The sequence below is a fragment of the Mirounga angustirostris genome, unplaced genomic scaffold, assembly GCF_029215605.1.
Source record: "Mirounga angustirostris isolate CCGP_5_RB_7025 unplaced genomic scaffold, mMirAng1.0.hap1 SCAF_15, whole genome shotgun sequence".
NCBI lineage: Eukaryota > Metazoa > Chordata > Mammalia > Carnivora > Phocidae > Mirounga > Mirounga angustirostris.
The window spans coordinates 93,176,444-93,442,893 of NW_026991723.1; the positions used below are offsets into that span (position 1 = coordinate 93,176,444).

General features: G+C 62.2%; 24 protein-coding genes across 38 annotated transcripts in view; 12 read left to right on the top strand and 12 right to left on the bottom strand.

Annotated features, from left to right (window-relative positions):
- The window catches only part of SAPCD2 (suppressor APC domain containing 2), a 10,124-nt gene extending 3,256 nt beyond the window's left edge, over positions 1-6,868 (bottom strand). Inside the window, exons 1-6 of one of the 3 annotated variants that reach the window (XM_045883576.3) lie at positions 5,613-6,868; positions 3,370-3,482; positions 2,697-2,843; positions 2,297-2,404; positions 2,062-2,184; positions 1-1,983 (exon numbers count right to left, since the gene is read on the bottom strand). The exon at positions 1-1,983 is cut by the window's left edge and continues 3,255 nt beyond it. In XM_045883576.3, the coding sequence (XP_045739532.1) occupies positions 1,855-1,983; positions 2,062-2,184; positions 2,297-2,404; positions 2,697-2,843; positions 3,370-3,482; positions 5,613-6,201 (1,209 nt within the window). In that variant the 5' untranslated portion in view covers positions 6,202-6,868 and the 3' untranslated portion in view covers positions 1-1,854. The remainder of the gene's footprint in view (positions 1,984-2,061; positions 2,185-2,296; positions 2,405-2,696; positions 2,844-3,369; positions 3,483-5,612) is intronic. The other 2 variants (XM_054509516.2, XM_054509515.2) reach the window with 2 other exon arrangements.
- Positions 6,869-10,229: 3,361 nt separating this feature from the next.
- Positions 10,230-16,908, top strand: UAP1L1 (UDP-N-acetylglucosamine pyrophosphorylase 1 like 1). Its single transcript, XM_045883577.3, has 9 exons — positions 10,230-10,576; positions 11,231-11,435; positions 11,574-11,749; positions 12,066-12,238; positions 12,318-12,511; positions 13,023-13,163; positions 13,745-13,930; positions 14,519-14,585; positions 15,063-16,908. The coding sequence occupies exons 1-9, from the start codon at positions 10,288-10,290 to the stop codon at positions 15,144-15,146; spliced, it is 1,515 nt and encodes a 504-aa protein (XP_045739533.1). The 5' UTR covers positions 10,230-10,287; the 3' UTR covers positions 15,147-16,908.
- Positions 16,909-18,081: 1,173 nt separating this feature from the next.
- On the top strand, positions 18,082-30,385 carry MAN1B1 (mannosidase alpha class 1B member 1). Of its 3 annotated transcripts, XM_045883578.3 has the most exons (13): positions 18,082-18,215; positions 18,639-18,747; positions 19,414-19,529; positions 21,137-21,291; positions 21,580-21,689; positions 22,938-23,123; positions 23,757-23,905; positions 24,322-24,510; positions 26,046-26,236; positions 27,087-27,207; positions 27,800-27,997; positions 28,074-28,205; positions 28,975-30,385. In XM_045883578.3, the coding sequence occupies exons 1-13, from the start codon at positions 18,105-18,107 to the stop codon at positions 29,185-29,187; spliced, it is 1,980 nt and encodes a 659-aa protein (XP_045739534.1). In that variant the 5' UTR covers positions 18,082-18,104; the 3' UTR covers positions 29,188-30,385. The 3 variants fall into 3 exon arrangements, with proteins under 3 accessions (XP_045739534.1, XP_064435173.1, XP_064435174.1); XM_064579103.1 differs by lacking the exon at positions 28,074-28,205; XM_064579104.1 differs by lacking the exons at positions 26,046-26,236; positions 27,087-27,207.
- Positions 30,386-30,530: 145 nt separating this feature from the next.
- DPP7 (dipeptidyl peptidase 7) lies at positions 30,531-34,092 on the bottom strand. Its single transcript, XM_045883579.3, has 13 exons — positions 33,934-34,092; positions 33,746-33,859; positions 33,528-33,667; positions 33,287-33,450; positions 32,970-33,105; positions 32,817-32,898; positions 32,542-32,708; positions 32,276-32,336; positions 31,935-32,053; positions 31,695-31,851; positions 31,509-31,573; positions 30,925-30,995; positions 30,531-30,810 (listed from the first exon to the last, which is right to left on the bottom strand). Exons 1-13 carry the CDS (start codon positions 34,013-34,015, stop codon positions 30,675-30,677), a joined length of 1,494 nt encoding a protein of 497 aa, XP_045739535.1. The 5' UTR covers positions 34,016-34,092; the 3' UTR covers positions 30,531-30,674.
- A 9,103-nt stretch (positions 34,093-43,195) lies between these two features.
- Positions 43,196-54,785, bottom strand: LOC123849294 (endoplasmic reticulum mannosyl-oligosaccharide 1,2-alpha-mannosidase-like). Of its 3 annotated transcripts, XM_045881915.3 has the most exons (13): positions 54,652-54,785; positions 54,120-54,228; positions 53,338-53,453; positions 51,576-51,730; positions 51,178-51,287; positions 49,744-49,929; positions 48,962-49,110; positions 48,358-48,546; positions 46,633-46,823; positions 45,663-45,783; positions 44,873-45,070; positions 44,665-44,796; positions 43,196-43,894 (listed from the first exon to the last, which is right to left on the bottom strand). In XM_045881915.3, the coding sequence occupies exons 1-13, from the start codon at positions 54,760-54,762 to the stop codon at positions 43,682-43,684; spliced, it is 1,980 nt and encodes a 659-aa protein (XP_045737871.2). In that variant the 5' UTR covers positions 54,763-54,785; the 3' UTR covers positions 43,196-43,681. The 3 variants fall into 3 exon arrangements, with proteins under 3 accessions (XP_045737871.2, XP_064435171.1, XP_064435172.1); XM_064579101.1 differs by lacking the exon at positions 44,665-44,796; XM_064579102.1 differs by lacking the exons at positions 45,663-45,783; positions 46,633-46,823.
- Positions 54,786-70,416: 15,631 nt separating this feature from the next.
- Positions 70,417-94,018, top strand: GRIN1 (glutamate ionotropic receptor NMDA type subunit 1). Of its 3 annotated transcripts, XM_045882050.3 has the most exons (20): positions 70,420-70,864; positions 73,400-73,534; positions 76,276-76,452; positions 79,478-79,578; positions 82,808-82,929; positions 83,008-83,182; positions 84,632-84,776; positions 84,874-84,957; positions 86,730-86,871; positions 86,964-87,091; positions 87,274-87,438; positions 87,513-87,631; positions 87,748-87,860; positions 87,934-88,082; positions 88,183-88,340; positions 89,575-89,736; positions 89,910-90,019; positions 90,127-90,272; positions 91,491-91,601; positions 93,516-93,853. In XM_045882050.3, the coding sequence occupies exons 1-20, from the start codon at positions 70,607-70,609 to the stop codon at positions 93,630-93,632; spliced, it is 2,817 nt and encodes a 938-aa protein (XP_045738006.1). In that variant the 5' UTR covers positions 70,420-70,606; the 3' UTR covers positions 93,633-93,853. The 3 variants fall into 3 exon arrangements, with proteins under 3 accessions (XP_045738004.1, XP_045738006.1, XP_045738005.1); XM_045882048.3 differs by lacking the exon at positions 91,491-91,601 and having other exon boundaries at positions 70,417-70,864; XM_045882049.3 differs by lacking the exons at positions 91,491-91,601; positions 93,516-93,853 and adding an exon at positions 93,885-94,018.
- Positions 94,019-94,761: 743 nt separating this feature from the next.
- LRRC26 (leucine rich repeat containing 26) lies at positions 94,762-95,901 on the bottom strand. The gene is made up of 2 exons (XM_045881917.3): positions 95,229-95,901; positions 94,762-95,152 (listed from the first exon to the last, which is right to left on the bottom strand). Exons 1-2 carry the CDS (start codon positions 95,899-95,901, stop codon positions 94,770-94,772), a joined length of 1,056 nt encoding a protein of 351 aa, XP_045737873.1. The 3' UTR covers positions 94,762-94,769.
- Positions 95,902-96,906: 1,005 nt separating this feature from the next.
- TMEM210 (transmembrane protein 210) lies at positions 96,907-98,312 on the bottom strand. Its single transcript, XM_064579130.1, has 4 exons — positions 97,753-98,312; positions 97,473-97,608; positions 97,271-97,300; positions 96,907-97,105 (listed from the first exon to the last, which is right to left on the bottom strand). The coding sequence occupies exons 1-4, from the start codon at positions 97,838-97,840 to the stop codon at positions 96,907-96,909; spliced, it is 453 nt and encodes a 150-aa protein (XP_064435200.1). The 5' UTR covers positions 97,841-98,312.
- A 1,875-nt stretch (positions 98,313-100,187) lies between these two features.
- Positions 100,188-111,138, bottom strand: ANAPC2 (anaphase promoting complex subunit 2). Of its 2 annotated transcripts, XM_045883580.3 has the most exons (13): positions 110,999-111,138; positions 110,206-110,828; positions 109,144-109,276; positions 108,043-108,217; positions 107,536-107,655; positions 107,023-107,140; positions 105,799-105,980; positions 105,313-105,454; positions 104,926-105,001; positions 104,633-104,836; positions 100,998-101,127; positions 100,613-100,848; positions 100,188-100,514 (listed from the first exon to the last, which is right to left on the bottom strand). In XM_045883580.3, the coding sequence occupies exons 1-13, from the start codon at positions 111,101-111,103 to the stop codon at positions 100,302-100,304; spliced, it is 2,457 nt and encodes an 818-aa protein (XP_045739536.1). In that variant the 5' UTR covers positions 111,104-111,138; the 3' UTR covers positions 100,188-100,301. The 2 variants fall into 2 exon arrangements, with proteins under 2 accessions (XP_045739536.1, XP_045739537.1); XM_045883581.3 differs by lacking the exon at positions 100,613-100,848 and having other exon boundaries at positions 100,243-100,514.
- Positions 111,139-111,174: 36 nt separating this feature from the next.
- SSNA1 (SS nuclear autoantigen 1) lies at positions 111,175-112,733 on the top strand. Of its 3 annotated transcripts, none has more exons than XM_045883582.2 (3): positions 111,175-111,308; positions 111,739-111,938; positions 112,117-112,733. In XM_045883582.2, exons 1-3 carry the CDS (start codon positions 111,257-111,259, stop codon positions 112,396-112,398), a joined length of 534 nt encoding a protein of 177 aa, XP_045739538.2. In that variant the 5' UTR covers positions 111,175-111,256; the 3' UTR covers positions 112,399-112,733. The 3 variants fall into 3 exon arrangements, with proteins under 3 accessions (XP_045739538.2, XP_045739539.1, XP_045739540.1); XM_045883583.3 differs by having other exon boundaries at positions 112,187-112,733; XM_045883584.2 differs by having other exon boundaries at positions 112,089-112,225.
- A 1,301-nt stretch (positions 112,734-114,034) lies between these two features.
- On the bottom strand, positions 114,035-122,454 carry TPRN (taperin). Its single transcript, XM_045883587.3, is given in 5 exon segments — positions 114,035-114,544; positions 114,652-114,758; positions 114,839-115,076; positions 120,624-122,414; positions 122,416-122,454. Coding segments are annotated over 5 exon segments (2,223 nt in total). The 5' UTR covers positions 122,440-122,454; the 3' UTR covers positions 114,035-114,481.
- A 2,386-nt stretch (positions 122,455-124,840) lies between these two features.
- TMEM203 (transmembrane protein 203) lies at positions 124,841-126,134 on the bottom strand. Its single transcript, XM_045883588.3, has one exon. The coding sequence runs from the start codon at positions 126,132-126,134 to the stop codon at positions 125,724-125,726; it is 411 nt and encodes a 136-aa protein (XP_045739544.1). The 3' UTR covers positions 124,841-125,723.
- A 230-nt stretch (positions 126,135-126,364) lies between these two features.
- Positions 126,365-135,930, top strand: NDOR1 (NADPH dependent diflavin oxidoreductase 1). Of its 2 annotated transcripts, none has more exons than XM_045883592.3 (14): positions 126,365-126,638; positions 127,036-127,064; positions 131,523-131,620; positions 132,521-132,619; positions 132,706-132,807; positions 132,898-133,107; positions 133,523-133,644; positions 133,753-133,973; positions 134,058-134,165; positions 134,363-134,477; positions 134,613-134,759; positions 134,840-134,958; positions 135,034-135,128; positions 135,212-135,930. In XM_045883592.3, exons 1-14 carry the CDS (start codon positions 126,365-126,367, stop codon positions 135,354-135,356), a joined length of 1,884 nt encoding a protein of 627 aa, XP_045739548.2. In that variant the 3' UTR covers positions 135,357-135,930. The 2 variants fall into 2 exon arrangements, with proteins under 2 accessions (XP_045739548.2, XP_045739545.2); XM_045883589.3 differs by having other exon boundaries at positions 126,398-126,638; positions 126,987-127,064.
- Positions 135,931-136,266: 336 nt separating this feature from the next.
- Positions 136,267-138,226, top strand: LOC135362659 (uncharacterized; the record flags this gene model as incomplete). The annotated part of the gene is made up of 1 exon (XM_064579124.1): positions 136,267-138,226. A coding segment is annotated over one exon (1,236 nt), but the record flags the coding sequence as incomplete, so codon positions are not given.
- Positions 138,227-138,933: 707 nt separating this feature from the next.
- Positions 138,934-139,817, bottom strand: RNF208 (ring finger protein 208). Its single transcript, XM_045882051.2, has one exon. It carries the CDS (start codon positions 139,756-139,758, stop codon positions 138,961-138,963), a length of 798 nt encoding a protein of 265 aa, XP_045738007.1. The 5' UTR covers positions 139,759-139,817; the 3' UTR covers positions 138,934-138,960.
- Positions 139,818-143,279: 3,462 nt separating this feature from the next.
- CYSRT1 (cysteine rich tail 1) lies at positions 143,280-144,713 on the top strand. Its single transcript, XM_064579125.1, has 2 exons — positions 143,280-143,705; positions 143,984-144,713. The coding sequence occupies exons 1-2, from the start codon at positions 143,684-143,686 to the stop codon at positions 144,412-144,414; spliced, it is 453 nt and encodes a 150-aa protein (XP_064435195.1). The 5' UTR covers positions 143,280-143,683; the 3' UTR covers positions 144,415-144,713.
- A 2,089-nt stretch (positions 144,714-146,802) lies between these two features.
- Positions 146,803-147,311, top strand: RNF224 (ring finger protein 224). The gene is given in 4 exon segments (XM_045881920.1): positions 146,803-147,049; positions 147,052-147,100; positions 147,102-147,169; positions 147,172-147,311. Coding segments are annotated over 4 exon segments (504 nt in total).
- A 2,618-nt stretch (positions 147,312-149,929) lies between these two features.
- On the top strand, positions 149,930-155,515 carry SLC34A3 (solute carrier family 34 member 3). Its single transcript, XM_045882052.2, has 12 exons — positions 149,930-150,014; positions 150,301-150,390; positions 150,843-150,971; positions 151,047-151,190; positions 151,267-151,378; positions 151,458-151,653; positions 151,851-151,940; positions 152,036-152,123; positions 152,963-153,130; positions 153,205-153,321; positions 153,402-153,526; positions 154,851-155,515. The coding sequence occupies exons 1-12, from the start codon at positions 149,930-149,932 to the stop codon at positions 155,313-155,315; spliced, it is 1,809 nt and encodes a 602-aa protein (XP_045738008.1). The 3' UTR covers positions 155,316-155,515.
- A 3,678-nt stretch (positions 155,516-159,193) lies between these two features.
- TUBB4B (tubulin beta 4B class IVb) lies at positions 159,194-161,707 on the top strand. Of its 2 annotated transcripts, XM_045883593.3 has the most exons (4): positions 159,196-159,364; positions 159,658-159,766; positions 159,861-159,971; positions 160,510-161,707. In XM_045883593.3, the coding sequence occupies exons 1-4, from the start codon at positions 159,308-159,310 to the stop codon at positions 161,568-161,570; spliced, it is 1,338 nt and encodes a 445-aa protein (XP_045739549.1). In that variant the 5' UTR covers positions 159,196-159,307; the 3' UTR covers positions 161,571-161,707. The 2 variants fall into 2 exon arrangements, with proteins under 2 accessions (XP_064435187.1, XP_045739549.1); XM_064579117.1 differs by lacking the exon at positions 159,861-159,971 and having other exon boundaries at positions 159,194-159,364.
- Positions 161,700-164,957, bottom strand: CIMIP2A (ciliary microtubule inner protein 2A). The gene is made up of 7 exons (XM_045883594.2): positions 164,888-164,957; positions 163,516-163,730; positions 163,168-163,433; positions 162,953-163,079; positions 162,524-162,618; positions 162,000-162,117; positions 161,700-161,788 (listed from the first exon to the last, which is right to left on the bottom strand). Exons 1-7 carry the CDS (start codon positions 164,941-164,943, stop codon positions 161,700-161,702), a joined length of 966 nt encoding a protein of 321 aa, XP_045739550.1. The 5' UTR covers positions 164,944-164,957.
- Positions 164,958-165,505: 548 nt separating this feature from the next.
- STPG3 (sperm-tail PG-rich repeat containing 3) lies at positions 165,506-170,498 on the top strand. Its single transcript, XM_064579128.1, has 5 exons — positions 165,506-167,280; positions 167,385-167,519; positions 167,617-167,705; positions 167,871-168,171; positions 168,298-170,498. The coding sequence occupies exons 1-5, from the start codon at positions 166,923-166,925 to the stop codon at positions 168,429-168,431; spliced, it is 1,017 nt and encodes a 338-aa protein (XP_064435198.1). The 5' UTR covers positions 165,506-166,922; the 3' UTR covers positions 168,432-170,498.
- Positions 170,499-176,943: 6,445 nt separating this feature from the next.
- TOR4A (torsin family 4 member A) lies at positions 176,944-186,681 on the top strand. 2 transcript variants are annotated; one of them, XM_064579116.1, is made up of 4 exons: positions 176,944-176,989; positions 179,802-179,943; positions 180,339-180,447; positions 184,101-186,681. In XM_064579116.1, exons 3-4 carry the CDS (start codon positions 180,359-180,361, stop codon positions 185,425-185,427), a joined length of 1,416 nt encoding a protein of 471 aa, XP_064435186.1. In that variant the 5' UTR covers positions 176,944-176,989; positions 179,802-179,943; positions 180,339-180,358; the 3' UTR covers positions 185,428-186,681. The 2 variants fall into 2 exon arrangements, with proteins under 2 accessions (XP_064435186.1, XP_045739553.1); XM_045883597.3 differs by lacking the exons at positions 176,944-176,989; positions 179,802-179,943; positions 180,339-180,447 and adding an exon at positions 182,768-183,392.
- Positions 186,682-201,597: 14,916 nt separating this feature from the next.
- NRARP (NOTCH regulated ankyrin repeat protein) lies at positions 201,598-203,774 on the bottom strand. Its single transcript, XM_045883598.3, has one exon. The coding sequence runs from the start codon at positions 203,431-203,433 to the stop codon at positions 203,089-203,091; it is 345 nt and encodes a 114-aa protein (XP_045739554.1). The 5' UTR covers positions 203,434-203,774; the 3' UTR covers positions 201,598-203,088.
- A 5,311-nt stretch (positions 203,775-209,085) lies between these two features.
- EXD3 (exonuclease 3'-5' domain containing 3) overlaps positions 209,086-266,450 on the bottom strand; it is a gene marked incomplete at its 5' end in the record, with an annotated part of 57,386 nt that continues 21 nt past the window's right edge. Inside the window, 22 exon segments of the mRNA XM_064579163.1 lie at positions 209,086-209,395; positions 211,361-211,476; positions 225,975-226,564; positions 226,567-226,600; positions 236,900-237,012; positions 237,015-237,085; positions 237,140-237,245; positions 237,248-237,290; positions 237,714-237,865; positions 237,910-238,293; positions 238,543-238,669; positions 240,745-240,790; positions 240,989-241,027; positions 241,150-241,231; positions 245,109-245,206; positions 248,091-248,225; positions 249,466-249,530; positions 254,937-254,986; positions 254,989-255,552; positions 259,368-259,473; positions 260,858-260,922; positions 266,411-266,450. The exon segment at positions 266,411-266,450 is cut by the window's right edge and continues 21 nt beyond it. Coding sequence (XP_064435233.1) covers positions 209,086-209,395; positions 211,361-211,476; positions 225,975-226,564; positions 226,567-226,600; positions 236,900-237,012; positions 237,015-237,085; positions 237,140-237,245; positions 237,248-237,290; positions 237,714-237,865; positions 237,910-238,293; positions 238,543-238,669; positions 240,745-240,790; positions 240,989-241,027; positions 241,150-241,231; positions 245,109-245,206; positions 248,091-248,225; positions 249,466-249,530; positions 254,937-254,986; positions 254,989-255,552; positions 259,368-259,473; positions 260,858-260,922; positions 266,411-266,450 — 3,336 coding nt within the window.

Sequence of the window (266,450 nt, forward strand, 5' to 3'; positions counted from 1 at the left end):
TTACAGCCTGGGTAGAGCACCGAGGACGAGGGGGGTTCTATCCCTGAGTTGCCTTCCATGTAGCCAGCTCATCTTGCAGTGAGGTGGCGCTTCCTGAGGAAGGTCTCCTGGTGAAAGACAGCTGGGGCGGACACCGTGTTGTCTCATGTGAAGACAGCAGAGGGAATGCAGAACCTCCAGGCGGGGCAGACACCCCAGGGGACACGGCTGCCTCCTCACTGTAATGGCTTCCTCAGATTCCTTCGCTCTGTCGTGGAGGGCTGGGTAGGGGTGAGCAAGGTGAAGCGGGGAGGGGGTGTTCTAGCAGATGGAACACCATTTGCAAAGACCAGAGGTAGGAGGCTGGCCGTCCGGCTGCAGCCCAGCTCCTGGCAGGACCTGGGAAAGGCTGTAGAGGCTCAGCCCAGGGGCTGCCCTGAGCAATAGGGTCACAGGAGGATCAAGAGTGGGTTGGGGGGCGGGGTACAGTTTTCAGTTTTGGAAATGTCACGGGTTGCGTTTGGAGAACCTGTGAGCAGAGACTCCCAGTGAGAGGGTGGGCTCAGGGTCAGGTGTGGAGGACGTGGGACGGAAGTGGGGGAGAGCAGATCCAAGAACTCCTGGTGGGTAGGTCCCAAACTGTCAATTGGGAGGATTTCTCCAGGGTGGCACTGCTCTGCATGTCCCAGTGGGTGCTGGGGGCCCTGTCTTCTCTTCAAGACCCATTCCTCTCTTGGCTCCCCTCCCACAGAGCCTGCGTGGGTCTAGACCTGGGGGTTCTTGGGCTCTCCAGAAGAGCCCACCCCACCCTCCGAGGAGGGCAGCTTGCATGCTGCGCAGATTTGGGCCTGACCCAGGACAATCCCCCTCACCGTCTGCAAGCCCAGCGTGGGGAACTCAGAGCTGGGGCCGACAGGGGGCAGCCAGCCACCCTCACCCCGGACCCCTCCTCTGCCGCCGGCACCCTCCAGGGCTGTGGGAGTCTACGTGCCCAAACTCTCCTGGTTGATGGGGTCTCACGCCCCATGCCTGGGGCCCCCCCACCGCACAACCCAACAGTGATGTCATGTCCTCGGTGTGGGAGGCAAGTCCCTGTGGGGTGGAGGCTCCCCCTTCGGGGGAGGCCTGGTGCAGGGGTGGGGAGTTGTCCCTGACAAGGACCCTGCCTCGTCTCTTCCTGGACCCGGTGGCTTTCCTGCTCTGTGGCTGAACCGGCCCAAGTCTGACACCGAGCTGGGGGGGGGACAGGGAGGGTGTGGGGGGTTCCTATACCTGGGAACCTTGAATCATGTGGGGCAGGCCCCGGTGTGGGTGTGTGGGCTACAAGGAACCTTGGGGGGCACCCCTGGGGGGCCCATGCTGACATCTCTCGTGGGGACAGAGCCCTCCCCAGGGGAGACCTCGCAGTGGCCGCTGCCAGGCGGCTCTGGCTGTCGTGCACGAGCACCCTCTGCTGGCCGCAGCCGGAAGTGCAGCCTAGTGGGTCCAGTACCTTTCCCTGGAGACCCCAGGTCGGAGAGGACAGGCCAGCGTAAACCCCGCCTGCCCAGAGCTGCCTGAGATCTGGTAGACATGGGGGGCCCCCCACTGTCCACTGACGGCAGCAGCAGCAGCTTCACGCTATGTCAGCACAATGAAGGCTGGGACCCAGTCCGTGTCCGGGGCCACGGCACATTCTGGCCCACAGCCCACCCGCTGGCTCCACCTGGGGCTGACGGGGTCTGGGGGGCCTGGGGGAGCCCAGAATGCAAGAGAGGGAGAAACCTGTGTCCAGGCCAGTCAGGTGGTCTTCAGCCTAAGAGGGGCTCAAAGAGGTACCTGCCTGGGCTGACGGCCAGGCCAGGCCCTAAGGGCTGTGTCCATGCCCACGGCCAGCTAGATGAAGGTGGAGTCCAAGGGCCCGGCATCCTGCTGGCTGAGGGCGCGCGCCTCGAACAGCTGCTTGATGAGGGCAGATTTCTCCTGCTCCAGTCGTGTGATACGCTCACTCTTGCTGGTCACCTCCTGGGCAGGCGGGAAGTCGGTCAGGGCCCACCAGGCCTCCAGCCCCCACCCCCACCCCCACCCTTCCCTGCTCCTCACCTGCGTGAGGAGCCGGTTCTGCTCTTTCAGCATGAGGATGGTCTGCTGCTGCCAGCCTGGGGCTGAGGGCGAGGCGGGGGCCGGGGCCGGGCCCGGGGGCCCCGAGGACAACGAGGGCAGAGCCTACGGGAGGGCATGGTCAGGCAGGCCTGGCGTTCCCGGGCACAGGGTGAGGGGTGGCGCCACGCTGGGCACGGGCCCTCTGCGGGGGCTGGGCGGCCTGGGGGGCACTCACCCTGCCCGCGCAGGCTGCAGCCAGCAGCTCCCCCAGGCGCCGGGCCACCTCCTGTACCTTGGGTAGCAGCCGGCCCAGTGGGAGGGGGCTCCCCTCACTGCCAAAGTCCTGGGAGGAGAGCAGGAAAGGGGACGGTCAGCGAGCAGGACCAGCCAAAGATCAGCCACCGTGCCTTGAGGGGGGTCCTCACGGTGGCGCTTCTGTCCCCCCAGATGACTGCTTGGAGCAGACAGGGAGCCCTCGGTGTTGCCGGCGGGGGATTCTGCCCCAGGGTGTGTGTGGGGGGTCCCAGCACCCTGGGGGAGGGAATGTGCCCTGGAATAGGGCCGTCCTGTGCCACCCCGGGGGTGCTGCTGGGTCTGGGGACAGGGACAGCCCAGGCTCGGGCGGCGTCACTCACGGCGCTGGCCCTGCTCTGGCCCAGACGGCGCTGGCACTCCTGCACGCGCTGCAGCTGTTGCCCGTACCAGTCACGGCCCCGCGCCATCAACTCGAGACCCTGCAGCAGCACCTCCTTCTCCTGCTCCAGCTCCCGCATCTGCTTCAGCTGCCCCGTGGGGGGCACACGTGCGAGTGAGCACGCAGACCGTGCTCACTGCGCGGGTCTCTGTGTGTGCGTGCGGAGCCACGGCCCACAGACCACCCTGCGCCCCACAGCCCCCCAGAACACGGCCCTCCCTCGGCCCTCCACGCAGCCTGCCCCTGGGGCACACAGGCAACACTCCCCAGCTCAGCAGCGCCCCTTCGGGCAAGCGGTGTGCACGCAGCCGGTGAGCTGGGCCAACCTGGCGAAGGGGAGGTCATGAAGCCGTTCTGGGGAGGGGCCGTGCCCACTCCACATGCCCCGGCTCACCCAGGCTGCTTCTCTCTAAAGGACTTCATCTGGCCCTGAGCCATCCCTCAAGCGGGTTCAAGCCCGCCGGGGAGACATGTTGGTAATTAACTGACATTCCAGCCCCTGGGACCCAGCTTTGGCTGCTACCTCCCAGGCGGAGGGGTGGTCCAGGAGACCAAGCGTGGGGGCCAAGTGCAATCCCAGGCAAGCTGGAGAATCCCCCAGAGCCCTCACTCACCAGGTCACAGTCCACACCGCTGGTGATGGTGTGTCTGCGACGTTCCCCTCGGGCACGGGGGGCCCGATGGGCATCGCCCGGGCCAAGCTCCTGGGGCCTGCAGGCCAGTGCACCTGCAGAGAGAGGCAAGGCCCTGGCTCATTTCCAGGCCTGCCTAGTCAAGCTCAGTGCCCCCCACCCCAAGCCTGGCAATGCAAAGCTGGGTGTCCAGGCCGACATGCCTCTGGGGTCGTGGGCAGTTCGGAGCCTCTGCATGGATCCGCCCCATCTCAACCCATTCCGTGGGCGTGGGCAACCGCCTAGCCCTGCACACACTTTGTCCCCCACCAACTCGCCTTACCCCTATCTTGGGGACGGTTGTCTGGTCCTTGAGGCTGCATGTTTGTACACACATGCCCCAGCATGAGCGCCCTGAGGGCAAGGGCTTTACCCAGTTTGTCTGGGCATCCCCTGTGCACAGAGCCCCGGGCTTCCTTGCTTCTCTCTCCTTGTCTGCCGGGGCCTTTAAGGGCGGCAGGAGTTGGGGCAGGTGAAATGGGAGGGCACAGTTGGCCCAGACCTAACTTTTCCCAGGAAGGATAAAACAAAGTCGGGCCAACACATACGTGCAAACACCGCGCTCAGCGCATAACTTAGGAGTTTCTATGGCTCAGGCATCCACCTGTGGCGGAGTCGGCTTAGGGGTGAAAAGCCAGCAGGGCCAGCTGGCTTCCCTGGGGGATGGGGAGTGTATGCAGGGCAACCCAAGAGGGGAGGAGTGGGGTGCAGGTGTGGAGGAAATCGCCTTCCCCTGGCTCCCTAGCCCTATCCCCCACACCAGGCTCAGCCTCACAGGCTATGCCCCTGACACTGGCAAAGGGGAGCGGGGGGTGATGCAAGAAGGGGACATGTCCACAGGGTTGGCACCAGGTGGCAGGGCAGGCCTCTGGCCAGCCCTAGCAGACAGGCTCCAAGCAAGCCCAGTGATCGCGTCCCAACCTGCCCGTGCTACATGGCTGGCAGAGAAGATAGAGCAGAGGGAGGCCGGGGGGCAGGGAACAATCCCAGAACACCTGGGCTTGGTCTGGGGGCAGCTCCCAGATTCCCAGATGACAGCACACTGGGTGTTCAGTCGGATGACCAGCAGGCGCAGGGAGCCCGGTCCCCGTCTGGGCCTGAGCGAGCAGCCTGTGCCCGCTGGGCCAGGGCAGGCCTGGGTGCACTGAGCTCCATCAGGGCCAAAGAAGGGGGGCCTGGACCTCGGGGTGGGGGGCTCTGTGGGTATGGGGCCTTTCTCTTCCTGGGAAGCCAGGGGATCTTGGAGCTCCACATTTGGCACCCCGCACACATGCCATGCCTCTTGTCTGGGCCTGTTTGTAAAGGTGACAGTGAGAGGCTGGCCTGAGCCTAAAGCTGCCCCATGGGGAGCACTAGCCACCTGCCCAGCCCTGCGTCCATCCTCAGAGGGGTGCCCAGGGGTGCAGGCATGCAGGCTGAACGCCTTGAGGGGTTTGGACCCGGCCCCGATCCATAATGCAGCTGCTATTCCCAGAGCAGACACTAGAGGGGCCCACCGGGGTCGTTCAGCCATCTCCTGTCACTGCCAACTGGACTGGAAGCCAGGCAAGGACCCAGCTGACCACCCACGGGGTGCTGCGTCTGGGTCTCCCCCTGGTGTCAGCCCAGCAGGCCTTGAAGATTGGGCTGGAGACCCACCCACCCATCACTTGACTCTTCCTGGCAACCAGGCCAGGTCTTCCTGGGACACCTCCACCGGCCTCGGTGGTGGGGGCAGCGGGCCCAGCCCTCTTGGTGGAGCTGCCAAACTAAGCACCCCAAAAGGCAGAGAGGGCCCCTCTCAGTCGGGGTAGCCTCTCTCCTCTGCACTAGAGGGAAACTCCTCTGTCTAGGCTGTTATCAGAGATGCAACTGAGGGCCTTAGTGTCCCCAGGTGTGGGGCAGGAATCCCCAGTGCTCGGCTCAGGCCGGGTAGGGCGACTTCCTGGTGGGGTCTGGAGTCACCCACCCGCCCCTTGGCCCTGGTAGCCTCCCACGGTGGCGGGGGAGGGGTTGGCCTGCCTCCGGCCGCGGAGCACACCGGGGAAGGCGAGAGGGCCCCTTCCCTCCAGGCGCTGACGGCCCTTGGGGCCACTTAGAGCTGCCCGCCCCCGTCCCCCGCGGTAGGAGAGGCGCCTGGCCTGAGGCGCAGGTCGCGGGGGTCGGGGGAGGCGGGCAGCTCTAAGTGGAAGCCGCCCCGCACTCACCAGAGTCCGCGCTCGGGCTGCGCTCCAGCGCCGCGCCCTGGGGCCGCTCGGGCTCCGCGGAACCGGGCGCTGCCTCTGCTGGCCCGCACAGCTTCTCCAGGCTGCGGGCCGCGCCGCCGGGGACGGTCGGCGGAGGCCGCGAGCCCAGGGGTAGGGGCTTCCTCTCCAGGACGGTCCGCGGCTCGTCGGCCGGCGCGAACACCAGGCGCGGCGGCGGCGGCGGCTGCTGAACCCCGGGCCGCGCGGGGCAGCCTTCCCGGGCCGGGGCGCGGGCCTGGCCCCGCGGGCCGCCGTCGGCGCTCGGCAGCGAGGTGCGCAGGCCAGCCACGAAGCGCTCGAAGGTCAGGTAGCCGCTGGCCGGGGCCACCTGGCGCAGGCCCTCGAGCACGCCGCGGGGTAACTCGCGCGCGTCAGCGCCCTGCCAGCGGGACTCGATCTCGCGCAGGTGCACGCAGCCGCGCCGCCGGTCGTCCAGGATGTCGAAGAGGGTGCGCAGGCTCTGCAGGAAGGCGCGCGGCAGCCCCTCGGTGCCCGGCGCGGGCGCGGCGGGGGGCCCGCGGCCCGGCTCGGCCATCGCGGCTCCGGCCATGGGCGGCCGCCGCCGGGCTCAGTCCCCGGCTCGGTCCTCGGCTCCGTCCCCGCGCGGCCCGACGGCGGGGCCCGGCCGGCGCGCGCAACGCGCCGCGACAATAGCTGCGACTTTTTGAATGGACCCTCCTCGTGGCGTCAGCGCTCATTAGCATTCGCGGCGGCCATTGGCCGAAGCCGGCCCGTCTGCTCCCGGATTGGCTGAGAGGCCGCCAGCCCGGTTTGATTTTCCGCCGAGGGCCCCGCCCCGCGCGCTCCCGCCGCCGTGCCGGCTGCGGCCGGGGATGCGCAGCGGCCCGGGACCGGCGGGGAGGGGGGGCGGGGTCCCGCAACTCGGCCCCCCTCGGCCTCGCGGGTGGGGGAGAGAGGCCCGAGCGGACCCCGTTCTGCTCCCCCCGCCACCGGCAGCCCTCTCGCGGCGGTTCGGCCCTCTCCGAGGGGCGGGGCCTGGGGCCCTACGGAAAACCTGTCCCCGGTGGCCTCGTGGGGGTAAGGATGGGGGGCACACCTGCTCCAGGGATTTACCTTCTCCGCCTGGCTCCCTGGGGGCTCTTCGCCCCCTACTCGGGGTCCCCTGGCCCAGGCACCCCGACTCTGGGGCCCATTTACCGGGAAAGTCCCAAGAGGACCGTGGGCTCCAGCCAGCTGGGCGCTTCCCGTCACAGAGGCCTCTCTGTCCACAGTGCTGCTGGCTCCTCCCCTTGTCCCTGGGGACGGCCTGGCCTTTCCTGCCTACTGCAGGACAAAGCCACTTTTTCCTGTGTCCCCAGATCTCCATCTGGTGACCCGCTCTCCTCTGCTTCCAAAGTCCTCTGCCCCAGCCTCTTCCTCTGGCTGGACACTTCCTGCAGCTTCTCCCTGACTCTCACAGCCTCTGCAGGCCAGCCGGCAGCCCTGTGTCCCCAGCGGCCCCTGCTTCATTTCCAGCCAGGATCCCGTCCTTCTGTCTGGCCAGTCTGGGAGGGGGCTGGAGCTTAGCCTGCTGTCTCTTCAAGAAGAGAACTTCTTCCTGTTAGGGTAGTAAAATGAATTTCTTCCTGCCCAGGAATGTGAGGTCAGCTGGGACAGGTGCTATGTTCAGGAGAGTTCCCCCGGTCAGGGCTTCCTGACTCCATTCTAAATGAGGCTTCCCTTTATTAATTTCATAGCCCTCAAAGTTGGGGCTCCGTTGTGGTAAGGAATTTTGGAAAGACCTAGAAAGCTGTGAGCCTGGCGTTTCCCCATGGAGCCTGATCCATCCCTCCCTTCCCCTTTAGTGGCAGAACCAGCCAAAGTCCCAGCATTCAAGCTGTTTGTCCTGCAGTTCATCTCCCCCTCCTACTCCCCTTCCAGCACACCCTGCCTGGTCCCTCATCCTTAGGGTACCCAGCAGTCCCTCACCTTGGGCCCTTGCACATGGTAGCTCTCCCACCAGGAACACCTTTGCCTGTCTGCTCCAGGCTGATCCCTCTGCATCCTTTGAAACTCCACTCAGGTACCTGACCCACAGCTTGGAAGTTATAGTCCTGATCTTCAAAGCATGAGGCTGCCTTCTAGTGATGGTGCTTCTGTCCCCATGAGTCCCTCCCTGTGCTTTCTGGAAGCAGGACAGGGCCGCCCCGTGGCCTAGCATGAGTCTGGCCCACAGTGGAGGCTTAGTGGGTGGCCCACACATGGGAAGCCCCATCCTGTGGAAACGCCACCCTCGGGTGGGATGGGGAGGCCTGCAGACAGCTCCATGGGAGTTCGTGCCAGCGGCCAGCAACAGCTCAGGACAGCAGGACAGCATGGCCAGCAGCACCCAGGCCAGGCCCCTGTAAACCTGAGCCCACCGCACAGAGAGAACAAGGCCTTCTCAGAGCATCAGGAACTGTGGGGGAGGAGGCCCTCGGTCTGTGGGCTTCCTGGTGGGCTTCCCCGGCTAGGCACTGGTGGAAGGCATGGAGACACTGGAGTCGGTACCAGCTCCGGGTGTGGGACTAGGGCGTGGTCCCCTGTACTTCCCGTCCTGAATTCTGACCACTTCCTCCTTCTACCCCACTTTCCAGCCTGGCCCAACACTTTCCTAGCTCTGTATCTTTCAGTGTTGCTGTCACCCCCAGGGGCTTCCCAGAGCCCCAGACCAAGTGGGGCCCTGTGGTTTTGAGGTGCCGGCCCCAGTTGTAATTATGTTCTCACTGTGCCAGGTTGGAGCTCCCTGGAGGTGGATGGTGGGGCCCTCTGTCCCCAGCCTCACACAGTCCCTGCGTCTGCACAGGTTCTCTGGCCTCCATCCCGTAGTAACAGCCGGGGACGCATGCTGGCCTCTGGACCCTGGCTCCCCTGAACCCTTTGGATGAAGCCCTAGGGCACAAGAAAGATGATTCCTGGGTCACAAGCCCGCCTTTGCCGGGTTGTCCAGGAGCTTGTTGCTCACTTCTCCCTCGCTGACACCCCCACCTGTCTGCCCAGGTGGGCCAGCTCCCCTACTCTTGCTCTTCAGGTGCCTCTGGCTACCCAGCCTCAACTGTCCAAACCCTTCTGATCTCAGCCCCTCCCCCCATCTTGAAGCGAGATTTGGGGGTCTCTCTGAGATGAACTCTGAGTTCTTGGGACACCTGCCTTCAAGGGCACATGTGCGGGGGGTGAGAGTTTCCATGGACTCTGGCCTGGGGTGCGGAGCCCACTCTGCTTCTGGGCTCCCTCCCTCCCTCCCATGCTCACCCTCCGTCTCTAACATGTGCCCTTCAACTACCACAAACTAGTGAAGCAGGCCATTCATAGATTCATTCACTCATTCAGCAAGCACTCCCTGAATACTTGATGTGGCCCAGTCACTGAGCTAGGTGTGGGATCCAACACTCATTCATTCATTCAACAAACATGTACTGAGTACCTACCGTGTGCTGGGCAATGATCTAAGGTGATGGGGCAGAGCAGTGAACCAAACTACCTCCAGCTCTCCTGGAGTTTCCTTTCCTTGGGGAACCCGGGCAACAGAGAATGCAGAAAGGCAGGAAGGAACAGAGACGAATGTGAGGGTGCTCTCTGAGCCAACATGACCTGGGAGTAGTCCAGGCCGGAGGAACAGGAAGTGCAAAGGCCCTGTGGCAGGCCTAAGGCTACCCTTGGAAGATAACTTCTTTCAGGTCCACCAGGACTTAGAGTGGGCCCCCAGGGGGGTGGTGGGAAGCTCTGCTTCCTAACCCAGGAAGGGGGTATGTGGGAGTCTCTGTGCAGAACCTGCCTGCAAAGACACACAATTGCCCTAACAGGGGTTAGCTGGGGCAGGCCTGAGAGAGATGTTACTTTTCCTTTCAGGTCCCAAAGTGCCATTTGAATTTGTTTTACCCTTGAACATGTATTACTTTTAGACTTAATAAAACTAATTTCTAGGAGAAAGCTTTGTCCCAAAATGGCCAAAGCTACTCACTATTTTTCACTAAGGGAGTTTATAAACAGCAGGATATCTATATCTATCGATCTATATATTTTTTAATAAACATCAAGATATATGAAACTCGGATAGTTAATATAACATGGCAGGGCCAAGGGCTGCTCCTGAGCGGTTCTGGTTACATGGCAATGAGGAGGGGGGATGTGAAGGAGGGAGCCCCCAAGGATGCAGAGTGGCCTTCTTGGGAGTCCTTGCTGGCATCCAGACGCCGGGGCCTACTGTTGATCTGGCTCTATCCTCCCCAGCCCAGCCGCCAGGAGTCTTGGTCAGTGCCAATGGCCACGTGCAGGGACAGACCCTAGCCTCCCCCTCAGGTGTCCTGACCGTCAGCGCTGTGGGTCCAGAAAGGGGTGCATTAGAGCTGAAGTCAGCCCTCACGCGCCCGGGCCAGGGGCGTCGCAGATCCCGTGAGGGGGCTTCCCGACTCGGGGCGCCCCGGGCCCCATGCCTCAGGCGTCCCAGCGCCCTGACTCGGCCCCTCCGTGTCCTGCGGCCGGCGAGGCCCCGGAGCTGGCGGGCCGCGGCCGAGCGGAGAGGGGCGGGGCGCTCGGAGGCGGGGTCGAGGCGGGGCGCCCTGGTCCCGCCTCTCTGGGGCCGTCACCGCCCGCCGGGTCCCGTGACGCCCGTAGGAGCGCGCGGGTCACGAGTACTCGCGCGGCCGACAGCGGCGACATGGCTTCGGAGCGGGATGTGCGCGCCCGGCTGCAGCGCGCTGGCCAGGAACACCTGCTGCGCTTCTGCGCCGAGCTGGCGCCGGGGCCGCGCGCCGCCCTCCTGGCCGAGCTGGGGGCGCTGGAGCCGGAGGCGCTGCGCGAGCACTGTCAGCGCGCGGCTGCGGCCTGCGCGCACCCCCCGGGCCCGCCGCCCGGCCTGGCCGCGCGCCTGCGGCCCCTGCCCCCCGAGTGCGTGGGCAGCGCGAGCCGGTGCGACCCGGAGATGCGGCGGCTCTGGGAGGAGGAAGGTAGGCGGGGCGGGCCTGGCCGGCGGAGGGGGCCCGGCCCCAAGTGGGTGACAGGAGACGTTGTACTTGGAGGAGTTTAGCGTGCCTCCTTCCTTTGTGGAGTCCCCTTTCACTCGCAGCTCGCGACTGGGGTGTGGGGCTACAAACGCGCCACGGTGGTGGCCGCCCCCGGGAGGCTTGCCCTCGGGAGAGAGCGCTTTGTGCAGGTGCACCTGTCTAAACAGCAGCCCAGCCCGCGGGCGTACTGACCGCGGGGAACCCTTGCGCAATTGCACTCGCTCCCTTTCACATCAGCGCTGGCCCAGGTGCACTCTTGGCCTCGTGGCCTCGCAGGTGAGGCAGGTGCTCCTGGAGGGACGCCTGCCCAGGGCCCCCACTGCACTGCTCTGACCAGCCTGACCTGGTGTTCCTTCTGAAGGACCCAGGCTGGGAATGAACCCTGGAGGACGTCATCAGGACCCCTGATGGGTCCGGACAAGGTGGGGCGTGGGTGGGGCCCTGGGCCACAGCGGGTCAGAATGTTATTTGGAAGTTTCTGTTCTGTGGCTGTCAGAAGTCTTAGAGTCCTAGACCCAAGTGTGGCTTGCTCTCAGGTGAAGGGGGGGTTGTGTGGCAGGTCCCAGGTGTCCCCCTCATGGCACCCTGCACCTCCAGGTTTCCGCCAGATCGCCCTGAACAAGGTGGCCGTGCTGCTACTGGCTGGGGGGCAGGGCACTCGCCTGGGCGTGACCTACCCCAAAGGCATGTACCAGGTGGGGCTGCCCAGCCAGAAGACCCTGTATCAGCTGCAGGCGGAACGGATTCAGCGGGTGGAGCAGCTTGCTGGCCAGCGCCATGGGACCCGCTGCACCATCCCCTGGTGTGCCTCCTCTGCATTACCTTGTCCCCAGAATGACCCCCTGCCCCTGTAGCACCAACCCTGTCCCACACCCAGACCCGGACTCCAGGGCCAGCCCCTGTCGCACCCTGGCCTGCTCAGCCTTGCCTCCCCTTGAAGGTACATCATGACGAGTGAGTTCACGCTGGGGCCCACGGCCAAGTTCTTCAAGGAGCATGACTTCTTCCACCTGGACCCCAACAACGTGATCATGTTTGAGCAGCGCATGCTACCTGCTGTGACCTTTGATGGCAGGGCCATCCTGGAGCAGAAAGACAAGGTTGCCATGGCCCCAGGTATGTCCCACCCCTGAGCCAGGGAAGGACTGCCTGGCCTAGAACAAGGAGCTAATTAGAGGTCGGGAGGACTGTGGCAGAGGCCAGAATCGTGTGCCTGAAGGCTGTGTGGTCCCGGGTGAGTGGCCTCTCCTCTCTGGGCCGTGGTTCCCATCTGTCACATGAAACAACCATAGGGCTACTTGGATAGTGACGGAGAGCCGCCTCAAGTACAAGGTCCAGCCCCAGGGGCCTCCCCTGCCTCCAGCATGCCCGGGACTAGATGGCTGAAGCCCTGCGGCAGCCCTCCAAAGAGTGGTCCCCCCTCCCCCTGCAGATGGCAACGGGGGGCTGTACTGTGCACTGTCAGACCACCAGATTCTAGAGGACATGGGGCGTCGGGGAGTGGAGTTCGTGCACGTGTACTGTGTGGACAACATCCTCGTGCGGTTGGCTGACCCCGTCTTCATCGGCTTTTGCGTGCTTCGAGGCGCAGACTGTGGGGCCAAGGTGAGCCCGCCCTGCCGGCCTTGCCCCGTCCCCTCCGCCCCGTCCCAGCCAGCCTTCCCAGCCCAGGCCTTGGCTGCAGGTGGTGGAAAAGGCGTACCCCGAGGAGCCCGTGGGTGTGGTGTGCCAGGTGGACGGGGTCCCCCAGGTGGTGGAGTACAGCGAGATCAGCCCCGAGACTGCGCAGCTTCGTGGGCCCGATGGGAGCCTGCTCTACAGCCTGGGCAACATCTGCAACCACTTCTTCACCCGAGACTTCCTCCAGATGGTCAGCAGGTGTGCTCCGCAGGTGGCCGCAGGTGCTGGCAAGAGTGGCCTGCAGCCTGCACTGACCGGGGCCAGCTGGCCCACAGTGACCTGAGCCAAGTGGGGCTGTGGGTTGGGCTGCAGAAAGGCCCTGCATTTCAACAAGCCAGGGGCCCCAGAGCCCTGGCAGCTGCGGCCGTGAGGCTCTGGGGCCACGTCGGCCTGCTCTTCCCCCCATGCCGCGGCAGTTGCCTGCAGGCACCACCCCTTAGCCTGTGGCTTACCGGCTGCCATTTCATCTGGGCGGGGATGTGGCCACTGGGGTCTCTCTCTCTCTCTCTCTCTCTCTCTCCCTCCCTCTCTCTCTCTCGGGCTGGGCGGGGCGCGCAGGGGATGCCTGTGCCCTTCCGGAGACCGGGCTCAGCGCCAGCGCTCCTACCAGCTGTCTTGCCTGACTGGGTGTGCAGAGAGGTAGGGATGGTGCTCCCGGCGGCATCCCGTCTGAACGGTCTTTCCTTCTGTTGTCCTCCTGTGTCCCCAGCGAGTTTGAGCCCTTGCTGAAGCCGCATGTGGCTGTGAAGAAGGTCCCATACGTGGATGAGGAGGGAAATCCGGTAAAGCCGATAAAACCAAACGGGATAAAGATGGAGAAGTTTGTGTTTGATGTGTTCCAGTTTGCTAAGTTAGTGGCAGAAGTCATTTATTTTTTCCTTCTTCCCTCTCTCTCTTTTGGTGGTGGGTTCTGAGGCCTCGTTGGGCCGGGAAGTGGAGGCTTGCGGGGGACACAGTGGGAGCGCCCCTTTGCAGTGGGGAGTAGGGGCTGTAGGCAGGCTCAGGGAGAAGGCCAGAGGAAGTAGCCCCTGTGGTGTGAGCCTGGCAGCATCTGGGGTGGCTGCACTCTGTGGGGCTTTGTACTCTGGGAGACACCCCTGCCCCTCCTGAGCCCTCCGTCTGTCCCTCCTAAGCCCTCTGTCTGCTCCTGGCCTGGGGTTACGGGGCTGTTTCCAGGCCAGGTGGCTGGGGGACTCCCAGGAGATGTGGCCCTCACCCTGGGGTCCCAGGATCTGGGCGTTTGGCTGGTGGGAATGGAAAGACTTCAAGCAGCCCCAGGGACCTCAGGGGCAAAGATGCATGCAGTGCCTTTGGGGCCTCCTCCACGGAGGCGACCCCCACTTAGTCATTGGAACCCCAGAACAGCCTTCACCTGCCCAGGACCGGGGCCTCTGGGCCAGGACTCCGGGTCACTAGTTCTTTTCCGCACAGGAGCTTCGTGGCCTTTGAGGTGTCCCGGGAGGAGGAGTTCTCTCCGTTGAAGAATGCTGCCTCAGCTGCCAGGGACAACCCCGCCACGACTCGGTGCGCCCTGCTCACACAGCATTACCGCTGGGCCCTGCAGGCAGGGGCCCACTTCCTGGATGCCTGTGGGGCCCGGCTCCCTGAACCGCCCAGGTGAGTGTGGGCCTCAGCATGCCCTCCAAAGGACAAGGGAGTCCGGTTCCAGGCCCCGGCCCCAGGGCCTTGCAGGCTGTGCTGCCGTCTGAGCTGCGGCGGGGGCTCGAGCTCCATACCATGCTGCGTGCAGGTGGCCTGGCGCCCTGCCCGGCCATACAGCGACTGCCTGCAGCCTGGGGCCCAGCCCCTCGAGGTCAGCTCAGGGCCCAGGGCGAGCTGGGTGGCTGCCACCCTTGCTGACTCACTCATAAACTTTGAAGCCAAGACCTAGGCGTGACATTTGGAAGATAGCAAGGCAGGTCCCTCTTTAGGGCTGGCAAAGGAAAGGATGCGAGGTTTCTGTGTCCTTTGGCGTCCGCAGCCACCACCTAATCTGGCAGCCCAGGTGCTGTGTGGGGCCTGCGGGCTGAGGGGTGTTTTCCTGCCCAAATAAGAGCCTGTCACTTGGGCAGGGGCAGTGTGCTGAGGGCTCTGAGTGTGCAGAGGCGGGGGTATAGCTGAGTGAAGAACGTGGGGAGCAGGGTTGGGCAAGCACAGCGCAGGACATGCGCCCAGGACCATGTGCTGACACACGGGTTCCCACAGCCTGCCCGACAGCAGAGAGCCCCCCGCCATCTGTGAGATCTCGCCTTTGGTGTCCTACTCTGGAGAGGTGAGCACCCACTGGCCCACATGGGCTTTCTGGGGTAGGGCATGCAGGATCGGGGGCGGGGGCTGGGGAGAAGTGGGTGCTGGGGTAGAAAGTCAGAGATCTGACTCAGTTTACCTAGGGGGAAATAGTTTCGTAAGTTACAGAGGATCTTCCGGGACATGGAGTGGGTGACGAATCAAGAGGCCCTCATAGGTCTTGGAGGGGACAGGAGGATGTCAGGTGCGGTCAGAGTTTGGGGTTCTGGCCAGGAAGACTTTATGGGAGCCTTGCTGAGGGAGGAATGCTGGCCCCAACCCTCTAAGAAGATCTGGCCTGAGCTTACCCAAAGGTCTCATAAGGGCCTGGGTCTAGAAGTGGCATCCAACCCTTGCTGCTGGAAGCCTCTCTGGCCCTACCCCACCCTGGCTCGAGGTGAACTTGTACCCCCTTAAGGACTGAGAGGTGAATATGAGGCCATGATGACTTTCTTGTTTTCAGGGTCTGGAGGAATACCTGCGAGGCCGGGAGTTCCGGTCCCCACTCATCCTGGATGAGAACCAGGCCAGGGCTCTGCAGCCCTGACTCACTCCCAGAGCTGCCAACCCCAGGGGCCTGAGGGGCAGGACACGGGTACCTCCACCGGGGTGGGGCCCCTCCCATCACCGGTACCGTGGACACAAATGACCCCAGGCGGGCTGGGGACCAACAAGGGCTCTTTGTCTGCGCTCCAGGCTGTGGGGTGTGGGCGGGAGGCAGAGGTGTGGCGTCCTCGCTCAGAACAGAGGCCCCCCGGAGGACCGATGGCCCGTCCAGCCCTACACGCACACCCGCTTGCTGAGGAGCGCCAGCCGCTCCAGCTTTCCTGCAGAGGCACAGAAGAGGCAAGGAGAGGGAGGGGCCGGCGTCTCTCCCTCACAGGGCACCGCGTCTGAGGCGCCGCCCCCTCCCTCCCTCTAGCAGCTGAACCGTACCTGCGGCGAGGCTGGGTGAGGGTTCGCAGCCCAGCCCCCCAACTTCCCACCACCCCCAACCCACACGCAGCCTGCACACCTAAAGCTGGATCCTCTCAATTTCCCTCGGACGTCCCGGCCGCTCGGCCCCATCTGCGGTTGGTTCGGGCTGCTGAACTGTACGTGCTTCCGCCAAGAACCAGCGGGACCAACGCCGGTGGCCTCACATGGTGGTTCAAGCTGAAATATGACCAGCCAGGGAGCTCCAGCCCTCGACCAGCTTGCCAGCAGCTTCCGACAGGTCTCGGTGCTCACGTCCTCCCGCGCTCTCTGGAGCCACAGCCCCACCTATGGGTCCACAAGCCCTGCACTGCACCCCCGCACCCTGACAGAGGCTGGGGGAAACCCGCAGGCCCAGGCCCTGAGCCCCTGCCTGGCCTTGCTGCGCCGGGCCCCCGTGCCTTCTCTCCCCTCCGGAAAGCAACACAGGGGCGCCAACCTCCCCACTGACGTGGACAGCGGCATGAATCGCAGCCTGCTGCCAAGCCTGGCCACCTGCCCCCACCCCCTCCACGGCAGCCCACACCCCCGTGCAAGCTGTGCTCTCCCCAGGGGGAGCACGTTCCCTGGACAGCGGGTTCACATGCAGCTGATTCCCCCAGCAGCTTGCAGGGGGCGGTAGACCTGTCCATGCACCCTGACCTGGGCAAGAGGGCAGGGGCAGGGGCAGGGGCAGGGGCAGGGGCAGGGCAGGGCCCCGCCCAAAGCCCAGAGGAAGACTTCGCTCCCACCCAGGTCCTGCCCGCCCTTTGCAAACCTCAGAGTTGCACCGTGTGCCTCAGGACCCTTCTCCCAGCTGCTCCACAGGCAAGCAGAGGGCCCGGACAGAGGAGGGTCGGCCAAGGTGGAGGTCCGGGTCCGGGTCCGGGGTCCTGCCCACAGCTGAGCAACCCTGCAACCTCTTTTCTACACTAGGTGGAAAAGACTATGAAGCAGCTTGCTTTGAAGGGCACGGTTTATTTGAAAGTAATTACACCTTTCCATCGAGTTTCAAACATAGCACAGAGGGGCCCCCGGGGCCCTTCACCGTGTCCCAAGGGACTGGCAGCTTACAAGATCGCGGGGCGCCACCAAACCAGGAACGCCGGGAGGGCTCTGAAGTGCTTTCTCACAGGTGTGCGTTCCTGTGCCTCCTGGGCACTCGAGGCAGCACGGGCCCCTCCCCACAACGCCGTCTGTCCCTCAGGCTACCTTTAGAGCCTCTAACCCCAGACCACCGATCACGACACCCCTGGCTTTTGAAAGACTGCCCCAAACTCTTTGATTTCCCACAGAACGACAGCGGGGGTGGGGAAGAGGGCGGATTTCCAATAAACTCAAGATGCCGTGATTGACCCCTGGCCTGGCGAGTGCAGCTTCTGACCAGCACACGTCGTGGGAACGACAACCTGGTGTTCCCGGCTCTGTCCCTGCAAGGGAACAGGAGTCCACACCCCGAGCCGCTCCGGCTCTGGGCTGCCCGGGAATCCCCTCGCGCTCCCGCCCAGCTCTCCGCCGGGGTCTCCGAGCGGCCGGAGACAACCCGGTGGGTCAGACACCCGGGGGTGGGCCCAGAACCTGCCCCCCGAGCCAGCGCTCCAGGGGAGGGCTCCTGCACTCTCAGCTTGGGAGCCTGGTGACACCCTCCAGATCCCACCGTCCGCCTGCCAACGGGACGTGCAGGAAGGAGGCATCCGGGCCCGGCCGGCGCCGCCAGCGGAGTTGGGTGTGGGGAGACACCGGCGGAGGGGGTCTCTAGAAGGGACGGGGGCGGGAGAGCACGAGGCCCTCTCGGGGGCAGGCTCAGGCCAGCCCCGGTGCTGAGCAGGACGCACACGCAGAACTGCTGCCGCCGGGCCTGCGGGGCGGCGGGCTCACCCAAGGAGCCTGGCCCGCAGAGCGCCGCGCAGGGGCCGAGTTCGAGGTGCGGCGGCGGCAAGCCCCGGGCAGGGCCCGGAGCCGGGCAGACCCTCGGCGCCACGGGCCTGCGCCGCCCTTCCGCGCCTCCGCCGAAGGGAACCGCGCGCACCGCTCGCTGCAGCGGCCGTCCGCGCGCCCCGAGGGCCGTCGGGCCCCGAGGATGGAGCCGGAGGGCCGCCGCCCTGCCTGCCCCGACTCCGCCTGCTGCCCGGGCCGGGGACTCTGCCGGGCCGCGGAGTCGGGCCCCGGGGCGCCCAGCGGGCGCGGAGCGCCGGCCGGGCCCCGAGAGACCCCGCCGAGCCCGAGCCCGGGCCCAGGCTGCGCGCCGGCGGGACACTGTGCGCAGGCGCGGGCGGGCAAGCGCTGAGGGCGTGAGGTCACGGTGCGGCCGTGCGCCGGCGCGGTGGGACGTAAACAGGCGCGCAGGGCCCGCGAGGGCGGGCGCAGGCGCAGTGGGGGCTAGGAAGGCGCGGCGCAGGCGCATTGGCCGCGCACGCGATGGGCGGGGTGTTGGCGGCGCTGCGATGGCTGCCCGCGGGTGTCGGGCCGGCGACGCCCCCGGCCCCTCTCAGAGCCCGGCCTCCTGACGCCGCCAGTGGGCGGGGCCGCCCGGGCCGCCTCCGCCGCTGTCATGTATCCGACGCCGCCGCCGGCGCCGCAGCGGGACTTCATCTCGGTGACGCTGAGCCTCGGCCGGAGCTACGACGGCAGCAAAAGCTGGCGGCGGCGCTCGTGCTGGAGGGTGAGGGTCCAGCCCGGGGTCGCGGGGTCCCGGGGTCGCGGGGTCCGGGGCCCCGGGCCCAGGGGGCGATGGAGCCGGCCTGCGGCGGTCTTTGGGGCCCGAGCTCCGCGGGGTGGGGGCGGCGCGCGGCCGCCCGCGCTGAGAGCTGTCCCTCGGGGCGGCGAGGCAGGAGCCCAGCCCGTGCCCGCTCGGCAGCGTTCCCGGCGGTCTCGGGCTGCGGGGCGTCCGCGCCGCGCGTTGGGCAGGTGCGAGGTCCCGCCGGCGATCGCGGCTCGCCCGTCCCTGGCGAGAGGGCGCCTCCCCCGGTGCCGAAACCGGGCCCGGGGAGTTGCTGGCTGTCCTTTCTGAACTGGCAGCGGCTGGAGAGGTTCCCAGTTGTGTCGCTTTCGGTCAAAAACCTCATTCTCCACCCCACCCCCCCAGAAATGGAAGCAGCTGTCGCGATTACAGCGGAACGTGATCCTCTTCTTGCTCACGTTTCTGATGCTCTGTGGACTCGTGTCCTACATCGGCGTGGCTGACCAGTGGAGAGGTATCAGCTACACGTGTGCCTTAACGTGACCTGTGTGTGTCACTGAGGGCCGACCGGGCAGGAGGGTCTCGCAGTCCACCTGGAAGGTCAGCGGGTAGAGCGTTTCGATCCACGTGGCCAGAACACGGTTGTGAGTTTCCCCTCGTGGGGCTGCTTCCGTAGCGTCTGGCGGTGGCAAGTCCCGGCATCTCCATCCCCTCTGCCTCGCAGAGAAGCGGAGGTCCTGAGGTCGCAAGCTCGGTCCAGACACACCCCGTGAACTTCCTCACACGTGTTCCCGTGTGTGTGCAAAGGCCCGGGCAGAGTTCTGGCGAGCAAGTAGAGAATGCTGGTGAATTTCTCTGTTACGGTCCTGGCTGGCGTTCAGCAGGAAGGCTGAGGAGCCGCCGCAGGGGGCTCAAGCCAGGGGCCCGCTTGCAACCCTTCGTAGTCGCTGGAAGGGAAGAGGTTAAGGCCACGTATTTGCGGGGTGTGGGTTAGGGTTAAGGATCAGAACCGCCAAGGGCTTTGAAAAAGGTTTGATTCCCTCGGCCGCCCTTGGACCTTCTCTGGTCGCTGGTGTCCTTTCGTAAGGAATCACGCCTGCCTGGACGTGCTCTGTGACAGGCTTTGAGTCTCCTCCAGGCTGTGTGGCCTGCTGGGGATCCAACCCATTCTCTTGTTTAGCTGTGAACGGCCGGTCAGCAGAAGAGCGGAAGGTGAGACCTGCGGATCCGCCCGTGTTGCCAGCTCCTCAGAAAGCAGACGCTAATCCAGAAAACTTCCCAGGGGTTTTACCTCAGGTACTGTGGAGCACCTACACGTGGGGTCGTCGCCCGGGTCCGACACGCGGGCCTTTCAAAACAGTATGTGGTGTTTCAAGCAGACGGGGAAGAATCCTCTCTCTCCCCATCTGTGTGATGCTGGAGCCTCGCACGCTCCTTGTGCTGAGCCGGTAGGATGACACTTGGGGCGGGAAAGAGGAATACTCTTTCCTTCGTTCTTCTTGAACACCGGCCAGCGTGCCAGATCCTGGGTTAGCTGGTGAGCAAAACGGACCCGACCCCTGTCTCGAGGAGCTGCGGGCTGGCGGGAGCAGGCAGGTGGCCCGTGGCGGACATCCTGCGAGGAAAAGAGCGGTGGCTGCCGTGAGGGATAAGAGCCGGTCCCCAGGCTTCTCAGGGAAGCCTCTGTGAGGGTGGGACACTGAATTGCAGCCTGAGGCCGAGAAGCCGTTTGGTTCTGGGTAGAGTCAGGAGAGCCCGGCTCGAGTTGAATGAAAGTGCCCAAGGGAAGGGGGGCTGGGCTTGCTCAGGGAGTCGAAGCTTCAGCGGGTCTGGACGGGGCAGGGGGCCGGGATCGGTCCAGGCCGGGCCCTACGGGGCTGCCCTGGCGAGCAGCAGGAGGCCACTCTCCAGACTGTCCCATTCAGGGGCTGTGGGTGAAAAAGCGGGTCTTTTCCCTCGTAGAGCCAACAGGCATCTCTTCTCCTTCTTTTGGCCACTCCTTTGCACACAGACTCTCCCGTAAACGTAAGGAAAGCAGAGCCAGCCAGGCACGTTTCCCCATTGAAACGCTTCCAGAGGTGTTTCGGGAGGTCCGTGATCCGGTCTCTGGTGTCCAGCAGGGGCCTGGGCGCTAAGGGGTTAATATGCACGTCTCCCCTGGTCCAGGCCTCTGGACTGGGAGCCCCCTGTGGAGGCCACTTGCACTTTCTCTCTCGCTCGGACTCCAGCACGGTCCCCCCTCGGTGCTTTGTTTCGGCCAGACCCCGTTCTCCTGGCCACGGGGGTCCCAGCTCGCTGTCACTGGTGTCTTTACGACGAGAACATCTTCCCAGGTTCTGTGGCTACTGAGAAGCACAGGTTTTTTCCGATTCCCAAGGGGGCCTCCTTCCCGTCCTCTGGAGGAGGCGCCTCTCCCCGCCCTCCCTCTGCTGAGGACTGGCTGCTCCCGGGCCCCTACCCTCTGTCCCTGGACCCGGCGCCCGTCCCTCGCCACAGCGTTCAAGGATGAAGTGCAGGAACCCAGGGCCCAGGCCCGCAACAGTGTTCTCTCCGGCTCCATCCACGGGGACGTGTCCTGAACCTGTCTTGCTACCTTTAGGGTCTGTGACAGCCTGGAAGCATCCCGGACCAGGAGTTTAACCCGCCATCCAGGGCCACGCCAGCCCGTTGGAACAGTCTCCATCCCGGTCGGCCGGGGCCAGGAGATGGCGAGTCAGGATCTCCTGGCCAAATCTGCGTGTTGTGATGAAAAACGAAAGGAATTTCCTCTGGGGCCGTGTGCTGCTAGCCAGTTCACACAGTCCGCGGGGTTGGGTCTGATAGGGGGAGCGTCTCAGGGGAAAAGGAAGAGCAGCCCACAGGCAATTGAAGTGTTTTTGCGGGTGACTCTTATTTCTATCTAGAAGCCTAGAAGGCATTTCCGACGGCGACCACCCAACCTGCAGATTCGAGCCCCCGGTAAAGACTCCGAGGACCGGAGGCAGGACGACACCCAGCGGAGGGACGAGGCGGTGGGCGACGCTCGTCGGGAAGAAAACACACAGAGAACAGCGGTCAGGTACGAGGAGCGTCCGTGGAGGCTGGACGTGCAGAAACGTTGAGGCCCGCGTATCTGACGTTTCTGAAAACCAAAGAGGAGGAGAATGAGCACAACGTCTAAAGTACATCTTGCTTTCGGAGCAGGCAGGATCCAGAGCGGGACCCTGGTGGGAGCGGGCCCCGCCTTCTCCTGCTTGTCCTGCCTGGAGTGGAGGGCGGCAGGGAGGCCCGCCGGGTCGGGGGGACCTTGGGGCGTTTGCATCTCCGCCCTCAAGCTGGCTGATTGCTCTTCCTTCTCTCCCCGAAGCTGGAGGGGAGCGGTGATTGAGCCGCAGCCCGGCACCGAACTTCCTTCGAGAAAGGCAGAGGCCCCCCCCAAGCCTTCCTCACAGGCCCCCGGGATTCAGAACCAAGCAGGTAAGGCCCCACCTGCACCCTGTTGGGCCTCACCTGGACATTCTGACGGAGAGGGTGTGCGGACGCCCAGAGAGCCTTGGCGATGACACCGGGCTCCTTGGTGGCCCGTCGCTGCAGCCACGGGCCGCCCGTGTGGGCAGGATGCTCGTTTCTCCGGTTCCCCGCCTGGGTCTATGCCACGGGGCGTGGGGGCCGGGGCGCCTGGGGAATGTGGAGACACAGCCGACCCCTCTGCACCGGCACCCAGGCCGGACGGGGTCTCCCGGCAGGTCTGCGGGGTCTCCCGTGGTGGCAGCCGTACTGGAGGGCCTTCCGGGCATGGGTGCTTTGTAAGCCCCGTGCAGCCTGTCTGCTTCGGATCTCACGGTGCCCTCTGAGGTCACCCGCCGGTCGTATCCCCATTCCACAGATCGGAGAACTGAGGTTAGGCCTGTCACGGCCAAGGCCACGTGCCTGGTGGAGCGGGGCTCGCGCAAGCTCACCCGACTCGGGGCCCGGGCTGTGGCCCTCTGGTCCCAGCTGCTGTTGCCTCCGAAGGAAGGGGGACGAGGGAGCCCGGAGCCGCGACGCACGGCCCCGGGCACGTGGGGGAGACAGAGTGATCGTGCGGCTTGGAGGACACGGTCAGAGCCGCGGGTATCAACACGGATGGGCCTCAGACAACCCCGAGAGAACACGTGCGGTGCAGCCCCGGACGCGCACGGTTCTGTCCACGCGGTGACTCTGTAACTCGTGCCCCGTCCTCCCAGGTGTGGAGAGCAGAGACCTTCTGCCCCACATCAGTCACGAGGGCACCCCGGAAAGGCGACATGGGGCCTCGGGGACATCTGCTCCACGTTATTTCCTCTTTGAAAGCGCCCGGGGTGAGGAGGTGCGGCGGGGACACCTGGAAGATGAGGCGCTCCCGTCCGGGTCGGCAGCAGCCGGCACGCTCGACGCTCCCGAAGCCAGAGGGCACGGCGCAGCCATCGGGCCCTCTCGCATCGGACCCCCAGAGGGTCGTGCCCGCCGGGCCCCTGGTGGAGGCGGACGGGCCCGGGCCGGGCGGACCTTGCAGGCCCCGGAGGCCTCGCCACCTTGGCAGACGTGTCCAGCCGTGAGGCCCCGACCTTCGGCACCATCGACTGCTGCCCCACAGCCCTGGACAGGGCCCCCCCTCACCGTGCCCCATTCAGCTTGGGGCTGCAGAGGGGCCCCGTGTGAACCCTGACCGGGGCCGGTCCCGGTGACCTGCTGTCTTCCTTCCAGCTTCCCCGAACGAGCGTCAGAGGGCCGTGATCGATGCCTTCCGCCACGCGTGGGCCGGGTACCGCAAGTTCGCCTGGGGCCACGACGAGCTGAAACCCGTGTCCAGGTCCTTCAGCGAGTGGTTTGGCCTGGGCCTGACGCTGATTGACGCCCTGGACACCATGTGGATTTTAGGTCTGAGGAAAGGTATCTGCTCGTTCCCTAGCACGCGGCCAAGTTCTCCTCGGGTGACTCTCGGGCGAGCGGGCGAGCGAGCCGTGAGCGGGAGGGGGCAAACGCTGTCGCGCTCTCCCTCCGGACGTGCTGGGCGTGGGCAGGTGCTTTGCCGCTTGACGTCGGGCGCCCGGGGGACGCTCAGGACACCCGCTGCGGACGTGGGCCGCGGCGTCCAGGGGCGGTTCCAGCCGGATCCTCTGTTGCAGCCGGAAGGGGCTCTGTGGCGGGAGGTGGCACGGGATCCGGTAGGCTGTCAGCGCCCCGGGTCTCTCCCTCACGGCCTCCTTACGCCTCGCAGGTCGGGTGGCTTGGAGCTCGCGGGTCTTTGGTTGTTTCTGCATTGATAAGGTCCGTTTTCCCACCGAATCACTCACGCGGCCCTCTGTTCCGCCGTGTTGCGCCTGTGCTCTCGAGTGCACCCCGGCCCCCTCTTGTCTGTGCGCGTGAGGACGCGAGGGCTCCTTCCCTGGCCGCAGGACACGACGTGGGGAGCCTGCGGGAGAAAGAGCGACACGAGAATGCAGGGGGCCCCCCGAGCGAGAGGTCACGGGGGCGTGCTGGGACCACTGACCCGCTCCCCTCCCACGCTCTTCCGTGTCGCAGAGTTTGAAGAGGCCAGGAAGTGGGTGTCTAAGAAGCTGCGTTTCCAGAAAGACGTGGACGTCAACCTGTTTGAGAGCACGATCCGCATCCTGGGCGGGCTGCTGAGCGCCTACCACCTGTCTGGGGACGACCTCTTCCTGAAGAAGGCCGTGAGTGTCCCGGCGCCGGGGGGACTCACGCCTGCGGGGAGAGCAGCCCCGAGCGCGAGCGTGCGAGCGGTTGTCGCTGGGCTCCCGGGGCTCGGTGGGGGAGGGGAGGGGGGGAGGGGAGGGGAGGGGCCTGTCGGTTCCCGGTCCTCCGTGGTCCCGTCCCGTGGAGCCCGGTTTCCGCGCGTGCACGTGAGCGGGCGTCGCGCAGCCTGTGGGCACCGCGACTTGCAGGGCAACTCCCGGAAATCCTCGAGGCCAGCTCGGTTTGGCTGCCGTGGAGTGTCGAGGCCACGGGCAGCCAGCAAAGTCCGTGTCCGCGTGACCGGGCGGAGCCGGGGGACGGGCTGGCGTCGTGGAACGGAGGCGAGGCCGCCGTGCGGCAGGGAGCCTTGATTCCTCGCTGTGTTGTGTATCAGGAGGATTTTGGGAATCGGCTCATGCCTGCGTTCCAGACGCCCTCCAAGATCCCCTACTCCGACGTGAACATCGGCACCGGGGCCGCCCACCCGCCCCGCTGGACCTCGGACAGCACGGTGGCCGAGGTCACGAGCATTCAGCTGGAGTTCCGGGAGCTCTCGCGCCTCACGGGCAGTAAGAAGTTTCAGGTACGGAGGGGCCGGGCTGCTGGCCGGGAGTGCGGCCGGCTCGCCGCAGGAGGTGCGGGCTCGCGTGCGGGGCGGCCCTGGGCCGTTTCTCCTCGGCAGATCCCGCTCTCTCAGTGAGAACAGAGGCCGGGGCGTCGAGGCGGCGCCTGGGGGCCAAGTCCCCGCCCGGCCCTGCCCTGCTGCAGGCCCGCGTCCTCAGGGTGCCAGCCGCCAGCCTCCCACGTGCCGCAGGGTGGGGGGGCAGCGGCGGCCGCGCCGGGAGGGGGGGGGTGAGGCGCAAACGAGGGAGCCGCGCGCGGTTTTTCTCACTCGACCGCCCGTGGTTGGCCGTTCTCGTCGGTGCGTCCTCGGCCCCGTTCGGCGGTGCCGCGGTCCTCGAGGGGGAGCGTGTGGACTCGGCACCGCGTGGGGGCCGTTCCCCTCTCTTTGAGAAGCACAGAGTCGTGATTCAAGTGAAATCGTGGCTCCTCGCGTGGACCTGGCACCGCGTTCCCCAGCTGTGGTCGTTGGCGCGCTCTGTCGCCAGCACGACGGCGTCCCCTTCGGCAGCAGCCGCGCCCCTGACGCTCCCTCCCGGCGAGTGTGGGCCCGCGTGCTGGGGTCGTGCTCGGGCCGCCCGCGTCCGGTTCGTTCGCTGCAGGTGGGGTTTTCTTCCGTGTGGAAGGCGCCCACAGCATTCCTCTGTGCCGCGGCCCGTGTCCACGCGTCCGTTCCCGCGGCCGGCGCCGTGGGGGTCGTGAGAGGGTGCTCCCACCAGCAGGGTCTCGCCACGCTCGGGGCTCCGGTTCTTGGGCGGCCGGCGCGTGGTCGGTCGGTCAGCCTTCGGAGACGGCCGTCACGTCGGGCGCTTCAGGGTGCCTCGCCGTGGATTTGATTTCTGTACCGATGACACGCGGCGTTCCCGAGTCCTTGCCGGCCCCGCGCGTGTGTCCTGGGCAGTGACGTGCGTGCGGGCCCCTCCCCGCCTGTGGACGGCGTGGTGGTCTTCCCATCGCTGGCCCCTGGTCCAGCAGCTCAGCACGTGTGTCAGGCGGCCGCAGCCCGATGCTGGGGACAAGAGAGGGCTCGAGGCGGGTGTGGGCATGTGTGTCGGGTCGAGCCCAGGAAGGGGCTCCCCTCGCGGGGTCCTGAGCTCAGCGTGGGGATGAGCCGCGAGTCCGGGCGCGGAAGCAGCCCTGCCTGCCTTCCCTCCAGCAAGTGGGAGCAGCCGGCCGCACCTGGGCAGGAGGTCGTGGGGGCCAGGGCTGTGGTTTTCAGACACGGTCCCCCTGTCCGGAGGATGAGTCGGGCCCTGTCATCGGGGCCGTGTCATCTGCCCGCCCCTCGAGGCGGCCACGCGTGAGGGAGCCGGACTGGGTCGCCGCGGGGCCTGGGCCAGTCTCAGAAGCCTCTGTCGGGCAGCTGGGCTGGGGGACGCCGGCCCGCCCTCTCCTCCACGGGGCGCGGATCCGTCCCGTGGGGGCGAGCCAGCGCAGCCCCTCTCTGCAGCTTGCCCGCCCCCTCGCTCAGCCCCGCTCTCCCCTCGTGTGCCCCAGGAGGCTGCGGAGGAGGTGACGAGGCGCGTCCACTCGCTGTCGGGCAAGAAGGACGGGCTGGTGCCCATGTTCATCAACACGCACAGCGGCCTCTTCACGCACATGGGCGTGTTCACGTTGGGCGCCAGGGCCGACAGCTACTACGAGTACCTGCTGAAGCAGTGGATCCAGGGCGGAAAGAAGGAGACCCAGTGAGGCCGGTTTCTGCTGCGTTGGGGCGGGGTCCCCGCGGCTCCGCTGGCGCCCGGGTCTCGGTCAGGCAGCCGCAGCCGTGCCGGGCCCGCGCTCGGCCCCTCCGCGGGGGATGCGTTTCTTCCAAGCACAGCCCGTGGGCCGAGGGCCGGGGACCTGGCTGGTCGCTGAGCCCCATGGCCCTTCCGCGCCAGGCGGGGCCCGGGGTCTGCGCCTGGCCGAGGGGCCCCCAGCTCACCAGCTGAGCGGTCCCCCCCGGGGTTGCGGAGGCCACCGTGTGCACGCGCTCCCCAGCAGAAGGCGGCCGGGAACAGCTGGGCCTCCCGCGCTTACCGTCGGTCGCTTAGAATACGGGCTTTCCCGGGGGGGGGGGGGCGGGGGGGGGCGGCGCAATGCGTAGCCGCGTCCCACGGTGTGGAAGACAGAGCTCACCCTCGTGAGGGAACCGGAAATCCCCGAAGTCTCGAGCCTGGGGGTGACGGGCACCCAGAACCCCCGGGGGCAGCTCCGGGCCGACCCCTGCGGGCAGGGACAAGGGCGTCACATCTGGGGAGCCTGCGGGGACGTCGGGGTCCTGGGGCTCTGCGGAGGCTGGGCTTGGGTGTCCCTCGGGGCCGGTTGAGAGGAACGATCCTCGGGAGCAGAAGGCACAGCCCTATGCCCCACGCCGCTGGCGGCCGCGAGCCTCCTCCTCCGGGCTGGCCCGGCGCCACCCCAGACGGGGCCAGGCCTCTCGGCCACTAGCGTGTGCGTGGCAGCTCACAGCCGTGCGGCCGCTCCTGGGCGACGGGGGCGGGGGGCCCGTGCGCCCGCCTGGCCGGAGCTGACGGGCCCTGCCGCTCTGCCCAGGTTAGTGGAAGACTACCTCGAAGCCATCGAGGGAATCAAGAGGCACCTGCTGCGCAGGTCTGAGCCCAGGAAGCTCACCTTTGTGGGGGAGCTCGCCCACGGCCGCTTCAGTGCCAAGATGGTGAGCGTGTGCGCGAGCCAGGTGGGGTGTCGGGGGCGGGAGGCTTCGGCACCCTCCTGCGTGTCCTGAACCGCGACGGAGTCGTGAGTCCGGGCGTTGCAGGGAGCGATGCAGTTCCGGCCGTGGGGCGTGTGGCTGGGCTGCGTGGCCTGCGTGTCTCCACGACGGCAGCGGGAGCTGAGGGGGAGCTGGGTCTGCGATGGGCCCCTGGCCGCTCCCCCAGGGTCCCGGCTCCCCGCCTCCCAGGGACCCTCCCTCCCCCCTCTGCCCTGGTCTCCTGCCACCGGGACTGCGGTGCCCCATTGGTGTTCGTGGGGTCGGGCGGAGGGTCGGGGGAGGCCCGGGTCAGCATCCGCTCTCCCGGGAGGGGGAGGGGGTGTCCTGCCACCGCCTTCTCCCCTGCTCCCGTTGAGCCCCAAGTGCTGGGCCTGTAGTCGAGTCGCGTGCCCGAGTGGACCCTGAGGCGTCCCCGCTCGGGCTCGTCGGCTCCTGGGGACGTGGGAGGCCCGAGACAGCGCTGGACCCGGTGCTGCCGCCCCCCGCCCCGTGCGGCCACAGACTCAGCGGTGGTGAGGACACGCTCTGATTTCAGGACCACCTGGTATGCTTCCTGCCAGGGACGCTGGCTCTGGGCGCCCACCACGGCCTGCCCGCTGACCACATGGAGCTGGCCCGGGCGCTCATGGACACCTGCTACCAGATGAACCGCCAGATGGAGACGGGGCTGAGCCCCGAAATCGTGCACTTCAACCTGTACCCCCAGAGCGACCAGAAGGACGTGCAGGTCAAGGTGAGCCGGGGCCGGGCTCTGGTGTGGGGGGCGCGTGGGGGCCTCGCCTGAGCTCAGCCCGTGTTCCGCGTCCCAGCCGGCCGACAAGCACAACCTGCTGCGGCCCGAGACGGTGGAGAGCTTGTTCTACCTGCACCGCCTCACGGGGGACCCCAAGTACCAGGACTGGGGCTGGCAGATCCTGCAGAGCTTCAACACGTACACGCGGGTGAGCCGCCTGCCCGCCGCCCGGTCGGCGTCCCCGGCTCCTCACCGGCCACCTCGCCCTGGGCCGCGGGGGTGGGGGGTGGGTGCGCGGGCTCGCCGTGGCCTCGGGAGTTCGGGGCGCGTGGGGGCCGGGGTGTCCCTCGGTCGCGTCTCGAGGGACCAGGCTCTGTGGGGAGGGCCCCTGCCGGGGCCCCATGTGCACGGGCACATCGTTCCCGGATCCTCCGTGTGCCCGGGGCAGCCCTTCTCCACCCCGGGATGACCTCGGGGCCACCGCTCCCCCATGGCGCCATGACCTGGCCCTGCCCCACCGTGCTGGGGGCCCTGCCGCCCGTCCTGCCGCCGGGGCCCTGGCTCTGAGGAGGTCACGCCCTGTCCAGGGCCCACCACCCACCCTGGCAGAGCCAGAGCTTGACCTCTGCCCTGTGGTGTGGGAGGCGGTGGGGTCTGGACTCCTCAGGTGATCTCGGAGCCTTCGGGAGGCGGCCTCCGAGTTTCGGAGGCGGCGCTTTCCATCAGGTCAGCTGAGGGGGGCTGGCACCACTGAGGGGGTGTCGTGAACTGTGGCTGGCCTCCAGGGGGGCCGGTCCCCTGGTGCACCTTGGGGTCACCCCCCCCAGGCCCTGCCCTGGGCCGCGCGCGCCCCGGTGAGGCAGGGAGACTCGGGGAGGGGGCCGTCCGGCTGCCGGGCCCGCACCCCGAGGGCCGAGCCCGGGGTGGGGGGCCGGCCGTGCCTGCAGCCGTGACCCCGCGGTCTCGCCTTCGCACAGGTCCCCTCGGGCGGCTACTCCTCCATCAGCAACGTCCAGGATCCCCTCAATCCCCAGCCCAGGGATAAGATGGAGAGCTTCTTTCTGGGGGAGACGCTCAAGTACCTGTATCTGCTCTTCTCCGACGACCCAGACCTGCTCAGCCTGGACGCCTACGTGTTCAACACCGAGGCTCACCCCCTGCCCATCTGGGTCCCGCCTAGGGGGGCCTGACGCCCCTGTGGGCAGTGCCTCAGACGTGACCCATCCCTGCTGTGATTCAGGGTTTCCCGTCCACTGGAGGAGGCTTCTTCCTTCTTCCTGTGAATCTTGAATCATGTTTACATTCCGAATACCCGAACAGCTTCCCGTCAGCCGGTGCCCGCGCTTCGTGGTGGTCCCTCGTGCCTGGTCGTCTCCCGGGGCGGCGCTGGGTCCCCCACATCGTGTTCGGAGACAAGAGCTGAAGGGACAGCCCGACATGCGGCTCAGCCTGGGGTCAGAGCCTGACGACGTGCCCTGACCCGAGGGTCCGGGGGGGCGCCCGTGACCCCCTGCGCATCCGGGCACCTGGTGGGTCGGCTGTGGTGTTTACACGTTGGACTCAGGGATCCTCCCCTGGCCCTGCAGGGGCTGGGAGGGGCGGGTGGGCGAGTTCGTCCTGCTCCTGGACCACCCGCTAGAATGGACCATAAAGTAGATTTGCGCTGACGTCATGTGCGAGACCCTGTGTTTCCTGAGCTGCGGTCGGACTCCGGCCACTGTGGTAGCCGCACCTCGCGCTCTCCGCTTGGACGTCAGAACTCTCTCTGTGACAGGCAGCCTGGGGACCCGGGACCGGGTGGTGTGGACGTGGAGTCCACGCTTCCGCAAGAGAGGACACCCTGCACCTGCTCGTCCTTGGGGGGGGATGTGTCCTGGGCTCTGTGTCCCCAGGTGGAGGTGTGCCTGTCCCTCCCATGGGGGCCTGCCGCTTCCCTCCCTGAGCCCTGACTTGGGGCGCTTTTCCAGAAACGAATCCTGGCGTGTGGGGGGAGGAGCCTGCTCCCTAGGACCGGGTGGCCCCCAGGACAGGCGCAGGTCCTCCCTCTGACACTCCTGAGCAGCCCAGTACCCTTGTCATTTCTAGAAGATCCTCCCTCCCAGAGCTGCCGGGCCTCTCCTGCTGGTGGATGATGCCTCTGCGGAGGTGTAGCCCCTAGTGCCCTGCAGGACCTGGGTTCTGGCCATGTTCCCTGGTGTTCCAGCACCTCAGGTGCCCAGTGGCCGCCCTTGGGGCTGCCTTCCGCCCTTGACCCGATACCGTGTCTTTGTGCCTGGAACAGGGTGCAGGGCCTGTCTTCCAAGGGGGCTCCGTCCCCCCGCATTGCTGCCCGCAGCTCCTCCGTGCCCACGGGTGGGGTGCCCACCCTGGGGGTGGAGCTGCGGGCCCAGGTCCCCTCCACGCCCGGGGTCCGGCCCCCAGAGGCCCGGCTGGGGTGGCAGGTGGAGCGCCACACCCCTCAGTGGGGCTGCTCGAAGGACGCTTGGGCTGGCCACAGGGTACCCCCACCCATGCCCTGAGACCACACGCAGACTGAGGGCTCAGTTTTATTCTGTGCGAGGCTGGTTTGGGAGCCGTGCAGTGCGTCCACCATGTCTGCTCCCTCGGCCCGCGCCGCACTCTGCCCCAGAGCCCTCTGAGACGCTGCCCTCTCTGGTCCTGGGCCGGGGAGCGCTCCTCAGCCCCCGCGTCCCCCACGCTGGGCCATCTGCATCCGCCGTTGGCGTCTGGCTGCTTCCACCCACTCGCGGATGAGCCTGGCCTCGAACGCACGAGCCTCCCGGACAGACGCTGGGTCTTCTGGGTGAGACGCTCTAAGGGGAGGCACGGGGCCTCAGCTGGGCAGCAGGCCGAGCCCTGCCCCACCCCAGCGCACGTCCAGCCGCTGGCCCGGGCCACACGCAGCACCACTCCCGGCAGGTCCGCACCTGAGGTCTAGGTGATGGGCTCCCCCCCGGATGGTGATGGCGAGGACCGACGTGCTCAGGTTACTCCGGATCTGTCGAAGGACATCCCGTCAGCCGCCTGGTGTGCTCTGAGCCACGGCCAGCCCACCCCTGCCCACTCGTGCGGCCTGTGGCGGGACTGCTTGTCCAGCTCGGGGTGCAGCTGAGGCAGGAACGAGCAGCCTCGTTAGAAAGAGGCGGAGGTTAGGGTGCCCGACGTCAGTTCACACTCGGAAGTCAGGGAGGGGACATCTGGGGCCTCGGTCTGTTAAGCGTCCGACTCGATGTCGGCTCAGGTCCTGTGGGGTCGTGGGATTGCGCCCCGTGGCAGGCCCCGTGCTCAGCAGGGATTCTGCCTGAGATTCTCTCCCTCCCTCTGCCCGCCCCCCAAAGGAAGTCCAAGGGGGAGAACCATCAAAGGGAGGAGGAGATGAAGTTAGAAAGAAAACGAAGGGCACACACAAGCCAGGAGCGGAGGGTGGCTGACCGACAGGGAGGGTCCCGCATGGGCCCCCCAGCGGGCCAGAGCCAAGAGCACCCGCAGCAGCTCCCAGGCCGTGCCTCACCCCGCCCCCTGCCCAGGGGTCCAGGTCACCGTTGGAGAAGAGGATGTTGCTGGCAGCTTTGAGGTCTGAAAGGGACAGACACGGGGGTGGAGACGGGCCCGGCCGCCCGGATCTGAGCCGTGGCCAGATCAGGGGAGCCGAGTCCGCGGGGGGCGCAGGGAGGGAGGCTGCCCTCTCGAGCCGCACCGTCCCCGCCGAAGCTGGTGTGCAGCCAGTCGCTCCGGGGCCACACGCCCCACGTGTCCAGGCAATACTGCTGGCGGAGGGCCTCGGTGAAGGGCAACTCGGGGAAGAGGTCTGTCACGTTGTTGCTGGAAAACGTCAGGTTGATCTCGGTGCAGGCCTGTGGGACGCCACACACCAGGTCGGGCGGGGGCGCACCCAGCGCCTCTGTCCCGGGCAGTCCCGGGCGGCCGACAGCCCTACCTGGTAGTCCCAGGCCCTGGCGTTGGGGCCGGAGCCACAGCCCGTGGGGTCCGCGCAGGCCTGGTACTGCAGGTAGATGTCGTAGCAGGGCGCTGTGCCCGAGGAGTTATACACCAGCCCTGGCGGACAGGCCCGGGCGCTCCTTGGGTCTGTGCTGGTGGCTCTGACCCCCCGCGTCCCCCAACGGCCCCCCTCCCAGCAGGGCAGGTCGTGGCGGGGCAGAGCCCCCCCAGGCCGGGCCAGGGACGGCATGGGGACGTCGGTGCTCCTTGCCTGCACGTGGCCCGCGCCCCAAGCCGTGTCCACCCCCACGCTTTGCGCTGGGCTGAGGGGAGACGCACCAGCCAGTGTTCCCAGCCCCTTGATCCTCTGGCTCTCGCTCAGCAGCCGGTCACAGCCAACCTGGGGATGCCAACCAAAGACCCCCACTTGGCCTGCAGCCCCCTCGCAGTCCACCCTCCCTGGTCCCGGGCCCCGGAGTGGCTGCGAGGCTCTTGGGCTGACCAGCACTGGCCGGCCCACGGCAGCTGGGCCCTTCTCTGTCCACGGACACCGCCCTCCCCAGACCCCAGGCAGCGTCTCCTTATGCCGGGAGCAGCCGTCTTGCCTTGACTGGGTTGGCAGGAAGGTGCCCGAGGAAGTCGGTGGGGTACGGGTAGTCCATCATGGCCAGCACGGTGAAGGCATTGCGGGCGAACCCAAAGAGCTGGGTCAGGTCCTCCCAGCTGGACAGGCGCTGGCAGGTGCCGAACTCCCGGCTGACCGTGTCATGGGCTGCCAGGGGGAGGCGGGACAACGGCCTCTGGCGGCTGCTGGTGGGCGTGGGGCGGGGGCCAGAGGGAGGGGAGGGCTGGTCCGCAGCTCACGGTGGGGCCTTCTCACCTCCCTGTAAGAACAGGTCCTTCATCTGCCGGAACGCGTCCCGCACGCCCTGGGCACACTTGGGACTCTGGCCCTCGAAGTCCTGGAGAGAGAAGGGTTTGGCTGCCGCTGCTGCAGCCTGGCCCGGCCCGGGGCCCCGGAACCCTCGCTCACCGCCGAGACGTCGCGGAAGAACTGGTAGGAGTCGCCGAGGCCAGCCACAGACACGAGGGGCGCACTGGCCGCGAGCGCGCCGTCCACGAGATGGGGGTACTTGATCCTCATGTAGGCGCTGAGCATCCCCCCGTAGCTGGGCGGACACACAGCGTGGGGCTGGGGCCACAGCGTCCCCAGGACGCCCCTCCGCTCTCCCTCCCCGGAGCCCACGGTGCCCCCGGGAGGCCCTGCCACTTCCGCCCCACAGAAATCCCGGCCCTGGGCCCAAGCACGCGCGTGTGGCTCAGGGAGGAGCGAGCCGGGCGAGGGCCCACCTGCCACCAAAGGCGATGGCGGGGCTGTCCGGGGCCCCGAGGTCCCTCCGCAGCGCGCCGAGCAGCCTCGCGAAGTCGGCCAGGGCCTGTTCCACGGTCAGCAGCTCCGTGTGCCCGCGCTGCGTGGACCGCTCGCCGAACGGGAGTGACTTCCCATAGTAGCGCTGCAGGCGGGCGCCAGTGGGACTGAGCCCGGCCCCCCACGCCCGCCCTCCCCGCCCACGCCGCCCCGGGTACGCACGTGCTCCGCGAAGACGACCAGGGCCTCCTGCTGTGCCGCCAGCTCCAGGATGAACCCCGAGTTGTTGGCGAAGGACCACACGTTTCCCTCGTTGCCCGTGTAGAAGAATATGGGCCCCCTGCCCCTCTTCCAGAACTTCTCTGTCGGGCGGAGGCAGGAGGGGGTGGGTGAGGCGCGGGGCAGGACCCCGGGCCCCGGGCCCCCCAGGGCGACCTCACCTGACACCAGAAACCGCTGGGGGAAGGTCTTGTTGCCAAACCTCTCGAAGTTGAAATGGTCCAGAAGCTGCTCAAAGTAGCCCTCCCGAAAGTCGCTCCCCGGGACCCTGTGGGCTGCAGGGGTGCGGTGCTCAGCACGCGGGGCACACCGGACGGGGTGGGGGGGACGCCCGCGGGCCCGCACTCACCCGTGGCCCCCGGGCTGCGCGGCCCCAGCACCAGCAGCAGGGTCAGGGCCCAGGGCAGGGCCGGCCGGAGCTGGGCGCCCATCTCTGCTCGCGGCGGGGCGCGGTCACATGACCAGCAGGCGGCCCTCACGTGACAGCCCGAGCGGTTTGTGGGCCGACCTTCCGCGCCTCCGTCGGCTCCTGGGGCCTTCCGTCCCCGTCTCGAGGTTCCTGCCACCCACTGCGTCGCCACGGAGACCGTCGCCGTGGGGACGCTGGAAGCGGGAATGGACTCGAGGACCTGGTGCTGGGACAGGACGTGTGCCCAGCCACCCGTCCTCCAGGAGCCACTGCCCAGGGCCCGGGCGCCCGGCGCAGGGGGACCCACATGGCGGCAGGAGGGAGGCAGAGGGGTCCCCACTGGCTGTCCAGGCTGCTCCTCTTGGCGCCTCCCAGCCTCTGGCCCCCCCGGTGCCGTCCTGGGCTGACCCTGGAGGAGAAGAGCGGGAGCCTTGGGAAGATGGGGCGGCAGCGGGAAGGAGGGGTCTCAGGCAGAGGCCAGCAGGCCCGCGGAAAGGGCTCGTCCAAGTGACAGGGACCTCACGGCTGCAGCAGGGGGGCGGCCGGGCAGGCAGGGGTTTGGGCAGTGCAGGGATGTGGCTGTTCAGAGCCGCTGGGAGCTGGGAGCCTCTCGCCCACCCTCACCCCCGGCTGCTCCCTTTGATGAAGGATAGGCTGGCAGGATGAGGGGCTCCGGCCCTAAGCGGAAACGACCCTTAAAAGGATTTTACACCCACCCTGCAAGGAGCCCTCCAGCCTTCCCCACCTGAGAGATGACAGGAACCTGATTGCATGACAGGTCGTCCGCCAACAAGCCCATTAAAACTCCGGTGGCTTTGTCCTCCATCACTCAGTAAACCTTGCTTCCCGGCCCACCACCCTGTGTGGTCTCCTCCGTTCTCTGCAGCGGTGCGACCAAGAACCACGGAATATCGTGCAACACCTTCACTGGTCCCTCAGTCAGATGGGGGCCAGGAGGTGTCCGGACACTGCAGGGCCCCCTCTCCCCCAGCAGCCAGCCTGGGCCCAGGTCAGGGGTCAGAGCTGCAGAACCACCCTGCCCCGGGCTGCAGGGGAAGGGGGGTCAGCTGGCCCCACTCCCCACGGTGTACGGTCAGCTGGTCACCCCTGCCCCGGCTGCAGGGGGAAGGGGGGGTCAGTCGGCCCCTCTCCCCACGCCATCCCTGGCCAGCACGACCCCCAGCTGCAGGGGAAGGGGGTCAGCCAGCCACGCCCCCCACGCCATCCCTGGCCAGCATGACCCCCGGCTGCAGGGGAAGGGGGGTCAGCCGGCCCCACTCCCCACGGCCATCTCTGGCCAGCACGACCCCCGGCTGCAGGGGAAGGGGGGGTCAGCCGGCCCCACTCCCCACGGCCATCTCTGGCCAGCACGACCCCCGGCTGTAGGGGAAGGGGGGTCAGCCGGCCCCGCTCCCCACGCCATCCCTGGCCAGCATGACCCCCGGCTGCAGGGGAAGGGGGGTCAGCCGGCCCCGCTCCCCACACCATCCCCGGCCTGCACAACCTCCAGGCTCCGCCCAGGCCCCGCCTGCCTGGTGCTGGGACACGACTGGGCTGGGGTCCAGCACTTGGCTGCAGGCTGGGAACCCAGGGCCCCAGGACAGGCCCAGGCTGAGCAAGGAGGACCTACATTGTTGCAGGACGGTCACTGTGGCAACCAGCATGGTGACAATGACTGTCCATCGTGTCACACCACCCCATGGGTGTGGTCCCCCATGGTCACCAAGTGCCACACCCCAATCACTCCAGAGTCCCTGTCCCCACTCCCATGTCCCTGTGTCCCTGTCCCCCCGTCCCTGTCCCCATGTCCTGTCAATGCCCCTATCCCTGTGTCCCTGTGTCCCCATCCTTGTGGCCCTGTGTCCCCACCTCCCCATGTCCCTCTGTCCCCGTGTCCCTGTGTCCCCGTCCCTGTGTCTCTGTCCCTGTAACCCTATGTCCCCGTGTCCCTCGCCCTCTGTGCCCAACCTTGTGCCCTCGTCCCCCTGTCCCTCTGTGCCCACCCTTGTGCCCCCCTTCCCGTGTCTGTGTCCCCGTCCCGTGTCCTACTCCCTGTGTCCCCGTCCCATGTCCCCGTCCCTGTGTCCCTGTGTCCCCATGTCAGGTCCCTTTGTGCTTACCCTCTTGTTCCCGTCCCTGCGCCCCCCTGTCCCTCTGTCCCTATCCCTCTGTCTCTGTGTCCCCATCCTGTCTCTCTGTCCCCAAGCTCCCGTGTCCCCGTGTCCCCATGTCCCTGTTCCTGTGTCCTCGTGCCCGCACCCAGGGCTGTCTGTCCTGTGTTGAGTAGAGAGAAGCCCTGCAGGGTAGAGGCCAGGACAAGATGCAAGGACTCGCAGCTCCTTCCCCCTGGATGGCAGCTTCTCCTCAGGCTGGTCCTACCCGCATCCCCTCCTCTTAGCCCAGGCGCCTGACCCCAATACCCCAACTGCAGACCCACCGTGCTCTCCCCTCCAAACCCTCCAGGCAGCTCCTCCGTGCCTGGGCGGCACCGGGAAGGCCCAGACAGGTGCATTCTGATGCCCTCTGACTGTCCTGCCACAGCGTGTGGCCCTGAGCATGCGGGTACGTCTGCGGGTCCAGAAACCCCCCTCCCAACTTCCTAGGGGACCAACGACTTTGGGGGCCAAAGCTGGGTCTCGATCCCCCCTCCAAAGCCCACAGGCTTGGGGAGCCAGGCGCAGTCCCTCACTGCCACCTGCTCTGCCCCTTGTAGCCGTCCAAGCCGGGGCTAGGAGGCAGGAGCCCCACAGAGGCCCCCGTCCTCCGGGCTCTGGCCATGCCGCACCCCAAGTCAGGGGCACATTGGTGCGTGCGCTCAGTTACACACACTACATGATGTGCCCTTTGCCGTCCTAAAAGGTGCTTTTGTTTGTCCTCACGCGTTCGTTTTTTGTTGTTGAGTTTTAGAAATTTTTAAAGACGTACACATATCCTTTATCAGATATGTAGTTTACAAATACTTCCATTCTGTGGGTGGTTTTTTTTCCCACTGTTGATGGTGTCCTTTGATGCACAGAAGTTTGATTAAGTCCAATTTGTTTGATGCTCATGTTGCTGGAGTTTCATCTTAGAATCCTCTCCAGTGCGCTGGAGACGCCCCTGTGTTGTTTCTAGGAGTTTTATCGTTTTTAGCTCTTTGGGTCACTGATTAATTTAATTTTTTGCATGTGGTATGAAGTAGGGGTCCAACTTTATCCTTTGCATTTCGAAATCCAGTTTTCCCATCACCATTTGTTGAAGACATCGTTCTTTTCCCTGCTGAGTAGGCCTCCTACTCTTGCAAAAAATCAATTGGCCATATAGGTATGTGTTGATTCCTGGACTCTCCCTTCACGGACATGGGTCTGTGTGTCTGTCCTTCTGCCAGCACCACACTGGCCTGCATACTGCGCCTTGTAGTAAGTTTTTAAATTGGACAATGTGTGCCCTCTTTTTTTTTTTAAAGATTTTATTTATTTATTTGAGAGAGAGCACATGAGAGGGGGGAGGGTCAGAGGGAGAAGCAGACCCCCCGCTGAGCAGGGAGCCCGATGCGGGACTCGATCCCGGGACTCCAGGATCCTGACCTGAGCTGAAGGCAGTCGCTTAACCAACTGAGCCACCCAGGCGCCCCCAATGTGTGCCCTCTTAACTTTGTTCCTTTTCAAGAATATTTTGGCTATTTGGGGCTCCTTGCAATTCCATATTCATTTGAGGATTGACTTTTCCATTTCAGCAAAAAAGACTGCTGGAATTTTAATAGGGATTGCACTGAATCTGTAGATCACTTTGTCTAGTGTTGACATCTTAAAATTAAGCATCCCTATCCCTGAACAAAAGATATCCTTCCACTTATTTAGGTCTTAAATTCTTTTAGCAGTGTTTTGTGGTTTTCAGTGTACAGGTATATCACTTCCTTCGTTAAATTTATCCCTATTTATTCTGTTAGTTTTTTTTTTTTTTAAGGTAAAGTCTACAACCCGATGTGGGGCTCAAACTCATGACCCTGAGATCGAGAGTCGCATGCTCTGCTGACTAAACCAGCCAGGAGCCCCAGTTCCACATGTTATTTTAAATGGAAGTGCTTTCTGAACTTCCTTTTCGGACCGTTCATTGCAGGTGCGTAGGAATATTAATGTTTTGATTGCTGATCTAGTGCCTTGCAGCTTTCCTGAATTTATTAGCTCTAGTAGGGTTCTTGTGAACCCTTTGGGGTTTTCTATATACAGGATATCATGTACGAATAGAGATAGTGCTACTTCTTTCTTTCCAATTCAAATGCCTTTTATTTCTAGCAGCAGTGAAAGCAGGTATCCTTGTCCTATTCCTGGTCTTAGAGGAAAAGCTTTGTCTTTCCCTATTGAGTATGATATTGGCTGTGGGTTCTTCATAAATGTCCTTTATCATGTTAAAGAAGTTCCCTTCTACCCATAGTTTCCTGAGTGTTTCTACCATGAAAGGGTGTTGGCTTTTGTCAAATCAATTGCAGTGATCACGTATTTTTCCCATTTTGTTCTATTAATGTAGTGTACTACTTGTTCCTTTTTCCTCTAAGAACCTGCCTTCTTTCATTCAGCACCATGTCCCTGAGGTCCATGCAAGTTGTTGTTTGTATCAACAGCTCATTCCTTTGTATTCTGTTGTATAGATAATTGATTCCCTTATATTGAACCACCCTTGCATCCTGAGATAAATTCCATTTGATCCCGGTGTAAGATCTTTTAAATATATTGTTGGATTTGATGTGTATCTTACTAAGATTTTTGCATCATTATGCATAAGGAATATGGGTTTGTAGTCTTCTTTTATTGAAATGTATCTGGTTTTGATATCAAGGTAATATTGGCTGCACAGAATGGATTAGTGTTCCCTCCTCTCCATTTTCTGGAAAAGTTTGAGGATTGGTGTTAACTCTCTAAAATATTGTGTTTTGTTTTGTTTTTAAGATTTTATTTCTTTGACAGAGAGAGACACAGCGAGAGAGGGAACACAAGCAAGGGGAGTGGGAGAGGGAGAAGCAGGCTTCCCGCTGAGCAGGGAGCCCGATGCGGGGCTCGAGCCCAGGACCCTGGGATCATGACCCGAGCAAAAGGCAGATGCCCAATGACTGAGCCACCCAGGCGCCCCTAAAAAATTGTTTCTAAAAAATATATATATATATTTTTAAAGATTTTATTTATTTATTCATAAGAGACAGAGAGAGAGAGAGAGAGAGGCAGAGGGAGAAGCAGGCTCCCCGCTGAGCAGGGAGCCCGATGCAGGACTCAATCCGAGTCTGGGATCATGACCTGAGCTGAAGGCAGACACTTAAGCATCTGAGCCACCCAGGTGCCCATAAAAATATTTTTAAAGTAATCTCTACACCCAGTGTGGGGCTTAAAATCACAATTCCGAGATCAAGAGTTGCACACTCTGACTGAGGCAGCCGGGTGCCCCAACTCTTAAAATGTTTGGTAAAACTCACCAGTGAAGCCATATGGTCCCTGGCTTTTCTTTCTTTTTTTCTTAAACTATTGTTTCAATCTGTTTGTTCTAAGTCTTTTGAAATGTCCTATATCATCTCATGAGCTAATTTAGGTAATTCCTGTATTTCTGGTAATTTGTCCATTTAAAAAAGATTATCAAATTTGTTGTACAATTTTTTATAAGTTTTTTTTTTAAAGATTTTATTTATTTGAGAGAGAGAATGAGAGAGAGAGAGCACACGAGAGAGGGGAGGGTCAGAGGGAGAAGCAGACCCCCCGCCGAGCAGGGACCCCGATGCGGGACTGGATCCCGGGACTCCAGGATCATGACCTGAGCCGAAGGCAGTCGCCCAACCAACTGAGCCACCCAGGCGCCCTTTTTATAAGTTTCTTATAATCCTTTTCATTTCTGTAAGGCTTCTAGTAATGCCCCTGCTTACATTTCTGATTTTAGTTATTTGACTTCCTGCCTTTTGTTGTCACTTTAAAGATTTATCAATTTTGTTGATATTTTCAAAGAACCAACTTTCAGGGGTACCTCGGTGGCTCAGTCGGTGAAGTGTCTGCCTTCAGCTCAGGTCATGATCTCAGGGTCCTGGGATCGAGTCCCAGTTCGGGCTCTCTGCTCGGCGGGAAGCCTGCTTCTCCCTCTCCCACTCCCCCTGCTTGTGTTCCCTCTCTCGCTGTGTCTCTGTCAAATAAATAAAATCTTTAAAAAAAAAAGAACCAACTTTCAAAAGATTTTGTGGACTGTCTCTTGTTTTCCTATATCTTACCTCCATTCTGCTCTATTATTTCCTTCATTCTGCAAGCTCTGGGTTTAGTTTGCTCTTCTTTTCCTAGTTCCTCAAGGTGCACAGTTTGGTGTTAATCTGAGATCTTTCTTCCTTTATTATTATTATTATTATTATTATTATTATTATTATTATTATTAAGTAAACTCTACGCCCAATGTGGGGCTTGAACTCACAACCCTGAAATCAGGAGTCACATGTTCCATTGACTGAGCCAGTTGGGAACCCAGTTTTTTCTTTCTCTTTTAAATGTAGGCATTTAAAGTTATAAATTTATATTTGAGCACAGCCTTTTCTGCATCCCATAAATTCTGTATTTTGTGCTTTCACTTTCATGGATCTCAGAATTTTAAAAATTTCCCTTCTTTCTTCTCTGACCCATTGAGTGTGTTAACTTCCACATATTTTATGAATTTGCCTGTTTTCTCTTTGTTATTTGCCCTCTCATTTCTAGCTTCATTCTGCTGTGGCTCAAAAACATTTTTTCAACTTTTAAAAATATATGAATACTTATTTTGTGTCCTACCATGTGGTATATCCTGGAGAATGTTCCATGTGCACTTGAGGAGTGGACATTCTACTGTTGTTCAGGCTGCTTCTGTGTCTGTTGGGTTGAGCGAGTTTACGGTGCTGTTTGCGTCCTCGACTTCCTTAGCACATCTTCCGCTAGGTGTTCCATCCATTTTGGAAAGTGAGTAACTAAGAATGCACCCGCCTCTGCACACCTGCTCTTCTTCAATGCTTTCACTTTGCTTCACGCGCTGTGGGACTGCGGTTGGGTGCACACACAACTTTAACCACCTTTTATCAATATATGGTGTCTTTATCTTTTTATCCCCATGAAAAATCTTATTTGTTCAAATAGAAACTAAGCGGCATGTGTCCTTACCTCGTCAGTGGCTTCCGGACCGAAGTCTATTCTGAGCCACCGCGGCTCTCTTGGGTCATGATGGACACGGAGCATCTTTCGCCATCCTCTGCCTCCGATCTGCTTGCATCTCTGGAACCACATTGAGTCTCTCCTGGGCAGCACACGGTGGGATTTTATTTTAACCCATTCTGCCAATCTCTGGTTTTGGAGTTTCATCCATTTTCATTTAAGGCAATTACCACTGAGACTTATTTCTGTCACCTCACTCTTGTTTTCTGTTATGCTTTTTTTGTCCTTCATTTCCTCCGTGAACTTAATTTTTTTTAATGGAACCTTTTGGATTCCCTTCTCATTTCCCTTTACATGTATCTTTTAGATATCGTCACTGTGGCGTGGAGGTAAAATTTAACATCCTCAGTTCCTAACAATGTACTTCAGATGGACACCAACTTGACGCACTAACACACATACATGATCTTTTCAATAGCTCCAAGCTACCCTTTGACATCGTCGTCATCACAAATTATACTTTGTACACTGTGGGCCCCCACACGTAAATTTCTAATTATTTTTTATTCATATCTTTATAGTCCCGTAGGATAAAAATTGGAGTTGCAAACAAAAATACAACACTGGTTTTTCTACTTCGCACAGGCGTCTTTAACAGAGATCTTCCTTTCTCCTTGCAGCATGAGGTACCACCTAGCATCCTTTCATTTCCTTCTGAAAGGTTCCCGAGAGCACGTCATGCACACCAGGCTGATTGGCAATGAGCTCCTCAGCTTTTATCTGGGAAGATCTTAAACCCTCCCACATTTTTTTTTAATTTGACAGAGAGCTCACAAGCAGGGGGAGAGGGAGAGGGAGAAGCAAACTCCCCGCTGAGCAGGGAGCCTGATGCGGGGCTCGATTCCAGGACCCTGGGATCATAACCTGAGCCCAAGGCAGATGCTTAACCGACTGAGCCACCCAGGCACCCCCGCGCCCTTTTTGGGAGAAACTGGCTGTTGACCTTACTGAAGAGGTCTTGTGCATTACATATTGCTTCTCGTTATGATAAGATTCTTTCGACACTTTCTCTGGAGTGGGTCTCTGAACTGATTCTACAAGAAAGTCACTGAGCCTCTTGAATTTGTAGATTTAGAACTTGTTACATCAAATTTGGTAAATTTTCAGTACTTTCCCAAATATTCTCATGCCCCTTTCTCTTTTCTGAGACCCCTATCATAATGCACACGTGGGACCCACTTAGAGTAGGACCCCGGAGGTCCCCTGGGCTCCGTTCGCTGTTCTTCGTGCTTTTCCTGCTCTCCTCCCATTGCGTGGTGCCATGGTCCTACCTTGGGCCTTCACACAGCTCCTTCTGCATTGACATCTACTGACGAATTTCCCAACTGCACTTCAGTCTGAGGCTTTACTCCGTTGGATGGTTTCTCTTACGGATATTCTCAGTGTGCACACACGTTACCTGATTTCCTTTACTTCCACATGGGTGTTTTGAGTTCTTTCAGCACATTTAAGAATTTTCATAGTCTTTTTCTAATAATTCTCAAACCTGGGGATAGTTTCTAGCAACCAATTCTGTTCTGTTCAGTGAGCCATATTTTATTTCCTCATGATTTTGTTGTGGTTGTTGAAAACTCATGGTGATGGGTCTCCCTGCTTATTCCTGTTTCTAAGGAGAAAGAGAGGTGGGAGCTGCCTCACCCAGGCCTCTTCTCTGACTATACTGACCTTTCCCATTGTGTCGGAGTTCTGTATTTAATTAACTTTTGTATTTAAAAAGCTGCAGCAAGGGTTAATGAAACACAAACTTGAGTATAATCCTCATCACCTGCTACCACTGTTTGCTATCTGTTTCTGCAGTAGGCCGATGGGCACCTTCTATTCCCCAACCATGACTATGGTAACTTGCGTAACGCCAGGTAACGTCCACGCGAAGTTAACCTACGTACGGAGGACGGACGGCAGGTTATCAGGGATGGAAACCGGAAACTCCCTTGGAATGAAGTCTGAGGCGTCCCAAACAGACAATGGCTTTTTCTCACTCTACACAAAGATGATTCACAGAAAAATAAGCGATTACCAACATGGGGAAAAATCTACTTTATGCTGCGTGGAAAGTCCATTCTAGCGGGTGGTCCAGGAGCAGGACGAACTCGCCCACCCGCCCCTCCCAGCCCCTGCAGGGCCAGGGGAGGATCCCTGAGTCCAACGTGTAAACACCACAGCCGACCCACCAGGTGCCCGGATGCGCAGGGGGTCACGGGCGCCCCCCCGGACCCTCGGGTCAGGGCACGTCGTCAGGCTCTGACCCCAGGCTGAGCCGCATGTCGGGCTGTCCCTTCAGCTCTTGTCTCCGAACACGATGTGGGGGACCCAGCGCCGCCCCGGGAGACGACCAGGCACGAGGGACCACCACGAAGCGCGGGCACCGGCTGACGGGAAGCTGTTCGGGTATTCGGAATGTAAACATGATTCAAGATTCACAGGAAGAAGGAAGAAGCCTCCTCCAGTGGACGGGAAACCCTGAATCACAGCAGGGATGGGTCACGTCTGAGGCACTGCCCACAGGGGCGTCAGGCCCCCCTAGGCGGGACCCAGATGGGCAGGGGGTGAGCCTCGGTGTTGAACACGTAGGCGTCCAGGCTGAGCAGGTCTGGGTCGTCGGAGAAGAGCAGATACAGGTACTTGAGCGTCTCCCCCAGAAAGAAGCTCTCCATCTTATCCCTGGGCTGGGGATTGAGGGGATCCTGGACGTTGCTGATGGAGGAGTAGCCGCCCGAGGGGACCTGTGCGAAGGCGAGACCGCGGGGTCACGGCTGCAGGCACGGCCGGCCCCCCACCCCGGGCTCGGCCCTCGGGGTGCGGGCCCGGCAGCCGGACGGCCCCCTCCCCGAGTCTCCCTGCCTCACCGGGGCGCGCGCGGCCCAGGGCAGGGCCTGGGGGGGGTGACCCCAAGGTGCACCAGGGGACCGGCCCCCCTGGAGGCCAGCCACAGTTCACGACACCCCCTCAGTGGTGCCAGCCCCCCTCAGCTGACCTGATGGAAAGCGCCGCCTCCGAAACTCGGAGGCCGCCTCCCGAAGGCTCCGAGATCACCTGAGGAGTCCAGACCCCACCGCCTCCCACACCACAGGGCAGAGGTCAAGCTCTGGCTCTGCCAGGGTGGGTGGTGGGCCCTGGACAGGGCGTGACCTCCTCAGAGCCAGGGCCCCGGCGGCAGGACGGGCGGCAGGGCCCCCAGCACGGTGGGGGCAGGGCCAGGTCATGGCGCCGTCGGGGAGCGGTGGCCCCGAGGTCATCCCGGGGTGGAGAAGGGCTGCCCCGGGCACACGGAGGATCCGGGAACGATGTGCCCGTGCACATGGGGCCCCGGCAGGGGCCCTCCCCACAGAGCCTGGTCCCTCGAGACGCGACCGAGGGACACCCCGGCCCCCACGCGCCCCGAACTCCCGAGGCCACGGCGAGCCCGCGCACCCACCCCCCACCCCCGCGGCCCAGGGCGAGGTGGCCGGTGAGGAGCCGGGGACGCCGACCGGGCGGCGGGCAGGCGGCTCACCCGCGTGTACGTGTTGAAGCTCTGCAGGATCTGCCAGCCCCAGTCCTGGTACTTGGGGTCCCCCGTGAGGCGGTGCAGGTAGAACAAGCTCTCCACCGTCTCGGGCCGCAGCAGGTTGTGCTTGTCGGCCGGCTGGGACGCGGAACACGGGCTGAGCTCAGGCGAGGCCCCCACGCGCCCCCCACACCAGAGCCCGGCCCCGGCTCACCTTGACCTGCACGTCCTTCTGGTCGCTCTGGGGGTACAGGTTGAAGTGCACGATTTCGGGGCTCAGCCCCGTCTCCATCTGGCGGTTCATCTGGTAGCAGGTGTCCATGAGCGCCCGGGCCAGCTCCATGTGGTCAGCGGGCAGGCCGTGGTGGGCGCCCAGAGCCAGCGTCCCTGGCAGGAAGCATACCAGGTGGTCCTGAAATCAGAGCGTGTCCTCACCACCGCTGAGTCTGTGGCCGCACGGGGCGGGGGGCGGCAGCACCGGGTCCAGCGCTGTCTCGGGCCTCCCACGTCCCCAGGAGCCGACGAGCCCGAGCGGGGACGCCTCAGGGTCCACTCGGGCACGCGACTCGACTACAGGCCCAGCACTTGGGGCTCAACGGGAGCAGGGGAGAAGGCGGTGGCAGGACACCCCCTCCCCCTCCCGGGAGAGCGGATGCTGACCCGGGCCTCCCCCGACCCTCCGCCCGACCCCACGAACACCAATGGGGCACCGCAGTCCCGGTGGCAGGAGACCAGGGCAGAGGGGGGAGGGAGGGTCCCTGGGAGGCGGGGAGCCGGGACCCTGGGGGAGCGGCCAGGGGCCCATCGCAGACCCAGCTCCCCCTCAGCTCCCGCTGCCGTCGTGGAGACACGCAGGCCACGCAGCCCAGCCACACGCCCCACGGCCGGAACTGCATCGCTCCCTGCAACGCCCGGACTCACGACTCCGTCGCGGTTCAGGACACGCAGGAGGGTGCCGAAGCCTCCCGCCCCCGACACCCCACCTGGCTCGCGCACACGCTCACCATCTTGGCACTGAAGCGGCCGTGGGCGAGCTCCCCCACAAAGGTGAGCTTCCTGGGCTCAGACCTGCGCAGCAGGTGCCTCTTGATTCCCTCGATGGCTTCGAGGTAGTCTTCCACTAACCTGGGCAGAGCGGCAGGGCCCGTCAGCTCCGGCCAGGCGGGCGCACGGGCCCCCCGCCCCCGTCGCCCAGGAGCGGCCGCACGGCTGTGAGCTGCCACGCACACGCTAGTGGCCGAGAGGCCTGGCCCCGTCTGGGGTGGCGCCGGGCCAGCCCGGAGGAGGAGGCTCGCGGCCGCCAGCGGCGTGGGGCATAGGGCTGTGCCTTCTGCTCCCGAGGATCGTTCCTCTCAACCGGCCCCGAGGGACACCCAAGCCCAGCCTCCGCAGAGCCCCAGGACCCCGACGTCCCCGCAGGCTCCCCAGATGTGACGCCCTTGTCCCTGCCCGCAGGGGTCGGCCCGGAGCTGCCCCCGGGGGTTCTGGGTGCCCGTCACCCCCAGGCTCGAGACTTCGGGGATTTCCGGTTCCCTCACGAGGGTGAGCTCTGTCTTCCACACCGTGGGACGCGGCTACGCATTGCGCCGCCCCCCCCCCGCCCCCCCCCCCGGGAAAGCCCGTATTCTAAGCGACCGACGGTAAGCGCGGGAGGCCCAGCTGTTCCCGGCCGCCTTCTGCTGGGGAGCGCGTGCACACGGTGGCCTCCGCAACCCCGGGGGGGACCGCTCAGCTGGTGAGCTGGGGGCCCCTCGGCCAGGCGCAGACCCCGGGCCCCGCCTGGCGCGGAAGGGCCATGGGGCTCAGCGACCAGCCAGGTCCCCGGCCCTCGGCCCACGGGCTGTGCTTGGAAGAAACGCATCCCCCGCGGAGGGGCCGAGCGCGGGCCCGGCACGGCTGCGGCTGCCTGACCGAGACCCGGGCGCCAGCGGAGCCGCGGGGACCCCGCCCCAACGCAGCAGAAACCGGCCTCACTGGGTCTCCTTCTTTCCGCCCTGGATCCACTGCTTCAGCAGGTACTCGTAGTAGCTGTCGGCCCTGGCGCCCAACGTGAACACGCCCATGTGCGTGAAGAGGCCGCTGTGCGTGTTGATGAACATGGGCACCAGCCCGTCCTTCTTGCCCGACAGCGAGTGGACGCGCCTCGTCACCTCCTCCGCAGCCTCCTGGGGCACACGAGGGGAGAGCGGGGCTGAGCGAGGGGGCGGGCAAGCTGCAGAGAGGGGCTGCGCTGGCTCGCCCCCACGGGACGGATCCGCGCCCCGTGGAGGAGAGGGCGGGCCGGCGTCCCCCAGCCCAGCTGCCCGACAGAGGCTTCTGAGACTGGCCCAGGCCCCGCGGCGACCCAGTCCGGCTCCCTCACGCGTGGCCGCCTCGAGGGGCGGGCAGATGACACGGCCCCGATGACAGGGCCCGACTCATCCTCCGGACAGGGGGACCGTGTCTGAAAACCACAGCCCTGGCCCCCACGACCTCCTGCCCAGGTGCGGCCGGCTGCTCCCACTTGCTGGAGGGAAGGCAGGCAGGGCTGCTTCCGCGCCCGGACTCGCGGCTCATCCCCACGCTGAGCTCAGGACCCCGCGAGGGGAGCCCCTTCCTGGGCTCGACCCGACACACATGCCCACACCCGCCTCGAGCCCTCTCTTGTCCCCAGCATCGGGCTGCGGCCGCCTGACACACGTGCTGAGCTGCTGGACCAGGGGCCAGCGATGGGAAGACCACCACGCCGTCCACAGGCGGGGAGGGGCCCGCACGCACGTCACTGCCCAGGACACACGCGCGGGGCCGGCAAGGACTCGGGAACGCCGCGTGTCATCGGTACAGAAATCAAATCCACGGCGAGGCACCCTGAAGCGCCCGACGTGACGGCCGTCTCCGAAGGCTGACCGACCGACCACGCGCCGGCCGCCCAAGAACCGGAGCCCCGAGCGTGGCGAGACCCTGCTGGTGGGAGCACCCTCTCACGACCCCCACGGCGCCGGCCGCGGGAACGGACGCGTGGACACGGGCCGCGGCACAGAGGAATGCTGTGGGCGCCTTCCACACGGAAGAAAACCCCACCTGCAGCGAACGAACCGGACGCGGGCGGCCCGAGCACGACCCCAGCACGCGGGCCCACACTCGCCGGGAGGGAGCGTCAGGGGCGCGGCTGCTGCCGAAGGGGACGCCGTCGTGCTGGCGACAGAGCGCGCCAACGACCACAGCTGGGGAACGCGGTGCCAGGTCCACGCGAGGAGCCACGATTTCACTTGAATCACGACTCTGTGCTTCTCAAAGAGAGGGGAACGGCCCCCACGCGGTGCCGAGTCCACACGCTCCCCCTCGAGGACCGCGGCACCGCCGAACGGGGCCGAGGACGCACCGACGAGAACGGCCAACCACGGGCGGTCGAGTGAGAAAAACCGCGCGCGGCTCCCTCGTTTGCGCCTCACCCCCCCCTCCCGGCGCGGCCGCCGCTGCCCCCCCACCCTGCGGCACGTGGGAGGCTGGCGGCTGGCACCCTGAGGACGCGGGCCTGCAGCAGGGCAGGGCCGGGCGGGGACTTGGCCCCCAGGCGCCGCCTCGACGCCCCGGCCTCTGTTCTCACTGAGAGAGCGGGATCTGCCGAGGAGAAACGGCCCAGGGCCGCCCCGCACGCGAGCCCGCACCTCCTGCGGCGAGCCGGCCGCACTCCCGGCCAGCAGCCCGGCCCCTCCGTACCTGAAACTTCTTACTGCCCGTGAGGCGCGAGAGCTCCCGGAACTCCAGCTGAATGCTCGTGACCTCGGCCACCGTGCTGTCCGAGGTCCAGCGGGGCGGGTGGGCGGCCCCGGTGCCGATGTTCACGTCGGAGTAGGGGATCTTGGAGGGCGTCTGGAACGCAGGCATGAGCCGATTCCCAAAATCCTCCTGATACACAACACAGCGAGGAATCAAGGCTCCCTGCCGCACGGCGGCCTCGCCTCCGTTCCACGACGCCAGCCCGTCCCCCGGCTCCGCCCGGTCACGCGGACACGGACTTTGCTGGCTGCCCGTGGCCTCGACACTCCACGGCAGCCAAACCGAGCTGGCCTCGAGGATTTCCGGGAGTTGCCCTGCAAGTCGCGGTGCCCACAGGCTGCGCGACGCCCGCTCACGTGCACGCGCGGAAACCGGGCTCCACGGGACGGGACCACGGAGGACCGGGAACCGACAGGCCCCTCCCCTCCCCTCCCCCCTCCCCTCCCCCACCGAGCCCCGGGAGCCCAGCGACAACCGCTCGCACGCTCGCGCTCGGGGCTGCTCTCCCCGCAGGCGTGAGTCCCCCCGGCGCCGGGACACTCACGGCCTTCTTCAGGAAGAGGTCGTCCCCAGACAGGTGGTAGGCGCTCAGCAGCCCGCCCAGGATGCGGATCGTGCTCTCAAACAGGTTGACGTCCACGTCTTTCTGGAAACGCAGCTTCTTAGACACCCACTTCCTGGCCTCTTCAAACTCTGCGACACGGAAGAGCGTGGGAGGGGAGCGGGTCAGTGGTCCCAGCACGCCCCCGTGACCTCTCGCTCGGGGGGCCCCCTGCATTCTCGTGTCGCTCTTTCTCCCGCAGGCTCCCCACGTCGTGTCCTGCGGCCAGGGAAGGAGCCCTCGCGTCCTCACGCGCACAGACAAGAGGGGGCCGGGGTGCACTCGAGAGCACAGGCGCAACACGGCGGAACAGAGGGCCGCGTGAGTGATTCGGTGGGAAAACGGACCTTATCAATGCAGAAACAACCAAAGACCCGCGAGCTCCAAGCCACCCGACCTGCGAGGCGTAAGGAGGCCGTGAGGGAGAGACCCGGGGCGCTGACAGCCTACCGGATCCCGTGCCACCTCCCGCCACAGAGCCCCTTCCGGCTGCAACAGAGGATCCGGCTGGAACCGCCCCTGGACGCCGCGGCCCACGTCCGCAGCGGGTGTCCTGAGCGTCCCCCGGGCGCCCGACGTCAAGCGGCAAAGCACCTGCCCACGCCCAGCACGTCCGGAGGGAGAGCGCGACAGCGTTTGCCCCCTCCCGCTCACGGCTCGCTCGCCCGCTCGCCCGAGAGTCACCCGAGGAGAACTTGGCCGCGTGCTAGGGAACGAGCAGATACCTTTCCTCAGACCTAAAATCCACATGGTGTCCAGGGCGTCAATCAGCGTCAGGCCCAGGCCAAACCACTCGCTGAAGGACCTGGACACGGGTTTCAGCTCGTCGTGGCCCCAGGCGAACTTGCGGTACCCGGCCCACGCGTGGCGGAAGGCATCGATCACGGCCCTCTGACGCTCGTTCGGGGAAGCTGGAAGGAAGACAGCAGGTCACCGGGACCGGCCCCGGTCAGGGTTCACACGGGGCCCCTCTGCAGCCCCAAGCTGAATGGGGCACGGTGAGGGGGGGCCCTGTCCAGGGCTGTGGGGCAGCAGTCGATGGTGCCGAAGGTCGGGGCCTCACGGCTGGACACGTCTGCCAAGGTGGCGAGGCCTCCGGGGCCTGCAAGGTCCGCCCGGCCCGGGCCCGTCCGCCTCCACCAGGGGCCCGGCGGGCACGACCCTCTGGGGGTCCGATGCGAGAGGGCCCGATGGCTGCGCCGTGCCCTCTGGCTTCGGGAGCGTCGAGCGTGCCGGCTGCTGCCGACCCGGACGGGAGCGCCTCATCTTCCAGGTGTCCCCGCCGCACCTCCTCACCCCGGGCGCTTTCAAAGAGGAAATAACGTGGAGCAGATGTCCCCGAGGCCCCATGTCGCCTTTCCGGGGTGCCCTCGTGACTGATGTGGGGCAGAAGGTCTCTGCTCTCCACACCTGGGAGGACGGGGCACGAGTTACAGAGTCACCGCGTGGACAGAACCGTGCGCGTCCGGGGCTGCACCGCACGTGTTCTCTCGGGGTTGTCTGAGGCCCATCCGTGTTGATACCCGCGGCTCTGACCGTGTCCTCCAAGCCGCACGATCACTCTGTCTCCCCCACGTGCCCGGGGCCGTGCGTCGCGGCTCCGGGCTCCCTCGTCCCCCTTCCTTCGGAGGCAACAGCAGCTGGGACCAGAGGGCCACAGCCCGGGCCCCGAGTCGGGTGAGCTTGCGCGAGCCCCGCTCCACCAGGCACGTGGCCTTGGCCGTGACAGGCCTAACCTCAGTTCTCCGATCTGTGGAATGGGGATACGACCGGCGGGTGACCTCAGAGGGCACCGTGAGATCCGAAGCAGACAGGCTGCACGGGGCTTACAAAGCACCCATGCCCGGAAGGCCCTCCAGTACGGCTGCCACCACGGGAGACCCCGCAGACCTGCCGGGAGACCCCGTCCGGCCTGGGTGCCGGTGCAGAGGGGTCGGCTGTGTCTCCACATTCCCCAGGCGCCCCGGCCCCCACGCCCCGTGGCATAGACCCAGGCGGGGAACCGGAGAACCGAGCATCCTGCCCACACGGGCGGCCCGTGGCTGCAGCGACGGGCCACCAAGGAGCCCGGTGTCATCGCCAAGGCTCTCTGGGCGTCCGCACACCCTCTCCGTCAGAATGTCCAGGTGAGGCCCAACAGGGTGCAGGTGGGGCCTTACCTGCTTGGTTCTGAATCCCGGGGGCCTGTGAGGAAGGCTTGGGGGGGGCCTCTGCCTTTCTCGAAGGAAGTTCGGTGCCGGGCTGCGGCTCAATCACCGCTCCCCTCCAGCTTCGGGGAGAGAAGGAAGAGCAATCAGCCAGCTTGAGGGCGGAGATGCAAACGCCCCAAGGTCCCCCCGACCCGGCGGGCCTCCCTGCCGCCCTCCACTCCAGGCAGGACAAGCAGGAGAAGGCGGGGCCCGCTCCCACCAGGGTCCCGCTCTGGATCCTGCCTGCTCCGAAAGCAAGATGTACTTTAGACGTTGTGCTCATTCTCCTCCTCTTTGGTTTTCAGAAACGTCAGATACGCGGGCCTCAACGTTTCTGCACGTCCAGCCTCCACGGACGCTCCTCGTACCTGACCGCTGTTCTCTGTGTGTTTTCTTCCCGACGAGCGTCGCCCACCGCCTCGTCCCTCCGCTGGGTGTCGTCCTGCCTCCGGTCCTCGGAGTCTTTACCGGGGGCTCGAATCTGCAGGTTGGGTGGTCGCCGTCGGAAATGCCTTCTAGGCTTCTAGATAGAAATAAGAGTCACCCGCAAAAACACTTCAATTGCCTGTGGGCTGCTCTTCCTTTTCCCCTGAGACGCTCCCCCTATCAGACCCAACCCCGCGGACTGTGTGAACTGGCTAGCAGCACACGGCCCCAGAGGAAATTCCTTTCGTTTTTCATCACAACACGCAGATTTGGCCAGGAGATCCTGACTCGCCATCTCCTGGCCCCGGCCGACCGGGATGGAGACTGTTCCAACGGGCTGGCGTGGCCCTGGATGGCGGGTTAAACTCCTGGTCCGGGATGCTTCCAGGCTGTCACAGACCCTAAAGGTAGCAAGACAGGTTCAGGACACGTCCCCGTGGATGGAGCCGGAGAGAACACTGTTGCGGGCCTGGGCCCTGGGTTCCTGCACTTCATCCTTGAACGCTGTGGCGAGGGACGGGCGCCGGGTCCAGGGACAGAGGGTAGGGGCCCGGGAGCAGCCAGTCCTCAGCAGAGGGAGGGCGGGGAGAGGCGCCTCCTCCAGAGGACGGGAAGGAGGCCCCCTTGGGAATCGGAAAAAACCTGTGCTTCTCAGTAGCCACAGAACCTGGGAAGATGTTCTCGTCGTAAAGACACCAGTGACAGCGAGCTGGGACCCCCGTGGCCAGGAGAACGGGGTCTGGCCGAAACAAAGCACCGAGGGGGGACCGTGCTGGAGTCCGAGCGAGAGAGAAAGTGCAAGTGGCCTCCACAGGGGGCTCCCAGTCCAGAGGCCTGGACCAGGGGAGACGTGCATATTAACCCCTTAGCGCCCAGGCCCCTGCTGGACACCAGAGACCGGATCACGGACCTCCCGAAACACCTCTGGAAGCGTTTCAATGGGGAAACGTGCCTGGCTGGCTCTGCTTTCCTTACGTTTACGGGAGAGTCTGTGTGCAAAGGAGTGGCCAAAAGAAGGAGAAGAGACGCCTGTTGGCTCTACGAGGGAAAAGACCCGCTTTTTCACCCACAGCCCCTGAATGGGACAGTCTGGAGAGTGGCCTCCTGCTGCTCGCCAGGGCAGCCCCGTAGGGCCCGGCCTGGACCGATCCCGGCCCCCTGCCCCGTCCAGACCCGCTGAAGCTTCGACTCCCTGAGCAAGCCCAGCCCCCCTTCCCTTGGGCACTTTCATTCAACTCGAGCCGGGCTCTCCTGACTCTACCCAGAACCAAACGGCTTCTCGGCCTCAGGCTGCAATTCAGTGTCCCACCCTCACAGAGGCTTCCCTGAGAAGCCTGGGGACCGGCTCTTATCCCTCACGGCAGCCACCGCTCTTTTCCTCGCAGGATGTCCGCCACGGGCCACCTGCCTGCTCCCGCCAGCCCGCAGCTCCTCGAGACAGGGGTCGGGTCCGTTTTGCTCACCAGCTAACCCAGGATCTGGCACGCTGGCCGGTGTTCAAGAAGAACGAAGGAAAGAGTATTCCTCTTTCCCGCCCCAAGTGTCATCCTACCGGCTCAGCACAAGGAGCGTGCGAGGCTCCAGCATCACACAGATGGGGAGAGAGAGGATTCTTCCCCGTCTGCTTGAAACACCACATACTGTTTTGAAAGGCCCGCGTGTCGGACCCGGGCGACGACCCCACGTGTAGGTGCTCCACAGTACCTGAGGTAAAACCCCTGGGAAGTTTTCTGGATTAGCGTCTGCTTTCTGAGGAGCTGGCAACACGGGCGGATCCGCAGGTCTCACCTTCCGCTCTTCTGCTGACCGGCCGTTCACAGCTAAACAAGAGAATGGGTTGGATCCCCAGCAGGCCACACAGCCTGGAGGAGACTCAAAGCCTGTCACAGAGCACGTCCAGGCAGGCGTGATTCCTTACGAAAGGACACCAGCGACCAGAGAAGGTCCAAGGGCGGCCGAGGGAATCAAACCTTTTTCAAAGCCCTTGGCGGTTCTGATCCTTAACCCTAACCCACACCCCGCAAATACGTGGCCTTAACCTCTTCCCTTCCAGCGACTACGAAGGGTTGCAAGCGGGCCCCTGGCTTGAGCCCCCTGCGGCGGCTCCTCAGCCTTCCTGCTGAACGCCAGCCAGGACCGTAACAGAGAAATTCACCAGCATTCTCTACTTGCTCGCCAGAACTCTGCCCGGGCCTTTGCACACACACGGGAACACGTGTGAGGAAGTTCACGGGGTGTGTCTGGACCGAGCTTGCGACCTCAGGACCTCCGCTTCTCTGCGAGGCAGAGGGGATGGAGATGCCGGGACTTGCCACCGCCAGACGCTACGGAAGCAGCCCCACGAGGGGAAACTCACAACCGTGTTCTGGCCACGTGGATCGAAACGCTCTACCCGCTGACCTTCCAGGTGGACTGCGAGACCCTCCTGCCCGGTCGGCCCTCAGTGACACACACAGGTCACGTTAAGGCACACGTGTAGCTGATACCTCTCCACTGGTCAGCCACGCCGATGTAGGACACGAGTCCACAGAGCATCAGAAACGTGAGCAAGAAGAGGATCACGTTCCGCTGTAATCGCGACAGCTGCTTCCATTTCTGGGGGGGTGGGGTGGAGAATGAGGTTTTTGACCGAAAGCGACACAACTGGGAACCTCTCCAGCCGCTGCCAGTTCAGAAAGGACAGCCAGCAACTCCCCGGGCCCGGTTTCGGCACCGGGGGAGGCGCCCTCTCGCCAGGGACGGGCGAGCCGCGATCGCCGGCGGGACCTCGCACCTGCCCAACGCGCGGCGCGGACGCCCCGCAGCCCGAGACCGCCGGGAACGCTGCCGAGCGGGCACGGGCTGGGCTCCTGCCTCGCCGCCCCGAGGGACAGCTCTCAGCGCGGGCGGCCGCGCGCCGCCCCCACCCCGCGGAGCTCGGGCCCCAAAGACCGCCGCAGGCCGGCTCCATCGCCCCCTGGGCCCGGGGCCCCGGACCCCGCGACCCCGGGACCCCGCGACCCCGGGCTGGACCCTCACCCTCCAGCACGAGCGCCGCCGCCAGCTTTTGCTGCCGTCGTAGCTCCGGCCGAGGCTCAGCGTCACCGAGATGAAGTCCCGCTGCGGCGCCGGCGGCGGCGTCGGATACATGACAGCGGCGGAGGCGGCCCGGGCGGCCCCGCCCACTGGCGGCGTCAGGAGGCCGGGCTCTGAGAGGGGCCGGGGGCGTCGCCGGCCCGACACCCGCGGGCAGCCATCGCAGCGCCGCCAACACCCCGCCCATCGCGTGCGCGGCCAATGCGCCTGCGCCGCGCCTTCCTAGCCCCCACTGCGCCTGCGCCCGCCCTCGCGGGCCCTGCGCGCCTGTTTACGTCCCACCGCGCCGGCGCACGGCCGCACCGTGACCTCACGCCCTCAGCGCTTGCCCGCCCGCGCCTGCGCACAGTGTCCCGCCGGCGCGCAGCCTGGGCCCGGGCTCGGGCTCGGCGGGGTCTCTCGGGGCCCGGCCGGCGCTCCGCGCCCGCTGGGCGCCCCGGGGCCCGACTCCGCGGCCCGGCAGAGTCCCCGGCCCGGGCAGCAGGCGGAGTCGGGGCAGGCAGGGCGGCGGCCCTCCGGCTCCATCCTCGGGGCCCGACGGCCCTCGGGGCGCGCGGACGGCCGCTGCAGCGAGCGGTGCGCGCGGTTCCCTTCGGCGGAGGCGCGGAAGGGCGGCGCAGGCCCGTGGCGCCGAGGGTCTGCCCGGCTCCGGGCCCTGCCCGGGGCTTGCCGCCGCCGCACCTCGAACTCGGCCCCTGCGCGGCGCTCTGCGGGCCAGGCTCCTTGGGTGAGCCCGCCGCCCCGCAGGCCCGGCGGCAGCAGTTCTGCGTGTGCGTCCTGCTCAGCACCGGGGCTGGCCTGAGCCTGCCCCCGAGAGGGCCTCGTGCTCTCCCGCCCCCGTCCCTTCTAGAGACCCCCTCCGCCGGTGTCTCCCCACACCCAACTCCGCTGGCGGCGCCGGCCGGGCCCGGATGCCTCCTTCCTGCACGTCCCGTTGGCAGGCGGACGGTGGGATCTGGAGGGTGTCACCAGGCTCCCAAGCTGAGAGTGCAGGAGCCCTCCCCTGGAGCGCTGGCTCGGGGGGCAGGTTCTGGGCCCACCCCCGGGTGTCTGACCCACCGGGTTGTCTCCGGCCGCTCGGAGACCCCGGCGGAGAGCTGGGCGGGAGCGCGAGGGGATTCCCGGGCAGCCCAGAGCCGGAGCGGCTCGGGGTGTGGACTCCTGTTCCCTTGCAGGGACAGAGCCGGGAACACCAGGTTGTCGTTCCCACGACGTGTGCTGGTCAGAAGCTGCACTCGCCAGGCCAGGGGTCAATCACGGCATCTTGAGTTTATTGGAAATCCGCCCTCTTCCCCACCCCCGCTGTCGTTCTGTGGGAAATCAAAGAGTTTGGGGCAGTCTTTCAAAAGCCAGGGGTGTCGTGATCGGTGGTCTGGGGTTAGAGGCTCTAAAGGTAGCCTGAGGGACAGACGGCGTTGTGGGGAGGGGCCCGTGCTGCCTCGAGTGCCCAGGAGGCACAGGAACGCACACCTGTGAGAAAGCACTTCAGAGCCCTCCCGGCGTTCCTGGTTTGGTGGCGCCCCGCGATCTTGTAAGCTGCCAGTCCCTTGGGACACGGTGAAGGGCCCCGGGGGCCCCTCTGTGCTATGTTTGAAACTCGATGGAAAGGTGTAATTACTTTCAAATAAACCGTGCCCTTCAAAGCAAGCTGCTTCATAGTCTTTTCCACCTAGTGTAGAAAAGAGGTTGCAGGGTTGCTCAGCTGTGGGCAGGACCCCGGACCCGGACCCGGACCTCCACCTTGGCCGACCCTCCTCTGTCCGGGCCCTCTGCTTGCCTGTGGAGCAGCTGGGAGAAGGGTCCTGAGGCACACGGTGCAACTCTGAGGTTTGCAAAGGGCGGGCAGGACCTGGGTGGGAGCGAAGTCTTCCTCTGGGCTTTGGGCGGGGCCCTGCCCTGCCCCTGCCCCTGCCCCTGCCCCTGCCCTCTTGCCCAGGTCAGGGTGCATGGACAGGTCTACCGCCCCCTGCAAGCTGCTGGGGGAATCAGCTGCATGTGAACCCGCTGTCCAGGGAACGTGCTCCCCCTGGGGAGAGCACAGCTTGCACGGGGGTGTGGGCTGCCGTGGAGGGGGTGGGGGCAGGTGGCCAGGCTTGGCAGCAGGCTGCGATTCATGCCGCTGTCCACGTCAGTGGGGAGGTTGGCGCCCCTGTGTTGCTTTCCGGAGGGGAGAGAAGGCACGGGGGCCCGGCGCAGCAAGGCCAGGCAGGGGCTCAGGGCCTGGGCCTGCGGGTTTCCCCCAGCCTCTGTCAGGGTGCGGGGGTGCAGTGCAGGGCTTGTGGACCCATAGGTGGGGCTGTGGCTCCAGAGAGCGCGGGAGGACGTGAGCACCGAGACCTGTCGGAAGCTGCTGGCAAGCTGGTCGAGGGCTGGAGCTCCCTGGCTGGTCATATTTCAGCTTGAACCACCATGTGAGGCCACCGGCGTTGGTCCCGCTGGTTCTTGGCGGAAGCACGTACAGTTCAGCAGCCCGAACCAACCGCAGATGGGGCCGAGCGGCCGGGACGTCCGAGGGAAATTGAGAGGATCCAGCTTTAGGTGTGCAGGCTGCGTGTGGGTTGGGGGTGGTGGGAAGTTGGGGGGCTGGGCTGCGAACCCTCCCCCAGCCTCGCCGCAGGTACGGTTCAGCTGCTAGAGGGAGGGAGGGGGCGGCGCCTCAGACGCGGTGCCCTGTGAGGGAGAGACGCCGGCCCCTCCCTCTCCTTGCCTCTTCTGTGCCTCTGCAGGAAAGCTGGAGCGGCTGGCGCTCCTCAGCAAGCGGGTGTGCGTGTAGGGGTGGACGTGCCATCGGTCCTCCGGGGGGCCTCTGTTCTGAGCGAGGACGCCACACCTCTGCCTCCCGCCCACACCCCACAGCCTGGAGCGCAGACAAAGAGCCCTTGTTGGTCCCCAGCCCGCCTGGGGTCATTTGTGTCCACGGTACCGGTGATGGGAGGGGCCCCACCCCGGTGGAGGTACCCGTGTCCCTGCCCCTCAGGCCCCTGGGGTTGGCAGCTCTGGGAGTGAGTCAGGGCTGCAGAGCCCTGGCCTGGTTCTCATCCAGGATGAATGGGGACTGGGAGTTGCAGCCAGGCCTGTACCATTCCCGTGGTGTGACACGATGGACAGTCATCACCATGCTGGTTGCCACAGTGACCGTCCTGCAACAATGTGAGGTCCTCCTTGCTCAGCCTGGGCCTGTCCTGGGGCCTGGGTTCCCAGCCTGCAGCCAAGTGCTGGACCCCAGCCCAGTCGTGTCCCAGCCCAGTCGTGTCCCAGCACCAGGCAGGCGGGGCCTGGGCGGAGCCTGGAGGTTGTGCAGGCCGGGGATGGTGTGGGGAGCGGGGCCGGCTGACCCCCCTTCCCCTGCAGATGGGGGTTGTGCAGGCCAGTGATGGCATGGGGGGCGGGCCTGGCTGACCCCCCTTCCCCTGCAGCCGGGGGTCGTGCTGGCCAGGGATGGCGTGGGGAGCGGGGCCAACTGACCCCTTCCCCCTGCAGCCCTGGGCAGGGTGGTTCTGCAGCTCTGACCCCTGACCTGGGCCCAGGCTGGCTGCTGGGGGAGAGGGGGCCCTGCAGTGTCCGGGCACCTCCTGACCCCCCTCTGACTGAGGGACCAGTGAAGGGAGCACCCTGAGGCGGGTGGGGAGAGTTCCAGCTCCCAGTTGGGGCCTCCAGTTCCCTTTCTTCCCTCTTTCCACAGTTTCAGATTGGAACCTGTCATCCTTCCAGAAGGTCTAGGAATTTGGAAATTCCCTGACCATTCTTGTTCTGAGTCCTGGAGAGCCACGTCCTTCTTTGCCAGGGGTTGCTCTCGCTGGTGTGTCTTGTGCCAAGCCCTGGTGCTGTTTCTCAAGGACACCAGTGCCCTTCCTCAGTTACAGCCTACTTGATTCCCCTGGGGCCACACACTCCATGTGGCATCTTTTTGCACTCCTGTCGCTTCCCACACTGTACAGTCAGCCGGTCACGGGGACCCCACCTGAGCTGGTGGCCCTCACGTCCGGGCTTCCCACCCATCCCACCTCCCAGCTGCCCTGAGCCTCCTTCCTCTCACTGATTCCTGCCAGGACAACAGTAGCCTCTACCCCACATCTCCCAGCGAGCTCCAGCCCAGTCCTGAGGGTCCTTATGAAGGTTCGAATCCGGCATCTCAGGAGAGAGCTCCCAAGGGCAGAATCTTCCCTGTCTGGTGATCTTGTGGCCCCTCGTCAGACGCCCCAAGCATCCACTCCCACAGCCTGGCCCCTGTTCCCCTCACAGCTGTTGGCAGGATCCTGAGGCTCCTCAGTCGGGGTCTCTTTCCTCCAGGTACAAACCTGACAGGCTGGCTGTGCTGGACTCAGGCACAAAGGCCTCATGGGGGAGAGAGGGGAAGGTGCTTGAGATATGATCTCGGAGGAAGCGAAATGTCTGTGTCGTCTTCCTCGGAGTGGGTGGGGGCCGTGTCTGCAGGCTCAGAAGGTTTAGAAGAGTCTGGGTGTCAAGCTTTTGGGGCATCCCCACCCTACGTGTGCAACCCCAGGCTCCCCATCCCGTCCCCTGACCCTGGCTCAACAGGCCTGCCTTGGCTCAGGCTAACAGTCCTTGAGGTCTGGCTGTCCCAAGTACTAAGGCTTGGGCTCTTTCCACCACCCTTGCAGGGGATGAGGACGTCTGTGTGAGTGACTGGGGGTCCCGCCTGGCATTCCATGGCCTGCTCCTGGCCCCCAGGTGTTCATTATCTTCCTGTCAAACATGAGGAGTGGGCTTAGCACCAGCCATCAGTTGATCCATCCCTGTGCAAGCTTTGACTGTTGCACAGTCCTTCGGCCCAGGGGCTGTCCGCTCCAGTGCCCACCAATGCAAGGGTCCTCATGCTAGCGGGGTGGGCCTGACCCAGACCCCAAGGCCCATCTTACTGCCCACTTTCTCAGACCCCTCCAGGGGGCTGCCGTCCCAGCTGGGGTCCTCCCGAGCCGATTGTGAGGTGGAGTTTGGGATACAGGACAGGCTCGGGCTTCAACACTGGGTAGAACGGGGAGGGGGCAGTCCGCTCGCAGTGGCAGCCTGCCAAGCCTTGGTCGGGCTTTTGTACCTTCACTGGACTCCCTGAGTGTCTGGGAGGGTGGGACTGTGTGTGACCTGGCTGTCTGCAGGTGAGGCTGACCCCAAAGGAGCTGTTGGCTGGGGCTGTGTGCCGACCACACGCCCCACAGCAGGACAGCAAGACCTTCCTGGCAGCTTATCTCCATGTCCACCAGTCCCCTTCGCCCCAGCATTTTGGGACTGCGCAGCCTCAGGCAGCGGCCTCCTGCTGCCCCAGAGCTCCGGCAGCCCTTCCAGTCAGGGGAGAGACCGCTGGGCCAACAGCGGACAAGCTGCCCAGCAGCCCCCTGGGAAAGCCTGGCCCACTCTTCCTGACCCGGGAGGGTTCACCCAAGGCTGACTCGGGGGAGAAGGAAGCCAGCAGCTGGAAGAGAGAGGCCCACGTAAGCAAGGAGAGCAGTGCCTCTGCAGACAGAATCCAGGATCCGTGGGATTAAATGCCCTGAGAGACTCAAGGTGGTATTGGATCTACTAAGTAAGAACAGACTGCTATAAAAGAAGACGAACAAGAGAGCCTCTTGGATATTAAAAATATGGTTGCTGACATCTCAGTAATTAATCTGGAAGGACAAAGTAGCAGAAATCTGCTAGAATACAGAGCAAAAAACAAAAGGGGGCGTGGTGACAGAAAGGTACCATGAAAGAAAAGATTGAGAGCTCCATCCCAGTGCAGGCAGACCACCTACAGATTTCTTAAAATGCAGATTCTGGAAGGGGGGCACCTGGGTGGCTCAGTCGTTAAGCATCTACCTTTAGCTCAGGTCATGATCCCAGGGTCCTGGGATCGAGCCCCGCATCGGGCTCCCTGCTCCGCGGGAAGCCTGCTTCTCCCTCTCCCACTCCCCCTGCTTGTGTTCCCTCTCTCGCTGTGTCTCTGTCAAATAAATAAAATCTTTTTAAAAATGCAGATTCTGACTCCGGGGTTCTGGGGTGAAGCCTGGGGTTCTGAAGTTCCTACTTCTCCCGGGGGGTGCGCTGATGGTCGAAAAGGCTGTACTTGGAAACCTTGGGGGTCAATTATGCAAGAAGAAAAAGAGGGAAGTAGAAGGGAGAAAATCACTGGAGCCTAACAGAAGAAATTTGGCAGCTGAAAACCTGGTTTCAGGCCACGGAGGATGGATGAGCAAAACCCACTGCTAGACACATCCTTGTAGGGTTTCCAAGTTCCAAGGATGAGTGAAAGTCTCGGAGTAATTCAGAGAGGAGAAGCAGATCAGCCACACCCATCATTACCCTGAGACCAGAAAGCAAAGGCACGCCTTCAAAATTCTGACGGGCGGTGGTGCGACTCTGGCTCGAGTAACATTGCTTTGTCTTAAAGCCGATTTCATCTGATAGGAGTGTAAACACTCCAGTTCACTCATGGTTGTTGTTCTCATGGTAGATCATTTTCCAGTATAACAAAACAAATACGCACCTAAGAACAGAGCCCCAAAACACATGAAGCAAAAATTTACAGAAATAGGAGCACCTGGGTGGCTCAGTCGATTAGGCATCTGACTCTCTGTTTTGGTTCAGGTCGTGATCTCAGGGTCGTGAGGTCAAGTCCCAGGTCGGGCCCCACGCTCAGCGTGGAGTCTGCTTGAGATTGTCCTCCCTCTGCCCCCTCTCCCCACCCCCCACTCATGCTCTCATGCTCTCTCTTCCTCAAATAAATAAAATCTGTTTTTATTTTTTTAAGATTTTATTTAGGGGCGCCTGGGTGGCTCAGTCGTTAAGCGTCTGTCTTCAGCTCAGGTCATGATCCCAGGGTCCTGGGATCAAGTCCCGCATCGGGCTCCCTATTCAGTGGGAAGCCTGCTTCTCCCTCTCCCACTCCCCCTGCTTGTGTTCCTGCTCTCGCTATCTCTCTCTCTGTCAAATAAATAAATAAAATCTTAAAAAAAAATTTTATTTAGATAGAATGAGAGAGAGCACAAACAGGGCAGAAGAGCAGAGGGAGAGGGAGAAGCAGGCTTCCCGCCGAGCAGGAAGCCCGATGGCGGGGCTCGATCCCAGGACCCCGGGATCATGACCCGAGCTAAAGGCAGACGCCTAACAACTGAGCCACCCAGGCGCCCCTAAAATCTGTTTTTAAAACTTACAGAAATGACGAGAGAAATAGATAATTCAAAAATAATATTTAATATCCCACTCCATAATGGCTACAAGTAGGCAGAATATCAGAAAGGGTTAGGAAGCCTTGAACGATGCTAGGAGCCGATCTGACCTAACCAGCATCTATCCAACGCTCTACCCAACTGCGGCAGGGGATACGTTCTTGTCCCCTGTATATGGAACGTTCTCCAGCATAAAACACATGCTAGCCCATGAAACAAGCCTACATAGATTTAAAATATCTGAAGTCATGCAATATATTTTAATCATAATGGAATAAAACTAGAGATAAAAAGAGGAAAGGGGGTCTTGGGTGGCTCAGTCGGTTGGGCGTTCAGCTCCTGGTTTTGGCTGGGGTAGTGATCTCATGGGTCATGGGATCAAGCCCCGTGTTGGGCTCTGTGCTAGGCAGGGAGTCTGTTTAAGAGCCTCGCCCTCTGCCCCTCCCCCCACACGCACTCTCTCCCTCTCTCTCTCTCTAATAAATGAATAAATCTTTTTTTTAAAGTAGCAAATTAAAAAGAAGAAAGATTTTGGAAATCCATAAATATTTGGGAAATTAAAGCAATACACTTTTAGGCGAACCAGGGATTGACAAAGAAATCACAGGGAAATTAGAAAATACTTTTTTTTTTAAGATTTTATTTATTTGTCAGAGAGAGAGAGAGAGAGCACACGCACGAGCCAGGGGGAGTGGCAGGCAGAGGGAGAAGCAGACTCCCCGCTGAGCGGGGAGCCCGATGTGGGGCTCGATCCCAGGACCTGGGATCATGAACTGAGCCGAAGGCAGACACTCAATGACTGAGCCACCCAGGTGCCCCAGAAAACACTTTCAACTGAGTGAAAACAAACCAACAAAAATGTCAAAATGTATAGGACGCAGCTAAAGCAGAGCTTAGAGGGAAACATAGAACTATAAAAGTTCTATCAGAGGAGATGAGAGATCTCAAAATTTAAAACCCAAGTGTTTACCTTAAGAAGCTGGGGTGGGGGGGAGGAGCAAACTAAATCCAAAGCAAGGAGACAAAAAGAATAAAGGTTAAAGAAGTCAGTGAAACAAATCAGAAAAATGACAGAGAAAATCAGTGAAACAGAAAGTTGTTTCTTTGGGAAGGTCAACAAAATTGACGAACATTTAGCTAGACTGATCAAGAAAAAATAAAATCAGGAATACATGAGGGGAGAGGGACCTGGCTGGTTCAATCAGTGGAGCTTGTGACTCTTGATCTCAGGGTTGTGAGTTCAAGCCCCACGTTGAGTGTGATTACTTAAAAATAAAATCTGAGCAAGGAGCCCACTGAGCAAGGAGCCTGACACGGGACTCGATCCCAGGTCCCTGGGATCATGACCTGAGCCGAAGGCAGATGCCCAACCGACTGAGCCACCCAGGCGTCCCAAAAATGATACCTTAAAAAAAAAAATGGAGGGGCACCTGCGTAGCTCAGTCGGTTGGGCGGCTGCCTTCGGCTCGGGTCGTGATCCCGGGGTCCTGGGATCGAGCCCCGCGTCGGGCTCCTTGCTCCGTGGAGAGTCTGCTTCTCCCTCTCCCTCTGCCTGCCTCTCTGCCTGCTTGTGCTCTCTCTCTATCTCCCTGTCAAATAAATAAATAAAATCTTTAAAAAAATGGAAAAAAGGAATAGAAGAGGGGACATCACTACTGACCTTAGAGAAATCAAAAGGATCATAAGGGAATATTATGAACAACTTCATGTCAATAAATCAAACAGTTTAGATGAAATGGACAAATTCTTAAAAAGATACAAATTCCCAAAACTGATGCAAGAAGAAACAGAAAATATGAATATGCCTGTAAGGAAACTGGAAAAAACCTTCCTCCATTCTCCATGCCCCCACCCCCCAGAAAGCCCAGGCTTTTACTGGTGAATTCTACCCAACATTTAAAGAAGAATTAACACCAATTCTTCATGAACTTGTCTAGAAAATAAAAAGGAGGAAACACTCCCCAATTCATTCTACGAGGCCAGCATTAACCGGATACCAAAACCAGACAGAGCCATCACAAGAAACTACAGACCAATGTCCCTACTAATATAAATGCTAAAATTCTCTACAAAACATTAGCAAGCAATTCAGCAACATATAAAAAGGATTGTATATCATGACCAAGTAGGATTTATTCCAGGAATACAAGGTTGGTTTAACATCCAAAAATTAACGTTATACACCATATTAATACAATAAAGCACAAAAACTACCCAATCATCTCAATAGATGCAGAAAAAGCATTTGACAAAACCCAACACCCATTCATAATAAGTATTCTCAACAAATTAGGGAGAGAAGAGCACTTCCTCCACCTGCCAAGTCCTACAGCTAACATTGCACTTAATGGTGAAAGACCAAATGCTTCCCCTGGAAAACTGGGAACAAGGCAAGGAGCTTCTATTTAGTTTACTTGGGGGGCAAGAAAAGAAATGAAAAGCATCCAGACTGGAAAGGAAGAGGAAAACGGTCTGCTAATAGACAACATGACCCTGTAGAAAATGCTAAGGACAACAACAAAACCTGCTCACTGAATGAACGTTTGGAAAGATCCATACTCAAAAGTCAATTTTATTTCTACATATTAGCAATGAAGTAGGCCAGAAATAAAATTAAGAAAACAATTCCATTCATAATTGCATCAAAGACAATAAAATATTTGGGAGTCAGTTTAACAAAATAACTGCAAGACCTGTGCATTAAAATCTACAAAGCTTTCGCCAAAGTAAAGACGGTCTGAATAAATGGACCCAAAGACTCAGTATTGTGAAGCTAGCAGTTTTCCAAAAATTAATCTCTAAATTCAGTGCGATCTCTATCAGACCTTAGCAGAAACTGACACGTTGATCTTAAAATCTATTTGTGAATACAAAGGACCCAGAACAACCAAAACAAACTTTGAAAAGAATGAAGTTAGAAGCCTCACAATAGTTGACTTCAAAACTTGGTGCAAAGCTGTGTAATCAAGACAATGTTGTCCTGGCATGAACACATAGATCAACGCACCAGAATTGAGGTTCTAGAAATAAACTTTTCACTCAGGCTGTTGATTTTTTCTTTTCTTTTCTTTTCTTTTCTTTTTATAACATTTGTTTAGTTATTTGAGACAGAGAGACCGCGTGCGCAAGAGGGGGGCGAGGACAGAGGGAGAGGGAGAGAGAGTCTCGAGCAGACTCCTGCTGAGTGTGGAGTCCACTGCGGGGCTCCACCTCAGGACCCTGAGATCAGACCCAAGCTGAAACCAAGAACCAGATGCTCAATCAACTGAGCCACCCAGGTGGTCCAGGCCAAATGATGTTCTAAAGGTAGATAGGCACTTCAATGGGAAAGTAGCATTTTTTTCAATAAATGGTGCTGGGCCAATCGGAGATTCACATAGAGATTAATAAATTTAGATTTTGCCTCGTACCATACAAAAAAAATTTAACTCAAAATGTATCATAGACCTAAATGTAAGAGCTAAACCTTTGATAATTGGACTTCATCAAAACTTTTTTTTAAGACCTTATTTATTCATTTGAGACAGAGAGCATGAGCAGGGAGAGGGGCAGAGGGAGAAGCAGACTCCCTGCTGAGCAGGGACCCTGATGTGGGACTCGATCCCAGGACCCCAGGATCATGACCTTAGTCAAAGACAGACGCTCAATGGAACTGAGCCACCCAGGCACCCCTGGACTTCATCAAAACTTTTAAAACTCCTGCACTTTGGAGACAATGCTAAGAAAATGAAAAGACAAGAGGCTTGGAGAAAATATTTACAAGACATGTATCTACTACAAGACTTTTATCCAGAATGTATGAAGAGGCCCTACAGCTCAATACTAAGATAATTAACCCAATTCAAATGGGCAAGAGACCTGAATAGATACTTTTCCAAAGAAAAAATGCGTAAGGCCAGCAAGCATGTGAAAAGACTCACCATCATGAGTCACCAGTGAGATCTAATCAGAACCACAGTGAGAAACATTTACATTTATTAGAACACTCGCCCCACATAAAAAACAATCTAGAACACACAATTTCCACTAGTCTGTATAGAACATTCACCAAGAAAAACCATATTATGGACCAGAAAACAAGTCTCAGTGTGTGTTCTCTGACCAGACTGAAATTACAGCAAAAATCGATGGCAGAAATATACTGGAAAATATCCAAATATTTGAAAGTTAGATAACAGACTCCCACATAACCAATAAATCAAAGAAGAAATCATGAGGGAAATTAGAATGGAAAAATATGTCTAATTGAATGAAAATAAAAACACAGCCTATCAAAATTTGCAGGATCTATAGCAGTGCTTAGTGGAAACTTTATAAAAATATTAAAATCTTGATTCTTACTTCAGAAGACCTATGGACCTGCCCCCTTCCATTCTCAATCAGCAGTACCACACATGGACAAAAACCTGAGAGTGACTCGTGGCCCCTCCACCTCCTCATTCCATGTCCATCACCTGGCGGCTCTCGCCCGGCACATGGGTGATCCCGTAACGTACTGGTTGGTCACTTGGTTCCCCATGTAGCAGCCAGGTGATCCTTTCTGAAAAGGAAATTGAATTGTGTTGCTCTCCTGATCTAATCTCTCCAATGGCTTCTCATCTCACTTAAAACAAGGCTGAAGCCTTTCTCATGGCCTCCTTGATTCCCCAGGATCTGGCCAATCACCTCTCTGGCTTCCCCTTATCGGTCCTCCCCTCACTCACTCTGGTCCATGCCACATTTCCACCCCAGGGCCTTTGCATTTGCCATTCCCTGTCCCGGGAACACTCTTTCCTCAGATATTTGCCTGGCGTGCTTTCTCATTTCATTCAGATGTCTTCTCAAACATCTTTTAGGGGAGGAATACCCTAAAATAGCAACCTGTATTGCCTAGTTAGTCATCCGTTGCTGCATAACGAATTACCCCCAAACTCAGCATTTACAACTACAATAAACATTCATTGTCCCTCACAGTTTCTGTGGTCAGGAATTCTCGAGCAGCTTGACAGGGTGGTTCAGGCTCAAGGTCTCCCGTGATGTGACAATCAAGATGTTATCCAGGACTGCGGTCATCTGAAGGCTCGGCTGAGGCTGGAGGGCCTCTGGAGTCTCGGAGTCAGTGCTGGCTGCGGGCAGAGGCTCCTGACATGGGGTTACTCTCCACACTGGCATCTCCCAGGACTGGTGAATGTCCTCAGAGCATGGCAGTCGGCTGGCTTGCCCCAAAGCAGATGGCCTGAGACAGACAGTGCCAGGTGGAAGCTGTCCTTTCCAAACCTCACCTTGGACATCACACACCATCACTTCTACCACATTCCATTCAGTAGAAAATTCACCAAGTCCAGTCCATATTCAAGGGGAGAGGCATTGGGCCCCCCTTGAAGGGATGCATATCAAAGAGATCACAGAATGTGAAAACCAGCACATGGCACCATCACGCTCTACCTCCTACTCTGATTTCTCTTCCTTCGGAGTATGTAACGCTGCACTACGTGGCCTAAGGTACTTGTCTAAGTCTCCCACTGCTGCACCCCTAGCACTTGGAGCGGTGTCCAGAACATAGCAGGTGCTCAGCAAATGTCTGTTGAGTGAACTGAAGCTCAGTCTTGTCCACAGTGGGGTCCACAGTCATCCCTAGGGGACTTTGTGATGTTGGGAAGATGGCCTTAGGGGAAAGTGGGACTTGACAAATCCGAGAGGGTGGGAGCAGGGACAGGAGGGATCTTGTGGTGCTGGAGGCAGGCAGTAGAACCAGGTGGATCAAGGTGTGCAAGGGGAAATCTGCAAGAGAGCAAGCTAGCATCATTGTTGTCTGAAGCATGGCTCTGTGAGAGTCCTCAGGCCTCCCCAGATCAGGGGACGGAGAGCCTGACTCCATTCAGAGTCCATGTCTGACAGCCAGCCCCATTTCCCCGGTCCTAATTTGGAGGCAGGCCTTCACAGCAGGAGAACACCAGATGCAAGTGCATCCTCTGCACCCTAAGCTGGCCATGGGCAAGGCATCTGCAAAGCTTCTGCCCTCTCCTCCCTTGCTGTCAGCTTCCTCCTCTCCAACTGGTTTCTTCTTGGCAGAATGTGTCCACTGTGGCTCTTGAATCCCCAGTTCTCAGCGGTTCACCTCCAGACAGGATTAGAAATGGGTTCTTGGCCCAGTTTCTGATCCAGCCAAAATCCCAGGGAAGAACCCTGAGTGGTCTGCTTGGGTTTTGTGACCACCCCTCGGCCAGTCTGCCAGTCGACTGAGGCTTAGGAGGGCTGTGCCTGTGACTGACTGCCCCTTCTGGAGCATGGTTGAGGGGGGAGAAGCTCCCTCCCCAGGAGTACCTCCCTCTCCACCCAGGCCTGTGGCACCACCCCAGGCCCCTGAGTCCTCCCTACAGAATTTGGCTGCAGAGGATTCAGAGGGGTCCAAGTCCAGGCAGGTTCATCTGTCTTATCAGGGCAAAGCAAGACCCAGGCCCTCTGTGGCTGCACCCCTCCCCCCTTGATGGGAGAAGCCCACAAAGTAAAATGGAGGGCAGAGCCCAGGAGGGGACTCAGTCACGGGAGGGTGCTGAGGTCTGGTGGGCGGTCACAGCTTCCGCCCCAGCCCTGAACGTTTGGAACCTGTGCCCGACACTCAAGACAAAAGCATGAGCACTGGCAGTCTAGGGGAGGCGGTGGTATGCTGCAAACTCACAGTCCACAGGGGAAAAATAAGCGCTGATTTGCAGGGTTTGATGATTTCCCTGGTGTAACTGCTTCCACCATAGCCAGTTTCAAGCTCCCAGCTGCATGAAAACCTGCTCGCGGATTTCTGAATATTTAGAAACTGCCTCTCCAGGGCTAGCAGGAGCTGCTCCAGCACCCAACTGGCAGATGGGGGTAGATGGGAGGGGCCCGGCTGTCTGGCTGCAACCCCCTGCTGAATTCTTTCCTCCCTGAAGTGTTCTGGAGCTGTCTGGGCCACACCAGAGCTGGCAGCCTGCCCTCATGCACCCACACGGCCTCCAAGCGCTGACCTGCCACAGACCACAGGCCACAGACCCTGTGGAGGTGGGGCTGGCTCTGGGCTCCCAAACACCCCCCAATATATCCTTCTGTGAGCCCACGGGGGAGTAAACGTGTTGAGGGCTGATGTTCCTTCCACTGTGGACCTCAATCCTGGAGCAGAGAGGGGGTGGGCCTGCAGGAGGCTACTGGTAGGTTAGCCCCCCAGCAATGATTCCCTCGCATTGAGAGAGAAGGGGTCGAGAAAGGGAGCATGCCAAGAGCCAAGGCCCTGCCTCTCAGAACCAGGGATATCCCTTGGTGTCTGTGTTTGGCTCTGGGGGGTGGGGTGGGGGGTCAGCCTAGTGGTGAGAACTGCAGGGAGACAGGGAGTGGGATCCGGAGGGGAAGGGAGTGGCTTCTCCCCTCTCTGCTGCTCAGAACACCACTTAGGTGTGGGGACGGCCCTGCTTCATCCCTACTGGGGGCTTTTGCAGTTGGGTTTGCAGAATCCTCAGTTGCTATTGGAAACAATGATGTCACTGCAGGGGGCGGAGCTTCAGCCATCCTTTGAGTTAGGGAAGTGAAGCACTCTCCAGGGGTGTGGGGACAAAGAATTAGGATCCTGAGGGTGAGAGGGACAAGAGAGGCTCTGGAAAGGGGCAGGAGGGGTGGGGGCTGGGAGTGAACTAGGAGAGGAAGAGTAGGGGAAGAGCAGAAGCAGGGGATATTGGCTGTCTACCCTGGCGCACACCTCACCGGAGCCAGGGCTTTCTGATGTCTAACCCTGGTCCCATCCGCTACAAACACAACTCCCTCTGGCTTTGGCTTCTGCATAACTGATTTGGGTCCAGACCCCAGACTCCGCTGGAAGACCCAGCTCAACATGGGGGCAGCCGCTGTCACCCTTTCTATTCTTCTCAACCCTCTGGGGGGAGTCCAAGTCACATGGCCAGGCAGATGGGGTCTCTCTCCCATTTTTGAGCTTTTTGGAGAGGGGAGTCCCACTCCCTCCCCCAGGGGCATGGCTTAGGGCCTCTCCACACCCCTGGGTCTCCAGCCAGCAGAGTCAGGCCCCTAAATATCGTTGACTATGGGTGAGGACTCGTGCGCGCGCGCGCGTGCACACACACACACACACACACACGCCAGGACACATTTGGTCATGTTAAAAGACACGCAAGGCTGCCGCAGGAACACGAACCCCTCTAACCTCTCTGAACTCATCTCCCTGCAGGTCACTGTCACACCCGCGCGTACACGCACACGCGCGCACAGCCTCCCCCCTACCCCTCGTGTGCTCTGATAAATGCTCGCACCAACGCAGGCGCACACTCTGGCGCGGGAGGCGCCGCTCCGTGTTGGGAAGCGGGGGCGGCGGGAGGGGCAGGAGACGCTGGCCCCACTCGCGGCTCCGCAGCTTCCGCGGGCGCCGCAGCGTCGGGACCAGGACCAGCGAAGCCCGCGAAGGAGCCGCGGCGGCGACGAGCTCTCGGCGGCGCCGGGCGCCTGGAGCAGCACCCGGACCCGCTTCAGCACCGCGGACAGCGCCAGCCGCGCCCGCGGCCGTGGGACCCCCGCGTGCCCGGCACAGCGCCCGCCGACCGAGGGCTCGGGTGCCCTCCTCCCTCCCGCAGACGTCCGGGGACTACGGCTCCGGGGGAAGACGTGGCGCCCCCAGCCCGCGGGATCGGGCGCGCCCAGGACGGCCGGGACACCCCGCTGGGGATGCGCCGAAGGCCCCGTATTCGCGCTGCCCAGAGCTAGGGCTCTGCCCGGAGCCCATGAGCACCATGCGCCTACTGACACTCGCCCTGCTTTTCTCCTGCTCCTTTGCCCGCGCCGCGTGCGACCCCAAGATCGTCAACATCGGAGCTGTGCTGAGCACGCGGAAGCACGAGCAGATGTTCCGTGAGGCGGTGAACCAGGCCAACAAGCGGCATGGCTCCTGGAAGATCCAACTCAATGCCACCTCCGTCACCCACAAACCCAACGCCATCCAGATGGCCCTGTCGGTGTGCGAGGACCTCATCTCCAGCCAGGTGCCCACCACCCCCCACCAGGGCTCCCGCAGCGCAGCTCTTACCCCTCCCCCCACCGCCTCCCCACCATCCTCCCTCTTCTACCCTTCATCCCTCCTACTGTCCCAGTTTCATCCCACTCTTTCCTAGCCTCTTAAGAGAGGACCCTGAAGCGAGCTGGCTCATGTTGGAAAGGGCTGGTCTCACTAGCAGCCAAACACCAGTTCCCCATCTTGCCGCATCTTGCTCCCCCCCCCCCACTGGTCACCTGCCACCCTGGTCAGTCCTCACAAGGTTCCAGGGCTCCAGGTCCTGACCCATGTGTGCAGACGCGTGGCAAGCATTTCATGGTTTGTTTCATCACTGTGTCGGTGAGGGGTGGGTATCCTGGGCTTATGGGCAGAAGTGCTCTCCCAGCCCCAAGCACGCACTGTGCGCAGGTCTTTAAACAGGATGGGGCCTGGGGCCATCTTTGTCTCTGCTTCTAGACCTCCTTCCCTTCCTCCCTCCCCTCCCCCCATCCATGGGTTTGTCTGAGATGGGAAATGACCCAGGTGTTGAAGCAGAGTGTTCTGGAGGGTGGGAGCAGGGACTGTGCATGTGGGAGGTGTCCGGCACAGCGTGGGATCCGCTGACTACCAGCGCTGCGGGGGAGGACATGACTCCTAGGATTTTGCCTGTCAGAGCTGTCCGCCCCTGTGCCGTGCTGCCTGCTGAATTCCAATGAATCCACGGGATCACTGCAATGCAGCCCTTTATGTAAGAGTCGGGACCGACACTGGGCCAAATGATGCTCATCCTTGCTCACCTGCCAGACACAGCACATCTCTGGACATCGGTGGACGGGCACACTCACGCATGCATGCATTCACATCTGTGTTTATGCACAGAGATGCCTAGACTTACATTAGCACACACTCATGCACATCAGCATTACACAATCGATTGCACATGCTCACTCACACACATCTGCCCAACACACATGCACAGCCATGGACACACACGCTCATGGGCCACACGGTGCTTGGCACACCCAGGCGCACATGCAAACAGGGGCTCAATCATGCACACACATGCACATACATATAAGGACATGTTGGGGCATACATTTATACACACGCATATTCCAGCACACACTTGTGAACACCTGTATGATCAGACACTCACGCAGACACAGACTGGGCACTTTTGGGTGCAGACTGGAGGTGAGGACCCGGGAAGGGATAGCCAGTCCAAACAGCTCCAAATGCAGAGGCTGGGGCTGAGCTTTGCTCAGAAATCTCCCCCTCCCCACCTCACAAGCCACCTCCATGCTCCCAGCCCCGAGCACAAGAGATAAGACTGGGTGAAGTCTTCGTGGCCAGCAGCTTAGGTCACGTGTCCCATCTGGGATGAGGGAGAGACGTGAAGAAGAGGAATTAGAGAGTCCGGGTAAGGCCCTTTCTGGGGTCCCCTCCTCCCCCTCACAGTTATGCCGTCTGTGAGCATTGTTCCCTCAGAGAACAGCCAGTGCCAGGAGCAACGGTGACGGTGACGGCAGCAGCTGCCCCTCGCGGGGTGCACCCTATGGGCGAGGGCTGCGCTAGCTTGGCATCCGTCGCCTCACGTATGGGGCTGGAGCTTGCCACCCCCCACCACATGAGCAGGAAGAGGTGGGCCCTGTGGCTCACAGACTGGAAGGCGGAGTTGGGACAGACACAGGTCCTTCTAACGGGAGGGTGGCAGGGAGTTGCCAAGCCGTCTGCTCCCTGCCACCACCCTTCCCCTGCCTTGGAGGACTGAACCACCGGCTTCAGACCTGCCTGCAGGGGCCGTAGTCCAGGCAGGAAGGCTAGGCTGCCCGCCCCTCCCCAGCACTCTCCTTTCTCGAGGATGTGGTCAGTGCTCAAAGTCAGGACTGGGTCTGGTTCAAACTAGGCTGAGCTCAGCGGGCCCCTGGAAGACACCTGCAGGACTGAGGGCACCCGTGACTCCTTGCCTGGCTTCTCCCAACAAAGCTCCATCTGCAGTATTAGATGCAGACCTTTGGGAGCAGCTTGCAGTTTCTGGAGCACTGGCCTCCACGGCCAGGAGGGACAGTGGGTGTGCTCGTCAGCATGATACGGAACCAGCCACTCTCGCCAGCCCATGCTGGGGGTGATGTGTACCTCCTGAGACAACCCGAGAACAGTCTCTGCCTTCCCTTTCAGGGTCTCAATACACATCCCAGGACAGTCCCTCCAGTGTGAGGGGTCAAGGGAGGCCCCAGGCAGGGGAAGTGCGGGGAGGGGTCTGTCATCTCCCTGTGTGTCCTGTCTGCCCCCGGAGTCTTGCTCTGCCTCTGACTCACTCACCCCTTCAGTTGTTGTAGACTCTGAGGATGGTTCTAGGGTCTTGTCCCCTTGCCTGGGGGTGTGTACCCCTTGGGCTGCATGTGCGCACAAACGGTGCCCCTGGATACCCCCACCCCTGGCCTGCTGAGTTCAGCCTCCACTGCTTCTGGGCAGCCAGCTCCAGTGCAGTGCCCATCCCACCCTCACCCCCCACTTGAGCTGACCCTGTCCCCTGTGTCCACAGGTCTACGCCATCCTAGTTAGCCACCCACCTACCCCCAACGACCACTTCACTCCCACCCCCGTCTCCTACACAGCCGGCTTCTACCGCATCCCCGTCCTGGGGCTGACCACCCGTATGTCCATCTACTCAGACAAGGTAAGCCTGACCACTCAGTGGGGACCCAGCTGGCTCTGTTCCTGTGTTCACACCCAGTGGCTGAGTCCGGCAGCCCAGGGCCACTGGCAGCTACCCTGGGGAGAGGGAGGAGGGCAGAGGCACAGAGGCGCTCAGACCACGGGCTCTGGGCTCGAGGAGCAGCAGGGTGAGACATGAGCTCATGCATTCATGCATGTTCACACACTCATACCCATACACAGAGCCTTAGACACACACAGACTCACTGACATGCACGCACATACACACCGATACACATTATCCTAGCATGCAAACTCAGACTCACACAGATTCATGGATACAAATAAACCCATACCTTCACACCAAGTTCATGTGCACACAGAAACATAATCCCATGAACAAACACTCAGGTACTCTTACACACATTCACACATATGCACACTCACATGCACACCCACACCATAATACATGCTCTTACAATACCCTCACACCAAGTTCACGTGCACACACAAACACATTCCCATGAACACTCAGGTGCTCTTACACACACTCTCACACATGCACACTCACACCATATACACTCTTACACTCACACTCACATACACCAACGTGTTCACCCTCCCACACACTCATGCTCCATCACACACACACTCACAGGCACACTCATGCACTTATACTCATGCCCCCCCACACACATACACTCACTCTGTCAAGCAACAGGCACCAACAACAAGCCCTCGGAAGCAGCAGAGGTTCCCATGGCCGGGAGAAGGGACAGACAAGTGGATTTTGGAGAGCTGGAGGGAGCACTGTCAGGGTAGGAAAAGCCTGGAAGGGGTGCACCAGACAGCCATGAGGTTGTGGGTCCCCAGCCTTTCCCGCTGCAGGGCACAAGTGAAAAAGATGTCCGCATGTGTGCAGGGTAATGGAGGAGGCAGTTCATGGCAGGAAAGGCTATACTGGGGTCTGCAGGCCCTGGGGCTGCAAGCACCAACACTCAGCAGCATATAGGACTCTTGTGGCCCCCGGGTGGGGAATGGGGGTCTGGCTGGAGCCATGCAATCCTGGAACAGCAGCTGGAGGAGCCAAGAGGTCACCGAGCTGGTATCCCATAGAGGTGGGGAACTCGTTCTAGGCCACACAGCTCTCCCACAGCATCTGCTGTGGGAGATCCTGGGACGACTCATCAGCTGGGGAAGCCAAGAACCACCAGGAGGCTGGGAGGGCCCCACAGCCTGCTCCACATCTTCCTCCAGACCTTGGGCTACATGCATACAGATCAGGAGGGGCCAGAGGAGGGGCTGTGTGCTGGGGGCTTCCCAGTCTCTCATCCCCTCCAAGTCCATCTTGCTGGGAGTCCACAGTTCTAGATAAAGCTGGAGCGCCCGCCCCAGCCTGTTCTCGGCTCATTTCACTCGCTTTGCCATTAGTCGAAATCTCCTTCGTGTCAGTCCCTGCGGGGCGAGGGCAGGACCACCTGGAGCTCCGCAAACACCCCACCCCGCCCAGCGCAGCACCCTCCGCCTCCCGCGGCTGCAAGGCCTAAGGCATGGAGGTCATCCCAGCCAGGGCCAGGGGGGTCTGGGGAGGTCAGGGATGGGTCTGTCCAGAGGCCAGGGGAAAGTGAGGTCAGTGCCAAAGTTTGTCCAGGAGGCCCCCAAGGGAAGAGGCCGGTTGGAGGCTGGAGCGACAGCTCCTCCCTGAGGCTCTGGAAGCCCCAGCACGTAACTGAGGTACCCAGACTGTTCAGATGCACTTAGCCCTCAGCTGCAGAGAAGTGGGGGACCCTTTCCTGTGCCCTCCAACCTCCTTAGCTGTCTGGCACCAGTCCCCTCGTATGCAAAAGGAAGGAACTGTGCTCCACCCAGGAAAGCAGCTGGGAGGAGGCACCCTCTCCCAGGGCAGAACCCCAGCCCAGATTCAGATTGTGGCCCAACTCCCTGGTCCAGCGTGAGGACCAAACCTCACAACTCCGCCCTGGCCCCACTCAGGGTCCCAATCCACGGCCAGTCTGTGCCCAACAAACAGACCGGGAAGGCCTGGGTCAGAGCCAGTCCGAGACCCCAGCTACAACCCCCTTGCAGCCATGCTGACAAGGGGATGAGGGCCAGAGGCAAAGGGGCATTCTTGCGCTCAGGTTCCAAGGCACTGCCCCCCAGGCCACAAAGAGGGAGCAGGTGGAGAAATGATGTGGACATCTCAGAGGACCACAAGATCAGCGTGGGACTAGCGTTCCCTGGGTAGACATGGAGGGGTGAGACTGCAGAGGGCAGAGCCTGCTGCGAGCTCCTGCCCTGTCCTGCCCCATCCTGGCAGTTGCATGTACACACAGAGAAGGAAGGCAGGGTCAGCAAGCAGCAGCCTCTGGACTTGAAGACAAGAAGTATTTGGCCCCAAGTAAAGACTTCTGGCAAACACTACAGTTGTGTGAATTTGGGAGGGAGCCCTGCGAAGCCCCAGTGCGGATCGTTGAGAGGCTCTGCCGGGAAGGCCGCCAGGGAGCCGGGGAGCTCATGTCAGGGACAGTTCCAGAGACCTGGGCAGACACCGAGCGCTGTTTCTCAGATTGGATGGCGTGGGGGACAGCAGGGGCACTGGGGTCTCTGCTCTGGCAGGTGGCCCCCAGCGGTGTGAGGGTAGAGCTAGGAGGAAGCAGGGTCCCGGGCTGTGGGGTCTGCTGGCGTCTGCAGCCGTAGGAGGGCAGCGTGCGGGAAGCGCCCCCATTCCCCCGCCGGCCCCTCAGCCTCCCTGTGTTCCCGCAGAGCATACACCTGAGCTTCCTTCGCACGGTGCCGCCCTACTCCCACCAGTCCAGCGTGTGGTTCGAGATGATGCGCGTCTACAGCTGGAACCACATCATCCTCCTGGTCAGCGACGACCACGAGGGCAGGGCCGCGCAGAAGCGCCTGGAGACGCTGCTGGAGGAGCGCGAGTCCAAGGTGAGGCCCGGGCGGCGGGCGGGAGGAGCCGAGGAGGAGCCGAGGAGCCGAGGAGCCGGAGGAGCCGGCGCGCTGCCTGCGCTGTGTCTGTGGCCCGTGTGTGAACACCCTTTCTTTCCATCGTGCATGGTCAGCACCACTACGTCTGGCGAGCGCCCGCCCCAGCCTGTTCTCGGCTCATTTCACTCGCTTTGCCATTAGTCGAAATCTCCTTCGTGTCAGTCCCTGCGGGGCGAGGGCAGGACCACCTGGAGCTCCGCAAACACCCCACCCCGCCCAGCGCAGCACCCTCCGCCTCCCGCGGCTGCAAGGCCCGCCCCCGCCCCCGCCCCTTGCAGTTGCGCCCGCGTCCCCGCAGCCCCCCAGCCCCAGCGGGCCGAGGCCCCAGCCAGACCGGGCGCGGCCCCGCCCCTCCTCCCCCACCCCCCCCCCGACCCCCAGCGGCCCCGGAGCCCCAGCGACCGCGCGTCGTGCCCCTCCCCCAAAGGACCCGGTACCCTCCCTCCCTGCATTCCACGACCTCACCGCCCCTGCCGCCCTCCCCCTCTCAGCCGCCCATTGTCCTCCCCGAAGCTCATCCACAGACACCTGCCACCCCTTCTGCCCTGCCTGGGCTCTGCCCCCTTGGGGCCTCCCGCTCCCCCCACCGAGCCCCGAGGCTGTCCCCTCCTCACCTCACTCCCACCATGGGGCTGGGCTCTGGGTTCCTCCAAGAGACCAGTTACCCTCCTGGCTCTAGATACACTGACCAGCAGCCCCAGCCTGGCCCCCACTCTGTGGGGCCGCAGAGAGGGCAGAGTGGCCATTTCTGGGGGTCCATGTGACCCCCACCCCCTTCCTTGCCCGCCCCCACTGCCAGCTTGAGGAAGTCCAGGGTCCCGCCTTCACCCAGCCCAGAGCCCTGAGCGCTCAAGCCCTGTGCCATGGCCCCTCAGTTAGGATGGAGGCCGAGCCCGCAGCGGGGTGGGGGGAGGCCTAGGCTGGGGCGGGCCCGGGGAGGCCAGACCAAGGGGGTGGCGGGAAGCATGTTCTGTCTGTGAAGTCAGAGCTGGCTTCAACCAACTTAGTGCCAACCCCAGGCCCCTCACAGGCCCCTGCAGGGAGTAGAGGGCACTGGCTGGGGTGGGTGAAGCCAGAGGGCAGACTCAGAGGTTCCTGGCGGGGGGGGGGGGGGGGGGGGGGGGCCCTGCTGTGGGAGATTGGCTGAGTCTGAGAGGGAGGGCTGACCACCAGCGCCGTGGGCCCCCCTCCTCCCAAGACAGCATCCCCCAGAGCCTGGCAGGCTGGTCACCTCCTGGCAGGCCCACCGGTGGCTGCACACACTCACTTACACGCTTACCGGCCGTGTCCTTGCACACCCACCCACGTGCGTCCCTGCTCACAGGGGCATGTGGTCATTCCCAAGACAATCCGCTCACACTTCACATCTCCCACCACAGCCTGAGACCGTGCCTGGACCCGCACACAGGCCTGTAGCCCCCAGACACACTCACCCCACCAACTCACACACGCACCCGCTCACGTGCCCGCACGCCTGCCCACACACACACGGGTGCGCAGATGGCACTGACCCTCACTTCCCCACCAAAATCTTGTGTAGGCTGACACTTTCACACAGATGCACGCAGAGGCACACCACCCCTGTGCGCACGCACGCACACACACAGTCCTATCACACTCGCTCTCCAGTGCACACGTGGGCCGACGGCTCTGCACACACCCATCAGTGAGAACAGGCACCTGGGCCTCTAAGGGAGATAGAGGGGAGGATGCCAGGAGGGGAGGGACAGAGGGGACAGGGCCTGAGGGAGGGGCTGCTCACCCCCATTCAGGACTGCCTGGGGTGGGGTGGGCACTGCTGGGACCACACAGCAGGTGCATGGCAGGGGTGGGGGAGGCAGGTGGGACCCCAAAGGGACACAGACAGGGCCGCCCTTTCTCCCAAGTGTGACCTTTTCCAAGAGCACAGCTCCGTGGCCGGGAGCCCCGGTGGCCCCCGTGCCCCCTCGCCCCCAGCACTGCCCCGGCCCCCAGCCCGCTCGGGCCGCGGTGTTTGCGAGCTCCAGGTACGTGCCCGTCTGCAGACGTGCCGAGGAGGTGGTGTGGTTGCTTCAGCGCCGTCATTTTCAACCGTTTATAATCTTCTTCTGTGTCTGCATATTTTCTCTGTGCACATTATTCATCAGAGTAAAAAAAGGAACTATGAAAACCTCGACCAACTGTCCTATGACAACAAGCGCGGACCCAAGGTATATATGCATGGACGTGCACGCCACCCACCGACTAGGGAGCCCTGGCCTCCGGCGCCTCGGCCACTAGGGCCGCTGTTGGCCTGGCTGTGCTGCGCCGCAGGCCTGAGCCTGGAGGAGAGTGAGGTCGTGAGGCAGGCAGCGGCAGGCAGGAGAGGGCAGGAGCGGGCCTCGCGGGTGTCCGCGGCCCGCCCAACGCGGCCTCAGCCTTGGCCTGCACCGAGAAGCAGGCACGGCCGGCCGCAGGAGGAGCTGCTCTCTGGGAAGTGCATGCGAATCTCTGGGACCCCCAGGGTTTCCTCGCGGAACCCAGGAGGGAGCCCACCCGCCCACCTGCCCGCCTGCCCCTGTCAGTCCAGCCGCTCCTGCAGGGGCCTGCAGGGTCAGGCCTGAGAGGATCTCCCGTGGTTTTGGAAAAGTCGGCCCTATCTCTGCACCCGGTTGCATTCCAAAACTCTTTTCTGTTTCCTGTCCGCTGCACGCATCCTTCTGAGTCTCGGCCCACTTCAGCTTGCATGCTCAGTGCAAAAGTGAGGACAGGAGAGAGATGGAGCGAGCGCAGGAGAGCGAGCAGGCTGAAGAAAGGACAGCAGGCGAGGCCAGGCCAGGCCAGGCAGGAGCCAGGCAAGCAGGTGCACAGTGCAGGTGGCAGGTGCAGGCCGCGGAGGCCCTAGCTAAGCTGCCTCTGGGCTCCTAGCAGCTGCAGCCCGACTCTCGCCCCTGAGGCGCTATGGCCCTGCCCCAGCCATCTGCTAACACTCCCGCTCACACCGCAGGCTGAGAAGGTGCTGCAGTTCGACCCGGGGACCAAGAATGTGACGGCCCTGCTGATGGAGGCGCGGGAGCTGGAGGCCCGGGTCATCATCCTCTCTGCCAGGTGAGGCTGGGCTGGGCCCCTCCCCCTACTTCGCCTGGGGCCTGCCCCTGGGCCAGGGGCACTGCGGGGCTGATGCTGAGTTTCAGCTTCCAAAATGCCCTGTCGAGGAGAGCCCCCCCACCCCCGCCACGTATACCTGGAGACCTGGCCGATGCAACACCCTCTACCTGTCCATCCTTCCTCCTTCTAGTCACCTGTGGCTGCTTGCTCTGAGATGGGAGATGGAGAAGTCCCTGCCCTCAGGAAGGCAAACATGGCCCAAGGGCAGAGATGTGACCCAGGACTCTGGGAGCCGGGCTCAGGGGAAAAGCCCAGGGAAGGGACATGTGGGTGTGCAGGTGAGCCCAGGGGAGAGGGCCACAGCAAGGAGAGACGGTTCCTGGGACGGCAGGATTGGAGCAGATGGGGTGGGCAGCAGGAGAAGGGAACCAGTTAGGGACCTGTGGAAACCAAGCTATGGCCAGCCAGCGCCCGACCCCCACCTTGACCTTGGAAATGAGACCCAGCAAAAGTTTCCCTGTCTGTAAATGCCTAAGTTCCCCTGGGAAGGGAAAGTCCAGGCCCCTGGACTAGGAAAAGGAAGAGCCCCGCTCCATGGAATAGCCAGGAGGGCCTACATGGACACACCCCGGTCTGCCCGTTCCTAGAAGCGCCACTGGGCTCCAACAGAGTGGAGAAGGACAACAGGGTCACCCTGCCCAGAGGAGCGTTCCCCAGATGCTGCTGTCCGGCAGACCACAAAGAGGAAGCAATACTCTGAGTTGCGGGGCAGGTGTCCGTTTGGACATTCAGTCAACAAATCCCTGACACAGACCCCGGTGCCCCACCTCCCTGTGCTGGGGAGGGTGGGGCCAACCAAGGCTCCTTGGACTGGAAGGCGGGGAGCCCCTCGCTTACCAGAGCCAGGAGCTCATCCCCTTCTGCCCCTGTTTTACAGCGGCTAACCTGGGCTCACGCCAACCACTGACCCTGGGCACTGTGGGGAGGGCTCCAGGAGGAAGGTTTAAGAACAGGCCCAGGCAAGGCCAGGGGCTGCCCCGTCCCTCCCAGGGCAAGCCCTGCCCAGAACAAGCCCTACGGGAAAAGCCCCACCAGATCCTTCCGTGTGATTTTTCAATTTGTTTATACTCCCCCTCATTCATCATGGGGCTTGAGAGAGGTTCAGTGGGTGTGGTGGGATCAAAGGATGGGCGGTTGGGTGGACCAGTAGACAGACAGACGGGCAAATGGACAGTTAGCTAACAACCAGAAGGCCCCTTCAACCAGGACAGAGCAACTCTAGGAACACGCACACCACACGCCACACGCACGCACTTCCCCCACGTGAACATACGCTGCCAACAAAGGCAGAGCACTGCTATTACCCATACAACCACCAACACCGCCCTCGGACCCACGCAAGGCTCCTGCCCGGACTGGGAAGAGCGGAAGGTACCCCTCCCCTCACACCTGGGCGCCTGGGAACACAGACACCCGCGTTGCACGATGGGGCCCCCTCCGCCCCACGCGCCCCAGTTCCCAGGAGCCAGGGAGGCAAGGGGTCGGCACACACAGGTCTTCCTGACCCCGGTACTTACACCTGACACACTGGTTCCTCCTGCCTGAGGGCCCTTGAGAGCATGTTGTGGACAGGCCTCATGAAGCCAGTCTTAATTTCTGAGCAACTTTCTATGGAGCGTAGAGAGGTTGTGTCTCCAACTTCCTTCTTACCTTCCGAGACTGTCCTTTCTGGGACCAATTACTTCCCTAAAACAGTCTGATGGGTTGATCAGGATTTTGCCTCCACCTTTCTACCGGTCATAACCATTCACACAGACACAAGCGTGGGGGTGCACGCGGTCCACTCAGCCAGACGTCCCGGAACTGAGTCGTGTCACGCAGACGGGCTTCTCTGCCAGCTTCACTGGGCAGCCTGTGCCCCTACTGGGCAGTCCTGGCTGGAGGCTCTGCTTTGGTCCCGGGTGAGGTGCTGCCCGGGGCACCTCTCTGTGCATGGCTTACATCGGGCAGGAGCATGTCGTGTAGAACAAACACTGAAGGTCTGCGTGTCCTCTCTGGCTAACCCTTGAGAAAACTGGGGGCAGGCCCCTTAGGGAGTCTAGAGCCACCTTAGTTTCCAGAGTCAGTCATTGTGAAAATAACCCAACACTCAGACAGTCCGTCCATCCCCTCTGGACCCCGCATTAGCCAAATGCCAGCTGTGGTCTCGGGCCATCTGCGGCCAGGTCCCGGCTGGTAGAGAAGGGAAGGTCAGAGCAGGGGGAGGACCCCCAGGGGCCCCCACAGCCCCACCAGGCCCAGATCCTTGTCCTGACAAGGGGAGCCCTTGGGGACCAGGTGCACAGGGGCTCACCTGTCGGACACCCCGAGAGCTCAGGATCACATGTGCCTCCAAGGCAAGGCCCTGCACTGCGTCCTGCCACCGCCCCAGCCCTGGGCGGCAGGACATGCACAGCTGCTGGGCAGCGGCTCTCGGCACGCATCTCTCTCGAGCAGCTTTCGCTGCAATGCGGAGGGCAGTTCCCAGGCACTGGGTCCCACCACCATCTGACCAACCCGGAGCATCCCCCGCCCTCAACTTGCATGCGTGGATGTGGAGAACCAGAACGTGTAGGGCTTGTCCAGGAGGTCGAAGGGGCATGGGCTCTGGGGCGACTGTCCACGCACAGACCCAACTCTGCCAATTACCATTACTTGTGTGCTTTGGGTGCCTTGGTTTCCCCTCCTGCCACAGGGATAGTACTGATGTCCGCTGCATAGGGATACCGTGATAATTAAATACAAGAGTCCGTGTAAAGCGCTCAGAGCAGTGCCTGGCACCTGGTGAGCAAGCGAGCAATCAACAATGATCCCTTACCATCTGGGGCACCCTGACCCTGCTCACCAAGGCAGAGGGCCAGCAAGAGAAGCTGAAAGCTCTGGGGGTCTGGGCCCCATTACCCCATCCCTACCCTCCACCACCATCCCCCTCACCTCTGTTGCGGGGCGGGGGCGGGGGGGGGGTGGTCTCCTGGCCCAGGTGTGGGCTGGCGATGCAGGCTGGTACCTCTGCACCATCACTGGACCCAGGAAGGGCTGGGCCTGTCACGTCGGCAGTGTCCCCAGGGCTCTTTCCAGGCGAGGGCAGGGCTGGGGGGGAGGCGGGGACAGACCCAGACTCCAGAGGAGAACCCGTAGGTCCGGTGGGGAGGGGCTGGAGTCCTGGCTCGTCATGCCCTCTGCCCCACAGCGAGGACGACGCTGCCACCGTGTACCGCGCAGCCGCGATGCTGAACATGACCGGCTCCGGGTACGTGTGGCTGGTGGGGGAGCGCGAGATCTCAGGGAACGCTCTGCGCTACGCCCCGGACGGTGAGTGCTGGGCCTCTCCGGGTCCCGGTGGGCAGGGGTTCCCCACGGGCTCTAAGCGCTGGACCACACTCGCCCCAGGCATCATCGGACTGCAGCTCATCAATGGCAAGAACGAGTCAGCGCACATCAGCGACGCCGTGGGAGTGGTGGCCCAGGCAGTGCACGAACTACTGGAGAAGGAGAACATCACCGACCCGCCCCGGGGCTGCGTGGGCAATACCAACATCTGGAAGACAGGGCCGCTCTTCAAGAGGTGGGCGGGCTCTCTTCTAGGGGTGGAGACTATCTTCCAGAGGTGGGCGGGGCTAGCTTCTAGGGGCGGGCGGGGCTCTCTTCTAGAGGTGGGCGGGGCTCCCTCCTAGGAGTGGGCGGGGACTATCTTCCAGAGGTGGGCGGGCTCTCTTGTAAGGGTGGGCGGGCTCTTTTCTAGGGGTGGGCGGAGCGTATCTTCCAGAAGTGGGCGGGGTTCTTTTCTAGAGGTGGGTAGGGACTATCTTCCAGAAGTGGGCGGGGCTTTCTTCTAGATGTGGGCGGGGACTATCTTCCAGAAGTGGGTGGGTTCTCTTCTCCAAGTGGACAGGGGCTCTCTTCTAGAGGTGGGCAGGGCCTATCTTCCAGAAGTGTGAGAGGTTCTCTTCTAGAGGTGGGCAGGGCCTCTCAGGAGATGGGAGTAGTTCTCTTCAGCAGGTGCAGGTACAGTCATCTCCCCGACTTCCCTCCTCTTCCCCCATCTCTCTCCCACCACCACCACCTGCATTTCCACTGTGCTAATCATCCACCTCATTTCCAACACTGACATTAACGCTTCAAATGTCAGTGACGTCATGGCTGCCTCCACTGCTCCTGACCCCACCTTTTAACACTGCAGCCAACCCTGAGACCCACCCCACCTACACAGGGTGGCTGACAACCCTTGGGAGGAGGCTCCTGCTGCATTTGGGGACAGGGGGCTTCCAGGGACCCAACAGATCAGACAAAGGAGACCCCAAGGACGGAAACCAAGCCTGTAGAGAGCCAGGATTGGCCAGATGCCCAAGCGGATGGCCACAAGGGGGCAGGACATACGCCACAGCACCCTGGACACTATACCACTCAGCCCATCACCAGATCCACCCACCCCACTAAATAGCAAACACTGAGTAGCATGTGCAGAACAGTTATGGTGCCCACAACAGGAGTATACACGCAACTGCAGATCTATGCAGCATGTGGGCACAGGCTCAGAGAGGCGTGTGGCACACACACACGTGCCACAGGTACGTGCATAGGGGTGCATCCACACAAAGATCACGTGTGCTCACATATATGGCCCGTGTGCACACATACACATGAGTGCACACACACAAGACAGGACCTCAACCCTACCTCCCCCACTTGCTGGTGAACAGGCCACTGCATCCTACCTGGACTTAGTCCTCCTCCTTTGTGAAGCAAGGATGGCTGCTGGGAGGGAATGTCCCAATCCACAGAAAGCCCTCGAATGGGGTCTGGTGCTCAGGAGTTACTGGGCTCCCGTAGCTGTGTTATCCGTCTGGCGCTGGCAGACTGGCAGACCGGCACACCGTCCACCAGATGCCCAGCACGAGGGTCTGACATCTGCTGATCTTTCCTTCTTGGGATTGAGGCAGAAGAAGGGGCTTGGGCTCAAAAGGCCAGGGAAAGGGAGCGTCTCTGATAAGTCTGCCCACATTGCCTTCTCCAGAGTGCTGATGTCTTCCAAGTATGCAGACGGGGTGACAGGCCGCGTGGAGTTCAATGAGGATGGGGATCGGAAGTTTGCTAACTACAGCATCATGAACCTGCAAAACCGCAAGCTGGTGCAAGTGGGCATCTACAACGGCACCCATGTAGGTGGGGGTCATGAGGGGGTGGGGGCTGGGGCCTTAGGGTCCTGGGGCCAAGACCCCTGCGTGGCCACCCTCCATCTCATACTCCCACCCCCAGGTCATCCCCAATGACAGGAAGATTATCTGGCCAGGTGGAGAGACAGAGAAACCCCGAGGGTACCAGATGTCCACCAGGCTGAAGGTAGGGATCCTGCCCCCCTGTGCCAGCGTCCACACCCCTGACGCTCCATCCAGCTCCTCGGGCCCGGGGTGGGGGGACAGTGAGGCCATTGAAAGTGACTGAAGGAAGTGGGGAATGACCGGCACCTGGCTGCTGTAGGCCACACTTGGCACCACAGAGGAAGCAGGGAGAGCAGGTGGAGGGATGAGCAGAAGCTGCTGGCCCCCCATCCCATGGGCTCTCTCCAGTGCCTCTCCTGATGCAACTCCACTAAAGTCTAGAGAAGCCGTGTGGGACAGGACTCTCCTGGGGATGAGCTGATAGGGGACAGAGGAACCACTAGGTAGTTATTCTGTGGACCTCAGCTGAGCACTCTCCACCCTGAGTTCTGGTTCTTGAGATGCCACTTCCACACTCATCAGTCCTCTGGGGAGTCCTAACCACCCCCACCCCCACCCCCAGTCTTCACAGCCTCCTGCCATGACTGAGTCACACTGTCCTTTTGGCCCTGTCCCCCACCACCGGGGCATTCCCCATAGCAGGCTGTTCCCTCCTTGGCTCTCTCCCTGGGCCTCTGGGGGCTCCTCCTCGGCTGGCCTTTCCCCTCGAAATTTCCCTTCCTTGCTCCTTTGGGCTCATCCCTCCTTCACAGTCATCATCATTCACAACAGGTAGCGTGGGCTTTTCCAAAGCAGTTCGATATCTTGTATTTAAAAGTCTGAAAGTAGGAGCCCAAACACTGATGGCCAGATGGTCCCATTCAGGCTGCCAGATTGCAGATGGCTTTGTACAAGGTCTTTTGGTCTCACCGATTTTTTAAAGGCACAAACATATATTGCTTGTATAACAGAAAAACATTATTTTTTAAAAGAAAACATGATGAAAGTTTACAAAGCAATAAGCTCCTTCAGGTGCTCCCAATCCCCCAGGGGGGAAAAGTCAAAATGCTGCCCTTGCAGCTGAGACTCTGGCCAGCCCACCCCTGCAGACCCACCCTCCCCAGTGTGCCAGACGGTCCCTCTCAAACTGATCCCTGCCTACTCTGCATGCCCAATTCCAACATCACCTCCTCTGGGGCCCCTCGTCAGTATGTTGCATTTGGTTCAGCCCCCCATGTCCCATATGTGTCCTCCTTACCCCCAGCCTCTGGGCCCATGAAAGACAGGGAGAAGAGAGAACCCCAGCATGAGCCTCAAGGGGGCCTTGGGTTGAGAGGCAAGCTACCAGAGAGAGGACAGTGACCACAGAGGAAAGAGGAAGGGAGCAAAGCTAGGTGGTCAAATGCCCACTGCTGAGGAGGCTGAGGGCCAGGAGAGGCCAGGTGATCAGATAAGGGTGATCCCTGTGGGTCCCAGGTCCTGTACAGACTCGGGGTGGATGCCAGTCATACCCCTGTCCTCATGGTAGGCAGTGGGGGGCAGGATGCATGCTCTGGGCTGGGACAGGGAGTTTTTCATCCCTGAGAAATCAGAGAAGGTGCGGGGCAGACTGGACATTCCAGCAGGCTCTGACGGAGGGAGTAATGCATAAGCCAATACCCCAAAGACAAGTGGCCAAGAGGAGGGGACAGTGTTTCAGGAAGCCATGAGCCTTCTGAACGCTGAGTAGTCTGGGGACCCTCTAGGGGACAACAGGTGGATGTTGCTGACGGTGGCCAGGGAAGATGTGGAGCTGAGCAGAGGGGCAGCGGCTGGAGGTGGGGGGACGTCAGGGATTTGGAGGGCGTCCAGGGGAGTCTGGGGGCTTAGGGTGGGTGGTCCAGGCCGAGTCTTCTCCCTCCCCCTCCCCCGCAGATTGTGACGATCCACCAGGAGCCTTTCGTGTACGTCAAGCCCACGCTGAGCGATGGCACATGCAAGGAGGAGTTCACCGTCAATGGGGACCCAGTCAAGAAAGTGATCTGCACTGGACCCAACGACACGTCGCCAGGCAGCCGTGAGCGCGGGGCTGGGGTGCGGCGCGGGGCGGCGCGGGGGGGGGGGGGGGGGGGCGGGGGCTCGCGGTGACGGCCCCCGCTGCGTCCCTAGCTCGCCACACAGTGCCTCAGTGCTGCTACGGCTTCTGCATCGATCTGCTCATCAAGCTGGCGCGCACCATGAACTTCACCTACGAGGTGCACCTGGTGGCTGATGGCAAGTTCGGCACTCAAGAGCGGGTACGCGTGAATTGCTGGGTGCCAGGAGGGACGGACCGGGCCGGGGTGGGCGGGGCGGGCGGGGCCTACGGACTGGGTTGGGGTCTGGAGTGGGTGGACCCAAGAGCTGAGCTCGGGCAGGAGCCTGTCGCTGGAGTGGCGCTGACAGCGTCTGCGCGCCCACCGGCTGTATGGCCCCACAGGTGAACAACAGCAATAAGAAGGAGTGGAATGGGATGATGGGCGAGCTGCTCAGCGGGCAGGCGGACATGATCGTGGCGCCGCTGACCATCAACAACGAGCGTGCACAGTACATCGAGTTCTCCAAGCCCTTCAAGTACCAGGGCCTGACCATTCTGGTCAAGAAGGTGGGCAGGGCCCAGCGCGGCTGGGGTGGGGTCCTGCGTGAGCTCGGGTGGCGCTGACAACCGTCCACCTGCAGGAGATCCCCCGGAGCACGCTGGACTCGTTCATGCAGCCCTTCCAGAGCACGCTGTGGCTGCTGGTGGGGTTGTCGGTGCACGTGGTGGCCGTGATGCTGTACCTGCTGGACCGCTTCAGGTGAGCGCGGCCCGGGGGCCGGACACCTCCCTCTGCGGCGGGGGGCGGAGCCGGGCGAGGGGGCGGGGCAGGGCTGCCCCTCCCGCCCTCTCCCGCCCGCCCTCTGCGCCCCGCAGCCCCTTCGGCCGGTTCAAGGTGAACAGTGAAGATGAGGAGGAAGACGCGCTGACCCTGTCTTCGGCCATGTGGTTCTCCTGGGGCGTCCTGCTCAACTCGGGTATCGGGGAAGGTGAGGCCGCGCCCGGCCGCATCCCGCTCCGCCCCTTCCCGTCTGCCGGGAGCTGACCGTCCTCTGCCCGCAGGCGCCCCCCGAAGCTTCTCAGCGCGCATCCTGGGCATGGTGTGGGCCGGCTTCGCCATGATCATCGTGGCCTCCTACACCGCCAACCTGGCGGCCTTCCTGGTGCTGGACCGGCCGGAGGAGCGCATCACGGGCATCAACGACCCACGGGTGAGGCCTGGCCGGCGGGGGCGGGGAGCGTGAGGTCAGCGGAACTCTGCCTGGGGTGGGCCCCGGGAGCAGCCGCGAGCCCTGTCCTCTGGCCCTGCAGCTGAGGAATCCCTCCGACAAGTTCATCTACGCGACGGTGAAGCAGAGCTCGGTGGACATCTACTTCCGGCGGCAGGTGGAGCTGAGCACCATGTACCGACACATGGAGAAGCACAACTACGAGAGCGCCGCCGAGGCCATCCAGGCCGTGCGGGACAAGTGAGGGGGGGGCGGGCGGGACAAGTCACGTGGGGGGGACTGGCAGGACCAGTGGGGGGGGACGGGTGGGCCGGACAAGTGAGGGGGGGCGGGCGGGACAAGTCACGTGGGGGGGACTGGCAGGACAAGTGGGGGGGGACGGGTGGGCCGGACAAGTGAGGGGGGGCGGGCGGGACAAGTCACGTGGGGGGGACTGGCAGGACAAGTGGGGCGGACGGGTGGGCGGGACAAGTGGGGGGGCGGGTGGGACAAGTCGGGTGGGGGGCACTGGCAGGACAAGTGAGGGAGGGGCGGGCGGGACAAGTCACGTGGGGGGGACTGGTAGGACAAGTGGGGCGGACGGGTGGGCGGGACAAGTCGGGGGGGGCGGGCAGGACAAGTCGGGTGGGGGGCACTGGCAGGACAAGTGAGGGGGGGCGGGCGGGACCAGTGAGGGGGACGGACAGGACAGTATGGGGGGACGGACAGGACAAGTGAGGGGGAGGAGCGGGCGGGACAAGTCGGGTGGGGGGGGACTGGCAGGACAAGTAGGGGGACGGGTGGGCGGGACAAGTGAGGGGGGGCGGGCGGGACGGTGAGGGGGACGGACAGGACAAGTGAGGGGGGGGACGGACAGGACAAGTGAGGGGGAGGAATGGGCGGGACAAGTCGGGTGGGGGGGACTGGCAGGACAAGTGGGGGGACGGGTGGGCGGGACAAGTGGGGGGGGCGAGTGAGGGGGGGGCGGGCGGGACTGGTGAGGGGGACGGACAGGACAGTATGGGGGGACGGACAGGACAAGTGAGGGGGAGGAGCGGGCGGGACAAGTCGGGTGGGGGGCACTGGCAGGACAAGTGAGGGGGACGGGTGGGCGGGACAAGTGAGGGGGGGCGGGCGGGACCGGTGAGGGGGACGGACAGGACAGTAGGGGGGGACGGACAGGACAAGTGAGGGGGAGGAGTGGGCGGGACAAGTCGCGTGGGGGGGGACTGGCAGGACAAGTGAGGGGGAGGAGTGGGCAGGACAAGTCGCGTGGGGGGGCACTGGCAGGACAAGGGGGGGGGACGGGTGGGCGGGACAAGTGAGGGGGGATAGGCAGGGAGGGGCATCCACCCCTACAGGAAAAGTGAGAGTGTCCAGGCTGGATGGGAACCATGGGATGGAGACAGAGGTAAGGTTTCCAGGTGGGCAGGAGGTGCAGACTGCGGGCAGCCTGGTTGTGCAGGGCGCCTGTGACCCCTGCCCCTGCCCACAGCAAGCTTCACGCCTTCATCTGGGACTCGGCGGTGCTGGAGTTCGAGGCCTCGCAGAAATGTGACCTAGTGACCACTGGCGAGCTGTTCTTCCGCTCGGGCTTTGGCATCGGCATGCGCAAGGACAGCCCCTGGAAGCAGAACGTCTCCCTGTCCATCCTCAAGTGAGTCTGCCTCACCTGCTGCCTACTGCCCTCCATCCCTCTCCAAGAGGCTCCCACCAGAGGCCGACCCCTCCCCAGAGCCAGACCCCTCCCCTAGGCACACAGACCCCGCCTCCCCCAACGGCCCAGGCCCCACCCCGGGGCCCCGCCCACTCCAGGACGCTCCCTCCCAGGTCCCATGAGAACGGCTTCATGGAAGATCTGGACAAGACGTGGGTGCGGTACCAGGAGTGTGACTCTCGCAGCAATGCCCCTGCTACCCTCACCTTTGAGAACATGGCAGGTAGGTCTCCCCGTTTCCCTCAACGCCCCTGCTGACACCGGTGGGGTTCTCCAGGGGGCCTGCAGACTGGCCAGCCGACAGCTGAGGTGTTGGGTCCTGGCCCACAGGGGTCTTCATGCTGGTGGCTGGGGGCATCGTGGCCGGGATCTTCCTGATCTTCATTGAGATCGCCTACAAGCGACACAAGGACGCTCGCCGGAAGCAGATGCAGCTAGCGTTTGCAGCCGTGAACGTGTGGAGAAAGAACCTGCAGGTAGGACAGGCCAGCCTCCGAGGCCTGGTGCCCACGGCCCGGCCTGGCCCCGGCCCTCCTCCATTCCCGCAGGCCGAAGCACCGGCTCAGGCTCCCAGGAGCCCATGTGGGCAGGACTGGAGCTAGGAGCCCCAACCAGGGGCAGCGTTGCTGGGGGGCCACCTGCAGGTGGCTGCCCCCTGCAAAGCCCAGCTCCAAGCCTCCGCCTGGCCCCTCTGTCTCCAGAGTCGCCCGCCGGCGCCCATTCCATAGGAAGGCAAACTGAGGCAGGGTAAGACAGGGACCCACCTGGGTGTAGCACGTGAGTCCAAGACAAATTCTGCCCTCGCCGCCCCATGCCTCTCCTCGGCACCCGCCAGGGACCCCCTTCCCTGCTGCCCTGCTCTGTCCTCTGCTCCATAACTCCACCTTGAATCGGGCCAGCTGGCCCTGCTTGGCACCCCAGGCCGTGTCTGTGGGAACTCGCTGCCAGCAGGAAACAGGCTGCCCACCTGGCATAGGGCAGGCAGTGGGGCCTGTGCAGGCCCGTGGGCTCATGCCCCATGGCCCAGTTCTGGCTTCCTTCATCTCTTCTCTTTCTCTGGGTGCCTCCCCAGAGCCTGGGTCCGGGGATGAAGTTGGTGTCCAGAGAGGGAGGGCCATGGGGGGACGGGTTGCTGGAGCCCCCACACCTCTCATCTGCCTATTCTTGTTCTTGGGACCTGGTCACTGCTCTCACTGGCTGGCACAGGGCCATCCTGGCCACCAGACCCCAGGCCAGGGTCTGGAAGCCACCTCCATCTATCTCTCCAATTCATCTTGCCGCCTGCCTTTGGCCCCTCAGCCCCTTCCTGAATCTTGGCGTCCCCCTCAGGGGACAGAATGGCTGGCAGGGCCCGAGGGCAACTCCTCCAGGGCTTGGGGGACCCTCCTCCTTGGGACACCTGTAATCCAGGGTCACCCAGGAGCCAGGGAGCCAGGCTGACCTCCCAGGAAGAGGGCCGGACGGGACCCCCCAAGCCCCACCCCAGCACAAGCAAGGTCAGGCCCAAGACGGGTACAGGAGCAGGGGCTGCCTGCATACGTCCAGCTGCTGGTCCGTCTGTCCAGCACAGCGAGGCAGGCAGGAGCGAGGGCCTGAGTGGCCGGCCAGGCTGGGCAGCAGCCCCCGAGGAGCAGGCGAGGGCAGGTGTGGCCGCCGCCCTTAGCTGTCTAATCACTTATACATATTCATTTTAGGATAGAAAGAGTGGTAGAGCAGAGCCCGACCCTAAAAAGAAAGCCACATTTAGGGCTATCACCTCCACCTTGGCTTCCAGCTTCAAGAGACGTAGGTCCTCCAAAGACACGGTAAGGGGAAGAACGCCCAGTCCCACGTCTCCGACTCTGATCTCGCCCCGCCCCCGTGTCTGTGTCCCGTGCCTCAGGCGTGCCCTCCCCCTCTCCCTCACCATCCCATCCACCCCCACCTCTGACCGCTGTGGCCCTTCTGCCCTCATCTCTATTTGCCCAGCACATGAGGTCTTCACTCTCTCTCTAGACCTTTCTCGGTCCTTTCTCCCATGGCCCTCACTGGGTCCTCTTTCCCCATGTGTCTCTGCGTTGGTCTGCCCCCCATATGCCATGACGCCATGCGCCATCTTGAAGCTGTGTCATGTCGTTGGTCAGCCAGTCAGCCTCTGAGCCCAGGGCCCCTGGGAGACCAGAGACGGTCTGTCCTGGACTCCTCACCTGTGGAGGCCACGCCACCTCTGTCACATCCGTTCCTCCAGCCTCTCCCAGAGGAACCCACTGCCCTCGCTCCCCCTCGCGACATCCGTGGGGGTGGCTGTGGTGTCCCATCCGCCCATCTGTCTGGCCGCCAGCCCCGCCACCCAGACACCTGTGTCACGCGTCTCACCAGAGCCATGCCTGTTGCATCCCCTCCATGTGGTCTCTGTGTGGGCCGGGGCTGGGGGCCGGGCCTGGCTCCATCTGGGTGGACGGCCGGGGCCTGGAACTGGGACAGGCCCCCAGCCACAGGGGACTGCCACAGGGGACTGGGTGGCCCCAGAGGGGTGGAGCCCACCCCAGGCAGAGCCGGAGTCACTGAGGCTGCCAGACAGAGGCGCAGGAAGGAGAGGCCTTGAGGGAGGAGGGCAGCGCCTCAGCTCCCGACCCTCCAGCGCTTCCCCACAGGGCATCAGAGCAGGGCCTCCTACCCTGGGCAGCTTGTCACCACACCACATGCATGCACACTTGGGATAAAAGCCCTTCAAATGGACCAGGCTTGCTAGGGGCACCCCGGTCCAAGGTGGGGAGGGGGCAGCCCAGAGTTAGCACTGTCCTTGGCCTCCCTGCCGTCCAGGGGCCAGCTTGGCTTCCATCCTGCAGGGGCTTATGCTCCAAGGTGGAAACAGGAATTTGCACACCGCCCCCCCCCCCCCCCACACACACACAGAGCCCACTGGAAAGGAGGCAGATCTCCAGGACATGGACAGAGCTTGGCACAGAATGATCCGAGGCCAGGGTGAAGCCATCAGGGTGCCCCCAGAGGGGCCCATGTGGCCTGGCTGCTCTGCTTCCCAGGAGGGGCTTGGCACTGGGAGGGTAGGTGAAGAGTGAGGGACTGGGAGCTGGGAGCACAGGCCCGAGAAAGTGGGCTGAGCCAGGGGCCCTGCCAAGGGGTTCAGGAACAGATCCAAGACCAGAGAGGAGAGTGGTGGGGAAGGCCTGGGGAGAGGTTATCCTTGTAGACGACACTTTTAGGGAGGAGCACAAAAGTTACACAGGTGATAGGCTGCTTTGTGAGGGTGTCCTTGATCCCCCCCCCCAATAATACCCCTACCCAAAGAAAAGCTGCACGCTCCTTAGCTGGTCCAGGTGCAACTCAGAGACCTTCGAGGTGCCTTTCTGGGGACACAATCCCAATAGACTCTTTACCCGAGCCTCTGTAGGCACCAGGGACCATCTCCCAGGGCAGCCCTGACACCATGTGGCATCTGGGGCTGGCCCTGCCCTGTAGGGGTGACTGGGGTGCTGCCAGCTGGAGGGTCTGGGCGGGGGAGGGCAGCCTAGTTCCCATCCTGTTTCGGGCTGGGCGCCTGCTTGGAGGGAGGCCTGGGTGGGGGGCTCTGTTGGGAGGGGTGGGGTCGATCCGGCTGCTAAGATCCTCTGCCCCTGTCCTGTGGCCGGTCTGGGCCAGGGCAGCACTGGGCGCCCAGGGCTGGGGTCCCTGGCAGCCAGCGGGGCCAGCGGGTATTGATTGTTGGTTCTTATTTATAGAGCACCGGGGGTGGACGCGGCGCTTTGCAAAACCAAAAAGACACAGTGCTGCCGCGACGCGCTATTGAGAGGGAGGAGGGCCAGCTGCAGATGTGTGCCCGTCATAGGGAGAGCTGAGACGCCCTGCCCGCCCTCCTCTGCCCCCCTCCCCCGCAGACAGACAGACAGATGGACGGGACAGCGGCCCGGCCCACGCAGAGTCCCGGAGCACGACGGGGTCAGGGGGAGGAGCACCCCCCCAGCCTCCCCCAGGCCGCGCCCGCCCGCCCGCCGGTCGGCCGGCTGGCCGGTCCACCCGTCCCGGCCCTGCGCGTGCCCCCGAGCATGGGGGCTAACGGGCTGCCTTGTCTGTGTATTTCTATTTTGCAGCAGTACCATCCCACTGATATCACGGGCACGCTCAACCTCTCAGATCCCTCGGTCAGCACCGTGGTGTGAGGCCCCCGGAGGCGCCCACCTGCCCAGTTAGCCCGGCCAAGGACACTGATGGGTCCTGCTGCTCGGGAAGGCCTGAGGGAAGCCCACCCGCCCAAGACTGCCCACCCTGGGCCTCCCATCTGTCTGTCCGCCCTGCTGCCGGGCGGGCAGCCCCTGCTGGACCGAGGCTCGGACCAGAGCGGCTGAGGACAGGCCAGAGCTGAGCTGGCTGGGCAGGGCCGCAGGGCACTCCGGCAGAGGCAGGGCCCTGGGGTCTCTAAGCAGTGGGGGAGAGGGGCTAACCTGGCCCCGGAGGGGCTTGGAGCAGAGACTGAAGCCCCAGCCTTCCCCGGCCACTACCAGAGCCACAGTGGGGATGCGAGGCCCAACTAGCTGGGCCACCCCCTCCTCCAGCGCCTGCTCTTGGCTTGGCAGCCTCGGCTCCACCCCTCTCCTTTTCTTACCCTCGTCCCTTCTCGGCTTGACCCCCATCCATCCAGCTGGCCCTGCCCGTCCCCAACGGCAGACTCTGACCCTCAGTGGGCAGCTGCCTCCCAGGAGCGCGCTGGGGTTCTCCGCTGCCTCTGACCCTTTCCTCCGGTCTCCGCGAGGGCTGAGCCAGCCGTTTGCCTCCTCCAGCCTGCAGCCCAAGATAGGCTTTCCCCCACGCGCTGGCTCCGGACTGTCCTCAGCCCTGCCCGCCAACTTGTACAGGCCCAGCCCTTCCAGTGTCGAGCGCGTGCCTTCCCCGTGCGGCCCGTGCGCAGCCGCGCGCTGCCCCTCCGCCCGGGGGCCCAGCGCGCACTGCCCCTGACCCGGTTTGTGCAGTGGTGATGTCTAAAGGAATGTCACGAAAATTTCTGTCTGTGTTGCTTGTTGACGCGTGCAGGGACTGTGAAGAAGGGCAGGGGACGGGGGAAGATTCGAGAACAGCCAAGGCCCGCTCAGGCCTGAGCAGCGGCGGCGGGGCTCCCAGGGCCAGAGTCCCGCGGTCTCCCCAGGCGGCTGAGGGCGGTGCGTGCGGCAGGCGGTGAGCACGGAGCCCAGCGCCAGGCAGGCGGCCAGGCTGGCGAGGAACGAGATGGGCCCGAGCACGTAGACCACGGCCAGGTCCCGCGGAGCGAGTGGCTGCGGACAGTGGCTGAAGGCGGCGTCCGGGAAGGCGGTCAAGGGGCTGAGCGTCTGGCGCCCTGGCAACACGCAGAGCAGCGTCTCGGTCTCTGCGGGACACAGGTGCAGAGTCAGGCGACGGTGGCCGTGGGTCCCGGCCCGTCCACCCTCGCCTGGAGGGCTCACCTGGCGCCCGCCTCGGGTGCCTGCGCAGCCAGGAGCAGAGCGGACGCAGCGCGCAGCCGCAGGTCCAGGGGTTGCCGCGCAGGTGCAGCGCGTGGAGAGCGGGCAGGCGGGCCAGGAGGCCCGGCGCGAGCGCGGACAGCTCGTTGTCCTGCAGGCTGAGCGCGTGCAGCAGCGGGAGCGCGCCCAGCGCCGCGGGTTCCAGGCGCGCCAGCCGATTGCCTGCCCGCGAGAGGGAGCGGAGCGCGCGCAGGGGCGAGAAGGTGCGGGGCGCCAGCGCCTCCAGCTGGTTGCCGCTGAGGTCGAGCCGCTGCAGCGCGCCCAAGCTCCGGAAGGCCCGCGCGTGCACCCAGCGCAGCCCGTTCTCGCGCAGGTCCAGGCGCAGCAGCGTGCCAGCGCCCACGAAGGCCCCGGGCGGCAGCGCGCGCACACGGTTGTGGTCCAGCAGCAGCGCGCGCACGCGCCGGCTCAGGTCCGCGGGCACGGCGGGCAGAGCGCGCCCCGAGCAGTTGACCAGGCCGCCCGGCGCGCACTCGCACGCCTCGGGGCAGTCCGGGGTGGCTGGGGTTCCCGAGAAGGTGGCCGCGGTGGACGACTGGGCCCAGAGTGGCCACAGCGACAGCAGCAGGAGCAACATCGGCGGCGGCCGCCGCGAGAGAAAGGAGGGGCTCCTCATGGAGCAGCGCTAGGAGCCCGCTGCTCGTGCGTCCACGCAGCCAGTGCGTCTCTGCCGCGTCTGCCCAAATACTAAGTCTCCGGCCCGAGTGCCGGCAGTTCCTGTTCCATGGCCAGTCCCGCACCTAGGGCGGGGGCTGGGCAGCCAGCCAGCGTCCTGCACTGCCAACCACCTGTCCCGGAGCTGGGCTGCTCTTGGCTCTGGGCCAGCTGCGACGCTGACAAGACGCCTCGCCCCTCCTCCCGAGGTGCCTACCACCCTGCGCCCCGCGGAGGCCTGAGCGCTGGACAACACCCACACCCACCAAACTCATCGATGCCACGCACGGAATGGGACTCCGTGAGCCCTGCTGCTCTCCCCGGTCTCTGCCCATCTCCTGCCCAGCAAAGTGACCCCAGCACACACACAGTGCCCCCCCGTATAGGGATGGTCCCATCCCCATAGTGGATAATTGGTGGGGTCAGGAGCACATGATGGGGGCCTGAGCCCAGGGGGTAGACTGGAGGGTGGAGGGGGTACGAGGCAGGGGGACAGTCATGTCTGCCCCACCTGGCCCTGTAAGGACTGTCCTAGAACCTCAAGGAGACAGTGTGGGTAGGGCACAGACACCAGCCCAAGTTCTCCTGTCAAACACTGCTCCCTCTGGAGTCATCAGAGTCGCACATCCTGTCCTGGGGTTTCCTGGGGTGGGGGTGGGGGGCAGAGGCCCCCGGCGCCCCGCCAACTTCATGGGACACAGCAGCAGGAAGATGAGGGGAGGGACCAGGCTGAGGCCTCGGCAAGAGGAGGTGGAAGTACCAGGGCTGTGGCTCCCTGCCCTGGAGGGTGGACAGTGGGTACCTCCTCCCCCCACCCAAGATCAAGGAGGTGACCTGGGTGCACACAAACCCCTCCCCAGCCCGTGGCACAGCTGCACCGCGGCTCGAGGACGAGCCTGCAGGGAGGACAGGGCAGAAGCACTGAATACTGTTTAATTCCCCTCCCCCAGGCTGCCTGCAGCCCTACTCAGGTTGGGGGGCTGAGAGGGAGCTCCCCCTCCACAGTCATGTTTGGGGCCATAGGGTCCATGGGAATGGCCAGGAGGCCTTGTTCGTCCAGGGGTGGCAGCATGGAGACCTCCAGGTCGGGGTCCATGACATGGGACTCCACTTGCACGGAGTGCAGGTCCATGCGATCTTCCTGGACTCCGTAGTGCCCCACCAACCTGCACGACAGGGGCCGGGTCAGGCTGGCTGGCCACCAGCACAGGCCTCGAGAGGGCGGGCCCGGGCCTCCGGCCAGTGCTCGTGACCCATCTGTGACCCCCCGCACCTCCCAGGGGCAGGAGGCAGGGGCGCGGCTCACCTGTGGGCTTCCCGAGGTTACTCACCTGCTGCTCATGTGTCTGGGGCATGGCTCACTGGAGGGACAAGGGGAGGTGTGAGTCCCAGAGCAACGGAGCCCAGACGCGCCCCCACCGCCCGCCTCTCCACAGCCCAGCCTGGGAAACAGCATCCCGGCTCCCGGTAACCCCCCGTCGCCCAGCACGGCCCTGCGGCCCCCAGCCGCCCCCCAGCCCCGGGCTCATGCACCTCTTGGCTCTCATGACACCGACTGCCACGATGACCAGGCCGCAGAGGCAACTGGCGCCTATGCCCGCCAGCACCACGAGCAGGGCAATGAGGGCCTCGCGGCTGAGGCCGAGGCTGCACTCGCAGTACGTCCCAGCTGCAGAGACAGGGCCCGTGCGGCCGAGGGGCCCTCGTCACCGGCCAGCGGAGGACCCCCAGGGCCGCCCCTCTCCCTGGCGGCCACCAGAAGGGTACGGGAGGGGCCCTCGCAGGGGCGGGGTTCGGGGGCAGGAGGAGGCACCTGCAGCAGGGATGAGCAAAAGGGACAAACATAGGAGGCCAAGGGGGCTGCCGACCAGGCAGGAGTCAGGCTGGGGACAGGGGGCCATGTCCAGCCCCCAGCCCCACCACACACCTCCGCACGGAACCCATCGGAAGGCGCTGACCTCACAGTGGGGCCCTGAAGCAGAGCGGGTGGGGGCAGGGCTTTGGCTGGAGCTTCACTTGAGCTCGGTGCCCGAGTGGAGGAGCCCTGGGCAGGCAGCCCCGGAGTGGGGTAGGTAGGGTGGAGAGGGGCCTGGGAGCCACTTCTGAGTGCCCTGCCGGACCCAAGGCCAAGGCAAGGATGGGGCTGCCCCAGCCTGGTGGGGCGGTGCTTTGTGGGGAAGGGGGTGGAGCCCATGCCTAGGCCCCTGGGAAGGTGGAGACAGTGGCCCGGAAACCCCGGGGGCCCCAGAGTGCGCAGCACAGGCCTGGGTTCCTCTCTCAGGATCCCCAGGGCTGGGACAAGCAGGGGCCGAGGGGGGGCAAGGCATGGACCTGTGCTCACTGCCCTCCCTCACGCGGGCCGTCCTGGGGAGGGTCCCGCCCACACCCACACCCACACCCACACCCACGCCCCAGCAATGCTCAGGTCCGAAGGAACCTCCAGGGGTTCTTCAACCCCCCAGGAGAGGTGGGCACTGCCCACAGGTCTCCCCAGCACATCCTCCGGGTGGGCCTGGCTCAGAAGCGGCTGCAGGTTGCATCTGAGGCTCCAGCTTAGGTGTCCTTCAAGTGGGAGCCCAGCTGACCCTCTGAGGGCTGCTTCCTGGGGCATCTTCCTGCCACCCGACAAGCGCCGCCTGAGGCACTCACCTGCAGGATGGCATCTTTAGAGTTAACCTCAGCCTCCTCCCTGGTCTCCTGCACTGCCTCTCCACCCTGAGGCCTCCTCCCTCCTCCCCTAAGGACCCAGCCAAGCAAACCACCCAGGCAGCAGGAGGAAGTGCCCCACTGCACAGCTGACCCCGCAGGGCGCCAGGGGCAAGCGTGCAGAGGGGTCCCAGCTGACCCCTGCTCGCTGGGGACCTCCCTGACTCCAGACAGGGGTGGCCCCTCCTAGGGGAGCCCTCAGGGACCAGCCAGCGGTTTCTGGCCTGATGAGTAATGCTGTGACCCAAGACACAGCTTTTTTACCATATTCATCCACAAACCAAGTCGGAAGGGACGAGAAGCAGGAGTGCCGTGCCCAGAACCGGACGCAGCCCCCTGCCAGGCCGGTCTAGCAGGTTTGCACCCTGGTTAGGACGACAAAAGTACACTCAGCCCAGTGCCAGACGGCCTTCCGCCTGGAGGGAATGTGGGCTGTCAGAGCCTCCTCCTGGGCCCCCACCAGAACCCGGAGGAAAGCGGGAGGCCCCTCTTCTAGTGACCACGGCTCAGCAGCCTCAGTGGTGGGCAGAGTCCAGGAGAGGGAGGGGTCAGCTGCTACGGCTACACACCTGTTCCCACCACGTTGTCCCCCAAGCCCGTGGCGAACAGAACACTCTGGGGTAGGAAAGGGAAGTCCCAGAACAGGGCTGGCCGCAGGGCCCCGAGCAACAGGCCCAAGTGGAGAAGTGGGGGTAGGCACTGGAAGACAGCTGGGGGCGGGGGGACCCAAGAGTGTGTAGGGGCAATAGGCATGGCTCCAGGCCTGGGAAGGCACCCCGGGCAGGTGGGAGCAGAAGTGGAGGCTCTTTCCAAAGGGCCTCTGTTGCCTGGGAGGACAGCGCCACCACCTAGAGGGAGCTCCCAGCACTGGCCTGGGTGGAGCCTACACCCTTCCCTGCCTCCTGGGGCCTCAGGGCTGGGGCAGTGCCAGGCCCCCAAAACCCCTTGCACAGCCCTGTGTGGGCTCTGGACACTGCTGGCCCCCCAGCCGCACTGGGAAGACTGGTTTCACAGGGTTCTTCAACCGTACTCTGAGCACTGAGGCCCCGGCGTGCTCCGACCACGTGCCTGAGGGCACAGAAACCAGCTTCACTGTGAGCCACAAATAGCCAGCCCCTCCTGCTGCGGACGTGGGGAGTTCTTGGTCCATCAGGGGACGCTCAGCTGCCTGCCCATCTCACACATCCCAGTGGCGCCCACGTGTCCCAGCAACAGCCCTGGAGCCTCAGGCCAGGAAGAGGGCGGGTGACCCAACGGCTCCTTCCAAAGGCCAGAGTGAGGCTTGGGGCTGGAGGCCTCCGGTGTGCTCCTGCCTGAGCTTCAGGCTCAGAGGTGGGCCTTCCCCAGCTGGTGTGGCCTAGGGACACCCATGTGCCAGGGCTCTGGGTCTGGAGCTCAAACACAGGTATGCAGGCCAGGACTGGGCCCGGCCACTCATGTCTCCCCTCATCTGCTCCCAGGGAGCCAGGTCCTGCTGAGTGGGGGTGGAGAGGTCGGGCTGGAGGGACAACCTGGCCCACAAGCTCATGATGGGCCACAAAGCCACCAGGACAGGGAAAGGACAGAGAACCATTCGCTTTACTCTGCACTCGGGGGGCTGGGCAGGGGCTGGGGGCGGGTGGGGTGGATGGTGCGGGAAGGGCCCCGTGGGGCGCCTCAGCTGCAGCTCTTGGGCAGGCGGTAGACGCCGGCCGAGTAGACGAGCTGCTGGTCACGCACCTTCTTCTGCAGGAAGCCCTGCAGCTCCTGCAGGTCAATCTCGGCCAGCGCGGGGCCGGTCACCACAAACATGCGCAGCATACTGTAGATGCGCTCCAGTGACAGGCTCTCCAGGTTGGTCAGCATGGCCTGGATGTACGTCCAGAAAAGCTGGGGAGACAGAGAGCAGGCCGGCAGTCGGGCCACCACCCGCCGGGCTGCCACCTCGCCAGAGGCCAAGCCAGGCCGCCGCCCCCCAGCAGTCGCACCAGCAGCTCCTCCTCCTTCTGGTCCGCCTGCGAGGCCATGCCCGAGTCGCTCTCCTCGTCGCTGTCGATGAGCACCATGCTGTCCCGGTCCTGGGGCCGCTCCTCCTCCACCACAGAGAAGGTGCCGGCGGGCTCCTCACGCAGCACGCCCTGCTGCAGCCACACGGACATGCGCCGCCGCAGGAGAGCCACGGGCATCTTCACCACCTTGCTCAGCTCCTCCAGGGTCCAGCTGGCTGTGTGGAGCGGCCGCGAGCTCTGGGCACATGGGGCGAGGCCACGCCCCCTGCCCATCCCCCCCGGCTTCCTGGAGGTCAGCAGGACCAGGGCGGCTGGCCCAGGGGGGCATGGCTGGGGCCGGCCGGCAAGGGGCCAGTGGGCTCACCTTGGTCCTGGAAGTACAGCAGGACCACCGCCTGCACGGGAGTCACCGCCACAGACAGGGTGCGGTCAGCCAGCTCCACGTCCATGGTCACCAGACCCAGGGTGTGCTTCCAGCTGAGGGTCCGCATGGCCTGGGGAGGGCCGGAGTCAGCACGGAGTCAGCACCGGCGGCCCCGCGGCCCTGCACCAGGGAGCGAAGGGCTCCCTGACCTGCCCCCGCCGGGCCGTCAGCAGCAGGACAGGACAGGGCTCTGGCTCCCACCCGCTCAGCCAGCCCGGTCAGTGGGCACTGACAGACCCCCGCGGCCTCTGAGAAACACGTCCGCGTCCTAACCCCCAGGATCCCAGAGTGTGACCTGAGCTGGAGACGGGGTCATGGCAGGTGGGGCCAGTTAAGGTGAGGTCATGTGGAGTGCTGGGGGCCCTGACGGAACACGGTCAGCGTCCTCGGGGGGGGGGGTGAGGACAGAGGCAGAGACTGCAGGGACGCAGCCACAGCCAAGAGACACCAAGCAAGGCCTGCAAACCCGCTCCCCGATGCCGGGGGGCAGGAAGGACCAGCCCACACCCTGCTGACACCCTGGCCTCCACACTGCCTGCAGAACAGAAGAAAAGCTTGTTCTGAGGACCCGTTGTGGCACTTTGTTCCGGCAGCCACAAGAAAGGCACACATGTTGGTCCCGGGAAGTGGGTGCCGCTGTAGCGAATACCCAGGAACGTGGGAGTCCACGGAATCGGAGGGGGGGCGGAGGCTGGGAGCACGAGCCGCACGCTCGTGATGGCTGCACTGCCCCGAAGGGAAAGTTGTCGGGAACGTGGCCAGGAAAGCCACGCTGGGGAGGTGTCAAACGAGAACGTGCGACCCCGCCAGGCGGTGGCAGAGCCCCTGTGAGCAGCCGGACTGAGGGAAGTGTGGGAGGGCGGCACGTGGCAGCACGCGAGCCTGGACCGCGCAGGGGTGCTCCGTGCGTGCTCAGCACAGAGCCCCAAGGGCACCAGAGACCTACACTGACGTGGGAGCCCACCGGCAGCCCCAGAAGAGCCAGGATGGAGACGGGCTGTCCAGGAAGGGGGTGCGTAGGAATGGACAAGGCTCCAGAGAGTTTTACAACAGCCTGCGCTGAGAGGGAGGGGGAGCCACGGGAGAGCCTGGCTCTGCACGCAGGGGTGTGGTGTGGAGGCCTGGCCGGCAAGCTGGGAACACAACCATGAGGTCACACAGGTTCTTCCACTGGCTTTCGAACTTGCCTGGGGGCTGCGACCCCTTCCTTCCTTCAGAAGTCTTCCTCTTGGAATGCGGAGTCTGCCCTACACCTTCCCACAAACACCCTGTGGAAGCAGCAACTACCTGTCCGTTCTCCCAGGTTCATAGCCGGAGAGGAACCCTGGCCAGAATGAGCTGCACCAATTCAGCTGCTACTTAGATGCTGAACTTTGGGGTTGCTGTGAACTTGGAGTCATTGCTGGAAGGGTTAAGACTTCTGGGGATGTTGCTTGAATGTGTTTTGCATGTGGGAAGGACATGAATTTCAGGGGGGCTGGAGGGTGGACTGTTGCAGGTGGAATTGTGTCCCTCAAAAAGATGCTAAAGTCCTACCCCCAGTAACTCAGGACGTAAGCTTATCTGGAAATCAGGTCATCACTCATTCAGTTTGTTCCAGTGAGCTCACTCTGGAACAGAGTGGGCCTTGACCCAATACAGCTGGTGTCCTCTAACAAGAAAGTGGAGAGAGAGAGACACGGGGAGAATGCCACGTGACAAAAGAGGCAGAAGGTGACTGATGTGGCCACAAGTTACACGATGCCTGGAGCCACCAGAAGCTGGAAGAGGCAGGAAGAGTCGTCCCCCGGAGGCTCTGGAGAGGGTGCAGGCCTACGACCGATCACTCGATTTTGGACTTTTAGCTGCCATGGACAGGCCCTCTGGCTCCGAGGCCGTGACCCTACAGCCACCACTCCAACCAGCAGATGTGAGGCCCAGCAGCAGAAAGCACAGGCTACTCTCTGGGCTGCACAGCCACCCACACGTGTCCAGCATGATCCTCGGGCCCAGAGTGCACTTGGCGGCAGGCAGAGACACTATGGCCACAGGCCTGAGCTCCAGCACAGCCCTGGGGCCTGCCCCCGCCACTCTAGGATCCAGCTGGAGTTAAGACAAAGCAGCTGAACCTTGGTCATCACGGCAGGTGCATCAGGCCTGAGCCTTCCCGGGACCCACGGCGAGACCCCTGTGGGAGGTCGTGGGGGGTCTCCTGGCGGTGGCGGCATGCCAACAAGGCAGCCAGAAGGGGCAGGGGGAAGGCAGTGAGCACACAGATGTCCTCAACCAGGGAGAGGTGGGGGTGCCCCGCGGACAGGCTCCAGAGCAAGCACCTCACCAGTCAGGAGCAGAAACCACGGGGTGGTGAAATGGCCCAGCGGGAGCCAGTGAGAGCCACACAGACCCTCGCAGCCTTGTGCGGTGCTGCCCCTGAATACGGCCTGCCCCTGTTCTGCCTCCCCACTCCAGAACCCCTTGCCTTGCTCCTGCCCTGCCTGTCTCTGGAAGGGAGCCCTCCTCCCTCCAGAACTAGCTTCCTTGGCCTAGAACAGCAAACCTGGAGAACCCACTGTCCCTCCCACTACCTGGCTCTGCTGCCCACCCCCCCCACCAACTCCTCCATACCCCAGCCAACTGGTCTCCCTCCCAGGGCTCCGTCCTGAGGGCTCCTCAAGCCCTGGCTGCTGGCCCGTCTCTGGAGCTGCTCCAGATGGTCCCAGGGCTCAGGCTCTGCTCCCTAGGCACCTACCAGACTCGTCCTCTGCTTGGGAACCCAGCAGCCCCTCAAGCCCCTCAAGCCCCACAACTCACTTATTAGACCGAATGCCCCAGAACCTGCTTCACCAGTCCCCAGAAACCTAGGACAGGTACCCTAGCTCCCCGCTCTCTCCAGACACGTCTCCACTGAGCCATCCCTGCAAGGAAGGGTTCTTCGTGCCGTTAATCCCCGCCCACACCAGGCTCCACCTGCCCACACCTGCCACCTGCACTCCCAGAGGGAGTGGGCTCTGCACTCAGCACATCGGGCTCTGGTGGGCTCTGGACTACCCCACACGTCCTGCAGCGCTCCCCTCTCTCTCCTCCTGCCCGAGTCCTAGGCCGTCAGGGCCCCAACAGCAAACAGCATAGTCCTGGTCCTCTAGTGCCCTGGGGCCTGGGAAAGCAGTTTCTAGGGAAGCAAGCTGGGCAGTGGCAGGGACAGGGCAGGGTCCTGGAAGTCAAGTGCCTCATGGGCGACGAGATTTCCTGGAGGCAGACACCCACCGAGCAGACACAGCTCCCTGACTTTCCCTGGGACAAGCCCGGCGCCCCAGCCCCTGGTTCTGAGATACCAGAGGAGAGACAGTGGAAGAGGAAGCCCAGAAGGGTGGGGGGGCATGAGCCACCCAGCCCCTCTCCTAGTATAGTGTGGGGAAGCACCCCCGTGCACACGGGCATGGGTTCCTAACGGAGCAGAACATGGGCCACGCCCTCCCACCCCGAGGCAGAGGAGTCCGGAGAGGACTGTGGGGATGGGCCACAGCCGCTTGTCGCACAGCATGGGCGGAAGGGTCGCCTGCCCCCTGGTTCCTGACACAGGGAGGTGTGGACGGTACCTTCAGCTTCTCGTACTTCTTGCAGTAGACCTCGAGGGCCTCCCTGATGTCCTCGGGGACCTCCAGCTTCTCGTCCTTGAAGGGCGGCCAGAACTCACTGGACAGGATGACGGCATAGACCCCAAAAGGTGGCTGCTCCTCTGCGGGCCGCTTCTCGTCCTCCTCACGGATGTTGGCATTGATGCGGCGGGAATCCGCCATGTCCTGGGGGGAAGAGCTAGGTGTCGCAAAAACCCCTGGACTGCGCTGGAGGTGAGGCTGGGCCAGGTGGGCGGGGAGCCCTGGGTACCCACCTTCAGCATGACCTCACAGAAGTGCATCGGAGCCTCGCCAAAGCGCAGCTTCAGCAGCTCCACGTTGCGGATCTCCCTGGAAAGAGGCATCTCTGAGGGGGTGTGGCATGCCCCCACCCAGAGAGGCTGCACGGGCACCCGCCCCCACCGATGCAAGGACACCCCCAGGCCAGGAGGAGAATTGGGAAGTGCAGCTCCGGCCATCCAGGCCCTGGGCCTGCTCCATCACAGCGGAGGCCTGGGAGTGCCTGGGCACCCGGCTCCCCAAGCTCCTGGGCCGCCTCCGCCCAGGCCTCCCCGGGACCACGGCTGAGCACAGGCCAGTGCTTGCTTGGCATCAGCGATGCAGCTTCCTTCAGCAGCCCAGCAGCCACTCGCAAGCCTCACCGCTCAGGACTGAAGCTGAACTGGTGCAGGAGGCGGTCAGCCAGCAATGAGCGGTACTCGTTGATGAAGAGATCCTTGCTGCCATAGATGCTGACCAGCAGGCTGATGATGTCCGAGGAGCGCCGCTTGGAGCTGGACTTCCCTGCACAGCACAGGGGCAGGGTGCCACTGAGGAGCACCATCTGCATCCAGCCAGGGCCCACCCTGCCACGCCGTGAGGCCCAGGCTCAGATCCCAGGGTAGGGGCGGGTTGGGTGGTGCCCGGGCTGCCTGCGAACCTGCTCTTCTAGCAACCGGGATGGGGTCTCAGGCCACCGTGGGCCCACTCAAGCAGCAGAAGTGCTTGGGGAACAGGCTGGGTTGGGCGGGGACAGCAGACCCCCTCGAGCCTCGGGGCACGTGTGGAGACAAACTCTAGGCCAGAGCACCGACCTTACTGGGGCCTCCCCCACAATGCGGAGCCTGGCAGGGCTGGCGGGCACTGACCTGGATCAGCATCCACGGGGTCAGGGACCCAGTCCTCGGGCTCGCCAGAGTCATCCTCACTGTCCTGACCCGTCTCCAGACTCGCCGGATCGGTCTTGGACAGCTCAACAGCCAAGTCCCCTGTCCCGTCTGAGTCCCCCGTCAGCCCAGCCACAATCTGCCGCACCGTGTCCTCCCGCGTCCTGCCAAATGTGGGTACTGCTGGCCCTCATAGCACCTCTCCCTGCTCGCCTCACTAGCCCGCATACCCCACCTCACCCATGGCAGTCAGTGCCTTTTGGCCACATGCTTAAAGTAAGTCTACCAGACTCTTCTCAAAAGACAATGTGAGGGGCGCCTGGGTGGCTCAGTTGTTAAGCATCTGCCTTCGGCTCAGGTCCTGATCACAGGGTCCTGGGATCGAGCCCCGCGTCGGGCTCCCTGCTTGGCGGGAAGCCTGCTTCTCCCTCTCCCACTCCCCCTGCTTGTGTTCCCTCTCTCGCTGTGTCTCTGTCAAATAAATAAATAAAATCTTAAAAAAAAAAAATAATGATACTAAAACTAAAATAAAAACCCACCATTTTCTGGGAACACCAAGAAATGAAATAATAAGACAAAACCAAGGCGCCTGGGGGGCTCAGTCAGTGGAGGATTTGCCTTCGGCTCAGGTCATGATCCCAGGGTCCTGGGACCGAGTCCTGCGTTGGGCTTCCTGCTCAGCAGGGGGTCTGCTTCTCCCTCTCCCCATCTCCCCTGCTGGTGCACACACTCTCCCTCTCTCTCAAAATAAAATAAAATCTTAAAACAAAAAACAAGACAGAACCGAGACCAGGCGCTTCCCACCGAGAGGCAGCAGATGTGAGTCAGGACAGCTCCAGCCCCAGCCCTGAGCCTCCACCATTCCGAGGGGTTTCTGGGCAGTTGTGCCATGGGCGGGGCACCCGGTCAAACATGTTCTCTGAGAGCCCAGCTGGCAGTCCCTGGGCCTCGTTGCAGGAGACGCTGAGCCCAGGGTCTGGGGGCCTCTCTGGGCTGGGAGGAGGGGAAGGCATAGAGGGCAGGGGTGCACGGTGGGGCCAGTGTCCACGCACTAGGCAACAGGTCACCAGCAAGAGGAAGGAGCCTTGGCCTTGGGGCCAGGCCACATGGCCCAAGAGGACCCAGGGGAGCTTGGCTGTGTGCATGGAGCCAGGAGACTAGGCCCCAAGTCGGATCCACTCCCCGGGGCCTGCCCGCGGCGCTCACCTCAGGTAGCGGCGAATGGGCTCACAGGCCACCTCCAGGATGACCATGGATGGGTCTAGTACACGCAGGGCCTTGATGGCGGATATGTAGAGGGTGATGATGTCGCACGTGTTCACACCTACGGCCAGGAGGGAGGATGGTAGTCCCCACAGCACCCAGGAGTGGTGGTTCCACAAGCGAGCAGCTGCACCCTGGCCAGGCGGGCTTCCGGTCGCCACTGTGACCGCACTCCCCAGGAAACCAGTGTGACATGCAGGACGCGGGCCCCTTCTCCCCCAACTCTCGGGTGCCTTCCCCAGAATTTTCCAAGATCCCAGCCCCCGCTCACCGGGTGGTCTGTTCTGAAAGGATCATCCATCACCTCTGCCTCTAGGCCACACCCCTCATTTCCCGTGACTCCCTTCAAGGGAGGATGAAGTGGAGTGCCCTGGCCCTCCTGAGGACTGCACAAACCCACGCCCTACACAGGCCCCGGGGCAGGGAGGCCGGACTCTCAGGCAGCAGCTTTGGCACCTGGATGGAGGAGGCGCGTCTCCAGGGCAGCCTTGAGGGACAGGAGCAGCTGCTGCCTCTGGTCAGTCCTCTCCAGACAGTACTTGAGGTCCTCGATGGCTGGCCGCGAGTCCGGGAAGTCTGCAGAAGAGCACCAGCCCTTGCACACACACGCCAGCACACACACACTGTGCGTGCAACAAAGGACTCCAGTCGGCAGGGCCCAGAGGCTGAGCAGCCGCACCTCCACTCAGTAACCCCGAGAAACACCTGCTAGGTGCTTCAGATCATCCTTGCGCCCTCCTGTGCCCGCACCCCCCATGGTGCAGAAGGACAGAGCAGGGACGTGAGGCTGAGAGGATGAGTGTGGACGCCCGGAAGCCCTGTCCACTGCCCTGACCCAGACACTGAGCTGGGGGCAGCCCACGCTGGCGGGCCCCCGCTCTGCCCAAGCGCCCCTCACTGCCTGCCAGATCTGAAGGGCAAAGGCCCAGGAAGGTGGGCTACTCCAGAGGGCAGGGGGCCAACCTCGGATGATGCTGAAGAGCTCCTCGATGCGCAGGCTGGCGTAGATCCGGTAGAAGAACCTCTGCACGTGGCAGTGCCAGCGACGCAGCGTGGTGCCAGCCTCAGGGGATGCGGGCCTGGCTGGACCGTCCTGCAGGAATACCTTGCCCAGCCAGCCCACCACCCTCTCGATCCACTGTTGGAAGAGCACAGGTGAGGTGCTGAGCCCCAGCCTGACGTGGAACAGAGGCCAGGAGCAGCCACACAGCCCTGGGCAGTCCCCAAGGCCGCCTACTCTGGAGTAGGAGCACATCGAAATCCGCAGGATAATGGGCCCAAAGGGGGCACCCCAGGCCTGCCATCAGTGTGCCCAGACTTCTCTCTGGCAACAGTGGCCCTGATGCAGGGCACGGAGAGAATGCTCACCTCTGCCTCGGTGGACAGACACACCCTGTGGGCCACGTACCTGACCAGCCACAGCAGACAGAGGTAAGGACCCTTCCGAGCACACGTGCGTGTACAGGCAATGTGGCCACATAGACCCCAGGATGCATACGTTCTCCCACAAACTATACAGCCACTGATGAGAACATCTGGATGCCCTGCTAAGCGGGGACAACACAGGTACCCCAGCCAGGCCTCTGGGCTCACACCCACTCAAGACCACTGCTGTAGGGACACTTGCTTGGACTCTCCATCACAGCTAATCTGCATTCTCAGGAGACGGTGGAAGAGAATAGGCAAAAAATAGGAGCAGGCTGGACAGTCCCCTGCGGCTGGACCCAGCACCTTCACAGCTCTGGTGAGTCCAGAACAGAGCCCCAGACCATGCCCCCAACAGGGTGGGTGCCCCGAGAGCCCTCACTGGGACACCCTAGACCTAGGCACTGCCTCCAGCCAAGTGATTCTGCTCAGACCTCACCGACACGTCGCAGGCTCTTTCTCACTGTCACCAAGGAAGGCTGGGAAGGGCCAGCCTTCACCCAGCCAGCTCTGACCACCAGCCAGGTCCTAGTTCACCCAAGTCTCCATAGTTTCGCTGCTTCTAAAACCAGGGGGTCAGGTTTGCCAGAAACCTCTTCTACAACCCCCGAGGGACAGGGCCTGAGGGGCTGTCCTTACCTTGTGGAACTCACGCAAGAAGGAGCGCTCATACTCGCCCCGGCAGCGGTCCTCCATCCTCTCCCTGGTCACCTGGTGCAGGGTGGTGGTCACAGCCTCGGCACTGACCCGCTCCAACAGACTGAGCCTGTGTCTGGAAGAGAGCCCTGCCCATGGAGCATGCAGACCACGCTCCTTTCCCCCACACCCAGTGCCCTCAGTAACAAAGGCTTCAAGAAAAAGTTGATGGGAGGACAGAGCCCTGCCCTCCCCAGCTGGCCTCTCTGCCCGGGTTAGACACTGGCCTTCCTCATGTGAGCACTGGGTTTGGCTCTCAGGGCCAAAGCCTCATCTCCTAAACACGGCTCTGAAACAACAGCTAAATACACCACGTGAGTACAGAAGTCCCCACTTAGGCGTTTTGGTGCAGACCCTGGTCCACAACGGCAAAGGGGCTCAAGAAAAGAGGAGAAAGAACATTTCTGTGCATCTTTCATCTGGGATGAACCCAGCAGAAGCCATACAGGGCCTCCCTCCCCCTGCCAGCAACAAGACCACTCCCTTCCTAACCACTGCTGGCGCTTCACTCAATGTGACAAAATCATTATAAGCAACCACAAAGGACAAAAGGCCCATAGGTCAGAACCTGGCTTTAACAGCAACAAAATCCTTTCCTCTTTAAAGGGCTGGAAAGGCAATCTGCTTGCACAGCACGTTGGCCTAATCCCCAGCTTGCGCTGTAAAGAGTAAAAAAAGTAAGTCCACTTTTGCAACTACAGGGGAGAAGAGATGCCATCCCTTTCCTGGAGAGCCTACACAAGGCAGAGCCGAAATCTACCTGGCCCAGGCAATTTGGAATCACGTAGGATCTTAGTGCAGGTAAAGTGGGAAGCCTGGGGCTAACGTGCGTGGCAGAGACACACCTGTGTCCAGCGCAGGACGTGTAAGTTCAGCGCACAGAGATCCTAGGGACCCCACCTTTGTCATGCCCCGCCCCCAGCCAGCTCACCAGCCCGCTCAAGAGGCCCGCTGGACCCGGGACGGTAACGGAGTCAAGAAGAGGCGCAAGGCGCGCGTACTCACAGGGCCTGGCTGAGCTGGTGGAACCGCTCCAGGGCCTGGCGGCACCAGCAGTGCTGCTTGTCGCTGCCGCATCCCGCACACAGCGGGCTCTGCAGAAGCCGGAAGTACCGCCGCCGGGCATACCTGCTGTCCAACTCTCCCTCCAGCTCCGGGTCTGTGCCCCCTTCCCCCTTCCGCTTACTCTGCATGTACACCCGCAGAAAGCGACCGTAGAGGCGCTGAATCATGTCCTGAAAGGTTCTGGGGGTGGAAAAGAACAGGACGCCCCGCAACGTGGTGTGGACTTTCTCCCGCAGCCCCTGAGCGCCTGCGCCCATCAGCAAGCCCAGGCGAGTCCACTTCTCCAGCAGCTCCAGGCTGTGCAGGTAGGGATCCAGCCGGCTCTCCAACAGGCCGAAAGCGTCAAGGAGCAGCAGCAGGCACTGGGGCTCGTCTGCGTGGTTCTCTCGCTGGGCGATGGCATTCCAGAACTCGAGGGAGATGTTGGCCTGCAGGTCGTTCTGCAGCACCTCCACAAACCACTCCTCCAGGACCGCATGCAGGCCGTGGCCCCTCAAAACCTCCACCGCCGCCCGGAGCTCCTCCTCCTTTGGCGGCACCGCACCGCTGGTCCGGGAGGACGCCTGGAGTGAGGGGGGAACGCAGACTGGAGGTGGAGGGCGGGGACAGGCGGGGACAAGCGCGGAAGGGACGCAGCGGAGGGGAAGCTGCAACCGACGCTAGGCTGCCCGGGGAGCCGAACGAACCCCAGGGCGGACGTCCCGGGGGCCCCGCCGCCCTCTCCCGGCCTCACCAGTCCCAGAGCGGCCGGCGGCACCAGCCCGGTGCTCACGGTATTCCAGGCCACCAACAGCTCCTGCGCAGGCCCGGGGTCGCCGTCGCGCCCCGCCGCCGCCATCCGTGCGGCCCCCTAGCTTCCCAGACCCCGCGGGCGCGGCGCGCCGCGATGACGCACACGAGAGGCGCGCGGCGGTGACGTCTTGGGCAGCGCGCAGGCGCGGGCGGCGATGCGGCAGCGGCGGTTGGGGCGGTCGCGGCCCCGGCGGCGACCATGACCCAGCAGGGCGCGGCGCTGCAGAACTACAACAACGAGCTGGTTAAGTGTGAGCGACCGCGCGGCGCGGTCCACCGGGCGGGCTGGGAGGGCGCGGGGCTCGCCGGCTTGCAGGCCCAGGCGGTAGCGGGCCCGCCGCGCGTGGCCGAGCGGGCTGCATGGTCCGTGCGTGGGGGTCTCGGCCCGGACGGCACCGGAGGCCGTGCCGCACACCGGGCGCTGGGTGTCTGCGGAGCGAGCGCAAGAACGGGCCGCTGGAGCGCGCACTGCCTCCCCGGCGCGCGCCCGAGGTCTGGTGCTGGGCTTTCCTTGACCCTAGAGCCCCTGGGAGGTGGGACACCAGCCTGGCTCGGGTGGACGGTGGCCCGGCCAGCACGCTTCTCGTAGCAGGCGGTGGGCTCCAGAGTGGGAGGGGTGCTGCGCTCCTTCCTGCCCTGCCTGGGTCCACAGCGCCTGCCCTGCACTCGGCCCTCCCCCAGGCATCGAGGAGTTGTGCCAGAAGCGAGAGGAGCTGTGTCGGCAGATCCAGCAGGAGGAGGATGAGAAGCAGCGGCTGCAGAATGAGGTGAGGCAGCTGACGGAGAAACTGGCTCGAGTCAACGAGAACCTGGCGCGCAAGATTGCCTCTCGCAACGAGTTTGACCGGACCATCGCGGAGACGGAGGCCGCCTACCTAAAGGTGGGGCTCGCGGCACCTGGCGGGGTGGGCGGGGGCTGCATGCCGCTGGCCGGAGCTAACCTAGCCTGGCTTCCCAGGGTGCGAGGAGGGGCCTCTGGGCTAGACTCAGGGGAAGGGGGCCCTGCTGACCCTGTCCGACCCTCCCCTCAGGGGCTTCCTCTCCGTGCTTCTGCCCCAGGGGCTGGCGCTGGCCTGGTGGGAGCTTCCTGATGGTGGAACGGTGGTGACCATCACACGTCTGTTTGCAGATCCTGGAGAGCTCGCAGACTCTGCTCAGTGTCCTGAAGAGGGAGGCTGGGAACTTGACCAAGGCCACAGCCTCAGAGCAGAAGAGTGGCGGCGGGGGCAAGGACAGCTGACCGGCCATAGGCCGGAGGGGCCTGCCCCCCCCCCCCCCGAACCTGTCAATGGTTGGGCCTCTGACAATCTGTCTTCTACGTGTCTTTGCTCTTCACGGTAGCAGCTGCCTCCTTTCACTGTCTTGGGTACCAAGAGGCCGTTGCCAAGCTCCACCCGCCCCAGGTGATGAGGACAGCCCTGGGCACAGCCCACCAGGTAGGGGTCCTGGCCCTGCAGGATTTGGTTTGGCCAGGCTCTGGGCCACTCCTGCTCAGGGCCTGAGGACCCCACATCCCCCTGTGCTGCCAGTAAACCCTGCTCCCTAGTCTCAGCACCATGGCAGTGCGCTCACCATGGTGCCCAGGCCAGGGGAGTGGGCGAGGGGCTGGGGACCTCCACCTTGGAGCTTGGCTTGGTAGCCTATGACTGTCAATAAAGATTGTCTTTGTAAAGATACGCTACTGCCTGTGGTCTGTGTTTTGAGTGTAGGACTGCCGGACACCCCCAGAATCGATATGAGCCCCTGCCCAGCTGTGGTACGGCTCCTCCTTGGGAGAGGAAAGCCTGGAGCGGCTTTTCCCATAACAAGGCCCGTTGGCTTTGAAGACAGAGTTGAGGATACCCTTGAGCATTTCCTGTGACCTTGTCACCCACTCTTTCTCCCCACCAGGGCTGCTGGCCCCTCTTCCCCAACTCCACTTAGGCTACCCTTTGGGAGGTGGTCTGTCTATTGGTCCTGGTCTGTGTCATGCCCTATGACCAGCACAAGCTCTGGCCCAGAGAGACGCGCTCTCGGCACAGGGCCTCCAGACAGGGCTGCCACCCCCCAGCTCCAGGATTCTGAACTTAGCCCAGTGGCTCCGCTGCTTCCCACTGTCTCTGGTCACACCAAGCACGCACGCTTCCAGCCTTCCACGCTGCCTGGGGCCCAGTCCTCCATCCCGAGTCCTCTCTGCGACCATCTGCTGGCCTGTCAGCCCCTATGGGGTCCCTACGACTACTGCTTGGAGGGGTTAGGCAGGTTTGGGAAGCATGTATTGCTTGAGAGGGTCTGGAAAAACCCGGGCCCACCCCGCCCAGGAAAACACTAAAAACACCCTCCTCCTTCCCAAGCTTGGCCAGGCACCATTCCTCATGGGCTTGACTTTTCAGGGGGGATACACTTGTGTTCAGTGCCTGGACCATAAACAGCCCCAGCTCCCCAGCTCCAGGCTGCTGCTGAGCAGGCGGCTCTGCATCTCCCATCACGGCTCGGGATCTGCTGGGTCTGCCTGCCAGCCGCTAGCACCGACCCCAGGGAAGTGGTCTGCCTGCCACAACCTTGCTGCAGGTTCCTGTGGGTCAGGTAGCTTTCTGAGCCACACAGGAGGCTCTGCCCAGCCCCTGCCCGCTCCTCATCCCCTCCCAAGCACTCCCATCCTGCCAGAGTGCCAGACCCCAGAGCAAGCCTGAAGTGCCCCTCCCACCACAGCTCCCACTACGTCAGCCCTGGTTGGGAGGGGGCGGCCCCAAAGGCCAGAAGTGCTCGCAGGAAGGTCCCTCTCCCAGACAAGGGGGTGGTAGGGAGTGAACGCCTGGACCACATGTGGTTGCAATGTGTGGGGGTGCCACACACGGCCACCCCCATACCTGGGCAGACGTCCTAGCCAGGCTCCTACGTACCCTCCTCCCCACTGCCAGGGCCTCGGGGGAGCCCCCCAGGCCCAGCCCTGCTCCCTGCTTCTCCGGCCAAGGACCACACGGTAAGGCAGAAGTGGCCTTGTCCAGTGCTATTTATTGAATCCATCATCAAACACAAGACTTGCCATTTCATCACAAAGAGGGTGGGCGGGTTGAGGTCTGCTGTTGGGGGGTGCGGGCTGGGAATGGCTTAAAGCCCCACAGAGGACAGGCAGCCAAGCTGGCCCTTCACACACATCGGACAGCTGCCGGGCATGGTGTCCAGCAGGACCCTGTCCGTCCTCCACAGGCAGTGCCCCCAGATCAGGGCTGGAGAGCAAGACTCAGCCCCAGGGGAGGCAGGAGCCCCCAGGGCCCTAGGCTCAGGCTGAGCACCAGCACAGCTGTGAGGCCCCAGGAAGGGAGGGTGGGATATGGCAGGGCAGAGCCTGGCAGGGCAGAAGGGGGGTGCAGAATGAGGGCAGGGCTCCTGGGCACTGCCCGGCTCCCAGGGCTCAGCCTTGGCCATCCTGGCAGGGCCGCGGTCAGAAATAGAGAGCTGGCTCGCTGCGGAAGTCTGAGAAGTCATTCTGACTGGCAGGGGTGAGCTGAGAGAGAGGGACACGGAGGGAGTGGATGGGGCTCATCCAGGCATTAGAGACCCACCCCATCCACCCTGTCCCGTGTCTGCCCTCCTAGTCCCACCCCTGCTCACCATGACCTCCTTTGGTGCGGGCTCTCCCTCACTTGGAGCCTGCTCCAGCGTCTGCCCCTGCCATTTACCGAAGGTCATGGAGTGCTTTGGAGTGTAGCTGGACAGGCCTGCGGGCCGAGAGGCACACGTGTGGATGTGTGGCCCGGGCGACCCACTGGGCCACCCGTTCTAACAGGCGGGCACTCACCTGAGCTGCCGTCCGGCAGGCGAGGGCTCTCAGGCCCCACACTGTTCACAAAAGTGGCTCGGGGCAGGAAGAGCGCAAAGGGCTTCTCCACCACCCCATCTGAGCTGGACTCCTCCTCCTCCTCCTCGTCCTCCTCCACCCCTTCCTGGGCCTCAGCCTCCTCCTCCTGCACCAGGGAGCTCTCAGGAGGGTACTCAAACGTGGTCTGCAGGCGCTTGTCATTAAAGGAGATCTTCATCTACGGGCAGGAGGCACATCAGTGGGGCCCTGCTGCCTGGCCACCAGCGGGACTTGAGCCCGACCGAGCTGGGCCCAGTGACCCCGAAGAATATGGTAGAGGTTGTCAGGCCCAGGCGGGTAGCAGAGCATGCCATCAGCCCTTCAGGAGCTGAAAGGTGAAGGAGCTGCCCCTCATCAGAGACAACTCCTTTACCTGTTCCCTGTAGGCCCGGGCCAGAAGGACCCCAGGAAGACTGGGTCTGGATGCCCATGGCAACCCAGGGCCAGTGTGTCTAAACACCTGCATCCCAGGCCCCATCCATCGCTTCCCACCCCGGGCCCAGGGTCAAGTCACCTCAAGTAGCCTACCCCTCCCAGGACCAGATCGAAGCCAGCAGGAGCTCAAAGCCTCAGGGTCTCCAGAAGCTTCTATGGCAGCTCTAGGGCAGGAGCAGGGTCCAGGTGGACCGTACTTCGGGGGGCCCACATTCTGGGAGGCCCTACCTTCTCAGCTACCAGCAGTTCTGCTGTCGGCTGGGGCCTCTCTCCAGGACTGAGTTCACATCTTGGCTCGCTAGCCACCTGAATGAGGCTGCCTGCACAGCTCAGCACGGACACTGCTGCTGGGCAAGGACAGGGCACACCCAAGCCCCAGGGTCCCCACAAAGTGACAAAGCAGGGTGGCTGGCACACCCAAGCCCCAGGAAGGCGGCACCAAGGCCATCACCCTGTTTTACAGACTGAGTCAGCGTTAGAGCAAAGCTGCTCCCAGTGGGGGTTGTGGGGACCCTTTCCTCCCACCTGGACTACCCATGTGGCCCGAGTCCACCCTGTCCACTTCGCAGGCTACAGAATTTCATGCCTGAGCAAATCCTCTCCTCTCCCAACAGCCTCAGAGTCCAGGCCAGGCTGCTGGCTCTGAGAGGAAGTTGGGTCAGGAAAGAGCAGGACTGCAGGCAGACCCTCGCCCTCCTTGACCCAGGACTCCCCTCCCCAGCCACAGGCCCCCCACGCTTGCTCAGCAGGGCTCAGCCAGGCCCGGCAGGTTGGTAATGAATCCGAGAGCCACCAGCCTGCAGCAGATGGGGGCAGCCCTACGGGAGCTCGAAACATTAAACTCCCGAGCACAGGACACCAGCAGCCGGCTCAAGTTCCTCCTTCTCCCTTGGAAGGAGCCGGAGTCAGGAACTGGGCCCCCAGGCAAAGCACCATGGGGCCCGGGGACAGCAGGACGGCCTGGGCAGCAGAGGGACCCCCCAGCACTGGTCTCAGGGGGCAATGCCAGGCTGAGCCAGTGCCCAGAAACAAGGGCACCTGTTCCTGGCACCCCACCACGCTCCTCCCACAACCACCCGTGAACACACAGCCCCCACAGCGGTGGGCATCCCCATCTCAGCATGGTGCACACACAGACATCCGCTGGGCAAATCTCAGGCCCAGGCCCCGTCTTCTTTGTCCCAGCTGGCTGCACATACGAGTGGTCATGGATAAGAGCAGGCAGGTGCAGACCACCTGAGTCAGGCAAAACTAAGCAAAATACCTGCTCCTGTCACTTGAAGGTGCACTGTCCCTCTCTACCTGCGCTGCCCTGCCCCCACACAGGCCCGCCCCAGCCCTCCAGCTGCCCCCACCCACCCAGGCCTAGCAGGACAGAAGCCCAAGCAGGACGGGACTGCCAACCCAGGGGCTTCCAGTCACCCCTGGGTCCACAGCATTGTCCTCAACGACCCTGGGCCCTCCAGGCCCATCCCCCACCACTGAAGACAAAGGAAGGGCTGGCTGCCAGGGCCCGGCTGGATTAGTGTGCCCTCATTAGTCCACATGACCAGCTCCTAGTGGGGAGACCGAGGGGGCTGGGCACACATGGGGCACTGAGCCTGGCACGGCCTGGCCAGGCAGGGGCGGGCGGTGCTCCCAGGCCACTGTCTGCGCCCAGCTGGGGCCCCGGGCTTGGGTCACATCCCACCTCCCCTTCAGTCTCCACACTCTATAGCCCGGTGGGGCTCACAGGCCTCCTTGTGGGTGCAGGTCTCTGGGTCACAGGACAGCCTGTGACGAATGCTGCTGGGAAGGGGCCAGCCTCTAGCCCCGAGCAGACAAGCTGGGAGTGGCCAGGGGCTGGCACTCATGCACACCTGGCTGGGGGGAGGGGGGGACTTTGCCCGCTGCGCCAAGCGTAGCCGGCAGGTGGTTCCTGGATTGGCCCACCTCCCACAGGCCCTTTGCCCCCCTCACCCCGCCCTACCTGTGCACACCCAGCTTGGGTTACTGAAGGGCGTCCACCCTGGACTCTGGTCTGGGAGCTGGGTTCAACCAGCCCGTGCTGATGGTGAGCACCGCCCTGCCCTCGCTCCCCAGCACACAGCCGCCTCCTCCCATCCTCCACTCAGTCTGCACTCTGGGGCACAACAGGACCACCCCACACAGCCTTTGCCAAAGCTCCCACACCTGCTTCCTGATGCCCCCAGTCAAGTGCAGCACCAGCCCAGGGCAGACCCTCTGCCAGTGGGGAAGCTGGTGGAGCAGGGTCCAGCCTGCTCTCGTGGCACCGGGCTTTAGAAAGCCCACATGGGGGCGGGGGGGCACCTGCAGAAGACCTGGGGGAGTGGGAAGGGCGAGAAGGGGGGGCAGGACACAGGGGAGGTGGGAGGGTGCAGAAGAGCAGGTGGGGGGCGCCTGGGTGGCTCAGTTGGTTAAGCGACTGCCTTCGGCTCAGGTCATGATCCCGGAGTCCCGGGATCGAGTCCCGCGAGCGGGGAGCCTGCTTCTCCCTCTGACCCTCCCCCCCTCTCATGTGCTCTCTCTCTCTCAAATAAATAAAATCTTTAAAAAAAAAAAAAAAAAGAAAAGCAGGTGGGGAAGCAGGTTCCCAGGGCAGCTGGCTGCACCACAGCTCTAAGCACCCGAGTGAGGCTGAGGGCCACGACCCGGCCAGCAAAACTGGGGTGTTGGGGTGGCACTTACACCACAGGTGAGGGCAGATGGCCTAGGGTGTCGCAGACTGAGCTCTGGGGACGCTGACACACTCAGGCTGCGCAGAGAACCAGCAGGTAAGGAGGTGAGGAGGGCAGGGGGGAGGGGAAGGAGTCATCAGACATGCAGGAGCCTGGCCGGGGGCACCTCACAAAGGGGAGAGGCCCACAGCACCAACCCAACAACCCTGTGGGAGGCGGGTGAGGAAAGCAGCTGGAGAGTCCCACCAACCACCACCTGGGGGTTGGGGCAGAGGTGAGAGGGGGCATGGCCACCATGCCCCACAGCAGCTAGCCCCTGCCTGGCCGTCAGGGGAGGGACAGATAGGACATCTGCAATTCTACCCAGAGACAACCAAGTCGGGACAGGTCCCCCCAGGCAGGCCTCCCAGGTTACACTGTCCAGCTGGGCACCCCCACCACCCTGGACAGGGCTATAGCCCTCCGAGGTCCAGCAAGGGCACAGCACACAGACCTGCCGGCTCCGGGGCAGGCTGCCCAGGAGAGCCATACCTCACCTGCCACCTGGGAAAGGCCCCAGCCCCTCCCACCACTACCCCAGTCGGCCAGCCATGCAGGGGTCAAGGTGAGCAGTGGGCCCCAAGGTCCCCAGTCGGGAGGGGGGCGAGCCGGACAATGATCCAAGCCACAGGCTGGCTGGAGTGGTCCAGCAGCCCAGGGTCCGGAGGAATAGCGGGAGCAATGCCCAGGGGCTACAGTCAGGAGGAACTCCAGGGAATGCAGACTGCTCTGAAGGCTGGGCGGCCCCACACCTCTGCCCCACGCAACAGGAGTTCTGGCTCTTCCTGGGCAGGGCAGCTGGTGCAGGGGGTGGGGCAGTGCTCACAAGCCAGAAGTCACCTCCGATAGATTGTGCTGCTCTGGCAAGGGCTAGCTTGGCCGCTTGGCCCTGCCAGGCAATCCATCTGGACCCCCAACGCCCTCAGGCTGGCACAGAGATCAGGGCCAGGTTGGTCTGAATTGCTCTCCACTCTGGGCCAGGGCCTGCTTCCTCCCATCACCTCCTCCTGCCCTTCTCACCCCAACCCTGCCACAAATGACCCCCACAGCGCTTTCCCCAGCTGGGGGAGGAAGGAGTAGGGGCTCTAGAAACAGAAACTAGCACTCAATTCCTGCCCCACGACCTCCAGCCACCCTTAGGTTCCTCAACCACAAAGTGGGGGGCTATCACCTCCACTTCTTGGGGCCAGCAAGGAAAGGTACTGCCTCCCAGTTCAGGGTCAACAGTCAGGGAGCAGGAGTGGGGACGTAGGGCTGAGGACCACGGCAAAGGGCAGGAGCGAGGGTGGGAGAGTTGTGGCCCATAGCACTAAAGAGAGGGTGAGTCAAGGTCAGGCAGGCAAGATGGGCCCACCGGAAGTACCAAAGGCAGGTGGGTGTGGACGCCTGTCCCAGCAGATGGAGCGGGCGGGAGCACCAATGCCCTCACCCAAGGAGGAGGGGAGGATACATGCAGGAAGAGCAGTGCAAGGCCAACCCATGGCAAAGAGAGGGAGGAGGTGGCTCACGTGATTAGACAACCAGCCCACACCAGCGACGGGGGGCTTTGGTGACACAAAGCACATCACCACCCCCATCGCTCCAAGGAACTTGAGGGTGGTGGCAAAGGTAGCTTCAATGGAGCCAACGGAGAAGCCTGCCAGGCGCCATCTCCGTTCCAGGGCAAGGCACAACTGCCCCGCGTCTGCTGATGGGGGTCAGGTGGGGCTGGCTTTGGAATTTGCCCCTGGGCCGGACCCAGATGCTAGAATGACCAGGAAGAATCTGAGGAACGTTTCCTTGAGCCCAGAGGGTTCCAGGCCACTGGGCAGATGGGGATTAAGGCTCCAGCAGGGCTCCTGGTCTTGCAGCTGGGTCTCTGCCTGAGGCCCATCCTCCCCAGTGAGGGGGAGAGTCTACACTGCTTCCAGCATCACACCCCAGGCCTGGCACACGCTAGACGTTCAAGAAACACTTGCATGAAGCCAGGTCCTGCTGAGCTCCAGGCCAACATGCCTTCTGGGGGAGTTGACAGCCTCCCACTGAGTGGTTCCCAGTGCTGCACCCCTAGGCTGACAGTGGGGTAGGGATCTGACCACACCCAAATCACAGGCCTCCGGTGCCTTCCCACTTCTGTCCTGGCACCTGCGACCCACATAGGCCAGGACTCCAGAAGGCCAAGAAGCCAGGGCCAGCGTGGAACCAAGAGGCCCAGAACTACTTGTTCCAGCTGGACCCACGATGAGACAGGTGTGCCCCACCAATTCCAGATGCAGCCGCAGGAACAGAACGGCAGCCATGGTGCTGGCTGGACTGACCTCCCCACAGCCTTACAAAGTACACCTTACGCTGTCCCCTCTGGGCCATTAGGGCTCTACTGGAGCCCAAACCAGGGATCCTCCCTCCCCAGCTCAGCCCCTCCTGGAGCTTGCATGGCCACCCAGTCCAGGGTCTCCTCTGGTCCACAAAGAAGCCATCCTCCAGCCAAGCCCAGTGTCCTAGGAAGCGGGCACATGCTAGACCCACAGCTCTGTGACCCGTGACCTCTCTCTCCCTCCCAGCCAGTGGCTCTCCCCCCTGCTCCCCCCACTGACCTTCTTTCTCGAGGAGCCAGCCTTGGTGAGGCAGGACTTCTCTAGAGTCAGGTAGCCACCAATCACCTCAATCTCATGCACGGTGGGATAGCGCTTCTTCAGTGTGGTCCCCAGGGCGGCAGGGGGATCTGACAAGCTGCCTGCCTCCTCCTCAGCCTCCTGTGGCCCGGGCTCCCCATTGCTCTGCAGGGGCCCTGGTTTTCTCTTGGGCACCACAGTGAAGGTGTTGCCACCTCGGGGCTGGCGCCCTGACGGGTGCCCAGGCCCAGTGGGGTGCGGGTGGTACCAAGGAGGCCCACCAGCCCCCAAGCAGTGCAATTTGGCTTCTTGGGGGACCTCATCCTCTGAGTCCACCTCATCAATGAAGGTAACAGGCAACCCTGGCCTCCCAGGCTCCCTGCCGTTCTTGGCCAAGCTGGGAACCCCGAGGCCCTGGGCAGGCTTAGCTTCGGCAGCAGCTGACGGACACAGGGATGGTGAGGACAGCCTCTGCTGTTGAACAGCCTTGTCCACGAGGGCAGTAGCTGGCCTGGGGGAGGCCCCCTCCTCGACCCCCAAGGGGCTCCTCGCTCTGGCAGGCACGCTATCCCTTCCAGGCACCAGCTGGGCTTCGAGCTCCAGGCTTTGGGAGGCCCAGCCAACCTCGCTCTCTGGCAGCCCCCTGGCCTGCCTCCCTTCAGGAGGAGGGGCCCCAGAGTCTTTGCGCTTGGGGATGAACACGAAGGAGTTTCGGGAGTTCACACGGAGGCTGGCCAGGGCCCGGGCCTGGAGGTCCCCAGCAGGGATCCCATCCATGTCTGGCTTGGAGGCCGGCCGTATCTCAAAGGAGGCATTGGCGCTGGTGGCCGCGGAGACCCACTGGCGCTGGCTGGGAGTGGCACTGGCGGGGCTGGGTGTGGGCAAGGCCAGGCACGCGGCTGGAGTGGCACTGGGGGTCCCGGGGCTGGGGGGCGGGTGGACGGGGGCCTCCCCCGACTCCACCTTTGGCTTCCACTCGCCCGGCCCGGGCGCAGAGCCCGCGAGGCCGTTGGCAGCGCCGGCTCGGGACGCGGGGGCTGCAGGCTCGTTGCGGAGCGGGCGAGGGCCCGCGCTGCGGTGCAGGCCCCGAGGGTGGACGGTGAAGGAGTTGCTGCCGGTCTTCTGCAGGAAGTCGCTGCGCCGCGCCCCGGGGCCTGTAGCGCGGCGCTCAGGCTCCAAGCAGGCGGCGCCCTCACCCACGCGCCGGGCGGCGGGGCCGGGAGCAGGCGGTGGCTGCGGCGGCGGGGTACGTCCGCGTTCCGGGCTCCCGCGGCGGGTCGGCGCGGCCGGGGCGTCGAACTTCTGGAGCAGGCGGCTGACGCGCCCGGGCGGCGGCGGCGGCGCCTCGTACACGAGCACCTCAGCGGCGCGGATGCGGGCGGCCGGGCCGGGGCCCGGGCCGGGGCCGGCGGGCGGGAAGCCCGGTGCCGACTCGATGATGAGGATGTTGTCGGCGTGGATGGTGCGCACACCGGGCACGCGGCGGTACAGCTCCAGCAGGTGTTGCACCGGCCGCGCCCCCGCCGGCCCCTCGCCCCCGCCGCGCCGCGTCCCGCGCCGCCGCTCCGATTCGAGCCGCATGAACGGGTTCTCGCGCAGCGGGCCCAGGCTCTCGGCCAGCACGAGCCGCTCGGCCGCCGGCTCCGAGGTCTCCGCCGCGCCCGCCTCGGCCCCGGGCTCGGGAGCCGCGCCCCCGCCCAAGGCGGCCAGCTTGGCCCGCTTCCGCTCCAAGATCTCCCGTTTCCAGGCGGGCAGCGCGGCGCGGGGGCCCCGGGCCCGGCCGCCCCAGGCCGGCCATGCTGCGGAGCGGGCGCCGGAGCCAGCGCTCGCGCGGGGAACTGCGGCCTCCGCCCGCCGCCGGCCTTCGCGCCGCGGCCACGCCCCCCGGCCGCCGTCTCCTGGGGAGGGGCCGGCTCGGACCCGCCCCGCTCCCCGCGGCCCCACCTATGGCAGAGGAGAATGGCCAGCCGCGCTGATTGGAGACTGCGCTCCCTGACCTCTCTTTCCCGGGGGGCCTAGTTGGAGAGCGCCAGGCTCCGAGCCGGTTGCCATTGGGACTGCCCTCCTGGACACGCCTCCGACCCCTCGCCGCTCATTGGCGGCCCCACTTCCGCCTCTGCGCCATTGGCCTGCGAGGACCGGAGGGCGGAGCCCGGCGGGGCCGGGTCCAGGCCGGCGGTGCCCCCCGTGACCCTGGGCCCAGCTAGGTGGGTGACGTTGGCTGGGCTCGGTCGTTCCTCACCGTGCCAGCACCCAGTCCACCTGTTCCTCACGCTCAGAACGCAGTGGAAGAAGGGCCTGCCCAGGACTGGAAAGCTGTCCCCGCTGGTTCAGGGACTGCCCACCTGGGGTCCTAGGTCCTCTGCAGGACTTGGGAGAGGCTAATGCTGGAGCCCCACGCAGTGCTGAGGAACTGCTTCTCAGGAACCCCTAGCTTTTGCCAGCCCCCAGAACTCACTCTGTTGTTCACACAAGTAGCAGAAGCCCTACCCCACACTTTGCCATCCAGGGCCCACTGAGCAGGAACAGGAGTGCAGAAGCTGGAGAGAGAAAGCTCTCCAATGCAGACAGCCACGAAAGCCAGGCTGTACATTCCACCCTGTTGCCTCCCCACGCTCCTCTTTCATCTTCTGAACTTCCCCCATCCCAAGGCTAGTAGGGGTGCCAGTGACCTTAAGGGCCCAGCTTTCTTGCCCTTGCCGTGAAGAAGCTCACTCCCAGCACCCACCACACTTTTGAGGCCCAGTGAAGCCAAGGGGAGACGAGATTAGGGGGCACTGACACAGAGGGATGCTACCTGTCTTCCCCTCAGCTCTCCTGCACTCAGCACTTGCTCAGTAATGGCACCACTGCATTCTACGGCCCTCACCTTTCAGCGACAGGGCTCCAAGGACACCTGGGGCTCCACATAGACTGCGGGCAGGTTTCAACCCGGGTGCCCTTCTCAGCTTCCGGGCCCCATGGTGGTCTGCACGACAACTACTTTAACATTGACTTACTCCTTTCCACTCTACTAAGCCAAGAAAATAAACTGGATTTCAGCCTTCCAGAAGTCAAGTGTCTCCTTTTCAGGACTCTGATCAAATCACTTTTCCAAAGGAAACTAAGCCGTCTTATGCTCATCACTTCTATAGCAACAGGATGGCTCAATTCTGAACTACAAAATAAAACAGGATACAACAAAACATGCAACCTAAAAATAACATTAAAAGAAAACCCACTCCCAGGGCACCTGGCTGGCTCAGTCAGAGAAGCATGCGACTCTTGATCTCGGGGTCCTGAGTTCGAGCCCCACATTGGCTGTAGAAATTACGTAAATGAAATTTAAATAATAAAAATATAAAACAAAACAAAGAAAACCCACTGGCAATGTTCATCTTCTGATTTTGACACAAATTATGCCAATCCTAGGTAGAAAACATTGTTGTAGCTGTGGGACAAACCAGACCAGTCTCCAACGCAAGCATCTCAATGGCTCAGGCCATGCAGCATCCATTCTAGGCAGAGGGTCACAAAGCTGCTTCACTAAAATAAAGGTCTGCAAATCTGTTCTGTAAAGGGCCAGACAGTAAATATTTTATTTTTAGGCAGTTCTCACCAGGGACAGCTTTGTCTCCCAGACTTTTTAATGTATGGAGACACTTCTGCTTGTCACAAGTGAGGGGTGCTCCTGGCGTCTAGTGAGTAGAGGCCAGGGATGCTGCTAAACATTCTACAATGCTCAGAACAGCACCACTCCCCACCCCAATCAAAGAATGATTTGACCCAAAAGGCCAAGAGTGCCAACTGCAAGCCACATTCACTTGCTGTCACATGCTCTTTGTTTTTATAACCCTTTGAAAATGCAAAAAATCACTCTCAGCTAATGGGCAGTACAAAAACAGGCCTCAGGCCATAGTTTGTTGACCCCTGCTCCACCGCAAGGCCTATAAAGACCACACACTGGCAGGAAGACAAGGCTCTGATGTCACACAAACTATTCAGCAGTGCCTCAACACAGGCCTACCCTATGTTGTCTTCACCCTGGCTCCCCGGGCAGGAAGACAGGCTTCTCCGAGGGAATGCCCCCACCCACCAATGAAGCTCTAGTACATTCCAGTCTCCCACAGTTTGTAACCAGCTACATGACACAGGGGGCAGCATCTCAGCATTCATCTGATTTCACCCTCAAGAGCTCAGGCAACCACTGCACATCTCAGCAAAACATTCTTATTTTATTTTTATCTCAGCAAACGTTCTCATTTGGCACCTGACTGGCATTAAACTAAAGACCCCAGCCCAACAAACGTGGGCCAAGACCATTTGCAGGTCTCAGTGCCTGTGAGCATCAAAGCTGTTCCTCTCTCTGGTCCCTTAGGGAGACCTAAATCTGTCTCAGGTGTGCTAACAGTGCTGGCCACAAGGTGGTGGAAAAGTTGCAATCGACTGGGATAGGAAGCTAAGCAGTGCTTTATAAGCGAAGTTCTCTCAGGTGGCAGATCTCCAAATATAGGGTCCCAATCATGCTTATTCAACATACTTCTGTCTGCCTGGGCTGGAATGAAGAAAGGGCCATCCTCCCCAGGGGCTCAGGGGAGGAGACACAAGCTCGTTTACACCACTTAGAGCTCAAGCATCTAAGTCTTGTCTGGATGGATGGGGCAGTGGGCTCTTAGGTCAGCGCCGCTGGGCAGAGGAAATCCCCGAGTCCGGCTTTGCAGCCTTTGCACAAGGAGTACTCTTCCAAGATCCATGAAAATACTCAGAGCCCATCGGGGCATTTTACATATATGCAGTTTCCAACTGTCAGAGGAACTCTGCACTGTCTGGCCTGGGTCCTTCTCAGCATCTCAATTCAGGATTAGCTATTCAAAGCATGAAATAACAAGAAATACATTTTCAGGATCAAGGCTGCTCTCTTTTGCCCTGCTGAGGGAACACTTTTAGACATGATCGGTATAGAGAAAATCGGGCACTCGCCAGGGCAGGAGCTGACTTTGCTTTCAGACCCAGACTTCTCCTTTGGCGCGGTGGAAGTGGGACCTCAGCTTGGGGTCCAGCATCCTAGCTATCCAGAGTTCTCTCTCCGGCCTTTCTGCGAGGCTAGTTGACCCGACAGGCGCGGATCATGAGCAGCTGCAGGAGAATGAAGACTGGAGACGTGATCAAGCCGAACCAGAGCTCCCGAGTCTGTTCCACCAGCTTCTGGCACAGTAACATCTCGAAGACAAACTTGAGGCTAAGAACCGTGAGGACCCAGAAGAGGCGGAGCACGGCCAACCGCTTCTCTCCGTCCTGGAAGAGGCGCACGGACACGATGGTGGTGAAGTAGGTGCTGAGCCCATCGGCGGCGAAAAAGGGCACAAACACGTTCCACCAGGAGAGGCCGGGGGCTAGGCCGTCCACGCGCAGTGCCAGCAGCACGGAGAACACCATCAGGGCCAGCAGGTGCACGAAGATCTCGAAGGTGGCGAAGCCCAGCCACTGCACTAACTCCCGGAGGGAGAAGAGCATCGCGCCGCTTGAGCGCGGGCCGGGGCCCGGCCGAGCGTCCCGCCGGCGGAGCTGCTCCTCCTCTCCCCGCGGGTCTCGCCGGCGCCTGCCGCCGTCGCCGCTGCTGCGAGCGGGAGACAGCGAGCGGCTGCGCCTGTCCCGGCCCTCGGCCCTGGCGTGCCGCCAACACCCCGGCCCTGGCCCGGGACCCAGCGCTGGCCGCGAGCGGACGCCCGCCTCTCTCGGACGCCATGCCCCGCGGGCGCGGCCTGAGGGCGTCACTTCCGGCCATCGCCGGAAGCCGGAAGTCCTCGCCGGTCAGGGCCGCCCAGGCTTGCGGGAGCGGTGGCCGGCGCGGTGCGTGGGTGCGGGCGTCTCCCGGTCGTCCCGATGCCGAGCCCGGGCCTTCTGGTGCTCTTCGGCAGCCAGACGGGCACGGCTCAGGATGTGTCGGAGCGGCTGGGCCGCGAGGCTCGGCGCCGGCGGCTCGACTGCCGGGTGCAGGCCCTGGACTCTTACTCAGTGGTGAGGGCGCCCTGGGGCCTCGGCGGGGCGACCGAGCCGGCCGGGGGCGCCGCCTCCCTCCGAGCCCTGGACCGCGGGGCGCCGCCTTTTGTCTGACGGCGGGCCCTTCATTCACGGCGGGTTCAGGGGGCGGGAGAACCTGGGACAGTGGCTTGGCCCGGCGCGTGGAGGGAGGGAGCAGGCGAGGTGGGAGGGTGGAACCTGCAGGGGAAAAGGGCCGGCCGGCCGCTCGCGGGCGCTCGCCGAGACCTTTTGTCCGACCGCCATGAGCGAGGGAGGGCGCCGGGCTGCGGAGAGGATGCCTCGTCGTTACAGCCCGAGGTCTTACACGTGTGTCTTTTTGTTGAGGTGAATCTGATTAATGAGCCCCTGGTGATATTTGTTTGTGCAACTACAGGCCAAGGAGATCCCCCTGACAACATGAAGGTAAGGCCGACCTGAAGGCTTTCTTTGCTCGGGAGCTCAGATCACTGCCCTGGACCCTCGCTCTCTTTTCTTTGCCTGGAGAGCCCCAGAAGCACAATAAACACTTGCCCTCCTCTACCTGCTGCTGCACGTCAGCTATGGATTGGGAAGGGTATCTTCGGATGGAGCTGGGGCTCTGGCTCTGGCTGTCCTCCCTAATAAACTCTTCACAGGCCACCGAATAGCCTTGTTCTCCATTTTAACCTGTAATATTTTCTCCAGGGCTGTGTATGAATCAGGTCTGGGTCTACGTGTGTATTTCAAAACTGGTGGACCTTCCCAGAACATTCTTCAGTTCTTTGAACATCTTTTGAGTACACATTCTATTCCAGGCATGATCTAGTGCTGGGAATCCAGCCATGAACCTATTTCTGTCCTCATGGAGCTCACCTCATAGCACAAGCAACAACTTTCACAGGCAGTTACAATACTAGGAGATACATGTTGCCAGGGAAAGTACCAGATGTCATGGAGGCACTCATAAAAGCTGTCTAGCCCAGCCTAGGGGCTCAGGGAGAGCTTTCGAGAAGAAAGGCGTGTAGGCTAAGTCCTGAGGATAAGTGGAGGCTGGCCAGGCAAGAGGGAGAAGCCTGTGCAGAGGAGAAAGACCACCTCTGGGAAGAGTAGAAAGCAGTTCAGCAGGACAGAGCCAAGGAGAGCATCAGGGTGGGAGGGGAGAAGAGAGGCAGGAAGCTGGACCTGATCCCAAGGAGCCCAGCAGCCACAGTAAGGTGGATGGACTTGAAGTGAAGGGCTGTGGAATCCACTGGGTGACACAGTCACATTTGTACTCTAGCAAAACTGCCACTTGTCAATAGGGGAGGACAGGCTATAGGAGAGCAAGAACAGCTCCAGAGTATGCACAGTGCAGGCAAGACTGGAGACCTGGACCAGGAGGGTGGAGGCAGTAGAGAAAAATAGACACACTCCGGAGATGTCAGGGTAGAATCGAGAGGACATGGAATCAAACAGGGATTCGGGCTCGGGGACCAGAATAGCTGGTAGTTCCAGGCACAGAGATAGAGACCAGGGAGGTCACGTGCTAGGAGTCATCCAGGTCGAGATGCAAGGTTGGTATGGAGCTCCAACCGAGCTACTTCCTAGCAAGTATCCTGGATGAAGCATGAGAAAGGAAGCTCTCCCTCTCTCCTGGGACAGGTTGCCCTGAAAACCAAGGGCATGAGAGGTGGAGGAAAGCCTGTGAGGGGCAGGAAAGTGGCCCCAGCAGCAAAAAGAGGGAGTGTACCAAATCCAAGGTCAAGGGCACAGAGGTGACTTCTGAGAGGAAGGTTTCCAGCACTCAAAGCTGCACAGAAGTAAAGTAAGATAAGGCCTGAGCAGCATTGGTAGGGTTTATCAGCAAAGGGACTGCTGGTGACTTTGGGGAGAGCAGTTTCAGTGACTCACAGGGAGAGAAGTGAGTCACGGGGTCAACAACTAAGTGAGTAGAGAGAATCTTAAGAATGTCTCTACATTAAACAAAAGGGGCGCCTGGGTGGCTCAGTCGGTTAAGTGTCTGACTCTTGATCTCAGCTCAGGTTATGATATCAGGGTTGTGAGTTTAAACTCCGCACCCAACATGGAGCCTACAGGAAACAAAAGATTCTGGCTGTGATTGGGGCTAAGGGGTTGGAAAGAAAGTATTAATAAGATGAGAGAGATGGGGCACCCGGGTGGCTCAGTCAGTTAAGCATCTGCCTTCGGCTCAGGTCATGATCTGAGTCCTGGGGTTGAGTCCTGCATTGGGCTCCCTGCTCAGCAGGGAGTCTGCTTCTCCTTCATGCCTCTCCCCCGCAGCTTGTACTCTCTTGCTTGCTTGCTCACTCTCAAATAAATAAATAAAATCTTAAAAAAAAAAAAAAGGTGAGAGAGACCTGTTAAATGCTGGGAGTGGGGAGACTGGGGGAGAAAGAGGCTTAAGATTGAAGAACAGGGTCACAGCGGGAATGATATAGGAGACCTGGGGCTGAGACCCCAGCACAATCAGGAGGGGTCTCCTCAGACAGGAAGAGGGACAGAAGAGAAGGCAAATCTGGCGATCAAAAGCAGGAGGTGAAGGGTGGATACCCAAGACACAGGGCAAGGGAGGGGAGGGGAGACAAAGACTTCTAGGAGGTCAGCTGGGGTACAGACTGGATATCAGACACCAACAGCACAAAGGAGGTGATGGTCATCCCTGGATGAGGGTGGACAAGGAAGATGGCAGGCATAGACCCCACCATGGAGGTGGACAGGAGAGAGCCCTTCCCAACCACAGCAGGGCCTGGAGGCTCCTTGGAGAGGCTGCAGAATGAGGTCCCAGGGACACGGAGGAGGGGGCATGGGTGCTGCTGAAGACCCGGCTTAGTGACCAGCTGTGTACTAAATGCTGGCTGCCTTGCCTTGGTCCTCAGAACCCTGAGGTCAGGCACGGGCTCCCAGGGAGCGGACAGGGGGAGCCCTCTGTCGGGAAAGTGAGTAACCACAGCAGAAGACCCAGCAGGATCCTGGCCATGAAACCCACACTGGGTGACAGGCCCGAACTCACGGTTTTCTGTCAGCTTAAGTCCAAGGGGACTGTGAAGAACCACCACACCCTCAGGGAAGGACGCCACTGAAAGAGACCAAGACAAGCGCAGACGTAACCTGGAGGAGCAGAGACAGGACAGACCCTCCAGAACCCGGCACCCATGGGACAAGAGCACAGAAACAGGACAAACCCGGAAACAGAGGAAATGCTCTTGAAAACAATGTCAGGAAAACTTGAAAAGATCAAAGAGTGGAGTTGAGACATTCTACTGGAATGTGTAACAAAAAATGAGCTAGGACACAAATCCAAACCCTAAGGTCATTCGAGTAACCTCAGAAGGTGAACCACAGAGTGGGAAGAAACTGACTAAAGAGAGTCACACAATGTCCCAGAATGGAGAGAGCCCGCCCGCGCCTGGGAAGGGCCTACCTGGATGGAAAGGCTCCCACCAGGCACGTCATGGTGGTTGCAGTTCTTGGGGACAGACAGCAGGGCACGGGAGGACACTGGCTTCTCGGCCCCCGAGACCTTGCTGGACCAGCTTGGAGCAGGGCCTCGGGCTCTTCGGAAAGAGGATTTCCCGTGGAAGTGTGCCCACTAACCTGCCGGTCCCTGTGAAGGGAGGGCCTGGGCATGCTCAGATGCAGAGCTGTGAGAAGTGTATGTTCGCTGGGCTGCTTCTCAGCAAGCACCTGAAGGACGTTCTCTGCAGGCTTCCGGAAACCGGTCTCTAAGGAGGAGCGCGCAGGAGAGGTCCCCGGAGGCAGAGCGGGTGTAGTCCCCAGCAGCACAGTCCTTGGGGAGGCCAGGGGTGGCTCAGGGCCAGTGGGCAGAGCTGTGCCTGGACAGGGCCAGGGTCCCTCCACCCCAGTGGGCCTCTGTCTCTAGAGCTAAGAAGCAGAAGGGAGGTGGAGTGCAGCTCAAGTCCTGGACCGCACACAAGTAGGTGTCACCAGGGCTCAGGCCCCCGCGGGCTGAAGGTGATCTGTGTTGGGAAAGTGCCTCTGGAGGCTGGGACAGAGTGGCCCAGGACCGTGAGTGCCCCCCGGTGGGAAGGAGAGGCACCGGGCTGTGACCTTGGGGGTCTGGGATGGCCAGACAATGGGGATGAGAGTGCCCCGGGGAAGGCACAGCTCTGGGTCCTCAGCCTGCACAGCGAGTTAGGTGGGAAGCCGAGGGGGCAGCACTGAGTACCAAGCACGCTGATGGGAACTCGGGGTCCGGAGGGGCCTCCAAGGGAGAGAAACTTCACCTTCCACCGAGGGGGGGCGAGGACCACTGGGGGGGCACGGGGTGCCTGTGGCCGCCTGGGGTTCAGAGCTGGGGGTGGAGGGGCCTTCAGGACACAGGACTCTTGGTGCGGAGGCGTAGCTGTGCCCAGGGGAGACCCGAGCAGAAGCAGGGGCTTCCCCCACCTTGGGGAGAGCTGGGGAGGGGCAGGCAGCAGCTGTGGCCTCCCCGCTTTGGACCCCAGCAGCCTTCTCTCCGAGCCCTCTGCCCAGGATGGGGTGAAGCTCCACCTTCTGGTGGTGGCTCTGGGGCAGCTTGCTTGCTTTTTTTTTTTTTAAGATTTACTTACTTGAGAGAGGGAGGGGAGAGAATCTTGAGCAGCGTGGTGCCTGGCATGCGGCTCAATCCCACGACCCTGAGATCAAGACCTGAGCTGAAACCAAGAATCGGAGGTTCAGCCTACTGAGCCACCCAGGCGCCCCCCGGGCAACTTTGTTTTTTATGATTTTGTGCCTTTTCCCAATTTTTTTTTGCCATCCTGATAGAATAAAAACCGGTCTTGTTTTAATAACAAAGGTCTAGAGGAGCAGGGTGGGTCCAGCATGCACCTCCTCCCTACCCTACCCTGGGACCTTGGTCGTCTAGAGCAGGGCCTCTAACTTGGCTTCTTCTGGCTGTAGAACTTCTGGAGGTTCATATTCCGGAAGAATCTGCCACCGACCTCCCTCTGTCAGATGGACTTTGCTGTCCTGGGCCTCGGCGACTCCTCATACGCCAAGTGAGTAGGGGCAGGAGGGCTGCTGGCCCACAGGGACTGTCCTCGGGGTTGAGCACAAAGCGTCCTGTAGAGGGACGGGTGACTGGGCCGCCAGGGCTCCTGCTGGACCTTGGGCCGGGACCAGGCTGCACATCCTGCTTCCGCAGGGGCCACTGGGGAGCAGCTAGGTTTCGAAGGGTGTGCAGGGTACAGACCGGAGGCTGGCAGGGCAGCAAAGTGGGGATGTCTTCTAGGGCAGGGGGTGATGTCTGGACCTGGCCAGCATCCTAGGTGGACATGAGACCCAGGGCAGCAAAGTCCTACTGACTCTTCGCACTCTTAGGAAAGCGCGTAGTCAGGAGATATTTGGGCGTACAAAGAGCACGGAGAGCAGTGCAGTGGGGACAAGCGAGGGGCACAGAAGGCCCCCAGCCCCTGGGAGCCACCCCCAAGGCCACTATTTCCCTGGGTATGGTGGAGTGACCACCTCTTAGATCTTCAGGACACATCTGTGTCCTAAGCTAAGGGTACTGTTGCTTTTCCTTCCTAAAGCAGCACCAAGGGCTTTGCATTTAAGGGTATGCCAGTCGTCAGGTCACTGAATCGTGGAAACCCCCCACCTGTGTGGCGCGGGGGCTGAGGGAGGGTGGGTGCCACCGCCTCCAAAGCCAGGTGCGGCCGGAGGAGGGCTGGGATGGCAGCGGTGTGACACTCCTCTGCGGGGGAGCTTTGTTCTGTGCCTCCCGTAGACACTTGTGCGTGGCGGTGCAAACACAGGCACGAGGGGGATGGGGGGTGGGGAGCCCCTCCTGCTGACAGCGTTCCCTGCGAGGCGCTGTGGGCTCGTTTGGGGCTGCTTCCCCTTCGCCGCCCTGCAGCCCCGGGGCTGGGGCCTGCCCGAGCCTCGCTCTCTCTCCAAAGGTTCAATTTTGTGGCCAAGAAGCTACACCGTCGGCTGCTGCAGCTTGGGGGCCGCGCCCTCCTGCCCGTGTGCCTGGGCGATGACCAGCATGAGCTGGGGTGAGTGGAGTGGGGGGGGCGCTGCCCTGCAGGCCCAGCCAGGAGCAGGGGCCCCTCAGACTAGCCCTCACACGCTCTCTCCCCAGGCCTGATGCTGCCGTCGACCCCTGGCTGCATGATCTATGGGGGAAGGTGCTGGGGCTGTACCCCGTGCCCCTTGACCTTGGCACGATCCCCGCCGGAGTCCCGTGAGTGTGGGCCGACAGGTACAGTGGAGCGGCCAGAGGCCCTGCCAGCAGACTGACCGGCAACCTGACTGGCATGTGCCCTCTCCACAGTTTGCCCTCCAAGTTCACACTGCACTTCCTCCCGGCGGCCCCCAGGGTGTGCTCTGAGGGGCAGCGTGTGGCCGGCACAGACCCTCAAGGTCCCCCGTCCGAGCGGCAGCCCTTCCTGGCACCCATGGTCACCAACCAGAGAGTCACTGGCCCCTCGCACTTCCAGGACGTTCGGCTGATGGAGTTCGACATCACGGGCTCCGGGCTCAGGTGAGGGGCCCGAGACACCAGGTGGGCAGTCGAGGGCCGTGGCTGTGGGGCCGTGGCTGTGGGGCCGTGGCTGGGGGTCTGTGGTTGGGGGGTTCCGTGGCTGGGGGAGCCGAGGCTGGGGTCCGTGGCTGGGGGGGGCCGAGGCTGGGGGTCCATGGCTGGGGGGTCCGTGACTGGGGGTGCTGAGGCTGGGGGGCCGTGGCTGGCGGTGCAGAAGGTCTGCTCCCAAAGCCGGAGAGCAGGCACTCAGCAGGGTGGAGGGGTGCGGGCCAGGCGGCAGGGAGACACTTCCATCCGAGGACCCCTCACCCCAGCCCTCCCTGGACTCTTGCTTCTGTGCCCCCGGCATCCTCCCCTGTACCCCCGGTGCCCTGCCCACACCCGTCTCACTCTTCCCGGCGGCTTTCCCACACAGCTTTGCAGCTGGTGACGTGGTGCTGATCCAGCCCGAGAACGCGGCCAGCCACACCCAGCGGTTCTGCCAGGTGCTGGGCCTGGACCCGGACCAGAACTTCACCCTGCTGCCCCGGGAGCCAGGTGAGCACCAGGGGCCAGGGGAGGCCCGGCCGTGGCCACCCGTCCTGCCCACCCTGTGGGGTCTGCTGGCATGCTCAGCCCTCCCCCGGGTCCTGCCCCCCACTGCAGGTGTGCCCTGCCCTGCGCGGCTGCCCCAGCCCTGCTCCGTGAGGCACCTTGTGTCCCACTACCTGGACATCGCCAGCGTGCCCCGCCGTTCCTTTTTCGAGCTCCTGGCCTGTCTCTCTCCCCATGAGCTGGAGCGGGAGAAGCTGCTGCACTTCAGTTCCCCCCAAGGTCAGGAGGAGCTGTACTCCTACTGCAACCGGCCTCGCAGGACCATCCTGGAGGTGTGAGCAGGTGTGGGCAGGCGGGCAGGCCCGGGGCTCTGAGCCACAGCCAGGCGGGGCCGTGCTGAGGCTGTCTCTGCCCAGGTACTGTGCGACTTCCCGCACACGGCTGGAGCCATCCCCGCAGACTACCTGTTGGACCTCATCCCCCCGATCCGTCCGCGGGCCTTCTCCATCGCCTCCTCTCTGCTGGTGAGGGCCTGTGGGGCAGAGCCCAGGGCGGGGACGCTGGGCCATGCTGCATACAGGCATATAGGTTGGGAGGTCGCCCCGACCCTCCACATCTACCCCACGTCTGAGACCAGCCCTGGGTGAAGTGGGTGCAGCCTGAAGCCGGGGTGGCAGTCAGGGACAGCAGTGGATCAGGGCACCCACCATGCATCCCCCAGGTTCACCCCTCGAGGCTGCAGATTCTCGTGGCTGTGGTGCAGTACCAGACCCGCCTCAAGGAGCCCCGCCGGGGCCTCTGCTCCTCCTGGCTGGCATCGCTGGATCCTGGGCAAGGTGGCCCCTGCTTTCCGGAGGGTGGGCGTAGAGGACTGGGCCCGGGGCCTCTGTTCTCCCCTGGGCACCACGGCCAGCCCTGGGCTAGGGCCCTGGTCCTCGAAGCCTCTTCATGCCTCCTCTCTCCTGCCATAGGACCTGTCCAGGTGCCGCTGTGGGTGCGGCCTGGGGGCCTGACCTTCCCACAGACACCAGGCACACCTGTAATCATGGTGGGCCCTGGCACTGGCGTGGCCCCTTTCCGAGCAGCTGTCCAGGAGCGCGTGGCCCAGGGTCAGAGCGGTGAGCACACAGGATCTCGGGCAGGGCGGCAGCTGGGGCTGGACTGGGCCAAGCCTAGAGGCCACCTTGTGTTCCCCCAGGAAACGTTTTGTTCTTTGGCTGCCGCTTGCGCGACCAGGACTTCTACTGGGAGGCTGAGTGGATGGAGCTGGAGGGGAGGGGCTGCCTGACACTCTTCACGGCCTTCTCCCGGGAACAGGTGGGTGTGCTGGGAGGGAAGGGGAAGGGGCCAGGATGCAGACTCACCTCCCCAGCCCCTGCCACCTCCCTGTAGGAGCGGAAGGTGTATGTGCAGCATCGGCTACGAGAGCTCGGGCCGCTGGTATGGGAGCTGCTGGACCGCCAGGGTGCCTACTTCTACCTGGCAGGGTGAGTCTGGGCCGCTGGGTGGGGGTGGGAGCTGGCCCTCGGGGGTCCCAGCCACACTGAGCTCTCCTGGCCTGTCTCTCCAGCAACGCCAAGTGCATGCCAGCAGACGTGTCGGAAGCCCTGACATCGATCTTCCAGGAGCAGGGTGGGCTCTCGGGCCCTGATGCAGCTACCTACCTTGCAAGGCTCCAGCGGACGCTGCGTTTCCAGAGTGAGACGTGGGCCTAAGGAGCCGTCCTGCCGGCCTCGGCCACTCTAGCCACTGCCCTCTGGGGGGCCACCATCACCTCCTCCACTGTCCCCTGCATAGCCTCACTCCAGTCCACCTGGGGTCCCATACTCAGCCCTGACGCCACTGCCCACTCACCACCCCACCCTGCCCCCATCCAGGGTTCCTGCTGGCCTTTCCCCACTGGCCCCAACTTGGGTCCTGGTCAGGGTTGTCCCTGGGCTGCATCACCCTGCGTAGGGACGGTGCCTCAGGAAGGAGCAGGCAACCTGATGGACATCAGGGGCTCCCAGACAGCATAGGAACCTGGGGTGCAGGGAGCCCCAGTGAGCCTTCTGAGCTGGTGCAGGGTCCCTGGGAGTGCCAGATGCCACCCCCCCATTTGCCCTAGGGGCAGCAGGCTCCCAGTCACTCTCTGCCACAAAGCACCCGGTGCTGTCTCAGGGCCTCACGGGGCTCGGGCTCAGGCTGGAAGTCAGTGAGGACCAGAGCAGTGGGAGGAGGCCCACCAGCCAGTCAGACTTTCCCCACCCCACTCCTGGAAAGCCTCAGGAATAAATTGTGGGCTCTGGGTGGCTGCTTCTGATCTGCTCTTCCTTGTGACTGTCTTGGTGCCTCGGGGGGCTGGGTGGCCCACAGTGGGTCTGGATGGGGACAGCTCGTGGTGCCTCGGGGGGCTGGGTGGCCCACAGTGGGTCTGGATGGGGACAGCCGTCCATGGTGGGCACTGCACCATTGCTCAGCCATCTTTGCTGCAATACTTAGGGGTCTGATTCTACTGTGATGTGTGCCGGCTGTTTGCCCACTTTGTACAAGGTCTGCCCTGGCTCTGTCGAGCAGGGGGCAGCCTTAAGCGGGCCCTGGAAAGAAGGGCGCGAACTGACCATTCTTTTCCAGCCCGCGGAGTAGCAGTCCCCGGCAGGGGTGGGAAGGCGGGGGGCGGGGCAGCCATTGTCCCCGCCCCTGGGAGGGGCTTTCAGGGTTCCGAGGGGAATTCCTGTAGGAGGAGTCAGGCTGGCTGGCCTACCCACAAAGCTGCTACCTGGAGTCCGTCCCTCCGTCCGTCGGTTGCGAGCACAGCGGAGGGCTGTGGCCACATCTGGGCCCGGGCAGATCCGGTGGAGACGGCACCCGTGGGCCCAAGACCCGCCCGGAGCCGGCAGAAGCACTGGGGCCCAAGCGACCGTGACTTTCCAGGGTGGGGCAAGAAGCTGGGCTCTGGGACCAGGCTGCGGCTGCTTCGAGGTCAGTGCCAGACCCTGCCCGAGCCCAGAGGGCCACACTGACCTTCACAGCCACGACCACCCGGTCGCCACCCTGGGGACCCCGCCCACCCATCCGGACTCCTGCCCCAGGGCCCCCACTCATGGCCCCTGTGACCGCAGCTCTGGACGCACCGGTCTGCCTTCAGCCTCTCTGGGCCCGGAGTGCCTAGCCCCCCCGCTCCAAGTGCTGGCAGAGGAAGACTTGGACAGTAAGGTTCTTAGGAACGGCCAGGGTGCTGGGGCTCTAGACAGTGAGCCCCTGCTGGGGGCCACGGCCACAGCCTGCCCCTGGGCTGAGCAAGCAAGGGAGGATGGGGCTGGGGAGCAGGCAGGGGAGTGGGGGGAGGAGGAGTGCCCCATCTGCACAGAGCCCTACGGGCCTAGTGAGCACCGCCTGGTCCTGCTGAACTGTGGCCACGGCCTGTGCATGGGCTGCCTGCACCAGCTGCTGGGCACAGCCCCCAGCGCCGGCCTGGGCCAGGTGTGCTGCCCACTGTGCCGTCAGAAGACACCCATGCTTGAGTGGGAGATCTGCCGGCTGCAGGAGGAACTGCTGCAGGCAGATGGGCCGCAGGGCCCACGGCCCCCGACCCCCCCTGCTCCTCCCCGCCGGGGCCCTGGGCCCTGGGCCTCCCTAGAGCACCGCTACCAGCTACGCTTCCTGGCGGGGCCCGTGGGCAGCCAGGGCTGCCTGCCCTTCCTACCCTGCCCGCCCTGCCTGGGTGCCCGGCTCTGGGCCTTGCGGGAGCGAGGGCCCTGCACCCGCCGCCTAGCACTGCTGGGCCTGCTGGCCCTTGAGCTCCTGGGCCTGTTGCTCATCTTCGCACCACTCATGCTGCTGGGGCTGCTCTTCGTGCTGCTGGATCGCTCTGGTCACTGAGCAGGGCCTATCACACCTGCCACTGGCACCACCAGGGCCTCGGATAGTCCTGGCCACCGACGGACCGGGAGCCCCCGGCTGGCCCTGAGGCCTGACGACCAAACTGAAAAGCCCGAGATGGAGCCCGGCACTAGCCTTCAATCCAGACCCGGGTCTGGGGCCAGGCCTACCCAGGAGCCAGAGACTTCAAACCACCCTGCCGCCCGACGCTAACTGCTGGTGCCCGTGGGCAGTGCTGGAGGAGGCCTGTGGCCTGTCCTCACCCCCCTCTCCCTGACCCACCCAGCCTGTCTGCAAGAGGGACACAGCAGCTGCAAAAGTGAACCCAGAAGGCTGGTACTGAGCTGACTCCTTGGGGAGGGTGGGGCCCTGGGCAGGGGCTGCAGGGTCCCCACCATGTCATGTTCCACAGGAGGGCCAGTGTGTCTTCCCTGAAGGTCAGGGCAGCGGAGGGGAGGGGCCCTTGCTGTGCCAGCTCAGGCCACAGACAGCTTCCTCACTCACTGGGTCAGGACCCAAGGGGGTGGCCCGAGTGGCCAGGTGTCCAGCACATGTCCCCGAACGACTAGGCCTTGGGGCTGGACAGCACGGACCCGAGGCCCCTGAGTGCCCTGTAACCGCTCGTCATTGAGCCTGGGACCTTTATCTAAAGGACAGACACAATCAGCATGACCTCACGGGTTTGTGGGTGACGTGCTGAACAAGAAATGGCTCTCAATACACAGCAACTGCTACCGAGACCTCGCCACCATGTTCTCGTCGTCTCTACCGCCTCCTCAGCGCCCTGCGGCTCTCCCCAACCCTCCGCTCCCCCCTCCACCACAAAGCTTCCTTCCCAAGCCCAGGTAGTGGGGTACAAGATCGAAGGCCCCTGGTCCTCCTACCCCACCATGGTCTCAGGCAGCCTTTGTCTCGACCCTGGCTCAGACTGGCTCAGAGGCCATTCCCATACAACCTCAGAGGGTCTGGTGGGTACCAGGAGCCTGAGAGACTGAGGTGTCCCCCATGCAGCTGCCCCCACCTCCAGTGGCCAGTGCAGAGGACACGTCCGCCCTCTGCCCACACACAGGAGGCTGGCTGGCTCTGCACAGACGTGTGGGGCATTCGCATGCACACACACACACACAGCCAGGCCCAGCCCTCCTGAGTGCCGTGCCTGGCCCAGCCTGGCCCCAGCAAGCAGAGCAGGCTGACCCCAAGCGGCACCGGGCCTACCTCTGGTTGGACCCTGTCTGGGCCGCAGCCCTGGGCACAGGCCACGAGAGCAGGCTTCAGTCCAGGGCACAAGGTGCAAACTTTGGCAAAGAGTTTTAATGGCGGAGTTGGCTGCAGCGATAATGCCACATGGGTAGGGGCCAGAAGCTGTGGTGGGCGAGGGGTCAACGGGAGACAGGGCAGGGCCGGATCCCCGAAGAAGCGGCGAGCAAGGACTGGCGGGCAGTGGCGAGCGGGCGGGTGCTACATGATGGAGCAGGCGGAGAGCGGGTTCCGCACGTGGCAGGTGCACGCAGCCCCACAGTACTGTCGGAAGGTCTGGTAGCAGCTGCCCTCGGGCTCACCCCCCCACTGGCCACCGGACGGGGCGGTCAGCGCCTCAGGTGGCAGGCGGCTCAGAATGGACGTGTTGACGGCGAGTGCAGCCAGGCCGTAGTCCGTGAAGAGCACAGTCTCGCGGCGGCAGGTGGGACAGGAGATGAACTTGTACTTAGGGCAGGACTCATAGAGAATCTGCAGGCACTGCTCACACACCGAGTGCAGGCAGGACAGCACTCGGGGCCGCCGCTGAGTGACGTTGTACGTGTGCCCGCAGGTGGGGCACTCCAGGGGCTCACCCGAAGCTGGTGCCGCCGTGGCGGGGGGCCCCGAGGTGGCAGGGCCAGGCCGCACCACGTACTGATTCACGATGACCTCGTCTGCTGGCGCCACTCGGGGGAAGCCCAACTCCACACTGCCCTTTCGGGGCCGTCGTGGCAAGGGAGGGGTGCGGGGTGCCCCATCCAAGGCAGGCATGTCCCCCCCACATGCCTGGTTGACGATGATCTCTGTGTCTGAGGGCCAGGCGCGTTTGGGTGCCAGAGCAGGGGTGGGCCGTGGTGCAGGTGGGAAGCAAGGGGCAGCCGCCGGCAGCTCAGGGAACTTCTCAGGGTGAACAATCTTCATGGCCTCCATCTTGAGGATGACATGGGGGCCCTTCAGGCAGGACATGAGGAGGCCTGGCCAGCCACTGCCCACCTCGGGCCCAGGGTCAACCGGCATCCGGCTGTCTCCAGTTAGACTGGGTGTTCGGGTGGGTGGGGGCGTTGGGTGAGGCCGGGGAGGAGGGGAGGGAGCAGCATCCTGGTCCCGCCAGGCCTGGTGGGGACCCCGGCCGCCCCGAGGACTCCTGGGGGCGGCCGGCGAGAGCTGGGGGGGCAGGGCCCCCCCCAGTGGCTTCTCTGGTCCAGTCCTAGGAGGAGGAGGAGGAAGGGGTGGGGGAGGAGGAGGGAGGCGGGGGCAGGGGGGTATGGAAGGCTGCCCTGGGCTGCAGGTCTGGCCCAGGGGCTCACCCAGGGTCTCTGGCTGCTGAGGCTGGCGAGGGGGCGTGGGGGGAGCTCCCCCTGCAGCGGAGGTCAGCAGTCCCTGAGCAGGGACATCCGGGCAGGCAGGGGCTAGGTGGGCCCCATGGCTCCAGGACAGGGCGCCCAGGGAAGGCAGCTAGCCTGAGCCCTGGCTGCGGGAGGCCCCAGGCCGCGGGCTCGGCGGCGGCGGGAGCAGAAGAGAGGCCTGGACCAGGCCCGAGCTGCAGGTGAGAGACAGCGTGAGGGCAGCGCCCGGGCCCACCCTCACCCTGCACAAAAGACAGGGCGCCCGACCTCTGACCCTAACCCTCGCTGGACTCGGGACCCAGCCCCCGCCCCAGCGCCCGCCCCCACGGCCCAAGCCCTGCCCGGGTGGGAAGGGGCGGCGAGTCGCGACCCGCGTCCGTCCCGCCCCGCCCGAGCTCACCTGCCCCAGCCTGGCGTTCCCCGGCCGCGCGCCGCCGCCGCAGAGGTTGTCTCAAAGGCAGGCCCGGATGCGACGCGCGCGCCCAGGCCCGGCGGCTCCCGCGGCTCCGGCGGCGACCTCGGGCGATGGCGCGGCACGGCGGCTCCCAGGGGCGCGGGGCGCGGGGCGCGGGGCTCCGGGCAGCGCGGCGCGGCGGCAGGTGCGTGCGGAGCGTGGCGCGCTCTGCGGCGGAGGCGCGGGGACCGCAGTGCGCGCGGCGCCCGCCCGCGCCCGCAGCGCCACCCCCCGTCTGGGGACCCGCGCGGGGTCCGCGGGGCGGGGCCAGTCTTTCAGCCGCCCCTCCATCGCCGCGGGCCTGGCGCCCGCTCCCGGGGTTGCCCGCCCCAGCGAGCCGCGTGTGGACCAGGACCCCCGCGCTGCCCCTTTCCAGTACCCTCCCACCCCGAGTCCTGCCTGGCCGACCCTGGGTCCTAGTCAAGGATCCCCACCTCCAATTCTAGAAGCGAAATCCTGTTCTTCGAAGCCTGGGGCCTCACAATACCAGAGGGAGGAAGGCAAGAGGAGTGGAGAGGTGGTCTCGGGAAAGCTGGCTACCAGGACCCCACCGGGAGACCGCCAGGTGTCCCCCCAGAGAGTCAGGGTCTCTGCCTGTCCTTCCACTCTGTCCCCAGTGCGCATGCCTCCCGCTCACAAGTGCACCCAGGTTGTGCTCAAGGCGGACGGGCTCAACGAGGACGAGGTGACCATGAGGGTGAGCAAGATACTCGAGGAGTGGATGGAGAGGGGGGACAGTAGCTGGGAGAAGGCTCCAAGGGCAGGAATGCTGGACAGATGGGTGGGGTGAGGGGTGTGCAGGTCAGACAGACACCTGGACAGGCCAGCGGGGCAGCCCACTGAGGACACGCACCCAGGGTGGGGTGGCCCTTCAAGGCATCTCACCAGGTCAGCACGTGCCCTGCTGTCACATATTTGTGTGCTAACCTGACCCCACCCAGCATAGAGGCCCCATTCCTTTCTGCTTCCTCCTCAAGCCAGGCTTCCTTGATTCCCTGGGATATACCCTCTGCCTGTGGGGAGCCCTCAGCTGAGAGAAAAGGCAGAGAACATGTTGACAACCACTGGGCAGGGGACCACAGCTGCGGGGTGGGGGGCCTCCGCAGTGCCACCCCCTGACCTCCTCCCACTACTACATGGCATGCTAGCATTCCTGTGACCAGCACCGGGCCCTGTGTCTGACCCCGGACAGTCTCAGCCTCTCTGGCCACCGCCCCTCTCCTCTGTACGGGCCTGACTACACCTGGCTATAGGCCTTCCCCCGGGGGTCCTTCAGGGCAGCAGAGCCCAGAGAGGTCCCTATTCCTGGTGAGGAAGCCCACGCGGGCAAAACAGACTGGAGGAGCGAACCTGGGCCACAGGGGTACTTTGCAGCTCTGGGTGACCTCAGGATCAGTTTCCAAAGCCATTTAGCGAGAGCGGGTGTGGGATGTGTGCAGGTGAGCAGGTGCCCGGCAGGATGGGCAGCGAGGCCCTAATGGGCCCCGGCGTGAAGGTGGGGCAACTGAGAGAGCCCCGGCCAGGGGGGGCTAGGAACCCAGCCTCGGCCTCCAGTTCTGCTCAACTTCCCAGCGACTCGCTGGGCGCGCACCCAAGGAGGCATCGGCCACCAGGCCCCACCCCTGGACATGAGGCCCCGCCCCTGGACATGAGGTCCCGCCCCGTGCAGGCCCACCTCCCCGAGCCCGCCCAAGTCCACGCCCCCGGAGCCGGAGCCCTGCGGGTCAGAGCGGAGCCGCCCAGGCTGAGTTCTGGACCGTCCAAGGCCAGCGGACCCCGAACCGGGTCTTTAGAGAAACCTTTGAGCGCGGAGGCTTCTGGGGAATAAAGTTCTCGCCGGCCGCCCCAGGCCTGTTGCGCGCATGCGCCAACCTCCGCCTCGCAGCAAGGGGCGGAGCCTGTAGGGGCAGTGGGCGGGGCTTTTGGAGCCTGCGCAATGAGCATCTGTCATACACCTGCGAGGTCCCGGGCCCCGGGAGGACTTCCCTCCTCACCCGGTGCCACATTGGTAGAACTCGTGCCCGGACCGGTCTGACTGGCCTCATGCAGGCCACCTTGGTCACCCCGGCCTCTGAGCCACGTCTGATTTGGTCCCGCCCTTCCTTGGGGGTTCACTTGGGCACCAAGGACTGGGGGTGCGTGTCCCGGCCCCACCCTACTGCCCAGATGCTTCTGGGGGAAGATCACCAGTGCCAGGCCCAGACCCGAGTGCTCACATCCATTGTCACCACAAAACACGGCGACCCTATGTGGCAGGTGCCACCTGCCCCCTCACAGATGAAGGTGGGAGGAGGTGTAAGTTCCAATGGTGGAGACACTGGTGAGGTGGGGAGCTTGCGGTCTGCGAGCCCACCAGGGAGAGGGAAACTGCAGTTTCAGAAATGAGCCAGAAGGGACACCTGGGTGGCTCAGTCGGTGAAGCGTCTGCCTTCGGCTCAGGTCCTGGTCTCAGTGTCCTGGGATCGAGCCCCGTGTCGGGCTCCCCGCTCAGCCGGGAATCTGCTTCTCCCTCTCCCACTCCCCCTGCTCGTCCTCTCTCTCTCTCTCAAATAAATAAATAAATAAAATACTAAAAAGAAATGAGCCAGAAGTGTCATTTGTCAATGAAGCTCCTGTGCATCGCCCATTTTAAGAATAGTTATAGCAAAGGTGTGTAAATCAAACCTTCTTTATTGGTTAAAAAATGCAAACCTCCAAGCAGCCTGTGCTCTCAAGCACCTTAGTCTCTGTGTGCCAGGTAGAGGCTTTGCTTGAAGTGAGGACCTCTGTCCTCTGCCTCAAGCAGGGGCTTCGAGGTGCGTGAGTGATGGCCTGGGATCTGAGGCTGACAGCAGGCTTGCCTCCTGCCCTCCTTCCTGGCAAGCTGCAGGTCTTTGGAGGGCCGAGGACGTGCCCCAGATGCGTGGAGGCTGAGTCACCCGGGCTGTCAGTGCCCCTTCGAGCCCCGGCAGGGGCCACCACCCACCAGAGCAGGAAGGGTGGGTGACTTCTGTGCTGGACGAGCTGGCCTCCTGGGATCCTGGGAACCCCATCTTTGAGCTCCACCCCACGGCCCCACCCCTCCCCAGGAGGGAAAAGGCAGCTAGCTGCCAGTTACTTACCTCAGAGGCACTGGGACCTGGCCCACAGGACGAGAAGGTCAATGGCTGCCATCACGACTTCAGGTGGGTGCTGGGCTGAGGGGCTTCCCTGCACCGGGGCTCAACCGTGGGCACAGCCCAGCTGCCTCCCCAGCCTCCCGGCCCATTTGCAGCTCCATCGCAGGGCATCGCTGTACGGGGAGGGCGGCTGGGACACACTGGCCCTCACGCCCAGCTCGCCCCTGCACGGGCGTGCTGACACACAGGCCGGCTGCCCCGCGGCGGGTGGGGGGCAGCTTTCTTGGGCTGTAGCTTCCCTCCTCCCCCGAGCCAATACTGTCTCCTCTGTCTGCCCCTGCCAGGCCAGGCCACGGACCCGCAGGAGGCGGTCGTCAAGAACCCCTATGCCCGAGTCAGCATCCCCCGGGCTCACCTGCGGCCCGACCTGGAGCAGCAGCTGGAGGTGGCGCCCTCTTCCCGGGGCTCGCAGCCTCTGCCTGCGGGGCCCTGCCCCTCGGAGCCCCCCCGGGTCCTGCAGCCCACCGAGGAGGCCCCAGAGGGCAAAGGCGCCAAGGGGACCAAGGGGGCCGCCCAGACCCAGGGCCGGCAGGCCTGGCTGCAGCCTGGCCACGCCCCCGGGAGTGGGCAGGGCCCGGCAGCGCCGACCCACGCCGGCCGGCCGCCCGTCGGGCGCGGGGACGACATCGCCCACCACTGCTGCTGCTGCCCTTGCTGTTCCTGCTGCCACTGCCCTCGCTTCTGCCGCTGCCACAGCTGCTGCTCCATCTCCTAGCCCAGCCCCCGCCAGGCCACGCGCTGCGGCCACAGGGCCCACCGCGGCCCGGGCACCACAGCGCTGCCCTCCTCCTCGGGGCAGCCACCGGCCCGTTGGCACCCTGCTCGGGAGCACCTACCTGCCGAGAAGGCCGACCGCCCGGCTCCAGCCCCTGGCAAGCGGCCGGCCCCGGCTGGGATGGCCCGGGGGACAGCCGCCACCACCTCCCCCGAGGCCCACGGCCCAGGCAATAAAGTGGAGCGAGCTCTGCTCCGGCTGCTGTCCTTCACTGCTGCGCCCTGGAAGGGGCTCCCGGGCTGCACAATACCGCGGGCCTCGGCCTCTGTGGGACACTCAGGGGTGGGGAAGCCACCCCATGTTGCTGGTCTCGGGTCTGTCCGAGGCTGGACCGGAGGGGTGGGAGAGTGTCCCCTGCCCTGGCCCACCAGCCAGGCCTGGGTTCCAGCTGCCTTGCATTCCCTAGGGCTGAGGCCAAGGCTGGCAGACAGGTCAGGCAGTGGGTCAGTCGGTAGGAGGATGTTATGCATGGAGCCGGGGTGGGGTGGGGGGAGCCCGAGAGAGGCCTCCAGGAGGAGGATCACCCTGGCAGGACCGCAGCAGGTGGGACTGACTCTGGCAAATTTCTGGGAGTAGGAACCCAGGCAGCCAGCACCAGGCCCTGCCCATGCGTGAGTCACTGCCCTACCTCAGCCGGGGTGTTTTTCTGGTTCCTCATGAAACGTCCGATTCCTCAACATCTGCTGTGTGGCACCCAAGCCATGCTGCTCATCTGCCGTCCTGCCTCCAGGGCCTGGCCCTCCTGCATGAGGGGAGCAGGAAAGGAGCTGGCCGGTGCGGCCCCTCAGAACACAGATCTCCCACCTGTCTGGGCAGCGTAACATGCCTGCTCGGGGGCACGTGTGGGGAGCTAAGCTGCTGGACGCTGGCATCGCCTCACCGCTGGGGGGCTGCTGGGCTGCCAGGGCAAGGACCGAGGGGTAAGGCCTGCGCTGGGCACTCTGACGGTTCCAGGGCCAGGCAGAGACAGCCGGAGGAGGAGGCGGAGCTGGCCTCTCAGGATGGACAGGTCCTGGTGCCAGCCCTCCTCTGACCCAGGGTGACCGTCCACAAGGCAAGACCTACCTCTGGGTGTGGGTAGCTATGTCATTGGTCTGACTGTGCAGGCCCTCAGGTGGGCCAGGTTTCCGGCCCCTGCCCCATGGCCTGCCTCCACCAGAGGATGACCCCACCCAGGCCAGCCGCAGAAACCCGATGGACCAGTCAGGGAGGCTGCGGACTGCGGGGTGGTGGGACTGAGGAGGAGCCCCTCTGGTTCTTGGCTTCCTCCCAGCTGGGCAGTGAGGGTCCTGATCCCACCCTGACCATTCTTGACACACCCCGTTCTGCTGTGCCCGCAGTCACGGCCGCCGTGCCGGCCCAGGGGCCATAACCAGGCAGGTGCTGGGGGGGGTGCCCCTAATGTGGACGACCAGGGCTAGCCACAGTGTGTGGGTGGGGGGAGGTGGCCCTCGTGCGGGCGACCAGGGCTAGCCACGGTGTGTGAGTGGGGATCTCCATACCTGCGCTTGAGCACCTCCTTGGCACCTTGCGGAGCTGGCCGCTGCCGGTAATGAGGGCACGACAGACCCAGACGAGGCAGGAGGAAGGTGCTGGGACAAATCAACATGGACACATACACTGCGACTGAGCTTCGGAAGAGCGGGACCCCCAGGGCTCTGAGCCGGTGAGCATCCTGGCGGGTTACCTGGAAGGGGTGATGCCTGAGCTGAGAGTTGAAGAAGCATCCCCCAGGTCAAGGCCAGAAGGATTTCCTAGCGGGAAGTTGGGGGAGCAGGAGAGTAGAGGTGGTGTGGAGGTGGGTCTGGCTGGCCCAGGCGGGGAGAGGGGCCATGGTGAGCTGTGAAGCCAGGCCTGGGTGGGGGACTAGTGGAGCTGGGTCCCGGCATGGGGGTGGGGGGTGGGGGGCTTATCTCCTGACGGGTGGGTGGTGCTGGTGGATCCAGTTGCAAGCGCTCTGTGGCTGAAAGGGGAGCCCACGCCTGCCTCCGGCCACCACCTGCCTGCCTGCTGACTCGTCTGTGCTCGGCCAGTAATGCGAGCCCCAGGGAGGGAGCCGCAGGGCACCCTGGGCCCCCCCAACCCCCGGACCTCCTCTGGCTGGGCATAGCTGCCCAGCAGAGCCGATGCAGGTAAGAGAGGCCTGGGGCTTAGGCAGATGGGGAGTGGGGGGCCTGGAGCTGAGCAGGAGGGTCATGGAGAGGGACCAAACAGTGGGTTGGGCTGCTGCCCAGCTGGCCACTGCCCACCCTCCCCGGCACCACCCACCTTCTGCAGAGGCCCAGGCTCCTGTCCTCTGGGGCAGACTCCTGGGGTCAGGGCCCAACCATGCAAGACAGTCTCAGAGGCAGGCAGGGTGGGCGGCAGCTACCCGTACGCCTCCCCCAGGATGCTGCAGCCAGAGAGTGCCTGGGTCTCCGAGGAGGGGACACCACTGGGTCCCGGCAGGGCGACTGCATCATCTGCTACTGAGCCTACGGCCTCACGGGGCACCGGCCACGCCGCCTCTACCGCGGCCACACCTTCTACCGGGCGTGCGTGCGGCGGCTGGACACGCCGGCCCACGGGCAGCGCTGGGTCCCTGCCCACGGTGCCGCCAGAGCACACCCACACCCCGCGGAGGGGTGCATGCTGGACCTCGACCTGGCCACCCTCCTGGCCGTGAAGGCCGAGGGGGAGCTGTCCCGTGTGGAGCCCCCTGTGCCCCCCGAGGCAGCACTGCCGTCGCTCAGCAGCCGGCCGGGCTCTGTCCCACCTCGGGCACCCAGCCCCAACTCCCCCAGTCCAGGTGCTGCAGGGGCCTCTGCTGGGACGCCCCCGGCAGCCCCGAGGTCTGAGTGCTGCTTGCTGCCTCTCGCGGCAGGGGAGAGGCTGCCCACAGCGTGTCCCTACCTAGGAACCTCCAACTGCAGCACAGCCAGCCCAGAACAGCCCGGGGGCGGAGCACCCTGCGGGCTGCCCTACACGGACTCCCCCAGACCACAGCCTAAGTTTGGGGGCTGTGCCCCTGGTGCTCTGAGACTCTGCGAGAAGCGGGTGACCTCCTGCTCATCTTGGCCGGGATTCCTGGGCCTCAAGCTAGCCTGACTGTGTGCAGGGGGAGGGTGCAACTGTCAGAGTCACCTGCAAGCCCCGCCCAGGCCCGGACTCAGCTCAGACGCCTCCACGGGTCTCTGGCTGCAGGCCAGAGGGTCGGGGCCTGGCCAAGTCTGTACCTGCTCATGCTGGAACCCATCTCCCCTTCCCCATGAAAAGTCCCAGAGGTGGGAGCCAGAGCAGAGACAGAGCCACCCCCTTCATCCTTGGCTTGCAAAGCATCCCTGTGAAGTTCATTCATTCAGCAAAGCCCACTGAGCCTCAGCTATGCGTTGGGCACCGTCCCGGGAGGGTCTCCTGCAGGCACAAAGTCCCTGCTATGACAGGTGTCCAAGGAGAGGGCCTGGGCGGGGCCAGCTCTAGGCCCAGAGAGGGTGGGGGCCTGCCTGAGGCAGCACAGCTCAGCGGAGCCGCTCCCCCACGAGGCCTTTTCCAGGTCCTCAGCTTCCTCCTGCCTCACAGTGGCCAGCGCACAGACCCTTCCGAGGGGCCAGTGCAGGTGCTGGAGGCTACGGACACAGACCCTCCCCCAGGTCAGGCTGCGACATCCCCGTCCCCATCCAGAAAGGAACCGTCACACGGTCTCTCAGGAGCCTCTGGGAGGGACCCCTGGGCCTGCCCTGGGCAGTGGGTGCCGGACAGGGAGGGACAAGAAAATTTGCTGAGAGGACACTCAGAAACCTCCTCCTTCTCTGGGGCAAAGTCCCCCAGGAACACAGCGATTGGTGGGCAGCAACTAGACCAGGGTGCTGTGGCCAGCAGGCCCCCTGGGGAGACCAGGCCCAAGGGGGAGGGGGAGGAGCATTTCCCAGCAGGGGTGGCAGGAAGGGGGCTGACCCCGAGAGGCACCCACGAGCCACGGGGTCAGTCAGGATCATTCTCCTGTGGAAGTGAACAGGATGGACTGCGTCTGCGGGTCCAGGCGGGGTGGGCAGTGGGCTGGGCAGCAGGGTGGCCTGGTGATGGGCCCTGCCCCCCCAACTTGCAGGTGGAGGTGCAAGACCCTCCACCATTACTGCCCACCGCTGGGGTTGAGCCCGCTGGGAGCTCTGCTGGGCCCAGCCCTGCCCTGAACCCAGATCTGAACTGGATGACTTCAGGGACTGGGGCCCTCCCCACCCACCTAGTGCAAAGGGCTTCCCTCCCGCCGATGGGGTAGGGACGACCATAGTAAGGTCTGCAGAGCTTGGGGAGACTCTCCAAGGGGCCTCCAGGCCGACCAGCCAGAGCACCAGCATCCTGCCTTGCCCTGGGCAGGCAGCGTGCAGTGTCTGGTCACGTCCAATAGGCGTCTACTCATGGAAGTCCTGCAGGAAGGAGCCCGTCCACAGCCCTGCAACAGCCCCGGCCTGGCTCAGGGCCCAACCAGGGAGAAGCCCCACTCTAAGAGGGCTGAGCTGGGGGCCTGGAGCTCCTGCCCCAGGGGGATAGTGGGACGCGGACAAGGCGGGCACCTGGGGTTATGACAGGTACCCCTCGGGGGCCTCAACTCCTGGGTAAACATTAATGGGGCTCAGTACACAGCAGGTCATGTGTGCACCCAGCAGATCTTTGACCGGCAGTTGCTCCTGCCCTGTGTCTCCTCCCCGCAGGTGCCCCCTCACTACCCTCACAGGTAGGAGCTTCTAGAACCAGGTGGGGGCCCCGGGACGCCAGGACAAGGGCTGGGTGACCGCCTGGCCCAGGGCTTAGGCCCCACCCTGAGCCTCCCCGAGCTGAGGATGAAAGACAGGAGGGAGGGGTGACAGAAAGCTGCCCAGGACCTGGACCCTAGGGACTGGGAGGGAGCTGGGGGAGAAGACTAGACAGGGGATCCAGACCCAGAGGGTTGCAGAGAGGAGCCTTGAGGTGGGGTGGGGAGACCCAAGCCCCTTGCCCTGCCCCCATCCCTGGGGGTGCGGCCCTTATCAAGCGGAGACGTCACCGTTTGGTATCAAATGCCAAAGTCTAAGCTGGGACCTGCAGTGTCCCTGATGACACCTGATAAGAAGGTCACTGGATTCCCTGCTCCTAGGCACTTCCGGCACCCAGCACCCTGTGCCCTGGGCCACCCACCAAGTCTTCTTCCAGCCAGGACCAGCGAGGGAGCCAGGGACCCAGGGCCCCCTCGACTCTGCCCCTGAAACTGGACTGGGCTCGCCTGACAACTGCCTGAGGTCACTGTGGCCACCCCCCCCGCCCCCCAATAGATGGAGGAAGCGGGAAATCTCCAAGGCCAGCAGGGGTGGGGAGGGAAGGCAGATCCCCGGTTGGAGGACCCCAGCAGGACCTGGTGGGGCAGCGGGAGGACACGTGTCTGAACTGCCTTTGCCCCCAGCAGATCCAGGCTTGGACCTGGGTCTGTCCCTGCCAGAAATCCATGCCGAATTCCCTCACGGGTGGCCAGGTCCCCCCCCTTACTCTGGACACAGTTGGCCTGGTGGACCGGAGTCTGGGAAATGCAGGTACCAGGAGCCCCAGGGCATCAGGCCTCAGCCCGCCTCTCTGCTTCCCCATCCAGCCCCTGATCCAACGCTCTGTGTAAGTGGGGAGGGGGCTCCCGCCCATCTCCTGGAGAGCCCATGGGGGCTCGTGACAATTCCGGTCAGGGCCAGACAAGCTGGAGGCCCCCTTTCCTCTCTGCTTCCTGTTCCTGCCTCTTGCCCCAAACCCCTACACCAGAGTCCCCTCCATGCCCTCTTGCCCCCACCTGGGAGTATCCTTGGCCCTACTTCACCTTGGCTCTTGCAGGGACCTCCGGTTCCGCCCCAGTCTTGGAAGAGGGGGAAATGGACCCTTGGGCCCTCCCTCAGCTGAAGGACACTGGCCAGTCCTGGACAGGTAGGTCTGGAGGTGCTGGGCAACTGGCCAAATGGGGCTCTGACTCCCCAGGGTCTGAGCGTGGAGAGGTCCTTGCGGAGAGAGAGCAGGAAAGACGTTGGCCTCAACAGGCCACATAGAAACCTACTGCGCAGACCGCCACCCCAGGGATGCTTGTCCCTCAGCTCAGCTGCCTGTCGTGTCTGGATATGAGAGTCCCACCTCTGCCCAGCCTGCCCCTCCTACTCCCTCCCAATGACCATTAGGTTTCTGGGAGGTCCCAGGGGCAGTCGGCTTGGCCATTCTGCAAAGGAACAGAGGAGGGACCCAGACCCTGCCCTGTGCGGGGACAGAGAAGGGGGGCCCAGGCCCTGCCCTGCAGGGAGACAGAGGAAGGGGATTTGGAGGGGTGCCGGGCAGGGCAGGGCTGGGTGGGGGGGCTGGCTGAGGACCGCCGTGCCCTGTGTTCTCAGAGCTCAGCATGGCCAGCAGGGTGCTTCGGGTGCTCACTGGCTTCCTCAAGGCCTGTGGGCTCCTGGGCAACCTCTATCTTTTCATCTGCTCCCTGGACATCCTCAGCTCTGCCTTCCAGCTGCTGAGCAGTGAGTGCTGGGGGTCTGGGGGTGGGGCGGGCAGCCACTCCTGCTCAGCCTCAGTGCACCTCTCTCTGGACACAGGCAAAGTGACTGGAGACATCTTTAAGGACAACGTGGTGCTGTCCAACCCTGTGGCCGGACTGGTCATCGGCGTGCTGGTCACAGTCCTTGTACAGAGCTCCAGCACGTCCTCCTCCATCGTGGTCAGCATGGTGGCCTCCAAATGTGAGTGCCCCCTTCCCCAACCCCGGGCTGGTAGTGGGTGGGCAGAGTGCGGGAGGCTGATGCAGCACCCCCACAGTGCTGACCGTCCAGGCGTGTGTGCCCATCATCATGGGCGTCAACGTGGGCACGTCCATCACCAGCACCCTGGTCTCGATGGCACAGTCCGGGGACCGGGATGAGTTTCGGAGGTGAGTGCGGGGTGGGGGGGGCCGGGGGCTGCAAGCAAGGCCACAGCTGAGCCACCCACCATTGTGCTCCACGCGGCAGGGCCTTTGGCAGCTCGGCGGTCCATGGGATCTTCAACTGGCTTACGGTGCTGATCCTGCTGCCCTTGGAGAGCGCCACAGCCCTGCTGGAGAGGCTCAGCGCCCTGGCTCTGGGCTCCGGCAACCTGCAGCCCGGGGGGCAAGCACCTGACATCCTCAAGGTGCTTACAAAGCCTCTCACACACCTGGTCGTGCAGGTGAGGAAAGGTGCTGCCCTCGGGGGGCCCTTTGTGCCTGCGAGTGCTGGGAGTCGGGAGTGGGGGCGGTGCCCCAGCCCTATCCTGGGCCCTGCACGGCAGCGGGTGGGAGGGCACAGCGGGCTGGGCTGTGGGCATCTGGGTCCCAGGTGAGCCCTGAGGGTCCAGTACGCGGTCCCAACCCCTCTGGCCCCCAGCTGGACACTGATAGGATTGCAAGCAGTGCTACCGGCAATGCGACGAACAGCAGCCTCATTAAGCGATGGTGCGGCACCAGGGAGGTGACGGTGAGGTGCCTCTGACCCCCGATCTCCGACCTGCCGGTTACTCAGTCCCGCCGGCTCTGGGCCCATCCTGACCCTGCCCTGCCTCGCCTCCCCAGACTCCGGGGAACAGCAGTGACTGTGGAGTGGCCACTTCCGGCCCCTGCCCTGAGAACAACAGCTCTGTCCTGGTGGATCATCTGCCCTGTGAGGCCCCCAGCCCCCCAGCCCTGTCCCCCCATGCCCGGGCCCCAGCCCCCCAGCCCCCCAGCCCTGTCCCTGTTCCCCCCCATGCCCGGATCCCAGTACCCCAGCCCTGTCCCTGTCCCCCCATGCCTGGCCCCCCGACACCCGGCCCCCAGTCCCCCAGCCCTGTCCCTGTTCCCCCCCACGCCCAGCCCCCAGCCCCCTAGCCCTGTTCCCCCCACGCCAGGCCCTCAGCCCCCCAGCCCTGTCCCTGTCCCCCCCACGCCCATCCCCCCAGCCCCCCAGCCCCGTCCCTGTCCCCCCCACACCCGGCCCCCAGCCCCCCAGCCCCATTCCTGTTCCCCCCTACAGCCGGCCCCCAGCCCCCCAGCCCCGTCCCTGTTCCCCCCCACGCCCGGCCCCCAGCCCCCCAGCCCTGTTCCCCCCATGCCAGGCCCTCAGCCCCCCAGCCCTGTCCCTGTCCCCCCCACGCCCATCCCCCCAGCCACCCAGCCCTGTCCCTGTTCCCCCCCACGCCCAGCCCCCAGCCCCCCAGCCCTGTCCCCCCGCCAGGCCCTCAGCCCCCAGCCCTGTCCCTGTTCCCCCACGCCCAGCCCTCCAGCCCCCCAGCCCTGTCCCTGTCCCCCCCCATGCCCGGCCCCCAGCCCCCCAGCCCCGTCCCTGTTCCCCCCCACGCCCAGCCCCCCAGCCCTGTCCCCCGCACGCCAGGCCCTCAGCCCCCCAGCCCTGTCCCTGTTCCCCCCCACGCGCCACCCCCAGCCCCAGCCCCCCAGCCCTGTCCCTGTCCCCCACTGGCCCCTAGAGCTGGCCTGGGCTCACCGGCCCCGCGCTGCCCCCAGGCCACCACCTGTTCGTGGGGACTGTGCTCACGGACCTGGCCGTGGGCTTCATCCTGCTGGCCGCCTCTCTGCTCCTGCTCTGCACCTGCCTCGTGCTCATCGTCAAGCTGCTCAACTCTGTGCTGCGCGGCCGTGTGGCCCAGGCTGTGCGGAAGGTCATCAACGCTGGTGCGGCCAGACGGGACAGGGGGACATGGGGGGGGAGGCCGGGCAGAGGGTGACCCAGTCCCCCCACCCTGCAGACTTCCCCTTCCCGTTCAGCTGGCTCAGCGGCTACCTGGCCATCCTCGTGGGCGCCGGCCTGACCTTCGTGCTGCAGAGCAGCAGTGTCTTCACCGCGGCCATTGTGCCGCTCATGGGTGAGCGTGGGGGACAGGCACAGGGCCCCGGCCCCGGGGGCGAGGGCTCAGGCCCCGGTGCTCACGCCCGGCTCCCCCAGGGGTCGGGGTGATCAGCTTGGAGCGGGCATACCCTCTCTTCCTGGGCTCCAACATTGGCACCACCACCACGGCCCTGCTGGCCGCCCTGGCCAGCCCCGCGGACATGCTGCTCAGTGCCCTCCAGGTACCACCCTCCCTCGCCTCTCCCCGGCCCCCAGCCCCCCCACTCCCACCCCAGGCCTGGGGCTTCCCCCTGGGCTCAGTTCCCTCCTGTCCGGCCCTGCGGCCAGCTTGGCCATGGCCCACACGCTCCTGGGACCCACCTCTGGCTGCCTGATCAGACCTGAAGCCCCACCTCCTCGAACCTAGGGATCCCACGGACATCTCTGGGACCCCCAGCCCCACTCTTCCTCCCCGGGGACCAGGTCATTTCAAGGATCCTCTGGTCTTGGGCTGCTGCCTGCTCTTCCTGGCCAAACTCCCTCGAGGAATCCTTGTCCTCCTCCCCCAACCCTGTGCTGCTGTGTTCCTTCAAGGCATCCTGGCCCCGGGGGGCCTCAAGCCCTCGAGTCCACCACCTCTGGGATGCACTGCCCCCCCCCCCATCTAAACCCAACAGGCCCCTACCTGGACAACCTGCCATCTTCCTGCCAAAGCCCCACCTCACCTGCGCTGGGTGCTCCAAGCTGCCCTCGCCCACGGCCACAGTTCTGCCTCCAGGACGCCTCCCTCCGGTCCCCTAGCTCTGTGCCCCACACCCAGTCCCGTTTAGTCCTGCTACTTCCATCTCTAAGTCACCCTTTCTGTGGCCCACTGCCCTGGCTTGAGTTTCCCTCCTCCACTGCCTCTGCCTAGGTGCCCAGACAGATGCAGCTCCTGAAAGCCCAGATCTTGCGGGGCTTCTGCCCACAAGCCCTCCCTACCACCCTCCTGCATTTTTGGTTCTGCTCTGTCCACTCAGACCCTCTCAGCGCAGGGCCCTGGTCCACCTCCTCCAGGAAGCCCTCTGGATTGCACCTTCCACACCGACTCCTCAAGACGAGCAGCCCCTGGAGGGGCCTGCACGTGTGGCCCTGTACCTCCTCCCCACAGGAGCCAGGCCAGAGCCCAGGGCTGGGTGGCCAAGCCCACTCGGTGGGGTCACTAGGCATGAGGTGTGGGCAAGCTGAGCCGGCCCAGGGGAGGAGCAGATCCATGTGGTCATTGGTGATGTAGTTACCACACTGGGCGCCCAGCGTTAAGTGTGTGTGCGTGTGGGGGGGGGCAGTACTAGAAGAGCACACCCATACCCGGCTAGAATCTGCCCTTCTAGGTGGCCCGTCGTGGCCGACAAGTGGACCTCAAACAGCCTTCAGACTTAGTACCCTTTCTGCCAGGGCGGGGGGAGGGGGTGGGGGGTGAGGAGGAGGAAGAAGAGCAGGTGTTCTGGGTGGTCCTGGGTAGTCTTGGGGGACCCGTGTGCCATTGGGCCCAGGCTCCTAACCCCTGCCTGCCCTCTGGACCTCTAGGTGGCCCTCATCCATTTCTTCTTCAACCTGGCCGGCATCCTGCTGTGGTACGTGGTGCCCATCCTGCGGCTGCCCATCCCGTTGGCCAAGCGCTTCGGGGACCTGACGGCCAACTACCGCTGGGTGGCCATTGCCTACTTGCTGCTCAGCTTCCTGCTGTTGCCCCTGGCAGCCTTTGGGCTCTCCCTGGCAGGGAGCACGGTGCTGGCTGCAGTCGGGGGACCCCTGGTGGGGCTGGTGCTCCTCCTCATCCTGATCAATGTCCTGCAGCGACACCGGCCAGCCTGGTTGCCCCACCGTCTGCGGTCCTGGGCCTGGCTCCCACTCTGGCTCCGTTCTCTGGAGCCCTGGGACCGCCTGGTCAGCCGCTGCTGCCCCTGCAGGGTGTGCGGCCCCCCTCAGGCTGCTGCCAAGGAGGATCACTGCTATGAGAACCCTGAGGTCCTGGCCTCCCAGCAGTTGTGAAGGGGGGCACCCCCATTTCACTGACTCCTGGGTGCCCTGGGGGATCCCAGAAGCAGAGACTTCTGAGGCACCTGGCTTGCCTTCTTTGCAAATAAACAAGGCTGAGACCCAGGTGTGAGTGGTCTTCAGTCCCCTGCCTAAGGAGGGCCCCTGACCGGGCTCCGAGGCCAGCTGGAAGTGGACAAGCACCAGCTGTCCCCCAGTTGACACCCGGGACCCACTGCAAGCCTGAGTGGGTGTGGGCACACAGCTAACCCCAGAGTCCCAGGCTGTAACTCTGTTTCTCTCCTGAGCCTCTGGGGACAGGAGGTGCCAAGTGGCGGCCAGTCTGGAGTGTGGAGATATCCGTCAAAAAGTATCTGTGGCTGGACGTGGCCGGGACTCTTCCCCCTGGGTGAAGGAGGGAGGGGCTGCTGGCTCCCATGCCCCACCACCCGCAGACGGCGCACCCTAGGAGTCAGGTGGTTGGTGCTGGCAGCCCCTCTGGGGGCCAGCCTCATGGGTCCCCCAAGTGCCCAGGGAGCGAGGAGGGGATGAGTGAGGACCAGGAGGCCCCAGGCTCCCCCCTCCCATGCTGCTCTCTCTCTCTCTCTCTCTCTCTCTCTCTCGGATGGGCAGGGCGCAGGGCGGTGTCCATGTGAGACACAGGCATAGGGCTGCCATGGGCCCAGCAGAGCAGGCAGTCAGCGCCCCCCCGCCCCCCGTAAACCCACCAGGAAGTAAGTCCTCCCGGCAACCCCTAGAGTCACCCGCACCCGGAGCCCAAGTCTCCACGCTGTGTCAAACCCCTCGGCCGAGAGGCGGGCGAAGGTCAGGTGAGCCTGAGCACCGTCCCTTCCACCTGAGGGTGCGTCCCCCCACGGGGACTTCTGCCCACCCCCTGCCCAGGGCCCGTAAGGCTTGTCTGCCTGCCAGCTGGTAAGGAAACTCCAGGAAGCAGTCTGGGCCTCCCACCTTCCAGCCCAGGGCTTCCCACAACACACTTCCCCGGAAATACCATGAGGAGAAAACAAAGCTTCTTCAGTAGGATTAAGTCTGTGGCCCAGAACTCACGCACTGAGGGGCACACACCCACAGACCAGAGGTGGAGGTGACTCTGAGCAGGGGTTTGGCTTGCCCCAGGTCTTAGTATGCTGCTGTGGTCAGTCACCTCTTCCTTGTCCAGAGAATGCTGCCCTGATGGAGGGGCACCTCCTCCCCAGCCCTCCAGGTGTGCCCACCTAGGCCCAGTGTGGGGAGAGGAGGCCTGGGGAACCTTGGGGCCAATGCTTGTCCATGGTCCTGTCTTCATTCCCCTCAGAACTCCCAGCCCTCAGTCCCCTCAGTGCCCTAATACCTCAGCACCCCATGTCCCCCTGCTCCTCTCAGTCCCCTCACTCTCCATGTCCCCTGTCCCCCCCCCAACAAGCTTCCAAGCCTGGGGTTCGCTGCCCACCAAGGGAGATAGCTACCTGTTTGGGGCTCAGGAGAGCAAGACCCCGGGGCAGGCTCATACATTCCAGCTTGGCCCCCCCAACCCAACTTCTATGCCCTCAGGACGCTCCTGGGGGTGGACATCAGCCTCATGGTCCCTGAGGTGGAGCTGGGCCTGGCCAGTTCCCTGGGGACATGGGTGGGGAGCTCTCCCTCCCTACGCTGGAGACACAGAGAGGGGAAGAAAGTACTCCATGCACACTTTCCGGGGCGGGTGAGGCCGCCCACAAAGGCTGACTGCGGGTCCTTTGAGGCCGTGAACGGCTGTCTGCCCGCTGCCCCTGCCTGGCGGTAACGCACCCTCCCGCTGGGACCATGGCCACGAGTAAACAGAGCCTTCATTTGTGGATGCCGCCAACAGCTGCAGGCCGGGGCGGGAGGGCCAGGTGCCCAGCACTCCCACGGCCCCTGCCCAGGCTTCCCTGCACTTCCGGCCCTTTCTGCCCTGCATCCCTCCTGGCCACAGACCTCCACTGGGGCTGGCCCACCTCTCCACACTGTGGCAGGAACACCTTAGCCCAGGGTGGGGGTCTGCAGGGCCTCCCCCAACCAGCCCTGTGCAGCAGCAGGCACCGTGTTCCTGGGGCTCACACCCGAGGGCCGCAGGGAGACTTCTGCGGTCTTGTTCTCAGTGTCCATCTCCCTGAGGCCACGGGAGGGTCAAGATGGACAACCTCGTGTCTCGGAGCTCCAGGGCTCACACCTGGGCAGAATGTGGGCATCTCAGGCCACACGGCTTGGGGCAGGGGGGTGAGCAGAGAAGGCTTTGACAAACACGTCACTGACTCACTAGGGAAAACATCCGAGCTTCTCCCTTTCTCACCTGATCGGTTTGTGGGTTTATGACTGCCGCAGAGCCTGGGCCTTGCCGGCAGCTGCTTGGGCAGCTGAGCTACTTTGCAGGGCACAGTGAGGAAACCAGGATGCCTGCGCCCAAGCCGAGCGGGGAAGGCCTGCGGGCCATAGCAGCTGGGCCCACCTCCCTGCGCAGGTATGTATGTTGGGGGAGGGCGCGGGCTCTCGAAGGCCCGGCTGCACGGACGGAGCTCGGACGTGCTGACTCACCGTCCGGGCCAGGACTGCAGCCCGGGAGCGGCGCAGCCGCAGACCGCTCTCCAGGGGAGGAAATTGCTAATGCCAGCACGCTGCTCGTCCCAACAATCTCATCGACAGATTCCGCGGGGACGCTGCATCCCATCATACGTTTTAAGACCGCGTGTGTGCCCTAATGCCGCAGCGCGGAGCACTGTGCGGGGTCAGCCGAAGAGCTGCCTTGTTTACAGGGAGGAATAGGCAGCCAGGCATGGCCCCGGCACCCACGGGGTAAGACGCTCACTGAGGAAACCAGAATCTAGGGAGGCTCCACGGTCACAGCAAGGGACACGTTCAAGGCAGACCCAGGGGCGTGATTCAGTCGTGTTGGAAGATTATAAAAACATGCCGCAAGGGCAATTTTTAAAAGCGATTGACTGAAGGTGCGACCACACGTCATTGAACAGTTTTCCCGCATAGACTCCCCCCTCCGAACGTCAGCGAAAAGTAAAAGCATCTGTCAGCGCAGGTATGGCCGGGGCGGCAGGGTCAGGGGGCCCGGACGGAGGTCGGGGCCCGCCCGCGTCTCCACGCAGCTCTGTGCGCTCCTGGGGCCGAGGCACCAGGCGACCGGCGCGGAGCCAGCGCCGTCTCCACAACAAGTGCGCGGCCGCCGGGCAGCCCCCGCCCTCCCCGGGGGCAGCGGCCCCACGTGCTCCCTCACCTGACCGCCACCGGGGCGGGCGTGCGGAGCCCCCGCCCCCCTCCTCCGCGCCGAGACCCCCCCACCCCTCGTTTCGCCGCCCTGGGTCCCGGCAGCCGCCCCGGGGAAGGCGCTCGGCGGGCCGGACGCTCGGCGGGCCGGGCCCGCGCGCTCGCCCCCCCGGGGCTGCAGTCTCCAGCTCGCGTGCGCGCCCGGCCCGCAAGGGTGCAGCCCCGCGCCGCCGCCCCACCTGCATTTCTCCGGGCGCCGACCCCGGGCTGCGCCCCCCCCGCCCCCGGCCCGGCCCGGCCCGCCGGCCCTCCCCGGGACGCCCGCCCGCCCGCGCGCGTCCCCGCGGCACTGCGGCGGTTACCAGGACGCCGGCCCCGGGCGCTGTGCTCCCCGGAGCCGGCCAATGAGGGGGCAAATCAATCATTTGAAACATCCAATGGACAGGGCACTGCGGCGCGAGGGCGGGGGCTTTGATAGGGAGAGCGGAGGCCGCGGCGGACCAATAAAGAGCGAACGGCCTTGGGGAGGCGGGCGCTGGCGGCCGGACTGACGGGAAACGCAGCCAATCAAGCCAGGACGCTTGCCAGCCTCGTTCTGGCAGCCCAATAGGAGGCTGGCGGGGGCGGGCGCGGCGGGTATATAAGCGTTGGCGGAGCGTCGGTTGTAGCACTCTGCGCGCCCGTTCCTCCGCTCTTGCGTCCGTGCTTCCGCCAGCGCCGCTAGCGCCTCCGCCGCTGCCGCCGCCGCCGCTGCCGCCGCTGCCGCCGCCGCCATGAGGGAGATCGTGCACCTGCAGGCCGGCCAGTGCGGCAACCAGATCGGCGCCAAGGTGAGCAGGGGGGCGCCTGGGGCCCGGCGCGGGTGTCCCGGGCGGACGGGCGGGCGGCAGGAAAGATGGCGGCAGCGGGCGGGTGGGAGGGCGGCCACCCGCATTGCGGCCCGGCACGGGGTCCGGGCCGGGGCGGCGCGGACGTCCGGGGACGGACCTGACCTGGCGGCGGCGGCGGCGGCGGAGGCGGCGGCGTGGGGGGAGGGGAGGGCCGCGCCCATCCGGGGCGGGGCCGGCTCCGGGCCCCGCCGGCGTGACTCAGCCCGAGCCCGGCCCGCCCGCGTCCCTCGCAGTTCTGGGAGGTGATCAGCGACGAGCATGGCATCGACCCTACCGGCACTTACCATGGCGACAGCGACCTGCAGCTGGAGCGGATCAACGTGTACTACAACGAGGCCACCGGTGAGACGCCACGCCCCTTCCCCAACTCCTTCCTGCCGTCCCGCGGCCCTCTCCTCGCTGACGTCCTCCTCCCCCTCCCCCCAACCCGCTCCAGGTGGCAAGTACGTGCCCCGCGCTGTGCTCGTGGACCTGGAGCCGGGCACCATGGACTCCGTGCGCTCGGGGCCCTTCGGGCAAATCTTCAGGCCAGACAACTTCGTCTTCGGTGAGCCGCGGCATGGGGGCTGGGCGGCGGCCTGATAGCCGGGCGGCTCAAAGGTCAGGGGGCGCCCAAGGTCACTGCCGGCAGCACCGCAGAGCTGAGGTCCTGACCCGCTCTGCCCTCTGGGCAGAAGCTCGCGCCCCGGGACACCTCCTCCCCATGGAGTCTCTCAATCTCCTAAAGCGGCTTTGGGAGGAGGGCCCAGCTGTCCACCTGCAGGGAAGGAGCCGGCAGATGTAATCTTTCTGCTACAAACATGGAGTAGGAGGCGGCGGGAGCTGTGTTTGCAGCTCATCTGTCCTTGAGAATTGGCAGGGGCTGCCTGTGGGAGGGCATGGCTTATTGTGAAGCCATCTTGGCTTGACCCCTAACTTAATTTTTAAACGGGTGGGTTATCGCTTTATCAGTTGGGGAGTCTGTTTGCTGTACCTGTAGGCTGAGCTCTGTGTGTCCCCTTCCACCGCATTATTTGGGCTTTTTGGCATGGGTGACCAGTGGTGACCACGTGCCCAGCAAAGAGTGACTGGCTGCCCTCTTCCAGGTCAGAGCGGTGCTGGGAACAACTGGGCCAAGGGGCACTACACAGAAGGCGCGGAGTTGGTCGACTCGGTGTTGGATGTTGTGAGGAAGGAAGCTGAAAGCTGCGACTGCCTGCAGGGCTTCCAGCTGACCCACTCCCTGGGTGGGGGGACTGGGTCCGGGATGGGTACCCTCCTCATCAGCAAGATCCGGGAGGAGTACCCAGACAGGATCATGAACACATTCAGTGTGGTGCCCTCGCCCAAGGTGTCGGACACGGTGGTGGAGCCCTATAACGCCACCCTCTCGGTCCACCAGCTTGTAGAAAACACAGATGAAACCTATTGCATTGATAACGAGGCCCTCTATGACATCTGCTTCAGAACCCTAAAACTGACCACACCTACCTATGGGGACCTCAACCACCTGGTGTCAGCCACCATGAGTGGGGTCACCACCTGCCTGCGCTTCCCTGGCCAGCTCAATGCTGACCTGCGCAAGCTGGCTGTCAACATGGTCCCCTTCCCCCGCCTGCACTTCTTCATGCCCGGCTTCGCCCCACTGACCAGCCGAGGCAGCCAACAGTACCGGGCCCTGACGGTGCCTGAGCTCACCCAGCAGATGTTCGATGCCAAGAACATGATGGCCGCCTGCGACCCGCGCCACGGCCGCTACCTGACTGTGGCCGCCGTGTTCAGGGGCCGCATGTCCATGAAGGAGGTGGACGAGCAGATGCTGAACGTGCAGAACAAGAACAGCAGCTACTTCGTGGAGTGGATCCCCAACAACGTGAAGACGGCCGTGTGCGACATCCCACCCCGAGGGCTCAAGATGTCGGCCACCTTCATTGGCAACAGCACGGCCATCCAGGAGCTGTTCAAGCGCATCTCGGAGCAGTTCACCGCCATGTTCCGGCGCAAGGCCTTCCTCCACTGGTACACGGGCGAGGGCATGGACGAGATGGAGTTCACCGAGGCCGAGAGCAACATGAACGACCTGGTGTCCGAGTACCAGCAGTACCAGGACGCCACGGCCGAGGAGGAGGGCGAGTTCGAGGAGGAGGCCGAGGAGGAGGTGGCCTAGGGCTGTTACCGGTAAAGCGCGTGGGAGCGTGTGAACTCTTTATTCACTCACAACCTGTTCTCCGTGTGCACTTGCTCTCCTTCCTGTCTTGACGTCACGTGCTGTACAGACGCCACCATTAAAGCATTTTCATAGTGTCTGGTGTCGCCTTTCCAGTTCCTTCCGATAGGCCTCGCGGCTGCTGTTGCCAAACGTCAGCGCGTAGTTGTCCTGCGCGGCTACAAGGGGCTGTGCTCAGCTGAGCCCCTGGCATTGCCCCACGCCCAGCTAAGGGTCAGCACGGGCTCTGGGCTGCCCTGGGCGCCTGCCTCCTGCCCGGCCTGGCCGCAGTGAACCTCTGGAGGGCCAGTCACCCAACGCCTCCCTATGGTGGCCTGGTCACTGCGCCCTTGTCTAGGAGGTAGGTGAGGGGACCCACTGGGTACGTACATGGTATGAACCCCATGTAGAAAGGTATCAGGCCCTGGCTGTTGTAGATGGTGTTGCTAGGCCAGTGTGTTCTGGGCAGCCTCTCACCCAGGGCACAGATGGGGTTTCTGAAGAGGAACTGTGGAAACAGGCAGGTATTGACGTGTGCTACCCTCCCCAGCTCAGCCAGTAAGCAGTAGGTCAGGGTGGGGGCTGGGGTCAGAGAGAGAAGCAGGACTAGGGCACAAAGGGTAAGAGCCCTGTTGTGTCGCCTGGCACAGCGTTTCCCCTAGAACCGCTGTGAAAAGTGGGGCCTGACTCCTTCCAGGGGTCTCCTCTGTCTTACCCGCCCCCCACAGCACTCCGGAGCAGGGAGCCTAGACCCGGTCAGGAGAACAGATGGGTTCCTTCCCGGGCTTCTCAGAAGGGCTACCCTTCACGGCCCCCTCCAGGGAAGCCAGCTGAGCCTTGGCTGTGCTAGTGGATGCCACCGTGCAGGCCGTGCTGGGCATTTGGGAGCGGGCCCAGGGGTGGCGTCCTCATACCTGGTTCTTGTCAAACTCATTCATAGCCTGTGCGACACCATCGCGGTAATTCACCCCCATCACCCAGGCAAACCGAGGGACAAAGCCAGCATAGCCTACGGGAGGAAGCGGTCAGGGTCTTGCCCCAGGTCCCGTCCACCTCTCCCTGGGCATACCCACCTGCTCCCAGATGTGGCAGGGCAGTCTGTTCGGGCTCTTTCCCTTCCCTAAACATTTGTCAATTGCCTGTTGGGGCCAGGGGGCTGTGGGTGGGCAGGAGCTCTGGGAGAAGACGGGTTCTAGGAAACAGTTCTCAGGGCCGGGGCAGGGCTGGGGATAGACCCACGGGCAGTCCTCACTTGCTGTCACTCTCATCCTGTCTGGGCCCCTGGGAGCCTTGGAGTGCGTGTGGGGAGTGAGTGTTCTCATACCCACGCCCTGGGCACCCACCTGAGATGGCTTTGCGTTGGATCAGGTTGGGGTGGTCGAGCTGGGGCAGCCTGTGGAACCTGCCCACATCTAGTGTCTCCCGCTGGTGAGCTGGGGGTGGGTATTCATCCCTCCTGCAATGGTACAGCTGGGGTGGGAGAGGAGCAAGTCACTGCCTCAAACCCCACTTGGGTCTGGCTGGGGTGAGGCTTGGTCCCAGCACCTCTCCCAGTTACCTGGTCCCGCCCAGGGGCCTCGTGGACAGGGCTGGTGCTCTTCCAGCCCTCCTCCCCGTATGCCAGCCGCAGGCCTGGGTGTCCAAAGTCTCTGGAGTCCCCCTTCCTGCCTGGCGGGCACGGGGGGTAGGGAGGGTAGGGCATGAAGCCCACAGGCAGCAGGACCTGCCTGGATACATTCCCTACCCCCGGCAGCCCCTTCTGGGCGTCCACCTCCTGGGGTGGGAACTGGCCCAGGATCTCAAAGTTCTTGTAGGGCTTCAGACCTGTGCGGACAGGGTGGGTATGAGTGACAACAGGCGGGAGGGTGAGCCTGGGGCAGGCAAGGCTGGGGGGCGGGCGGCTCACCCGTGTAGTGGGGGATGTAGGGCTCAGTGAGGTCACGGCAGGGGATCAAAGGTGGCTTGGACTTGCGGAAGTCCTCGACGAACTTGGGCTTGGATATGGGGGACAGCACGGAGCAGGGGCTCTTCTGCACGCTGGGGTCTGTGAGCAGCTGGGCTGTGCTGCGCCCATAGGTGTTCCCCACCTGGTAGCGCAGCTGTGGGTAGAATCCGGCATAACTGCAGAGGGAAGAGGAGGAGGCAGGGCCCCTGTGCGCAGGGAGTGGAGCCAGGCCACAGGCAAAGGTACCTGCCCTCACCTGCAGAAAGCCAATCCCAGGAGCACCTGCCTTCTGAGGCTCTTGAGGCTTGAATGGGCGGCTCAGGCCAAGCACTGAGAACAGGCCTGGCCCACAGGTGATATGCACGGTCCTCCTCACCATCAGACCGCCATCTACCCTCTGCCCAGCCATCCTCAGACATGGAGCTTCAGGATGAGGGAACGGGGAACTCTGCCCCCTTGGAGCATTCACAGGGATGGTGACGGGGTCCGGGCCTGGACCCAGGCACAGCCCAATCTGCACAAGGTGGTCCCGCTGGGGAGGCGTTGCAGGGATTTGGCCTGGACTTTGGCCACCCACGAGGCCAGGACTTGAGAGGCAGGCAAGAGTGCTGCTGGTAGGAGGTGGTTGAGCTGAGTGTCGTTTAGAGAGACAAGGGGAGGTACTGTAGGCCTCCCTGCAGGCCCCAAATGGGGGTAGTGCTGGGGCCGGAATGATCACCCAAGCAGTGAGATTTTTTTTTTTGAAAAAACTGCCAAAGTGAATGCAGAATTGCTAGTCTGAGAGAGAAGCAGGACTAGGGCACGAAGGGTAAGAGCCCTGTTCTGTGTCGCCTGGCCCAGCGTTTCCCCTAGAACCTCTGTGAAAAGTTGGGCCTGACTCCTTCCAGCCTGCCTTCCTTCCCAGGGATCCGTATACACGTAGGCACGCACATACACTCCTTAGAGGGCTCGCTTTTAGTTTTTACGTCAGGGGTACCTAGTGAGGCAGCCTGGCGTCCCTGCCAATCAGCCTACTCTGGAGGCTTATGTCTTTAAGACACGCAGCCCTCTATGGGGCATCCAGGGTTTACTTAGCCAGCCTCGGCCAGCTCTTGGGCTGTCTGTCCCTGGTGTCCTGCTCTTCACAGGCATGTTGACCTTCTGGTGGGGCTCTCAGCACAGGCCAAGCAGGGAGTGCTCCTGCCCTAGGCCTCTCCGGGGCCCTCAGGCCTCACCCCCACTCACCGGAGACCAGCTCTGGTGCTCTCTTCACAGGTGGCCTTGAGCCCTTAGGCCCAGCCCCACTCCCCCATCCTCCGCCCAGCCCAGCCTCCTCCAGGGCTCCAGCACTTACCCAGGGATATAGTGAGGTTCTGGCGTGAAGAGGTTGTGTTTCTGAGTAGCTGTCATCTGGCCTCAACAGCGCCTTTGGCGGCCCCAGCCCCTTCCAGCGACTGCCTCCCTTCCCTCAGAGGAGTCCCTGTTGCCTGGAAACCATTGTGAAGGGGCCTGCCATCGTTGGGCCCTTCCTGGCCCAGGACCCCTCCTTAACCCTGTGAGTGCTCCCATGTTACAGGTGGAACTCCAGGCCCAGACAGGCAACAGGCTAGGAATGTCAGCCTGAGGGCCTCAGAGCTCCAGGAATCGGGATGGCCATGTTGGCCCTGCCAGACTTGCTGCCCCCAGTGGCCAACTGAAATGCCCTGGAAGCTTCTCGGGCATTGTGGGAGGCCTCCTCGGGGAGGTGTCCGAGCTTCGGGGCTGTTGGGACTCTGTCCTGGAGAGTCTTTCCCCTGGAACTGGGCGCTAGTTGCCATTTTAAATAATCCCTGATTTTTTTTGTATAGGAATGACTTCCTAACTATAAAAGCAAAGGAAAGTATCAAAGGAAAAGATGAGCAGATTCTAGTACATGTCAAACACACACACACACACACACACACACAAATACTAAAAGGCAAACTACAAGCTGGGGGGAAAAAGATTGCAACAAGTGTTATGAAGAGATATACTATCTCTATACTGTGTAAAAACTTCACAAAAACAAGAAAAAATAGCACTTATGGCAGGAAAATGTAATGTGAACATCTCAAGAAGAGAACCCACAGTCAGGGGACGCACGGACACAAGGTTGAACCTCATGGAGGTGGTCGATGCTGGCCCAGCAAGGCCACAGGCGCGGTCTGGAAAGCAGTTGGGGGACACCGGACATTACCTACTTGGACGGGCCGCTTCTGCTCACAGGAACCCGTCTGAAGAAAACGACGGACATCTAGCTGAGGACATCCGTGGGATGTCAGCCATCATAGTAGTATTTGATACAGGGAGAAATTGGGACTATCTCAAATGTCCAGTGACGGGGGCTTGGTTACGAAAGCTGCACCTGCAGAACACCATGCAACAAGGGAGGGGCCCAGAGCACAGGCCAAGAGCCCCTCACCCTAATGAAACAGGTGTTTCCTGAAGCAGGTTTCTATCTGTCCCTCCTTCCATCCATCCAGAGCGCCTCCCGAGGCCAGGCAGGGTCAGTGCTGGATGGGAGAGATCTGCAGAGAAAGAGACTTGGTCGGGGTGGGGTAGGCCTGGAGGATGAGCTGTTCTTGCCTGGGCCCTGCTTGCATGGATTAGGTCAAGACCAGGGCTAGGGCTGGCAGGCTGGTTGGTTGCAAAGGGCACAGCAAGGGCCCTGGTGCCCAAGCGGGCTGTCCCTCATTTGGGCTCATTATTCCTTCACACTTCAGCCCGGGCAGCCCCATTCGTCTGTGACACCTTATAGCCTCTGTGCAGCTAAGCAGAAGATGGGCCCCCATACGTCAGCCCTGCCTGGGCCACCAGGCAGCTCCAGTCTCCAGACTGCCTCTGTGGTCAGCATGGTCCACCCAGACCCACTTTCCATTGCTTTGCTTTTCTGAGGGCTGGGTTTCCAGCAGGAGCTCCTCCTCCAGGGAGTTTCCCCGGATCCCTCCACCCTCCCCCTTCATTCTGGATGGCCCGGTACAGCTGGGCAACCCATAGCAGCTGCTCTTCTCATCCCTGTGCAGAGGCCCCAGTCCTCCCAGAAGCCCTGCTAAGGTGGACCCTGGCCGTCCAAGAGACCCCACATCCTAGGAGAGGAGAGGGGTTGGGATAAGGAAGGGGAGAAGAGAGGAAAGGAAGCCAAGCCAGAAGTGGCTGGGGCAGGCTAGGGGTCCTCCTGGCCCAGGCTGACGCCAGAGTGACCCACCTGGCCGGCCAGGGGAGGGGTCTCTGAAGGGCCCCTCCTCAGAGGGCTGGACAATGCTCCTTCCCCAGGGAGTCCCTGGCAACTGAGGCAGGGGGTGTCCATGGCTGGCTAATGAGGTCACAGAGCTCCAAGGTGTCCCTGGGGAAGGGAGCCAGATACTTTGACAATGAATTTTGACCAGAAAACTGTGAAATTCCTGGCGAATTTTTACATCAATGGAGGCCAGCACTGGACCCATGGCTCCCCGAGGCAGGGGCCACGTGTGCCAGCCCAGTACCTTCTCAGGGAGCTGGGTGCGCTGGGGGAACAGCCCAGATGGGGTGGCCACTGGGCTGGGTGGACAACGCTCCCCCCTCTCCCTCGTAGGCCCCAGGCTAGTGTGTTCTTGTGGAGCCCCCAGCCAGAGACCGCCCGGGAGGAGACGCGGCCCCCAGGAGTGCAGGAGTTCCAGGCTGGCCTCAGGATGCAAACGGGCTCCCTCCAGGAGCGCCCCCCTATCTGCACCCAGAACCTGAGGGAGCTGTGTGAGTAAGGGTCCTGGCTGCGCCCACCTCGGTCTGGTTTGGAGAGGCGGGCAGGGGTGGGAGGCGTCTGCTGAGTCCCCAAACCAGAGCTTGCTTCCGGCCAGGGCTGGAACGACGCCCACCCATCGTGACCGACCTGCAGGTCCCCGGCCCCGCCAAGTACCCGGTGCCGGATGCTTCAGTGCGCGAGTCCTCCCCACATCCCCACTTCAGCATCGGCCGCAGGTTCCCCACTCGCGGTGCGTGCCCCCTCCCTGCGCCCCGCCCCCTGCCCTGGGAGTGGGGCTCCGGCCACCAGCCTTCCTTCCCTCCCCAACCACGCTGCTGCTACTGCAGACGGCGGTGGCCGCAGGGCGTGGCAGACCTTGTGGTTCCAAAGCGAAAGCCCCTTCACGCGGAAGGCCGACTTTAACCAAGAGCAAAAGGTGGAGGGCCCGCCTAGGTAGTCCTGCGGAGGCGGGCTGGAGGAGGGGGCCGGGGAGGGGCGGGGCCCGATGGGGGCGGGGCCTGTCGGGGCCGGGCTGGAGGCGGGGCCCGGGGGCGGAGCCTGCGAGGGCGGGAGGGGCCTGCAGCAGCCTCTTTCCCTGTAGTGGCCGTCGCCCGCGAACTATCAGCCACTCAGCCGGCCTGCCTTCCGGGCCTCCAGCTTTGGGGGCCGCCGCCCCGCCTCCAAGACGCTTGAGGCCCCCGCCCGCCCGGGGCTGCCGCGGGCCGGGGGTACGGGTTACCGTACCCAGCCCCAGCTTCAGGCCCCTCCGCAGGCCCCGGGGGGCGAGAAGCTGCCCAGCCCCAACACCTACGACATCTTGCCTGGGTGCCGCCTGCAGAGCCCCCGCCCGCCCGCCTTCTCCATGAGCCGCTCCGCTGCGTTCGCCTCCTGGGTCAGCTCCTGTAAGGAGAGCTCTGAGAGAGGAGGCCAGGCCGCGCGCAGGGGTGGGGCCTCGGCCTGGGGGGAGCTGGGCGCTGTGCGGCAGCTGGCGCTGTAGCCTAGATGGGGCTCCCACCTTCTCCCTGCAGCCCGCAGTCCCGGCCCAGCTGCCTACTACGTGGAGGACTGCTATAACTCACGCTTCCCCTCGGCGCCTGGAGTGGTGATCCAGGGTGTCCGGAGACCCAAGCGCCATGACACGGGACCCTTCTGCACCCTGTAGTGCCTCTTCCGCACAGCCGGCCACCCGGTTATCCACGGAACCCTGGTCTCCCTGGGGGCCTTCCCAGGCCTCCCTGTGGAACTAAGGGCCTCCAACTCGGCCTTTTGACTCTCTGCGTGCCTCTGATCCACACTCCTGGCCGGCCAACCCCTCTGTGAGCGGTGGACATCAAGGAGGGCCCAGCCTGAAGCCCACCCGCCCCCCACCCTTGCCAAACAGAGATGCTGTCGGTTCTCCCCAACTCTGTTGTGTGCCCGACTGGTGAGCTGTCCCTCAGATGTGGCCTGCTGCCCACCTGTCATGTTTGGCTTTCCTTGGCCAGGGGTCTCCCTCTGCTTCCCCTTTGGTGCCCTCTTCTCTAGGGTGGGTGGGGTAGCAGCCTGGGACCTCTGGCTGGGGACATGATGGGAGGGGGCCCTGTGGGCAATACAGGACACCCCCACCTAGTTGTGCTACCCAGGGGAGTGGTTAAGCTGCCAGTCTACCCGAGGGTCAGCTGCCCTCTTGAGGTGAGGTCAGCCTGCCCAGCCACCAGGGAGGGCCCAGAGGACCAGCTGGTCAGGGCCTGGCCCCACTTCTTTGGCTCCTGCCCAAAGACCCTGTGAACTTGCCCAGCACCATGCAGGCCATGCCACAGCCAACAGACTTCCTGGGCCTTCACTTGTTAGGGTGCCCACAGCAGCAGCCTGCCTTTCTACCCAGGGGTTGTCCCCAAGACTGCCTCCCTTCCAAGGGCCTCACCTGCAGCTGGTGGTGGCTCCTGTCACCGTGCCAGTTCTTGCAGAGGCCCTTCTTGTGCCACCCGTGTCCTGAGCCAGAGCTTGACCCCTCCAAAAAGGCACCGCAACAGCTGCTATGGTGTGGACAGCAGTCCATTCTGCAGGGAGGCCAAAGCCCAGGGAGTCTGAGTGCAGTGCACCTGTGACCTTCTCTAGGGCTCAACCATCGGAGGTTGAGCCCCAACACCCCTGAGAATCAGAGCAGTGGCATGGCAGATGGCCGTCCTTAGGCCCTGGGCTCACTAGCTCAGCCAGCAGGCAACAGAGACAGAGCTGTGGAAGGTCTGGCCTCGGGAGCTTGGCTCAGGGGGAAGGGGGTGGAAAGCAACCCCTAGGGCTCAAAGTCAGGAGTGGGACCAGCAGGAAGGATGGAGCAATGCCCTCCAGCTGGGCTGAAGAGGGAGGGCTTCCTGGAGGAGGCAGTGGCGGAAGTGACTTTTAAAGATGATCAAGAGTTTGCTGGGCAGTAGGAAGGGAATTTCTAGCAGGATAAACCTCAGAAACCACGGCACACAAAAAGGGAGAGGGTGTGATATTTGGTGTGTCCAAACTCGGGAGGATACAGGGCTGTTTGGATGGAAGGAGGTGAGCTGGTGAGGTGAGAGGCTGCAGAGGGCTGAATGCTGGGTTCAGGGGCTTGCACACTTAGCAGTGAGGAGCCCATGGAGGGTGCGCACCAGGCAGTGTCCACCAACTCTGTATGAGCTTCTTGTACTGCAAGGGACAAGGGACACCATGAAACCTGAGCCTTGCGTTCGCAGTGTGTCAGGATGGACAAGTCAGCCTGAGGGCCTACCACCTTGGGTTCCCTTGGGGGTTAGATGCTCACGGTGATGAGAGCGAGGATACCTGTCCTTGGTCACGATTCCACTTTGCCCCCCCCGGTCTCTGCTAGGCATTTCCGGAAGCACACTTAGAGTCTAGTCTTTGCAACAAACACGCTGTGAGCTTCATCCCCCTCTCTGTTTGACAAGGAGGGAGCCAGGTTCCGGGGAGAGAGAGGGTCGTGCACCTGGTGAGGCCCAGGGGCAGGGAGCAGCTAGGGCGGACTGCTTCTTTTCTTGAAGCGAAAATACTCTCAGCGTCAGAGGTCAGCCACGGGATTTTTCATGGTTGTAAAAATAAAGTATGCGTGGCCAAATACCGGTTCTGAAATCCATAAGCAGGCCGACGCCCGCCGGCAGCACCCCCCCCGGCCCCCCCGCCCCCAGGTGCCCCGCAGCACCCCGCCGTGCCCGCAGACGGGCAGCGCACGCCACGGGGCCGAGCAGGAGCCGCGGCCGCGGAGGAGCCGCGCCCCGGAGCCTCGGGGGCGGGGCGCGGCTCAGGCGGGCGGGGTGCTCGTCCACAGCCCGCGCTCGCGTCCGCTCAGCCGGGCGCCGGGCGCCGCGCCGCTCCCAGGAACCTCTGCGCGGCGGCGGCGGCGTTCCCGGGGGACCGCTCGGCGGGCGGACCCGGCCTTGCAGGACGGAAGTGGGCGGCTGCGGTCCAGGCGGGGCCGCGGCGCGGGCGGGACCTGGCCGAGCTGGAGGGCGCCGGGGAGCGGGGCTCGGGCGGCCTCCGAGGCCCGAGCGAGCGGACCTCGGGGGCGCCTGCGGCGGCCGCCGCGGCGCCGGGGGAGCGCGGCGGGGATGGGGCGCCGAGCCGGGCGGGGGCCGCGGCCTCGGCCATGTTCGCGGGGCTGCAGGACCTGGGCGTGGCCAACGGCGAGGACCTGAAGGAGACGCTGACCAACTGCACGGAGCCGCTCAAGGCCATCGAGCAGTTCCAGGTGGGCCGGGTGGGGAGCGGGCGCGTGTGTTCCCGGCGGAGGAACCGGGGGCCCGAGCCGGCGGGCGCGTGTGTTCCCGGCGGAGCAACCGGGGGCCCGAGCCGGCGCCCCGCCGACGGACTCCGGCTGCGCTGTGGCCCGGCAGCACCCTTGCACCCGCCTCGCCGTGCACCGGGCCCCGGGGTGCTGGCCAGGCGTGGCTGTGACTGAGGTGTCCGTGGTCGCGCCCGCCCCGGGAAGCAAAGCCGACGCCCGCGCACACGGGGGGCCCTCTGTTTCCTCAGACCGAGAACGGCGTGCTGCTGCCCTCCCTGCAGTCCGCCTTGCCCTTCTTGGACCTGCACGGGACGCCGCGGCTGGAGTTCCACCAGTCGGTGTTCGACGAGCTCCGGGACAAGCTGCTGGAGCGCGTGTCGGCCATCGCCTCGGAGGGGAAGGCGGAGGAGAGGTAGGCGGGCCGCCGAGAGGCGCAGCCCTCCCGCCACACACCCGCCGTGGGCACCCGTGCCCTGGTGTGTCAGCTGTTTGGGGTCAGTAGGCAGCTGCTTCCCGCTGGGGCCTGTGGTGCTGCTTCAGAGAGCGAGTCTTTGCAGGTACAAGAAACTGGAAGACCTCCTGGAAAAGAGCTTTTCTCTGGTGAAGATGCCGTCCCTGCAGCCCGTGGTGATGTGCGTCATGAAACACTTGCCCAAGGTAGAAACCACAGGCCAGCGAGCTCAGGGCTCTCTCTGCCCAGCGCCCACACTTGGGGAGGTGGGGCTTGCCCTGCTCAGGGTGGCAGCTTCGCGCTGGGGAGGCTTCCTGAGCCGTCTGTCTGCCCAGACGAGGGGCACAAGCCGGGCAGAGACTGAGGCTTGGCGTGTGGATTGGGTGGTGGGACCCATGGCGGCTTGGCAAGAGCTGTTTGTATTCAGCTCGGCTGCCTGGTGTCAGGCACAGGTGGGCTCGAGGTGGTCTCTGCTGGGGCGCTGAGGCCTCCTGAGCTGTCTTGAGGGCTGGCCTGTGTGGGCGTGCAGGTTCCGGAGAAGAAGCTGAAGCTGGTGATGGCCGACAAGGAGCTCTACCGGGCCTGCGCGGTGGAGGTGAAGCGGCAGATCTGGCAGGACAACCAGGCACTGTTCGGGGACGAAGTTTCCCCGCTGCTGAAGCAGTACATCCTGGAGAAGGAGAGTGCGCTTTTCAGCACGGAGCTCTCCGTGCTCCACAACTTCTTCAGTCCTTCCCCGAAGACAAGGCGCCAGGGCGAGGTGAGGCAGGGGTACCCTGACCACCCCCTTTCCCACCCCCATGCAGGTTTCAGTTGCTCTGCTCCTGGAACGGTGGGCTTGCACGTGTGGCTGGCCAGGGGGCTTTGTGATGCCGTGCCTAGTGTGGGTCTCTGCTGTTATGTACTTGGCGCTTGGGGACTTGGCAAGCCTTCCCAGTGAAGCTCATCATTTCTTCTTTTGGCTCAGGGAAATTATTTTTTGTTTTTTTTTTTCTTTTAAAGATTTTATTTATTTATTTGAGAAAGAGAGAATGAGAGAGAGCATGAGAGGGAGGAAGGCCAGAAGGAGAAGCAGACTCCCTGCTGAGCAGGGAGCCCGATGCGGGACTCGATCCCGGGACTCCAGGATCATGACCTGAGCCGAAGGCAGTCGCTTAACCAACTGAGCCACCCAGGCGCCCAGGGAAATTGTTTTTAAGATATTATTTTTAAGTACTGTCTACACTCAACGTGGGAGTCAAACTCACAACCCCAAAATCAAGAGTCATATGCTCAACTGACTGAGCCAGCCAGGCACCCCTCTTTTGTTTCTTTTTTTTTTTTTTAAGATTTTTTTTTTTTTTTTAATTAGAGCACAGAGATAGAGAGCATGAGCAATGGGGAGGGGCAGAGGGAGAGGGAGAAGCAGGCTCCCCACTGAGCAGGGGGGCCTGACATGGGGCTCGATCCCAGGACCCCGAGATCCTGACCTGAGCTGAAGGCAGACGCTTCACCCACTGAGCCACCCAGGTGCCCTGCCTGTCTTCTGTTCTATATCTGATTCGTTCGTTGCTTTGGCAAACGTTTCTTGAGTCCTGACTTTCTGCCATAGGCGCCTGCACTCTTCACTGATCCCAGAGCTCAGGGTGTTTGCCTGGGGCACTCACAGTTTTAGGGAGGCAGACGCTACAGAGTAAATGTCACACGTTGGTCACTAGAGCTCGAGGGGTGGCCAAGGGCTGCAGAGACATGAGGCCGCAGAGTAAGGCAAGGCAGGGCTGGGAAGGGAGCACAGGCTCTGAAGGGGAGCAGGCTGACTGCCTGGGATGAGAAGGCTTACATGGCTAGAGCCGAGAGCAAGCGGGTGAATAGATTGGGGGGTGAGCTCAGGAGGGCTTGAGGCCCCCATGGAGACTTTGGCATTTCCCAGTGAGTTGGGGGTCACTGAAGCGTCCTGACCTGCTCCAGCATGACAGCTGAACAGTGGAGGGAGGTGATGGAGGCAAGCCACCAGATCAGTTGAGTGCCGCTGGGTGTTCTGTGGGTCCTTCGCTTTCTCGCCGAGGGGTATGTGCTGGTGTGAAGTGGGATCTGAACCAATGCTTTCTCCCACAGTCTGGCCAGTGGTTGCGGTACTACTTCCTGCCTGTGGTCTCTTGCCTCTTCTTCACATTTTCCTCCAAGCCAGTGTCCCCCTGGGTGGCCTGGGTCCTTCGGGCCTTCACCCACTGCAAGGGGAGAGGGTATCGCCCATGGTATGTAGGGTGTGGCTCAGCCACTGGGGCCACGGCTCTGGGTCCAACTGGCCTGAGCCTGAGCCTCACCACCTCTTGTTTGCTGGAAGGCCAGGCCTGGGCTGTGGTCAGGGCAGGCATGTGGCCGTTCTTGTCCACAGCGGCGGTGCCCGCTGGGTGGTGCTCCAGGTCTGCTCTGTGCGTCGGGGTCCCTGACTCCTGCTGGAGAGGCCTTGCCTGGGGCCCCCAAGGTTGCCTGTCCTGCGCTCACTGCTTCGGCCATCCCTGCTTTCTCTGCACTCACTGTGCCCAGCCTGGGGGCTGTTGGGGTGCTGTGTCGTCTGTTACCCGAGGTCGTGCTGTGTGTCCTTCACAGTGTTAGAGCCACAGGCCCAGCTCCTGTCCGCGGCCAGCGAGCAGTGAGCTGCGTTCCCTCCTGTTGGCTGTGGTGGTGCAGCAGGGGCCTTCTGCGTGGGGTGTGGGTTGCAGAGGCGTGTGGTCCCTGCCGAGGAATAGGGACAGGTGCCGGACGTGGGGCGGGGCTGCCACATGGCCTCAAGCTTTGGGGCAGGGCGGGGAGCCAGCGTCCCAGGCCTGAGTCCCCCTGTGCCAGCCGACTGGGCGGGCAGGTGGCAGACCTCCCACGCGGCTCGGGGGAGTCTGGGGTCACAGGTCGATGGCCTTTCAGGGAAGCCTTGGGATCTGATGTGGACTTCACCTCCTTAAACAGCAGAAGTGCCACCTCCGGACACAGAGCTGGCGTCTTGTGAGAGCGGAGACTCTCGGGTGTCAGGATAGGGCGGTGCCGCCCCAGGCTGTTGGTGACACTGTGGCGCGGGTCTCCCCACCAGGTGGTGCAGAAGCTGACACAGATGGTGGGGAAGAACGTGAAGCTGTACGACATGGTGCTGCAGTTCCTGCGGACCCTCTTCCTGCGGACCCGCAACGTGCACTACTGCACCCTGCGGGCCGAGCTGCTCATGTCCCTGCACGAGCTAGACGTCGGCGACATCTGCTCTGTGGACCCCTGCCACAAGGTGGTGGCCTTGCCGGCCCCTCCCCCCTCCCCCATCTCCTCCCTGTCCACGCCCACCCCCCCAGTGTGCCAGCCCCTGCCCCACCACTGCCAGCCAGGCTTTGGCAGGGGGCCACCCGCCCTGCACCCCCTTTGTTTGCCTGCTCCGGGTCTTCCTCTGCTACAGCTGGGACTGGCCCCGTGGCCGCTCCTGGACGCTTGCTTCTTTTGGGTTTTCCCAGGCCACTGGCCCTCCCCTGCTCCAAAGCCCCTGGAGGCCCCTTGTGTGCTGTGCTGGGGTGCAGCTTTCTGTGCAGCCTGAGACACTGTCACCTCCCGGGGGGCTGTGTGGTGTCAGGATGTGAGACTGTAGCACCCACCCCCACAAAGGGGTCCGACAGGGAGGCCCCTTGAGAACAGAGCACAAACACCGCCTCCTCCATGCACCGCCTGGCCCGCTGGGGATGTGGGACCTCAGGCCTGTCTGCCTTTGCACCATATCGGGCCTGGACCATGTGAGGCAGTGAGTCCTGCTGCCTACGTGAAGCTTGGGCAGCGGCCGCTCCTGAGCAGTGAGCACGAGTGCTGTCTGGAGGCTGTGGTCTCTGATCGCGTCCTGACCGCGCTTCCTCCCCGCAGTTTACCTGGTGCCTGGACGCCTGCATTCGTGAGCGGTTTGTGGACAGCAAGAGGGCCCGGGAGCTGCAGGGGTTTCTGGATGGAGTGAAGAAGGGGCAGGAGCAAGTCCTGGGGTAAGGTGCAGCCTTGTGCAGGTGCTCCCCGGCCCCCAAAGTCCTGTCCACAGGTGTTCGGATGAGCAGGCTGTTTCTGCAGTTTGTTCCAGTGTGTTTTAGAAGTGCCTGGTGCTCGTGCGCACGGCTGAGAGGCCCGGCTTCTGCGGCTGAGGCTCTCAAGAGTTTCGGGGGAGCCTGGGCCTGGGCTGGGGCTCTGGTGTCTGCAGTCGTTGGGGCCTGCCTGCAACAGAGGGGTGGGTGGTTAGCCCCATCCCGGGGGCCCTCTGTGCTGGTGGGATCTGGCTCCCAGCACCACCTTCTCTCTCTGACGGTCTCTGTGGGATCCTGGGTGTGCTTACAGAATCAGGGTCAGGTTTTCAGAACCAAAATGGGAGCTTAATTTTTTAAAAAAACTTTTTTGACTGTTCAGCATTTTGAGTAAGTTAAAGATAAGTTATGAACGGTGAAGTTGTTTTGGGAAGAAATCCAGAGCCGATGGGCAGGCTTGCTTCTCCCCAGGACAGTGGCCATGCCACGTTAGCGCAGTGTGCTTGTCCTCACAGGGATCTGTCCATGATCCTGTGTGACCCCTTTGCCATCAACACGCTGTCACTGAGCACCGTCCGACACCTGCAGGAGCTGGTCGGCCAGGAGACGCTGCCCAGGGTGAGTGCGCTGGGCTGGCTGCATGCTGCCTCCTGGGAGATGCATGGGTGTGGACTGTTGGCGGCCAGGTCTGCTGGCCCAGTGAGAGCACGTACTCCTCCTGATGGGTGGTGGGCGTGTGGAGGCTGTGAGCGAAGCTGATGGCTCTGGCTGCGCCACGAGTGATTTCACTGGGGGAGGGAGGCCCAGGTGAGCATGTGCTGAGGCCTTCGCTTTCCCACAGGACAGCCCTGATCTCCTCCTGCTGCTGCGGCTGCTCGCCCTGGGCCAGGGGGCGTGGGACATGATTGACAGCCAGGTCTTCAAGGAGCCCAGGATGGTAACAGGACGGGTGGGATTGTTTCCGCGGCTTTCTCGAGAGGCTCTGTGGGCCCGAGGAAGATCAGCAAGGTGGGGTCTTGGGAGGTGGGAAGGAGGGCCAGGCCTTAGGTTGATATCCAGAGAAGATCAGTGTGAGGTGGGTGGGCGAAGGGTGGGGTACAGTGCAGGACAAAGGCGGGGCTGTGCTGGACCAGTTCTGGGTTTTCTCCCGGCCTAGGAGGTGGAGCTCATCACCAGGTTCCTGCCCATGCTCATGTCCTTCGTGGTGGACGACCATACCTTCAACGTGGATCAGAAGCTCCCAGCTGAGGAGAAAGCCCCAGTCACGTACCCAAACACGCTTCCAGAGAGTTTCACCAAGTACGGGCTCAAGGGGCGTGGGTGGGGGCTCCTCGCCCCCTGTGGCCCCCCTCGGAAGGCTGTGTGGAGCGTGCGGCTCAGGGGCGACCGTCCTTGCTGGTGCAGGTTCCTGCAGGAGCAGCGCATGGCCTGCGAGGTGGGGCTCTACTACGTGCTGCATATCACCAAGCAGAGGAACAAAAACGCGCTCCTCCGCCTGCTGCCCGGGCTCGGTGAGTGTGCAGGCCCGTGCCCTGCCCGCATCCGCAGGGCTAGCTGGGTTCACTTCTCGTCTTGGTCTTCTGGAAGTCGTTCTGGTACAAGAGCGAGTGGGGCCCGGCCTGGTAGACCCAGACACCCTTTGCCGTGGTCACCGTTTGTGGAAGGACCCTTTCCACTGTGGTGCAAGGGCTGTCTTACTTTTACCCTACCTGGCGAGGGAGTGGAGCTCCTCAGTCCTGCGACTGTGCAGAGAGCCCGCCCTCGACAGTCTCCGGCTACACTGGGTGGGGGCCACCTGGGGTGGGGGCCAGGTTGCTTCCTGGTAGGAAGAAGAGGGTGGGGCCTGTGTGGACCCCTTCAGGAGTAAGCTGCAGGCAGAGCCGGGGAGAAGGGTTAGTGTTCGGGAGCGCCTGGCCTTCCCTCTGCCGGCCCCGGGCTCGTCTGGGGTGTTGAGGCTGCTTCATAGAGACGTCGCATGTCCTTTGCTAAGCATGTTTCTGGGTCATTGACAGGTCTGAGGATGATGCATGTGTTACGTTTCCTGTGTTCTGTTTGCGAAGGAAGCTGTTTGTGGGTCTTAATTTATATCCAGCTTCCATCTAAGTGAACAACATGAACTTACTTTCTTACTGCTCCAGAGGCCAAAAGGATGAAGTGAGTGTCCTGGGACTACAGTCCAGGTGTGGGCAGGGCTGGCTCCTTCTGGAGGCTCCAGGGAGAATCTGTCTCCTTGTCTCCAGCTCCTAGGATCCGCCCACACCCTGGCTCCTGGCTGCATCTTGTAGTTCACCGTCCCAGGTGCTCTCACCCCATGTCTCTCTGACTCCGGCCCCCGGCCTCCCACCTCCCTCTTACAGGTATTGGGTGTTGGGCCCATCCTGGGGCTTCTTACCGTGTGAGGTAGCGCGCTCACCAGCTCCTAGATCAGAACGTGGACACATCTCGGGGCCATCCTCCTGGCCACAGAGGCTGGAGCAATTCAGTATGTTTCTGGAAACTTCCAAGAGTGTAGTTGCAAATAATTTGCATTTGTCTCATCATTTCTATTCATTTCAGTACTTTTGTTTGTTTCTCTTGTCTAACAGTGTCGGCTAGACACAGGGGTGTTCTGCCTGCATCAGGAGCACCCGCGTCTCCCAGCCACGTGCTACTGGCCCGTGGGCGGGGATGCAGGCCTTTCCTTGTGTTTAGGAGGAGTATAGTTGTTCCTTCTTTTTTTAAAAAAAAAATTTTTTTTTTAAATTTATTCACTTGAGACACAGAGATATAGAGAGAGAGCATGAGCAGGGAGAGGCAGTGGGAGAGGGAGAAGCAGGCTTCCCGCGGAGCAGGGAGCCCGATGCGGGACTCGATCCCAGGACCCCGGGATCATGACCTGAGCCGAAGGCAGACGCTTAATGACTGAGCCACCCAGGAGCCCCAAGTATAGTTGTTCCTTTATGTCATTAGTGGGTGCTAGTAAGAATGGATGCCAATTAAAAATATTCCTTTGTGGTTGCTTTTTTTTTTTTAAAGACTTTATTTACTTGTCAGAGAGAGCACAAGCAGGGGAAGCGGCAGGCAGAGGGAGAAGCAGGCTGCCCGTCGAGCAGGGAGCCCAATGTGGGACTCAGTCCCAGGACCCCAGGACCACAATCCGAGCCGAAGGCAGACACTCAACCGACTGAGCCACCCAAGCGTCCCTATATTTTAGCTTTTTATTGTGAGGATTTCTGATGAAATCACAAGTAAAGAGCCCAGCATAGTGAAGCCTGGTGCCTATCAGCTGCCTACATGGGGGCCTGCGGTGACGGTCTGGACATAATTGCAACCGAGAGGGACCTAGCAGGTGTCTCTACAGAAACCACGATGCAGCCATGGCCACACATGGGGCCAGGTGCTGCTGGTGGCCATGATGCCCCAATTGCCAGGTGACATTCTTCTACGAGTAGTTTGCTCAAATCAGGATTCAAACAAGTGTCTCACTTCCGACTCTCGTGTTTCCTTGTTGCCTCTCGGGTTTCGCATGGTCTGTAGGGTCTGTGGGGTTTGTTGGGACTTTGTGGGCAGTGTCCCCTGTTGCAGTGACTGTGGGCCTGCCTGCGTGTCCTGTCCGCTCAGATGCATGGCAGGAGCGCGCCCCGGCTGCATCTGATGCGCCCGGGTCAGCTTGCGCTCTGGGTGCCGCTGGTGTTGGCCGGGTCCACTGTCACAGAGTGCCCTGGGGCGTTTCTCGAGCAGCTGGTATAGCGCTTCTGTCCGCGTGCATGTCCCCCTGTGGCCTGCTGCCCTCCAGCTGGGGCTCTGACCCCGTTGGCTGTGCACGTAGGCGTTCCTGTCTCTGCTTATCAGTGAGGTTCCTTGGTAGTCACCTTTGCTATTTCTTTGAGGTTTTGGAGTCCCTGGCTTCAAAGCATGAAGTCATTTTCTTCTGTTGTGTTCCTTCCAGAGCCGTGCGGATAGCAGTCTGGTCGAACTCACGGGCTGGTGCCGTGGCACTTGCCTGGGTTTTTCTTTGCTTTCTGGTCTGTTCAGTTTTTCTCTCTCCTGGAGTCCACTTAATCCAGAGTCCCTTGGCCATGGGTCACAGCCAGTGATGACGGGCTCTCATGCCCTGCCCAGCCCAGTCCTCGAACTGTAGCCTTGCTTCACTGCCTAGGTCTTGGCCCCTGGCCGCCTCCCTGCCCTGTCCACCTCGCCTGTGCAGGCCCCTGATTCTGGCTTGCAGGAAGACCGGGCCCCCTGTCCTCAGGCGACCTTGCTGCTTTGCGGCCTCCCCACCATCCACCGGTCCAGGGACGGGGATGGCAGGGTGAGCAGCGCTGACCCCTGCTGTGTTTGCAGTGGAGACCTTTGGCGACCTGGCATTTGGTGACATCTTCCTGCACCTGCTCATGGGGAACCTGGCGCTGCTGGCTGACGAGTTCGCCCTGGAGGACTTCTGCAGGAGCCTCTTTGACGGCTTTCTCCTCACAGCCTCGCCCAGGTGCCTGCCTCCCACTGTGTCTGCACTGCCGGGGCTGTGGGCCTGGGGGCAGGGGGTGTGGCACAGCTGGGTGGGGGGTCGGGGGTGGGGGCGTGTGGCCCAGCTGGGCAGCGGGGCGGGGCGTGTGGCCCAGCTTGGGGGTGGGGTGGGGGCGGGGGGTGTGGCCCAGCTGGGCGGGGGCGGGGCGTGTGGCCCAGCTTGGGGGTGGGGGGTGTGGCCCAGCTGGGGGGGGCGGGGGCGGGGCGTGTGGCCCAGCTGGGCAGCGGGGCGGGGCGTGTGACAGCTTGGAGGGGCGGGGCGTGTGGCCCAGCTGGGGGGGGGGCGGGGGCAGGGCGTGTGGCCCAGCTGGGCCAGGCGGCTCTGGGTCACTGCAGTGCTGCCGTGGCCTCTTCCAGGAAGGAGAGTGTGCAGCGACATGTGTTGCGGCTCCTCATCCACCTGCACCACCGGGTGGCCCCGTCCAAGCTGGAAGCCCTGCGCAAGGCGCTGGAGCCCACCGGCCAGGTGGGTGCCCCGGTGCTCGGCCTGTGCTGGCCTGACCCTCTCCTTGTGTGCATGTGCCCTGCGTGGACGTGTCCCGAGTGACCATGGGGTCTGCTTCGAGTGGCCCTGGGGCCCACCCCAAAGCCACACACTTTCCCCCACAGAGTGGAGAGGCAGTGAAGGAACTTTACTCTCAGCTCGGAGAGAAACTGGAGCAGCTGGAGCACCGAAAGCCCAGCCCGGCCCAGGCCACAGAGACTCCGGCCCTGGAGCTGCCCCTCCCCACTGTGTCCGCTCCGGCTGGGCTCTGAGGCTTCACCGGGGCTGCTCAGGACTGGGCAGGGCCCCTGGTGGGTCTGGAACCTTGGCTGGCCAGGAGGAGCTCCCCTGGACTTGGAGTGTCAGGGACCCCACCTCTCCTGAAGGCAGACTGGCTGCTCATGGGGCTGGGCTGGATGGAGCTGAGCACCACCCCCCCCGGATGTCCTGCACGTGGGGCACCCTTCCGCTGTGCCTCAGCCCCACCCTGACCTGGATCCTGGGACCTGTGTTCTTGCTCCTCGTAGGCCCCTGTCTGCTTCTTTGGAGGACAGCTCTGGCTCTGATGTGCCCAGCTGCCCCCTTGAACTCACTCCCAGGCTGTGGAAAGCTTCTGGCTCATTCCTGCCTCCTGTTGTGGGTTTCCACTTCTGTAGGAGAGGCAGACTGGCAGCAGTTGGGATTAAGAAAAAGCCACCTTGTTCCGTGGGGAGAGGGCAGGGGGACCCAGGCCTGAGGGAAGCGGTGGGCCCAGCACGGTTGGCACCAGTTGGCAGAATTATGTGGCTTGCTGGGTCCGATCATCTGCAGGTTGAACCTGGCTTCTTCTGAGGAGCTCCTGAGTGTTTCACAGTGGATGGTCTGGCCAACCCAGGCCCCACAGGCAGCGAATTGTTTCTCCCCTGGCCAGCAGCACCCCGTGTAGCAGGCGTGGCTGAGGAGTGGCTGCCTCAGTTTACCCTTGGAGCGGTGTGCTCAGCTGCACCGTCTTGGTCAAGTGCGAGCTGTTGCACAGTGAGACTTTCGCTTATGTAAATAAAAGGTGTTGGGTAAATCCAGTGGATGAGCTATTCCTGGGCATGCCTGAGGGTTGGATGTCGTGCAGGTGGGCAGGTACCTTTTTTTTTTTTTTAAGATTTTATTTATTTATTTGACCGAAAGACACAGCGAGAGAGGGAACACGAGCAGGGGGAGTGGGAGAGGGAGAAGCAGGCTTCCCGCCGAGCAGGGAGCCCGAAGCGGGGCTCGATCCCAGGACCCTGGGATCATGACCTGCCACCCAGGCGCCCCAGGCAGGTACCTTCTTAAGGGCATTTCTGCCTTTGTGGGCCATGGTCTGGATGCTTGGCCCTGTTCCTGGGAGGAGGGACATTCTTAGGGAGGAGACCTCTGTGGGTGCAGGTGCTGGGGGGTGGTCCCCCTCCAATTTCCCTAAGAAGCAGCCAGGCAGGACCTCACCCCCCCCGCCCCCCCCGCCTCGGGCTGGGTCGTAGGACACCCGGGAAGCCTGAGAGTACTGCCTGCCCATGTGGTGGGTAAGGTGCCCAAGGCCCCAAGTACCTGCCCCTGTGCAGAGGGGGGCAGCGGGTCCTGGGGAGCCAGGGCCCACAGCTGGAGAGGAGGATGCCGAGGAGCAGTGCAGTGCTTTCTCAGTGCGGTGACCCTGCCTGAGGGCACTGAACTAGTGGACAAACAGGAACTCCCCAGCCCATGACCAATATTTCCCAGATGCAGGTCGTGCCTGCCGGTCACAGTGAGGTTCAGGAAAGCTACAGAGGCACTGGGCAGGGGGGGCCTGTGTGGGCAAAGGGAGGCTGGAGAGGGACAGGGAGGCTAAGAGGATGAGGTTGAGGGACCCCAGGCAGGACAGCCAAGGGACTCTGGACTGCCGGTGCCAGAGGGACACAGGGCCAGACTAGCTTTGGGCACACTGGGTTGATGAACTCTTAGGGAGGACTGCAGACAAGCCTGGGCCAAGACGTGGTGCTTCCATTGGTCAGAATGGGAAGAGGAGAGGGTCATTCAGTAAGGCCCATCTGTGCAGAGATGGGAATAGGGCTGGCGGCAGGGACACAGGAACCCCCACCTGCCACATCTTGGCCTAAGTTCTTTCTAAATTTGCTCCCTGACCAGGATGCTGAGCTGTGCATGGGGGTCTTCCCCCAGCTCTAGAATTTCTGTCCCAGTGTGCTAAACTGTCCTTGGGGTGGGTGGGTGGGAGATGGGGGAAGAGGGAAGGGGAGATGGAGGGAATGGAGCCTCAGACTGTGGAAGAGGAAGAGGGGGAGGTGAAGGAAAGGAGCTCTACTCTAGGAGCCCCCAGGTTGGGGCCAGGGGAGGGGAAGAAGGGAGGGATTGGGGAGACCCCGCTAGGCACATGGTCCCCTCTGCTCTTGCCCTACTCCCCTCCCTGTGGGGGGTCAGGTGCAGCAGATGTCCCTGGGGAGGTAGGGGTTCTGTGGAGGACGGACTGAGATGCAAGGGGCTGTGGGATCCCAGGGGAGGGGATGCCCCCCCAGCCTTACCGGGTGGCAAGGATGAGCCAAGAGGGTTGTAGGGCCGAGGAGGATAGGTGACCGGAGGGCCGGAGGATCTGGGCCAGCCAGACAGACCTCCCCCTCTGGCGCCTCCGTCCAGCCTAAGTCCCGCCCACTTGCCACACCCCTGACTCACTTCCTTTGCCTAGAAGCGGAAACCTCCCCAGAGCTTCCTCCCCTCCTAACGAACGCACCCCAGGGACCCGCAGGTGTTGCTTTCCTCGAGGCCTGAGCTGGCCCAGCGAGGGCCCTGACCCCACTGGGACCCTCCCCAGGAAGCTGGTGTTTTCTGTGTCCTGAGTTGCAGGCCCAGCATCTGGCCTGGGCAGGGGACTGCCCTTCCTTGGTGGGCTGGGGGGCCAGCAGGAGCTTAGCCTGACACAGCTGCAGGTATGGGGCGGGTTGGGGACCAGGGGCATCTGTCCTGCCTTTCTTCAGCTCTGTCTCCTCGGTGGCTCTTTTCCTCCTCCTCTGGCCCTTGTCTTTTTGTCCATCTTTCCACCCCACCGCTCTGGTCTCTGGGGGCTCCCTGCTGGCCACTCCATCAGTGTGTTCACTGGAGGGATGTGGGGGGTTCCCAGTTTGGGGGTGGGGGCGAGGCCAGATTCCCCCCCAAGTGTTCTTAAGTGTGTGGGGGAGGTCTCTGGAATCTAGGGGTGCTTGGGCCTCTGCTTCTCTTGGTTCCCACTTGGGATTCAGAGGGCCCCTGGCGCCTGGCAGTCGGAGCTGTGGGCGGGGGAGGGGGCGGGCAGCAGGGTCGGGCCTTGACCCTTCTTCACCCTTAATCGGCGCCTAGTTGGCAGCGACTTCTCCTCCAGGAAGCCGGGTGGCTTCCCGATAAGCTGCGCCCGCCCCCCTCCGCCACTTCCTCAAGGCCCGCAGCTGTTTATGGGAGGACCCGAGAGATTTGCATTGGGGCCCCGCGGGGAGCCGCTTCCTGGTCAGCGGGGCGAGACTCAGGCTCGGCGAGGCCGGCACCAGGACCCCCCGGCCCCCGCCGCGCTCCCTGGGGACCTCTCAGAGGGGCGAGAGCATTCGGGGGAAGGGTCCCAGTTGGCCGGGCGAAGCCTGGAGACCCTCCCCATCTTCCTGTTGCAGGGAGGGCGACCTGCATGCCGAGCGCTGCCTCTGCGCCATGGACGGCGGCCAGCCCAGTCTGGAGCCCGCCGCCGCGGGGCCCGGCACCCCCGGCCCGAGCGTGATCGCGCCCCTGCGCGCCGTGCTCCGCCTGCGGCGCCGCGTGTGCCTCCTGCGCACGCGGCGCCTCCTGCCGCCGGGCACGGGGCCGGCCTCCGGCGCTGGAACGCCCAGACCCGGCTGCAGCTCCAGGGCGCCGCACGCTGACCTGGGCCGGCCGCAGTTCTTCACCTTCGACGGCCCGGCGGAGCTGCAGCCCAGGACGCCGCGCAAGAGGCGCCGGCGCAGCCGTGTGGTGCTCTACCCCGAGACCTCGCGCAAGTGCCGGCCGCACGCCGAGCGCCGGAGCCGCGCGCAGCGCTGCCTGTTGCTGCTTGTGGCCATTGTGGGCTTCCAGGTGCTCAACGCCATCGAGAACCTGGACGATAACGCGCAGCGCTACGACCTCGACGGGCTGGAGAAGGCGCTGCAGCGCGCCGTGTTCGGCCAGCCGGCTGCTGTGGGGCGCATCGTGGCGCTGCTGCGGGACTACCTGGCCACGCACGTGCACAGCCGCGCGCTGCTTCTGGCGCTGCACGGGCCCAGCGGCGTGGGCAAGAGCCACGTGGGCCGCCTGCTGGCGCGCCACTTCCGCGCTGCGCTCGAGGGCGGCGCGCCCGTGGTGCAGTACCACGCACGCCACCACTGCCCCGAGCCACGCGCTGCGCAGGCCTGCCGGGAGGAGCTGGCGGCGCTCGTGGCCGACGTGGTGGCGCGGGCCGAGGCGGAGGAGAAGACCCCGCTGGTGGTGCTGGACGAGGCGGAGCTCCTGCCGCCGGCGCTGCTGGACGAGCTGCATAGCCTCCTGCAGCCGCAGCGTGCCCACCGCTTCCACAACGCCATTTATGTGCTCCTCAGCAGTGCGGGCGGCTCGGAGATTACGCGCTTCGTGCTGCAGAACGCATCCCGCGCGCTGCCCCAGCCGCGCTCCGACGGCGCCCGCGATGCCCACGGTGACCGGGCCGGGGCGGCCGCGGCGCAGGCCGAGGAGGAGCTGCGCGCCCGCCTGCGGGCGCTCCTGGTCCGCGAGCACCCGCTGTGGCAGGCGGCGGCCATCGTGCCCTTCCTGCTGCTGGACAAGCAGGACGTGGTCAGCTGCTTCCGGGACGAGATGGCCGGGGAGGGCTTCTTCCCAGAGCCAGCCCGCGCCGAGCTCCTGGCGGCGCAGCTCAGCTACTACCGCGTCGCTGGCCGTGAGTTCGCCGTCACTGGCTGCAAGCAGGTGGTGGCCAGGGTGAATCTCTTGTAGCACAGGAGCAGCTGGACGTGATGGACGCTAGTGGGCACCGCAGGACTTCTGGGGTTGTTGGTGGCGGTAGGAGGGAGGGGACCCTGGGGATTTGCCTGAGGCCTCTAATAAATCCGTCTCTAGCCCCATTGCCCTCCCCCACTCGTGGTTCACCCTGGGGCCGAGGGAGGCTGGTGGGGGTGGGTCAGTTCTGTGCCCCCCACTTCCAATAACAATTGCCCCGTTCCAGCCCCCGATCTGCCACCTCCCAATCCTTAGATCAGCCCACATTCCTGAGCACCTGCTGTGTGCACCTCATTGCAGGCATCCCAGGAGGCAGGCGGTCCAGCCTCCACGGTGCAGAGGAGGGATGGCCTCAGAGAAAGTGCGTGGCTCCCAGGGTCACATAGTTGGTCCCCTGCACTGGATATGACCTCAGCTCTGTGGGGCGCCTGCAGCAGCCATCAGTCGCACTCACATACACTCCTGTCCAGTCCAGCCCTTGCTCACCTGCCCACCCCCTGGGCCCCGAAGTCCTGGATGCTCCTCCGGCCAGGAGAATCCCATGGACTCCCTGGATTTCTCCTGGACTCCTGCCCCCAGTAGCTCCCTGGAAGGCAGGATGGGTGGGAGTCTCCACACAACGAGTTGATCCAGTGGAATACCCTGAACGCTCTGGAAGGTGGGGAGCGCTCTCTCAGGGTGACAGGGGCGCTGACTTCTCGGACTCCCCTGCCCTGGTCACCAACTTGCTTCAGGACACCGAACGGGGGTAGGCCTCAAGGTAGAGATCCCTTAGACTCAACTGCAGAGGTTCTCAGGTTTTCGGTCCCCCAAGACTTTTCGGGCGCTGTGGGCGCCTTTTGCACGTGGCTCCCGGAGGGCAGTGGTTGCGTCCAAGCGGACCCCACTTCTCGCAGCCCCGCTTCCCGCGAGCCCTGGGGTGGCCTCAGAGCTGCCGCTCGGTGGCCGCGCGTGGTCGCGGGGACACGTGCACAGACGCCGACGACGCTGACCGCAGCTATTGCCAACGGGGACTCGGGGAGCAGAGGTGAAGCTCTAGTTGAGCCGGCGCGGGGCTGTGCGCGCCCCCCCGCCGCGGCAGAGCTCAGCACGCCCCCGGAGCCCCGCAGACCCGGCAGACTGAGGCTCCCGCGTGGGGGGAGCACCCCGCGCCATCCCTTCTCGTCCTGGCGGTCGGCGGTGGCGGCCCTGGGCCGAGGTCTGCCGGAAGGAGAGGGAAGCCGAGGGAAGCCGCACGGGGCGGGGCGGGGCGGTGGGGGGGGGGAAGCACGGGGACCCGGGGCCCAGGTGGGAAGGGCGGAAGAACTCCCCGGGGCCGGGGGGTGGGCGCAGGGGGAGGGGACCCTTAGAAGCCTTGCTCCCCCAGGGGGGTTGGGAGGCATGGCCAGCTCTGTCCACCGACCGCACTTGCTGGGCAGCTGGGGACAGGAGCCCCAGTCTCTGAGGCCGAGTAGGTGCCAGAGGGGGCCGTGTCCAGTTCGGAGGCCCCGGCACGGCCCCTGCATCCGGGTGTGGGCGACAGCCGCTGCGTACTGACGACTTACATTTCTCTTGGGACTTTGTCGTGTGCCTTTTCATGTGTTTTTATATCTTGCTTTATTTTTATTTTTTGGTAGTGGTCCCCCTCAGGGTCCCATCTGTCTCCCTAATAGGTTGGCAGTTATACCCCGAACCCAGGACTTACACCCTTACTTGGGCAGCAACCCGACTTGTGGTCAGCTGAGGGCCAGTCCACCCTCTCCCCGCTCAGGGCCGTCTCACCGCGAACTTAAACTCCGTCCTTTTATCCGACTCCGCATTATCAGACATTATAGTTAATTCTTATTGATTTTTAAATTTTATTTTATTGATGTATTTATAAACTAGTTCCCTCTTTTCCCGAGGCTCTGTAATTCCCATTCTGCTAGAAACTGGGTTCCGAGGTTCTCTCTGTGCAGGTGGGACAGTTTCCCGGCTGAGGGTCAGTTTGTTTTCCCTGGGTCAAGACATCCTTCTTGAAGAGTTACTTGGCTCTTCTGGGGCTTTTTTCATTAGAACTTGGTTTTGTCAAAATCTTTTCTTCTTCTTCTTTGTCTTTTTTTTTTTTTTTTTTTTTTAAGCAGGCTCCATACCCAACGTGGAGCCCAATGCAGGGCTTGAACTCATGACCCTGAGATCAAGACCTGAACCAAGATCAAGAGCTTAACTGTCTGAGCCACCCAGGCACCCCTGGTTTTGTCAAAGTCTTTGGAAAATCTTTTAGGATCTGAATTGGAACTGCACTGATCCACAGGACAGTGTGGGGAGTGTGACTCCGTCACCCTGTGATGCGATTGACGAGACCTGATTCACAAGTTTGAATACACCTGTATAATGTTCTGCTGACAGGTCTTGCTCACTTTTGTGAGATTTATTCCTAAAAACCAAATAATGTTTGGTTGGTATTGTAAAGGGTTAATGTTGTCTAATATAACATACATCTAGAAAAGTGGATAAAGCAAAATATATATTCAAACTTTTATCACAAAGCAAGCACCCATCCAGGTCAGGAAACGGCGTGGCCAGGCTCCTAGGAACTCTCCACGCCCCTCCTCCTCCCGGCTCCTCCTCCCCACCCCAGGCGATGACCAGCCAACTTTCCACCGAATTACAGCCTTGTGGCCTTCATACTTCAACCACCTAACTTCACAACTCTAACCAGTCTGGCTTAGTTTGTTTTTCATGTTGTAGCTTTCCTGTTTGTTTAATTCAAAACAAAACAAAACAAAACAACAGAACACCTTGATTGAAGTATCATTTATATACCACAAAATCGACTTAAAAGAGTGGATGATTTAATGATTTTTAGTAAATTTGCAGACTTCTGCAAATATTGCCACAATTCAGGCTTAGGATCTTTCCATGACCCCAGAAAGATCCATCCTGCTTATTTTCAGTGAATACCTGTTTTCCCCCCTCCCTCAGACCACCGCTCATTCTGTCTCCCGAGGTTTGCCTTTTCTAAAAGGCTTTTCGAATACGTGGACTCTTTTTAGCTTTATGTGTCTGACTTCCTTCCCTTAGCATACGGCTTTTGGGGTTCGCCCAAGCCATAGGGCATGGCTTCTAGGAGTTTCTAGGAGCCTGGCCATGCCCTGTTTGCTGACGTGGATGGGTGCTTTCCTTTCTGCTGCTGACGAGTGTTCCATTCCGTGCACCAGACTCATTCCGTGGCAGATGCATCCTGTGCACATTTGGGTTGTTCGAATTTGTTGGCTGTTATGAATAAATTGTGCAAGGAACACTTGCCCCAAACTGTGTGGACATACGTTTTCCTTTACCTGGAATAAATACCGAAGAGTAGAATTGCTGAGTCACACGAAGAACATTTTGTGTGATTTTTTAAAGAAACTGCCAAACTGCTGCAATGTGGCTGTACCATTTTACACTCCATCGGCAGGCAGTGTGTGGGGATGAGGCTTCGCCGCATGCTCGCCAGCACTTGTTACTCTGACAGTCTCTTATGTGACATCCGTCCCAGGGGTGGTTTCGGTTTGCGTCTTCCCAGTAACTAATGGTCTTGAGCATGCTCCACGTGCTGCGTAGACAGTCACTTTATTTGGGTGGTCTCGCTGATTGTCGACTTGCGAGAGGTCTTTATATATCCCGGCCGTAGGTGTTGGATCGGATGCATGTGGAAAATGTTTTCTTCCAGTCTATAGGTTTTTCTTAATTTTCATAATTAAAAAATGCGTTTTGGGCGCCTGGGTGGCTCAGTCGTTAAGCGTCTGCCTTTGGCCAGGTCATGATCTCAGGGTCCTGGGATCGAGCACTCATCGGGCTCCCTGCTCTGCGGGGAAGCCTGCTTCTCCCCTCCTTCTCCCCCTGCTTGTGTTCCCTCTCTCGCTATGTCTCTCTCTGTCAAATAAATAAATAAAATCTTTAAAAAAAAATGCGTTTTGAAGTGCAAAAGGGTTTAATTTTTATGAATCAAATGTATCCGTTTTTTTTCTTTCATGGATTCCGACTGGGGTGTTTCTTTTTTTTTTTTTTTTTAAGATTTTATTTATTTATGTATTAGAGAGCGAGAGAGAGAGAAACAGCATGAAAGGGGAGAAGGTCAGAGGGAGAGGCAGGCTCACCGCTGAGCTGGGAGTCCGATGCGGGACTCGATCCCAGACTCCAGGATCATGACCTGAGCCGAAAGCAGTCGCTTAACCAACTGAGCCACCCAGGCGCCCCGGACTGGAGTGTTTCTAAGAACTCCTGGCTTACACCCAGATCATAAAGACTTTCCCCTGTGCTTTATTCTAAATGGTTTTAAGGTTTTAGCTCTCACATTTAGGTCTATGAACCATTTTGAACTAATTTTTATGCATGGTGTGAGATGAAGGTTGAAATCAATCTTACTGCATGTGGATGTCCCCTCACTATTTGTTGACAAGTCTGTCCTTTCTCTGTTAAATTGCCCTGATGCCTAAGGCAGTTAAAGTCCCACAGAGCAAGAGCATCTGTGGGAGAGCTCCATGAGGGCAAGCCACGGGGAAGGGCCGGCTGGGCTCCGGTCTGCCCGAGCTGCCGGGGGTGGTGTTCCAGCTCTGCTCCTAAGTCTTTTCAACAGATTGAATCAGGCCCACCCAGGTCATGCAGGATCATTTCCTTTACATAAAGTTGATTGATTCGGACCTGAATCTCCTCTACAAGATGCCTTCGCAGCAACACCCAGATTAGGTTTTGATTGAGTAACTAGCCAAGTCGTCACCTACAACTGCATCATAACACCTTCATCAGAAATTAACCGGGCACGAAGCTGAGGGCTTATCTCCGGACTCTCGGTTATGTTCTATTGATCTGTGTGTCCGTGCTTATGCTGGAGTCACGTCCTTTTGATTTCTGTAGCTTTGCAGTTAGTTTTGAAATTGGAAAGTGTGAGTCATTCAACTTTGTTCTTAGTTTTCAGTATTGTTCTGGCTGTTCTGGGTCCTATGCCTTTCTATATAAATTTTAAGATCAGATTGCCAATTTCTGAGAAGAAAACAACAACAACCCAATCCAAAACCCAATTTCTACATTTTGATAGAAATCACATTGACTCTAGAGATCAGTTTGGGGAGAACTGCCAGATCAATAATATTGAACTTTCCAGTCCCCGGACTTGGAGCTGCTCAGGCTCCCAAGTCTTCAGTTCTCTTCGAGATGAGGTGTAGCTCAGTGTGCAAGCCATGCACTTCTCCTCTTCAGCGTATTCCTGAGCACGTTACTCTTTTTGATGCCATTGCAAATGGAATGGTGCTACGGTCACGTTCAAGCTCTTCATTAATGGCATATAAAAACAAAATAGAATTTTGTATATTGGTCTTGGATCCCGTGACCCTGTGGAACTTGTTTATCAGTCCTTTTGTTTTGTTTTTTGTTTTTTTGGTATGAGTTTCTTTCTTTCTTTTTTTTTTTTTTTAAGATTTTATGTAGTCATTTGACAGAGAGAGACACAGCGAGAGAGGGAACACAAGCAGGGGGAGTGGGCGAGGGAGAAGCAGGCTTCCCGCCGAGCAGGGAGCCCGATGCGGGGCTCGATCCCAGGACCCCGGGATCATGACCTGAGCCAGGGGCAGACACTTGACGACTGAGCCACCCAGGCGCCCCAATTGGTATGGGTTTCTTAGGGTGCTCAACATATGGGATCATGTTTCTGCAAATAAAGGCAGTTTTGCTTCTTCCTTCCCAGTCTCTATGCCTTTTATTTCTGTTTCTTGTCTCATGTACTGCCTGGAACTTCCTAGTACAATGTTTTAGTCCAGAAATGTGGTATTCCTCCTCTTAGGGGCCAAGCATCGAGTCTTTTACCATTCAGTAGGATGTTAGCTGCCAGGCTTTTTGTAGTGTTCTTTGTCAGCGTGAGAAAGTTTCCTTGTATTCTTTGAATGTTCAGAGTTTTATGAATGGGTGTTGGATTTTGTCAAATATGTTCACCTATTGAGGGGAACATGTGGTTTATGTTCTTTAACTTCTTTTTCTTTTCTTTCTTTCTTTCTTTTTTTTTTTTAGAAAGAGAGAGAGCATGTGTGTACATGCGGGGCTCGATCTCACAACCTGAGCCAAAATCAAGAGCTGTACCCTTAACCAACTGAGCCACCCAGGTGCCCCTATTTTATTGATTTTCAGATGTTAAACCAACCTTGAATTCCAGGGATAAATCCCATTTGGTCATGGGGTATAATCCTTTTTATGTGTTGCTCGATTCAGTTTGCTAATATTTTGTCGAGGACTTTTGCATCTGTATTTATGAGGAATATTGGTCTGAAGTTTTGTTTTCTTGTGATGTCTTTGTCTGGCTTTGGTATCAGGATAATTGTGCTGGTTTCCTGTTAATGCCATAACAAGTTGCCACAAACCTAGTGACTTAAAACAACACAAATTTATTATTATCTTACAGTTCTTCAGGTCAGAAATCCAAATTGGATCAAAGGAGGCTAGAATCATGGCATCAGTAGGGCTGCATTTCTTTCTGGAGGCTTTGGGAAAAGTTGGTTTGCTTGTTTTTTCCTGCTCCTAGAGGCTGCGATCCTTGGCTCGTAGTCCCCTTCCTCCGCTCCCTAAGGCAGCAACATTGTATCTCTCTGACCTCTCTGCCATCACATCTCTTTCTCAACACAGCCAAGAATATTTCTTTGCTTTTAAGGACTCATTTGACTAGATGGGTCCCATCTGGATAATCCAGGATACTCTCTCCATCTCCAGGTCTGTATTCTTAATTAAATCTGCAAACTCTGCAAGTCAGTTTTCATAATTTACGTCTTTCTAGGAATTTCTGAGAGTTTATCCAGTTCGGGTAAGTTGTCCAATTTTATTGGCGTGAGGTTTTTTATAGTAACCCTTATAGTCCTTGTGGAAAAAATTCTTTCAGTTTGTGTTTATAGTAACCCATATAGTCCTTGTGGAAAAGATTGTTTCAGTTTTGTTTATGTTTCACCTATTATATCCTTCTATATGTGCTCTCAGATTCTAGCCTTTCATTTTAGGACTCTGTAGGTTGATGTACATCCAAATTCTGTCTTTTCCATTTCTGCAAAAACTGTTGGAGGTTTGATTCATGTAACTTGACTACACTGAAGCTGTAGTTTACCTTGGGACGTATTGACATCTTGACAATATTAAGTCTCCCAATTCATGAACATGGGATTTCTTTCCATGTATTTAGGTCTTAATTTCTTTCAGCAGTGTTTTGTACTTTTCAGCACATAAATTCAATGAGTTTTGGTGGATATGGAATTCTTGGCTGACAGTTCTTTCCCCCTGACTCTTGCATTGGTGGTATGGTGGTGAGCATAGCTGCCTTCCCCCTGACTCTTTAAAAATGTCATCCCACTGTCCACATTTCCACTGTGTCTGACAAGAAGCTGGCTGTCACCTCATGACGCATCCCAGCACAGAAGCCCTTCTCTTGCTGCCTTCAGGTTTTCTCTTTGTCTTTGACTCTCACCATCTTCTCTCCAGTAGGTCTAGGTGTGGATCTCACTGAGCTTCTTTGATGTATGGATGAATATTTTGCATCCAGTTTGGGAATTTGGGGTCATTATTTCATTAGATTTTTTTTTTTTCTGCTTCTCTTTCTTTTGCCTCTCCTTCTGGATCTCTCATCATATGCACTTTTATATTCCTAATAATGTCTCATGGGTCTCTAAGGCTCTGTTTATTTTTCTTTGTTTCTTTTTAGTTTCTTCAGAATGGATAATTTCTATTGATCTGTCTTCGAAGTCAGTGATTATTTATTATGGCTTTTCTTTTTTTTCTTTTTTCTTTTTTTTAAGATTTTATTTATTTATTTGACAGAGAAAGACACAGCAAGAGAGGGAACACAAACGGGGAGTGGGAGAGGGAGAAGCAGACTCCCTGCCGAGCAGGGAGCCCGATGCGGGACTCGATCCCGGGACTCCAGGATCATGACCTGAGCCGAAGGCAGTCGCTTAACCAACTGAGCCACCCAGGGGCCCCGACTTTTTTTTTTTTTAAGATTTATTTATTTGTTTATTTGAGAGAGAGAGTATGAGCCTGTTGTTGATTATATGTGTGGCAAATATCTTCTTCTACTCGGTGGCTTGCTTTTCTTCTCTCCTAATAGCATCCTGATGAAAGACATCCTCAGTTTTAATGTGTTCGTGCGTATTACTCTTTCCCTTTATGTTTCTTGCTTTTTTTGTGTGTTGTCTTTAAGAAAATTTCCTTACTGCCAAGGGCACGTGAGCAGATGTGGCAGGAGTCACTCCTAGGAAGTGAGCCTGGAGGAGAGGGTTCGGTTTACACACACACACACACCTGCAGGAGTTCTGACTGGGATGGCAGTGAATCTATAGATGAACTTGGGCAGAATGGACACCTTCACCATATTGAGTCTTGCAGACCGTGAACACGATACAGTTCTTGTTTAATTTTGATGGTTACAAATTTTTCCTAGCAGCGTTCTGTAGTTTTCAGCAGGAAGATCTCACACATCCTTCATTAAGTTTATCCTTAAGTATTTTACGTTTTGTGATGTTATGGTAAATGTGTTGTTATTTACTTATTTGTAAGATTATTTTTAAAGTTTTGTTTTCTACATGCTAGAGGATAGAACACAGAAATACACTTGATTTTTGTTTCCCGGCCGCCTCGCATGACTGGGCGCTCACACATCTGTCCCTGCAAAGTGACAGGGGACACAGCCTACTCTTCTCATCTCTGGCAGAGGAGGGGCCTGGGTCTCAGGTGCATCGCCTTCAGCGCAGTGAGATTGGCCCGTTCTCCCGGGGAAGGCTGGCTCTGTGGACACTCTGCAGTTGGACTTTCAGTTCTTTAGGGCTCAGTGTCCAGGAGGAGGGGATGAACTGTGACACAACACTGGCCATGCTGGACATGTGCGGGCGGGCCTGTGCCTACACTCTCCAGAGTTTTCTGAGGTGTCCTTGTGACGCCAGCACCTTTATTGAGGATGGTAATTCTGTCAAATGAAACATTACCATTGAGAATAGACTGTGTTTTGTGTGGTACCAGCCAGATTTTTCTAGTGAAAACAAAATAGAAAGAAAAAAAACCGTGACACCCCCCAGAAGTTACTGAAACATGCGGATTTCAAAAGCATTATGCCAAGTGTGTCAGAAGCAACACCAAGAAAATACATCCCAAACAAATCCTTTTAGATATAGTTCGAGAGCAGGCACAGCTAATCCGTGGTGACAGAAGTCAGATCGGCAGTGATCTGGGCTAGAGCTGGGGAGGAATTGACTTGGGGTGGGGGGGCACGGCAGAACTTTCTGGGGGTGATGGAAATATTCTGTGTTTTGATTATGGCCTCAGTTATGACGGCAGACACATCGACCAGTACTCAGCACTCTCTAAACGGCTGCATTTTATTGTGTGTAAATTATACCACAGTAAAGTTGCTTTTTAGGAATAATGATAAACCTAACTATTTTCTTTCAGTTTCAAATAAAATGAAAAGAAGCCACCCACAAAAGGACATCACAGGAAGCCTTGAGAAGGAGTACTTTATTAACAACATGACCTTGAGAAGTCAAAGTGCTGGGTTACTTATTACTTTCCTCCCCGATAAGGGAGAGGGAGATTGAGCCGAAGAGAACCAGGAATGGGGGCCTGCCGGGCAAAGGGCTGGTTGCACCTGCATACTGTCTGCTCTCTCTGGGGTGCTGGGAGCAGAGGCTTCCTGAGGCCCTTCCTCAGCCTCCAAAAGTAGTCTGATTTCCCGATGGCTACAAAAGCATTGCATTGTTTGCCTGCTCTGTAGCACGGAGCTTACTGTGGGAATTGGGGCCAGAAGGCACAACTGACCTAAACTCACTAGACCCATCGGTACACGCGCCCTGGGTGCCAGTGTCCCCCCTCTCCCGTTTCCCTTGGGGCCTGTGCAGTCGGCTGGGTCAGGCTGGGAGCGGGCCATCCCAGGGCAGCACGAGGCTGGTTCTGTCCCGCGCTCAGGAGCGCCCCTGTTTTCTTCCTGTTCGGCCCACCGTTGGACGGTTTTAATCCCTAGAAAGTTCTTCAGTACAAACATCCAAGCCTATAGTGTTGGGTGTATTTGCAGCCAGGAAGGACAAGACAGAGCATAAAGCACAGACAGTTCTGCCTGATGATGTAGGAAATGTTGGGGTTTGGAGCAAACGGTCAAGAAAGGATTCCCAAGATGTCTTTGGTGCAGAAAGGTGGTTTTATTAAAGCACAGGGACAGGGCCCGTGGGCAGAAAAAGCGACATTGGAGTTGTGAGGAGTAGCCCATTATGCACTCTCAAGTTGGGAAGGGGGTGGGGACAGGTATTTTGGAAGCAAGATTTCCAGGACGCAGAGGGGGCTATCTGTTTTAGGAGAAGGTCATTTATTACTGTCTAGTAAACCCTCAACCATGAGACCCTTCAGATGTGCATCGGTGGGCCACATGCTTGGGGGATGATTGCCAACACGTGTTTTGGGGAATAGAGATAAAGGAAGTTTCCAAAGGAATGTCTATATGTTTAAAGGAGATTCACAGGATCCTGGGGGTTGGGCTAAGATTGCCTTTTGCCCTTAGCAAAGTGTCCACATCGAGGCAGCTGAGCTCCCAGAGGAACGTCACTCTGCCTGTCTCAAGGACTTATCAATGAGCTGTAAGTAGTAAGGAAGTTTAATTTTTCTTTTGCCTTTGTTTCCCACATTACCTGAAAACATGGCCCGGATGATGTCGATGTTACCAAGGCAGGCACAGACTGCTACACAGACTGCTACCCACCTCCAAATTAGCCTTTCTTCCTCTATGACCCCATTTAACCAGGGTGCAGCACTGAGTAGACTACATTTCCCAGCCTCCCTTGCAGTGAGGTTGGTCATGTGACTGAGCTCTAGCCAATGGGATGCGAGCAGATGTGGCAGGAGTCACTCCTAGGAAGTGAGCCTGGAGGAGAGGAGCCAAGCTCTAGTTCTTCCCGGCTATTGGCTGGAATGTAGACTTGATGGGCTGCCATCCGAGCCTTGTGGTCAAAAGCCCGCACAGCCTACAGCATCGGAGGAACCTGGCCCCTAACACCGCGTGCCAGCCCTGGACCACCTACTGGGACTTCTCCGTTGAGAAATACATTCTATCTTTTTAACACCACTGCTCTGAATTTTGTCCTATCTTGTTGGAAAGGTTATGGGACGTTTTGGGCTTGGTTCCCCTGGGGGCTCCTGTCCACAGGGTACTCATGAGGAGGCCCACAGACCTGCAGAGGTGGGTTTTATCCATTGGGGGAGCCCGTGCCAAGTGTAAACCTGGTCTCCAGCCTCCAGCTCGGAGCAGCCAAGAGTTTGACCAGACCTTCCTCCCTTGCACTTGCCCATTGTCACCACTTCCATTGGAATGGGGTCGGGAGACCGCAGGAAGAGTCTGCAACTCCGGGACCAGCCTCTACCCACCCCCACCCCCCGCCCCCAGCCCCCTCTGCTGAGGCGCCAGGCTCTGGGCGCTGATCTGGTAGCGCCCCCACCTGCCCACCCCCCATGACTGGTCCTGATGGTTCTGAGAGATGTGGTCTGGGTCCCGAAGTGTGACAAGTGGTAGGTAGCCACGTCCACAGGACTGCGACAGATCCTGTGTCCTGCAGATCATCCATTCTTTGTGGCCCCAAGGCCCTGGGATGCCCTCTCTTCCCTACTGCGCCAAATGGGAGACCAGCACACCACTGCCAATCGCTCGATGAGGACCGTGATGGGCGCACTTCCCCAGGCCGCCTCCTCTGGGGAGGGCGGAAGCCAAGAACCACTGTGGGGTCAACGCCCCTGCCCCTGCCTCAGACCTGGGGTGGCCCCAGGGTGTCAGCAGCAGGCCGGGAGGGCGCGCGTGCGCGCGGCGAAGTGCAGGCAGGGGTCGTGCCTGCCGGAGGCCCAGGGACCCCCGGGCTTGTGGGCGCAGCGCGCGCCGCGGCCGCAGGGCGGCAGCACAGCCCGCGCAGCGCGGTCCTGGGCCGGCGCCCCCACGGGGGCTGAGCCCGCCGCGGGGCAGCTAGGGCGAGACGCGCCTGGCGAGAGCCCCCACCCGCTGCGGATGCTGCCTGCCGTCTCCACTCGTGGGTTCTCGCCTAAGCCGGGGGGCGAGGCCAGGAAGGAGCTGGGGCGGACCGGGCGCTAAGAGCCAGGCTCGCGGCGGGGCGGTGGGGGGGAGGTCCCTACCCCACCCCTCGTAGTCCCTCGGACGCCGGGGCGTGGGGGGGGGGGCGGTGGTCAGGGTCTCCGACTCCCGCTCGGCCCCCTCCCCAGTCCCACTGAGGCCCGGGATCCTCAGGCACCCGGGGGTGACTGGGGGACTCCCCCCGTACCCCTCTCTGTGTCCAACCGTCCAGGCCTGGGGCGGGCGGGAGTGCCTGACCATCCGTCTCGGTTCAGACCCCCTCCAGTGGAGGGCGCACTGCAGCCCCCAAGCGCAGCAGGGTCTGCGGGGTGCGGGGCGGGGGCGGGGAACCTCTGAACGAGCTGCCCGTCCCAGGCCGTGACCCCAGAACAGAGATGACAGCTGGTCTCTACTCCGGACACCCCGCGCCTGGAGAGTGGGTGCGCAGGACGGTCCTACCCCGGCCTTTGTGAGTGCCCGCCCCCCACCCCGGGCCAGGGCCTCCACTGCCCAGCCCATCCCCCTCCCAATGCGGAGCCCCCAGCCTCCGCACGCTGGTTTCCCCGGTCCAAGCCCATTTCCCCCCAGTCCGCCCCCTAGCCGCGCCCTCCAGCGGGACTCCCCCACCGGCGCCTCTCTCCTGCGCCTCTGCTGCCCCCCCACCTCCCGGGGGCCCCCCAGCCTCCCCCTGCCCGCCGGTCCCCCACCTCCCTCCGCCCTCATTAGCATAGCAGCTGCTCGCCGAGCGGGGACCCGCGCGGAGGAAAGGGCAGAGGCCTCGAGAATGAATGGGGGCCACGGCTTTGGAGGGGGCAAGAGAAGAAAGACAGACAGACGAGCGAAGGGACGGCCCGACGTACAGCCAAGCAGAAGAATGCGCCCGACAGAGGGGAGGGGAGTGTTGGAGGGGGAGCCCGGAGCCCAGGCCACAGAGGCGGAGCGTGCAGTGGGAGGTGGGGGAGGGCGGCCTCCAGAGACCCCAAGCCCCAGGAGGAGGCTGCGCTGGAGGCCTCGGGGAGGAGCTGTCTGGGAGGTTCGCAGACCTCCCACGGCCCCCTCTCGCCCAGGCCTCACACCCCGGGCTCAGGCTTTGTTCCCCAGCTGCCCCCTGTGTCTGGCACCCTCTCCCTCCTTCAGCTCCCAGGTGGACACCCGCCTCTTTGAGCTGCCAGGCTGCCTATGTGGACCCTGCTCTGTGCCACCCTGTGGTGAGCTGCAAGACCTTTGGGGGACAGAGCCAGAGGGCAGCCCCTTCCCTCTCCTTCTCCTAACCTCCCTCCCTGGTCCTTGGCCCTTGGTCTGGCCTCCAAATCCTGCCCTCCCTCCTCTGGCAGGCTCTGTCCTGGCTCCCACGCCTGTTGACTTTAGACATCACTCTTTCTGGCTGACCATTTTCCTGCATTTCCTGGTCTCTCTCTGGCATCCATTCCAACAGTAAACACTTCCTGTGTCTGGCCGGGGTCAGGTCAGAGAGACAGACAGTTGGACAGGAGCTGCCATCACTCCTGGCTGGGGTGGGGGTGGGGTGGGGGAGGCCCTATCCTTGTCCATTTGGCCCATCTCCCTTTCTCCTTGGTAGGCCCCCCAGGACTTCGCAGCGGTCCAGCCCCTGCCAGCCGGACCCCTCCACCGTGGGTGTCCTCTGTGCTCCTGGCTAGGACCCTCACTTGGCCTCCACAGCGGACCTGCAGGTCCCGGGGGGCCAGACAGAGAGGTCAGCTCTGACTTCTTTCTTGCACCAGCCACAAAGAGGCTTGAGAGGAGGCCTCCGCCCCTGAAGGCCCACCTGGGGAGGGACTCCCAGGTGACACCACTGGCCACTCAGCGCCAGTTCCCGAGCACAGAAGCCCCGCTTGCCCATTTGTTCACAGCTCTGACCCCAGATGGCGGCAGGAGAACTGGAGTTGTAGTGTGTCTGTTTCCTAGGGCTCTGCCCATGAAAGGGCCACGAGATGCCCATGAATACACATCTTCAGGCACCCCCCGAGTCCCTCACCAACAGCCAGGGCCCAGGCTGGGGGGCGGGGTTGTCTGTGCACAGAAGAGCACCTAGGGAAACAAGGCAGCAAAACCCCACCAGGCCTCCTCCACAGCTGGGGGGCTGAGCAGGGCCTGGCCTCCTTTCCGTCCATGCTGGAGAGAAAACTGTTCCTCTGTGAGCAGCACAAAGCCTTTCTCAGCCAAATGTGTCTCTCAGAGGGAGGACTTAAGGGAGCCGACGTCTCCCATGGTGGTAGCCACGGGCCTGGGAGGTGTCCCAGCTCTCATGCTCCACAAGTGGCCGGGGCAGCCGGGCCAGCAGCTCGCTGGGAAGCAGACCCCTCCCCAGCAGCTAATGCCGGGAACAAGCACGTTACCTGCAGCTCTGAGCCAGCTTCCTCGCTCTCCTGTGGGCAGCAGTACCTGGGTGGGAAATGGAGGTCTGGTCCTGCATGCCCGCAGGCCACCCAGAGAGGGCCCAGGCCTGACTTCATGCTCCAGATACCCTGAGCAAAGTCCACGTCCTTGTAGCAACTCTCCCTTTCGAGGCCTGGCACCCTCAGCTGGCACCCTCAGCCCACTCTGCTCGCCCGCCCAGCCCGGTGGACACCACCTCCCCTGGGAGCTCATTTGCACCAGATATTCCACTCACCTCTGCGGGTGTCTAAGGATAGAGCTGCACCCCCCTCCTCCACCCGGTCTCTTGGCCAGCTGAGGGACAGTAAATGCCTATTTCACCAACAGGAAAACGAGCTCAGAAAACCCTTAAGGGCAGAACAGAGCAGATATGCAAAGTAGGAACATGGAAGGCACAGCCCCAAAAGCTTCCAGCCTGGAAAGTGCAGTATGTCTGCAGGACGAGGTAGAGCCGCAGAGACCTGCTGACAGACAGGAAGCTGACACCATATGGCTGCAGCAGAGGGGTCTGGGTTACAAGAGAAAGCCGTTCCTTTGCCGGCTCCCCCTTCTCTGGACCCACTGGTGTCCTCCCCTGCACCCCCATCTCTTAAGGCCCCAGGGCCCCGAGGGCATCTCAGGGATGTGCACGGAGAGTCTCTGCTCTTCCTGTAGGTGCCAGAAACAGACACCCTGCTCTGCGCTCCCCTCACGCACACAGGGACCCTGGCTGGCACTTAAGTCTACCTTGGGGTCTGTGCTCCTCGGGGAGTGGCTGGCTCCAGAGGCACGCTGGCCTCCCCAGCTCCCAGATGCTACCGGCAGACGGAGAGAAGAAACAGGCCTTTTAGTCGCCAGGAGAGATCAATTATGATGTTCCCTAGATTAAAAAATACCCCTCCGTGCAGCAGGTGGTCCAGCATAAACCCACAGCGGAGGAAGGCCCTGGTGAGCAGAAGAGGGGCCTGGTTCCTCTGAAGACCTGTGGCACCTCAGGCTGGCAAGGGGGCGGGAAGAACCTCAAGAACTTTCCACGCAGAGGCCTCAGCTGCTTTGCCAGGGAGCAGAGGAAACAGCTTGTCGGCTGGTTTTGGGCGCTCTCAGGGTGGCCTAGGTCCCCCCCACCCAGCTGGAAGAGGGTCCTCCCCTGGCACCTTACAAATCCCATACATGGCTGGCCCTTGAGTTGAACCCAGAGCCAGTTTACCAGGCTCTGTTTTTAGGTGAAAACAAGCCAAGCATTGTGTAGACGGCACCCACAAATAGCATGTTGCAGCCTGACCCTCCTCCTGGGTGCCAAGACCAAGAAGAACCAACAAACTTTTTTTAATAAAAAAAAAAATCAATGAAAAATTTATTCATAAATTTTTCATGCTGGGCTACAAGTCTATATCGTACACTCAGGAATGTGCTGCAGACTTTATCCAGTTAGAAGTGATCATACCAGGACCCACACACAGCTTCCATATAAACCTAGAAAGTTTTAACATTAATTAACATAATTAAAAAGGTATTTGCATCTAGAAAAAATATACAGAAAAACTCCTTTTGGAGTAATCTGTGCCTCAGTTTCAATGTCTGCTTGTTTCACTGACATTATCAATATATTCTTCTCACACAAGGTTTTATGAAAAGCCACAGATGACTGCCCGAGAGTCTGACCAGCCACGCACAAAGGGCCTCCACCCACCTGTGTCCTCAAGTGCTCCCCATTTTTGCACGAAGGGTCAGCAGCACTTCTACCCTGGGGAAGCCTCATTTAAATTTGAATAATTCAGCCTCCCTTTTATTTCTCAGGATCAAAACAACAAGGGGTGTGGGGTTGCATAGAAAATTGGAACCTCGGAGACCAGGAAGGGCGCCTTTCGGGACAGAAAGTGACGCAGAAGCACCGCCTCCAGCCCAGGTCCCCGCGCGGCCCCTCCCCCATGACAGGATTTTCGGATTCGAATCGGGTCCTTGAAGCTCCGGGAGACTGAAGAGGGGCAAAGCAGTCCTTCAGCTCACTCAGCAATTAGCACAAGAGATTCACAGTCTTATAGGTATTTTATAAAAATATAAATATGGGTACATTGTTGCCTTCACAGCGCTGGATACAACGCCCTTTAAAATTGGGTTTATAACCAAGATTCAAAAAATACACCTAAAACTTGGCTTAAAATATGTTAATATTTTATATTCTGTCATAAATGTTATGACATTCAATCGTGGCAAATCCATTTACTTTTTTTAAAAAGTGTGCAACCGACTAACTGTAATAGAACTCACTAGAAAAGGTATGATCCCCCCGCCCCCCCCCCACCGCCACACCCGAGCACCCATGCTCCCAAGGAGGCTTTGCAAAGCCAGCAGTTTTGGGGGATGGTGGCCTCTCACAGAAGAGGGGAGAGGGAGGCCCGGGGCTTCCAAAACTCGCTCGGAACTGTGTGTCTGTGTGCAAGAAGGAGAGACGGAGGGGGGGGGGAGGGGGGAGGGGAGAGAGAAAGGAGGGAGAGGGACTAGCACGGGAAAACCATCAGGCCGGGCGGTATTTTCAGTGCAACCAAGAAATGACAGACTCAAGTTTTAGTTTTAAGACTAGGAAAAAAAATGCATCTTCCCCCCCTATAACCACATTGACCACGCACAATAGTTTCCAAACAACAAAAAAAATAAATCAGGCGCACAAACTTCACCACAAATATACACACACATGATAAATACTTTAGAACCCCAGGAACAACGAAGCGTCTCCACTATCGCGCGTCCGGCCCGGAGAAGCCCCGCCGTGGCCCCTAGGCGACTGCGGGCTTCGGCCGCGAGTCCTGCGGGCGGCGGGGAGCCCCGAGCCCGGCGTCCCCACCGCCCGCCTTCCACCTTCGGGAGAAAACATTTTGACCGGAGGATCCGGTGTCTCGGGACTCCGAACTTGCTGGTAGCGAGACTCAAATTTCAAAGGGGCTGCAGCCCGCGCCCCGCCCCCACCTCCCGCACAACGCCCCCCTCCACCCGCGAGGCGGCGGGCGGGGGCCGTGGGAAGCCCTCCGCCGGGGTCCCGGCGGCCGCGCGGGGGCGTCGATCCAGGGCAGCGGGCGCCGCGCGGCCCCCGTGGGCGCGGACGCGCGCGCGCCAGACTCGTTGTGGCCTCTGGGCCCGGGAGCCCGGTGCGCACCGAGGTAGTTGGCGGGAAGGTACAGCAGAGGACACGCTCGAGGCCCGCGTCCGGGTCCGGGCGGGCATCACCGGCCGCTGCCCGCGTACTTGGCCTTGGTGATGAGATAGAGCACGATGTCCTGGTGTCCGCCGAACGCGGCGATGTGCAGCGCGCTCCAGCCGTCGCGGTTGGCCAGGCGGATGTCGGCGCCGAACTTGACCAGCAGCTTCACGAGCTCCAGGTTGCCGTCGATCACCGACTGGTGCAGCGCCGTCTGGCCCTCAGGCCCGAACGAGTTCACGTTGAACTCGCAGTTGGTCATGTTCTGCAGCAGCGACTGCAACTCCTGCGTGTTGCCCTTGCGCACGGCCTCCTGGAAGATGCGCTGCGTCTGCGGCGCCGAGCAGGTGGACAGCTCGGCCTGGCTCATGCTGCCGCCGGGAGAGGGCCGCGGGCCGCGCCGGGGCTCAGCGCGGGCGGCGGCGGCGGCGGCTGCGGCGCGGGCCCCTGGCTGTCTCGGGGCGCGCCTCGGCGCATGGAGGGCGCGGAGCCCCCGGGCCCCGCACGCCGCTCCTGGGCGTTCCGGGCGCTGGGGGCCGGGGGCCGCCGCAGCGGGGCCCCCGCCGCATCCAGCCACGCCCGGGCGGGCGGGCGACGGGGGCGGGCACTGCGCTCGCGGGGGCCGGGGGGCCCGGCGGCCGCGCCGCGCGATCCCGGTCCCTGCTCGCTGCGGTTCCCACGCGGGTCCAACACGCCTCCCCACGCGCAGCTGCACTCGCCCGCCCGCCGCGCCGGGGCGCCTTTTACCCCCTTTATATTTGCATAACAATAGGGCGCCCGTGACGCGCGCGCCGGCGGCCCTACGATTGGGCGGCGCCCACGTGGGGGCGGGGCGGGGGCGGGGCGGGGGCGGGGCGTGCCCGGGCGGCAGCGCGCTTCGCGGCAGGGGGCGCTGGTCGCCGGCAGGGGGCCAGGTGGCCGTGGTTGGCGGGGGTTGGGGGGAGCTCCTTGCTCCACGCGCCCGGGGGCTCTGCGCATCTCCGCCGTCGTCCCGCCTACTCTCCTTTCGGCCACCCGGGGAATTCCAAGCTCCCTTCTCGGACGGACCCAGACCCGATCCCTGGCCGAGCGCGGCCTCGAGGTGGACCCTCCGAGGGCGGCCTCCCCATGGTGGGGTTTCGCGGGCATTTCAGACCCGGGAGGCCCGGGTAGAGACCCGAGTCTCGCGCCACGCTCCCGGAGCGCCGGCCGTAGACCCTCCGCGTCCCTAGCACACCGGTGCGCGGCGACAAGACTGGCCCAGCCTGGACCCCAGGACACAGGGTCTTCGCGGGGGCCAACTCCACAAACAGCTCGGGCGTGTGACCTCAGCCACGCGGTCCTTCCCGCACGCGGGCGGCTCCTCCGGCGGCCTGGGTCATCCCGCGTTTCCTCCCCAACCTGATTGGCTTGAGGAGCCAAACCCTGAGGCCCCGCCCTGACAGAGAAGCAGGGTCTCTACCGGAGGAAGCCCAGGGTTGCCCCCCTCCACCCCACCTCCCTCTCAGAAGCTCCTCCGAGGTGGCGGGGCGGGGTGGCGGGGTGGGGGGAGGGGGGAGGTCAGTCAGCGGAACCTCAGGGCCTGCTTCCCTCTGCTGGGCCACCTCCATCAGCACGACTAGGGACAGGGGGCTTGGCCAGGTGAGCAGCCCCAGGAAAGGCGCCAAGGGCCGCTCGGAAAGGAAACCCAGAAATGACTCATTTCCAAACTGTAAACCCATTTTTTATTGATGCTCTAATACTGCGGCCGAATTTGCTCATTAGGATTTTACAGTTTATAGCTGGGCTGCGGTGGCTGGAGATGGGGCAGGAATGATTCTCAGAGCGGTAGGCCTTGGGCAGCAGGCGAGCACCCAGGAGCTTGCACTCCCTCAGAAGCCAGCACTGCTCCAGGCCTCATCAGGGGAGACCACCCTGCTAGGCCTTGTTTCAGGATGGGCTCCCGTGGGTGTCTGCCTGGTGCCCCCCATGTCTGGACACACACGTGGGTGTGCCCCCATCTTGCTCTCTGCTCTGGAGGAGTCACAGCCAAACCGCAGGAAAAACTGGGTAAGGCCACCCCAGGGCTGGCTGCCTCTGGTCGGCTACCTTCAGGCCGCAGCTGGCTGTCATGGGGTCCTCCCGGCAGCGGGAGCTCCCCGAGTCCCTCACTCTGGTCTCCCTGAGGCTGGTGGTCCAGCTGTTCTGCTCAGACTTGCTCCCACCAGCAGCTCCCCCCATGCAGGTGGGTAAGCCCGGGCTCAGCAGAGGTCCAGCTGTGGTTGTGACTTGGGGGGTGCTGCTGGTATCAGGAGCCCCTCCCTTGTCCCACTCATCTTACCAGGAAGTGTCCCTGGGCCCAGTAAGGGGACCTGGGAACAGTTGCTGCTGGAGTGTGAACACCTCGAGGGCAGGGCCCCGACCACCTCCAGCAGCCCCTGTATCTCCTGAGCACCAGGGAAGAGGGCAGAGGCCCTGTCCTCTGGGGCCCATAGTTCCCTCTGGGCAGTGACCCTCAGAGCAGGTGAGCATGCAACCCTGTGCAGGGCTGTGACCTGGAGGGCACGTACCTCCCTGCTTCTCCCTGGAACAGGGCTGGGCATGGACGGCAGGGCACTCTGAGAACATGCCCAGGGCTGTCCCCAGAGGGCAGTGGTCTCAAAGACATGCCCCAGCCCAGGTGGGCTCAGGTCCCCTGACCTGAAGAAGGGCATCTTGGAGACCCTGTTGTGCCCCGGAGCAGAGCCTGGGAGAAAAGTCCCATTGACACGGCTCAGGCTTCAAGGAGGGCAGACAAAGGGGCCCTGTGAGCTCCATGTGGGAACGTGCGGCCGCCACCACGGGCCATGAAATCAGTAGTTTGGGTGCCCCCCAGCTGGATCCGCATGGCCAGAGTGGCCGTAAGAGTCTACCCGGAGGTTGCCTCCTGCCCCACCCAGGGTTCGGTGTAAGGGTCAGACAGGTGTAGCCAGGCCTGCCATCGTGGGGTTCAGGGGACGGTCACACTGTCCCTGGGGAGCTGAAGGAATTCTCCACTGTGGCTGGGCCATTTTGTTCTGAGCCACTCTGCTCCACACCCCAGGAGCTGCCCCATTCGAGGACAGGAGGGGAAGAGGGGCTTGCAGGACACCGGCTCCTACATGTTTGCTGAAGGAACAGTCCGAAAGGAGGACATTTGTTCCAAATGCCTTGGAGGGAGGGGGAGAGGCCCGCCATGGGCCAGGCCCTGCCCCGGGGCTCAGGAAAGCCCCCCTCTGGTGTTTGTGGCTCTCTTGGTGGTGTCACTTCCACAAACTGGCTCTGAGGGAGAAACCCCTGACCTGGGATTTGTGGGGACGCACTGAACCCTGGCTACGCAGCTGGACCCCGTCCTTCTCCGCATCAGCTCTGAGGGTGCTGGCCCAGGGGGTGCCACCCCGCAGGGCCATGGTGGGGTGGAGGCCGGGGTTGCAGGGGGTCCCCTTCTTCCTCTGGGGACCCCCTTCCTTTCCAGGCTCAGAGCAGTGGGGAGCGGGGAGCAACGTGGGCAGGGGTGGGGCAGCCTGGGGAGCATTATGGGATACGGGCTGGGAAGATCTGGGTGGGGCAGCCTGGGGAGGACAGCGCAGAAGAGGCGGCTGGCCAGAGCTGGGCCAAGGCTGCGGCCACCTTAAAGGCACTAGGCAGGGGAGGGAGGGTGAGCAGGCAGGCGGGCAGTGGGGGGGCGGGGCTTCCAGCTAATTCATTAAAATGTGTCGGGGAGCGTGGGAAAGAGGAGAGTGTTTCTTCCCAGCAGCCCAGACACCTGGTAGAAGGGCCGAGAGAGGATAGAGATCAAATAACAAACACTCAGCCCTCGGCCAGAGCAGAGGAAGGACGCCCGGGGCAGGAACTGTGGCAGACAATCAGGGTTCGGCTCTTGCCTGCCCTGCTGGCCGCTCAGGGCACGGCCTGGCTCTAGGACCACAGCCCACCCGGTGGGCATGGTGCCTGACCCCTGGCCTGGGAAGGGGCCTAAGGCTGTCCGGGGGCCTCAGAAGGCTCTTTGGGCTGACCCCCTGATGGCTCAGGACCAGCCGTGTGCCGTGGAGCCAGGCTGGGCAGGCAGTGAGCGCTTGAGCCCCGGAGGGTCCCCGGAGGGAGACAGTGGTCTGGGCAGCAGAGGGGTGGGGAGGTGGGAAGGCAGGCTGGATGGCACATGCGTGGCTGTGAGGGAGGGGCACACTGAGAAAGGGGCCCCACTTGGGCCCCTTACTCTCCTCCCTCTAGAGGGTACACAGGGCAGAGGGATGCTGGGGCTGGGCCTGCCCAGAGGGACAGGAAGGACACTTGGTCTCCTGTCTCCCCGCGCTTGTCCCTGGCTGTGGCCTCTTGTGTTGAGGACCAGCTGCAACCAATGCCAGGGCCTTGGGTCAGAGCAGAGTGTCCAGGAAGCAGCTGGGTTGGGCAGTGGGGCCAGCACCCCTGGCGGTTTCCTCCTTACCCTACCGGGGGAGGAGTGTGCTCAGGGCTGCCCCCTAGGACGGGGCTGGTGGTCTGGCTCTTGGAAGCAGCACCCCAACCACAGAGGGTCCCCACCACTGGTGGGGTCTGGCTTGCCTGCTCACCTTGGCAGCCCTGCCTGGCCCTCAGGCTCAGCAGGGACCAAAGGGTGGGGAAGGCCAGTTTGCAGCCTAGGCCTGGCCCTCTCCTCCGAGCCTCGGAGCCGCTCCCTCCGTCTGTGCAGGGCCATCCTGCTCCAGCTGGCCCCAGAGTGGCTGGGGGGCTGAGCACCTGGCGCCCGGTGGGCACTTCCAGGGAAAGGAGAGGATAGGGAATGTGGCAGGATGTCCGTATGGCCTTTCGGCATGGCCCCCAACCCGGGCAGGGGCAGAGGCAGGCTGGGCATGGCCCGTGCCCACCTGGTACCTGAGGCCACCACACCTGGGCCTGCAGGTGCACCCTGCTCTGGGCAGAGGCGGCAGCCCCGCCCCAGCCCCCAGGCCCCAGCAGCCCCGAGGCTTCCGCCTGGGCTCCTCAGCCAAATCTGAGCTGGTTTCCGCTCAAGGCAGGAAGGACAGGAAAGGGATGTGGGGGGGTGCACATTCCTGGGGGGTGAGCCAGGAGGAGGCAGCGAGGGCAAGATGCAGTCTAGGCTCCTCTCCCCACCCACCTGGCACCAGTGCCCGTGGGCCCTTGGGGTGCCTGCCATGGGCGCTTGCGCCTCAGTTTCCCTCTGAGTGGGCGGAGAAGCCCCTGCTTCCTGCAGCTGTGAGGGGGATGCTCTTGTGTGCAGGGCCCCCCTGTGGCTTCGGCTGCTGCCCTCTTTCATGAGAGGGGGCCACCCAGCCTTGACTGGGGGGTGGGGGTGGGGGAGGAAAAGAGGCCTGTGGGGTCAAGCTCCGGCCAGCGAGGGGGCCAGGGCAGGAGACTCAGAGGTGCCGCCTTCCCTCCAGGCCACGGCCTTCCAGTACACAATGGATGTCTTCCTAGAGGGGGGCTGCCCTGCCCCTTGCACCAGGCAGGGCTGGGGCCCAGTCCCCAGGAAGCCACCCCGCCATCTGGCCTAAAGGGCCCTGCCCCAGCAGGATCCCACCAGCTTACTCCCCGGAACCAGAGGGCCCCGGAGGGTCCTGAGGCCAGCCTGGCTGGGACCTACTTGGGGTCAGGCAGGAAGGTCCTGTCCTGCCTGGCCTGGAGGCTTGGCCCTTGGCCCGAGATGGCCAGCAGGGTGGGGTAGTGGGGGTGGAGTGGGTTAGCGCAGGGGGGGCCTGTGTGCCCCCACCCCCCAGCCTGCTGAGCCCCGCGGACGGGGAGCCACTTGGGTCCCACCCTTGGGCCTTTGTGCAATTTCCTCTACCAGGCGTGTCCTTCCCCCCTTCTGCTGGCCTCATTCCTGAATGTCAGGCGATTCTCGGCTCAGGGTCCGAGCATCCTGACTGTGAGGGAAAACTTGCATCCCCAGTAGCTGTGCGGGGCTGGGACCCTGCTGGCACGCCGGTGGGGGGGGCACCCAGGTGTGCAGGGAGTCGGGGGGCAATGCAGGCCAGTGGGGCCCGCGGCCCTGTCCTCAGGAGGGGTCGCTGGCCGGGTGGCGGCCAGGGGCTCAGCTCTGCGCCCAGGGGCTGGAGGCACCACGCGGGACCTCGCTGAAATGCGTGGTGCTGCGGCCCAGGTGGGTGCCCTCCCAGAAGACCCTGCCACCGCCGGTGCAGCAGAAGGGCTGCAGGCCCGGCCGCCGAAGCACGCCCTCCGGGACCCCTGCTGGCTGCAGCCGGTGCCCGTTGCCCAGGGTGGTGGGCGTGCCGGCCTGCAGGTCGGCCGCCTCCAGTCAGCGGCAGGGCAGGTCATAGCTGGAGCCCCCGGGGGCCTCCTCCGGGGCAGAGCCGGGAGAGGTGGAAGCATCGCTCTGAGCGCTCAGCCTTTGGGTGTCTGGTCCCCACCCCACTCCTTCCGGAGGCTCCTCCCTATGTGGCCCCATCCCCCCAAACGTCTGCCTCATCTTACCCATGGGTCCCTGGCCCTCCCCACTGGTCCTGCCCCTCACCCAGGGCACAGGGACCATCCTCTCTACTGGGCCAGGACACGAACCCTGGCTTGGGCTGGGGCCCTGTGTCCGGAGCCCCACGTGTCCTCCGGGGTGGTCCCAGGGCTCACCTGCCTCCTGTAGGTCCTCGCTCGGGGTGGCCTCATCACCTGTTAATCAATCAGTGTCATCAGGGACTGTCCTAAGGATGGGGCCTGGCAGCCCCTGTGCCCACAGTGCACCTCCGGGCGCCCAGCCTCTCCCCCACCCTTAGCAGAAAGGGCAAAGGGCAGGGGGCTGAGGAGCTTTGGTGCTAGCCCGGTCCCCTCCCATGGGAACTCACACCTTGGAATGTTCTTGGGGCTCAAAGGTCCTTGGGAAACAAGCTCTGGGCGTGAGATTAGCCAATTAGGGCACTTGGGGGCCTGAGAACTGGCGGGTGGGGGCGGGGGCATCCCATCTGTGGCGATGAGCAGATAAGCCACTGCCAGGGGGGCGCGTTTCACAACAGCCCGCACCCCGGTGGGCGGGCAGGGGCCCCGGGGACCTATGGGAGCTCCGGGTGCCAGCAGAGACCCGGGAAGCGAACACTGTGACCCTGCGAGAGGGTCCCTACCCCCACTACGAGCGTGGGGAGACGCCACGGAGACGGCCAGGCCGCGGGCGGCTGAGAAGGCAGCAATGACTGCGGAGCAGGTGGGACAAGGGTCCTCCCCGTTCTGCTGACCTTCCCACTTGGCTCAGCAAACACTTCTGCCAGATGGCTCCAGCTCACCGGCAGTGGGGGCCTGACTGGATGCGCCCCTCACCCGAGCCCCACTGCCTCCTTGGAACCCAGCAAGGCCACGTCCTCCAGCTGGCCTCCCTAGCTTGCCAGCCCGTCTGGCCTCAGCCTCTACCTGGAGGCCCCGAAGGACCAGGGGGCCTGCAGGAGTGCTGCCCACGACCCCAGGACAGTGGGGGCCTCTGGGTGGGCTGCTGGTGGCTCAGAGGGGACGGGAGCCCTGCGCTCCCGCGGACAGCCCCACGCACGCGCTGCTCCTCCCCTCCTGGGCCTTGAACGTGTCAAGGCCACACTGCGGAGAGCTGAGAGCGGCTGGGGCTGGACACAGGCCATCATGACGGCTCACCTGAAGAGTGAGTGGCCCCCGCTCTGGCCCCAAACCTCTGAGGGAGGCGGGAAGAGCAAGTAGGGATGTCAGCATCCTGGAGAGGCACCCAGGTCTCAGGCTGACCCACCCAGAGAGTGTCCCAAGACACCCTTCTACACAACCCATGCTTGGCCTCCCCCGAGGAGGGGCTGGGGGCCAAGGGAGCACCAGTCAGGCTCCCGCTGGTGCCCCCTCCACGGGGCCCTTCTCTCTAGAGGATGGAGGTGCCGTGCTGGGACTGACCCACACTCGCGGCCCTGGCCAGCAGCTTTGAAGTCTCTGTGTGCTCTGCACCCTTTTCTTGCTAGTTTTACAAACTCGGAAACTGAGGCTGGGGGGTGGACCTCTGGGGTTTGCCCTCCTTCCTGTCTGTCCCGGCTCGGCTACCTTCCGATCGCTTAGCGAGTGCCGGTGGTGCAGAGGTGTGCAGGCAGATGCCCACGTGTGCCCGTGTGCGCGCATGAACAGGTGTGCATGTGCGTGCTCTCCCCGCGCAGGGCCTCCGGGACAGGGGTGGGGAGCACCACCCAGAGGGGTGCGGAGTGTCGGAGCTTCCCGTTCCCCCGGGCCTGTGACCTTTGCACGCCATGCGCTCTGTCTTTCCACCAGCCCCTGGCCACACGTGTACTTCCATCCTGGGAGTACCCAGTCGTTGGGCCCCTGTCTGCAGACCCCACAGAGCCCACGCCCACCCCGTGGGGCACACCCCCCCCGTGCTGCTGGGGCCTTCCTGGTGGCTGCTGAGCCGCAGCAGCTGCCACGTCATGTCCTTGGGGACCTTCAGGTACTGGTCACAGTTACAGGCCCAGGGACAGAGGGGCTGCCGAGGCCAGGCGAGGCTCCTTCCCTCCTCCCGTCCACAGCCTCACGCTCCTGGTAGCTCTGGGTCTGGCTAGGGGATTTCACAGACACAAACAACACATCCCTTCCTGTCTCTGCGAGACAGGGCACACCACCTCCTGGGAGCCCTCCTTGACTGCTCTGGATCCCAGTGGGCCCTGGGTAACCTTTTCTGGCTCCCGAGACCCTGTGGCACTCTGCTATCACCTGGGCTGTTTTCCCCAACCCCCAGAGTCTTGAGGGCAAAGCCAGGCCTGGGTGGCCCCGGGCTGGCTCAGCATGGTGGGGGACACAGGGCCCAGCATTAAGGGTCAGGGTAAGCGGCCCCACAGCTGAGCCCGCAGCTGGTCTTGGGGTGAGCCAGGCCATTCAAGTGTCCATGTTTCTCGACACTGCCTGTGCCCATGCCCAGTGGGCACCGCGTCCTGGGATCAGGGGGGAAGCCACTTGTGCTTCTCGTTGGGGTCCTTGTCTAGGACACGCCATGGGTGAGGGGTTGAGCTCAGCCCTGCTGAACGTGCGGCGACCCTGGTGGAGGCGGGGGATCCTGGGGCCCGTCCTGCTCTCCCCACACAGTTGCCCCAGGGTTGCTTTCTGATGGGCCCTGCCTGACAGGGTGAGGGACCCCAGGATTCCCGGGGTGAGGTGGGGAGGGCCCCGAGGGAGAGCGGGAGGGGCCGGGCCCCTAGAGACCTGGCTGGCAGGCAGGTAGGGACAGGTACCCATGGAGACATGCACACCAGTCACAGCCCTTCCAGACCTCAGAGCAGCCTGCAGGAGGAAGCAGAGCCGAGAGCAGGGCCTGGGGGGTTCCCAGGCCTCAGGGAGGAGGGGCCGTGATCTGTACTCACGGGATCCCTCTCGGCCCCCGCCTGGAGGAGCCTGGCTAGTGCCCTGGATGACATGGCTCCCGGGGGTGGGTGGGTAGGTGGCAGCCACGGGCCCCTGGAGCCTCAGGGTGTGCCCACGTCAGAGGCGGTGCCCCCCCCTGCCCCCACATGCCCTTTTCCCACGGGCCTTTCGACACTGTGAGCTTGCTTTACCTGTGGCCTCATGGCTCCACATCCAGCATTGGGAGCCAGGGCCTGGGAGTGCAGGACGGGTGGGGTGGCCTCGGCTGGGAGGCCTCGGTGGGGCTGGGGTCGGGCTGATCCCAGGCAGGACCCTCCCTCCTGCTTCTCTGGGGGCCCCCTGTCCCCCTGGCCACCTCTGCCAACCAGACCCTGGGCCGGCCTGTGACCCAGGGAGTCTGCGGGGGCGGGGGGTGCCTGGCCTCCTGGTCAGGGATCCAGCGACCTTCCTGGGGTAGAGCCCCGGGTGCCCGTCTGGCCTGTGGTCATTCCAGGTCCAGCTGGGGAAGGAGCGGAGCACCAGTGGGCTGCCCAGCACAGAGGCCCACGTTCTCCCTGTGCAGGTCCCCCAAGGGGTCAGAGCCAGTAGGTGTGAGAGGGACGGGGCATTGGCAGGAGGGCGGGATCCTCTCCGAGCGCTCTGCCAGCCTCCCAGGACCTGGGCCTGGTGCTCACACCTGGGCGGGGCTGCCAGCTCAAGCTGAGTCACTGCACACAGACAAACGACGGGTGCCATCCACAGGGACCTGGCCCCACCCTCGGGAACCACCGGTGCTGGTTTTCCCACGGCTGCTGCCCACTGTCACCTCATAGGGCCCTGGGAGGCCCTGCCCTACCCCCACTTCCATCTGGAAAAGCCGGTTCTGCACTCTCACCCCCTCTCTGCCCTGCATTCCCCATCTGTCGGAAGGACCAGCACCTAGGGCCTCTCTGTCCACCTCCTGTCCACCGGGGGGCCCGGCAAGCCTTGCCCGACCGCCTGCTGTGGGCGGGCAGCGGCCGCCCCTGGAGCAAGGCTGCGGCCCTGCCCTTTGGGGTTCATGGCCCAGTGCATGCCTGCTCACGGACTTGGTGCCGGGCCAGCAGAGGCCCCCTCCTGACACCAAAGCGGTAGAGCCTTTCGCTCTGAAGAAAGGGGACTTCTTGAGGGGCTGAGTCACTTGGTCACAGTCACAGAGCCCTCGGCTAGCTAGGGCCCCACACCGGGCCCTCACACTGACCCCCAGGAGCAGGGTGTGCCTGTGGTACCTAAGCCACGCCCACTCCTCCTTGCGGGACACACAAACCCTGACTTTGGGATGCCGGTGGGTCTGGGCGGACAGCCGTGGGGGTCCCGGGGGAGGCCCTGGACAGGGGCTGGGTGGTATGGTCTTGTGAGTCCGCCCGGTCTCTGTGCAACCCCTCATTCAGTCTGGGAGCCTGAGGGCAGGGTTGGCGTCTACGCCCAGAGCCCGGCGAGGTGGGAGGGGCCAGGTAAGTTGGGGGCAGGAGGGGCTGGGAAGGCTTCTGGCCTCCCTGTCGCAGGGGTCCATCTGCCTGCCTGCTTCCCACAGCTCCTGCAGCTGCTCAGAGCCAATGCCTGCCGTGCTCAGGGCACCCCGTCTTCCTGGGGACGCCTCAGGCAGGGGCACGAGCCCACGAGTGGGACATTGTCTCCTGGGGGCTGGGCCACCAGCAGGGGCTGGTCCTGGGGACTGGTGGGGCCCTTGGACCCACGGTTAGGCAGGCCTGACCTTTCGGTCCACCCTCTGCAGCCCCCTGCTCCTCCCTAGGGCCTCAGGAGGGTGGGAAAGGCCTGCTCTGGTCACTTCTCCAGCAGGTTTGGTTCTCTGGGCTTCTTGGGTGTGTGAGGAAAGGGTACGGCAGGTGCCTGGGATAGCTGTCCATTCCTCTGAGGCTAAGACTTGGCAGGGGGCAGCTGGGGGGCTTTGAGGGGCCAGTTCCCAGGTGTGGGGAGCCGTGCCCAAGAGCGGGTCTGCGCTCAGCTCTGAGCCCAGGAATCACAGCCACACCCACCCACAGGGGTGGTCGTGGCCAGCAGAACCACAGCTGAGCAAGAGGCAAGCTCACCGCATCTGTCCTGAGCTCTGTGTCCCTGGAACTGTCTGTGTTCCCACCCCCTGGGCACCCACCACTCCTAGTTGCCCACCTGCTCCGGGTCCCCACCTCCCCCGAATACCCACCTGCCCCAGGCGCACATACGTGGCCCTGGGCTGTGGGCCTGTGGGGGTCTGCCGTGTGCAACCAGTGGACAGCCGGGACACCAGTGTGGAGAGTGGAGAGGGCCAGGCCCCAGCCAGGGCCACAGAACGTGAAGAGCAGGGCAGGAGGCGGCTCCGCCCCAGGGCCTACCAGCCCCTCTCAGGGCTGAGGGCAGCCCTGGCTAAGTTCTGTTGGTCGCCTAGAGGGAGAGAAGAGGGTGGTATAGGGACTGCACCTGGGGCTCACCACGGCATGGGGCATGAGAGAGAACCCATGTTCCTCAGGGTGCTGGGCAGGAGGGAGGCACCTGCCTAGGCTGGGAGCCCAGCGGAGGGACCCACTCTTAAGGAGGATGTGGGTGAGGCTCCGGGCTCAACCAGCAGGCAGGCCTATGACCCGAGCTGCCCACTGCAGGCTGGCCCCATTTTCTCTGCCCAGTGGGCACCTGGCGCAGCTGAGAGTTGCAGGCCCACCTCCCAGCTGGGAACTGGGCCGGGCCACGCCAGGGTCCTGCTGTCAGGGCTTTCCACTCTCCCGAGCGAGGGGTGGGCTCGTAGAAACCTGCTCCTGCCTCATGGCAGGTGCTGTTCGGGCTCCAAGCAGGGCCCTGGCAGCCCCTGGAGCCCCCACCCTGGGTAAGGGACGGGAGGACGAGTCGGCCCGGTACCCAGACCCTGGAAGGCTGTGTTCTGGGATTTTCTGACCCCACAGGCAGGGTGGATGGGGGCTTCGGCTCAGGAGCTGTGACATGCTCTAGAGTAATGGGCCGTTTCTTGCTCCTTTAGAGCAAATTAGGAGAAGAGCAAAGCATAAAAAAAAGCAGAAGAAAATAAACTTCCCCTCAACCCACCACCTGGTGGGAAAAGCCAGCATGGCAATGAGAAGGGCTTCCGTTTCCGGCACCTTCCCAGAGCACACCTACGCGCAGCCAGCGTCTCAGACGCTCACGTCAGGGGAGTGGGGGCCCTGGTGGGTCTCAGCCCTAGGACACCAGTGCCGCTCTTCCCGCGGTGTGTTCTGCCCATTTGGTCCCCGCCTCCCCTCACGGTCCACACTTGCTGTTCTGAGAAGGGCAGGCCCTGAGGCCTTCCCTGGCTGGCTTATCCACCGTGACCCCTCCAGAGCCACCCCAACAAATGGTGCCGGGTGCAGGGCCAAAGGGCTGGGATGAAAGACCCCTGGCCTGGGGTGTTGGCCTGACACCTCGCTGGACGGGGCGGGACGAAGCCCCAGGGGGAAGCAGTGAGGCCTGGGTCCGCTCCACACCTCGCTCTCCCACGCTGTCCCGGCAACACCTCGTGGGGCCCTGAGCCATCTGCCCGCTATGCTGGGGCCGTGACCCTCCAAGACAAGAGCATCAGCCAGCTTTGCCCACGAGGACCCTGCTGGCCCCCGGCGTGGGATGTCGCCTGATTTTCCACTGGAGACAGGCCAAGGGGCCAGGGGGGTGGGTGGGCTGCAGTTGCGGCCGGCCCACAGCTGAGATGCTTGGGACGTCTGTGGGGTGTCATCCCCATCCTGCTCGCCAGGGACAAATGCTGGGGCAGAAGGGCCAGGCCCCAGGCCCTGGGGGGTGGGGTGCGTGGCTACAGATGCTGGACTGGACTTTGAGGGAAGGTTTTGTTTTGCTTTGTTTTTAATATTTTATTTATTTGAGAGAAAGAGACAGAGATAGTGAGAGAGAGCAGGAGTGGAAGGAGAGCGAGAAGCAGGGAGCCGATGCGGGGCTCGATCCCAGGACCCCGGGACCCTGGGCCCTCCTTATTGTTGGGTTTTAAAACCTTCCCATGGGGCGCCCGGGGGGCTCAGTCGGTGAAGTGTCTGCCTTTGCTCGGCTCGGGTCAGGACCTCCGGGTCCTGGGATGGAGTCCCGGGTCAGGCTCCCTGCTCAGTGGGGAGTCTGCTTCTCCCTCTGCCTCTGCCGCTCCCCCTCCCCCCGACTCCAGTGGGCGCTCTCTCGCTCTCTCTCAAATAAATAAAATCTTAAAAAAACAAAAACCCAACAATAATGCTCTTCTGCTGTGAAGCAGGCTCGTGGCCCTCCAGTGGCCTCCACCTCTGATGTCCATGACCTGGGATGGCAGCCCTGCAGGGGCCTTGCTCCAATGCCTGCCCTGGCCCCGGGTCCAGGAGGGTCAGTGCCCATGGGCCCAGCCCTTCCCCACCTGGCCACTGCCCATCCCCTTCATGGGGCCAGGACAGCGTCTCCACAGGCAGAGCAGGGCATGGGCTCCCTAGGCTGTCAGGGGCCCCCACAGGGGCCATGCGGTGTGAACGAGTCTCCGAGAGGGCCAGCACTGGGCCTGTGAGTGTGAGCTGGTGCTCCGCAGGTGCGTCTCTCAGAAGCACCCGGGCTCCGAGGGGCCGAGCATGGGTCTGCATGTGAGCCATAGTCAGAGGTGTGACTGGGCAGTCCACCGTGTGGACACAGCACTGATGTGGTGGGGCGTCTCAGGGTGGGGGGGACCTCACGTGTTCCCCTGGCCCCAGGAGTGTGTCCGTGTGTGTGGGCAGCCTGCAGGCAGGCGCCCGTGTCTACCTGGCAGGGGAGTAGGAGCTCGTTCCTGGGGGCCTCTACGCTCAGGGTACTACCTCCCCAAGCAAGTGGGGAGCCGACAAGACTGGTTCAGAGGGCACAGGGTCAGATGGGAGCAGCCTTACCAGGCTGGCACCCCAGGTCTGGGACCTTGGCCACAGAGGGAGGTGTGTACCTGGCAGCTGGAGCCAGACCCCCCCCCCCCCAGCCTGCTGCCAGGACAGGAGGGCCACGGCCACGGCCACTTCCTGAGGACCTGCCCCAGGCTCTCTGGGAGTGGAGCCCCCAGCTCTGGAGCTGCTGTCAGCAGTGAGGGCCCCAACAGCCATGGCTGTGGAGAACATCCCAAGACCTCCCTGGACATTCCTGAGCCTGCTGGACACTCTGATGGCAAGGGAAGGGGGAAAGGGCAGTGGGTAGAATGGGAGAAAGCCCTGGGCAGAAGGGCAGACACAGCTTTCCAGGACGCAGCATGCATGACAACCAGGGCGTGAATGGGAAGCGCCCCAGGTCACCCTGGCCAGGGACATATGGGAGGGTCACGGCCCCTCCCCCAGGCCCCTCGGGGGCTTGCAGGCCTGAGCCCTGGGAAGTGGCTACAAGCAGGACGGGCAGCTGAGCTTCCTGCTGGGTGTCCCCTGCCCACCCTGGTGCCTTAGCTCCTGAACGCTCCTACTCCTACTGCACCAACCACAGCCCAGGGCCCACCTAGGACCCGGACATGCAGACCCCACTGTGTGGGGACAGTGGGGTCGACAATCCAGTCCAGGCTGGGCAGATGACACGCCACGTTGCAGCTCCCTTGGGTGGGCTGGGGCTGACATCCAGGGAGGCAAGCCAAGTGGTGTGAGCCGCGGGGCCCAGATAGGTGGCCAAGACCTCCTGCCCTGCTTCCTTAAGCCTGACACCGGGGGTCACAGTCCCAGCCCCCCTCCCCCACTGTCAGGGGCCGGGGAGAACTCGGGCCCTAAATGTGAATTTTAGAGAAAGTGTGCGATACATTTCTATGGGAGAAGGTAGTCAAGTTTTCTGAAGTTCACAGTTAGCGGGCGTCTGTTATTTGTATTTGTGTAGTCCCGTGAGCAAGCCTTCCAGGCTGTTGGGAGGAACAGAAGCCCCAGACCCTGCTCCCGAGTCAGGGAAACCCCACTGAGGGGTCAGTGCTCACCGTCCCCAGCACAAGGCAGGCACAGCCAGGGCCCCCTAGGTCTCTCCATGAGGTGTGGGGGCCGTAACCACCTGCCCTAGGTTAAATCCAACAGAATCTGGGCCCGAGGATGTCCTCTAGCCTCAGGCCCTGCGGGTGGGGGGGCTGTTGTCTGCCCCCGCTTTGGCAACCTCAGCAGCCCCTAGGCGGCACCCCCTCCGGGAACCCCGGCTAAGCGCACCGCCCATCCCGGGGCTCCCGGGCACCCCAGCGCGGCGGGCGCAGCGCGGCCGTTCCCAGACGGGGGAGGGGCAGCGGGCCGTGAGAACCAGCCGGCGGCCGGGCCGCGTGGGAAAGCGGGAGGAGGGGCGGGCGGGGAGGGCGGGGCGCGCCTGGGAACGGCCCCCGCCCCCGGCCGGCCTTTGAAAGGGCCACTCAGGACACCCGGCCGAGATTCAAAAGCAAACGGTTGCGCCTGCCTTCCCGCGCCAGGACCCAGGGCGAGGGGGGCTGGGGGACCTCTCCCACCTAGGGCCGCGGGGGGCAGTGGGGGACAGGCTAAGGAAGTTGGGGAGCGGCCCTGGTTGTCCTGTTTCCGCAGACAAGTGGAGCCAGGCTCTCAGGCAGCGGGCGGTGGTCCGGGACCCCACGCCCTGCACCCTGGGGTCTGAACCTGCCTGAATGTCTGTCGGGCCTTTCAGTCACAGCAGCCCTGCCCCACTGTGTTCCCAGCCAAGGGAGAGAGGAGCCCCAGAGTCCTCCTCCAAAGGGTGGTGATGTTCTAGAGATTGGGCTGGGGGCCTGGAGGCCTTCCTGGAGGAGGTGACAGCCAACCTGGGGCTTGGCAGACCAGGGGAGAGGGGTGTCGCAGGAGCGACAGTATAGACGGGCCCAGCATGGTGGGGAGCCAGCGTGACTGGGGGCTGAGCACAGGGCAGGGGGTCCCCTGGCCCTTCTCCTTCCTGCCTCCTCCCAGGGCCACTGAGTCAGGCCAGGGAAGCTGGCCCCTTCCACCACCACCTGTGGCTTGAAATGGGTTTTCCAAGATGGGGGGAGGAAGACGCAGTCCTTCCCGGAGCCTGACTCCCCCCGCTTCTCTGACAGACCTCCCCCCACCCGCTCCCCCACCTCCAGGGAGGAGTGCGGGCTTGGCTGGGCAGGCCTATCTCCCTTTGTAGGGTTATTCTTAGGCCCATCCCTCTCTGGCTGGCCCTATCTCATGCCGTTCCGCCCTGGATGCCCCATCTCCCCCCAGAGAGCTTTGGGGTCTACGCTTGTCCTGAATGTGCTCCATGCGCAGTGACCCTGCCTCAGGACAGGGTGTGGGCGGCGAGCGGGGTACCTTGGAGGGGTAGGGGAAGGGGACAGACCCCATTCCCCAGCCCCAACAGGGGAGGGAGAAGTGGCCAGGTGCCCCGCAGCCCTGGCCATCCATTCACTGGCCCTGTCAGGACACGAATGGAACAGTCACTGCCTGGCAGACCCTCCCCAGACCCAATCCACGGCTGCCCACGGCCTCCTTTATGTGCAGCCCCCAGGGGCTGGCTGCCTCTGGCCCTGCACCCCCAAGGCCAGCCAGGCCTGTCTTGCCTCCCACATCCAGGCTTGAGTGGACAGTGGGTCTGCAGAAATCAGGCCTGCTGTGCCCATCCAGGCCCCATGGCCACCCACCACGGGGCTCACTGCCCCCTGGCTCCGGGGCCCCGCTTGCCTCGGGGCTGGCAATTGCTCCAAAGGAAGAAGAGCGCCCCCCCCCCCCCCGCCAGATGCCAGCCAGGCCCCTGGGCACTGGTCAGTCCCTTGCAAGGGCCGGTGGGTCCCTGAGAAAGCAGCTGTGGGCAGTGTAGGAACACACAGGCAGAGCTCTGCCAAGAAAACTATTTATGGACGCTGAAATTTGAATTTCATGATTTAGCCGCGGGCTGCCGGGTGCTGACATCAGGGTGTTTGTCTCAACCTGCCACTAACCCCAACCCTGGCCGTGGGGGACCTGGGTGTGCTTCTCTCTCCCTGAGCCTCAGGGCCCCTCCGACTGTGCTGGGGGGGGTCCGTCTGCAGCCCTGACCCTCCCCCCGCCCGATCCCGAGGCCCGCCAGCATCCAGTGCCCTCGCCCCACGGAAGGGCGTCACCAGGGGCTCTGGCTCCCTGTTTCTTCAGAGGCCGGTTCTCAGGCATTGCCAGGAGCGGCCTTCACATTCTGGCTGGGGGTTCTGGAGAGTCCACGGCGCGGGGCTTTGGGAGGCGGCATGGTGAGAGCTCCCGTGGGGGCACAGAGCAGAGCAGGGGAAGGACTTCGGTCCCCAGAGACACGGCTGGACCCCAGACTTTGCGTTTTGGGCTTCAGGCCTTGTCTTACTGTCGGAGGCGTCTGGGACAGTCACCCAAGAGGACGACGCTGAGGGCGCCCACATGACCAGCTCTGCCCCACCCCCCCTTCCACCTTCGACCTCAGCTGACCGGCTCAGATGACACCTGGCCCGGATGGCCAGGCCTGAGGGGGCGAGTGCTTGCTTGGGGAACCTCCCTGCTGTCCTTCCCCCAAGCTCCCTGTGGCCTGACGTGGGGCCGTGGTTGTGTCTGTCCAGGCCACCAACACCTACCTGCATGCTGTGTGTCCATGCATCTGTGGACACCTGCATCCCAACAGTGGATGGGGCACCTGCTCCCATCCCCTCACACTAGCCAGGGCAGCGGGAAGCACCGTCTGGGCGGGGGTTCATCCTACCTCGGGTGCATCCGTGCCCTCTGAAGTTCAACCTTAAGCACATCAACCCCTTCTGAAAGTGGACAGGGCGTGTGTGCACTCTCCCATCAACATTGGGGGGGTAGAGCCAGAGGGGCCCGTCCAGAGGAGACCCCACAGCGCTGACGGGAAGGCCCATTAGAAGCACAGGATCACTGGTTGCTGGGTCCTGGGGCACCCGCCGCACGGACAGACACGAGAAGGAGAAAAGAGCTGGGTACTCGGGTGGGCGCCTGGCATAAGCCGGGCTGGGGACACACACCAACCACCCCAGGCGCCGGCCCAGAGAAGCCTCGGCAGGTCTCAAGGCCACAGGCGTAGGGCTGGCCCTCACACCTCCTCTCAGCCCAGGCCACTCCAAGGGACGACACAGCCCAGGGAGGGGTGGGCTGGGGGCAGAGGGCCTGGTGTGGACACATGGACAGGTGCCACATGCGGGTTAGGGTCTCGCGTGAAGCTGGCTGCTGGACGGGCTGGCATCCGGGGGCAGCCCTGCTTCAGTGTCAAGGATGCAGGTGTGGCTGTCACGCTGGCCCAGGATCTTTCCTAAAGTGGCCAGGGTCAGATCAGGGCCACCAGAAGCTGGGGGACCCCCAGGCCAATGGGGTCCAAGTCCTCAGTCCCCCAGGGCCATCTGGTGGGAGCAGAAGCCGGGGCTCTGAGACCCACGACTTCTCTGGAAGGGAGGGAGGGCAGAGGGGTGGTCCTACAAGCGCCTGGAGGTGGCCCACCCTGCTGTCACCCCTAGGGACTGCACCAGGCTTGCTGACTGGGCCATCACCCTGGCTAGCCTCTCGAGTCTGGGGGCACGCTGGCCTCAGCCCCCGCCCAAACCTGCTGGTGGATCCCACTGTCCTTGAGGTCTCACAACAGCGCGGAAACCCATCCTCCTCCAGAGCCCCCGCGGCCGCTCCTCCTGCAGCCTCAGAGCCAGTGGGCCGGGGTCTCTCCCTGCGCAGGGTGGTGGCCACCCCTCCCCAGGCTTTGTGCCTGTGTGACCCTGGGGGCACCGAGTGTGGGAACGGGGCTGGGGGCCAGGGAGCACAAAGGATGGGGAGGGCCGGGGTCAGCAGCCATGGCCCCTCTTCCTGTCGGTCCCTGGTCTGCAGTTGGTCATCAGGATAGAGGGAAGGTCCGCAGGCCCAGGGACCGGGCCAGGCACAGGTGCCGCGGCTGGTCCTGGGTTCCAGGCCTGGGTGCTGGGGGGTGGCTGCTCTGGAGCTCCCCTCACATCCGCAGGCCCTGGGAGCCCTCTGCTTGCATCCCTCCCCTGCCAGAGATCAGTCTGGGCTACTGTCCACCTCTGTCCCAGGGCCCCTGCCCAGCCCTCTTGTCTCCTGGATGCCTGTGAGCCTGCAGCCCAAGGCCCGGCCTCCCCTAACTGCAGGCTTCTCTCTGGCCCCACACCCTCTCCCTCCTGGGGATCCTGCAGCCAGCGCTGCCTGAGAGCTCCCCAAGGCAGGGTCACCGTCCCGCAGACGCCTCCCCTCCCGGGTGCCCACTTCCGGAGGCCAACGTCACTGCCTCCCCTCCCAGGACACTCCCCGACTTCCACATGGGGGCCACAGCCTGTTCCCCACCACAGCGGAGGGGGACCAGAGGGACAGTAAAAATAGACATTACGCCTAGCCATGTCAGGGGTTCATGCTTAGGCTTTTTTTTTAAACTCAAATTTCTTTGATAAAATATTTTCCCATGGTGGACGGCACTGGGAATGTCCTTTCGGCGGATGTTCCTGATGGACAATCCCAGGCCCAGGTCGCCAGCTTCAGGGGTCATGATCCTGCCCACCACGTGAGGCCCACCACCCCTGATCCCTGGAGTGGGCAGGTGGGCCATCTCCCCACCCGCTTCAGGCCTCCACCACCTGACTGTTGCTCTTCACGTGCAGATGCCCAGAAGGTGGACCCTGGTGCCCAGGGCCCATGCCACAGCTTCGGGTCAGGGCCTGGGCACCAGTGTGAGGCATGGCCACGGACCCCTGGCCAGACCCCTGGCCCAACCTTGGACCGGGCCTTCTCCCTCTGCACGTACAGCCTTGTACCCCGACGCACCAGCCCAGAGAGTGGCCAGGCCCGCTCTGGGAATGCTCTGTGTGTCGAGTGGGTTTTCCCTCTGGGAATGGCACTAAAATAGCACGAGGAAGGGAAGGAAAATGGAAAGTCAGCCTGGCAGTGGGAGGTCTCCAGGGAGGCAGCCTGCTCCAGCCGGGGCCAGGGGCGACAGAGGCTCTGAGCCTCCAGCCAGGGTGCTGAGACCCACCAGAGCACAGGACAGGGCCCTGAAGGCCGAGCACTGCACAGAGGCCCTCCCTGGGTCAGTCCTGAATGTGATGCTCTCTGCTGGTCAGTGGACAGCACCTTCTGATGCCTAGATAGGCTTACAAGCCAATAGCCCCACGGAGCCCCACAGAGCCCCACGGAACCACATGGAGCCCCACGGAACCACACAGAGCCCCACGGAGCCCCACAGAGCCCCACAGAGCCCCACGGAACCACATGGAGCCCCACAGAACCACACGGAGCCCCACGGAGCCCCACGGAACCACACAGAACCACACGGAGCCCCATGGAACCACACGGAGCCCTACGGAACCATATGGAGCCCCACAGAACCACACGGAGCCCCACGGAGCCCCACGGAACCACACGGAGCCAGCCTCGTCACTGTGTTGAGCCTCAGGCTATCACCCTGCAGCGTCCATGGGGCACCTCTTCTGTGCTTCTTGGTGTTTGCCACTGGTCCACCCCACCTGGCCCCGAGAACGGCATCTCCCCTGACACTGGACTGGGAGTAGGGGTGGCCAGTGTGCAGGACAGGGTGGGCAGCCATTCCTGGCTGTTGCTGAGTCTGAGCCCCTGGGGTTCAGCTGGGAATGCCGTGGTGGAGGGGCTCCTGGAACACTTGGAGGGAATGTGGCCGGAGGCCTGCCCAGACCTGGCACTCACACGTAACTGCCACACAGCAGTGAGCCACCTGTCTCACAATGACCGGGTATTTGGCCTGAGAGCCTCAGTGGGGACCCTGGCCTCAGGCCGAGGCATTAACGCTACCAGCTTGCTGGAACAGAGTAAGCTCAGTCCTCCCACCCTTCCCAAGATGCCTCCCTGGTGACCATGGCTGGGTCCAAGTTTAGAAATCCTGGCTTCTCCGAGACCCCCTTCTCTGCCCACCTGGCCCTGTAATGCTGGCCTTTCAGGGTCCTTGTGCACATTCATGGACCCTCCTAAACAGCCATTTGCCACCCAGGGAGGGTCCTGCCCTGGGGCACACCCAGCGCATTTTCGGAGCTGAGCTCAGCTGGAGGCCACTGGCCACCCCTGGGACCAGAAGGCTCCATGGGCCCTTTCCTGACAAAGGCCCATCAGGTGCCGACACACAGCCTTTTACCTGCACCCCCACTTGCTGCCCAAGCAGTGGCCAGCCCCTGACTGTGGCCACACACAGGTCTCTGCCTGGGACCCCCCCTCCCCAAGCCCTGTGTACCCTTTGGTGCTGGGGTGGCTGCCCTCTGCTTCTTGGCCAGGGCAGCCGCATGGTCCCAAGTCGTGGACCCTGTCTCCGTCTTCACCAGCTGGTCTTGGGCGGAATGCATATCTCCCACAAATAGGGACAGTGCTGGGCAGGGCCCCCAGGTGAGCAGTGAGCTAAGGGCCGAGGCTTCCCCTTACTTCCCCATGCCCCTCCCCAGCCTGCAGGGCCAGGTGCATCTGCCTCCAGACCAGACCCCAGGGAGCCCGGGCCCGCTGGGCTGGCCAGGGCAAAGCCTACAACCTAGGAACCCAGCCACAGCCTTAACTTGCATTCTCAATCTGCTCCTGCTCATCTGCTCAGGCACCTGCCACCTCTCACCTGGGCAGGCCCAGCAGCTGCTCCCAGGTCTCCCACCTCCCTACCTGGTGGTCAGAACCCTCCGAATGCATCCCACCTGCTGCAGCCAGAATAGATCCCAGCCATAGCCCGCCTCCCAGCTGTCCCCCCATGGGCTGTCCCCTGTCCTGGGGTGGCCGAGTGCCCACCTCTCCGGCCTGGGCACTGGCTGGTTCCCCTCTCAAGGCTCTGTCTCCGAGCCTTTGAACTGGCTCCATGCGGCCCCCCAGGCGTTCTCAAACAGCCTGCGTCCTGCCCCTCCCCGGCAGAGCAGGGGGGCCCTCGGCCTGCCAACGGCACAGGATGGATGGGGCCAGCGAGGCCGGGGACGCTCTTCCCCATGCAGGGGTGTGGTGGCTTGGTGCCCTCGCAGGCCTGAAGGAGGTCAGGCTGCTCCCCAGCACGAGGCTTCCCGGGGCGCCAGTGGGGGTTTCCTCCCAGCTACCCAACTTCCTGTTTTCTCAAGAAAACTTAGCAGCAGAGGCTCTGAAAAGCTCATTAAAATGCCTCCCAGGCGTCCCGGACGTCCTGGGGTCTTTACAACACTTGTCGGCTTGAGCACAGACAAAGAGAGGCAGCCGACAAGGTTCCTGTCCTCCCAGAGCTCGCTGAAGGAAAAGGCCCTGCGGCGCACTTCCCGCCACGCAGGGCAGGGGGCCCGGGGGTCTGCACGGACGGCACCCACCCAAGGCCTGGCGGTGGGGGTCCAGGCCCTCCTCCCCGCTCCCACTCTGCTGCGCGCCTACCCTCGCGTGCACAGACGCGCACTAGGTGCAAATCTCCTGACTCGGCCCGTGGGCTCAGGTCCCAGGGGCCTGGCCCGAGACGACCCCTCCGCGGCACTGTGGAGGTGAGGCCCGGTGTCCACCGGGCAGCTGGGCTTGGGGAGGTGCTCCTAACGGAGCTTTGTCGTGCCTGCAGCTCCAAAATACCCCGGGAGTAGCCAGCACTCCGCACCAGGAGCCTCGGGAGCGCGCTAGGACAGGCCCCAAGGCCCTCGGCGCCCGCTGTACCCGCCGAGGCCCCGACATGGAGCAGCCACGCCCCAGCCTGCACCACCTCCCCCTCAGCCAGACGGCACTCAGGGCCCCCAGGCGCCCCCTCCCTGGCCCAGTCAGCAGACGGTACCCAGGTCCCAGACCCCTCTCCGATCCTAACCCTGGATACGCTGCCCTGACCCGGCCATTTCTTCACCCAGACCTTTCTAGACGTCAGGATGGACCCAGTGGCCATCTGTGGTTGTGGACATTGCCCTCCGAAAATGGGACACCCCCGCCCCCAGCCAGGTGCAACTTCCGTGGGCTCCTTTTCCTTCATCTCGAAGCCCTGTGAGAGGCCAGCCCTGGACACGGGAGGAAACGCCTGGGTCGAACAGGCGTCCCACGTGAGCCGCTCCCGTGGCCAGGCCAGTGCCAGCACTCTTCCACCTCCTGGCCCCGTGGGGGTGGGAGGAAGAGGAGGAAACGCCGCAGGTGGGGCAGTGGCGGTTACTGCTTGCAAGGGCACGAGCCCCAAAGCACGTGGCCTCTGCTGTCCTGCCGCCAGCCAGGACATGCTGGGTCTTGCCTGCCACGGAAGTGTCTCCCTGACAGCTGGGGGGCTCACACACCGGCCCACGGCAGGCCTGGGGCGCGGGGGACCCACCTGGCAGCGGCTGAAGATGTCTGCGTGGGTGACAAGTACGTGAAAGGCTTGAGCACGGCCTTGCCTGCTGCAGCCTTGAGACAGCGCCCAGCCCCGACCTGGGCCCGGAGCTGCACGGAAGTGTGGTCGCCGAGCGGCAGGCACAGAGCCCAGAACCTCTCCAGGCCCAGCTCCCCTCCCCCAGCTCAGGGGCCAAGAGTCTCCTCTCAGCCCACCCAGGCTGGGACAGCAGTGTCGGGTCAGCCCCCACTCCCCTCAGCCCCACGGTGAGACCCCAAGAGGGGGTGGCCCAAGGGCCAGGCTGCGGCTCCCTTGGAAAGATGAGGCTCAGAGGTGAGCCGTCTTCGGGGCCCTCACCTGTGGTACGGCAGCCCCGATGGCAAGATGATCCTTCCCTCCTGCCTGGCAACCTGTGCGACAGGTGAGGGGCACACTGGCGCCGGTGACTAGGGCTGTTCCTGTCCCCCCACCCGCCCCCGTCTCCCCCAGGCCCCACCCTGTCCCCCAGAGCTGCCTCTGTCTGGGACCTGAGCAGCCAGCAAGTCCTGCAGCCTGAGTCCCAGGGCATTGCCTTGTTGTATAGATTTGGTCTTAGAATCCTACAAACATTTTACATAATTGCCAACAAAATTAAAATTTAAAAAGCAATCTCTAAAAATCCAAAGAAGATGAGACAAATGAACTGCATGGAAAGAAGTATTCCAAGTGACACGAAAGCCAGTACATTGACCGTGCATCTCCAGGGTGCTCCACAATGGACCGAAAATGAAAAAACTCTGCAGCAATCCTATTGTTGGCGATAAGACTGGCATCGTTACTCGGAAACGTTCATGTGTGACCTGTGACAAAAACAGATGCATTATGCTGGTGTTGGGTCGGGTTCAGTTGGGAGAGGGGAGGTGTGAATTAAAACTAAGGAAATTGCACCACGGCTTCAGGTCTGAATAGAAAGCTTCACTATGGATTTCTTATACATATATATTGAAAACTATTTCATCCCTCCGGCTACCATAAAGGCCTAGAAAGAACCAACCCTACAGCCAGGATCATCCTGTGCCCAGACTGGTTTCCACATAGGTGGAAAGGGGGTCAGCACCTTTCTTGAGAAATAGCTGATTCCAGGTCTGAGGCAGAAAACGCACACAACGAAGCTGGAATGTCTCGTCGTGTCAGAAAACAAAGAAGTTATCAAAATTCACAAGTGTTCTAGCAAAAGGACTCAGGATGCAACGAAAGCTCTCCCATGCTGCAGGGGGCAAAGTACCTACGGATGAGGCGCCTGCTCCAGCACGCAGAAATGCCAAACACGGCTCTATCGATGTGTTCGGCACATTTCTAAACAATCACTAGTTATCTCTGGAGAATGTGAGAGACCACTCAAAAATGTAAGAGTTAAAACTATAAAAATCTTAAAAGAAAACATGGTCACGGCATTGGATCTGGCAATGATTTCTTGGATATGACACCCAAAGTACAGACAACAAAATAAAAAATAGAAAAATTGGGCTTCCTGAGAACTAAAAACTCTTGTACATCAGAGGGCACCATCAAGAGAGTGAGAAGACAGCCCACAGAGTGAGTGAGATTATTTGCAAATCGTGTGTCTGTTCAGGGATTAATATCCAGAACATATAAAGAACTCCTACAACTCAACAACAAAAAAGCAAATAACCCAATTAAACATCAGCAAGGGGCTTAAATAGACATTTCTCCAAAGAAGACATACAGATGGCCAACAAGCACACGAAAAGGTGCTCAACATCACTCATCATTAGAGAAATGCAAATCAAAACCACAATGAGATACAAATTCACACCCATTAGGATGGCTTTTTTGTTTGTTTTTAAGGAAAATAAGTGTTGGTAAGGATGTAGAGAAATTGGAGCCCTCAGGCATTGCTGGTTGTAATAAAATGGTATATTTACTGTGGAAAACAGTATGGTAGTTTCTCAAAAAGCTAAACATAGAATTACCATATGATCTGGCAATTCCACTTCTAGGTATATATCTGAAAGAACTGAAAGCAGAAAATCGAACAGATACCTGTATACCAAGGTGCATAGTGGCATTATTCACAATAGCCAAAATGTGGAAAGAACCCAAGTGTTCCAAGTGTTCATCAACAGATGACTGGGTAAACACCCCCCCAAATACACACACACACACACGAATTTATTCAGCTTTAAAAAGGAAGGAAATTCTGACACATGCTACAACTCAGATGAACTCTGAAGACATCATGCTGAGTGCAACAATCTAGACACAAAAAGACAAATAGTATGTGATTCGTGTATATGAGGTATCTAGAGAAATCAAATTCATAGAGACAGAAAGTAGAATGGCGGGTGCCATGGGCTGCGGGGAAGGGGATGGAGAATGATGGTTTAATGGAGACAAAGCCTTTGTTTGGGATGATGAAAAAATTTTGGAACTGGATAGTGGGTACACAACACTGTGAGTGCCCTTAATGTTACTAAATTGCACACTTAAATATGGTTAAAATGATCTATGTTTTGTATATTTTACTACAAAAAGTAAGAAAAAAGCAATAAAGCAAGTGGTTACTTTGTAGTGATAACAAATATACATCTATGTGATGAATAAAAAATAAAATAAACAAACACAACTGAAGTAAATGTGAGGAAAGAACCAAATGAATGGACAGTCAAGAGAAAATACAGACTAGTTACACAGAAATGACACAGGACTGATGGCAAACGTCTCAACAGCAACGATGGACACCAAAAAAATCAATGCGTGATTTTCAAAGCTTTGTCAAACTACAATTATAAACCCAGCTACATCCTCTTTCAGAAGAGAAAAGACAGATTTTTCAGAGAAAAATAGACCCGATGAAAGAATGTAGCAAAAGACGTTCTTTAGCAAGAAAGAGATTGCTTTTTCTTGGAGCAAGGTCTGTTGTGCATATGCACATCCACACATCATAAACTCTAAAAACCATCAAATACATAAAACAAATATGATAATGTCTAATTTGTAGATTTAAGAAAACCACATTGTGTTAAAATACTGGAAAATACTAGTAGGTAAGTTGGGAAAGGAATAAGAAAGCTGACTTGTTCTAAGATCCCCGTATTAACTTTAACTTCAGACAATGTTAACTCAAATATAAATGTTAAAATTTCTAGGGTGATCTCTAAAAGAATGGAAACAGAACTTATAACTTTCAAGTTAATAGAGAGAAAAACAGAAAAAGGATAAAAAAACTAAAAGAATGTTAAGGAAAAAAGGGAAAAAATTACAGAAAAAGTAGGACCAACAGAAAGCACAAGTCAGGGTAATACAACGGAACCCAAAGTATGTCAGCAGTTACATCAAGTGTAAACAGACTAAACTAATAATTTGAAAAGCAAAGATTGTCAGACTAGACTTTTTTTTACATTCAGCTAGAAGCAATTTATAAGAGTAAAGGAAGGTTCAAAGTAAAAAGGAGAGAAATGATATACAAATACTACCCAAAGAATGCTGGAGAATGATATCAATATTAGTTAAAATAGACTTTATGGCAAAGACCATTATTAGAGTCAAAGAGGTTTACCTCATAATTGTAAAATATTTCACTCAACAGGAAGATACAAGAATTCTAAAAAATATATGCATATGCACCTAATAACACAATTTAAAAACATAGAAAGCAAATTCTGACACAACCACAAGATGAACCCACCATCCTAGGAAACTTCAGTACAGAGAATTAAGCAGAAAAATAAATAAACAAGATACAAATAATTTGAGCAACACATTAATTAAGCTTGATCTATTGAGAGTGTGTGTGTGTGAGTGAGAGAGAGAGAGATGGAAATGAGCATAATTGGAGGAGAATATGTATCCCTTTAAAACCCATGTGGGACATTCATAAAAAGATCCTCTACTTGGCTACAAAGCAAGTCTTCACAAATATCTAAATTGGCAGTGCATAGACTATGCTCCTTGACTACTATATAGTTAGGTTAGAAACCCATTTTTTTTTTTTAAGATTTTATTAATTTATTTGACAGAGAGAGACACAGCGAGAGAAGGAACACAAGCAGGGGAAGTGGGAGAGGGAGAAGCAGGCTTCCCGCCGAGCAGGGAGCCCGATGCGGGGCTCGATCCCAGGACCCTGGGATCATGACCTGAGCCGAAGGCAGACGCTTAACGACTGAGCCACCCAGGTGCCCTAGAAACCCATTTTTAAAAAGGTAACTAAAAAGCTCCAAAACTCCAAGCTTTCTGAAATTGAAAAACAGCCTTCTAAGGAACTCTTAAGTCAAATAAGTAATTATAATGGGTACTCAAAAATTATTAGAACTATAAAATAATAAAAGTACTACATGTCAAAACTGAGGGAATGCAGTGAAAACAGTACTTCAAGAAAAAATTTATGATCTTGAATGTTTACATCATAAAATTTAAAAGGCTAAAAATTAAGGAGCTAAGCACTCCACTTGGAAATAACCCTAAGAAAGCAAAAGGAAGGAAACGATAAAGATAAGAATAGAAATTAATGAGATAGAAAACAAAAATGCAATAGGATCAACAAACCAAATACTAGTAATTTGAAAAGACTTATTAAATTGATAAATCTCAGCAAGATCAAGAAAAAAGAAGGAGCACAAGTATGCACCAGTGAGACTGGAAGTGTGAAAAAAGCTACAGACATGGCGGGACTTACACAAGGAGTACCGACAACTGTATGTATCTGGAATGTTGGGCGGGATGGACCAGAAAAAGACAGAAATTACCAAAAGTGACTCAGGAAGATGCGGACAACTAAATAATCCTATAATTATTAAAGGAAAAAGAATCATCACTAGACACTCCCTCCCCTAGAACATCAGGCCAGGAAGCCTTGCAGAAAGTCAGCCAACATTTGAGGAGAAGATAGTTCAACTATTACTCAAAGTTGCAGAAAGAGGAAAAGCTCCTCAACTTGTTTATGATGAAGCCAGAAAAGGAGGTGATGAGAAAGAACAGTCCGACGTCAGACGTGCTCCTCAAGAGCCATCCAAACATCCCAAATAAGAACTTCAAACCAAAGCCAGCAATGTTGGAAAAGGGTTACATGCTCGGCCAAGACGGGTTCAACCCAGAAGTGCAAGGTTGGTCCCAAATGAAAAATGCCCACCGCCACGTTGACACATTAAAGGGAACAAGCCTCCACGGTTATCTCAGTAGCTGCGGAGATTGGTGGCGGGAGGGCTTCCTCGGCCGGCCTGGCTCTGCAGTGGCCGCCCCGCTTCAGCCCAAGGCAACGAGGCGAGGACAGCACCCCCACCGCTCCTGGGCAACACCGTCTTGGAGGTCTGAGTGAACGCGACAGGAGGAGGGGAAAACCAGAACTGGGAGGTTTGGAAAGGAAGGAAGAAAAGTGTCGCTGTTGGTGGGTGGTGCGTCCCCGAGGAGAGCCCCAAGGAGCTGACAGCCGTTGGGCAGGACCGAGGACACTTCCGTCAGGTTCCTGGGTGTGAGGCCAACTCTTAGGCCGAGTTCCTGGGTGGGCTCTGACCAACAGGCACAGGGGCCTGAGGCACACAGGAGAAGAGGCAGCCAAACAGTCACGGGCAGAAGACTGGATAGTATACACAGGCCGCCTCCTCCCACCCGATTCACGGTCAGCGCAGCTCCGAGCGAAGCCCCACTGACCGGCTGCTTCTACAGGACTGGCCGAAGCCTCGCCCCTCTGGATGCCAAGATGAAGAATAAAGCCAGAGGCACTAAGAGAGGGGAGACGTGTGTTGAGGGTCCCCAAACCACCCCCAGTTTCACTGACTCCCCAGAAGGACTCCGCATAGAGTCGTGCTCACGGCAAAGGTTCATCACGGGGAAAGGATACGGAACAAAATCAGTGCGTGGAAAAGGCATGTGGACAAGAGGCGGGGGCACGAGGGGCCCCCATGGGAGCTGTGCTCCTGTCCTGCTCCTCCCTCTGCAAGCACACGCAGCAGGGAGCGCCATCTCTCCGGGAAAGCCGCGGACACCGGGCACCGGGGGTCCACACTGGGGCTGGGCACACAGGCACCCCCTGGCACGCACCGGGACTGCCGACTCCCAGACAGAAACCCTGCGCGCACGGTTGAGGCGTGTGAGCCATCGTCAGCAGCCAGGGACTGGCCTCGCGGGCAGGCCTGGTAAGGACCGCGTCCGGCTTGCTCAGGAACTTCCTCACAGAGCGAGGCACAGAACTGAAGGCACTGGCAGCCGGTGAACACAGGAGAAGATGCTCGACTTTGGTTAAAATACATGGCGTACGATTTCACACCGGCAGGCCCAGCGAGACAGACAGCTCGGCACCAGTGGTGAACGTGACCTGGCTGTCTTTCAGACACCCACGGCAGGAGAGCCTGGGTCTCGCTCTGTGGCTGCTCTTGGGGCAGATACAGAAGCTCTCCAGTCCCTTATGTGACCGTGAGCGGGAAATGTGGCGCCCACACCCATTCCTTCCTTCGCCACTTTGCCCAGCACCGTGAAAGCAGCCAGCTGACCCCACATCCTTGTTACTCAGACCAAAATGTCCGGAGGTAGCAGGCGCACGTTCACCCAGAATCTCTCCTCCTACAGGTTCTCGACCACGGGCATCCCAGGGCAGGCCACAGACTACTGGCGACCCCCTCCCACATGAGACAGTGCTTTTCTATCTCATCGGATTAGAGGTCCCAGACCCCATTCAGAGAGCTCATCCTGAAGACCGTCCTTGGGAACCACTCTGGCCCCAGCGTTTTCAGCTAGGGTTGCCTGGGAGGCCTCACCCATCGGAGGTGTAAGTGAGGAACTGGCTAGGCGCATCTGAAGTCCGCTGGGCAGCCCGTCGGGGGCAGACCCTGAGCCGTGGGATGGCTACGGGCACGGACTTTCTCCACGAATTCTGGCTGCCGCCGAGGGACTGAGGGCTCGGGCTTGGTGGAGACCGGCAAGGCCCTCGCTAGCTTTTGTAAACTCAAACTCTGCCCTCTGCGTAGCCACAGCCAGCCTCCTCCAGGCCACGCTTTTGAAATCAAACACTTGGTTTTCGCATCTTGCACCGTCCCACCACACTGAGAATTCCCTCCTCGCCTGACGAGGCCTCTCCCCCAGCCGACCCCGGTCCTCTCCTACTTGAGGCCCCGGGATGTGCCTCTAGCACAGAGTGAGGAGGCCTCCTTCGTCCCGGGCAGACTGCCCGGCAAGCGATGGACACAGCGCCACTGTGCTCTCTGAGCACCCGCCTCCCTGCGGGGAACACACCCCTGGCGTCCCTGGCCCTCAGCAGCAGAGCGTCCTTTCTTTTCAAGAACATGTCTGTCAGTGTATTAACATGCACGAGATGAAAGCTATAGAAGGCGGAACCTTCTTCTGTAAAACCTGCTTTTTTTTGGAGGCAGAGCTGTGCGCACGTGGCGGGGGCAGGGCAGAGGGAGAGAGAATCCTAAGCAGGTTCCACGCTCGGTGCCAAGCCAGACATGGGGCTGGACCTTCCAACCCTGAGATCATGACCTGAGGCAAAATCAAGTTAGACACATAACCGACCTGCTTTTGTACAAAACACACAATTCATTGACTCAGGAGTCTCGATGGGGAAACACATGATTTGGAAAGGTCCGTAGAGGAGGACACCAAACAGCCAAAGGGTTGCAGGAGCTCCCACTGCTGGACGTGCTCTCTCTGGAAGGTGCCCGCGGACCCTGCCCCGAGAGGACACGCCTGCTCCACCATCCAGAGTGTCTACACCAGCAAACGAGTGAAGCGGTGTGAAGCCTCCCACTCTGGAGACATGTACCAAAAATACAGAATTCCTTAAAAGCTTGGATCAAAAGGCCTACTAGAACCAAGTTAAAGGGACTTTGGAAACTATGGCTGACATCGGTCCATGACATGGGTCCGTGAAACCAGAGGGAGGGTCCGGTCTGGCTCACCCCTCCACCGGTGTGCAGCACGGAGAATAAGCACCCACAAATGCCGCTTCCCGAGCCCCCAGGAACTGTGAGGTTCGTGTGTTTTTAGTCCCGTGTGGTTCGGCTTCACTTTCCAGACCCTGCTTCTGTCTCATACCTTCAAGGCCTTCCACTCGCAGCCCTCCAAGGCCAGGCAGGCTTCTCTCGGGATGCCCCCAACCCCCCTGAGCCTTCTGCGTCTGCAGCCGTCGGCTACGAGCCTAAACACAGCTCTGCGGTGGGCTGGTCCCGCTGGCTCCATGGGCTCCCTGCTCAGGGCTCACGCCAAAATCTGGGTGCGGGCAGCTTCGCTCTGGGGACGGCCAGGCTCACGAGGTGCTGGCAGGATCCAGCCCCCTGCTTGACGTGGGGTCTCAGGCAGCACCCACACACCGCTCCTTCCTGTGCTCTGGATCTGCTCCTGCGTTCTGTTTCTGCTCGACAGGCTCATGTGGTGACACTGGGCCCACCCGAGAGTCACTTAAAATAATCTCTGTATTTTAAGGTCACTTGATTAGTAAATTACATCTTTAAATCCCATTTGCCCTGCAATGTAACAAGTCACAGGTGCAACATAGGGGGGCAAGGAGCAGGGGAGCCAAACCCTGCCTCTCGTTTGCTGGGGACCCCATGCACTCCCCAGTGGGAAGGCGCCTCCTCCCTGGCTCCTGAATCCCCTGACCCAAGAGGCCTGGTCTGGAGTCCCTGAGAAGCCAGGCTGGCCACCTTGGTCTCAGCCCCCCACAGGCTAAAAACAGCCTTGGTTGGGAAGCAGGTGTTTTGTAGGGACAGTGGCCAGGGCCAACCCTGGCACAACCACCTCCTCCCCGGACGCCAAGACCCGGCCTCCGGGAGAGGCGGCCGCGAGGGGCCAGAGATGGGGGAGAGAGCCAACATCCTGTCATGGATGCCAGGGGCCGGCACAGGAGGCCCTTCCCTCTCAGCTCCGGCCCTCCCTCCTGCAGCCTCAGCACCCGGGGAGACGGGAGCGGGGTGGGGGGACAGCACAGGGCAGGTCCCCGCGATTCTTCTGGCTTCAGCTTCCTCCGTAGTGGGGAGTGGCACGAAGAATACCACCCACGTGTGCTGGAGGGTCGGGGAGCCTGGGCCAGACAAACCCCACTGCCCCGCAGTCTCGGGCCGAGGCCAGCCATCTGGTGAGCCAGGGGACCCTTTCTCAGAAGAATGTCTGCAAATGCATAAAAGAAACCACATATTAACAAAAATGACATGGCAGCCAGTCTGTCCCACTCACAGCAGTGTCCCTGGAAGCCGCCCAGGTGACCGTCCTTCGCGTTGGGGGCGGGGGGACACTGCTCTGGTCCACCTGCAAACAGAACGCTATCGGGTCTTAAAAAGGAGTGGAGCACGAACACAGACTCCAACGACCGTGAACCCAGAAAACGGCGCTGAGTGAAGGAGGCCAGCCATCCAGAACAGAGCCCCCACAACGGCCGGGGGCCGGGCGGGGGGACAACAGCGATGGAAAGGTCCCACGACGTGGGAGCGCACGAGAAGCCCGTGAATGGTGCGCCTGGATGGGTGAGCTGTGTGTGGTTCCGCCTGCACACGCCTGTGGAGGAGCTTTCCATCCACGTTCAAAGCCCTGCCTTCTGAGACCCCCCCTCTCAGATTCTCTCCATGGCCCCCGGCGACTGGTGTCCCCACAGGCAGGGCCCTGCCGCGGCCGTGAGCGGGGCCTCCTTCCATGCAGTGTCTCCACAGGACAAGGGGGTGAGGGTGGGGGCAGGCCCACCCCCAAAGGAGCCGAGAGGGTTCCCGCCCACAGACCCTGGGGCAGGGCAGCCATAAACATCTCTGTCCTTGGACCCAGGGAGACAGAAGGGCCCCGAGCCCCGGGAGGGTGGGCACAAAGCCCCGCCACGCTCTCCTCAACGGCCCTGCGGTGTCCTCGCCGGCACCCAGCCCTTGCAGCCTGTGGTCGCACAGCACGCGGAAGGCCCTGGCCGGGACCTCGGGGGGTGTCCTCCTTCTCCACCACAGGTACCTGCAACCCGGCTTGGCTCAGCAGCCCGCAGCCCCCTCGCCCCCACCCTGGTCTTGATGGGGAGTGAGAGCCCTGAGGGCCGAACTTTAAAGAGAATCAGGAGCAGTATGTGGTCAGTGTAGAAAACAACAGAAAAACAGACCAACAAGATGATACCCCACGGCTCACACTGGGCCCCAGCAGGGCCTCCACATGTCTCCTTGGGGTGGGGGTGGGGGTGGGCTCAGGCTCATGGTTCATGCCAGGCACTGCCCTGGACCTCGGTGGGAGCACGTCAGGCCTGCTGGCAGGAGAGGGCTGGGGACTTCTCCTCCTCAGGACTCTAACCTGTGGCCCTGCTTCCTTCTCTCCAGGGGGAGGGACCCGGGCCCTCTTGGAAGCTGCTGGCCTCCCCCAGCCCAGGCCTCCTCCCCTGTAAGGTCCTCGTTTTAAGGACAGTGATCCTCCTCCCTGGGAAGTCAGGTGCAGGGACCCTGAGGGGCTTCGCTCACCTGCCAAGCCAAGACTGAGGCCTCCTGCAGGCTGGGCGGCTCCTGGGCCCCTGGTCTCTCGCTGCACCCTGGCCTCAGGCTCCTGGCCAGGTCCTCAGATGGGTAGAAGCTGGAGGCTCTCTGCACAGAGCCTGGTACACCTCCAGCAGGCGGTAGGCGTCGGCAGCTGGGGGGGCATGGGTCAGCCTCAGCCTCCAGGGTGGGGGGCACGGGGGCGAGGGGGTGCAAACCTGCATAAACTGGCTGCCCCCGCTCAGTGGCCGCCGGTCCCAGTTAGAGAGCTGCTGTGCCTTGTCCAGGGCCTTGCCCAGCACCTGCTGCACCGGGAGGCTGAGGCCCCGCAGCCCCTGGCCTCACCCCTGCCTAGAGCTGGCTTGTCCAACACCAGCATCTGCCAAGAAAGAGCCCCTCGGGGGTGAGGGGCCTGCCCTGGGGAAGGCGCCTGCGCACAGAAGGAAGGGCACAGATGGTCTAGGCAGGCAGGGGCAGGGGGACTCAGGGCCACGGTGGCCTGCCCACGGGGGTCAGCTCTGGGGCTAACATCTCAGCCCCCAAAGGTGTGGCTGAGAACTCAGAGGGGCCCAAAGCAGGGCTGGTTCTGGGGAAGGTGTGGGGACACGTGGTGACACCCCCTCCCCGGGGGGCCCTGGTGACCTGAGTAACCCAAAGGTGCTCCAAGGCCATGAGCACATCCTGACCCATAGACACCAGCCAGCCTGTGGTGAAGGCCCCCGGCTGGCAGGGGCATCACTGTGCAGGCGGCTCAGCAGACAAGGGAGCGGCCCCGGCCCCGTGCCCGTCCCCTCCAGCTGACCTGCCTGTGCACCTGCAGCTGGTCTAGACCGCCCCGCAGCTGCTTCTCCACGTGAGCCAGGGCGGGGCAGGAAGCCCCCAGGCTCCGACGTCCCGCCATAACCTGCAGGGAGGGCCATCAGCGTGACAGGCACCTGAGGCAGGGGCCCTGGCCTCGCCCCAGCACCCTCCCCCGGGTGGGCAGGGGCTGTGCTCACCCAACTTAGTGACGGAGGGGTCCGAGAGCAGCTGGGACACCTGCCCTCCTGGTGGCCGTGAGAGCACAGGCAGGTCCAGCAGGAACACACGGCCCTCCGCTGCCAGCTGCATGATGGATGCCCGGGGCCGGCCCCATGTACCAAATGAGGGTCGCCACTCCAGGTCCACAGCGACCACCTGGCCGGGCTGTAGAGAGCTGGGATGAGCAGGGGAGGCCCATCCAGGGGCTGCAGGCCTGTGGCCGAGGGCATGGCCTGCCTGACCCCCCAGAGGGTGAAGCCGAGGGCAGGCAGTTTCTGTTGGGGGGCCTGACCGGCCCTGTGGGCTCCTACGGGGCCGGGCTGCGCCTGGCCCCTGCCTGCCCCTCGTTCCACACGGAAGGGCTCAAGGGACTCCTTCTGGCCTCCTCAGGCCCGGAGCCCAGCCACAGCACAAGTGTGGTGTTGCCGCAGGCGGGGGCCGGTGCCAAATGTCTGTGGGCAGGTGCCCGATGCTTGCACTTTAGGCCTGGAGGCTTCCAAATGGGCCGGTGTAGTTGCCCTGCTCCGCGGGGGTGTCTGGGGCACGGTGGGACGGAGAGCCAAGCCCGCTGGGTCCTGGTGTGGACAGAGCCCCTGGAGCCGGCCACCCACCTGCAGGAGCTCCTCCTCGGGCCAGGGGCCAGGAGGCCGGGAAGAGGATGTCCTCCCCGGCGATGGGCAGCTGGTAGTAATCATCCCTCCGGTCTTGGAAAGTCACCTCAGCCGTCCTAGGATGGAGCTGTGGCACCCCCACACCCTGGGTCCCTGGTGCCCTCCCCCAGCCCAGCACTTTCCGGCCTGGCCGGGCCCGCGCAGACCTCCGAGAGGCAGGGGAGCTCTGAGGGCGCTTGGTGGGCTGGCGTCTGCAGGGGCCTTGCTGCTCGCTCCCCCTTGCCCGACCTGCTGACATACGCGACTCATGGGGCCGCTTGCCAAGGGACGGGGGCCCGAGCGCCTGTCCCCCTCGCCAGCCCCCCGAGCCTGGGCGCCGCCGCTCCTGGAGTTTGAGCTGGCGGAGCTGTGCGTGGCTGGCAGCCGCTCCTCGGGCAGCGAGAGGTCCAGGGCGCCTCGTTGTCACGAGAGGCCAGCAGCTGCCGCAGCCCCGCCTACAGCCACTCGCGCTGGGCCACAGGCCCTGCGGGGCACGCGGGATGGGCTGTGCGGCCCGGCTCTGCCCCGAGGGGGTGCGGACAGTCCCCCGGGCCCGCACCTCCCCCCCAGACCTCGCAAGCCCCAGAACGGGAGGCTGTTCCCTGAAGGAAGGCCACAGATGCTCCCACGACTGAGGCTCTGTGCCGACCGCGCTGTCGAGCGAGGGCCCCCCACGTGGTCTGGTCGGAGGGCCGCTGTCCTGTGTCCACAGCCCAGCCCAGCGGCCCTGCCCCCCAGACCCGAGACCAGCCCTGTCCTTCTAGAACATTGCCTGACCCTGCTCCTTCTCCACCCTTGTGTGCTGGGGCCTGCTCCTGACCCTCGGGCTGCCCCTCAGGTCTCCTCGCCCCTGCCCTCGTGGCCAGCCAACATTCTCAGGGGAAGGTGGGGCCATGGGACACTCCTGAACCCACAGTCCAGAGAGTGGACACAGGCGAGCAGCCCTCGGAGTGGCAATGAACGTGGGGGGCCTCACGAGGCTGTCTCCCACACCAGGGCCCAGCACAGGAGTGGGGGGACCCACGGGGCCCACAGGTGTCCCGCCCGTCAGCTCAGCCTCAGGACACCCACAGCAAGGCCCAGCCACCTGCACCACCAGGGTCCCACAGGAGGGTTTCGGTCCTGGCTGAGTCCTTGAGTCCATGAGGTCGTAGCCTGCTGTAACTCGGGTGGGCCGGGAGTCTGAGCCTCTTGCCCTCCTGATCTCTGGCCCCCGAGGCCTCTGTGTGCTCTGAGGAGCCCCTGCTGGCTGACAGGCAGGGCCCCCTCCCAGACGACTCTGTCCCCCCAGTAGCCTCAGGCCATCCGCTTCCCGCAGGCCGCGGGTTCCCACGTGGACGACAATATGTGGAAGCCCCTCCACATTCTTCAGGATGTCCGCTGCCCTTCCGGCTGCCTCGGCCTTGGCACCCAGGGGGGACCAGCCTTCCGGGCCTTCCCTGGGGGTCCACGTTCCTCTCCGGTGACTCACCACCCACCCCACACACCCATCACTCCAGGGGTGGCTCGGCGCTGCCCCCCGCTGGATGCCACTCAAGACACCAGAAGCCAGACTATTCATCAGGGAGGGAAGGGCCCCCCACTCCACGAACTGGCCCACAGCTCCATGCCCTTTGCACCTGGGACCCCACACACCCCCACCTTCTTCCCAGGCTGCTTCACCCAGGGCTGGGGACAGCTCTGTGCCCATGATGAGCCACACCTCCAGCTCAGGCCTGAGGGACAGAAGCTACTAGATGGTCCTGTCCAGGCTGCCGTCCTGATGGGCTCTGCAGCCCCCAGACCCAGGAGTGGCCTTGCAGTTCAACCCCCTCTATGCCCCTGCATCACCCCAAGGGGCAGCTGCCTCCTTCTAGGGGCCTGGGCTCACCCCCCACCTGGCCTCAGGGGGCACAGAGCCATGGGCGAGGACCGTGCTCAGAGATGGTCTAGAATATTCCCTTGGTGAACACTGTGGAACCTCCAGCACACGCCCCTCCTCCATCGCCTGGGGGCTCTGTACACTAAGGGCTGAAGGAGGGTCCAGGCCCCCCAGCCGCTCTGGCCCTGCCTCACCCGGGTGGGGCCCTCACACAAAGCCTACCCTCAGCATCTGCCTCCTGTACCTTCTGAGCGGGGTGGCAGACCTGAGGCTCTGTGGCTGGTTCCTCGTCAAGGTGTGGCATTTATGCTGGGAGAAGCCCTTTCTCTACACCATCTGCTCCCCAACCTGCCAGGGACACCAGAGGAACCGACCCAGCTCGTGGGCCAACGTGAACGCTGTCTGGGCCACGGCACGCACCCGTGAGCTACGCACCACGTGCCCAGTCCATATGTGTGCACGCACTCTCCCAGGGCCACTCGTCCCCCTAGGTCCTCAGCCAGGTCTCCAGGGAACGCCACAGCACGCAGGGCCCTGCAGACTCACCTGCACGTGGCCAGTCCGGTTCTCCCGAGACAGGCTGCTCTGCAAGAGCGAGCACCAAGGGACCTTTCTAGCGACAACTCTAGAAGCTGGAGAGACAGCCTCACCTGGAGCACCCCTCCCGCCACGGCCCGGGCTCGGGGCTCTAAGCAGGGCACACGCACCTCCACACCACGAACCGCTTACAGCACAGACGGTGCAGGGCGGCCAGGCGCGGCTGAGTGACAGCCCAGGGACACAGCGCGGCTGAAAGACAGCAGAGCCCGGGTGGGGCAGGGGCTCCACCCCACACCCTCCCCAGCCTCGAGCCTCTCTTGGGTCTGCCGGAGCCCCTCCCTCTGCACCGGGACAAGGGACACCAGCCCCGTCTCCCCGGGCTCCATTCCACATTCTCCAGGGCGGGACCCTCCGGACGGTGCGTTTGCTTCCTGTCCGTCTCCCACTGGAATGCGAATCCTTCAGGAAGAGGCCATCTTGCTCACATGTTGACAGACTGATGCTTACTCGTCGGCCTCGCTCCCGGGAAGGGCACCCACCTGCCCACCCGTCCACCCGTCCAGCCATCTGGTTGCTGCCCCTCCCTCCCGGGGCCAGCTGTCCTTGAAGCCTGGCGGTGCGGCTGGGACAGTGAGGGGTCCGGTCTTCTAAGGACCTGGCCAGGACCCTGCGCTCTCCACACGCGCTTGTTGCAGGGCCGCTGTCCACCCACAGCGGAGGTCAGTGCTGCCCAGAGGTTGGCCAGAGACTCTCCCTCCTCCTTCCTGCCCGGGACCTGAGGGCTCCGGACCCCAGGAGGCTGCTCAGGAATCTGGGACAAGCCTGCAGGCGAGGGGGACAAAGCCTGAGGAAGGGAGGGACGACCCGGCGAGCCACGCGGGGAAGAAGGAGCTCCGAGTGGCCAGCGTGTTCTCAGAGCACCGTTCCCACGCAGAGCTGCAGACAGAAACCTGCTTCTTGGCCGTTTCTACACTTTGAGGTGTCACTTTGCCAGTGGGATACTTTGTCCAAAAGCCTCACCCCACAGGTGGGGCTCAGCCCTGGTCAGACCCGAGCGCAAATCCCTAAAGGAAAAGGCCCGGGTAGAGCAGGCCCGACCTCCTGACACACACTGAACATCTGGAAATGCCACACAACCCAGTGTCCTGCAGACTCATCTGTGCTACGAGGCCTTGGGGGGCTCCACCTGGGACCCAGGCCTGGGGGGGCTTGTGGGGAGCTCAGGGTGGACAGGCAAGCAGAGCTCCCCGGCCCTCCTTCTGGGCCTAATGTCAGTCCGTGGAGGCCCACAGCGGGGATGGTGGATGCACAGCGAGGACTGCCGACGGGCAAAGGGACAGTGCTGTGACCCTGAGGCCTCCTGGCCAAGACACACCCCTGGAGCCAGCTGGGGAGGCTGCAGGTGGGGCCTGGCAGCACATGGCCATGCAGAACCGGAGACCCAGCTGGGTGGCTGTCCTCCCCACTCCCAAACGGGGCCAATGAGCTAGGCACCCCTAGAAAACACCTGCCCCTCCCCTCCTGTCCCACAGCCCGTCAGACTCCACATGCTGTCTGGGGGACGACCCCATTGTTCAAGGGGTGTCTGGACACCAGATCTGCTCCTGCCTCACACTCAGCCGAGACCTGTGGGGTGGGGTGGACCCTCACGGGGGACACACCCTGAACTGGGGGTGCTGGGCTAAGGCTGGCCCAACACCCCCAAAGACTCTTCTGGCCCCAAGCCCTGGGCCCACCACGGCCATGACCTGACCCTGAAGTGGGGACCCTGGGGGTCAACAAACGGCACGGCAGCGCTGCTGGAAGGAAAGACGGCCCCACCCGGAGCCCGCATCCTCAGACCTCCACACAGCCTGCCCGTCACGGTCCGGAGTCCTGGGTGGGGAGAGCCTCACAGCGGCCGCCATGGACTCGGCGCGTGATTCTGTGCTGAGAGCCCCCGGGAGCCTCACCTGCAGGCAGCTGAACTGTGTGCCCGCCCCACGTTCCCACCGGGTGATGCCAGCAGGGCTCCCCACCCAGCACCCACGGACGACGGCGTGCAGGTGACCTCAGAGGCCCTGTGCCAACGATGCGGGTCCCCATGGGGGGCCACTCCTTAGTGTCAACCCAGTGCTCTAGTTCTCCAAATGCAGGGGCAGGTGACCCACCTTACACGCCCCTGTCCCTCAGACCCTGGCACCCCAGAGGTCTTTGCTGCTGGGACCCTCCTTGGAGCTTCTGCCCCTAACACTCCACTCTTGGTTTTACTCTGCAGCTGGTGGAGGCTCCTTCCTATAGCTGCTTCCCCGGGGCCTCAGGGGTCCCACCAGTCGGCCGGTCCTCTTCGGCCAGGCTCAGGGGCTTCAGGTGGATCCCCAGCCAACCGCCAGCACAGCCAGCAGCTCCTTGCTCCTCGCTGACCCTGACCTGCCCCGACACCGGCCTGCAGGCGTCCACATACCTTCTTGCTTTTCCCATCTATGCTCCTAGTGCCGCCCGAGGGGCTGTTTAAAGTCATGAATCAAAGCCTCTTGGTGATGTGCTTCTGTCTTTGCAAAAGCCCCAAATATTGCCCTCTTTTCTGGAGGCAGGCACCTTCATCCAAGGGCCAGAGAATCTGCGTAATTTCTCAAGGGTGCCAGACACAAACATGATGACAATTAAGCCTCCGAGTGACACAGAGAAACAGATGCTGACCAGAGACGGTGCGGAAATGTGGATACAAACCATAAAACAACCGTGGGCAAGACCTTCAAAGAAAGAGAAGACAAGATCAGAAATACGTTCAAGCATCGAGAAGCCGCCCAAAGTGAGACAGCAGATCTGAAAAAGACCGCATTACAACTTCTGGAGCTGAAGATACAACAATCAAAGAGCATAAATGATGGATGTGTTTTGTAGTTTGTTGGACACAGACGAGGAGAGGCTTAGTGAAGCGGGAAAGAGCAGAAGTCACCCGAACACACAACGAAGGGGACACTGGAGGCGGGGGGAGAAGATCAACACACAGTCAGGGGCCCAGAGAACAGCGGAAGAAAGCAGGAGATGTGATGTGTGAGATCAAGACTTAGAATTTTTCAGAACCGACTGAAGACAGCAATCCAGATTCAAAAAGCCCAACACATACCAAGGAAGATAAATACAAAGAAATCTATAACTAATCTCCTCACAGTGAGACCACAGAACATCAAAGACAAAGAGATTATCCTAAAAAATAGCCAAAGGAAAAAAAGATTGCTTTCAGAGACAAGAAGGTAGATTTCTTCATAATACGTTTCAACCCAAAGGACTGACATTATACAAGGCATGATCTCCGATCACGATGAGATTGAGCCCACACCAGAAAAATAACTAAAAATGGCAAACAGCTTGGAAATTAAGAAATACATTTCTAATTAACCCATGGGTAAAGAAAAACTTATAATAGAAATTAGAAAATACCTTGAGCTGCACAATAATAGAAATAATATATATTGAAACTTGGGGAATATTTTAAGAAGAAAGAAGGCTTAAAATTTAGTTCGGTGGGCTGGGGAGGGCGAACAACAGAGAGGACCAAAAAGCCAAAAGCAGGTAACAAAAGCAAAAATCAACAAGTGGCATTCCTTCAAACTAGAAATTAGTTTCTGCACAACAAAGAAACAATCAACAAAATGAAAAGGTGACCTATGGAGTGGGAGAAAACATTTGCAAACCACATATCTGATAAAGGGTGAATATTCAAAATACGTAAGGAACTCATATAACTCAATAGCAAAAAGAATCCCAAATAACCTAATTTAAAAATGGGCAGAGGAACTGAAAAGACATTTTCCAAAGAAGACATCCAAATGGCCAGCAGGTATCTGAAATGGTCCAAGACATCACTAATGATCAGGGAGATGCAAATCAGAATGGCTATCATTCGACAAAAGACAGGAACTGAGAGGAGAGGGGAGGGGGGAGTGGGCAGGGGAAGGGGGAGGGGAGGAGCACCGCCCCGGCCCCTACTCCCAGGGGTCACTGCAGGTGGGCAGAGGGGCTTGCAGACCTCAGTCCGCTGCTCAGTGCCCAGGGTCCGTGGTGGTGGGCAGGTGACGCAGGAAGGGGGTCGGGGGATCCTGGCCGCCCCGGGGCACCCAGGGTGTGGGGGCCCCGCTCACCTGGTCCAGGCCCTGCTGCTCCAGCAGGCTCAGGACCTGCCGACTTAGCACTCTGGGACTCAGCCTCTCCAGCCTCAAGGAGGTCACCTGTGGGTGCTGTCTGCAGGGAGAGAGACACGTCTTTTTAACTTAATACACGTAAGACTTATTTTCGTCAAAGTCACACGCACAGAGTTGAAAACTCAGGTAATTCTACGAGGCCTGTGGAAAGAGCACCACGTCACCGTGTCCCAGCACGCTCCAGACCCTCACACATCAATTCTGTCACGGCCAGTATTGGCCTGTGTTTCCAAGGAACATACTTGTGCGTGACCTCTTGGTTGTTCAGTCTTAGGTGTCTGGTACGGACATCTCGCCGTGGATGGCGCGCCGCGTTCCGACCTAAGTCAGGACACACCATGTTCACGCTCTCACGACCAGGCCAGTGCAGACCACACCCCTTCTCTTCAGGGTTAGTGCTTCTCTGGTTTCATCGCCTCCTTAGTTTCCAGACTGAGGACCCGACCAGCCTCGCCCTGAGCCAGTGAGGAGGTGAGCGGGCCTCCTCGCGGCCCCCCGGCTGCCGGCTGCTCACAGCTCACCTGCAGAAGTAGGTTTGTGCTCTGCCTCATGCTGGCTTGAGGGTTCGGCTGAGCTGAGGCTTTGGGGTTGAAGTAGCTGTCCCTCAGCCCGGGGCAGGCGATGCTCCCAGAATCCCGTCTGATCCCCGTGCTGCCCTGGGTCTGCAGCGTGGGTCTCATGCACTCTGGCCGCCCGCAGACCTGCTACACCCGACCCAGCCACCTCGGGAATGAGCTCTGTCTGCTCTTCTTTCTGGGGTTCCCATTGTTCTGATGTTGGGCCTTCCTGACAGGACCTCCAATTTTTCTTTTAATCTTTTCTCTCTGATTTTCATTGTTTATCTGTTTTGTACTTTTTGGAAGACATCTTCAAATTTATCCTCCAAACCTCTACTGAGCTTTTCACTTTGCCATCATATTTTTATTGACAAGAGTCCTGTTCTGTGTTCTGAAAGCTTCCCTGACTGTGGCACAGAGCCTCAGCCCGGTCCTCAGCTGAGCCCGGACGCCACGGCCCAGGGTCCCCAGGGTCTGGCTGACCGCCAAGGAGCCTGGGCCTCGGCTCCTGGGCCCTCCTCGGGCTCTGTACTGGACCCCACATGCTCCTGGTGGCCGCGGGCTCAGCTTCCCAGGCTGCTGCCTGACCGCCGGCACCCAGAGCCCCTCCCGTCACTGCCTCTCTCGCATTCTCTTCAAATGTCTTCTCCATTTTAAAGCAGAGACAATAGTGGGTCTGCCAGAGGCACTTTTTAGAACCCAGTGTTTATCGAGGTGTCACTGACAGGCGGCGAGGAGTGGGGATCGTGGGTGCACTTGCACTTGGTGGACCCGCCACCCACAGCTCAACACGGATGCGCAGCCCTCGAGCTGCCCCTGCCCCCTTGGCCACGCTTCAGACCAGCAGAGACCACGTGCCAGGTTTTGAACGTCCTACCGTTGGAATCATGGAGTCCGGACGCTTGGGTCTGGGCCATCTCACGCAGCGCGGGCTCTGGGACATTCCTCCACGTTATGTGTGTAACGTGTGAGGTCCAGCTGTGGCTGTGGACTGGCCTCTGGGTCCGTCCAGTGCTTGGGGACTAGGAATAAAGCTGCTGTGAACACACCAGTCTCTTCACAGACCACGCACCCATGTGTCCTGGGTTTGCTCCAACGGTGGACTGGCTGAGGCAGTCCTAGCCCATGTTTTGCTGGGGCCAGCAGCGCCGAACAGCTTCCTCGGGTGGCCGGGCCGCGTTAGCTGTCCCCAGCTGGGCACGGGGGTTCCTCCCTCGCTAACGTCTGGTATGCCAGACTTTTCTGTGTTAGCCATTATGAAGGAAGCCACTGCGTCTTTTGCAAATATTTTCTCCCACTCTAGCCTGGTCTTCTCGATTTTTTTTAAAGATTTGTTTATTTACTTATTTGTCAGAGAGAGAGAGCGAGTGAGCGCACAAGCAGGGGGAGCAGCAGACAGAAGGAGAGCCGACTCCCCGCTGAGCAGGGAGCCCGATGCAGGGCTGGATCTCAGGACCCCGAGATCACGACCTGAGCCGAAGGCAGACGCGTAACCGACTGAGCCACCCAGGCGCCCCTTGTCTTCTCATTTTTAAAAACACTTTAAGTAATCTCCACACCCAACATGGGGCTCGAACCCAAGACCCCAAGATCAATAGCCTCATGCTACTGACTGAGCCAGTCAGGTGTTGCTCTATGTCCCTCTCCAAATATTCAGTAACGGTGATGACAGCCAACGCTAGGTGTGCTGGGCTGGGCGCCCTGCGCGCTCTGTCTGCTTTGTAGCATGTTAAATCACACAACCCTTTGAGACAGGCAAAATTAGCCCCATGTGAGGGCTGAGGAAATAAACCCAGGAAGTGCAAGTGACTTGCTCATAGCTCCAGGGCAGGTGGATCCAGGGAGGTTGGCCCCAGAGCCCAGGGTCTGCATCTCAAGGGGGGTGGTCTCAGGCCTGGGTGCCTCGTGGCGCCGGATCAGGCCCCCAGTGCCTGCAGATGGACGGGAGGCTCGAGGAGCCTCCACAGACAGCCAAGTGCTGCTTCACCCTGTGGCCGCCGCAGATATGTGGCCAGCAGATGCCACCCCCACGCCCCACACTCGGGCCACACCCTCGCGTCACGTGTGTGTGCAGCTTAAGAGACCCCACGTGGGCTCCATGGGGTTACAGATGAGATTTATGAGGCGAAGAGATGAGTGAACGGACAGGTGCCGTGACTTCCAGCATGTAGCAAATTGTTCACGCAACCTGGAGAATTATTTTTGTTCGTTTAAGAGACTTAACTGTGTCTCGTCTGGTTCCTGCCAGGTGCAGCCTCTGGGCTCCAGAAGCAGGTCCCTCTCTGGCTGACCGATCCGCGGGCCACGCACGTGGCTTTCCCGAGCGCCTGCCGCCCCTGCCCCACCCTGGGCCCCCATGGGGCTTACCTGGCCCCGACTCTGACGTCAAAGCTGGGCTGGCACCAGGAGTCCAGGAGGGCCAGCAGCCTCCTCCAGAGGTCCGGGAAGCCGGCTACATAATGCTCCACGAGGGTCACCTTGTCCTGGAGGAGCAGTGGGGTGCTCCCATCTACGGGGAGCACATCCTCAGGTCACAGCCTTGCAGGCGCCTGGCACCTCCACGCCCGGCCAAGACCCCAGACTCACCCCCAGCCCAGAGGAGGCGTGGCCAGAGCATCCGGACTGAGAGGACCCGAGGCCCCTCCATGTGACCTGGCTCCCTCAGGGAGTGCAGAGGCCCAGCCAAGTGTCTGACTACATCCGTGGAACACCCCAGACTGGCCCCTAGGGCCTGGTGCACTCCTCCCAGCCCATGCCCTGTGCTTGCACACTTACACACACGCACACAAACACATGTAGGCCCCACTGCTCCCTGGGCCTGGTCCCGGGGCTCTACAAAGGACTGGAGGCCCCCAGAGGCAAGGCGCATCCTGGGGAAGATCAGCTGTCCCCTTGTCTTCACTGAGCTGCGGGGAGGAAGGAGGGAGACCAAGCATGGGCAGCAGCCCCGATGGCCCAAGTGCCTCCTCACTGGCGCAGGGGGCATGCCCATGCACAGTGCCCACAAGAGCCCTGAGCTGCCCATGCCCGCCCAGAAGCTCGGAGGAGGCCCCTGGCCGTGGCTCTGGGCCTTGGGACACTCAGGCCCTTTCCACCGCAAGAGTTCAGGCCTCAACAAAGCCCCCTGCCAGTGGTCCCAACGGTAGACCCCTCCTCACCTCCTGTCCTCTCCATGTGACCACACTGGGTCAGGCTGCCTGGAGCCCAGACTGAACAGGGACCCATCTGCCAGGTTGGGACCTCAGGAGGTGGACCTCACGGGGAGCCCCATTCCTCAGAGACCCTCTGGCCACTGCCTTCCGAGCATGTTGCACCTAAGTCCAGGGACTGCCCTCCTGGGCCCCACCCCCTCGGGCTCTCCTTGCACGGTCGGGTGCTCACACGTGACCCCTGCCCTCCAGCACCCCCAGCCCCACTCAGTGAGGAGCAAAGCCAGGGCTCAGTGGTAGAACCCCCCCTCCCCAAATCATGTTTCTAGAGACCCAGGCTTTATCCAAGTCAGAACCTGAATGATTTTCGTGAAAAGATACTTACCTTTCCTTTCTTTTTTTTTTTTTTTTTAGATTTTATTTATTTATTTGACAGAGAGAGACGGTGAGAGAGGGAACACAAGCAGGGGGAGTGGGAGAGGGAAAGGCAGACTCCCCGCTGAGCAGGGAGCCTGATGCGGGGCTCGATCCTAGGACCCTGGGATCATGACCTGAGCCGAAGCAGACGCTTGACGACCGAGCCCCCCAGGCGCCTGACGCTTACCTTTTCAACATCAAGTTCGAGCTGCAGCTTCAGCTTCAAGCCCAGCATAACGGCCTGCTGATCACAAATGCAGCAGGTTACACCGGGCCTGGTGGGGAGCAGGCAGCCCATGGGGGGCGCTCCCACCCTTCTACACCTCCCAGTCACTGAGGGCACAGGTCCAACGGCCTGGAACCCAAAGCCTCCGGGCAGACAAGCCAGGCTCCACAGGAGGCGGGGCAGGGGGGAATGCCCTGGGCAGGTGGGTCCTGCCAGGCTGGGGTGTGGCCTGGATGGGGCATCAGGGTGGGTGCCGGGCCCAGGTGGCTCTGGTCAGGGGTTGCCCATGAGTGGACAGAGGACCAAGAGGGAGGGGCAGACAAGAGGCAGGAGCTCTGTCACCTACCCCCAGACACTGGCACACTGTGCTTTCCCCACACCTGCTCTCACCTGCCGCATACCGCCCAGAAGTGCGCCCTCCGCCTGCAAGTGCCGGGCATGGCCAGTCATGGTGCTCACAGCCAGGGGCCAGGGCTGTGCACCCTGGGGGCCTGAGGGACCATGGCCCTGAGGTGCAGGGGCCTCTGAGCACTTTCCACAAGGCATACTCTGTGTGCACCCCAAAACGACTAATGAGTGCATAGCTGTCTGTCCAAAAGGGTGGGCTGGCCCCAGGGGGAGTGGTGGGGTCTGTGTGTTGGGGGATGCACAGCCCTGCCCCTTTGGTCCACAGAGAAAGAGGCTCTGAACCCAGCTGCGTCCTGGTGAGGCAGGGAGCGCAGTGGTCCCAGGAATGGGGAAGTGGGCACCGCCGAGAGCCCTGGCCCCCCCCCCTCCCCGCGGCCCTTGCTCACGGCCGCAGGGACCCTCCTACGACTCAGCATGGAGAGCGCCCGGGGCCCTGAGTGCCCGCACGTAGCGCAGGCTCGGCTACTATTAATAATTTCCATACATCGCACTCCCATTATGAGCAAAAATAACCGGGGGAGCAGCCGGGCGCCCCGCCCCACGCAGCTCACACAAAGGACCAAAATAGCGGCCTGGGAAAGGCTCGCTCAGGCCTCCGGCCCGGATCGCGCGGGGCGGGGGCGCGGGGCCAGGGGCCTTTCCCTGCGCGGCGCTGACCCGGCGCCTCCACAGCCTGGCCGAGGTCCAGGAGCTTGGCCGCTGCCAGGCCCCGCGGGGGCCCAGGGGAGGGTGCAGAGGGGCAGGGCCTGGGGAGGGGCCAGGGGCTGGAGGAGGGAGGACCTTATTGTTTCTGGATGGGAGACCCCCTGAGAAGCCCCGGGAGCACCAGGCCCCCGTCCAGGAAGGGAAACTGGGGTGGTCGAACGCTACTGCCTGTGTCCTGCATCTGCCATGTCCGGTTAGCTTCCTGGCTCCTCCAGGGTCAACACCCGGAGCTGGGCTTGGTCAGGCCAGGCCACCATCGGGAAGGGGCTGTGGGAGGGATACCTGGGGGCTCGGGACCCTCCCACCCTTCAGACCAGGCCGTGGGCCAGTGACCCGGGGAGAGATGAAGCGGGGGGAGCCATAAGGCAAGGGGGGTAGGAGGAGGGGGCACAGAGGCCCCGGGGGGCTGGGCCTCCCCCTCCCCCCACCACCTCTGCGGGCTATCAGTCTCTACCAGCCGCTACCTCTGCCCCCTAAGGACAAGACTTCATGTGTGCTCTAGGCCCCAGCCCTCAGTGGGCTGTGGGGGGGTCTTGGCCCCCCACCCGCCCAACAAGCCCTCTGAATCCTGGGGTGTGGGGCAGCCGGCAATGGTGGCCTGGGTGGAAGGGGGCGCGGCGGGCACTGCCCCTCACAGCCGCAGGAGGGGCTCTGCCACAGAGGGCAGCCTGCACCTGCCACCAGCCTCCCTGAGGGTCCCGTTCCTTTGCCCATGGGCACTGCCTCTGCCTTAAGGAGCCAGTGAGGCCAGGGTAGTCCTTGGTGCCAATCCCAGCCCTCAGGGCTCTGGTCGGTCAGTGGTGCCCCCTGGCTGAGGGGGTGGGGGCCGGTGTGGAGGTGCCGGCCATGCTCGGGGCCAGCCCTACATACCCCAGGCGGGCAGCTCGGGCCTCAGCACACCCCACCTGGCCACACAATGACTGTTGTAACGGGGGTCAGCGTGCTCGGCATGGCCCTTCTCTTCTCCCTGGTCCCTCCAGAGCAACCAGCTTTCCATGCAGCCAGCACTCAGGGTGACCTCTCTCAGCCCCGTGGCCTGCATGCATGGCCAGCGTGCCCAGAGCTGGATGACCACAGGCACCCTGGGGACAGTTCGGGAGGTGCCTTCATTCGGCACCTGTGGCCCAGGGGGGCGGTGGGCAGGAAGGGGGCAGCCAGGGAGGGTGCCCTTGGGGGATGGCTGACAGCAGTACCCTTGGCCTGGCTTCCATCTTGTGGGGAGCCCCATGTAGTTCTACCCCTGTCATCAGGCCTGGCTTAGGATCCATCCCTGGTCATTTTTCTGCCTGAGCTTCTGCTGAGGTGACAGCAGACCAAGCTGCCCACTGCCTGGTCACATGAGGGACCCAGCAGGTGTAGGAAGATCACCTGCCGACTCAGGCCCCTGTGATGAGCAGGGAAGGTGGGAGGGGCTCAGACCCCACAAAAGGAAATTGCCGAGGAATGGGCCTCCCTGGCACCTCCCTGGCCTTCCTGGCCTCTGCATGGAGGCCACTGAGAAGGGAGGCACTGGGCTGCCCAGCAGCTGGGTCAGAGCGAGGCTGGGGACCCCTCTGGCCAGACAGGTGCCAGAGCTACTGCCTTTGGGGAGCGGCTGGGGTGGTCACCGTGGGAAGAGCACCCACGGACCCCCGAGCTGCTCACTCCGCTGGGCAGGAGCGCCGGGCAGGTGCCCAGGCAGCCAAGCCCAGACTCAGCAGCCTCAGACCCAGGACGGGCCTGCCTCCCACCTCCACAGCTCAGCTCGGGCCTGGAGCCAAGGGGCCTTCCCCCCCACCCCCCCGAAGCAAAGCTATCTTTTTACCTTGATAAGCTGTTTAAAAAATGTAAATAAAATAACTCAGTAGACAAAAGCGGGCATTCATCCTGCCCGGAGCCAGCCGCCGCCCTCGACATGAAATATCGGCGCACATTAAGTCGTGAGTCCCTGCTAATCCGAGCGGACAGGCCTGAATGCGGTCCCTTTCGCCGGGCGCGGCGGTGGGCAGTGGAGCGTGCATCGCCTGCCGGGCCGCCCCGCTTGGGGACAATGGCTTTTCTTCGCAGAAGGGGCCTGTGCGGGACAAGAGCCCCCTTTGTGTTGGGATTCCTGCCTTGGAGCGCGAGGGAGGTGCATTCAGCCGGCCCGAGACACTCTTTGAAAGGCTCGGGTGTAACAGAAGACGCGGAAACACTAGCCCGCCTTCTGCCTCCCGCATTCTTGCAAGCCCAGCCGCTCATTCAGCCTGCGGAGAATGGCCCTGCGCCACAGGAGCGGAGCCCCGGCCACATTGTCGCTGGCCTGGTCACCTTGGTTTCTCAGCACCTTCACCAGCCTCGAGACAAGAGCCTGGGCCGGGGCATGACAGCCACCGATACAGGGCCCACACTGCCAAAGACCGAGGACTGGCGGCCCAGGTGAGGCCCACCTTGCAGTGAGCCTCCAGGCTGGGACTGGCCCCCCGGGGAAGAAGCCCCCCCGTGGGGTGGGCCCGGGATCCTGCCCCGGTGCCCACCGAGCCCTGAGCCACCACAGGTGTGGGGAGCAGGGTTCATGAGCCCCGCTGTCCCTCAGTTAGGCTCGACTTCGGGCCCGATGAGGCCGTGGGTGGAGGTGAGCCAGGAGCGAGCCTCGGGATACCCCTGGAACACTGGACCTGTGACTCGGTGAGAGCGCGCTCCTGAGCTGGGCGCCCCAGGACCTCTCCACCGCCTGCCTCCCCACGTGGTGATCGTCACATCTCAGGGCCCAGAGATGCCGCGGGGACCCCTGTGCCTGCAACAACCGCCCAGAGCCACCCCACACGGAGCCGCCCCTCCCTACTCACCGAGACCCCTGTGCCCTCTTCTGCCTCACGCAGAGCCAAGCCACTCCCGGTGCTCCTGGCCCGCTTCCATCTTCTCTCGGAAAATTCTGGACTTGAGTGAGAGCCGCTGCTCCTCACAACAGAGACTCAACAAACCCACCGAGCCCTCCAGAGCCCCACAAGCTCTAACCCAAAGATTTGTAGCTACTAAGCCCACATTTCCACATTTGCCCTTTCTGACCCAGGCCTTCCCAGGACAAGGGAGCCAAATGACCTGCCCCCGGCATGGCCCCAGGTCCAAAAGCATTGCACGCACTGGAGAACTCTGCTGTCATGACCAGTAAGCTGTGCCCTACGCTGAACTTCTGCAAACAAACATGGGCATCATTTCCGAGGGGCTGGTCCTGGGGACCACGGGTACAAGTAGGATGGGGGTCCGGCCCAGCCTATACAGCAAGGATGTAGGACCCTCACAGGGGCACCCCCGCTGGCCGGACCTGATCCAAGTGAGGCACCAAACAGCAGGAGCTGGGTCACCCTGGCTGAGGCCCCTTCACTCCAGGGCAGGGCCTCATGATGGGTCCAGAGAGGTGGCAGGCATAGCACTCAGGGCTATGGAGGGGCTATTCCTGTAGGCCAGACCCTGCTGTTGGAACAGGAGCCAAGTGGCCAGTCCCCAGGCCTGGTGTGGGTGTGGCTGCAGGGCCCCCACGAGGACACAAGGGGATGGTGCTGTCCCCAGCCAGCAGCAGCTAGAAGCAGCTGGGCCCAGAGGGAACTGGGCTGCTCGTCCCCAGGCCATGCCAACACAGAGGCCGAGTGACCTTGAGAGTGAGTGGGCCTGGGCAGACGCGGAAGGAGGGAGAAGGGGGCCTCCAACCCCACAGGGTCATGTGGGAGCTCCCTGGAAAAGCTCCCCTGGCCTGGGAGGCTCTGGGCTGGGAGGGCTTGGAGGTCCAGCCGTCTGATCTAGGCCCAAGGGGTGGCAACTGTGGGCAGAGGGACCCCCACGCCCCTGACCCTCTCAGCCCCCCACAAGTGTTTCTGGGAACTGATGAATGAGTCTGGACAGCAGCATCTCAGGTGAGTGGCTTGGCCACAGGGCTTCCAGGCCAGAGCCAGGGTGTCCTTGGGCCGCTGACCCCTCCTGAGGACCCCGTGGGCACCTCAAGAGGAAGGACCCCAGGTCCTGGGGTGGGGACTGCTCGCACGACTCTTTTTCAGCGTGGTGAGTATGAGAGTCTCCTAGGATCCCAACATCTGGCACAGCCCTGAGCTGGGCCCTTGGGGTGGCTGGTCCTGAAACCCTCTGCACCAGACCTGAAGCCCCCCACCCCTGGGGAGCCCCCCACAGTGGAGGGACAGAGAGGACACTGCCAGGGTGGACCCTGTGAGCTCCCTCAGCCAAGCCCTTGCTTGACCCCACATGCAGACCCGGCCCACGGCCCAAGAATCAGAAGGTGTGTCCCCGAGCCCCTCCCTCCCAGCCCTGACCCACGACCCATGTGGGGGTCACACTCACTTCTTTGAACTTGCCCTCCCGGTGAAGCTGGTGGATGTGAGTCAGCAGAGGCTCTGGTTGGCATCCTGCAGCTGGAGGATGCTGACCAGCGGCTCCACGAGACTAGGGGGGCTCTCAGCGAGGACCCTGACCACACGGGCCTGCAGCTGCTTCAGCCTCGAACTGCACTGGGAGCCCAGAGAGCCAGCCTCGGCTGGGGAGCGGGGGGCGGGGGCTGCAGCTGGGGTCACGGTGCTGGGGCAGACCTGGCCGAGGAGTCCTGTGCCCATGGTGGACATGCCAGGCGGGCAAGGCCTAGAGGGCGGAGGCACGGGTGAGGGAGATGCGTGGTTGTGGGGAGGCCGCGGGTCAGGCCCACAGACCGAGGCACCAGCCCCCGCCCAGCAAGGGTGAGGAAGGCAGCAGTCTCCAGAGGCCAGCTTGGGCAGGCGTGGAGCCCACGGTGCTGGGGGGACACGGCCGGTGGGGCTGGGGCCAGGCGGCAAACCCCCGCGGGGCCTCCCCCGGGGCCGTGGAGACAGAACCGCACTGTTGTTCTGTGGTGCTCGAATCCTCCAGCAAAGCCTCCCGCACCTGCGCGGTCCAGAGTGCGGTCTGCTCAGAGAGAGGGCTGGGGCTAGTCAGCGCCGTGACCCCTCCTCGGGGCTCTGGTCTGGTCCGACCCGCCGTGCCCCGCGTCCCGGGTGGCAGCCGCTGTCCACAGTCGTGGTCCCGTGAAGATGGGAGGCTCATCCCCGAGGCTGACCAAGGGCGGGAGCCCTCAGAGAGATTCCAGTCCTCGTGCCTCGCCCCACAACCTGTGTGGTGCCCGGGACACACGCGGTCCTTCAGACGCAGTGACGTGGTCGCGGGGCCCAGCGAGGAACGGGAAACAGAAAAAAGGGGGAAAACTGCCTCCGATTGACTTTTCTACCTCTTGCACTACAGAGGATTTGGAAACGGGTGGGAGCTAAAAGGAGAAAGACCCCTATCTGGAGGGAGTGGGTGTCGTCCGAGGGCTACCCCCCGGTGCGTGGCCGGCCCTGGCTGCGCTCTGCCTGACTCTGCTGTTCCCTGAAACACCCTGCAGTTACGGACCCACCTGGAGCCCCAGACGCTTCTCCCTCGGGGCAGAGCTGCAGGGTCTGGGCTGTGCACTCGGGAAACAGACACCCTGATGCCCGAGGCCACCCTGTGGGGAGCGAGGCGGTGAGGCTCCAGCTGCCCCCGCAGACCTGCAGACGGGCACACCCCGAGCACAGCCTCCGACACTGTGGGGCTGCCACCCCCGGGGCAGGCAGGCAGAGGCCACACTCGTGTCTCAGGGGCCACGGGGCCGCTGTCCCATCTCCACCAGCTGCCCCGCGCCTTCCAGGAACGTGTGAAAAGACACCCGAGGCCGAACCACCACCACCTTCTTGCTCGTGGAAGGAAAGATCTAGAAGGAGGCTGCTCTCGTCTGGTCCCGACGTACAGTTCCCGTTCAGGGCTCCAAAGAGCAGCACTGAGAGGCTCACTGAGCAGAGCCGGGAGGGAGCCCGCGTGGCTGGGACCTGAGGCTCCTACATACCGGCCAGCCAGCCCTTCTCCTTGGAAGGTGAGCTCAGGTAAACACCTGTCTCCTTTCTCCCCTGGGCAGTCCCCACCTGCCCAGCCCCCGGCCACCAGCCGGGCAGAGGGGGTGCACCCAGCTATGGCCCAGGGCAGCGGGCTGGAAGGAGGAATCCCGCCCAAGAGAGACCCTCCAGCCCTGGGCTGAGTGCCCACTGACCAGCGGCCACAGAGAACGAAGGCTTTTCCAAAAGAGCCACCATCTGTCCTGTGACGGGGTGATGGGAGGCCAGGTCTGGCTCCACTGCTGGACGGAAGGATGCCCAGGAGGGCCCCAGGAGGCCACACGGACCCCTTCCCAGCAGGACGGCCCCTGGAGCCCCCAGATCCACCCCATGGTCAACTGTGGGGCCAGCTCCTTCTGTTGGGGTCGTCCAGCTGCCCTTCACGGTGGGAACCTTCTGTGGTGGCCAGCAGAAGGGGAGCGAGGGGGCATGTCCTTCCGAGATGGCCACTGCCCATTGCTGGTGCTGGCTCTGTCCCCTCCCATGAGAAGGCTCAGCAGAGCGGCGGAAGGGACCAGTAGTTGCAGCTGGAGGGCTGTCAGCTTCCGGGGGCCCCCAGGAAGCTGGACGGTCGTGCGGGGGGCTTGCCTGACCTACCCAACGCAGCCAAGCCTCCCCCGCTCCGCCGCTGGGAGCCTCTCAGCCCGTGGCTTGGAGTGGGGCTTGAAGCAGAGATGGCCCTGCACCATCCCCGGGACCGCCGTGGAGGCGACGCTCACCTGGCCCAGGTGCCAAGGTAGGTGCAGCCCTGAAGGAGCCAAGGCCCCACGGGGGTCCGCGGGCCTCGCGGATGGCTGCGTCACCACTGAGGGCCAGGCAGGTCCTTGCTGCACTCTGGCATCTTCCCTGGAGAGAGGAGGCCTGCCAGCAGCCCCCGGGGACCTCCCCAGGGTTCTGCTGACCAGACCTGGGTCACACGCTCCCCCTGCCAGTGACTAAGCAACAGCAGAGGGGAAGTCAGCAGGGAGGCGCAGACCCCCTCTGCTGTTGGCCCCATGGCCCTTCCCACGTCTCTGCCCTGAGAGCAGCCTGGGGACGGCCTGGGCCAGAACTCTCTCCTTGGAAAGCGCTGCTCAGGTCTGGAGCTTGGAGAGTCACCCGCGTCCTGTCTGCGTGCCCTCTCCCACACAACGCCTCTGCTAAGCTCAGCAGCCCCCAGCAGCCCCCAGGCCGGGGGCCCCGCCCACAGAGCCGTAGGCAGGAAGCAGGGTGCAGAACCGGGACACAGGCCTTGGTCCCCGCATCACCGTGTGGACGATGCTTCCCCAGGACACGCAGAGCAAGCATCTACTTAGTCCGAACCTAATTTTAAAACCACTGTACTTGAGCAAGTTGGCATGCTCACCAAACGTGAAATGCACTTTCCCCTCAAGCATCTGTGGGAACTCAGGAGACCTGGCAAGTCTCCCTTCACAAACACCCGGGAAAGGAGAGGGTCTGTGGGAAAGGAGGCCTACGAGGGCCCAGGGCTGCCGTCGGCACCCACACAACTGGGCTGGGACATCACGTGCATCCGCATCTGCTGGGGTCCCGGGGACACCGTTGGGGGAGGAGAAGCACCATCGTGCTGTGACCTCTTGGCAGGCACGCGGGGGCCGCCACCAGCAGGAAAGAGCTTCACTAACAGGCGCTTGGGTGAGAACCACAGAACACACGGGGACGATGCACCTTGAGTGATGACCACCCCAGGACAGGGCAAGTGCTGGGACAGGAGGACACTGGTCTGGGAATGCAAACAATAAACACGCCTAAAATGGTGGAGGAAAGAAAATTCAGGGAAGAACACAGGGCCCCGAGGGGTAGCGTCCGCGAGCCCCTCCTGCCCTTCCGGCCCCTGCTGCGCCAGGGTGGACCTCACACGCTATCCAGCACCCACTGGCCACTTGCTGCCCCTTGTCCTGGAGGCTTAAGTCCGGGCCCCACGGCCCCCTCTCCGGTGCCACTCCGCTCCTCAGCTTTTGGTGGTCCCGGTGTCTACGCTGACAATCCCTTGAGCCCTGGCTCTGGACCCTGGCTACCACCCCCTCCCTCCCTCCCGCCCTCTGCCCACTCCTCGAGCCCCCCTCTGCCATCCAGCTGGGGCCCGTGTCTGGTCACCCCCCGGCTCACACTCCAGAAGTGGGCCTGCTGCCCCACAGAGCTCGCCCCACCCCGGACTTCATGGACTCAGTGCTGCCGAAGTCACCCCACGCAGGCTTGGGCCAGAGCCCCCACGGACCTGTCCTCAGCAGGGCGGGGGCCTGCCCAAGAGAGCCAGTGTTTCAAGCAAGCTCCAGGGGTTTGCCCCCTTGGGCCCCGCCTTGGGGAACACCGTCCTTCCCATTTGCTCGCCCTCCTGTGCCTACCATCTCTCCTACTGTTCCCTCCCAGGGGGCTCTGAGGACACCCCAAACCCACTGCCCGTCTCTGCCCCAGGCCCCACAGCCCACCAGCCCGCCTCCCCTGCCTGCAGCCTCTGTCCTGGCCACTCACATGCCCCACCGCCTTGTGGTTCCTGTGGGGACCCTCCGCCCGCGGCTGCCGGCCCCTGGGCCATCACCGGGGCCCGAGCTCAGATACTGAGCGGCACGGTGCCCGCCCACCCACCCCAGACCATTTCTGGCAAGTGAACCCAGGGGAGACAGCACGAGTCCCTCAGGCAGAAGCTTGGCTCCAGGCGGAGAACACAGCTAGCTGCCCAGGGCACTCACAAGACGCACAAAGACCCGCCTCCCAGCAGGCCTCTCTAGTGCCCAAAATGAGAACACACGGACGTGCTCCTTCATAGACAGAAACAAGTCACGAAAGAGCTCAAAACAACCCTGCGTGTGCTTGGAAATTAAGAACACGTCGGTCTAAGGAGACGCCTTAATGAGGATCGAGAAGACGGGCGACAGAGCCCTACCCGTGGAGACCTGTGATGGAGGGACCGTAGCGGGGGATGCACACCTGTCGGCGAGCACCTGGGAAAGAAGAGAGACCGTGGCGGGCCCAGCACCAGCCACGGGACAGCGCTGAGCCAAGGGACTGTCCTCGACCCCCACACCTGAGAGTCTCGAGAACCGCGGGGGACCTCAGGCCGGCAGCCACGATGACACGAGTGAGGTGGAAGCTTCCTAGGGCAAGAAACCAGAAGCGGAAAGCCCCCCAGAAACAGTCCCCCCTACCCGGGCTCAAGCCCAACCAGGCAGGACGGTCTGCGTTCTTCCAGACCCTCCAGGAACGAGGAATTCCGGTCTTCAACCAACGGTTCCAGAGAAAGGTAACAGAAGGAATGCTTTCAACCCAGTTTATGAGGTTAGTTCACCTCGACGCCAGGAACAGAGACAAAAGCTCACAAACACCGCACTATGACCAGGCGAGGTGCATCCCACACACGCAGGGCGGCCTGAGCTGGAGAATCTGTGAAGTCAGTTCACCAAATAACATGGTCAGCCTGCCTCCGTATTAACTCAAAGCCACGGGAGACAAAAATTAAAAAGAGCTTTTGGCTTTTGCCGAAACTTTGGCTTTCTCCAGCTGATGGCCAGAACTGCTCAGAGCCTCAGCGTGGGCAGTCGAGAGGAGGGTGACAGCCACCGCAGCTCAGGTGTGCATGGAGCCCAGGCCTGTCGCCCACACACACGGGTGGTGACCCCAGAAGTTGGGCTGACCCGTTAGCCAGGCGCTGGTCACCCTGCGCCACAAAGCCAGCCGTGGGCCTGGCAGGAGCGCCCTCAGCCTCCGTAGCTCACGGACACCCCTCCTCCGCAAGCCTGCAGCCCCTTCCAGGAGTGCACCTGCGCTGGACGCCTGCCCTGGTGAGCTTAGTCCGGGTCTGGGCACTCTGCCCACCCTCAGCTGGGAGCGGGAGGCAAGACACGAGACACGGGCCTTATCCCTCCAGCCACGCATGGGCCCTGCAGCCTTCCCTGTGGTGACCAGGGCCACCTCGTCCTTCTGCTGCTTCCGGGAGCAAAGTGTGGGGCAGGGGCGCCCACGGGTCCAGCTGTGCCTTCACCACCCACACGGGCAAAGCCACCCTCCAGGCCCAGGCCGCACGCATCTCCCGGTGGCCAGACAGGCTGTCCCTGGGGTGGGAGGCCATGAGCAAGGCTAGTGAGAACTGGTGAGTACCCGGCCCCCCACGGCACACAGGCGGTCATGGCCCACTGGGTCCCCTGGGCTGTGCGGAAGCTGGGTGGTGGCCACAGGCCCTTGCCTCCTGCTCTCAGCCTCGGGGGCCTGTGTCTACCAGTGTCCAGTGGGGGTCAGCCCAGGGCTCCAGCCCCCATGCGTCTGCCAGAACTTTCAGACAGGGTGGCCCACTGAGGCCAGAGGAGGACCCACGCCCACATGCTCACTCACCTGCCGCAGCTCCCGCGTGGACCACAGCGTCTGCAGGGCCTGCAGGAACGGGAGCGGGTCCTGGCCTGGGGGGACAAGACGGGGCTATGCAGAGCCCACCAACCCCACCTTGACCAACGCCTGGGGGCTCCCCACAGATGCCACCGGTGTCCATGGACTCTTGTGCCCTCTCTGGCCAGGGCTCCCCCTGCCCCTTCCCTGGGACCTGTGGCCTGGCCATCCGCAGTGCCCACTGGGACGGGCTTCTGTCCACAGCTTGGTGGAAGCCCAGGCCTCATGTTCCAGTGGTGGTGAGCGGCCCGTCTCAGAGTCGCCACACTGTGTAAGCGGGAAAGGGGCAGTGGACGCCAGGGCCACGCCTGCAGCCCTGACCATCACGCCCTCCGTGTATGTCCCAGCCCACCCCACCCACGGCCCACCAAGTCTGGCCTCCAGCCCCTGGCGAGGCCCCAGAGTGGTCCCGGCTTCTGCCTCCCCACCCCCGCTCTCCTGGCCCCTGCCGCACCCCACACAGCTGGCCGCTCCCCAACGCACCCCCCCCCAGCCCTGGTCCTCTCTTGCTTGCCCAAGTCCCCAGCCCCACTGCAGGACTGCGGGTCAGGACGGGGACCCCACTGGGACACCAGGCCCAGGGGAAGTTGGGGTCACCCTCATGCTGGAAAAGGAACTGTGTCCTCAGACCAGGTTTAAGGTCAATGCCCGGGAGGGTGGGCTGGCCTGGGAAGGTGTCTGCGGCCTGCTCTCCACTTGGGAAAGAAAGCGGCCTCTGAGTCACCCACAGCCACCAGCGCCCCCTGGCTGCCTCGGGAGGGCCCGCCCCACCCCTGCGGCCACTTGCCCCCGGCCCGCAGGGCAGGACCACCCTGCTCGGCCCTGCCGGGGTCCCCCCTGCCTCACTGCACCGCCCCCAGGGCTGTAGAAACCCCTCTTCACTAAGCAAGTCCTGCTGCAAATGCCCGGCCGCTGTCCGACCCTAGGCCTCCACAGCCCCACGAGGACATTACAGAGCCCAGCATGGATGCCAGGTGACATCAGGGGCCATGGGGCTCAGAGCCTGTGTCCAGCCCCAGCCCAGGGAGGTGGGAGAAGCCCTGCATTTACTCAGGACCCTGGCCATGCCCCCCACATGGTGGTGGTCAGAGGCAGGACCTGAGCCCCCACGTTGGGGGAGGGGAGGTCACCAATAGATGCCCTAGGTCAAATCGGGCTCACCCAGGGGACTTCACCTGCAAATCTACCCAAGAATTGAGGGGACAACAGCAACCCCCTGGGCTCCCGTGGAAGACCAGACTCAGAGGGAAAGGTGGGGACACCTGGACCAAAGCCTGGAGGGCCGGCCGGGACCACCCTGGGGCCTCGCCAGGGGCTGGAGGCCAGACTTGGTGGGCCGTGGGTGGGGTGGCCTGGGACATACACGGAGGGCGTGATGGTCAGGGCTGCAGGCTTGGCCCTGGCGTCCACAGACTTAGGGACCCAGACAGACAGCAGTGGGTAGACGGACGCACCGCATGGGAGGGGGAGTGACACGCTGGGTGCATTCCAGAAGCAAGGCTCGTTGACGGGCTGGGTGTCTACCACTGCGCTCCATTAGAGGAATAAAGGGGAAATCATATGCGCCTCTCAGTAGATGCAGAACGAGCATTTCATAAACACAATTTCTATTCATGATTTAAGAAACAACCCAGCAAACTGGGAATAGAGGCAACTTCATCGCCCAGAAAAAAAGATGTTTGTAAGAAACACTCTCGGCAAACACAGGACTTAATGCTGAAGACTGACAGCACCTCAGGGCACGGGGCCAGCAGGACAGCCCTGACGCGCACGGTCAGCTTTGGGTGCCGGTGTGTCGGGGGGACCGTGACGCATGCACGCTGCGGGGGCGCGGGTGGTGGGGACACGGGAAATCCTGTGCCTCTGGATTCTGCTGTCAACCTAAAACTGCTCTAGAAAATACAAGTCTTTAAAAATTAAAACAGGGGCACCTGGGTGGCTCAGTGGGTTAAGCGTCTGCCTTCGGCTCAGGTCATGATCCCAGGGTCCCGGGATCGAGCCCCGCATCGGGCTCCCTGCTCATCGGGGAGTCTGCCTCTCCCTCTCCCTCTGTCTCTCCCTCTGCTTGTGCTCTCTCTCTCTCTCACTGTCAAATAAATAAAATCTTAAAAAAAAATTAAAACAAGAAAATAAAAACATTACTGCTCACTGAAAACACAATTTTGTGGAAAGTCATGAAGAATCTAAAGAGAAGGTATTAGGGGCACCTGGATGGCTCAGTCGATTTCAGCTCAGGTCATGGTCTTGGGGTCGCGAGAACGAACCCTGAGTCGAGCTCCATGCTCAGCACGGAGCCTACTTGAGATTCTGTCTCTCTCCCTGCCCCCCCCAATAAATAAATAAATAAAGAGAAGGTATTAGGATTACTTAGCAGGCTTGTTGTAGCTTGGACACTCAACACAAGGCCAATACTAAAAACCAATTATTTCCATATAAACAAGTAACAAACAGAAATGAACATTAAAAATAATTAAAACAGCACAAAGAAATTCAAATATCTTTGGATAAATCTAACAAGAGAAATTCATGAAAAAAACCCCATAAAATATTGAGAAAAAAATTAAAAGACCTAATGAAGGAAGGGCCATCCCATACAATAAAAAAGAAAAGTTGTCGCCTGTCCCACAATCAGTAGATGCCATGCTATTCCAACCAGCAGCGGGGCTGGGAGGGCATGCATATGTGTCCACCTGTCTTAACAATCTGCCCAAAATCCCAGTGGAGCAAGACTACCCCACCCCGCGCCAAGCACCACCCTAGCACCACCCTAGCTAAGGCTGAGGGGCACTGGCCTGGAGAGGGCAGCCACGGACCCGTGTAAAGACCCGGAGCCGGAGCTGGGCACGCGCGGGACCCTGATGCGTGACCAGGGCGGCCCCGGAGCCCAGGAACTCTGTGTCCCTATTGAGGATGCTGGAGCTTCACTGGCCTCACACCCACACCCCTCACCGCCCCCCCACCCCCGGAAGACCTAAACATGGAAGACAGATAAATAGAGCCTCTGGGAGAATATTTTGATGACCCTGGGGCAGAGAGGTCTCCCAAAAAATACAACTACGGACAAGATTCCCACTAATCAAAAGGATCCTGCGGGAACCTGGCAGGGCAGGTCCTGGCCCCGCCTCACCTAGAGCCATCCAGCTGTCTAAGGGGACAGCCCTGCTCCCAGCTCTTCCTTCGCGGCCAAGACCTGGGCCCCACCCGACAGTTCTGCCCTGGGCGTGCTCCTGACCCGGCCCCCACAGCTGGGCGCCGCACACGGCAGAGGGCCGGCCATCTGGCCCTCCTGGGCAGTGACCACATCGGCCTTGTTCCAGGCTGTGGTCCGGGCCTTGGTGGGTGCTCCACAGTGAGCTGGGGATGGTACCAGGGCCAAGCCCGCATACACACGGTCTCCAGCCCAGTGGCCTCGGGCAGAGCCCTGGAAGCCCAAGGTGCAGCAGGAGGGGACCGAGGCAGGTCTGAGTGGGGTGGGGCATGGCAAGGACATGGCCCGGTGGGCGGTGGGGTGTGGGTGGGGTGTGGGCGGTGGGGCAGGGAGGTCCCCTAGCTGAGGGGGGCTCTCCACTGACACCCATCCAAGGACACAGAAAGGAGGGCGTTGGGAGATGTTTGTCTGAAGGAACAGATAAGCAAACTAAGTGTCGCTTTGCAGAGCCCAGGGCAGGGACCTGGCGGGCCTGGGTCCCTGCTGCCCTGACTTAGGGATTCAGGCAGGAGGCTGGGCCTAGGGGGGCAGGTGGGAGCCTGGTGCCGAGGGGTCTCTGTCCACAGGATGGGCATCAGCCATGCCCGCCGCCTGGCATGGCCCCTACGTCCCCACCCCAGGCCTGGGGCTGGGCCAGGCCCAAGTTCACAGCTAACCCGCCCTGACGACGTGGACCTGTAGGCAGAGGGCCAGACAGCAGGACGGGGCCTGAGACAGATGGCCTCTGGCCTGTGCCTGGCCCCTGACCCCATCCCCAGACCATGCAGGTGGGGGCGGGGTGGGAGGCTCTGTGCAGGGAGGACACTGAGAAGCAACTCATTTCAGGAGTGAAACCTCCGCACCCACAGCCAGGGCTGCTCCTCTCTGTCCAGCACGCGGGCCTCACGGGCTGTCCTCACCAAAAGCCCTCCCGCACACGCACGAGGGGGCCTCAGGCTCCAGCCACACCAGGAGGCACCGGGGTGGCTCACCCTCTGCCCCGTCCCCCCGTCCTCCTGCCTCCCTGGTGCCCACTGGACACCGAGAGCTGCTAGCTGCCCAGCAGTGCCCCTGAGGTCGCTGACAGGAGGAAGAGAAATGCAGGGCCAGGGAGGGGCAGGGCCGATGGACAGAGCTTCATCCAAAACACCACCGAGCTAACTCAGTGCCTTCACTTTAAGAAACAGATGCGTTCTAGAAAACAGCTCAGCGGCCACGTGAACACAACGGCCTGCTATTTCCTGTCATGAAGCCGGAGACAGAAATAAAACGGGCACTTTCTGTGGGGGGCGTAGGAGCAGAGAAATCTCAGAAACCGTGGCCGGGCGTGGCTGAGCTGCGCGGTGCTCACCGGGCCTCCCCTCCCCACCGTGGTCTCCGTGAAGCCCCCTCTCCTGAGCCACCCAGTCGTCCTCCAGAGACCCAGGTCAGGACCCACAGAGGCTCCCGCGGTTGGTCTGGGATCCCACTCGGCACCAGCGGGAGGCAGTGCTGGACGCGCTGAACCCCGGCTGCCCCGGCCAGACCCGCCCGCTCTGCAGGTCATCCCAGTGTCCACGTCCGCCCCCGGGGCGGCTGTCCTGACCCTGCCCATCCTCGGGTAGCTGCAGAGCGCAGGCGTCCAGCCTGGCTGTCGGCCTGAGCAAGGGCCGCAGCACCAGCCCCGTCGAATCCGCAGACCCAGCTGCAGTGTCCCGAAGGCCGCCACTCTCCTGCCCTGCCTTCCGCACCGCCTGGCGCAGGAACCCGTCCCCTCTGCGGTGATGTCCATGTGAGCTGTGGCAGTCGGTGACGTCCTGCCTCCCAGGACGGGCGCACGCGGTTCCTCGGCAAAGGTGGGGGCCGTCACTCTCTCCAGCCCACCTGTCTGCCCCACTTGGTCCCTGGTCCCAGCCCCCCTGGGACCTGGTCCCTGGTCCCAGGTTCTACCCTCGTTTGGGGGGAGCTGGGACAGGACGGGGGGCTCAGCCCTTCCCGAGGGGGACATGTGAGGACCGGTGACAGGCGAAGAGAAAGGGCATTCCTCAAAGCCCCCATATCGGAAACCCCTCAGAGGCCCCCCAACAGCACCCAAACCCAACAGGCAGGGTAAGGTCTCCCGTGGGAGCCGCCCCCCTCTGGGAAGTGGGATGAGAAGGCCTTGTTGTCCTGCTTCCGCCAACAAATCATGAGCTTCCAAGACAGGACCCCCCCGCCCCGTCCTCAGCAAGGCGCCCCGAAGCATCAGGCCAGCATCCGGCCGGCTGTGGGGAGTCACGACGAGCGGGGCGTCCGCACAGAGGCGAGCTCCTGCTGTGGGCAACATCAGCACATACCTGAGGATCCAGGTGAAGCACCTGGAGGGTTCCTCCAGCA

Bases quoted from the DNA above. Each gene is read 5' to 3' on its own strand.
- TOR4A (XM_064579116.1), top strand. From the start codon at position 180,359: ATGTGTTGCGGCTCCTCATCCACCTGCACCACCGGGTGGCCCCGTCCA. The intron at 180,448-184,100 runs GTGGGTGCCCCG...TTCCTGTTGCAG, and splicing joins CGCTGGAGCCCACCGGCCAG to GGAGGGCGACCTGCATGCCG.
- RNF208 (XM_045882051.2), bottom strand. From the start codon at position 139,758: ATGCCGGTTGACCCTGGGCCCGAGGTGGGCAGTGGCTGGCCAGGCCTC.
- SLC34A3 (XM_045882052.2), top strand. From the start codon at position 149,930: ATGCCGAATTCCCTCACGGGTGGCCAGGTCCCCCCCCTTACTCTGGAC. The intron at 151,941-152,035 runs GTGAGGTGCCTC...TCGCCTCCCCAG, and splicing joins GCGGCACCAGGGAGGTGACG to ACTCCGGGGAACAGCAGTGA. The intron at 152,124-152,962 runs GTGAGGCCCCCA...CGCTGCCCCCAG, and splicing joins CCTGGTGGATCATCTGCCCT to GCCACCACCTGTTCGTGGGG.
- ANAPC2 (XM_045883580.3), bottom strand. From the start codon at position 111,103: ATGGCGGCGGCGGGGCGCGACGGCGACCCCGGGCCTGCGCAGGAGCTG. The intron at 110,829-110,998 runs GTGAGGCCGGGA...CCCTCACTCCAG, and splicing joins CGCCGGCCGCTCTGGGACTG to GCGTCCTCCCGGACCAGCGG. The intron at 107,141-107,535 runs GTGCCAAAGCTG...TCCTGGCCGTAG, and splicing joins GACGCGCCTCCTCCATCCAG to GTGTGAACACGTGCGACATC.
- LOC123849294 (XM_045881915.3), bottom strand. From the start codon at position 54,762: ATGTATCCGACGCCGCCGCCGGCGCCGCAGCGGGACTTCATCTCGGTG. The intron at 46,824-48,357 runs GTACGGAGGGGC...CGTGTGCCCCAG, and splicing joins CGGGCAGTAAGAAGTTTCAG to GAGGCTGCGGAGGAGGTGAC. The intron at 43,895-44,664 runs GTGAGCCGCCTG...GCCTTCGCACAG, and splicing joins GCTTCAACACGTACACGCGG to GTCCCCTCGGGCGGCTACTC.
- NDOR1 (XM_045883592.3), top strand. From the start codon at position 126,365: ATGCCCCGCGGGCGCGGCCTGAGGGCGTCACTTCCGGCCATCGCCGGA. The intron at 126,639-127,035 runs GTGAGGGCGCCC...GTGCAACTACAG, and splicing joins CCCTGGACTCTTACTCAGTG to GCCAAGGAGATCCCCCTGAC. The intron at 134,166-134,362 runs GTGAGGGCCTGT...TGCATCCCCCAG, and splicing joins CCATCGCCTCCTCTCTGCTG to GTTCACCCCTCGAGGCTGCA.
- TUBB4B (XM_045883593.3), top strand. From the start codon at position 159,308: ATGAGGGAGATCGTGCACCTGCAGGCCGGCCAGTGCGGCAACCAGATC. The intron at 159,767-159,860 runs GTGAGACGCCAC...AACCCGCTCCAG, and splicing joins GTACTACAACGAGGCCACCG to GTGGCAAGTACGTGCCCCGC. The intron at 159,972-160,509 runs GTGAGCCGCGGC...GCCCTCTTCCAG, and splicing joins GCCAGACAACTTCGTCTTCG to GTCAGAGCGGTGCTGGGAAC.
- CYSRT1 (XM_064579125.1), top strand. From the start codon at position 143,684: ATGGCTGCCATCACGACTTCAG. The intron at 143,706-143,983 runs GTGGGTGCTGGG...TGCCCCTGCCAG, and splicing joins GGCTGCCATCACGACTTCAG to GCCAGGCCACGGACCCGCAG.
- UAP1L1 (XM_045883577.3), top strand. From the start codon at position 10,288: ATGGCTTCGGAGCGGGATGTGCGCGCCCGGCTGCAGCGCGCTGGCCAG. The intron at 11,750-12,065 runs GTATGTCCCACC...CTCCCCCTGCAG, and splicing joins CAAGGTTGCCATGGCCCCAG to ATGGCAACGGGGGGCTGTAC. The intron at 12,239-12,317 runs GTGAGCCCGCCC...CCTTGGCTGCAG, and splicing joins GCGCAGACTGTGGGGCCAAG to GTGGTGGAAAAGGCGTACCC.
- SSNA1 (XM_045883582.2), top strand. From the start codon at position 111,257: ATGACCCAGCAGGGCGCGGCGCTGCAGAACTACAACAACGAGCTGGTT. The intron at 111,309-111,738 runs GTGAGCGACCGC...GCCCTCCCCCAG, and splicing joins CAACAACGAGCTGGTTAAGT to GCATCGAGGAGTTGTGCCAG. The intron at 111,939-112,116 runs GTGGGGCTCGCG...CTTCTGCCCCAG, and splicing joins CGGAGGCCGCCTACCTAAAG to GGGCTGGCGCTGGCCTGGTG.
- DPP7 (XM_045883579.3), bottom strand. From the start codon at position 34,015: ATGGGCGCCCAGCTCCGGCCGGCCCTGCCCTGGGCCCTGACCCTGCTG. The intron at 32,709-32,816 runs GTGAGAAGGCCC...TCCCCCTGGCAG, and splicing joins GGACCTGTTCTTACAGGGAG to CCCATGACACGGTCAGCCGG. The intron at 31,574-31,694 runs GTGCGGCTCGAG...TGTCCCTTTCAG, and splicing joins CACCAGCTTCGGCGGGGACG to ACCTCAAAGCTGCCAGCAAC.
- TMEM203 (XM_045883588.3), bottom strand. From the start codon at position 126,134: ATGCTCTTCTCCCTCCGGGAGTTAGTGCAGTGGCTGGGCTTCGCCACC.
- CIMIP2A (XM_045883594.2), bottom strand. From the start codon at position 164,943: ATGACAGCTACTCAGAAACACAACCTCTTCACGCCAGAACCTCACTAT. The intron at 163,434-163,515 runs GTGAGCCGCCCG...CTGTCCGCACAG, and splicing joins CTACATCCCCCACTACACGG to GTCTGAAGCCCTACAAGAAC. The intron at 161,789-161,999 runs GTACGTACCCAG...AGCCCCTTGTAG, and splicing joins CTACATGGGGTTCATACCAT to CCGCGCAGGACAACTACGCG.
- LRRC26 (XM_045881917.3), bottom strand. From the start codon at position 95,901: ATGAGGAGCCCCTCCTTTCTCTCGCGGCGGCCGCCGCCGATGTTGCTC. The intron at 95,153-95,228 runs GTGAGCCCTCCA...TGTGTCCCGCAG, and splicing joins GCACCCGAGGCGGGCGCCAG to AGACCGAGACGCTGCTCTGC.
- NRARP (XM_045883598.3), bottom strand. From the start codon at position 203,433: ATGAGCCAGGCCGAGCTGTCCACCTGCTCGGCGCCGCAGACGCAGCGC.
- TMEM210 (XM_064579130.1), bottom strand. From the start codon at position 97,840: ATGGCCCCCTGTCCCCAGCCTGACTCCTGCCTGGTCGGCAGCCCCCTT. The intron at 97,609-97,752 runs GTGCCTCCTCCT...CTGTCTCTGCAG, and splicing joins TTTGCTCATCCCTGCTGCAG to CTGGGACGTACTGCGAGTGC. The intron at 97,106-97,270 runs GTGAGTAACCTC...CCTGTCGTGCAG, and splicing joins CCCAGACACATGAGCAGCAG to GTTGGTGGGGCACTACGGAG.
- MAN1B1 (XM_045883578.3), top strand. From the start codon at position 18,105: ATGTATCCGACGCCGCCGCCGGCGCCGCAGCGGGACTTCATCTCGGTG. The intron at 18,216-18,638 runs GTGAGGGTCCAG...CCACCCCCCCAG, and splicing joins GGCGGCGCTCGTGCTGGAGG to AAATGGAAGCAGCTGTCGCG. The intron at 23,906-24,321 runs GTGAGTGTCCCG...GTTGTGTATCAG, and splicing joins ACCTCTTCCTGAAGAAGGCC to GAGGATTTTGGGAATCGGCT.
- STPG3 (XM_064579128.1), top strand. From the start codon at position 166,923: ATGAATTTTGACCAGAAAACTGTGAAATTCCTGGCGAATTTTTACATC. The intron at 167,281-167,384 runs GTGAGTAAGGGT...GCTTCCGGCCAG, and splicing joins CCAGAACCTGAGGGAGCTGT to GGCTGGAACGACGCCCACCC. The intron at 167,520-167,616 runs GTGCGTGCCCCC...CTGCTACTGCAG, and splicing joins CCGCAGGTTCCCCACTCGCG to ACGGCGGTGGCCGCAGGGCG.
- GRIN1 (XM_045882050.3), top strand. From the start codon at position 70,607: ATGAGCACCATGCGCCTACTGACACTCGCCCTGCTTTTCTCCTGCTCC. The intron at 87,092-87,273 runs GTACGCGTGAAT...ATGGCCCCACAG, and splicing joins AGTTCGGCACTCAAGAGCGG to GTGAACAACAGCAATAAGAA. The intron at 88,341-89,574 runs GTGAGGGGGGGG...CCCTGCCCACAG, and splicing joins ATCCAGGCCGTGCGGGACAA to CAAGCTTCACGCCTTCATCT.